Genomic DNA, 263443 nt, shown 5'->3' on the forward strand with positions numbered 1-263443 from the left:
TCTTACGAGGGATCTGATGGGAAAAAATGCAAAGTTTTAGGTTTGGTGGAATGAATGGATTCATACTTTGGGAGGCGTCATGGAGATTATTAAATTGTATTTAGTATTGCTTAAATCAGTGCAGATCAGACTTTGCTTCAAAACATTTCAAGTTACAGTACGAAGATGTTTTGAGTAGCTTCACCGCCGAGGCCAAGCTGCCACCGGGGAGGCTGATGCGTTGGCCCTTTACGACATTCCCGGCCTTTTGAGGAAAGATTTTTACCTGAAACGAGGCCTCCATGACTTTAGGTGTATCCGTAGGGAGTCATTTTGTCACGTGTCACAGGTTTTGATTTAGCGCTACATTTTCTTCCTGGTGTGTGGCTTTATTGCAGCTTTATTGGGGTTTTCCAAGCAATGAAGTGTAGGATTGAAGCATGAGAAGATAATCAGGAACGGAAGGTACGTCAAGTACAGTGCGAGTTCCGGCGTCTTGCTATCCGACAAAACGAATGTCTTGCTTTCTATCTGCACTTGGAAGTTCTCGTGGTCAGTATGGCGCCCCAGCTTACTTTCCGAGGTGACCTCACCTATCAGTCCTCACTCATGCAAACAATGGAAGCATCATTGGTGGTTCTCACAGCCCCCCCTTGTTGTATTACCCGCATAGACAACAGATAGAGTTGCAAATGTGCACTTGTACGAGTCCTAGTAGGAGAGGGTGGGACGTCGGTGTTGTTCCCCCATTAATTGATCGCCACTTGATCTCGTATGGTGAATCGGGCCCGGTCTCCAGGGCTGAGCGCAGGTCTTGGTGATACGTGTGGGAACCAGAGCGGAGGGCGCCGAGGCGCACCTGCCAAATGGCCGTTTTGGACTATTCCCCCAGCAGCCTTGCTATTGTTTGACATTTATATTCAGTTTCCTTCTCAGATAGCCACACCGTCCAGAACCAGGACTGCTCTGCTTTCAAAAGATGGACCCTCAACGACGGGGTCACTCGTATCTCAAGGCACCAATGTATTTGTTTTAGGAAATGCAGACACGTCATGGATTAGTTGCATTAAAAAGAAAGAAGGGGATGTAACCAGCAATTAGCCTTAATGACAGCCCAATGCCCCGTGACCCTCATTTGGGGTCCGGCACTATAATCAAGGACCTGTCAGTGTGGGGTCTCGTTTCCACCAAAGGTGGACGGTGAGATGAAAGCAGCAGGTGGGACAGTTTCAAAGTCAAATGACAGGCAGGTGCAGTAAGGTGGAATGCACAGAGTAGCCCAAAAACGCTCGTGTCAACACTTTGGTCAGTCTCGCGTGGGGAGTAGACGAGAAAGCGGGAGGAGCCGCTCGGAGATGGGATGTGTGGAGTCGTCGGCGGGGGGTCAGAACGGGGAGGGAAAGAGCCGGAATTACCAAATTTAAATAAAGTAAACTTTCCGGCCATCTGGGCAGTGTTTGGGATAGGGAGAGGGAGGGGTCGAGAGCCTTGAAGACCGACCGAGTGACAATGAGGCACTTAAGTTAGCAAAGAAGAGAAGAAATTGGGAGTGGAATGTATTTGTGTCATCTTAAAGAAATACAAACAGTGATGAGCACTCCAGATTGATGAGCCACTCACAACGCCGCCCGCAGACAAAGGAAGCAGATCTACAGACATGCATCGCCACCCTGGAAAAGTGACGCATGGGCCGGCGAGCGGAAATGGAATCAGTTCAACCCCGAGTGAGCTTGGTGGCGGTTTTGCAGGGTTGACGTATCCCTTAAGCAAACCCTCTGAAATGAAGCACAAAACAAGGTGTCAGGCGATGATTGATCAGCGTGGCGGTTTTGTCAAAATTCGGCCGTCCTGGCAGCCCCGCCTCCAGGCACTTCCTATAATCAAAGGCCATGCCCACCCAGGGCTAATGAGACATTAAGCAAACGTCAGGTTGGGGGGGGGGGGGCTGATTTAAAGCAGACCTGCGCAAAACAAAAGACGCAAATGGAGAGATTCAAATCAGTATGGAGAGTAACGCAACAGTGGCTGGGATGAATCAGATGGGGAGGGCCGAGGCGCCGTCGCTTTCCCATGGCTCGGACGTGAGAGCACACCTGGCCTGACAAAGCCCAGGAAGAGAGCGGGGATGCTCCTCCCCCCATTCCCCTGTTTGGGGGAGGTCATCATGAGGCGTTCTGTCTCATCAAGTCCGAAAATCGCAATTGCTCTGCATTGCCACGGAGTTTTCCTGCCTCTCCTGCTGCATCTGCATGAACATAACCCCCCCCCCCCCCCCTCCATCCCATACTGTCACTTCTCACACTTGCCACCTCTGGAGCGCCCGAGCTGGTTTCAATTTGAGCCCTGAGCAAAGTTAATAAGTTTGAGATCAATTCTGCTCGGCCTGACTGGAGCTGATTTGGGGGCGGGGCGGTGTACACTTTCGCCCCCCTCCCCTGATTAGCCCTGCTCCTTAACTTCACTGGCAAAACACAAAGAGCCGGTCTGTTCCCCCCACCACCACCGCCCCCACCTCAGCCCTAATGCAGCGTGACCCCATGCAGAGGATCATTATTAGCCCGAGAGTTCACGTTACTGGTGAGCCAGGTAGTCGAGAGAGATAAAAGTGACGCACGGTAGAATTATTGAACATTTCCATATCGCCGATACATTGCAAATGACATCATAGCCTTCTAAAAAAGCAATCTATTTTTGATAAGAAAAATAGCACACTGTATTATTGTACTTTTAAAAATATGGCCTATTTAATGTAGCGATTTATTACCATTTTATCACACGCTAGTCGTTCTTTGCAGAGGATAAAAAATATATGCCAGTAAAGCTTGTCAGATTATGCTGCTTGGGAGTTGAAGTCGCCACCATCATACAGCACTTATAGTGTATCTCGAGTTTTTGCTCGTAAGTCAAAGCAAAAAAGAAAATCATTGTATCGTGAATAACTCCAAAGTCGGTTCATGGACAAGACAGCATTGTGCTCCAGGTCTCATTATTCATAGTCAAGTGCCGGAGCCGTTTAGTTAAACAAACTTCAGCCCGAGCTAATATTCGTCCATCCGTAACGTTTGCCAACGGCCGTGATGTTGGTAAGCACCCGTCGGGTCGTCATTAACCAGCTGGAAGTGACTATGCAAGCCCTTCTGCTTCCCGCCGCATGATTGGGGGCTACCCCCAGTAACCTAACGCACAGGCCAATTACAGCTAATTTAAGACTAAAGCAATTTGGACAGATTTTGGGGGAAATTACTGTAGAGGTCTTGTTGCCGTCGCCCGACACAAACGAGAGTGGGATATTTTGACAGGTTTTTACCACAAACCGCTTCACTGATACTCCGAGGCAGAGGTTGCACGGTGCCTAATATCCATGTGTTGATTGGGTCTAAAGTCAGGGGGTTAAGGAAGGTCTAGTTAGCCTCGGCTCGGAATTACCGCAGAGAGAGGTTAAGCAAAACAGCAGGCCTTCGTCCCACCTGTCGGCCAATTACGGCTACATAAACACGACGGCATGCGCACGCATAAAATAAATGGACCTAGGTGGTCGGACTTCCCCAATTAAGGATTTTGACAACTGGGGACTAGCGTGAGGAATAGCGCGCTACAGTAGCAACTGCGTTACGGCTTTTTGTTCTGTGATACAGACACGTAAGTTTGTGGTCCTCAAACTCTTCTGTGAGGAGCAAATAATATTTGCAAGCATGATTCAAACCTTTTCAATAAAATAGCAGTGCTAGCAATACTAAACTTAAATTTAAATTGACATATGGTCAGTGTTGTTTTGCCTCTGGCGTGGTGGTTTTTCCCAAAGCAAATTAGAAGGACAAGATGATGCCAGAGAGAGCAGATGATTTTCACAGATCACGTTATCTGAGTGTCAGGTCAGTTGAGTCATGTAGCCAAAACTCAAAATAGATTTAAATCTTGGTCTCTTGGCTATAAAATGAACTTTAACTGTTAGAGTCACAGATCTCTGGCTATAACTGACTGTATTCTCATAGAATGTCAGAACAGGAAGCAGGTCAGACTGTGGGTTGGCTCACGCCGCAACTAAATCTTTTCAGCTAGGTGCGAGGAAGACATGGTCACGTCACTGTCGTGGTGACGGTCTATTGACGACACACCGTCTATTTCTGGGACAGCTTATAAACGTCTCAGTCGGGTCCATACGAGTCAAAATATCTTTGTTGTTATTGCTGGGTAGACCCAGCTTTACTTGACTACATACAAGCTAATAACACAAGCTAATGCTAATGCGTGTTGTCTCGAGATAGTAACACGGAAGATTTTTAAATTTGAAATGAGCAGTGCCTTCATTTATTTAGGTTTGAGGTTAAGTTTTCGTGACACCCCCTCGTACGCCACAATTAAGAGCAGCGCGTGAAGACCAAAAACGTCTCCTGGTAAGATGCAGGCAGGCTGACATGTCAGCAGCGATTAAAAACACAATCCGTCTCAACACGGTAGTCCCAACGCGCCGCATCACTCTGCTTGCTTTGCACTGAGCCGTGCACGTTCACACAGCAGGGAAACAGGAAAGCCTCATCAAGGCGGCGTTTTCACAGCGGCATCGGTGGCCCGCTGTCTGACGTGATTTTTTTTTTTTTCCTTGAGAACTCGCTCAATAAAAGAGCCGGTTACTCCCAAATGGCACTTTGTGAAAGAGATTGCTCCAGACTGTTGTGAAACAACTCAGAAGTTGTCATTCTATAAATGTAAAAAATAAGTGACTATAGAAAATGAGATGTCACTTGATTCTCGCATTTTTAAAACAAATCTATTTTAGCATTATTTACTTCTGCATGGCAAACGGAAATAAATCAGCTCTTCGTGCCTTTTGTGGAGTTCCCTGGGGGTCAACTGACAGTGCGGACTTCCTACTAAGGGCTAAATTTAGGACTGTGGCTCGTATGGCCTCCGGCAGCACATTAACCTCTGATCCGTAACAGCCTCACGCAGAAGGCGCCCATTGCGTAGCCCTTTGACTCGATCTGTCGCGTAGTTGTATTGCAATGCCAAAATGAAAAGTATTTGGCGACTTTCTCCCGCGAGCTCGGATGTATGCTCGGCGCAAACAAACAGATTAAACACTTAACGTGGGTTAGGCGCTGAGTGAGAGCGTTCCTTCTTGTTGGATTTTCAAGTGAAATCCAAACAGGCCGCCGATGCTTGCTGATAAGATGTGTCAAAGTTTGTTTAGCATCTACTCTTAACTTTTAGACCAATTGTAGGTCGATATCAAAACCTGTGTTTTACACCAGATTGTATTTGTTATTGATTTGAATTGTGGTCTTTTTTCTGAATCTGTAATGCAGATGACAATTCCATTTGCATCTCTTGACATTCTAATTGTTGCCAGTGTTTGACATGCGGGTGACACTTGTTTGTGTTTCCTTTCGCCAAAACCCCGCTTTCGATTTATTTGGGGTTCCACATAGTAGAGGCCACATTGGCGGCGCAGGAGGAAACCATCACGAGTCATCTAACAGTGACATTCAAACTGAAAAACACAAACAAAACTAGTTAGCGCTGTTAGCTAACGCTAATCGGTGAAGCCAATAAAACTCAAAGTAACTCTGGTTACCTTTTAGCTTTGATTTGATAGTTTAGTGTCAGATTATTATTATTTGCATTATTTCCACTGCTGGAAAAAAATGTCCATGTTATATTTTATTAGTCTTGATTTCATTACAAAATCTAAAGCTGTGAGTCTTATTTGCTTCCTTGCGGCGACAGCAAGACTTAACATGGGAGTTGTTTATATTTGGGCAACAATTTCTTTTTTTGCTCTGCTCAATGCTTTCCTTCTAAGTTTAAATGACTGAGCTGCATTTTGCAACATCAGCGCAGACAAAGTGACGCTGGATGCACAGCTCAGCTCATTTCCAGCCCGGCGGGCAGCGCTGGTGCGGCGAGGCCCCGCGCTCTCTTGGCAGCCGCTTCTCGCTTGGCGTCCAGATGTTGCTTTGACTCTGGCGCGCCAAACGTGTCAAACCAAAGCGCCGGTGACGTTTGGGCCGCAGTTATTCTGGAGTGGAAGCTGCGCAAACACGAGCAGCGTGCGCCGGCTGAAATGTGCCAAGAAGTAATTGTTTCCATGTAGCGCGGTGCAAGTCGTTATTCAACTTTTCTTTTTATTAGCACAAATGTTCGTGGATATGCTCGGATAGGCCGCTTTGCCTAATGTCAACTAAATGCTTGTTCGTGTCATCACGGCCCATTGTTGGAAAGTCTCTGATGGTGCCGACGGGTGGGTGTAAGTTTTTTTGGTATTCTCGGTATATCACGGTAAAACAAGTTACTGTTACTGTTCTCAGGAAAGGTGCCGTTTTTGCCTTTTTTTTTTAGGCTGGCCGGATCCCCAGATATTTTCTAGGGAGCTTCTTGGCACTCCTGGAGTTTTTTTAAGCAACTTAATTTACCGTTTTTTTCCATGTATAATGCGCAAAATTTAACTAATTTATTGTCCTAAAATCTGGGGTGCGCATTTTCCATGGGTACAAAAAAAAGATTTTTTTAATTTTTTTTTTTATCCGGATATGGTACGGAGGCCGCCATTACAGATGCGCTTTCTTCTCTGCTGTTCACTTCAAACACGCTCCATACGAACACAATGCTCTCGTATCAGACGCTTGCTCGATCACCTGCTCGTTTGCTGTCACAATGTACCCTACACAAATTTGAAACATTTCTTCGCTATTGGGTTTGCTAGCGCATACGCAGTGATACTGACCGGCAGAATAACATCCGATTGTTCCCAAAGATGATCTTTTTTCTGAAATAATTTTACATTTACGGACTTAAGTAGGAGTCAAAATTTGGGTGCGTATTATACATGGGTACAGGCTTTTTTCCAGCATCAACATGCCATTTTTAGGGTGCGTATTATACATGGGGGCACATTATACATGGAAAAAAAAACGGTAATTTAATTATTCCTATTTGACGACAGTCGGGAATGCGTCGAATTTGCACATAATCTCACCCCCCCGAACCGCCCACCCAACTCCTGAGCCCCCGAGGCAATTTATTTGGCCTAAGAATACAACAACATAGGAACGAAAGCCGTTTCAAGAGATCTTTTAAATAAAAACAATTGCTGTAATGAGGATACTTCTGTTTAAATGTCAAACGTAACAGTTGCAGATGTGATCCAGCCGTGCACTTGGATCCAATTATCTTACTGCCTGGAAGTACATGAAATTTCTTTTTGCCTCAGGTTTCAATTCTTGGAAGAACGGGCCTTGCTTCTTATTGCTTGACTGATCTCGCGGCTTAAAATGTCTACACCATGTACCCGTGTACGGTTTTGTATTCTTCTCCCGCCGTCTCAAACATAATTTGTGTAAAATTCGGTTCAAAACAAGTCAAATACAAAATACATTTGATAACAATCAACAGGGTGTTTTTCGGACAAGCAGAGGCACTGTCTGCCGTTTGAGTCTGCGACGGGTTAAGCTGTTATCGTTGCCGTCAATAAGATATTTACGCAGGACCGCAGAGCGCTTTTGGGAGCGGGAGTCAGTTTACCGCCGCGATAAAAATGAGCCGGCGCCTGCTGAGGAGGTGCCCGCCCGTGTTTGCGCTGTCACGGCCAAGGACAACCGCTCGCACCATAAGCAGAGATTTCCACCTTCACGCTCACTTAACTTTGGGCTCCAGCAGGAAAGCTGCTCCCCGCTAGATGAAATGCATACGCGTCGCCCTTTGACATCGTGCGCCTCCTCAAGGACACATGACAACGCTCATAAATGGACATTTAAAATGATAATTATCTGCAGCTAAAAGTTCTGCCCTCCTCCTCAATATTGTCTTACATGTTGTTGTTGTTTCTTGTCACCGCTTTAAATTTGAGCTGGGCTTGTTAGCTTTACCATGGCGAGAAACATGCTAATGTGTTCTTTTTTCACTTCCTGATCTGGGCGCTAACAGGGTTAAGGACTCATTGTAAGGTTTCCAAACAACGTTAGAGTTTCATAGTTTGTGTTCAATACAGGGGTAGGGCTTCCAGGTAGGGTTTCCATCAAGGGTCAGGGTTGTATTCCGCCATTTTCCTTTTCAGTGTCCGCCATCTGTGCGACCCGTCATTAGAAAGACTTGCCTCAGTGGGTGACTTCAACCCCGCTAGGATGTGTTGAAGCTACAGTTCCAGGTCATAGGAGTGCGTCGAGGTGTAGATGCGATAGGGTAACTCTAGATTTGTAATTACAGAGCATGTGCAATTACAGAGGGTCACTGCTCCATGATAACCTGCCGGCTTGGTCAATGGCTGATTGTAGAACCAGTGCAAGAACCCAACCGGACACCATCTTTGGGTCCATACTTGTATATTAATCTGCATAGGGCTAGCTTATTTTGCTAGTTAGCTTCCTCGAGTTAAAAAAGTTACCTCCACAACTTGGTAGAGGTTTATTTAAGAATATCTGTCTGCATCTACACAACGAAATGTACTCATGCTAAACTAGCTAAGTTAGTTAGCTCATAAATGTTGGTAAATACTATCATAGTTTGGATTTGTATGTAGTAGCCAATGATCCAGTGGCATACCATCTTGCCGGCCGTCAGCAGACAGCAAATCTAATAAAAAAACTCTCCCAGTCTTCATAGTCGTACAAGAATGGAAAGCAAACAGCTCAAATATTGGATCTCAGGAAATAGCACCGGACAATTTCCTTCACGCGTAACATTAGAATGCCAAAAGCCAGGCTCCCGGAGGTTCGGGGCCACCGCCACTGGGCCGGCCCAATTAGACGGCGCTTCCCCGTCGAGTGGCGGCCGCTCTGAACACGGGAGCGCCCGGCGGGAGCGTGAGGAGCAAGCGGAGGAAGCGGCGAGGGGATACACGCACAACCCCGAGAGTTCTTGTTATGCTTGGCACGTAGTCGACCCGACGTCTCTTGGCTGTCTGCAGTCTGGTGCCTGCGATTGTGCTGCAAAGTGACTCTGAGACCGCAAAATGACAAAATAGATTTATATGGAGCGCCGAGGAGCGGCCAGCCGTGACTGCGAGTTTGCAGCGTGTTTACGAAACAAGAAATAGCAACGCTTATTTGCAGTTTATTTTCCTTTTCATATTTCAAATGCATTCAATATGGAGACAATGCTACTTTAAAGAAAGCGCCAATGACGTCTAAAATGACTTTATTTTTATTATTGTTACTTTAATTAAGTGAGCACAAAGTACACCAAAAATATGCTGAACTTGAAATCATCATTATGTTTTTAAACAGCACAAGGTCAGACTACTTTCATTTTTTTCTAAATACAAGAAAGTTAAATTACTGAAAGTTAAATTGATGTGCTTTCCACATAATTTAGTTTTCTATTGTATTCAAACTGCCTGAAGTGCATGGGTAGCCTCTGAGTGAGCCTCTGTGAATTCTGCCTAGCAACAAGTGTGACATGGTCCAAGAATAAGAATCAAACTTTGATTCTTCTCATTTTTGGGGGGAAAGAAAGCACATTTAGTTCTATTTCTGTTTGCTAAATGCCATTTTTGCTCAGCACTTGGTAATAAGAGACTTTTTTAAAGCCCTTCAAGTATGCCATTGTTCTGCACTCTCCCAGCCTTTCTCGAGCGTATTAATCTCATTGGTGCGCGCTAATGCTGAAATCCCCAGCGGAAACACCCAAGAGGACTGGATCTGCTTGGGCCCACACAGACTCCAAGCGTATTTCCCCTACGACGGGCGGGCTCTATCTTAGCGACGCGCGGCGTCACAGCTGGAACAGGAAGTGCATTTTTAGGCTACGCGAGTCTGTTTGGCAAAGGTCACAAAGCGGCGCGGCGAGGCAACGCTGCGGAAAGCGATTACATATCATCACTCTCTCATTTCGGCCGTGTTTGGAGCATCGTGACTGGCCGCGTGGGAAGAATGGCTCTTTTCATTGCCCATTCAAACAAAACGAAAAAAAAAACCGAGCCGGCTAAGGTGGCAGGATAGTGAAGGGGGGAGAGATTGCAAAAAAAAAACATTTATCACAATGCAATGTTTCGAATTACCTCCACCGAGAGGCTTACGCTTTCAACGGCATGGCCTTGTCGCCTTTTAATTAGAGCAAACCGGATTTTGTATTTTTAAGGCGGATTGTTATTATTATTGCTTGTTCAGGAACTTTACAAAAAACGATTTAAATAAGTCCAAAATTTAGTAGTAATTTGGAGCAACGTCATTTCAGATCATACAATAAATAAACGCTGGCATGAATTCGGATGCAGACAAGCAGTTGGCAGAAACCAGGAAGTGGATGGGTCGACATGTCGCTAATGGGCTAACGTAGCGTTTTGTCAGCGCCCTTAAAAACGAGCCATTCTTTTTGGGACATAATTACGGGTCAGGCTTGACGACGAAGAATGCAGGCGACTGACTTTCATTGTCATTCAAAAGCATCTCCTGGGGAGTTGGAATTGGGGGGGGGGGGGGGGGGGGCACATCACCTGAAGGCATGGAGGTTCGCGCCAAGTCACTCAGCACCGTTCAATTCGGATGGCCGAAGGTGCTTATTTGGTTCCTTGCGAACGAGGCCTTATGTTGCCATTTCCAAATGTTTTATTGTGCTTGGCTTGATATGGTCCCGCTGTTGGCTTGTGCATTTCCTTCCTGGCAGATAAACTATCAATGAGTGGCGAGGGAGTTTCAGTCGAGCAGATAAGTGGCGGATTGCCGCGGCAGCGCTATCTGCCGAGCAGACCTTTGGAGAAAGGAGGAGGTTGATGAGAAAGCGTGCGGCAGGCGGCGGGAGGAGCACACGCTGCTGGCTGAAGGACGCCCGTCCGTGCTTCGGTCTTGCAGCTGGCTTTCCTTTTGCTCATTATCCGATGACGCAGTTTTTCTTTTCTCCCCAAAGTATCTTCCACATGCAATGATTCTCACACATTGTGTCACTTTTCAAAATGTGAGAAAAAAGGCTAATGTTTGCCAAAGCACTGTTAATTTGGGAGATTATTTTATTTTTAAAATATCATTTTAGTCAAACTCACATCCCGAGTTGGATTTTGGATTTCTTGGTATTCACAAGAATGTTAGAAAGAGTTAGCTTTGAAGCCCTCTAGAACTTAACTAAGCTAGCTAGTGTTAAGGAGCTTACTTTAGCCTGGGTCGTTCCTGAGAGCCTCCATTATATTTTTGGTAAGGCATTTATTTTTAGGTATATGTAATATTGTAAGAGGCATTTTAAATTATATGAAAACATTCAGAGATCATAGTTATGGAAACAGTGTGTTCTGAAACGTTTTTCTCTAGGAGCATACATTCTCCTCAGTGCTACTTGCAAAGCCGCTCAGGGCTGTTTTGCGGCTCACTGGGGGATATCAAGGAAGTGTGAGAGAATCTTCCGAGACTGCGAGCACCCCCCCTCCTTTAGTGTCAAGCCCTTGATAAGTCTCGTTTAAACTTTACCCTTCGTAAACCGCTGTGTGTCAACAACTGCCCGTGGCCCAGCCGCTCTGATCTGATTCGGCAAACACCGGCAACGGCCCATCCGTTGCCGGCTGGGTTCCCTGGAGACAAAATGTGTTTCCATCTCACCGGATGGTGGGGAAACGATGATATTAGGCGGGAGATGAGATGTCGTCAGCGTTTCCTCATATGTGTACTCGCCATGTCTGCAGCGCTGGGCGCAGTTAGGGGAAAGTCTCGGACAGGTGTGATGTCGGTTCAGGTGGTATCGCACTCAACTCTTCTCTGCTGGCAGACTGTTTGCGGTTTGGATTGTAGAAAGCAAGCCTGAGTGGCATTTTCCTATTAGATGTGCCAAAAAATAAAATAAATCACAGAGGCATATAGATTGATCGTGAAATCAATCTGGATTCATTCTTATGGTCAGCATGTATTACTCTGCTCACTGTGACTTGTGTTTCCATTGAAAATAATTTCAAACTTGAATGAAATTAGCATGAAATAAAATCACTGATTTGTGATTCTGTCATTGCTTGAAATGGAGCAGACTAAAAATTTGAGCAGTGCCCACATTTGAGGGTCTGGCGGTGGACTTGAAGGTCTTCAATGGAATCTCAGCGAGCTGGGAGAGGTGGAAGACATGATTTGCCAGTTTACCCTCAATGTTTGCCTCAACATTTTAACGCCAGGGCTCGAAGTGGAGCTGAGAAGTTTCCCAAGACCCGCTCGGTCCCGCGGCGCGCCCCGTGCTCCCGGCCTGTTTTGGACTACCCCTCCCCTCCCCTAGCGGTGGGCTGTGAAGCTTCAGGGGAGGCTCAAAGCACCCGAGGGTCGAGAACGGGCTGCCGTCGCCCTTCTGATGTGCTCATGTTTGCCATCGGTGGCTTCGCCTCGTCAATGTGTTGACGCTGCCGCCTCGGCATGGGACGGCTCAAGTGTTGGCACAGCAAAGTTGCTTTTTCTCTCCCCGAAATGATTTTATTCTCACAATATTTCACCCCCCTCAAAACTATTTCATTTTCATTATATTATATATCACTTTTTCTCATATGACTTCTGACTCACGAATGCACAATTTGACTTTTTAATTTATAATACATACGTATTGTAACCAATGTACTATTTCCTTAATGGCAAACCTTGCACGCTTGACCAATTATTCTGAAGTTGGCATGCAGTAAGAGGAAAGAGGGGGAAAAAAAGCTTTATGTTCATCTCTGTTCGGTTGCTTTCATTGCTTCAGTTTATTTGCGTGTTTCTGAACTGTTGTCGCCCCCTATTGGTCACTGTGAGATTGCACCCAGTGACAGCTCCACTCCAACTGCTTGGTCTGCATGCATGCGTGTATGTGTGCGAGCACTCGACTTGTATTCATAATAATTGTTGTTGTTGTTGCACCGGCAATTAAATATGTAGATAAAACATATAGACAGAATCTGCACAGGATTCCAAAATGTGGGAGTAAATTGGACTTTAAAGGGGTATCCTGCAACAAAAAAAAAGTTGTTCGACCTCCACAATTCATTAATGACGTTTGTCAGATAAAAGTTGCATTTTCTCATTTAATTTGATAGTTGAATGTAAAAGACAACCTTGGGTGTATATGAGTTTTGCCTGCAGAATGCTGTCGGGAGTCGGAGTTTCGTCCCCGCCCACCAGCCCCCCCCCCCCTTCTGCAATCACTTCCTGGCCCTTCGAATAAATTCTGCGCTCCTCACAACTTGCAAGAGTCGCTCCGTGAGTCACGTTTCCTAAAGTTGAGGAGTAGAAATCACACTTCGCCCTCCTTGCAAACCCCAAAAGGACCGATTTGCTTATCTGGGAACTTTTAATTTTGCCGTCAGTGCAAGCAGGAGGAGAGCGCGTGCCTTCGCCGGCAGGCTGTCATTGCGCTCTTTTGGAGCTCCGTGCGTGTGGATTCGCACATTTTCTTACTTTTTTTTTTTGTGCCGCTCGCCACTTGTTTCGCATGAATCTCCTCGACCCTTACCTGAAAATGAGCGAAGAACAGGACAAGTGTCTCTCCGACGCGCCCAGTCCCAGCATGTCCGAGGATTCGGCCGGCTCGCCATGCCCGTCTGGCTCCGGCTCGGACACGGAGAACACTCGGCCGTCCGACATGCACCTCTTGCACGGCGCCGATTACAAGAAGGAGGGCGAAGAGGAGAAATTTCCCGTGTGCATTCGAGACGCCGTGTCCCAGGTGCTTAAAGGCTACGACTGGACACTGGTGCCTATGCCGGTGCGCGTCAACGGCTCGAGTAAGAACAAGCCGCACGTCAAGAGACCCATGAACGCGTTCATGGTTTGGGCTCAGGCTGCACGTCGGAAGCTGGCCGATCAATACCCGCACCTGCACAATGCGGAGCTCAGCAAAACTCTGGGAAAACTTTGGAGGTACGTCCGCGCTCTCTTTTGTTTGTTTTACGCATAGTTTTGCGCAACAAAGTAGACAACATGCATGCATAAAAAAAATACTTTTTGCGACGTTTTATCATACATCTCAGTATGCATAGACGATTTTTATTCCATTATTATTATTATTCGCGCGTTTCTGTTGCATAATTCCAGTGCGTAAAAATACACGCGTTCTCCCCCGCAGGCTGCTCAACGAGGCCGAAAAGAGGCCGTTTGTGGAGGAGGCTGAGCGCCTCAGGGTGCAGCACAAAAAAGACCACCCGGACTACAAGTATCAGCCCAGGCGGAGAAAGTCGGTGAAGAACGGCCAGAGCGAGCCCGAGGACGGCGAGCAGACGCACATCTCGCCCAACGCCATCTTCAAGGCTCTGCAGCAGGCAGACTCGCCCGCCTCCAGCATGGGCGACATGCATTCCCCCGGAGAGCACTCGGGTAAATGAGAAACACATTCACATCGTAACCTGGAGTCTTTTATTCTTGCGTCGGGACACAAAGGGAATGTTTTTTTTTTCTCTCTCCAGACTTTTACATGCTAAAATTTAAATGCTGATGTGCAATTTTCTGATCAACATGGGGCTGTTGGCAGGACACACAAGTTTATGTATAGATATTGTTTAGTTAGGACAAAAAGTATCTAGCTCTATGAGGCAAAATCTGCGCTGAGTGTGAAGTGATACAGTGTAAAGTTTTGGATTGGATAAAGCATTGCAGCTAATCGGAATTGCGTGGCTAATTTTTTTAAAAAGTGAAAAGATATGCCTCAATGCTGTAAAGAAGGGGGCAGGGAGAGGAAAGTACGAAAATTGGTGTATTAATATTGGAGCTAGATTAGGACGTTACACTTTTAGAAATGTCTTACAGATGATTTGATTTCATTTTTATATGCAAAAACAGTAACATGCTGAAAAGTTACATAAACAACAGTAAGTCCATGGCATCACTCTAAGAAGCTTACCATCCTTTCCCTTGATCCTTAACCAGGTCAGTCCCAGGGCCCACCCACTCCCCCAACCACCCCAAAAACAGACCTCCCCAAGTCAGACCTGAAGCGTGAGGGACGCCCGATTCCGGAGGGTCCCGGCCGCCAGCTCAATATCGACTTTGGCGCCGTCGACATCGGCGAGCTGAGCAGCGACGTCATCTCCAACATGGGCAGCTTCGACGTGGACGAGTTCGACCAGTACCTGCCGCCCCACAGCCAGGCAGCGGTGGTGGCGGCGGCGGCCGCCCAAGGGGGCTACAGCGGGGGCTACGGCGTGGGCGGCTCCTCAGTGGCCTCCCCGGCGAGCGCCGTTGGGGCCTGGATGTCCAAACAGCAGCAGCACTCTCTTAGCACCCTGGGGGGCTCGGCGGCAGGGGAACAGGCTCAACAGCGAGCCACTCAGATCAAGACGGAGCAACTGAGCCCGAGTCACTATGGCGAGCAACAGCAGCAGGGCGGGTGCTCCCCCCAACACGTAGCCTACGGCTCCTTCAGCCTCCAGCACTACAGCGCTTCCTCGTACCCACCCATCACCAGGGCCCATTATGACTACTCGGAGCACCAGGCGGGTGCCTACTACACTCACTCGTCCGCTTCAGGCCAAGGCTCCGGCCTCTACTCCAACTTCAGCTACATGAGCCCCAGCCAGAGGCCCATGTACACCCCCATCGCCGACACCGCCGGGGTGCCCTCGGTGCCGCCCACCCACAGTCCCCAGCACTGGGAGCAGCAGCCCATTTACACCCAGCTGTCCCGGCCGTGAGGACTCAACTCCGCCCTTGAAAACACCACATTGACTCTTTTTTTGATTTCCTAGTTGTATCTCTCTGGGGTCACTGATTGTGTAGTGCTACATTCACCTGACTGTGGTGCAGCCGGTGTCTATCCTGTTCCCCGTGCTGTGACTAGTCCGGGGTGTAGTCCGCCTGGGAGGGTTTGACCCTGAAGAGGACAAGCAGTATAGAACATGGATGTGTGAATGGATGGATGAGTGTCTCTCTCTGGATTGGCTCCCGACAGTGCCTTTTTGTAACGCTTGGAATGGTGATTATATTTTTCTAGATATAATACACGAATAAATCCTCCGTGAGGACATAGTGCTTTGGAATATTTTAGTATGTACTGTGTATGTGTTCTGCTCTTCAGCTAATCCGTGCCATCCATCCATTGGAAATGTCTTAAAAGAGTAAAATGGGGGGGAAAAAAGCACACTCTGTGGCCTTGCTTCCGTTTTTGTTTTTTGAGGGGGAGGGGCTGTGATGACTGAGTTTTTTTCTACTGTACATATTTTTATTCCAATGGAGGACTGAGTGGCGCAGGCCAAGTCAGACGTGTGGGGAGGGGGGAAATATGATGTTTATTTATATTCTGAGCATTTGGCCTTTTTTATAGCAGCTCTCTGAGGTTTTTTTTTCTCGACTTTTATGACGGGTTGCAGTATGACAGGTCGTAGTTTGACGGGTGTTAGGTTGCGCTCGAAACCCGTGCTCTTTTCGGCTTCCGTCTGCCTTGATGCCACTGGTGCCTGCGGAGCCGCGGGCGGGAGGCTCCGTCCACTGGTATTCCCACTTCCTGCTCTCAGCAGCCAGCAGGTCTGAGCCTCGGCACGCGCTTCTCTCCTCCCGGCAACGCCTTCTCTAACCTCTCTTAATTTATTCTTTAGCATTAATTTTATTGGAAAATTAACTTTTTTTGTTTGTCGCAATTATCTTCGGAGTTCAGAGGCTCGTCGAGCTGAGTAGATTGTTGTCGTTTTGTTTTGTGGTACGGATGTGTTTATTTATCATTTGTAAATGTTATCATTTGATTCCGTGTGTGTACAGATTATTCGAGTCAAACTGGAACTTGTTTTGTTTTCTCACTGTCGTTTGAGGCTATTTTGTGGAAAAAAATGTTGCTGGAATGCACATATGTTCTTTTTTTTGTCTTTTGAGATTTGTGTTCCGTTTATATTCTGTATCATTAGTCCTGATTTATGTCATCTCTTACCGCAGTCTCCTTTTAGGGAAACATGGCGTCTTAAAAAAAAAAGCATATCTTTTTTTTGTATCATATTGTTTGCAATAAAAACAAAACACTGTAAACTGTTATTGCCGGCTTTTCATTTCAGTTATTGCTACTGAATTCTCCTGAGAGTTTTCTTAACACTTGATTTATGCATTCGTAACAAAAAGTTATAAAAGTCATAAAAACATAAAATACACATTTAATATTTATTACCAATATGTTTGAAAAAAATACATTAGCAAAATGTGACTGTTTATTAAAATAGACTATTCAATGATTTGTCATAATGCGTCATTTAAATTATGCAATAATTTCAGGAGATACGTACAGTAGCTACTGCAGACATTAGCGTTAGCTTAGCATCAGCAAGGCATAGATAGACAGATAGATATTAATTTCCTAGCTTTAGCTGTTAGCAATTGAGCTAGCAAGCTATCGATGGGTAATCTACTATGATACTTTGTACATAGGTAGGTTCAATTAAACTTTTTCTCATTTTGCTATTTTAATTATAGGTTGTTTTTTTTTTGCATACATGTCCTTCTGTTTTCATGAATTGGTCAACAAGTTGAGTGGATTGAAGGCCCGTTGTGGGGACCACATGCTTCCCGACCAAACAGCGGGAGTACACTTGATGAATGTTTTCAAGAGGGGATCGGAAACGAGACCAAATTTTTCTTTTCTTTTTTTCTCCAGACAGGCCTTTCCATGGGCAATTTTCCCAGGACGACCCCATTATTATTCCGCGGAGACGTCTGCCCCCTCCGAGCCCGATGGGTGGTCTTTCTGAAGGCGAAAGGAAGAGGAAAAGAAAGGGTAAAAGGGTAAGAAAAAAGTCGTCGGATACACCCACAGAGAAACTGGAAAACAATCAAGTAGAGCTTAACGCGAAATAAGATCGAGTCAATTTTGATAGGGAAGGCGGAGCCTTTTTCTATATGGGGCCTTTTCGGTTCCCAAATCCACTGAGGGACATCAATTTCTTGTTTATGAATGTTTATATTTAGTATGTTATGAAAATGTGATGCTACATTTTTTGTTTATCAGAACAATTCCTCTGTAGTTTATATTTGATATAGGAAGTGATCATAGTTTTGATTCATGTTTCCCAAAAAGATTCTTTAAATTGTTGTTCAAAAAGTGTTTCGACAAGTTTAGTCTTTTTCTTTTCAAGACATCGCAACCTTGCAATTCCCACCCTTGGTGTCCATTTCCAGAAACATGCAGGTTTGTTTGGGTTTCATTCACACGTGTATTTGTGTGACACAATTCCTCTGTTTAAGACACTTTAAATGGACCTTCGCGCTGAGTTACTTTTCCAAACGATCCATAAAATTCCTCCCGAAACCAAAGGCGGAGGAAGCCGTGCTAAATCACGGGCGTGTTTCCATGGAAGTTTCACCCTCAGCTCAAGAAGTGTGGCACTTTTCCTTCAAGCTGCACCTTATTGATTGAAGACTATTTAAAGACTATGAAACCATTTACAAGTAGATCCAGAGTGGAGATGGTCCAGTGCTAAAAACCACAATCATCAATCGCCAAATCCAATTTCTGACATCAATTTACAGTAAAAACAAAATGTGATAAATGATCTTCATGGAACAGCATTTTATTTTTCCTCCTTGAATTCTCACTGCGGTCGCAAAACTTTGCCCCCGCCGCCATCCATCTCCAGCTCGGCCCCACGGGGACGCCGCCCGGTGCCAAGTCGCCGTGCCGAGGCCAAGCCCGGGTGCCCTCGCCTCCTCCTTCCCACCTTCACCCGTCTTTGTGCGGCCATGTGTAAGAAACCTGGCACCGGCCCGAGGTCAGCGTCCCAAAATGATATTAGCATAATCCCATTAAGTGTGTCAGAGGGCTCATGAGCTCCAGAGAAGACTGTGAGAGGAAGATCGGCGGAACCAAAGCAATGAACCAAATGACGGATCAAAGGAGCAAAAAGGTCTGACCTGTACTGTAATGTGACATTTTTACCTCAAACAAGCACCAAAGTGCAAACAGAGGTCTTGTTTTGATTGTTGATGATTTCCATTGTCGTCGCTCGACCAGCAAATCATTTGAGTTCACAAGGTTGCCTTGTTTGGTTTGGAATTGTTTGCCTCGTCTTTGTTCTACTTTTCTCGAACCTGAAATTTCAACCCTGACTAAAAACCTTTTACCTTTAGCGGGAAAAGGTTAGCACATTCAGCTGAGCACATTCTCACGAAGTTGTTTTGTCTCTTTGTGTCTTTCCCACACAACAATCTTGTGTTATTATTGTTGCTATTATTATTATTATTATTATTATTCTGAAGATTAGCCAAGCTAATGTGTGTAAGTTTCTGTCTGCTTGCATTCTTGGCTCATTATTAGCTTGCGTGTTTGGCCTTTGCTACCGGATAACAGCGCGTAAAACAAAGAAAAGCGAGCTATGCTAACATTTCTCACATGAGATAGGCGTGGCGCCCACTGTGAGCGTGTTTGTCTTTTACCAGGCGCATTAGTTAGCGCGAGTTCTCACAGTGACAACGAGAAGGCCAAACTCGCAGGCAAGTGACAGGGCGGCGCTATGTCAAACATACCGGCGGGGCCCTCTGTTTGGTCATTCCATGCGCGGGACAACCGGTAGCGCTTAATCCTTTGCTCAAATAAGTTAATACTTCAACTAACACGTACAAGTTCAGGGCCAAATGCAAATTCCACTCTGACAGACCAGGCAGTAAAAGCAATTAATTACGCGCACACACAGTGACTCACATTCAATCACCATAGAAGAAAAAAAAATGCACTTTTAACTCCATTCCGTCACCTTTGCTACTGTTCTCTTTTGTTGTTTAAATGTTTTGTCTCAGTCAGACACAAATGGCGTGAGGTCAAAGGTCACGTTTTGAAAGTTTACAAGAACTGTTGAGCGCAGACACGAGTTAATTAAATAATTAAAAAAAGAATGCATGAATTGCGCACAGGCTGCCATTCTGAATAAAGTGGTAATTGTCTCATATGTTTATCATTACAGCAGCACCACTCATGTCGCAAGTCTGTTGAAAAAAAAGGAACGTACCTCATCACCGTTGACAATAAGAAGTAGCAATTATCCAACCGTTCATTTTCTATTTATATTTACGGCTTTGACTAAGAGGTAGCGCACATACTGTATGGATAAACACGCATTCACACATAATTTAGAGTCTTACATGCGTGTTTTGAGAATGTGGGAGGAAAGTGTGCTAACCGCTGTTTTTATGGAGAAATGTTGTATAAGAGCGAGCATTAATACGCCAGGAAGTTTATAACTTTATTTTGATGAGTGAACTTTGTTCATTGAACTTTCATTGAACTTTCAAGAGTGTTATGATTATGCAAAACAAAACACTTTATTACATAAAAGTGAAGTTGCGACAGTTCCCAGTTTTTGTTGTTTTGATCATGCTGAAAGGCAGTGCGCTGTAGTTACCATTGAAGCTAGCAGTTAGCCTAGCTTCCTAACGCTTCTTCTATTACGACTCTTTCTTCTTCTTTGTACTTTGTGTCAGTCTGGAGGCTCTGTGGCATTTCTCACAGGTCAGTGCTGCAAGATTGGCGTGTTTGGTGTGCCGTGTTGCTCGTCTGAAGTGTAGCGCACGATACTCTTCTCTTGTCAAGTGTGTGTCATTTAAAAATAACACGTTAAGCTGGGACAGAGACTTGGTGGATGGGCGTTGCTGACTCCGCCCACCTGCCCGCATGTGTAACATGTGTCAAGAACCTTGTTCGGTTCTTCTGTCATTTCCTCGGGGAGTTGGTGAAATATGGGCCCAGTCTTCCTTGTTTACGCCACAAAGGATCCACAAAAAAGGATTTTCTAAGTATCTGTCTCAAATGTGACCTTTTTGGTTGCCCTGGAAACATCTTCCAAACAAAGCCTCCCATCGGAAGCATACAAATGGATTCATCCGAGACAAAATGGTCATATTCTCATGTGTGCCGCCTCTTTTGGACATTAATTTGTTGCAGTTTATGCATGGAGGAGAGGGGGGGGGGGGGGGGCATCCAGAGGGGGCGGGTGTTCTGGTTTGTTCTGCTATGTGCCCCCATTATTGTCCCAGCAGGCAGTCGGATTCTGTTCCAACAACCTCTTGAAGCATCAGCACTTTTTTTTTATCTCCTCCCAATCATTTGTGCCAAGCATTTGTCCAAGTTTACTTTTGATCATTTGCATGAGCTTTAGCTCGTATCGCAAAATACTTTGACATGCTAGCTAGGGCCCAGTCAGGCTTCAGGACAGAGACAGGTTTCATTTCTATTCCTTTCTATGGATTTCAACAAACGAGTGCAAATGCAAAGCTGACAGATGGTACATCCCGTCTTTTTTCTCGCTCGCCCCGCAAGACACTTTCACTAACTTGCTGTGAAATTCCGGAGAGACGTCAGGAATCAAGTCAAGTCAAGTCAAGTCAAGTTTATTTGTATAGCCCTAAATCACAAGCAGTCTCAAAGGGCTTCACATAGACAGAAATTGACAATTATTCTCAAAGCATCCCCTGATCTTAAGCTCCCAAAAGGGCAAGGAAAAACTTAAAAACCCCTAGCAGGGGGAAAATGAGAAACCTTGAGAAGGGACCACAGATGGAAGGATCCCCCTTTCAGGATCACCAGGTTGAAATGGATGCAGAGAGGGCACAAATGATACAACATGAAAATCAATTAAATAAAAAGTGGATCTCCATGTCACAGCAGAGGGCTGCCGAAAGGAGCCCTCAATTGTCCTGGCAGTGCTCTTCGAGGAGGTTGAGCTGCAGTTCCCCTATCCTGAATTGGCCACGAGAATCCAGATAGCCGCTGTCAGCATGGGTACCACCTAACCACCTCCCCGGCCGGGGAGGGGGGAGGGAGGGGGTGGAGAGGGAGAGAAAACAAACTCCAGCCGAATCGGCCACTACAGGTTAGTTAAAGGCCATGTCATAGAAATGTGTCTTTAAACGTGTCTTAAATGTTTCTACTGAGGTAGCAGTCCTAATATCCATTGGTAGGGCATTCCAAAGCTCTGGAGCCCGAATAGAAAATGCTCTAGAGCCTGCAGACATTTTCTTAGCCCTCGGTGTCGCTAAAAGGGTAGCGTTTTGCGAACGAAGGTTACGAGACGGAACATAAGGAACAACTAGGTCGACGAGATATGAAGGCGCTAAGCCATGCAGCGATTTATAGGTTAATAGAAGAACCTTGAAGTCACATCTTAAATGGACCGGAAGCCAATGTAAGTTGGCTAGTATTGGGGTAATGTGATCAAATTTTCTTGTCCGAGAGAGCAGCCTTGCAGCGGCATTTTGTACTAACTGTAGACTTTTGATGCGGGACTTAGGAAGACCCGAAAATAGTACATTACAGTAGTCCAGGCGCGACGTGACGAACGCATGTATAATAGTTTCCGCATCACCGGTCGAGAGGATCGGACGAATCTTTGCAATATTACGAAGGTGAAAAAACGCAATTCTGGTTATATTCTTAATGTGCTTTTGAAAGGAGAGAGTTTGGTCAAATATTACCCCGAGATTAGTTACAGTATCGCTTTGAGTGATAGTACGGTTATCTATAGTTATAGCGGTTTCCTTGAATAAGTGTTGATAACGAGCTGGACCAATTATCAACATCTCAGTTTTATCTGGGTTAAGACGAAGGAAGTTGAGAGACATCCATTGCTTGATCTCCGCAAGGCACTTCTCAAGATTACAACAATCCCGCGGATCTGTCATCGATAACGGCATATATAATTGGGTGTCATCCGCATAGCATTGAAAACTAATATTATATTTACGTATTATGTCCCCAAGCGGAATCATATAAATATTAAAAAGAATTGGTCCGAGAACCGATCCCTGTGGGACACCACATGTAACATTATAGAGCTCCGAGGACGCATTGCCATGGACCACTCGGTGCGTCCTGTTTGATAGATAGGAATGGAACCAGCCTAGTGCTGACCCTGAAATACCAACACAACTTTTAAGACGCCCTAATAAAATATCGAAGTCTACAGTGTCGAAGGCAGCACTAAGATCGAGTAGTAACAGTACAGACGAAATGTTTGAATCCATAGCTACGAGGAGATCATTAGTCACTTTAGCAAGTGCTGTCTCAGTGGAATGATTAGCTCTAAAACCAGACTGAAAAGTGTCGTATCGATTATTGGCGACCATGTAATCAATAAGCTGCTGCGCTACTACTTTTTCAAGAAGTTTTGCTATGAATGGGAGGTTTGAAACTGGCCTATAATTACTGAGACAGTCCGGGTCAAGATTTGGTCGCTTAAGTAACGGTTTAATGATAGCGGTTTTAAAGGCTGTTGGCACTATCCCAGAGGAGACAGACAGATTGATTATATTTAAGACGGACAGTCCTAAAATTTGAAATAATTCTTTAAGTAGTTTGGCTGGAAGAGGGTCGAGTAAACATGTTGTTTGTTTAGCCGCACTAACAATTTGTGTAAGCCTTTCAAGAGACACGCTTTTAAAAGTTGAGAGGGTTGTTGCATGATCATCAGCGTTGGTAAACGGCGTGCTCGACCGAGCGATTGGAATGCTATTCTTGATCTCATCCCTAATGGATTCAATCTTTTGAGCAAAAAATTTCATGAACTCATCAGCTGAGTGGAAGGAACTATCGGAGGTCGGCTGGCGCAGAGTCAGCTTTGCCACTGTATCAAATAGGTGTTTCGGATTGTTTTTATTGAGATTAATAATCAAGCATCGGGATGTATACACTCCCAACTTCCCTAGTGCGAGCCGCATCGTAAAATGGTTCTTTCTGACTGGCTTTGTTTTTTTTGCGTTGCAGTTTCGCTCCAAAGATTACGGTAATAATTTTGCCCCCACTTCTGTCGCCACGGTGATAACATCAACCGGCGAGATGAGTCTGAAACCATGGGAAAAATCATGACCTCCCCTGATTTATGGAGCCTGCGAAACGTTCCAAATTCTCTCCCGAATGTGTCAACAAACATCACAGCGCAGGTTTAGCTCAAGGTCCCGTTTGACACCTTGTTCAGGGTTGCCTGTCCTTCCTCATGCCCCTGCCGCCCTTCGCTCTTATGGCCCTTTGGAGCATTTTGGGTTTTGACCCCGGAGCCCTCCCACCGCAACAATCTGGCGCCATTTGACCTCCCCGTTTTTCCTCACTGAACCCATTTCAAGTTCTCATTTTGTTGCAGGTTGCGCCAAAGTATTTGCCAATAAGCATGACCAAAGAGTGCTAGATTGAGAAATGAGACCAATAAGAAAGACAAGAGAGGGATGAGAAGGAGACGAAGCAAAACATATCCAGACAATCCCATGAAATACGACAGCTTAAGGGGAGCCATATTGTAGCAATCTCATCCTGTGGTCATTAATCGCATCCTGCTGTTTTGCAGCCCGCCTCAGCGTCATGTCAGACGCATTCCCGCCGAGCTCGGTGGGCGTGCCGCACACGAAACGTGGACCATCTCCATTTCCGACAAGAGGCCACGTTATTCTCAGAACGCTCCATCTCAAACGAGACAGACTCAGGTCTGGTTAGTCCTAGATGGGATTTGAACCACTGCTACTTTATTAAGGTTATTTTGATTGGGTTCTGAGGTTTGGGTTTGAAACCTTGACCCCAGCCCTCGAAGTCCGAAAGTTTTGTCGCCGTTAAATGCATCCTCTCGTTGTGACGGCCCAGCTATGTATTATCTTGTCAGGATCTTTGTGCAGCAGGTTCCAAGCGGTCGTGATTGATGGGGCTCCCCCGACACGTTTTCCACGCCGCTTGTCAAGAGCCCTCTCAGGTTTCTGCCGTTCGCACGTCAATTTGTGCTTTCGCAATATTCTTCGGCGATATTAGTGCGGTGGGGTTTCTAGGCCAGAGATTCTAACTCTTCTCCGGATGGGCCGACTTGGCAGTCATATGTCAGTCATAATGACAAATGGCAGTGCTTGATGAAACGCGGGGGTTACATCATCACTTCCCTAATGAGGCCGCTCACAGCGGGAGATGGGTAGCATGAACAGAAGGAAAGATAACAAGTGGGGCAAAAAAGAGGGGCCCAATCGGAACCCCTCTGGCCAAATACTGTAGAGATGGACGTTGGAGAGACAAGTTGGGCCTGGCTAGTGTAGTTAATTCTACTCTAACTAAACCCAACCCAAAATCAACCCAAAATCCCAAACCCTATCAATAATAAGCCTGACCCTCTAACCCTGTCCCCAACCGTTCAACTCTAATTTGAACGTAAACCCTTGTGCACCTGCACAATCGACCATTGAGTGCGTGCCCGCCTTGAATTTAAGAGTGTGACCCCGGCAAGTAGCTCCGCAATTGACCTTCCATTGAATAACGACACGCTCATTGTGTTCCGATGAGTTTGCTCGTTAACAAACGTAACAGTGTGGAGATGCCCTGACGGAACCTTTGCCCTTGCTGCGGGAACGCCGTGGCGGTGAAGTAGTGTGGGGGTCGGATTGATGGATTGGACAGACTCAGCTGGATATCCAGCTGTGTAGCCCCCCCGCCCCAAGTCCCCATCCATCACAGTCCATATACTGAAGGAGAACGTACCTCCAGATGGACAGCGCTGTGTTGCCGGGCCACCCGAGCAGACATCTGGAGCACCTCGGAAGGACCCGAAAATGGAACAGACGGAAGCGTCAGGTACCACCTGCGCTCTCCGAGTGGTCTAGTTTTTTTTTTCCATGCCTGGCACTTGTGGCCTGGTCGTGTCAAACGAGCGAGCGTAACTGTGGGATTTAATTGCGGTGCAAGGACTAATTGTACGGCCAGGGAAGCTGCCAATGAGTTAATTCCTGCCCGCTCATCCATGTGGAGAAGAAACAAGTCCTCGGCGGCGGTAATTACGCCACCGCTCATTAACCTCAGAGCTTCGGCACACGGGAGAGCTGAATGTACTGGATTCTGATGATGGTGCTTTTTAACCGGGCAGGGGCAAATCGAGTGCATTTCTTTAGGACAAAGATACTTTGACTTTTTAAAAATGTTTTTTACTCATTCAGTCGTTTATTTCTTTACTGGAGTATACTATGTACAGTCACTGGAGATACTTTAATACCTCAATATTTTTTTAATTGGATTTCAGTGTATTTCAATTACTGCTACACGTTGTCATTATCATCATGATTTTATTTTTCAATGTCAAATGAAAGAATTCAGAGCCAAAACAACATAATTGTAACGACATTTTTTAATTGTGATTTGATGTCATACAAAATTGTCACACATTCATATTTTTATTCATAAGTGCATATTGAAAACATTCCTAAAATTAGCCCAGAACGGATCATTTACTCAAATATACTTGACACTTATTCTATATGGAAATCATTCGGGGGAGTTAAGTTTAGGGTGAAAATGCAAGGATGCAACACGTGTTTGGGGGGGACATTCCTCCCCCCACCCCACCTTCCCCTCCGCCGGTGCTCGCAACCCACAGTACACCTCTGTGCGTGTCCAGGGGGTGCTGACAGTGCAAACATTTATTAGTCTTAAATTGAAGCTAAGCAACCGTTTTCAAAGCCAAGTCGGGGAGGCCCGCATGGCTCCGCTTTCCAGGTTGCGAGCCATGTTGACAGATCTGAATGTATTTTCTGGGAGGGGCCATGCGGTCGGCGGGGGTAGGAAGGAGACAGGGGAAATATTTAAGGGAGCGGGTGGGGTGGGGGTGGATATATGTAATCCCGTGACCCCTCTATGACAGGCATCACGCTGCTCTCTAGGCACTGATGCCTTCCATATGGAGCCGGGAATGGTCAGCGCGTGTTTACACGAAGCGATCCCCGCTATGCGGTCCCGGGACTCGCTGTGCTTCTCTGCAGCCGCCCGGATAAAAGATGCTTGAGCAATCAAGGCGCTCACCCCTCCTCTCTTCCCTCTGCTGAAGAGCCATTAACGCGGCATGCACAGTGGCACCAAGCAGTGCCTCAACCGTCCATAAAAGCTCCACGGGCCATCCGTTCGCAAACACTTGAGGAACCGCCAGTGATTTTTGACGGATTACGCAGATTACATAATTATTGGAGGCAATGGAAGTCCAAGGCCGAGTCAACACATTTTACCGGCCGCCTATGAAAAGTGCTACTGAGGTAGCCTCGCTCAAGCATACCGCGGCATACCTCTGCCGTCGGTACCCCAACGCAAGATCATTTCAAGCATACCGAAGTGAACTGAACCAACAAATACTACAGTCATCCGTCGAATTTGCGCTACTAGACTTTGTTTGTCCGCGCTTGGAGTTTGCAAAGAACCGGAAAGAATGCTTCTCCCCGATGTCTTGCTCATAGCCCCTCTTGGATGAAGGCATCGAGTAACCCTGAGAGTATAAACCCCTCAATGGATGTTTGGACAAAGGGGGCTCTCCCTGTAGTCTACTTAAATAACCACTTCCCCTGGAATGAAAACAGATCCCGAACGGGACACCGCTATCTCCCTGGATGGAGTCTCCACTTAGTGACGGGCGAAGGTTTGCCCCGTCCGTCGCTGTTGACTCAATTCTGGCAGTGAGTAAGCTGAACTTGGGCTCGCTCTCGGGAGGGATCAGCCGCACCCCAGCTAATTGCAGCCAGCCCTTGGCATTCTTCACAAGTCTCTGGTTATTAAGGAAAACAAACAAGGACGTGACATGCCGTCCCAGGGCCATCTCCAGGGGGGTACTCGCTGCAACTCAATCGTCTGCCTTTTAGACAACCAATTGATTATGGACGTACCGCATTTCCAAACATGCGGCAGGCAGCGAGTTGACCTACCTGACTAAAGAGAATCATCTCCCACTTGATCTGGGGCCGGATGTCGGATCTGGACCGCCGTGCCTCCAATAGCCCCTCTTCTTCAGCGGGCCTCCCTCACCTCGTCTCACTTCATTGCCCCGCTAAGCACTGACAATTGGTGACAAATGACCTGCGCACTGTGCGCCCGTTGCCCCAAGAGACACTGGCAGGGAGGTAGGAAAGGGGGTAAGGGGATGGTGGCGGGGGTTCTGGAATGGCTCCGAGGCACAGGTGCCTGCAACCCGGCACGGATGCGACCTTTGATTAGGCCGGACAGGAGCTGAGCGCTGGAGTGTGGGAGTTCTCTGAGCGCCACACAGTTCATTGAAATGATGGAGGGTCAGAAAAGACAGGACGAGGACAAAGGGGGGCAAACAATGCAATCATCGTGCCCATTGTGGTGAAACGACAGCGGCACACTTTTATACGGTAGAATGCGGGAGGAAAAAAAATCTATTGCAGCCAGATATGGCCGCTTCCTGACAGGGTGGACAATGACAGAGTGGACATTTTTGATTTAATGTGAACTTCTTGTTTTGAATCAAGCACTGATTTATGTGTGAGGTTGCCACTAATTATAGCACATTTTTACAGCTTGATCTGAATTATTTGCATGCGGCAACAGGGCGCTGGTCACCAAGTTGCACCCCATTGGGCGATTTGATGGGATAATGTTGGGTGCATTCCCACCCTATAGTGAGAGACCTTCCCACATATGACAGTACAAATTAATCAAGATTCCAGACGATTGCACTCCCCGCATGCAACAAAAGGATTCTTCCCCTGGCCTCACCAGGCAATTCAACTCGATGTGTGATGCGTGTTTGTGCGTGTGTGTGTGCACGCTTAGGTGCATCGCTATCAGCCGCTTGCATCACACGGGTCCAACTGTAAGTTCCATATATAAAACATAGACAAATATGTGGGGCGGAATATGTGTTTTTATGTGAAAGTGGGGAGGTGGGGGGGGGCAATCAGCTGTGTGCAAGTTTGCTGTCTTTGAAGGGGGAGGGCGATGGGTACACGTCGGCCCCGCGTGTGGGAACCCCGCGCTCCTAACTTCTCATACATTGTTCTAGTGCTCTCCAAACCGTTAATGCCACAAAAGATGCTCGGCCTATTGTGGCCCGGGACAGCTCGGTGGGGGTTAAAGGGGGCGGGGGCAACCGGTGGGGAGTGGAGGGCAGGGAGACCAGTAGATCTGATGTGTGTGAATGGACAGACACATGCATGAAGTGACAAACCAATGCAACGTGATTCGAGTTGGGCATTGTTTGTTTAAATTTGGACGATTCCAGTTCCGATTCCAATTAACTTCTCTCACGCACAGGCACTTCATCATATTTCCGTTGATATTATTGCACTAAGAAACTGGCTTTTTCTTCTCCCGTTTATTCGTGCCCGAGCAGCTGCGAGTTTTGATTTGTATTGATTGTGGTGTACGAATTCTGCTTAGCAACAGGTTGTATTGATTTTCCTGCACAAATTCTGCCAAGCAGCAAGTGAATGAAAACCAGGAAAAACAATCTGAGCCGTTCTGTTTTCATTTTTCCATAGCTCCAGCTAAATCATCATTTTGTGTGTTGCCCTGGTATGTAGCCTACAAAGTGGGATGACACATCATTTATTAAAAAAATAAAATAAAATACCTTTCTCAACCCACGCTTGAAACACAGAAAAATTCAGACAACTCAAGTTCTCTCCCGCCGTCCGACGGCTAATCTGAGAACCTGTGCAGTGATGTTGCATTTTCATTAGACTCGAGATGACAAACGAGCCACTAATGGTAAGGGCCCCTGAGGACCATTGTGATGTAAATGCTGATTATTTCATTAATTAAAACATTGCAGAGGGCCAAAAAAGGATCGAAATGGGCGGAGCTGTAACTAACCCCCCTCCCTCCCTCAATGAGATTCTCACGTCTGTCCCAGACTGGAGATTTGGGACTCGGGGGGATTTGGCCTGGTGGGGTCGGAGGGATTGAGGCTGATCCTGTGAATGTGTTACACAGGTAGTTTGGACTCCATTCCATCTGTCGTAATAAGACACAACATGAACTAAATGTTTGATTGCCCACACATAGCTAATAAAGTTCATCTTCAGAATTTGTGATTAAGCCATTCCAAGAAGTGTGACTGAAACTGAATTGTACATAAACCAAAGCAATATTCCCCATATGAAATCATGTAAACCCAATTAATCTGTTCCAGACACACAGAACTCTGAATAAAAATACATTTTTATAACTGTACATAAATATAATGACTCAACTCAAAGCAATAACAAGTCTCCCCGTCAGCGTAACATCCTGTCAAAGGTCTGGCCTTCAAAATAAAAGCATGTCAGTATAATAACAATTCCACCAAACCTTCTTTGGCTCCACGGTCACTTTTCTTTAGCTGTTGCACTTAAACTATTTTGTATTTGTTTGTTGAGTGCAACTGCGAGAGAAGCCACCAAGTGTGCTGAATCTGGTTTATTGTACAGAATGCTTTTATTTTGAAGGTATGTCTTTGGAAAGGATGTTATACGAATGTTTAATGGGATGTTTTGGCGAAAACCATATCCTACGTGAACCAGGGCACTCACAAGCCAAGGTTCCAGTCTACCTGGGAAAAAAAACAAATAACACAGAGAAACTAAAAAGGTCATCCGTGACTGCAGGCTGAGAATTAACGCTGCTTCCGATTTTTCCTGTCTCGTTCCCTCAAGATGATACGCACACACATGAAAAAAAAAAAAGTCGGCACGAAAAACATTGACAAGACCCTCAGGATCTGCTTTGTTTGTCCTCGCCATGCTTGTGGGATTCATGGGACCGCTGTGTGCGATCCCTGTGCGGCTGGAGACCAGATGTGCTCAGGACATCACAAGTCCTCCAAGTGTGCACAGTAGCACAGTCGTGTCTCCCCGAGGGCCTTCGACGGAGGCCCCCAGGTCCAGCAGCATACACACACTCTTTATGGCTACTTGTGAAATTAGCTAAACTAGGCAAAGCAGAATTGCTTGGCAAAATTGACAAATTCTTTTTCCAAATGGAATTGCTGATCTGTATTGAATAGAAATCAAAACCTCATAGCTTCTCATTTAAAAAAAAAAGGGTCAAAAGAGCATTGTTGCTAGGCAAAATTCATGCAGGACAATTTTTTTTTGGCCCAATTAGAAATTGATACATACGAATGATTATTCTCTGTGTGCTAGATATAAGATACATCAATTATCCTCGCAATAAATTTCATTTCTGTAAAGCAAAATAAGAGAATTATGACACTACATGTGAATGTTTTGGCCCTCCTGGGTCTAAAATGAGCAAGGTGGTGTTGCTGTGGAGCAAAATCATGCGTTTCTGTCACTAGGCAGAAGTATCCTACAAAAATCTGTGCACGTTATGCAACGCTACAGGTGATACATGATGTATGGCGGCGTGATGAGCGGGAGGAGGAGGAGCACGAGGCAACCCTGAGAACTTTTTTGATTTCTTCCGTCCCTCCCTCTCTTTCCTCTCCATCTTTTCTTGGCGTAGCCGCGCCGCTCTCCAGGACGGCCGAGTGTTGCCCCCCTGCAGCTTAAGCCTCTGTCTCTTTTTGTTCGCCGGCACAACAGCCTGTGGCATTCCATGGCAGCAAATCTGCCTGTGCTGTCACATGGGAGAGATTAGCCAAACTAAGACCTCAATAGAATGCTCACTTTACTCGCCGCCGCGCCCCAAAACACCCTCGCGCACCCAATTTAACCGTTCCCTGTCTAGACAGGAGTGCAAAGCGATTATTATTGGCGTTATTAAGACTTATATGCCATGCTCTCTTTGAGGGGGGGGGCAGTGTCACATTCCCGATGGTGCACATGCGCTGCCACAGCAATGAGCCTCATTTCCCACTGACACTTCCTGGTTGGGGCGTGGCCGGCCATCCCCTTCAAAGTGTCAGGAGTGGATTGCAAGTAATCCCGGTTAATTGCGGGGGATACCTTCCAGACCCACCTGCAACAATGTGATGTAGAGAGACCATATAGAAAGAACAAAAAGTGATTTTTTTTTGGTGGGGTGGCTACTTTTTACCCCATCCCACACAATTTAAACACATTTTGTGATAGGCTTTAAAAACTGGCTTTAATATCTGACCCTGAGAAAACCACACTAAAAAATCTGCTAAGTAACAGGGCCGCGCTAGCTTAACAGCGCTACACTAAAACATTTTTTTTTTCATTATCTTAAGTAGCATGTGGTTCCTTGCACCCCGGAGCTTCTCCGGTCCACCCCACGCAAACTATTCTGATGTGAAGATGTTCCAACGGGGACCTCGGATGAACCGGCAATACGGTTGCGATGAGCGAGACATCTGAGTGCATTTACACACAAAGACGCATATGGTTTATGTTTGGAGCACGTCTTACTTACAGATATCCTCCCCCTCCCCGCCGCCTCCAAACTCATCTGCATATGTATTCATTGCCAAATGACAATTATTAGATTTACAGGATTTATGACCTGGAGACAGGGGCTGACCATTTTAGGGCGCGACGCAGTTCCTGTAAAACTGGCTTTGAGGGTTGAGGCAGATTCTGTACGTGTAAAAGGTTAGCTAGATTATGCTAACAAGGCTAGCGTTATGTGATTAATTTCCTTTCCTTGTCAGTTCACCTGTTTTGTATGAGAATTATGCAAGTAAAGAGAGGATGGGATTGGTCGAAAAGAATCAATAAATATGTGCGAGTTGATTGTTCAAACGTTACCCCGCCCCACACGGTACAGCGATGTCCGCATTTGGCCCAGAGAAAACACACATGGATGCTTCCTGGCACCGTAATTCCCGACTACCCTTCCCACTTTTCCAAGCAATTGCGCCTCTTCCGAGCCTCTCCTTGTCCTTCCCGTCGTCGCGCGCCAATATTAGCCTGTAAAAAGCGATTGATTGTTAAAGGCGGAAAAGCACAAAGAACAATCCGGTTGGCATTTTCCAGCTGTCCCATGTGGTAGCCCTTTTGGCTAATAGCTCCCAGAATTAGTATTCATGAAGCGGGCTCCTTTTTTTTTTTTTTCCCTCCGCTTGTTTGCTCGCCGCTGTGTTCTCACCATAAATTTGGCGTCTCCCGGACTGGCAAAAGGTTAAAGAACCTCTTGTTTTTTGAGGCCTGGTTATGTGCACATTCACCAAAAATTCGGAAGAAATGAAAAATTCTGATGATGATGACGATGGTAGTGAACATGTGACTAAAAACTGGGAGAAGTCAAAGAATGTCACATCTGTTGCCTTTGGCGATGATGCAATAATAGTAATGAAATAAAAGTGCGTGACTTGGAAATTCCAAGAAGCAAGAGATTAAATGAATGTGGCCGGTGTCACTTTTTTGTTATATTATTCAACCATATTTGGTTCGAGGCGTCTAAAAACAAGGACGACAATGGAGAAACTAGGAAGACTGCTGAAACGTCGCATAGCTGTTTACATGCTTTGCTTGCTGCTGTTTTGGTTAGCAAAACTCCTCAAACGACTTCGCCGGTAACTCTTTGACACGGGTCCATGAATTGAGGTTGCATGGTTACGTAACAATCATGCAGGCCAATGCAATAAGATCTCACGTTTTAAAAGACTCGATTCGGTGCTGCTGTTTTGTTTAGCAACAGTGCTCAACACCGAATCGATCCAAACAATAGCGCGGATGAACCGAGCTACTTCGAGTTCAAATGGGTTTAGCTCCAAATGGAAAAAAAAAGGGAGGAAGGTATTGATTTCTGTTTTTGTCCTAAGAGGATGACGTAGCCACTCGCTAATGGCGGCAATTTCATACAATTTTATTTAATTGACTAGAAGTCAACGGTCATTTGTTTACTAGCTGAGGTCACATCGCCGTTACGCCAGAATGGGACCGGATTGGTCGGGTGGAGGTCTGGCTCGAACAATACGGCTCTTGTAGTGGTGAAGGTGTACCCACCTATTGTATCTGTGCATGTTTTTCCGCAATTGTGCCTTAAAAGTCTTCAAACGACTTCAAGCTGTCGCCATAGCGGGGCCAAGGAACTTTCCGGCATCATTTTCTTTAATGCAGCACATCTGAGCTCTCATGCCAGGTATCGGCTTCCACTTTCCGCCTCCCCTCCAATGTGACACAATGCTTGGACCGTGCGACGACAGTACGTACGCACGGCTTGTTCTTTTCCTTTATGGCTTCGGAGCCGAGTGTGATGACAAACCTCATCATGTGTTCTCTCTTGGGCATTAGAATGGGATTAGTGCGTGTATGAGATTACAGGAGTGCGCTCGCGGGGGAGTTCTGAAGGAGGATTACAGCTCGGAAGGTGCGGGACTCACTTTTTAATAGTGTCAAAAATATCTTCAGTGATTTTCACAAAAATAGACACAAAAAATCCCCATTTAGAAAAGTGGACAATAATAAAAAAAAAAAAAAAAATCTGCAGAGGACTTTTAGCGTTTGAATGGCATGAGAGTCAAACGCCCAAATTTGGATAAAGTTTAGCACTCCCCAGAGCCCCGTCATGAGATACAAATCATCAAACTGGCAAATAAAGTGTAATTAAGTGTGCAATTTGATGACAACTCACTTCTTCCAAAATGAGATTTTTTTTTTGTCACACTCATAATGCAAGTATGTGCGCATAAACAACCACAACTAATGATGACGTCTTGAGATGAGCACATGGTTACATTTTAGAGCGTGAAAAGGCTGCAAGAGTGACAAGTGTGACAGATTCAATTGTCACAGGCGACAGTTGCCTCTTTTCAGTGGGTCAAGAAAGAAAAGTGACATCTTCATTTCTTTCTCCGTCCCTTTTCTCTTATTCATTGCTTTGTTTTCTTTCACAGTCTGGCTTAGGATCCCATTTTGCCTTTTTTACACTTATTACTTATTTCTTCAATTGAGAAGATGCTGACCTAGCAACACAAAGCAGAGTAAAACAAAATAAAATAAAACCCAAATCCAAAAACTGAGAAAAAAACTGAATTGTGTGATGAAGTTTTAATCAAATTCTGTGTTGTATGATTGGTATTTATTTGTGGGGGCTTTGCGCCCCTAAAATCCACACCCCACATCCGGCCCTGGTTAAGTTCTCGGTGGCTCTTTGGCTCACCGCGTGTACCAACCAGCCGCATAGTATTGCAATTACGGCAACAAGACGTGACCGAGCCTCCCTCCCCTGGCGCGCGTCTCCCAGAATCTTCCCTGAGGCGAACGGAGATAGCATCGGATGCAGGCTCCAAAACATCCCCCCGCAAACAATGTCGCTAAATTGCTCCTGTTGCTCGCTTCCTGTGGAGTTCCACCGAGCCAACGTCACCTTTTTGCTCACAACGACGTTGTGACTTTAAGACAGGATTCTTTTCATTCAGGCGTACTTTAGGACGACTTCCTATCTGTTGACTGCACTTTGCTTTGACTCATCCGCAAGGACGTCATTTTGTGTGTGTGGTAGTCGTTGAACTCATCAGATTTTTTTTTTTTTGCGAGAGGTCCTCTCTGACAGGTGTCATCAAAGTATATGAGTAAGTCTATCTGCAAAGCGCTTATTAAAGAAAACATTCATTCGTCGCCATGGCGACGGCAGCGCTTCGCTGACAGACCCGTGTCAGACTTGTGTTTCCGCCACCCCTGTGTGAAGGGAGCGCTGCATGGCTACAAATACGCCGACGTTTGCTTTCGTCAAAACCGCCCAAGCTTCCCTTGACAAGGTCCAAAACTTGTCCCACCACTTTCATAAAAGACTGCGGAGATTTCGGCCCCGAGAGCATTTAATTCGGCCCGGCATGCAACAATGATTGTACTGTTAACATTTCTGCCTGTAGGGAACATCCATGATTTTTTTTCGGGGCGAGGCCTTTGTCACTTGAGACCTTTGATCCAACTCTGATTTTGCCCCCTCAGCCTTTTCCACTTTTCCATGATCTGATCCGTCAACTTCAGTGACTCACAACTCAAAGGGACTGATTAGTGTCGTCCAGGCCTCGTAAAAAAAAAAACATCTCGACGTGAAGTAGAGGCGAGCAAACCCAAATGAAAGGAGCAACTTGGTCAAACTGACGGGTCACCTTTGACACGCACTCGGGCTTTAATGTGGATGTGTCTTGGGCTCTTCAAGGGGACGGATGTCATAAATCGTCGGCGGATACGTTCCCACATGAAATGAGGGATTAGAGGGCTCGTACAACAGCGGGGGCTGGGACGTGGCCGTGCCCTCCTACCGTTTTTGTACTCGCCTGCGTCCCGAGAGGCTCTCTTCTTGAGGTGATAGGCTTCTAAAAATGTTTTGCGCTTCAGTCATTTCCCGGAACTCACAACTGGTTGGACCAGAAACGAAATATGTCCATGGTATGGATCGACAGGTTCCCTTCCTACGTGATGTCATTCAAATGTGTCAGAACGTGCCTTTGAAGCATCTACATTATGCTACAAGTAACTTTTGAAGCTTCAAAAGTTTTTTTTTTTTTTTTAATGACCTCAACATTAGCAATTTGTATTTTTGTGAGTGAAAACAATTCAACACGATATGATGAGTTAATTGATGCTATCAGTTGACAGACGTCTTCTTTAACACGTCTCAGCGAGCAAACATTACTAGAAACTGACGCGGCCGCAAATGTTAAACGCTTTGAGTGCCGTTCAATTTTGGATCCCGATGACAGATTCACAATGAGATAATTACATGTGGACACAAAAGGAAAGAAAGTAAACACAACAATTGGCTTCCCGCAAATGCACAAAAAACGAGTATCGACTCTTGCGTCAAATTGATTGCTGCCAGTTACGAAAATAAGATTCCAGATTGCAAACCTCTTCCGTATATACATATGTGCAAAAGGTGAAAAATGGGCATAGCTTGTGTTTACTCAACAAGACCGATATTAGTATCGGAGTATTAGTATCAGCATATTTTTTTGTTTTGAAATTATGGGAAATATGCACCTTGCAAATTAGCGTGTGCATCCCATAATAAGTTTCGCCTTCCTGTGAACTGCGGCGCGACCCCGACGAGAGGGAGGACCCCGGTGGCGACGGGATCGGTAACGCTGCAGCCGGATGGACGAACGGACAAGGGCCTCGTTGTCTAAGTGGGAAACATGAGCCCGTTTGAAGCAGGAAGTCCCGCGCTGTAGAATACACGAGCAAAGCCTGGGAAGCTTGAGTGGCATCTCAAAACAATGCTGGCACCTTTTTGTCTGCACAAAGTTCGATGAGTGCCTTCATGGTAGCGTAATTATCAGCAAGAAGAAAAGGCAGAGGAACGCTCTGTGACCGAATGAGTCTGGCAAAATGTCAACTAAAAAAATCTTCCAGCCGATGTAGAAGTAAATGCGATTCATTTGATATCAACATTGTATTTTGATCCTATTTCTAGTTTTTCCATTGGGAAACATTGCTCAAATCGACGTGAACGCAAATAGTAAATCCACAAAATGTGCATGAAACGCCGCCTCTCGGATCTCTCCTGACACGCAAACCCCGCGCCGCCTCTCGATATAGCTCCGCTCCAAGTAGCTAACGCCACGCCAACATCGTTAAGATTTACGCGGCGTAGCAAAAAAAAAAAAGACAATCTGACGTGCAGCGATGAGGATCTGGATAGATTGGACGATGAGTAATATACGGCAGTGATATGGATACCACATGTTCTCGTTTCCCCGCATCGATGATGAGGTGCTAGGGGGGAAAAAAAAGTCTGATGGAGGAGGAGAGACGCGAGAAAGGCGATGCGAGCGATCGGAAGGCAGTTCCCATGGCGGCTGCCAAGCGCCGGGCCGGTCGGGGGCACGCAGGGGATGACCTCACCCGCTCTGCGGCCGGGGCGACGAAGCTGCTCGGCAACCTCATTGCATCAGCCCCTCCACTTTTGTGGTTTTGTTTGGGACGCCTCAAGAAAGCCCAAATGGAGCACAGAACAGGGAGGCAAGCAGGCAGCTCGCCTAGCAAAAAAAAAACAGCTGGAGACGACAGCCAAATGCTTGCGGTCGTCTAGTCAGGTCAACCCTGGTCAGGGAGGGAACACCCCCTTCCCCCGCCCCCCATCTCACCATCCATCCAGCCGGCCTCTGTAATGACGCTGTCACACCCTGGGAATCCCGCTAGTCTCATGCTAGTCTGTTCAGAGGCTGAGACCACAACAGGGATTACAGACTGCGGTTAGCCAATCTGCGGACAGCGCTAAAGCGACAGCAATCCACATCGTCGCCATTGGGAAAGGGCAACTTCGGAGGGGACCACATTTTTTGTTTGTTTGCACTTTTCAGATCAGTCTTGGACTGACAACTTAGTAAAGATCCAACATGGTAATTTTACATAAATGGAACAAAGACTTTTTAGGCTTAGTATTAGTGATAGCTCGCCCTTCCCTTCGGTCGTCATTGTTCATCAAAAATGTTGTAAAGTAAGTAGACTAAGTAAGTAAGTAGAACATCTGCGAAAAAACGCCCATCTTCTGGTTTCGGGCCATCCATCTTCTGAAGCTGATCATTTGTAACTTGCACACGGGCTGATGTATGTAAGCGCATTCCTACTATACGTGTGGTATTGATGTCTTGGAAGAGAAATGCACACGGGAACACGGAGTTGTCGTGTTTGGAGAATGTTGATGAATGTCTTGCAATCTGTCACGCTCATGTTCTTACACTCTTGGCAAGTTTCTATTGCGGCGCTCCAGAGCCATCCCGCAGAGTTTTGGCCACAAATAGGGGTACGGGGAGAATCCATTTCGGTCCCTCAAGAACTCATATACGGTTCTGTACATGATTATGTTTTTCCAGGGCCAAAAGCCGCTGCAGAGACGGTTTCGAGATACCACAAGATTCCAAAATAAGACTCCATTTATTTCTTACTATTATAATCAGCCTAAACACTAACCCAACCTGAGCCCAAACCTAAAACCCGCTTCAAACACATCCTCCTATGTGTAATCGAAATGTGCTATCTCCACTTCTATCAAACTCTGTTGTTCTCGGTCTTACGGGGCGAGATTGTTTGCTTATGCTAAGTCTTCTGTTTGAGCTGGGAACAAAAGGTATTGCACAACGCTCACAGCCAGCCAGCCAGGCAGAAAATAAAAGATTAACATGACGAAGGGATGCGGGAGCTAAAAGGAAATGTGCTCTTACCGATGGAGATTTATTTAACGTTTCTTGTAAAGCCGGTTTCTGCTCAAACGGCGTCGAGGTTAAACATTTGCTCGTGCTTCGTGAATCACCCCCAACATACGTTTCGGTATCATCCTGTTTAATAACCCCAAATAAAGTTGATGTGGTGGTCCTGGGCTGCTCCGAAGTGACATTTAAGGAGCTGCAGGTTTCCAAGCATACGCCTACTCACTTCCTTGCTCTTATTTCCCCAACTGCTGGGAAATGTCATCTGAACTTAGCCCGCATGGCCCTTTTTCTAGAGTGGCTCATTCAGAATTTCCCATATCGTTCGGCACCGCTACGTTCCTCATATGGATACGCCATCCCCATTCCATATCCGTCCCACTCCCACGTTCCATCTTATTCTCAACTTGCCACCTTATAGGGCGGCGCTGGCATGCTGGTGACATCATTGTTTCCACGGCGACTACCCTAAAATCCCAGCCAGTAGTGTCGTTATCTCTCTCGGACGGCTGATTTCCAGCCACTCCTGTCTCAAACATTCCCCAGAAGCGTATGCATATACGACACTCCTTCTCTCTACATATTGTTGGATAAATCCTTGTTCTATATCTTGCCGGGTCAATCGCGGGCCACCTGATGTCATCCGATTCCCAAGGCTGATTTTTGTTGTTGTTGTTGACGCTTTTTGTTGTTGTGTCTCTATCAGCAGCTACCCTCGGCGGCTCCTTCAACCCGCACGCCGGCGAGATTCTTGTCAGCACTCACCATGCATTACATCATGAATGGGAAGGCAGCTCTCTCGTTGGGTATTTGGGAAGACGCACGTCGACAAACGGAAGCTGCCACTCACCGTCACGAGGTAGTTGTCTCACGTTTCACTCTTTCTAATCTGTTGTCATGATGTCAACTAGTGAGTGATGAGTGAGTGAACATTTTTATAACTAGCCAGGAATCTCAACTATAACCTGAATTTGAAAAACAGGTCTTGTCACTTGTCTGTCACTGGGACCAAAAACCAATGAATCAAAACAGTTTGGAAAGGACAGACCGAGGTGTGTCTCCCTCGCAGGTGCAGGCCGCATCAGAAAGCCTCGCCACAGTTTCCTGGTGTGCGAGTGGGTGGTAGGGGTGGAAGTGCAACGGAGATAATCCTCGGCTTAAGTCCTGTGCACGTTGGCCAGATCAGTGAGCGAAGGGCGCTGGGTGGGTTGAATGGGCTGAGCTACCCTGTGGCAGTCACCCGGCCGGGAGCCGTCCACCTGACCACCAGCCCGCAGAAGTTCCGTTTGCTAAATCCATCCGAACAGATCTGCCGTGTCCTGAAGTCAACTTCCCGTTCTTTAGCGATAGCATTAGCTCCAATGAATCGAATTTTGCTTCTTCATAACAAATGAACAGCACGCCGATGGCATAATCGTACTGTACCGTCATCGGTCCTGTGCCCCTCCCTCTTGGGTCATCGGGTTAACGTCTTCAAGATGGCTTCGGCAGTGGGGAGAGATAAAGATGATCGGTTGACCCGCAGGTCAGAAGGTCCAGCGACCCGGGCCCGGCCCTGTTTGAGTCGGAGACCCCGAGGAGAGAACCTTACAACCTACACGTTGGCCTGCGTGCGGGTGGGAGCGCCAGCTGTGAGGACGAGGAGGAGGAAGAAGGGTCTCGCTCAGCTGACAGGATGTGCATCATTCCCCGGATACTTTTCACTCCTCTTCATTTGGCGCTGCGTGTTCCCAACCTCCTCGTGTTAATGCCGCCCTTTAACCACGACAAACTCTGGATGAGCCGTTGCGGTATCGCAGTTAATGATCCAATCGCTCAGCCGCAAAACGGTCATAAAGCAGGTCGCTCGCCAAACTCCACCCGCCATTCGTCGTGACAGTGGGAAGCCGCAGCGTTTCCGCCGCTGAGTTTTCGATCTCAGTGCGAAGGTTGAATTCCTTCGGGAGTTGCTATGACAGTTTCAAAACGTGGACCACCGTGACGGTTGCACCTCTCTCGCTGCCCGCGGCCTTTAAATGAAGCCAAATGTGAGGCGATCGTATCGAAAATAGCAGGAGACAGCTCAGCGCTGCAAAGGGAAAACAAAACTCTTTTTCCCACAGATCCGCGACCGCAATTTCTAATTGTTTGGGAAGACGAGCGAAAGCTTCTTTCTCACGGCGGCAAATAACACGAAAATCAGCTGTATTACTTCTAATTAGCGCTTTTACCGACGTGAGAGATCGGTGTTCAATTACAGCAAAAAGCAGTCGGTGGGATATTTTACCAATCTGCCTTCTCAGGAGAATTCCATCACGTGTGAAATCGAAGCGTACCACCCGAGCGCACGCAAACGAGCTCCCGAGCGGTTCCCAGGGTGAGAACAATAAGCAGTTGAGTCCTTGAATGCAGCGTTGAGAGCACTTGAAGGTCAACTGCTCTTGCTTACTCAGCAAAATAACGGCCTAACTTTGACCCCGATGGGTCCCGGAAATATCGAGCTGACGGCGCTCCTCATAACCCAAAAAGACCAGACGGGGCTTTTCCCCGCTTCCTTCCAAATCAAATGATTTGTGTTTGTTTCAGGAAGTCTCGGGAAATAAACTTGAGTGTGTTGTTTCAGCAAATGGATTTGCTGAGTCGCGTCCAGATGCGGTTCAAAAGTCTTTTTATTGTTTGAGTGTCATATCATACTCTTCTGAAGCCACTCGAAGACATTCGGAATTTCTGGCGAGGATCCACGCATATTCTGGCCTTCTCCGATAAGATCGGACTTTGCAGGCAAAATTTCAAGTCGGACAAAGCGTCCTTTGAAAAACAAAAATACGAAAGATTGGGAGGGGCAAAAATAATCCCCAATTTTGGATTTAGTTTGATCATCTGCAATTTCCTGATAAGGATCGAGAGTCTCATTTGGATTCCACCGGTTTCTGGGAATCTCAATTACAAGTCATTGGATACAAAATCCCAAACGATTATAATTAGCATCTTATGCTAATGTTTAGTGATAATGTTTAGTCTTGCTGAAATGACCACAATTACATAGCTGGAAATGAGATGCGGCCTTTCTATCTCAATGGCGGTCAGTTTTTTTGTTCTTCCCACGTCACGTCTGAGGCTGCGTATTTCTGTGTTATTTTTAGCGTGTGTTTTGCACAGCCGACGGCTCGACACCCTCGGTCTAAATTCATCAGAGCCGTAATGAGACGTCTCTGAAGGTAAACTCCCCAGACAGCGGAAGAAGAAGCGCCTGCTGTCCCGACCTCGCTTTCACCCCCAGACAAAAAAAAAAACACAGTGAAGGGAGGGAAAAAATATATACCTTTAAAAGTTTTACAAGCCATCGTTTGAATGTAAGCCTTCCTCGTCGCCAGCTGCTAAAGGTCACGCCGTTAAAAAGGAGTTTGGAATATCTTTTGATTTTTCAAGTGCTGAAAATAATAATAGTAAAAAACGAGCCCGTAATTCCTGGCTAGCGTTTGGACAGATTTGCTTTGTCGGCAGCAATACAAAGCTGGCCGGGTGACGTCGGCAGTGTTTGAGGTGGCGTCTCAGCTGGAATTCGGAATCCAGGAGTGAAATGGCCTGTCAGGCTGATGATGTACGGCGGGAGGGGGCGGAGTTTCAGCCACCCACTGTGGGCCTTTTTGCCTCACACATGCACTGTTTACTGTAAAGAAGCTATTGGGCAGCCTTATATTCCAAATAGTTGCACGGTTCATAAATTTTGTACTCCACAGTCTCCACTTTGCTGTCTCTTCCCTCAGTCTCCTCTTGGATAAATGCTGCCACAATAGAAATATGAATATAAATTCAAATGAGTGTGTCAAGGTCAAGCTCATGTGCACTTCAATGCAATTGCCCCTTCCCCACCTTTCCGTTTTGTCATGATGTCTATCTTTAGACGGCAAATCCCGCCCCTCCTCCCCCCCACTTGTTATCTTGCCCTCCCCCAAACTCTCCCACACCCCCTTGCCCCATCCCCACGCCTTGACACTGCCTCTCTGCATTGATGCCCATAATTACCACTGAATGGATCCGCACATTTCCCATGGATGTCACTGGAGCCTTTGGCCTGCTCTGTCGACCCCCCCACCCCACACTCACCCCCAACACCATCATCGACGTCCCCCCCCCACCCTTCTCAATGGGGATTAAGAGCGGGATGGAGAGGGTGAGAGGGGCCGCTTGCCCAGATGGAAGGATGCTTTGCTATGCAGGTCGTATACAGTATGACGAGCAAAGGGGGTGCCCTTAGTCTCCTCTTGAGTAGAACATTTTTCCACGAGATTTTTCCATTTTTCTTGTTCAGTACTTAGTCTTGTTCCATAGCACTGCACTTCACTAAAGTCACCATTAAAATTTGTCACCTTGATCTTTTGTGTCCAACTGTTTGTTCTGTTTGACAGGATGGAGCACCCTAGTAAAGACGTCTACGTTTGCTTCCCATGCGAGTTAGAAGCCCCAGTCCCCACCTACTGCAACAAAAGAAGGCCTTTTTTTTTTAATTAAAACTATAAGGTAAGTCCATCACACACACGAGTAAAATTCCATCACCTCTGCTGACTGTGGAAACTATAGCGGAAAAATGGTTGTTGATTCCCACCAGAAGCGAGTGGACGGACGTCACGGTCAGCAGGAGCCTCGCCCGCCAGAGGTAACCGATACCCATTACCCGAAAAAGTCTTCTCCCACAGGGCCCAAAGGAGCGGCTAACACCGTTAATCACATCACGCCGAAGCCACAAAAAAGTGGCGCTTTGATTCAAATACGTGGATAAAGAGAAAAAGCGTGTGGGAAAAAAAAAAACAGGTTTTGTCCGCTCGGGAGGATGAGCGCGCATGTCGTGCTCAGCTGGGTAATATATGCATAAGCTCAACATGACAGCTGGATCTCCTCCAGGAGAACGTGCGGTTAACTGTGTCATTTTCCTCCTCAGATGCGGCTCGGCTTTTTGGGAAGTTGCTTGGAGGAGGACCGTGGTTGCAAGCGATGAGGTTTGGCTCGCAGCACACTTCCAATTATCCCCATTAACGGCATTTCCAAGTCCATGTTGACGTTTGTGTGAAAGTACTGCTGCCCAACATGACTTTTAAATGCTTATTAGTCCAGGTCGTGGCTTTACATCAAACTAAACAGTTATAATTTTGAATGCTGGTAGAATAACTGAGTTGTTTTGGGTGGGCGATCAGGACGAGCCAACACAGTGTTATCGTTTGATCAAGCTAATGTTACTCATGGGACTAGGTATTTATCGGAAGTCCCATTATGACATTATAAAGCAATAGTATTCAATTGCCGGCTGTAAATCATTAACATTTCTTGAGCTAACGTAGCTCCGTTCATCTCATTAGCTAGCATCGGCCCTAATTATGTCAGCGTGCACGTGGTTGGATTGCTTATTTTTTGTTTTAATTTCAGGGTGAAAATTTGTTTTACTTTAGAGTCAATAATATTTGTTTACTGATCATTTATTTACTTATTCATTTTGTCACTAACAAGAAAAAAAAAAAATCTTTTTTGCTGTCGTTTTCAAAGTGTAAACTGAGAACTTTTTATGCAACTTTTTGTTGGGCAGAAAGTTCCGGCATGGGTGACATTGCGCTTTGCCCACCCCTCCATTTGGTCTCACTCTATCATGTCCCATGATTGTTTACTCGGCGCACAAAAGGCATGGCCGCCTGAGCTCATTATGAGATCGGCAGCTCTAATATACTGCCAAGTGCTGCCCCATTTCCTGGGCCTGTTGTCTTGGCAACGCAGCTTCCAAGAGAGGTGGTGGGAGGGGGAAGGGGGGAGGGGGAGTTCTGCTCGGAACCCGATGGTTGAGACTTTTTGAAGAGTTTGGGGAGGGCGGGTCGCATGATGTCATCCCATGGCACGGAGGGGGGCCAATCAAAGCCTGAGAAAATGATGTCACCTTTTGTTGAGCCGCTCCATTGAGGACTAAAGAAGTGCAGTGAATTGAGAGGTCATCTTTCCCCTCCCGTGTGTGAGGGGGGTACGTGGGGGGAAGTGCATTGTGGTCATGCTAATGTTTTAGGGGGCCATAAAGATGTCATGTGGCTCAACTTCCAAAACATCAAGCCTTCACCCCCGGCCCTTTTTTTTTTTTTTTTTTTTATTCTCACATGCCGATGACCTCGTCCCTGGCAAATGTGATTGCTAGTATGAGCCATGTGACATTTTGGATGACTTGTCACATGACTGATGAGTTCTGAAGTAAACCAAACAATAAGAAACTTGTTTTTGAGGGATAATCAGTGCCTTAGCAACTGCGCCGTTCAAATGTCACTCAGCGACTTCAATGTCAATCCGATTCGAAACCGATTTACTCCAATTGAGAGATCACAAATATAAATAACAAAATTCAACAAAATTTATTATAAAATGATACTTTCCAATTTTGTTAAGATCATAATACGATACACTCCAATTATTTCATGGTTGATTCCAATTACAATCTAATTGACTCCACTTACAAACTGTTTGACAATGACACACCGCTGCAGTGACAAAACATATTGATTACATTATCCCCAAAAATATTTCAAAAAGCTAAGCAAAGGCTCGTGATGTTTTTTGTTTCTTTCTTTTTTGCAGGGTTCTCCATCAGCCGGCCTTGACCAGTCACCGCGGTCTAAATACTGGCTCGGATCTCCGTAGGAGAATGAAAATAACGTCTGATTATTTTCCTTTGGCCGTTCCAGCGCTTGTTGATGTATACCGGATAACGCCCGCCGTGGATGTGACATCGGCAGCGTTGCAGCGAGAGCGCGAGTATGAAAAGCAGATGTCCGTACGGGAAAATATTAATCCGGGCTCAGTGTAGAATAAGTCAAACAATATGTCCGTCCATCGCGGTCAGCGCTGGTAAACGCGCGGCGCATTCACCGTCTTGGCTTCCCTTTTTTTTTCGTTTTGACTGATCTCTTTCATAAATTCTCCAAAACTGAAACCTCCCGGCTGTCCCGCTGCGTCTACGTCAAAGCTTCTCCCGGTCCAAGAAGCCGAAGCTGGATCTTGAGGGCGACGTTGTCAGTGATGGAGCGCATGCTTGTGGGACGGCTCGCCCGCCAGGAGAAAACATCTGGCCGCACGAGTCCTGGCAGCGTCCAAACTGGGACTTACTCTTGATCCTAAAAACATAACGCAGAAACTAATGATTGAGCAAGTCCAAAAAATGAGCACACAAATCAAAAGTGGATTGCAAGAAAAGATGAACAAATATCCCAAAACGAGCAAAGGCAGAACAGATCTTGTGTGAGTCTTCCAACAAACTAAAAACCGCAAAAGTCCAGACTCATGATTAAGATATGATTGCTGATGCTTTTGAATCTTGGTCTTGTAATTGAATATTGTGTCCTTCAGAAAAAATCCAATTGTATCTCTGTAACGACTGGCGGAACCACGTCCCAACCTGTCTTGGACCCTTGGTGGCCGGCCCCTATCGCCCTTCCTTCTTCAAGTGTGTTTGTTTGCGGGCGTCCTGCCACGCTCACACAGCTTTTATTTACAGACAGGAACAGGAACGAGGAAGAAAAAAAAGGCGAGCTTGTTTGGGGCGCGTCCACGCGTACGCTACGTGTCGCACGTATCCAGCGCACCCGTCATAAGGGTCCTTTGAAGGTCAGCGACGCTGCGGTGGGCAATGGAGTCATATCTCCATCGGGTTCCACCAAGCGTTTGAAAGCGATACGGCCGGCGGCGCTGTCATGACTTGAACTTTCATAGCATCCCACTGTGGCCAAGTTGCGGCACTATCGCTTGGATCGGTCTGTGAGGGTCCGTTTATATAAGGAGCCTGCATGCCCTGAGAATGCTGGCTAAAGATTACATGTTGAAATTACCTGGGGAAGTCCTTGAGATCACGTCTCCAGCTCGCTCTCGCTCACCCGATAACATCTGAAAATAGAGAAAGCTAGAGATGAAATAGGTCATCTGCTCCAGCAAATCAACTTTGCTGCTTTTCATCTAACTTGAGATGCAAATCGTGTTTTGAAAGCTCTTGTCCATAAACATAAATTCAAATTTGAAAACCTATTTTGCGAAGTTTGAAACAGTCATTTTCAACCCTACCCTTAGTTTGAAAGTTTTCTTGGCCGCTAGCTCCAGCATGCCACGCTGTCCAACCTGTTGCTGTCTTTTGCGCCACCAAATCAGGCTTTACACTAAGCACATGGCTCCTAGTTTCCCCGGCATCTTCACGGACCATTGCAAAAGTCAAGCCTCCAGGAGTGACATACTGTAGATCTCATCCAGACTTGAATGTGAAGCTAAAGTTTCACTGGAATCGGGTCAAACAGGGATGGAAGCAGTCAAAGGAGCTTTGCAGAGTTTGTAATGATGTGCTGGCTTGGCTCGTATGTGTGTGTGTGCGTGCTGTGTTGTGTTTGAAATCCTAGATGGAAACCCTACCCTAGTTGGAAACCCTACCCTAGTTGGAAACCCTACCCTAGTTTGAAACCCTGGTCGGAAACCCTAGTTTTCGCTCGTTCTCAGTTTTTGTTGATCAATCACTCCTTCCCAGATGAATGTGGTCCGGCATTTGATTTTCATAGAAGGGGGGGAAGTCAAGAGAATGTCTACAGGAGGCAACACTTGTCTGTTTGGTTACTCCCGAATGTGTCGCATTCAAAACCGTCTGCAACCGTACCGACCGAGACGATGCGTCAGGCAGGAGGCTCCGATCCCATCGGGCGTGTCAGCGGGGGTGTTTTTTCATAAGGCGCTAATCTGGCCTCACAAAGGGGTATGCGATATTAGAAAAAGAGCCCCTACCCGCAAGCTAATCAAGACCCAAGCAACCCTCGGAGCATTATCTCATCTTGGGGGACTAAGCCGAACCGCATGCAGCAGACCTCCTGCCAATCCACATGATAACTCATTTAGGTCACGATCAGCAATGTGACAGAGGATAGACAAGACTCTAGAACGTTTCATACAGTTTTGTGGGGTTAGTATTACAGTTCCAGACAGTGTTGGGGTTTTTGTATAGTGGGGCTTTTTTTTTTTTTTTGTAAAAAAAAAAAAAAAAAGATTATAGTAAAAAGAGGTACAGTTCCTTGACTTGCATGCAGATTGTGTGGAATCAATTCCCACACAGGATCTTATATAATAATGCTTTAAAAATGTTTTTTTAAATATCAACCATGTATATAGTAAGGCTGTTTTGTTTTGGTAAATATGTTTCCTGTATAATAAATACATTTAAAAAATAAAATATTAATATAAGGCTTTCTTTTTCTTTTAATGACTATGTATAGTACGATTTGGGGGTTTCAAACAAAGGTTATACTTTGCCATTAGCATTCCCCCTCAAACAGGAAGTTCTTCGATTCACTCTTTGTGTCACTGGGAAACTGCACACTTGTTCCCACGGAAACGGGTCTAGGACAGTGCGACTCAAAAGCAGTTTGTGAACGGTTGACCGAGCTGACGTCTGTCCAAAACTCATCGTTTGGATCCTAAACGTGTCTGTTTGGATCAACCTGAAAATCCTCAATCTAATATTGACTTGAACCTTTTGACCTTCTAAATCAGGGATGTCAAACACCGAAAGAAATTATGACTACGATGCGGGCCGTGACAAAAAATGAGTTTGACACCACTGTTCTGGGTCATGGATAGGCAACAAACAAACACACGCACTCACAACACACTAGGGCTAGGGTTTCCAAAACACACACGACAGATAGCTAGATATACAGATAGATAAATAAATAAAGACACAGGCACAAAGACACGTAGTGGCACGACCATGCGGCAGTGGCGGCTTAAAAGCAGTCATGCGAAACAAGCCGTTTCTGCAAATCAGATTACATCTACGAGCCGAGGTGTGCTGGGCCGCACGCACTTTACAAACCCGAGGCCGACTCGCCTTTTCGGTCTTTGCCATCGATTACAAAAACACGAGATCTAGAAATGAAATGTAAAGAAATGATTTCTTTGTCAAACGTAAGCAGAAAAAACGCGTTTAGCCTCGTTTCCGGAAGAGCTCGGCAGCTATTCGACGAGCTCTGCACTGGAATGAGGCACTTGCAGCGACTTGTTGAGTGTGTCGTTAGCAGGAATGCAAAAGATAGACCACGCGCAAATGATTCACCTTCGATTCAGGTTCCCAAGTGAAGGGGGAAGCACAGATTTCTTCTGTTGTGATGGATGCTCATCTGGCACTCCTCTTGTTTTTGCCGTCAGGTCGAACTGCAATGAACAACAAGGTTAGCTTTAGTGTTATGCGCTTAAAATTATTACACAGTATGCAAATTGGAGCTTCAATAATACAAACATTTTAAATGAATCATTGTGTGAATGCTTGAAATCATCATTTGAAACTAACTTGGATTGAAAGTCTACTTGGAAACCATAATGTGGCTTGAAACCCGAACATGAGTAACTTTAAAACCCAACTTTGGATTGAAAGTCTACTTGGAAACCATAATATGGCTTGAAACCCTAACATGAGCTCAAAACTTGAATGAATCTTGCTGCCGTAGAACGTAATCAAATCCAGACCACGGCAAGAAGCACGAGTTGTCCCCTGACGAGACTTAAACGAGGCTCAGCGCCGCTAATCAGAAAGCCATTCGACAACATCAGCACTAATCAACAAGCAAACTTTGAAGTCGTTATCTATCAATTTAGAAAGAAATATCACTGCCATCTGCTGTCTTCATGAGTCAGAATATTGTAAACACAGAGCTTGCTACCCCTTGGAGGTCCGAGTGGTTCGGAACTGTCACCATCCTGTCAGCAAGTTCAACTCAAAATTCACCCTCCTCCCCTCGGTTGGTTAACGTCCACAACACTGGTCAAAGGAACCAGAGTGTAGTATCTTCATCTGGAGTGCATTTCCTGCCCTCGGGCGAGGCATTTGTCCACATGGCTCTGCGTTATGTCGTCCCCTAACAACACCCAAACAGTACAATTTAAGGACAAGGAACCTCCGCGTCAAACATCTGGACAAATTCCTCACAGGGGGATTATGTCGGTTTAGGAAGCAGCGCTGAACGTTAAGAAGCAGATAGGCGCAATCATCGCTGTCGACTCGGCTCCAAATTTCACTTTGGGATGGAAATTTAAGAGGATAATAAAATTACAGCGAGTACAAATTACAATGCCCTCCGCGGCCTTTGGTGGAAGGGAAAAAATAAGAAACCCGAGTGGCAAATTTTACAGGCTGACAAGTGAAGAGACAGTTATATTGCGCAACAACAGCGGAGGGTTATTATCTTGTCGGCAACAAAATGACGCCGATGGATTGTCTGTCATTCTTTTTTTTTTTCCCTTCGTCGAGAGGTAGCGAGCGGCGGTGCCCACGGGAGCTGTGAAATGTTAGTTTTGGAGTCAAGGTAAACACGCTCGCTTGCTCCCATGGTGGGCCGGTACCCTACACAGAGTAAGCACATGTTTCCCATTGTGGTTAAAAGGAAAGGGGGGGGCAGAGGGGATTAAAGTGTAGCGCGAGCCAGAGCCACAGTCAGATACACCCCATGGAGGGATCACAGCACTGCTGAGACAGCCCAGAGTGAAGTGGATGCTGCCGACCCACCGGGCCAGATTTAAGAGAGGGACTTCCTGTTAGCTCACTGACAGAAATGGTGTTGAAAACATGCATGATTTTTCTTTTCCACAAACTTTTTTAGGAAGAGAGATCATCTTCTGGCATGGAAATTTACCGCCTACATGTGATCGGTTTTGTGACTAGGTGAAGCAGCATGGGGTTAAGGCGGCGCCTTTCAAGTCTGCGCTCTCAAGTCAAGTCCCTCTTATTCAAGGCGCCACTATATGACAACTCTTATTATTATTCCGTAGCATCAAACATAACAGAGTCAGCTGTAGACCAAAAACCAACCATCTGGTTTTTAGGCTAGCAAAATGTGAGCTTTTCTTCCCTCCCACTGGGACCGGCGAGTCCAACAGGCCGCATGCAGGTAAGCACAGAGGAGGCTTTTTAAGGCAAGAGACTGTGACTGTGCAGCCAATTAAAGGACAATTTCAAGAAGGCAAATCGTGCGCCGGGCCATTGAGGAAGCTACGCATAGTGAAGCGTATCTGCATTTAGCACAAGCTGCCAATTAAGCAACACCCCGTGACACTCGGCTGCGACCACTTCACATGGAAAGACCGCAGAGAAAATTCTTTCTGGGCTGCGTTTAAAAAAAAAAAAAAAAAAAAAAAAAAAAAGAGAAGGGGGAAACATTTAGTGTTACTGGAGCTAGCTTATGAGGTGAGTCCATCTAAATTTGTCACGCTAAATGTTAGCTTGCATTCATTAATTAGCGACACGCTAATTGCTCCTTCCGATTTTTGATTTGCAGTTTCTTCAATGTCGGTACGCTTGTCAAATGGATAAGAACAAAGGCAAAAAGTCTGTCGGGGTGGAGAAAAATGGAATGAGGAACACGTGAAGACTAATCCAGTCCAGGATTAAGTATAGGCAAAATATCAGCCACGGTAAACAAATGACTAAGATTCTCGGTATGTGTGCTTTGGCGCCCCGGGGCTCCAAGAGACCCCAATGGGGTCTGGATCCAATCCCGCACTGTTTATCAGTGCGAGTAGACGCCGCCACTCGCGAAACACTCTGGGGACGTGGTCCAAAAGCCGGAAAATCCATCAGTGCTGTAGCTCTCGAGGGCCGAACGGGACATAAGCGACTTTACCTGGGGTTTCAAAAAAATGTTTGACGACTCGCCGAAAGTCAACCAACGGCGTCAGATCCATTCTCTGAACTGTTTATCCTCACTAGTGGAAGTTAATCATCATGTCTAGAAAAGGCGCTATCAATCACACACATGATTTTGGAATTGCACTTTTAAGGCCAAGCCGCAAAGTCTTGCAACTCTGCAACTCGAGAGTCAAGATGAAAACCACCAGAACGGAACCACGTGGGACCACGCACCATCGTTATTTACACAACAAATCAACAAGAGCCAATTATCGATTGTTTGTGTGTTACAAATCGCCGAGGGGGTGATTGTAGAATGCTGATGATTGACGATGTAGAACTTTTAGCATTGATAATGTCCACATCTGGCTTGTTTGGGAACCATGACGGCACAGATTTATAATACGCTGCTAAAGAAGACGTTAGTCAGTTTGGAAAATGTCATTGTTGTGGTTAGCCGCTGTTGATTTTAGAACAGCGAGAGAACATGCAAACGTCAAACACGGGGAAACCATAGCCAAGCCTACGACCCCGTTTAAAAGTCCAATTTCCAATACTTGAACTTCTAAAGGCCTCCACGTGTGCGATGTTCCGCTCCAGCGTTCAGATTCAGCGTGCTAAAAAATCCAAAACGGCAACGTGTTACATTTTACGGCCTTCTGGCCCGCAATGCTTTGCCCGCTGAGCTCAGAGCTCCAGCGGGCTCGAAAGGACTTTGGGTGCACAAAAGCCATCTGGAGTGCCACAAAATAACTCTTTGAATGTGCACTCTGCGTGGTGGAGACTCACCGGGGTCGATACATGCTGAACCTTTCTCCTCCATCCGCCCCCTCCCACCCCCACAACTAATCCCGGCCTACATGAGTGACTCCGCCTGAAAGCCCCACACGCCAAGAAGCTCTCGCAAGACCACCTGCTCATCAAACTAAATTGCACTCAGCGAGGGCGATGGAGAGAATGAAAACGGAGGTGTTGAGGTAAGAAAAAAAAAAAAAGAAAATACACGTCTGTGATCTTAGCAAACAAAAGAACAAATTGCGTTTCAACGCAGCCGCACCCGAGGGTCAAAATGTCCGTCGGCACCCACTCGGCTGTGTTTGGATGCGAGCATGTCAATAAAGCTTGGCAGCCTTTCATCTTAGCTTCTTTTGTGTTCCGCCACACTTGTCGGGCTACAATTGACGGTTATTATTCCAAGCAGCGTTATCTTGGTGAACGCGAGAGGTCCGAGCACTCTTCGGGAGTCGGAGGCCGGGCGCAACCGCGAGCAATCTCTCGGCAGAGATAAAAGCTTGGCGGAGAGGCCACATAGCGGCCAGACGGCATCGTACTAGCGCGAACGCGGCTTTCATCTCGGGCCACTTTGGCTTTAGTCAGAACAAACACGTCATTTGGACCTCGAGAACCGGGCGTCGCCAAGCCCCTCTTAAAAGCGATGTTTATTATTATTCTTACAAAATAAGATTTACCTTTATCAGGGGTCTCAACATACCAACTAATGTTTGCGTGTGTGCTTTTGACCACCAAGCGGCACGCCGAATGGCGGCGGCCATTTCCCAAAGGTCAACCATGCATGACGAGTTGTTTTAAAGACGGTGTGCAGACGTGCGGCCGAGGCCATCGAGCGACCGGAGCCTCGGCTTAGCGCCTCGACCCCCCCAGCCACCTCGCTCCGCTGGTCACACAGCATCAGCTCCCGTCCCGAGCCCGGACACTGATTTATGGGACAGGAGGATTACGGACAAGCCAGCCGTGAGGACCACCCAGATGGTGGTGCAGGGCAAAGGCAGACACAAATCATAGCGAGCTTGGAGATGAAGACATTCACACATCATTACAAATAATGTTATGAAAAACATGTTGGGGCATGTTTTTTTTTTTTTCATAGGGCGATTCGAAAAAACGCCAATCGCACGTTCCGCCTTTTGTGGTGCCTCTGACAAGGATTCTCCTCAATCACGAAATATCGTTTTTTTTTTGTCTATTTCAAGAGCCGCCCATGTGGTCACACATGGTCTGCAGAAGTTCGGAACCAACTGTGGATTTCGTCACACAATGGCAATGTTTAGTGATTCACTTACAGGCTCCGACTGGCCCGACTTGCATTTCACACACTTAATCGGTTTCGCATTTTCATCCAGCAAGAGTCAAACGAAAAAACAATGAAGCAAAGGGCACATTTGTCACTCGTAGCGGAACCCAATGTACCGGTCGGCTGAGCTGGACAATAGGAGCGGGTGACAAATCGGACGCGGCGCATTCCTCGCTGACCTCATGGAGGGAGACGAGAAAGCAAACACTCACCTGCCCTGAGCTAACAACACGTGTGGAGGCCAAAAGAGCAAAGAACACACTTGCCTGCCCATACCTGCACATTTTGTTGCCGAGAAAAACGGGTTCAGAGAGCTTGGGCTTTTCGAAATGTACCAAACGCATTCAATTCAAGCCCGGTGATTTGTGCGCGACAATCATTGATGAGCACATCTCACACAAAAAGTACCCCCGAGGCCTTGTTTCCCGACAGTCGAGGACCCCGGACGCTTCCTGGTCACGTGACTCCCTTTGATTGGCCGCTGGGAGAAAACAAATTCCTGCCTCGTCGCCATGGAGATGAGTCAACAGCACGCGGGTTGGGCGCGAGGGAGACGAAGGGGCGCGCAGGCTGACCCGCCGTAGTTAACAATTCATCCCTGTATCCGGCTTCCGAATGATTGGGCAAACAGCGAGTTCTGGCGAGTCAATACGGCCGAGGAGGGGAGGGGGCGAGAGGGGCACCGCGGCGTGACACGCTGATGGGAACACACTGACAGGAACACACTGGACTGTGGCGGGCGATGCGGGATGGCGGCCAAGCTCACCGATTCTAAACGTCGTTTTACTGAAGAATTTGGAATTTGCTGAAATCAAAGCTGTCGCTCGATTGCGTCAGTTGAAAGCCTCGAGGATCTTTGGCAAAGGTCCAAATGTGTTTTTTGAAAGCTCCCGGTTAAAAAAAAAAAAAAACGCCCCGTTAGGAAGTAATAAAGCCGCGAGGCCTCGTGATGACAGCTAACATATTCAAGGAAGGTTTTACGAGAGGACGACGTTGTAAATGCAAAGAGCTTCTTAGACAAACTCACCGCCGTATCTGCGAGAGCCATCGAGGCTTAACGTCTCTTCGGAATTTGGATTCCATTTCTGTGGAAGAAAGAGAGAAAGTTGCATTACATACTGACTCCATGGGGGGAAAAAATAAGGAAATGACCCCAGGCCTGGCTCCCCCTACAGGTGTGAAGTGTAATTTATTTAAAAAAAAAAGATCAAGAAGGAACGTATCGCTTACGATAAATGAGGGTCCACTATATGCAGTTGCCATAGCAACTACATATACGCTAATTATAAGACGGTGCACACGATTTTGAAGTCTTCCACATTGCTACTTTGAGGCTTCATTTTCGGTCAGAGGGTGTTAAAGCGTGTCAAAGGAGGCCCGAACGGAAAATTGGTACAACCCCGGGAGCTGCTTCCAAAGCGCTGACCGCTTTACAGCCGAGCGCGGCAGCGCCTGGCAAGAACGGGTCAGAGACAGAAATAACAGACAAGCCAAGGGTGGATTTCACTGATGTCACGTCATATACAGCAGCAGCACCAGGCTTCAATAAAACACGGGTTGGACCCGGACAAAAGTGGGCAAGGCCGAGAAGCGAATCTCATTATCCATTTGGCCATCGGACTTCTTCGGGCCCGGTTTTTGAGGGGAGGGTACGCATGCGAGCCGGTGCTACTGGCGTCATGGCGCAGTGTGGTCGTAAACACTCGCTTTAGGAATCTCCCAGAACTGCAGCCGGCACCATTTAAAGTGCTGGAACAGAGAACGAGATTAAAAATAGCAGATGCTCAGAGTCACTTCCCCAAAAGGTGTGTCGGGGAGGGAGTGGTGCGAGCACGTTTACTCTGGAAAAATTCTTACTGTAAGAAAAGGACTAAATGGAAAAAAGGAAGCAGTAAATTAAAGTTAAAAGTCTCCTTTGGTTTGCAGACGAAGGAAACATTTTTCTGCTTGATATCTCGAATGATGAACGTAACTTTAAGGGGATTTACAAGTAGTTTAAAAAAACTGTTAGTAAAAACAGTTAAATGTTAAATCTACACAGTTTCGTTTCAAAATCTGAATTCACTTCACGTTAAAAATGAAAAGCTAAAATAAAAACCGCGCCACCTGTTGGATCGGGTGGGGCACTGCGGTTAGGAGCTGTTCGCACTAAAAGTGTTTCGGTACAACTAAGTAAGATCTCACGAACTCTTGAGCTGGGGCGCTCTGTATTAAATAAGAACCTGAGTCCCAAGTGAATGAAGTTGTGGGTGGCGGACTGCCTGGGGAGGATGCCCTCGAGCCAGGCTGAACCGCAAGTGATGCACAAGTCAGCCGGAAAGCACGCGCGCGTATCTAAAAATACAAGCGCAAACACGGGCGATGTCAGGAATTACACCTCCGATACCGCCGCAGGTAACTCCAGATAGGTGTAGCCATCGCACCCGACGCATTCCCCATCAGCTTTTAGAATTTTATTTTTTGACTGACTGACTGACAGCTCATCACCCCTCCCGGGTTGGTTGAAGCTATTGTAAACATCTGCGGGCCTTACTCACTTGTGTGTGTGTCATTCTCAGATCCCGCACAGGGATTATAAAGCCGCAATGTCACCGTGGCCAAAAGGCAGCCTCGCAGCGCATTCAGTCCCGGTGCATTATGACTCAAATTGGGTGGCAGAAAACAAGAAGGTGGCAGTAGAGGGGCCCCGGGAGAATTCATTCAGTATCGGAGACTGAATTCAGGACTGTGTTCAAGAGGAGAGGTTCCACCTCACGCGTGCTTGTGCGCGCCAAGAAAACTTCCTTGGGGGAGGTTGTGCTGTTCATCTTTATAATAACCAAACTTTTGAATAATAAGCTTGCGCTTAGACTTTCTTTAGATGTTGCGTCAAGTCATTATTAACGGAAGTCTCTCTATTTCGTTCGCATAAGATTGCTGAAAACAGTAGACACCTCTGCTGGTCACATTGGGTATGACAGTTTACCGCATATCACAGCAGAGTAATAAAAACTGCAGCACCGGGCGCGTCGATACATTTTATTTTGTTGCTATTTAAAATTGCAAACATTTCAGGCATTTTGTCTTGTTCGGTATGAGCTGAGCAGGTATGTGCGTGTCACATTAGGCGGAAGGTCGCGCATTAAAACTCGTGTTTGCTCTGTCACGCGCGCGCTCGGGGAGCGCGAGTTTGAACAGTGACGTGCCAAAGCCGTAAAAACAGGACATGCAGTGCTCGTGTTTGCTTAAGACGACCCAAAGAATGGGCCGCCGTTCCAAAACAAACCCCTCGGCCTGCATTCCTACCCGTCCGTCAAACGCTTACCTGTCGAACGGGATGTGACAGCCAGCGGAAAAGGCGAGTTAACGACCGACGCGGTCGCCAACGCAGGCGGGATGACTTGCAAGTTTGCTTACGAGCGCTGACTTTTTTACTCTTGATTTTTAAAGATATATATATTTAGAAATACAACAATATTGTGGTCGTTTTCTAGAACCAAGCCGTGTTTGTTTATTTTGTGTTGCAAGCTCTCTGAGCGCACGTATACTCGTTGTAAATGAAATAAACACTCACATCGTTCGCATTACAGTTATACCGTGCAAACTGCATCGTCACAATGCATCAGAATTTAAAAGGCGAATTTCCTCTAATCAATGGCTTTGTTTATTTTGAATTGGACATCTTTATTTGTGTGTGCCGTCCGTCTGTCATGCATCTCCCGCATAAACTTTTGTAATGATGTTTTCCGCAAGCGCTTGGCCAGCTCGTTCTTACATAACTCCGACAAACAAACCGACGGCTCGGACAGGAAAATACGTGGGGTGGAAATCCATTAAGTGGGGAGGGGAGGCGAGAATCCCGCCCCCTGCCCCGTATCAGAGCAGCCCTTGGGAGAAGGGGATGTGATTTGTATGTGTGTTTTTCAAGAGGGGTGCTCATAAACAGCCATGAAAGGGGCCCCTCTATTCAGCCCACCAGCCGAGATGCGCTTCACTGGGCCCGCCTTTTGTTTTGGCCTTAAACATTAAAAAAAAAAAAGGGGGTGGGTAGATTATCTTGATGTGTCCAAGGCCCTGTGATGCTATTCGATTGGGTGCCCGCTTTGGGAAACAGGGAGAAAAAAAGGCTTCAGTGGCGCTTGAAGTGATTTAAAAGATGGCAGAGGGGATTGGGAGGGGGGGGGGGTGCCCGCAAATCCTGTTTGGGAGCAACCCTGGGCAGCAGAATAAGGAGGCAAAGTGCCAAGGGAGCCATCATTCTATAGTATGCAAAGTTGCTCTCAACTTCATGAGTGGCGTGGATGTTAAAACAAAAGGCGGCCGGCATTCCTGTGTCACGTGACCAGGGTCAATGCGCCGGCGCAGCGCGTGGGGTCAGGAAGTGCAGGCAACTTCCCACGCTGCCTCGCACCCAACCAACGCCAGCGGGGGACGAATGCGCTTGCCCATTGGCAGGTGTTCCACGTTCTCAAAAAAGAAGATGAGCGCTTGGGAAAATAGTCGCAACTTCCTCGTCAGCATGACAAGTGTTTTTATCAATCAGCAGTCACAGTGGGTAAGAAAAGAATTTCAAAATCATTCATGTGACCTTTGAACCTGTATTTGGTCAATGGCGCTTTAAATGATGACTTTTAACATGAGTTTGAATGTGTTTATTTCTGAGCACATTATTGAGGGTGTGCACACTTATGCAACCAGACAGTCTTAATTCACTTTTTTACTTCGGTATTTGAATTGAAATACCTCCCAACAGCTGACATGAGTCAAAATGTCTCGAGAGAGAGAGCAAGCAAAAGAAACGCCTCAAGTTGCAAGCTTGTGGACGTCGGTGTCATATTCCCGACATCGCCTTGATCGCGTTCAAATTGGGATAAAGAGATCTACGTCAACCAAGACATTGGCACAAAAGCGCGGCGGCCCGTCCATGCGTGGAAATCTAATAGGCATGAGAGAACGGGAGCGTCAACAAAAGCGAGCGGGCCAAACAAAACCACTCGGGGATGGATGAGTGGGCGCCTCGCAAACAGTCCGAGTCTTGTTCCGCTTCTTTTCCAGTTATATCATGTCGGGAGCCATCAGGTGGAACGTTCAAAGGACGGCGACGTGGCCATGTGGTTTGTCATTTTTTAAATCACTCAAATATGGCAGAGCTGCTAACGTTTGCTAAGTAGAGCTGCTAATTATTGCGCCACCATCGAGCGTAACAGCCGTCCCGGGTCATCGCTCGGGTGACCCTCCTCGCACTCTCTGTCAAACCGGTCGGTGGCGAAATCACGCTTCATTGTCATCCACGTTGCCGCGGAGACGCCGAGGCGTCGCTCACGAGCGGGCCCGTCTATCCGAACGCCGGCGCGCTAGCTAATCCTTCTCCATACCGCGGTGCGTCAGCGATCTGGAATGCGCGAGTCCTAAAACCGAGCCGTTGTTCCCGTGCCAACGCCGACGCTGGAGAAGAACAGACTTGCAAGATAACAACAAGGCTGGAGTCCAGCGCTTTGATATGTCAGACAGCTTGAAATGGGACTAAATCATAAAGCTCGCCGCAACAGGTGGGGACGTGTCGAGCGGCGTTGTCGAGAAGGAACAAAAAGCAGTTTAGCGGCTTCGTCTTACCGTCGGACGCGCTATGAAATTGAATGAGCGCTAAGCAGCAAAGATCCCCCGCAGATTGCTAATCGTAGCTTAGCATGATGACCTGTCTGTAAACTGCCTTAGCAACAGCCACATGAATTCATACCTAATTAAATGTGCTCATACGATGAAGCTTTGAAGAGTAGACGATTAAATCGAGCAAAATCTCCAAGCGTGGAAGATCAAGCGGGCCGACATGACTAGCGGGGAGCCCATCCTATGCGGGGAAAGACAATAGCTTGCCTGTTTTACGTCTCGAAGGAGACATCAGCGCACGGATGCAGCTGACGTCGTGTGAGGCCGACGCGGAAGTGTGCCGTCGCCGCACAAAAGCGCCTTCATCTGCCTTGTTTGATTTCCTGGCCGCTCTCATCCAGGCGCGCCGTGGTCTGTACAAATGACGCGAGATGTTTTGGATGATGGTCCTTTTGAATGACTTGCAAGTATGTGCTTGTCTTCAACACTTGTGTATTTTTATTCCTTCCGATGTCACAACATGACCGCAAACTCGACCTCGCCACATCACCAATCGACCTCAAGTCGACCTCCGTCGGGCCGCTTGCGTAAGCCCGATCACTTGAGCGACCTGCCACTTGCGGAACTTGCCTGTCGCTTGGCAAGCACTCACTCGTTCTGCGACCATTTTGATTGACATTGATGCACATAAACATCCTCGTGTCTTCACCTGCCGTAACCTATCATTAGCGCTGCCATGAAGCCGCCCCTGCGAGAGGCTAGGTGTAAACACCTGGAGGCCTAATCGTAGCTTTTTAAAATAGGCTCCGCCCCTTCTCCCTTACTTTGTTTTCTCCCCGACCGCAAATCTGACTTTGTTATCAATGAGGACACCGTTTGAATGAGATTGCAGCCTAATTACAAAACCGTGGCTGCCTTTGCTGCGGTGAGTGAACGACGAAGGAATTTGATTCCGAAGCGTTGGGCAATCCAAACAATGATATTAGTTTGCAGTGGCTGGCCGAGGTCATGAGCAAACATCTGAGTCGTGCATAAATTAGACAAACAAGAGAAGATTTCAGAGACGGCTTCGTTTTTTTTCTCCCTTTGCTGTGCGTGAAACCGAAATGGCGGTGGAGCTTTACTCTGTTTTGAGAAGTGGTATATTGTAGCATGTTTGTGACATGAAAAAAAGAGAAAAAGCAAACCGCCATTAAAGCACATAATAACGACGCTACAAACGAGCATCAAACCCCAAGCGTACTCTGGCTCAGGATCAGCAAACAAATCATATGATTTAATAACAGAGAAGCACGCCAGTGTCATGGTTGAGGCCTCGAACGTTGAAGAAGAGACACTTACAACAGTAAGCCCCACCCCAAGATGTTTAAGGAAGTCAGACGAGGAAGTGTAAAAAATGACAACCTTCCAGACAACAAAAAGTAAAGTCCATCCACCGGCAGAGCTAGATTTTTTTTCTCTTGGGGTGGCCATGGATGTCTCAGCGGGTATCAATCGTGTAAATTTAAATTCCTGGAAAAATTGGAAAATTACCAAAAGTCAATCTTTCAGGGGGGCAGTGCCCCTGTGGCCCCTTCTAGCGCCGCCAGCGATCATCCAACCATCTATTTAAAATAAATTTCAGGGTCACATCAAAGCTGTTAATATCTACGGTGACTAACGCTTTTGTTAGCATACAGTTGTTGTTTATGTTTTAGTGACCAAGTTCTGCTTGTATGGATATTTGAAGGCTAACATGATTGTAATAGCAGAAGCTCGGGAGACTAATTCCAAATGAGCTCATCAAACTGCAGCACATACTGGTCGAGGACGTCTGTGCAACATCACCTCCGAGCCGCGCTACGGAACATTTATATACAACAATCATGCGGGCCCACAGCCCACTCCTAAACACGCGCGCGCGCACACACACACACACACACACACACACACAAATGCTGATGGCAAGCTAAAGCCAAGCTCAGCCCATTTCTGTGCCCGGGTGCTGTCGGAGGCGTGATTGCTGTGAGAAAAATTCACAGTTGTCTCCGCTAAGTGGAAGTGGTGAAAGATCCAGCCTCGGGGTACGCACGTTGCCGAGTGCAGATGTTTGGAATGACGCAACAAAGCAACGACCAGGTACAGTATGCCACCTGAACTTCCTCCCTTGCCCCCACAAAATGAATCGTCGCCGTCTCAGCACATAGAATTTGCGGTGAGCGGCGTGTCGGAATGAAAGAGGCCTTGTCTAAGGGCTTAATCCTTCGGACGATTAGTCAACACGTCTACCTTTAAAAGATGGCAGGAGAGCCGCTCATCCCTCCCTACGACCGCAGCCCACAGGTGAATCGTCAGTTCCGTGGTCGGGCCATTTTGCTTAATCGGCGCTTTGTCGACCGGCGGCAATTTGAGCGTCAGGAAATGTCCTTCGACCCCAAGGACGCACGACTGTATTTTCCCCGTCACATCCATCGAGCCCCGAGCCTCAAATGAGTGAACCGGACATGGGTGGGAATCGCTTAGCACGCTCCCCAAGCGAGGTTTGGCACTGAGGGGGTATTCGAGTAACAATGGCAAGATGGAGGCTTCCTGCGACTGCGATCGGGGGGCCCGCGGGGTTGGAGCACACATGGTTTGAGTTGGGTTCCATGTCGGAAGGGCGGCGGGAAGGCGAGCAGGAAGCCTCCAATTCTCACTTCCTGCTTCTGCTGGAAACGCGATCCGCACGGCCCTCGACGGGGACGATGCGTCGGATGCCGAAACACCCCCCCCCCCCCCCCCCTCGCCCGGTCGGCGTCGCCCTGGACCCGCCCAGCTATCAGCACCCTGAGAGCCGCGTTGGCCTTTCTTAATGAGCCAAATACAATCGCGCTCAATCATGCTGTCAGGCAGGGAAGGTCGCATTTGCCTGTTTTTCAAACACGGAAATTGGACCTCATGCAGATATTGCAAGCAAACGCTGAGAGATGAAGATGCAATGTCAAAGTGATTAATTCAGTAAGGACCTCAATGTTCACAGCACGTCATAACGGTTCCCGGAGAACATGCAAATACGTCCAATTTATGGAGTAATTGACTAAGTTTTTTTGAACAGATTGAATTTTGATATTTGAAAGAAAAATACGTTTTGAAACAAGCAATTGAAAAAGTGGTCGTCCTTTCGAGAGCAAACCAGAGTGCCTTTGCGCCAAAAAGTAGCGCACTCCATTTAGCCTCAATTGCTTCAAGACACAATTAATCAAGGCGGCATTATCAAACGATTCCTCATTTCCAATTTCAACTCATTAAAAAACAACAAACGTGGAAACCATTGGAGGAAGCAGACGGCAAAATTGTTGACTCAAGAGCGTCTCTGCTCCAAAAACCTTAGCACTCCATTTAGCCTCAACTGCACCGAGACGTCAACTTCCGCATAATCAAGCATAAAACAATTCATCAATGAATCCAATCCAAGCCATCAAGCAATGCGTGGAAAAAAGTGGAAAGTGAACGAACATGATTCCCTTCATCAGAGAGTCGACTCATTGAATCAAGAGCGCCTGTGTTCTGTTGCGACAAGTAAGCGCACTTCATTTGGCCTCAACCGCTTCAAGACACGATTAATCGAAAAAACGAGTTGAATCAAGGCCATTTTGCCGCCATTACGATTCGTCAACGATCAGTTATTTTTCTCCGGCAATCAAATGATACCCTTGCCAGCCTTCGTCTCTCAGCGTTCAAACAATGACAACGGCAGCGACTGTAATATTTATTTTATTTTTTTATTTCAGGTGTGCAATACTGACCCGACGTTCAACTAGAGTGGAAAGATGCTCTCCGCAGACAGAGAGGGAATATAGGTGACGCACGGGTGAGGCGGTAATTACAGGCTGTCGCAACGCTCTTAATTGCTTTTGCTGCCTGCGAGCCAAGTCCGTGTCAGTTCAAGTGTTCCTGGTAGAAAGAACTTGGGCTGACCTCACCATCCCTGCCGAGCAGCGGAAAGATGACTCACCTCGCAGCGCCACGGGTTAAAAGCCACCGCTCCCATAAGGACGCGCGTGAATCTCGTGGCCAGCGTCGGAAGACATTTTGCAAAAGCAGCGAGCCTTTCTTTTTTTTGAGTTTCCCAAAAATGCGAGCGCTGTTGTTTGCTGTGTCTGGCTCACAGCGGAATTCCTGCCCCAGCAGGCAGTGTGTTTTTACCGTGTTGTTGCAAGCGGACGATTGAATAAAAATAAAACCCCGCATATGTCGGAGTAAGTCGTCAAACCGCATTAAGACATGTGACTCAGCGAAGACATTCCCACAAAATTTTAAGATTCCACTGAACACGACCCAACAAAAAATGAAGCAAAGAGATCCAAAACAAGAGCTCAATTAAAACATTTGACACGGACAAATATGATTTCAAATGACACTGAAATAATTTGCATCATGATGACAATTTTTTAGAGTACGTCACCACTCCCGTGCAACCAAAATAATAAATTAGAACGAAAAACAACCAAAACAACACGACGTGAGCGCTGTGACATAATTCTTCAGGGTCAGCATTATTTAGCTCAATCCAATCTTTTCCATTTCAACATCGCTGGTTCTCATTAGTAACGTCTGGCGTGAGGTCGGGTACACCCTGGCCGGACTTGTCGCCAGCGAATTGCGAGGCCAATTCTGAATCAATGACTCAGAATTGTAAACAACCACGTTCTCCGACTTTCGGTGGTGACAAGTCCAGTTGCCTTTAATTCGACTACCGCCGCTAACTCTGGGAAATGTGCTGGTCGAGAGGCGACTAATGTGGTGCTAGCCAAAAAAAAAATGGCATCCAACACGAGCGACCGCTTGAGCATACAGAGCGGCTCCCACTGTGCGAAGCTTCCCACACAGCTTCACTGCCGACTGCTTTTGAGTAGGCCGGTTTTGTCAAGCAGAACCTCGCCCTCGTTCTTCTCCGCTCCGTGTCTGGCAACGAGACGGGGCATGTTCACTCTAAACCTCTTTTGGGGGGGTGGGGGGGGCAGTGAAAGGTCTTGGAAGATTAAATTTATTTTGAATCCCTTTTAACTTTATGTCGTAATTACCTCCTGCGGCACGGCACTAAATCTCAACTCGGAAAACATTTGGCCACAAAACGACCTGGATGTGTGAAAGGCAGAGAGTTTATCTGTTTTATTTTTTTATATAAGGAACTCTGTGAGTCGGTTAAAGCCTGTTCGACGTCATAAGCCGAGTCACTCGTGTTTAATCGCAGTAAAGCAGATCAACGGCCGCACATGTTTGCGTGCGACATTTTGCCGTTTCGGCCTCGGCAAAGGCCAAGAATGCCAAGGTCGCCGTTGATACTCTTACAAAACTCTGACCACAAAATTATCCATTGGAAGTTATGTGTGTGACGAAAAAATTCAGGGAAAAATGCATTTGAGCAGCGCAACAGAGCACCTGCAGTAAATCAGAGTTTCAGTATCAACTGGAAAAGAACCAGGAAACTGCAGTATCTGGGCTACTACAACACAGCGGCAGGGAAAGTACAAGAGTACGAGAAAGGAGCAAAACAGAGATACAAACTTGAATTGTTAACAGTAGGGGTGTAACGATACATCGATACACATCGATTAATCGATATAATGCTCTACGATTTATTGGCATCGATGCTAAAGGTAAACATCGATTTATATCGCCGTGTTTGACCTCGGACATTAGACGCGACTTTATTTTGAAATCCAGTTCATTGTTGCTTGCTTCCTCTTTCCGGGAGCAGGGAGCAGTGCGCGGCGTTGCTGCACATGAAAGGGGAGTCGACAACTAGTACGCGGCTCCTGGGCTGGTGCTATGGGTCGTGTCCAAAAAGACGAGGAAATTGGCTCCCCTTTAGGCTTCAAGTCATTCTTTGGAAGCACTTTGGATTCCAAAGAAAAGATGGCTCAACGGACAAGACACGTGCAGTTTGTAAATCCTGCCATGCGGTGATCAAATATTCAGGGAGCACAAATCTCGCCGCACATTTAAAGAAAAAACACGACATCAAAGTTCAGTGTTAAAGTAAGCAATTTGTATACTACAATACTCTTGTAATTTCCTAAATAAAGAGTTTGCAGTACCTTGTTGATTTTGCGTATGAATTGTTATAAATCAGGATATTGTTCTATATTTTTTATTAAAAAAAAAAAAAAATCGATCGTAGAGCACTATATCCCAATATATCGTGAATGAATCGCAGCAGGCTTTAAGATATCGGCAAATATCGTATCGTAGTTCTTTATATCGATATTATATCGTATCGTGACAAAACCCGCGATTTACACCCCTAGTTAACAGTCAAGAAAGACGCGCAAATCGCTCACGATTGGGAACAGTGCTTCCCCAAGTCATCGTAATTACGGTGTAGCCGCCGCGTGGCGCTTGTATGCAAATCGAACCTGTTCTTTGTTTCTTTCAGCAGATCAAAGTCTGCAATTAAAGCTATCAAAGTCTGCAATTAAAGCTACCATTCGTGTTTTGGAGACCAGAGAACTTGGAGGGAACCCAAGAAATCAAAGAACATCCCGGTAGACTGCTTCTCCGAGCTGTCTGGTGATATTGACATTTGAGCACGCTCAAATTCCCACGTAGTCCCAAAATGGCAGCTTTGCCAAACGCTTATATAAGTTGTTTTCCTCTTCCAGGTGTGGCGCTTTGCGATTGGTCTTTAAGTACATAAAAGGTCCCGTCCTCGAAGGCAGCTGGAAATGTAAGACGTGACTAGAGAGACTTTTTGCTGGTCCCTGTACAACTGCTACACTCAAATGTTTGTTTTGGGGTGAAGGGGGGTGTCCAAGATTCTTCTAATTAACATTTTCTGCCTGCCACTGTAACAATGACGAGTGGCTCTGCCTATGATGGGGAATTCCAAAAGTGAATTCAGAGCCAGATGTGTTTTGTTTTTTTTGGAACATGACATGCAAAGTTAACGCAGGCCACTGGCTGCCCTGAAAGTCAACACGAGATGCAACACACACTCCAACACGCATACGCTTCCTATACATGCACCGGGCTCATTTGTCAGTTGTCGCTATCATCTTCGGTGTGACACCTGGCGCTCGGCAAACAATTATAAACTCATCAGGTAAGCGGATCTTGGAAGTGTTGGAACGCTAACATGACAGACAGATGGTCACGACGTCGGCGGGTTGCTGATAAGAACTCGAGTTAAAACAAATGGAATTAAAGACACCTAGCATTTAGCATCGTACGGCATCTGTGAATTTCTGACACAGCTTTTTGTCTTCAAACTCATCACGAGCCCTTTTTTTTTTTCAATGAATCTTGGAAGCGAGTTCCCAAAACATACAGAAATCAGCCTGCATCAACATTTGCAAAACAGATGTCGTCTTCAGGGGAACGCTGCCCGAATCTTCCCCGCCTACACGATGACACATCAAAACTGAGGGGCGGCAGAACACGGCGGGAAAACATGACACGGCACATCCCGAGGCGGACGAGAAGTGGAAAACGGTGGCGTTCGATCGGGTACCGCGGATCCGAGTGTTTACGAGACCGGAGGCCCCGACTCGCCTTTTTACTGCTCTGTTTGAATAATCGGCAAAAAGTCAAACAAACGGCACAAGGGGTGGATGTTTTTGCAAAGAGATCGGAATGAGAGGTGATGAGGTGTTTTCCGTCGTTATTGTTGAAATACGATGGAAGATTCCGTTGAAAGAAAGCTTCTTGATAACCCGCGCTTGTCTCTAGTTGACGATCAGATAAGGACAGCAGGGGAATCGGTTCGCCATCGTCTTAGAAAAGCAGCAAGACCTGTCTTCTCCTAGAGTCAAGACTAACTTTTAGCCGCGTGGGACATTGTTTGATTTCAACTCCTTTAAAATAACACCAAGTCCACTGAACCAGACCCAGTGTCTTGTTTAGAAGCTCGCTTGAGTTCATTAGGCACATGTCGCTGGCATAAGCCGCCACACATCTTGATTCCACCTGAGCCCGGATACACTTGGACGGGATTTGTGGTCCAGAAACCGAAAAAATAAAAAAATAACAGCACCACCTCAACATAAACACGGCTCGGGTCTGCTTGAGACCCCGTTTATTTATGGACGTGTCTGGGTCTAGGACACAATTAGAGCAAGACAGATAGGCAAAAGACCAAAGGCGGTGTGGACTTCTGGTAGAGTGCAACGGTGGACAATGTCCAACGACTGGGCCGGTCTTATCTGTGCTGCAGTCCAATGTACAAACGTTTTCAAACAAAAACAAGGCGGCCATTTGCCGAGCTCGTCGTCATGACGTCAAACGTCCGGGGAAGGGCAAAAGTCAAGTGGTGGGTGTGAGAAGAATTCTCATGATTTGTTAACCGCGAAGAGAAAAAAAAAAGTCCGATTGCAGGTTTTATTAACGCATGAGCTTTCATCTTTGGGGCGCTTTCCTTGACTGTATCAGTTCAATCTGAATTTTTTTACAGCTTAATGACCACAGACGTCGGAAGGTGTTTTTTATGGCGCTTTGTGATTGGGCCAAATGGCGTACAGTGCAGAGAAGAAGGCAGGAAATCGGTTTGCTTTCGTAACAATTTTGAATACACGCTAATTTGTAGCGTATTAAATACAGTTTAGTTCAGATAATGGATTAAAATGGAGCATATTTGTGGCAAGAGGTGACGTTTTAGCCCATTGTGGCTTCCAACATGTTTCTTGAGTGCAAAATAATGCTTGTGTATTTCTTGACAATACTTTGGCGGTATCACTTGAGAAACCTTATAAGGGCAATAAAACTGAAGGGAGGTGATTAGCAAGGTGGCCTGATGCAGCACGCACACACACACACATATACACAAATAGTATAAACATGACACAATTGCAATCGGCATGAGAGCGGCTCCAGCTAATTAAGACCACGCTGCCTTTCAATGCCTGTTTACATGTGGCTTCAAAATGGACGTTGTCCCCGGGGCGTCTTCCAACACGACTCCAAGGACGGAAAGGACCCAGGGAAAGGAAAAAGGAAGCCGGGACTAAAAATACAGTCAGACAGATGCAAGAATGAAAATCAACAGAATTAAATAAGTAAGGTAAAACAAAAACAAAAAAGGGACTGGAAATGAAGTTTAGCCGAAGGATAATGTTTATGCGATTTAATGAAACCCGTCCTCGAGATGATTAAAGAGTTGGGAGACACGTTCCAGCATGAATCACATGGAACGCTGACTAAAAGCGGGCGCTGTTAATATCGCCACCGTGTCGGGCGGTAAGGACACGGAGACCCCGAGGAGGGGGGATAAAGGAACCGGCCCTTGCCCGCCCGTGTCGTTAAAGTCGATAAGCTGGCAGCTAGCGGCGGGGAAGTTTGCTATCGGCATGCAAACGGGTCCCAAAGCACCTCACTCACATTTTCCTTTTTCGCCTGCCTAAAAAAAAGAACATACTAGGTGGTCTCGACGACCGCGCAGGATTTTACCAATGAGTGGCCATGCCTTCAATAGCCTCCATTTGAAATCAGTGGCTAACCAAAACAGCAGCACTGCAAATGTATTAACGGTCTCTTGACTTGTATGACCTGCGTCCAACATGTGTAATTAAAACAAAACCAGATTTGGAGCAACTTTTTTTTTCTTCTTCTTCTTTGGGACCTATTAAGGAAGTCCCAGTCTTGGGCACATCTGGTCCAGTTTTCAGCAAGGCCAGGACCTCTGTTAGCCTGCCACTGAAGCATTCCCATCAGGGGTCCTCAATAGGCCAAGCCCCGTTTCAGAGCAACAATTATTATAATCTTTTTTTTTTTGAGTGGCTGTGTCGAAACTGTATGCCGTGTTGCGGCTTGTCGAAATTTGACACACTACGGGGAGAATGCTGACTTGCATGTGCAATGAATGCATTTGCACAGACAGTAAACAGGAAGTACATGAGAAAGAAAACACACAAGAAAAGACGGGTACGGTTCTTTAAAGACAAACTGAAGTTGAGTTTAGATGAGAAAAGGAGCATCAGATAAGAGGGGACTGTACGTGCAAGTGCGTGCGTGTTTGGGTTCGCCGAGATTGCGACAGAGCAATACTGCATTCATAGCTCGAACATTCAATTATTATATTTGAGTGTATTTTACCTTTTCTTTTTATTTGAATCTAATTCAGTTATTCTTACTTGGTCCTCACTCCTAAACTGATTTGACTAATTTAGATAAAGAAAACCTTTTGTACCAGCGTTGCAGCCGTGTATTTTAATGTACAGGCGCTGTAAATAAAAAAAAGAAAAACAAGTAGTGTAGATAAACGGCCAGGATACTAAATACTTTATACCTGTGGGAACTGGTACATTAAACTTAAAACCATCGTTGTCACCCAGTCAAAATGTGCCCCACCTAGGCACGTGACTTTGACGTTTGCCAAGTTTCGGCAACTTGCTGCATGTAGAACGCCGCCTTTCACCGTTGAAGTTTTTGGTACAAACTTTGCCGCCAGCCGATGAGCGACCGGTGGCTTTTATGGCGTCGGCTCGTCAAGTTTATGACTTTATCGGCGTCGGAGAGGACATTTATCTTCAAAGGTCGATTACTCGGAATGGCCGGGGGGGGGGGGGGGGGGCAACAAGAGAGATCATAATGCATTAATAATCCACAACATTCATTGCACCGCACTCGGGCTTGCACAGGCTGCATTTTGGTGGGACCACAGTGTCACCTGGCGGCCAACGTTGAACCTACAGGTGTACAGTAATAGTACTGTCTTCCTCCATGAACCGCACCTGGGAACGGCATGAGCTGCGACGCTATGTGATTTGAATGGCAGACTAGTAGGTTCATTATTAGACCGCGTTATTAATTAGTGGAAAATACAATCAGCAAGATTGTTTGATTGGATTACCTCTTGTTGATTCAAGCTTTTCCAACAACTGTGGTGAATGATAATATACTTGAGCAGACAAGTCTAATAATATCGTAGATGCTATGGGGTTAGGCATGAACCAGAATCATATTTAAATGAATCCTTCATAGCCCTGTGATGGAATCTTTTAAAAATATATGAACCCGAAACCTGAAAAATAGTTCTACAATGACTGCATAATGAGCATTGTTAATTGGTTCTACCACACATTAGATTTTAATAACTTATGACACAGTGTCATATAAACAAAATAATATCCCATTTATGTCACAATATTGCCTCCTGAGGTCGGATTTGATTTAAGACTCAACAGTGCCCTCCAGTGGCGAGATTACGAAAGTGTATTCATTTGAGGAGGTGCTCCAGATGAAGCATACAGAGCTGGCGCCTGTCCCAGCTGACGTACACTTGACTCATCAATAAAAAAATTATTTGTATGTTATAACACTTCATTTATATTTTTTAAATGACATTGCATTTAGTTTTAAATGAAAAGTTTTAATTAAAAATAAATTACAGCCAAGCGCAATAATTTTAACATTTTCATTTTTACTTAAATTGTTTTCTAAATGTTTCTTGCTAATGTATATTTCATTGTAAATTTAATTAATTCCAAAGCATATTGACAACGTACTAACGTTTGACATTAGCGCCTCAGTCCTATAGTGGCCACTAGAGGAGATGCAGGTAAAGAAAATGTGCGCTGGGACATCGCACGAAATGTCCACGAGATGGCAGCACAGTGTAACCATGAAAACAGCGAAGACGTTGATAAGCAACACCTTTCCAAATGGCGATTAACTACAATATATCCTTCGGATTGTGAGTCACACAATCACACAAGAGAGAGAGAGAGGGGAGAGAGAGAGATTTTTTAAAGATAAGAGGAGCTGTTTATTGCTTAAACTGCTCATTCAGACTGTCGAAAGAAACTGTAATATGCATGACCCGCCAGCAGATGGCATAGTACACTAGGAAATCAAGAAGTAGTGCAATAAATACGTTTAATACTTGTTTAAATTGTACGTTTTCTTCAAAATTCATAGACTTGTACTAAGAAATGTTTTCTACTGCAAACACCAGTTTAAGACGTCACTTAGTTTCATGTCAAGGTTTAGATTTGCCCTCACATCAACCCAAGTCATAAACCTAACCTAAAGCCTAACAACTGTTTTTACACTTGCTTCTCACACATTTCCTTCCCACACAAGTGCAATGAGAACCTCAGAAAAAAAAAAAAAAAACACTGTTTCTCCCACACACTGCCATAAACACATAGACCTCCAACACAAAGGTACCATTTTACTCAGGGAGGGTCAGCAGTTCTCTCCATCAGACGGGGGCTTGTTCTTGGTCAGAGGCTGCTGCCCAATCTCAGACCAGCCCCCATCCCCACCAACGGGCTCCGTCGCCCCCCCGCCACCCCCGGAGACAAGCTCCCCATTGTTCCTGTCGTAATAATAAATGACAGTTCTCCTGCTCCAACATGAACTACACATGAAAAGTGATGACGCAATTTACGCTGAGGATAATTTGACTCCCACACTCAAAGGTCACCTGACAGGAAGGATGAGGGGCAACTGTACCTCAAGGTAAAGCGGTGGAGCATGTCATAGACTAAATTGGTGTCATTAATGCGCAGCGCAGGCTCCTCCTGCTCTCCCGTGGGTCGGTCGTGACACCCAGACACGGGAGTTCACCATCAGGTCACGTTGAGCTCGTCCACCTGCTACCGAGGTCTTGGCTCTTGAGTTTGTGAGAAGTCACCACTCGACCCCGAGCTCATAAACACGTCATTAACATGCACCGGCGGTATCGCCATCTGTTTACTTTTAGCGCCATGCTAAAGAACACCACGAATACGACGACTCACGCTCTGGTACAAGAAAAACGCTCAAGTGTTTAACAAGAGAAGCGACAGTACTTAATATCAACCAGCAGAGACGCTGTTGATTCAGCATCAACAAGATTGCAATTTGTTACAAGACCCCAGTCGTTGATCTTGTTAAATGAAATTTAGATGCTCGAGCCAGTTCCAAATCTGGAGAAGCAGTTTGAGCACTGTTTCAAATCATCTCCATGAGGGTGTGAACACTTGACAGGACACACGGGAAAAACACGGTGAATGGTTTTGCCCGTGCTGAGAAGAAAAGAAAATTCCTGCGGAGAGGGAAATTAGCGTGGAGGAAAAAAAGAAAAGAGGGCTTGTTAAACGAGTCGAACCCCGGTGTGTCTATGGTTCACTGCTGCGGTTCGCCACAAGACTATCATATGACGACGCGCTTGACGCTGCGTGAGAAAGCAAATTCCTCGGCAACAACTGCCCTGAGATACAAAATAAACGGGCGAACCCCACCTAAAAAAACAAAGAAACCAAAAAAAGTGCTGAGTGTGAATCTTGCCTGCACTAATGACTCCAATTGGACTAATTATTTGACTTTTTTCGTCCGGGTTTTTTTTAGTACCGATAAAGATACAGGTGTTTTTCCATCTGTAAAAAGTAACGGAAAACTCAGAGGAATGTCAGACTCAATATCATCCATGAAACAATAATAGTTATGTTGAAAGAACGCCATCTATGTAAGGGATTACAAATTCTAAAACTACAAAATAAAATAGTTGATGTATTGATAATATATCATAACGGGCTTACCCTGGTGAGTGACGTGTGTGCCGGCAAAAACAAGTGTACGGTTGGGAGTTAATCTGCTTGTTGAGTGACTCTGTGTGAGCCGACCAATATTGGGCACATTGGAGGGAGGGGGAGGGGGGTCGATTTTGGGTCACGTCTACAAACATGCATCTTCTCCGGCACTCGCATATGACAAAAAGCAGGAAGAAGAAGAGCCAGTGTTTAGTCAAGACCTCGCTCACTGACACAAAGTCTGTCTTTGTCCGCCTCCTGGGGTGCCAGATAAAGGAATTCTTGTGCGTCTTGGCGGTGGGGTGGGGTGGGGTGGGGGGCACCACTGCTCTGACCGAGTTTATTTGACACTTCAGCTCCTTTTGTGAGGGCAAGTGTCCCACCGTCAATGCCGGCCATGAGAGTCACTTGGCTCAAGACAGAGGGTCCCTCTTCAGTGGAGAAAGGAGGTCTTGTGTGTTGTGCTGCCGACATATAGAGGTGGCTCTGTCCCTGCGCCCCTGACAATAGATATCAGTCTTGCTTGCTAGCAAGCTTGTTTGAGGGCTTGCCTTTGGGTTTTCCAGACAAGGTATGGTGACCGGCAAGGCACCTGAAGGGCAGCAGATCACTTTTGAAGGCAGAGCTTGCAGGTGCACTGGAGCCCGCGCAATTACTGCAGCCCATTTTAGAGTGTGAGCGAATCACGTGACTTGAGAATGGATGCAACTTTGCTCAAAACAGGTAAACGTGCTAAGTCCAGATGTACAATTTACAGGTGCAAGCCAAAAAGGTTCTTTGTGGGCTACAGTGGCTTGTCAATAAAGCAGAAGACCAAAATTGGTCTCCAAATGTAACATTGACAAATTGGAACGACACCTGTGCCCTTCTGACTCAGGATGGGAGGGATTCCCATTATTGCAAAGTTGTGCATCACGATACAGCAATTTGACAATATTTAGTGGTTTATGATAAGGCAATTGAAAAGGGGGAGAAACTTCTAGAAGCACTTTTTAAAAATAATCAACAACAATTAACAGCAATCTGCTCTCTGTCAGTTTTGCAGCCAGCCTCTTCCTTTGCAGCTTCTATTTACTGTCACTGAGAATATTCATGATCGACATTTTAGCACAAATCCTACATACCTGCTTGACCAGGTGATGCTCCATGAGCTCGCCCGGCAGATAGGTAGTATCAATAAGAATATTCCAAGATATGAGAAAATATTCCATTCTCCGTGTCTTCAAATCAATCGCATCCAGAAGAGTACAAGCATGAGGATGTTGCTATCCCATGAGGAGGGGTCTGTCCCACATGTCCCGCAGTTGGACTGGGACATCACTCATTACAAGAGGTGAGTATTCCACAAAATGATCCACAGGGAGGTTCTCTAATCCACACCATGGAGACATCTTTTCATTTATATTATTATAGATTTAGTGCAAAATAAAATACGCGCGTTGGGGTTTGAAACTTCTTGACGCATTCCAAGAATCCTCGCGACGGACCTGGGAAAACACTGCTGGGAAAATGTAAAATATCAGCGAATAAATTAGGTCTAAATAGAAATCAGAAGCAAAATATATTTTGCAGTATGCATCCATGCGGCGCAGTACGTTTCAAGTCCAGCTTACTTCTTCGGACGAACCTCTCTCGTTCTTCTGTAGAGTGAGACTGAGCCATAGTTGGAGCGCTGCAGTTGAGCACATGCTGCCAGCGCCTGACGTCAGCCGCGCAAAGAACACTGGGAAATGTATTTCAATCACCAAATTCAGACCACAGAAATCGTTGTGTCTGGAAGTAAATATAGAAACGTTTTTTGCTAATCTGTGATGATAAAAAAATATTAATAAATAACAATAAATAATATATTGATAAAAAATATTTTGTAGGTATTTTCTGGACCAGGACTAAAAAAAAATCCAAAACCAATTTAAAAAAATTATTTGTTAGTCCATTGGACAAGTGGGATTGATATTATTATTATTGTATACAATAATAATATTATTTATTTATTTATTTATTTATTTATTTATTTATTTATTTATTTATTTATTTATTTATTTATTTATTTATTTATTTATTTATTTATTTATTTATTTTTTAATCTATATTTATTTTTTTTATTTTTTTTGTAGTAGCCCCAAGTGTGACATTGTTTTATTAACGGTGTCAGTAGATTTGTTGTCAATCGTCAAGTGTCAGCACGAAGGCGGCTTGCGTGTGAGCGCTGCGAGTGAGTAATGATGATCATCCGTGGCGGCGCGCAAACACATGAGGATGTTGGCGCATGAAATCACCTTCCCAAGAATGAATGACTCTCTTGTCTTTGCTTACTTCCCTTTCATGTTCCTACACCTCCAGGCTGCCTACAGTATTGCGAGGATCAGAGCTTCCTTCAAAGCCTCAAAGCAAGGACTGGAGACTTTGGAGAGTGGGCTGAAGATGGGGGGGGGCAATGTGATGGTCATACCATAAAATGTCTTGCATGTGGGGTACAAGTGAAAAGGTGTGTGGCAGGCCTCACCAAGCTCCACTCCAGTTTTTCCAGGCCTCTGCATCTGGCACCACTCCAGTACGCTCCCAGAGTACCTGAACCGCACGCGATTCTGTCAATGTTGGTACTTGATGTCTTGTGTGCCGGGGGTTGAAAAGTTGCCGATGTTTTTTTGTTTTTTTTGCACGCGGCATTGCGTGACTACAGCCGGTGATGAAAACACAAAGACATTGTTTTCAGTGATCAGTAACCCCTTTATAGTAACTGAACAGCATTCCTGTCTCACATTCCTGAGCCACCACTGCTGCGTGAAGGCTTCCCCCCCTCTTAAGATGAGGGGAAAGAAGGAAAGGAGGACTTCACATTTTAATGAAGCTCACAATGTGGATATCCCTAAACTCAATTTACATCAGTGATTAATTACGTCTGTTCATAAAAAAGCAAGTGGAGGAAGATAGATTGTATCTGAAACTATGCAACGAATGTAAATAACAGTCATCAAATCTGTTTGTGATCAGTGAACAAAATATGAACATGGCTTTGTCTTCATGCCAGCATGTGCTTGCCTTGACGCGACGCAACATATTCTAGAGGAGTCGATGAATCGACAATAATCAAATATCAAAGTCAACGTTAATTATTTTTTATTAATCGTTTCGGTATTTTTTTCGTTTTGTCATGTGTTTGAATAAATGGGTGGAAATGTAAACTTTCATCCATCAATGGACAAAATAATGGACAGATCAATTGATTATTAAAATAATCATTAGTCACAGCCATATTACTGGGCTTTACTAATCGAAGCCACCCACTCACTATTTCCTCTCGGTCTTATAAACACACTCTTCTATATGCATGTCCAGTCCAAGCCAAATCTAATATTAACTGACCTCCGCCGGCGTCCGGCGATGCGGCGGCGAGGACAATGGCGTCAGTCATTTCATCGGGCCGCTCGCGATCGTGAGATCACAAGACTGGAGGACATTCAGAACTCGGACAGAGAGGGGGGGTTCACAGCAGAGCGCTTGTGTTCAAACTGTTTGGATGTGCGCTCCTCTTGTATCTCTTTGACTGCCTCCGGCACAAGCACTCCATTCAAGGACAGCAGGAACAAATGTTTCCTTATGTGGCTCACGCTTCCCCAAGCGATGGAGACCGGGTTAAGAAATCACTTAGCATCAAATATTGGCATTTAAGGAAAATCATCCCAATAATTTACAACCGGCTTTCCAATGGCAAAAAGAAAACATTTGTATTTTCCCATAAATGCAGCTTTACTCTAACGATCCTGTTTGGTGGAGGAAATAATAATCCTCAGTAATTAGGCAACAATTCAATCAACTTGTGACTCATCTTGAAATGAGTCACGCATTCTCGGCTCATGCATGCCAGAGGACATTTGTTTGGATAAACACACCCTTCCGGGAGTTGTGTTTGCATGGGAATACAAATTGTTATTTTGGTGGGCTAAAAGTCATTTAAGTTGAAAAATATAAATGATCGACATTAATGTTTAATTGTTTTTCAATAACCGCAGGTTAGTCGGGCAAAGTTTTCCCCACCCCATAGCATCCACTGCTAGCGTATCGCGCAAGCTAGCAGTGGTGTATGTGTCAGTATCAGGTTGTGTGGGAGTGTGGCAGGGCTGTGCGTGACTGGGACAGATACACCTGTCTCTGTGCTTAGGTAGGAGTGTTGCGTTGCGCGGGGGTGCAGGCAGTCAGGCAGGCCAGGGCCTGCCAAGTGAACAATACTCCCTATTGTGCGCGTAAAGCTAGCTGCAGACGCTCACACGGGAGGAAGTCCCGCGCAGCCGCCCCAAAGCGGATCCCTGCGCAGCCGTCGCTCGCACACTACGTGACATTCTCAAATTATTTATAGCACGTATGCTACGCTGACCGCAGGCGCCCCCAGGCTAAATTTCGACAATTCTGCCTTTGACACGCAAGCTGCCAATCACACCTTTTGAACGAAACAAAAACGAAAGAGAGAAAAAACAGGCAGCATTGTTCAACGAGAGCTTGGCGAAAAGCACTGCCAAGGCTTCATCTAATTAATCTGTTTGTCTTGAAGATACCGACCATCGTTTGTAAGATTCGGGCAGAAGGAGAGCAATTCTTCCCAAAAGAAACTCCAAGCTGTTCATTATATTGACTGTCAAAGTAAACCCGAATAAAAAAGGATCACGTTTGGTGTATTTAAAATAACCACAAAGCTTTGCCGCCGCTTAGCTTTATGCTAACAAACAATGTAAAAGGCCATAGACGGGCTAAAGAATGAAATTTATGCGGCAATGTTAAAACGCTTGAATGTAGACAGATAATAATCTAGTAGTTGTGAAACTCTTCTTAGTTTCAGAGAAGGTCAAAGTAGGTCAACCTGTAAAGGTTAGAGTCCATTTTTGCTCATCTTGAAGTTCAAACCGAAATCTGAAAATGTTTTTTGTCTTCTAATTGTAGCCTTGGTAGAGTAGAATGGCGTGGCAAGATGCTGATAGCAAAACAAAAAAAAGAGGTTTGTCAAAAACGTGTGGCTTGGCTTTTGTTACGCGTTATCGGTCCACTTTATCTCAGGTGTTTTGTTCTGGAGACAGATAAGCGATGAGCAGCAAAGATAAGTGCCGAAGAAGACAAAGCAAGCAACACAAAAGTCAGACAAGGATGAAGACCGGCGGTTGCTTGGCGATGGGGTGGAGCTTTCTGAACAGAATTGATTTTGAGAATTGATTTATTACTTTTCCACAGCTGTTAGGCACATGTTGGAAAAGTCCTTTTTTCCTGATGGGAAGTAAAAAAAAAAAAAAAAGTTTGGTCTCGCATGGCTTCGCTTGCACGGACGACTCCAGTGTCATCATCGGGTTGCTACGAAAATCACTCGCATCATCCCTCGCAAGTGCGTGGGTGCGCTCGCTCACTCACGCGTGTACGCGCGTGCGTGTGTGTCAGTGCGCAAGTCAGTCTCCATAAAGGTAGTATTGTTAAGTTGCGTGCGAAGCTCACGCTCTGGGCTTTGGGTCCCCGCCCACCCCTGTAAACCAGGGCCCTTTTTTTTCCCTCCTGCACCTTCCCCTTTCTTTTTGCTACAGGTAAACATTTGATGTCCGCACGCAATCCCTGAAGAGACTCCGCCCCTTCTTCTCTGCGCTGGCTTCTTTTCAGTCTTACATACACGCTTTGCTTCCCTCCCCATTCTTTTTGGCATTCCTGTCCTCACTGACTCAGCACCTGTTTCCCTGAAGAGGTTTGCGAGAAACTTGGTGGAAAATTATCGACGACTGTTCAATATTTCACTGAAAGTGAATTTAAAGCAAACTTGAATGCTCACTTTTATTTTGTAAGACGACGGTGCACAGTGAGACCTTTCCGAGCGATTGTCCGACTGTATTCTAGGATGAAACAATGGGGCAAAAGAGATTATTTCAATCCCTACATTGTTGTGTCTCCTGCGACAAGCGGCGGCCGCCGCTCGATTTCATCGAGGGATTTTGGCGGCGTCCGAGCAGCCCAATTAGCAAGCCAAGCTGAGGTGGTGCATTGTGTGCAAACACAAACAGTTACTGTACCGGCAAGAGCAGCCTCCCCCCAAATGCCCACCACCCCACATGGACCACGATAAACTAATATTAGATTTGTTGTGCCTATAACAAGTTACCTATTGTTGTGCTGGCCTTTCAAACAAGATAATCTGTCTGCGTGCCGTCAATGCGGCGCTCTGTTACGCCGTGCTCCGATGAAACCCCTCGAGACAAAGAGCCCGTTTGATATTGATGATTATATTATACATGCGTTCGTCACGTCGCGCCTGGACTACTGTAATGTACTATTTTCGGGTCTTCCTAAGTCCCGCATCAAAAGTCTACAGTTAGTACAAAATGCTGCTGCAAGGCTGCTCTCTCGGACAAGAACATTTCCTCACATTACCCCAATACTAGCCAACTTACATTGGCTCCCGGTCCATTTAAGATGTGACTTCAAGGTTCTTCTATTAACCTATAAATCACTGCATGGCTTAGCGCCTTCATATCTCGTCGACCTAGTTGTTCCTTATGTTCCGTCTCGTAACCTTCGTTCGCAAAACGCTACCCTTTTAGCGACACAGAGGGCCAAGAAAAAATGTCTGCAGGCTCTAGAGCATTTTCTATTCGGGCTCCAGAGCTTTGGAATGCCCTACCAATGGATATTAGGACTGCTACCTCAGTAGAAACATTTAAGACACGTTTAAAGACACATTTCTATGACATGGCCTTTAACTAACCTGTAGTGGACGATTCGGCTGGGGCTATACAAATAAACTTGACTTGACTTGATCGGCAATACGAAGCCATTGGTTCTGGAACATAAGGAACTGACAGTAGATCTGGATTTGCTCAGAGAAAGAAAGAAAACCCCACTGTATATTATCACTTGGTGGTATCCGATAGTTTTGAAACTTTGCCATTTGATTGCCGCGTCTGAAAATCGCTACGAATGTGTCTTTGACACAAGTGCGGCGTGCTTGGCGCCGTTCTCAGAATTCATGTCAGGCACTTGTTTGTAAACACTCCAAGCGGCTAATAACAGGGCTGAGAGGAAAAACAATTGGCGAGAACAAAGCAGCACTGACACAACGGGAGCAGCTCTGTAAACTATTTGGGGTTTTATGAAGGGCCGTATTGTTGACATGTATTTCCTTCATTTTTGGAAAGGAGGAAAGAGGCTCCCGAGTATGCGTCCAATGAAAGTGTCTCCAATTAGCCTCCTTGACGTATGGATGGATTAGCCCACGCATGTAAAAGTGCAACCACTGGGCGTATGAAGTCGCTTTTGATGTGTGAGAATGGTATGTGGAGGTCGAAGTACATTATTTTTTTTCCACAGTCGCTGACTCACTCGACCGCAAGCTAGCGTGACAGCAGAGGCAGGTTAACGCAACCCCCCCCCCCCCCCCCCCCTCGGAGAAGCAGTGAAACCGAGCTAAGCAACTAGCATGCCCCAAGGCGCCGAACTTCAAAGCAGTCAGAGAAACTTCTCAGTTTGAACGTCATCATGTTTTCATTAAGAAGCCATTTTTCTCAAAAGTAATCAAACACGGCTTATTTTGTTTTTGGTGGGAGAAGGTCAACCCTATTGTACTCTACGTATTCCAAAACATCCAAAACGGGAGTTTTTATTTCACTTAAGGACTAAAATAAAATGTCTTTTTTCATTGATATACTTTGAAGATTAAGTTAATCATGTCCAGTCTGTCGTTCTACATCTTATTTTCTCCCGCTTGACATTTTATGGTGCTCACAATGAGTTCTGTTATCCTCCCAGCGGCTCTTTATTTTTTTATTGGGGTCAGCTGTTGAATTTCCCCATTGTTGTTTTTTGTGTTTGTTTTTCGACATGCCACGCAAAGTCCAGAGTCTGCCGCCAACACACCAAAGATGACGCTGAGGGTTTGTTCACCTACTAAAAAGCGGGTCGGGTCGAGTCGGATTGCGAAAGCAGTGAAACCAACTTGACATTGTCAAGGCAGAGAAGCTGACCATTAATTGTACTCATGTGTAGATCACAAGAGCGCATTTGTTTGATAATATCACACAAAGGCTGAGTGACTCACACTCTCATTGTTGGCACATAATATTTGTTTTGAAAGCTTCAACGGTTGATGAGAAGCCAAATGAAGTTGACTGAAATGTGTCTTAAATCGGATTTCGTGACCCGACGCAAAACTAAGCTGCGCATCCAAGTGTGTAAGTATCAGCCGAGGTGTCAGACTACTCCGAGGCCGACGGCGACGTGACACACACACACTCACACAGGCGGCGTTCTGCAAACAAGAAAAGCCGCTCGCACTGTTGTCTTGGCTTTGTGCGAGTACTCGCTGGCACGCTGTCAACATCCACAAGATTAATGACATCTAGTCACGACACGGCGAAAAGCAGGGATAGACCGAAGGGGGAGGAGAGAACGAGAGGGGGAATGAAAGGTAAGGAAGAGTGGAAATGCTAGCAGAGTAGCTAATGATAGCTAGCTTGATTGGAGCTATGAGTATCTCAAAATGCGTTCGGGGCCAAATCGTACTCGATCCCGGCGACACGATTTCACCTGCTGCTCGTTGTGGCGGAGAGGGTCATAGGGGAAGATTTGGGAGGAAAAGGGAGGGGTGCTTGTATTGGCATACCGCTGCACTTGTGTAGCCTGGGGAACATGTCGAGGTGGAGAGGGGGGATTTAGGTGAATAAATATTATTCTTTCGTGCGACTGCTTTGAATCAGTGTCTTAGAGCAAGTTTGAGGTTGCTAGGAAAGCAGTAAAATCACTCAGGGAGTTGAAGCAAAGGTTTCCTAGCCACTCAAACACATGCCGCTCATAAAAAAAAAGAGAGGACTGACAACCAGACCAGGAGGTACACCATCTGTTATCTGAAGTATTTTGTTTTGTTGATTTTGTCACTTCTAGTACCTTCAAAACCGAGACGATGACAAATGTTCTCGACCGGTTTACCTTGGTACTCGGGATAGTACCAGTGGAAAAAGGACCACTTTTCCCAGGAAAGGGCAGAGGGGTTAATCAACTCCATATTTTTGGTGCAGTCCCAAAGGCGACAGCGCAGCTGACAGAAAGGCCAGTGTTTGTGGCAGAGGAACTCGGATGGACGAGGTACAAAGAGACCTTTGCTTTGGCCACGACACAGCGGGAATGCAATAGTCGTTCCGTGGGAAGTGGCGAGTAACCACCAGACACATCTCTCTTCCTCTCTCCCAAAGAAAAAGAGATGGTGGAACCAACAAAGCCCCGACATGCAACGGCTCATGAATCACTGGACCCATTATCTCCATCCAACACATGCACCATTGAGGAATAAAAACAAGTGCTGATGTTCAGCCCAATCCATCGTCAATAATTATCAGCTGTCACTTTGTTTGTCAACATAGCAGAAGACGGGACTCGGAAGAATCTTTGGTCTTCCCAAAAAGATACGATTCAAGCCCAAAACTGAACAATATCTTCAAAAAAATAGAATTCGGCCCTGGTCCTGGTCTTTGCTGGAGGTCTGTGGTCCGGGTCACCTCAAGTGTTTCTGCAACCTTCAGATCAGGAATACAAATACCATGACCTTTTCGCCTCCAAATTTACACTTGTGACCTTCATCCTTCAGGCCGCTAGCAGAAGGTTAACTCGGCATTGTCTTCAGCTCCGTTCAGACACCTTCACCTAAAACCTCTGCGACCCCGCAGCGTCCCGTGACCTTCCCCTCCTCTGAACTTTCCCGCCCTCCCCGCGGCCTCACTGGCACCTCTGCCCCGCGGGCCGGCCTCATTCATCTCGCCACCCCTCTTCGGCCAGGCAAGCTGAAGGCCCTCTTTGTACGCAGTCCCTGGGAGATATTAACCCCCTGTCTCTGCGCTCCTGCCACACAAAGAAAGCACTTACTAACCGCTAAAGCCTTAACAAACAGCGCCTTTCAAATGAACCCTGCTCCGTGCATTGCCGAGGAAAAGGGGGGAGATGCGGTGCGGGTGGTGGGCTCCACGAAAGGAAGCCCGTATCGTGTAGCTTGTTTTTGTGGATTACGGAGAACCTTGTAGTACTCGTTGTACTTGAATCTGATGGCTTCCTATTAGCTTCCTGTTTGGTAATGCTACAGTGGAGTCAGATGGTTCAGTGAACACCTGCGAAGACGGCAATATTTTTTTTTGACACTTGGAAAACGGAGAGAGTCAAACGGGAGGTAATAAACTGGCGAGGCCAGCAGTTAAGACTTTACAGCCATTGTTGAAGTGAGGCATTGACCTCTTGGCCCGCACTATATGACGCCGAAGGGGCTTTGGATCTCCTTATGGAAGTTAGATTCGACAGAGCACTTTCCGAGTGGCCATGTTTGTGTAATCAGGACCAAAAAAAGGGCCAAGCTTTTTGTCAATAAAGTGACTTCAACGGATGTTCTTGCTCAACAATGACTTTGTTCATTCTCAGCGACCACTAATGGAAAACAAACGGCTGTCTACTTAAGTCAGACAAGATTGCAGAGTAAACAATCCCACTGTCCCATCTCAAGCACATCCTTCAATTCGTCCAGGCACGAGCTTCAGAATGAGACCCAGAAAGGGGAGGGGGGGGGGGGGTCGTAGATGCTGGAAACGTCTTCCCACATCTGACTTTTCCGCCGATGAATAAGGCTTTGTCTGCTGAGGAATGAGATCCATATCTTCCATTTGGCATGTCTGTGTCGTACCTAATCACAAGCAGATGAGCAGAGAAGTTGTGCTATGCGCTGCCTGTATGTGCGTGTGTGTGTGTGTGTGTGCGTGCGTGCGTGTGGAGAAGAGAGATTTTTTTATTGCACATCAGGAAACCCGAGTGGGATCAAATTGCCAACATTTGAATGGCCTCCGTCATTTTGTCTTGTCTTGTCAAATTTGGGAGCAATTGGAGGAAATTTCCCAAACGGTCAAAATGACCAAAAAAAACGATCACTCAAACCAAACGGGCTGACTTGCTCTACTTATGTGGGCATGAGATTTTTTTGCGGGTCAACCAAGTTTCACAGACATTTTTGTATTCTTGGCATGATCACCTCCTGGACTGAGCTGTCATAAGAGCTAGCGGGATTTTTCATTTTTGTGTCAATCATTCAATTCCTGCTCATTGTTATCGGTTGGTGGCGGTATTGTGGGTCGACCCCACCGCAGCGGAGAAGGCGAGGCTCACAACAGTTCAACAAAACACGTCTAGTCGAGGTCACCTGAGATGTCAAAAGAACTGGGGGGGTTTGCTGACTCGGCGCCAAACAGCTCTGCTCGGAGCAACTACAGTGAAGACATCACCGCGGGCGTTTAGCAACACGGTTCCCACGCTATTCCAAGCAAAAAAACACGCTGAAGGACGCGTGGCCAACCTCGAGCGGCGCTGTTGAAAACGGTTTTCCGACCGGTGGGGCCTCCATAAAACTTTGCGATGTTTCTCAAACCGCGACGTTCCTAAACTTCTCACGGGCCACATTCACTCGGTACAAAGGATCTCTGTTCTGCTCCGGCCTCCCTCAGTAGATCCCTTTGTGAACATAGGGCAGCAAGTCCTCCGCACTGGAATGCCCCGTTCTCAGGGTGAGGAGGTAAAACCCACACAGGGGAGGGAGGGAGGGGCGGGAGGCACAAACACGTCCATGCTCCTGCTTATTTTTTCAAAGACGCTTATAATTAGATGTAAGCAGAAGTCAAAGCAAGGTCACAGCGGTTCCATCCCGGAGAAGGTCTGCCTCAATTAAGAGCGGGCGGCCTTCGGCTGTCGTCGGGGTTAACCGCCGACCGTGATGTTCAATTACTTTGCGATTTCCACGGACGTGAATAGAATTGGAGAAGGGAGGGAGCGACCAGAGAAGGTTGGTGGAAGGAGCTTCGGGCGACCTCTTCACCGGCCGACTTCATAAGGGGGGATGAATATCGGCCTTTGTGCTAAGCAGACTTTAGGCTTCTAAAAAAAAAGTTCCTGGCGGCCGAGGCTCACGGCCTACAGATGTCTGGACTTCGCCGCTCAGGCTTGGCCTCCGAAGGCAGCAAGCAGCTGTTGTCGGAGAGAGACAGCCTGCCCCGGAGAGCGACTGGGAGGGGGCCAATGGACCCCCCCCCCCTAAAAAAAAAAAAAGAAAACCAAGAAACAAGAAAGAGCCTCTTTCACTGCCTGGTATGTCCTTCCCGACACAATGTATCCTTTGAGGACACGGAAGAATAACATTTTGATTGAAACTTTGCTCATCCTGGGAAGTTGGGGTTGTCTGCCCTGTGAGCGCTTGAGGTTGCAGCCGCATAAGCGGATCCGCTGAAGAACCCGTGGAACCAGAAGCAGCCATTTTTTCTCGACTTGAGCCTGCTGGAGCCCGTCCCGGCCGATAACAACCTGAACTCTTGGCTACTCAATCACAGGGCACATATGGTAGATGCCAAGCGCTTCAAAGTTAAATACAACTGAACTGTAATGGCTTTGCCACTGTCACATTTAAACATTTAATTCACAGATTTTTTTTTTTTGCACTAGAGCTAGCCGCACCACACTTTGAAGAAAACCACAGAACTACAAGATCAGCATATTGATTGACATTTCAACTCAACTGGTTCATTAGTCTTCTAAAACCTGGCTGAATGTTTTATCAAAGCCTGGGCCTTGAGCTAAACGGCTCAATGATGCCAACCCCGACAATTTATAAGCCAGACAGAATCCTCAGGGGGGAGGGGGGGGGGCGATTTATTAATTATAAACTCATGGCTGCGTTTTGACTCAAAGGGACTGAACCACTCTGTTGAGGAGTACCGGCGATGTTTGTCCAGAGATTACCGTTTTTTTCCATGTATAATGCGCGAAATTTAACTAATTTATTGTTCTAAAATCTTGGGTGCGTATTATACATGGGTACAACAATTTTTGAAGAAAATCTCCCTCGAAATAAAACTTGAAATCACCTTTCTTCTTGTTTGTTGTCAATCGCGCAGCGCATTCAGCCATATTGCCCAAGACACTTACTCAGTAAAATTCATAATTGACGACACATCGTTTGATGCGATGATGCAATCCTTGATGGTGTGTTATTGTCAAATATTGTTTGTTTTTTAATCTCCATCGCAGACCCCATATATCATACGGAGGCCGCCATGACAGTATGCGCAGAACGGATGCGCAAGACACGTCAGCTATATAAAGAGCGAGAGTTCAGTTTTCTTCCTATTAGTTTCAATTCACAGTTTAATTAGCAGTTTCAATCAGCAAATAACAAAATGCGTATTGTTCCTTTCTTCTCTGCTCTTCACTTCAAACACGCTCCATACAAACACAATGCTCTCGTATCAGACGCTTGCTCGATCACCTGCTCGTTTGCTGTCACAATGTACCCTACACAAATCCGAAACATTTGTTGCGGCTCCGAGTCATGACGAGAGGCAAGTTTTGGTTTCCAAAGGTGTTTTTATTCCTCTTCAACTTCTCTCCCATATAGAGCCGCCTTTTTCACATGTCCGCACGTCACTTTTCTCTCTTTTCATTTTCACCTAACTGATCGCGGTGGTGCCTTTACGGGCAGTCGGAGAAATCAACGCCAACAAAAAAAATACATCCATCCTAGTTAAGAAATCACCAGAAAGATCACCATGACAATTGTGAATAATAAATAAATAATTATTATATAGATTATTATTATAATAATAAATAACTGTGATAAATAACTGGAACATCACTCAAATATTGGTGATCCCGTTGAGAGTCTCACATATTTCTTCGCTATCGAGTTTGCTACTGCATGCGCAGTGATACTGACCGGCAGAATAACATCCGGTTGTTCCCAAAGATGATCTTTTTTTCTGAAATAATTTTACGTTTACGGACTTAAGTAACCTGGCCGTCATACCAAAGACTATAAAAATGTGACCCATTGCCTCCCTGCTTGGCACTCAGCATTAAGGGTTGGAATTGGGGGGTTCGATCACCAAATGATTCGCGAGCGCGGCGCCGCTGCTGCTCACTGCTCCCCTCTCCCCCAGGGGATGGATCAAAATCACACGGGGATGGGTCAAATGCAGAGGACAAATTTCACCACACCCAGATGTGTGTGTGACGATCATTGGGACTTTAAAAATTAATTTTAAAAAGTCAAAATTTGGGTGCGTATTATACATGGGTACAGGCTTTTTTCCAGCATTGACATGCCATTTTTAGGGTGCGTATTATACATGGGGGCGCATTATACATGGAAAAAAAACGGTAATTAAGGTCAAAGCAATGAAAGGCTCTGAAAATTGTTGCAATAAGCAAAACAGACGGTGGCAATGGGAGGAGGCTTGGAAAATATCTGAGTGGTAAGAGGAGAGTTCAAACCATGGAAAAGCAGCAAAAAGCCTGGACCGCAAACAACCCAGTCTGCCCGGAGAATTCATAAACACACGATGGGGTTTCTTGGGATGTCTGCTTATCCCATGAATGGATTGTTTGTCAGCCGCCGAGACAATGTGGGAAGCAACGGACGAGGCAGAGACAGTAAAAACTATTCACATGGAGGAAAAAGTAGGAGGGAGGGGTGAGGTGGGGGGTTGTGTCTAGTGGTGAGTTACAGTTAGCCCTCTGTCTAAGTGCTCCCTTCTGCCTTACAGCACATTAGATCAATTCAGTCACATTGAGCGTGCCGCTTGATGGATGTGAAGAGGAGGGATGGATGAGGTGAGCCGAGCCAACCCGGTAGTGGCGATGCGTCACATGCTCTTTGTACAACGGATGCTGGCTCGGGTTGCTTTGAAACAAGGAATATACACTATGACTTCAATTAACAAATAAACACCTTCCTGTTGCTAACCAAAACAGCAGCACACAAACAGTAACTCAGATTAAACCTGTGATGTCAAATCTGTGTCTCCATGAATTGAATGAGGACAGCAGACAAGGAGAGGAAAACACGAGCCACCCCCGCAACCTTATGCGGTGTGACCACACTAACCAGGAATGCACGCGTATAAACGAGCCGGTCTCGTTGGCACAAGACGGGCCGCGGGACTGGCTTGAGAACGACGGCCGTGACAAAGGCTCCTTTCTTGAGTAACTACGACGACGCCGTGTGCGACCGCGCACGAGCAACACAAACACAAGCCGTAATTGTTACGATGTCATAACGGACGGCCGAGCGCGAGGTCAAAAATTGACCTGACCCACAACTGGATAATGATTTGGAAAATAATACAACGCGGGATCAGTGTTGCGGTATTATTGTTGATCTCCTTTAGGTCGGTTTGACATTTTAACAGTTACAATTTGAAGTGTTTCCCTTGACAAAAGCCGTCTTATGCCAACTGTCAGCCGTCACATTCCTAAAGCCGTGTAATGCGGGTTCCGCCACATCACAGTGTTAGCGCAGGTGACGAGCATCTCCGGGAGCCGCACAGTGCGCCCTTTGTTTCGGCCACTGTTTGGTTTTCCCTCCTTGAAAAATTGGAGAGCGCCAAGACGGGACACAAAAGGCAGACGGAGGGTTGGGATGTGGCGTGCGGAGGGAGTTGGTCAAAAGAGCCCAAGGTGCAGTTTGTTGTGGCAATATTTGGGTCAACCTTAAAAAAAAACAGTCCACTTGCATCGGGGTCACAATGCTAACATCTTAACACAGGAATAATCTGTTATTCCTAACAGAATTATCTGTTATAATCTGTCCAATCTTTTTGCCATTCCCATATTTTCTAGTCAAGTGTGGAAGCATGTATGCACAAAAAATATTCCATAAAAGAAAAAAAAAATCCCAAAAGAGCAATGAAACATGCGACAAATTGCTTTGACAGTAAAACTGGGCCTCCTTCATGTCATTGAGCGTCTTTATCAGTTGAGTCCAAAGGAAGACGGCTTCGCTAGGAAATATGTCATAAATTACTTCAACAAAGGAACGCTTTGTCCAGTACGGAAGGCGAGAGCAAGCGAGAGAGAGAGAGCGCAACATCTTGAGCAAACATGCTCACTCATCACTGGTGAACTTCGAGAAGTCAAGACGCGCTCGGCTTCACATGCGCTACCACATTGTTGCCACTAGGTGGGAGTACCTCACTGGAATTAATGCACAATGAAAAAGTCCTGAAAGCCTGCTTGAATGTAGTCTTAAGGGGGACACTTTGAGCTGTCATAAAGAAGGTATGGACCGAGATCTTCCGCAAAGACAAAACAAATGTGATTTTTACTCCCAAATTTGATTTAAAAATTCTACCAAAGTACCACAGATCTCTTCTGATGCTTTGAAAGAAGGTGGTGGCAAGGGGGAGGCACTTCCAGCTCTTGACTAATCTCCAATGAAGCAAGAAAAGATAACAGCGGAACTGTCTGAAAGGTGTTAGAATAATACATATTTTCTTCTGTGAATCAATCGTGCTAGAGCTGAACAGGACTTGAGAGGATATTGGCACGCTTATCGTGAGCTACCGATAAGAGGTGCTACCGAGGTGGAACTCGGATGTGCCCCGCTTGGCGTTTATTTTTCGATTTGTCAAAGGGGCTCAGACTAAGCACTGACGCTCAAGTAATAAAAACAGATAGCGTCGATCACACACACGCGACAACGAATGAACTGCCGACCCGCACCAGCGCTCCGTCGTCTGTGACAAGCGATGACCGATAAGGTCGACAAAAGCTCCTTTCACGGACCGACGCGGCAGAATTACAGTGTTGCACGTTGATATTTCCTCAAAGAATTGCGATTTTAGCTGAGATAAATAAACACTGTGATATATTTTTTTAGGAAATACAATACAAATTTCCTTCGAATGTTAATTAGTTAAAATGCAATCAAGTGTGAAGAAATAAATAAGCAAAGCCTTGAGATCAGAGAAATATTGGCTGGGAGCCTCAAGAGAGTAAGCGTAACTCATTTCATTCGCTTTATTATAACGTTCCATTTTAAAGCAAATGAAACCAATCAAACATTGTATAGTCATTTATAATCCAGGAAATATTATTCAAAGAGTAAAGCAAACAAATCCAACACTGCCCTTTTTCAAGGAGCGGTAATCGACTCGGCTTTGAGCTATGAAGGCGTTTGAAACCTTTGAGGGAATTGATCTGAGAATTAATCCCCTGAGGTGTTTCTCCTTCCAACTGATGTTCAATTTGAGTCATTGATTTGCGGCGTTAAGCCGTGGACGGCTCGTGGGCGAGCACTCCTGTTCAATTCTCGACGGAACGCGTCAGCCGAAGACAGCTTTGCGCGGTCGTCAAGTTTTATAAGAGTTGTGAGATGGAACGCGAGCGACCGTGACAATCTTTTGACGGCCAATCAAATGCATGCTTGCGCTTTTTTCGCTCCATTACAGTCGCAGTGGGAAAGTTGTAGCCTACAACTTTTCTTTTTTTTTAATTATTAATAATTATTCTAAAAAATATATATTTTTTAAATTACTGATTAATAATTATTCTAAAATAATATAAAAAAATTAAGACGTGACTGTTTTCTTAAACTTTGAGCTGGGATCCGTTTTGAGCAATCTCATGAGGACAAAACAACAGACAAAACCTTCCATGTGGAGTTTCGGGATGAACTCATGAGCCATTTCCAAAAGTAATTTTATAAAAAAGGAGAAGCCGTTTGGCATATATGTAAATATGATGTAAATATGTTTGCCGCTGCTTCTAAAGTGGGCTCACCTCGCCTCTCCCCAGAACTTTACCCTTTTTGGAGTGATGACAAATTACTTGGCCGTTCAGGCTCTGCTTAGGCAATTAGTCAGGGAGAGCATCTCGGCGTGAAAGTGCCCCCAAATGAGCTCGCTGGAAGTAGTATCGGCATGCTGCACTGCCAGCTGCTTAATTTCATGTCAAAATATTCACATGCACCGGTGGACTCGGCTTGGGAGGGGGAGGTGGAGAGGCAGATCAATGCAACAAGTCAGCAGGTCACCAGACAGAATTGATTGATTGATTGAATATTTATTGATCCCCAGGGGTGGGGAAATTCAGGCCCCAGCAGTATTCATACCACAGAGTGGGTATACAAAAGACGCACAAATGGCATGAGCGCAACTCAACAGGCTCTCATAAGGCTGCCACACAACGGCGCCACAAAGAAAGCCAGAAAGTGCTCAAGATAAAAGTCATCAAAGCAAAACAAAGATAAAAGACAAAGGAAAAAAAGTATCAAAGATCCAAAAACATTGAGCCTCAAACCGTTTACGAGGCAAAATAACCTCAGATGAGGTTACGCTAAATGCGTCACTTTGTCAAACAACAAACACACTCTGGTACATTTCCACGAGAAGCTTCTCAGGAAGATCGGCAGAATCACAGCAGGGAGCCCCGAAAGCGTGCGCACATTCATGAATCTTTCATATTGTGCTGCAAAACATCTCCACTCCTGCTGTGATGGAGTAAGACGGCTCCAATTGTTTGCAATTGAGGCAGAAACAAAATGTTTTTGAGCTTCAATTGGTTAACTTGCAGAAAGCAGTTCTGGTTCCGACAAGCAGGATGTCTCTCCTGATCTTGAGAGGCAGCTGGCGAGCGCTAAAGTGAGAAGATTGCGTCCTCGCCAACTGCTCTTCAACCTCGTATGAAAGTCTCCCAGCGAGTTCCATCACGTCGGGGTGGAGCAGAATATCCATGCCAAGGGGACACTCGCCATCTATTCCTACTCAGTGCCTGAAGATACTTGCTCAAAAATATTGTTCAAATACAAATGCTAACAATAATTTATCAAATTAACAATTTGTGGAGTGGAATTTACCAGACCAGGTGGGAATTTGTGATCAGATGATCACAGAGAGGTCCATAAAGCACCATGACCATACAGCTAGCATGTACACAACCACGACGCCATGCAACTAGCTTCAATAGTTCAATTACACAAGATAGGCTAAGGGGTTTGCACAAACTGACCTGGTAAACAAATGAAACTACAAGACAAATATCGGCTTCAAATTCTTCCCTTGAACTCAGACGTAACAACAGAGGCTTCCAAACAAAACAGAGAGCGAGCCAGGAGTTTCCGCCAACAATCCAATTGCCTACTTGAAAACAACCACAGGTGTGCTGGTAAGATTTCTTCTTTTTCTTTTGACGCAAGCGAGAGTCAGACTGGCCAGCTAATTTCCCTTCTGAGTGGAGAAATCTGCGTCTCATTTGGTAGCCGAACAAACGGCAGCCTGAGAGGATTGAATTATTTGCCGTTTCCACGACGACCCCCCCCCCCCAAGCTTATATGGTTACGTCGTATTTCTTGGCGTATTGCTTCTAACGACCCCGTCGCAGTCGGCCGCCTGCAAATGCATTTGCATTTAGAGAGACGCATAAGCCACGGCCCGCTAACCACAAGCGGTCCCGGGAGGCGCGTTTTGCCGTCCATATTTGAATGGAAGCGCGGAGAGTCTTTGAACATTTGAAGCGGTTCGTGAGACAAAAAGGATTACCGGACGTCAGACGAATAATAGCATTGTGGTTCACTTGGCTGATCTGTTATTGACTTTTTTCTAAATTGCGATGGGCCAGTCGTGATGTTAAGAAGTGGATAAAGTCACGCAAGTCTGCGGTGGAGGCCCAAACGTAGATTTTTATCATACGTCGATTTAAGCTTTGACTCAGAGATTAGTTGCTGTCGCTGTGACTACGAGCATATAAAAAGTCTTCCCGAGTCGTTTTGAGATGAAAATTCCCATCACGGCGTCATCGTCAGCGGCCTTCAAGTGGCGCCCGGCTCTCCGCCTGTCTGCTCTGATTAGCCGCGACGGGTCACGGCGGCCACTGCGTCACTTCTGTTCAACGCTTGTTACAAAACGACAACAAAAAAGCAAATGTAGGTGCTTCTTATTACATTGCCATGGCGACGCTTTTGAAGGAGAGATTGTTACGGGTGATTCCGTCCCTCCTCATTTATATTTAACCACCCGCCATGTTGACAAATGTGCCATCACGCACGTGGCCTCCACAGTAAATAAATACGCTCTCCGTTTGTTCAATATTCCGCATCCATTAAGAACGTTTGACCGCTTTATTGACACGGCAGCGGCCGTAGGCGTCCGTGGCGGATGTGGGGGAAAGTAACAGACCCGAGTCTTTAAATTCATATTATGAGACAATAGATCTTACAAAGTGACAGGCAGAATTATAAATGAAAACTTTTGTTTTGGCACCATCTTTTTCAAAGAAGGGGGAGGAGCTTCTTGTAGTCTTCTCTAATAGAAAAGTAGTGCTTTGGCGCCAATGAAAACATTGCATAGCAAGTGACTAGATTTACGGTGGAGAAAGCATATTCAAGATAAGACGAGTAGTGCTGGGCTGTGTTTTTTTTTTTTTGGTGGGGTAAAAGAAAATGTAAAGAAGTAAATCAACATTATGTCCACACAATGATGTCCCCCGTGGCGCTCTGGTCAGCTCGGGCCAGCGTTATCTCAACAGCCATTTTATGTGCACAGCATGTGAGGACCACATACGTTTGATTTTTTTTTTTTTTTATGTATAAATCTATTTTACGTAGAAAAGACTGGCGGCAAAATACGTTAGCCACAAACAAATCTTTTTTGTTGACTTCAATTTTGGTGAAGGAAAATTCTATTTGAGAACAACAGCTGACGCAGGAAGTGAGATAAGCCTCGTCGGAAAAAAAACAAAAACAGATGCTCGCACAAATAGTAGAATAAAGCAAAAGTGCATTTATAAGGCTGTGGCACAATAAATTGTGCAGAACCTGCGGCCATTTCTAATGAATTAAAAGTGCTGCGTAGTTTTTTTCTGGCCTATTCTCGAAGCAGCTTGTACAAACATTATCTGACCCTCCTGGCGACAAGCAGAGCGCAATTTTTTTTTCTCTTTCCTGGTTAGAAATAGCATCACGACTCAGCGTTCGAGTACTTCACCCAGCCCACGTCCACACTCTTGTGGTCTAGCATATATTATCTGTGTCCCATTAGGCGCAGGAGCTTAACATTGCACATGAATATCGATTATTGCAAATAATCCTCTTCTAACATCCCTTCAAAACTTTCAACAGAAAAAAAAATGTCAATGTTATCAGCGAAGTTGACAGTCCAACTAAGAGTATTGCAAAGAAGCGCCTGAGCTAGCTTAATGCTAACACATAATGGGAAACACCATAGAGGGGCTAACGGATGCCATCTATGGGCTTTAAGCAATGAATATTTGAACAAAAATTGCACATATTCTTTGTCCTGTGCAAAAAACACCTGTTGATCGACTACAAAACGCACAATTATTTGATTATTAATTAATGTGCTCACTGTCTTTTTTTTGGAATGTGTGTTTTGTGAAGATAACACACCAAACGAGGGCACCTCCCATGCTTTTTGCGCACGTGCGCTCGCTCATTCCCCAGCTCTCTCTCCCACGCACGCGTACCCATGAACGTCTCTGCACTCTCCAACAGGATTCACATGTGCGTCCGCATTCGAGATGTGCAAATCATTTTTGGGGGGGTTTCAGCCACACAAATGAGTGTTTTTTCCCAGGACGTCGCATACACTCGGAAAACGAGGACTACTTCTGTCTATAAGTGATGTTTTTGCACGCAGGTAAGAGTGATGCATCCTTAGGTCGAGTTCACTGTCATTATTTTAACTGTAATTTTGTTGGAATGTCACATTTTGATAGTTGTAATTTTTAAGTATTAGTGAAATATTCTTCAGTTTTACAATATTTTTTCTCATTTTGCAATATTATGTATTATTTAAAGTGTGTTATACTGTTGCATGAAATCTAAAAAAAAAAAGAAGAAAGTTTCTTGTTGTAGTGTCCTCTTTAATGCAAGCAGAATTATTATTCAAATTAAATTATGATTTAGAATTTTTTTTTTAACTATTATTACTTTGTGTATTATTGTGTAATTGTGTGTATTTTTTCCTCTTCATTTCTAGACTCTTACTAATCGGCCAGTACTGTTGCTCTGGCTAATCTAATAAAATGTCCTTCTGGAAGAAAATGGCAATCTTGCATAATGAATCCGAACCATTGGAAGACCCCCCCCCCTCCCCCCACTGTGCACTTCAGTGTGATTGCCCTTATTGGCAATACAATGATGCCAGACTCCCACTCCCTTATTCAATTAACTTCGACTCATTTACATCCGTACGCACTCCATAATACAACCCCCCCCCCCTCCCAAGTCCACAAGAATAATGTGTCAGTGCAGACTAGAGCTGTGAGGCAGGGATCACTTAGAAAGAGCATGTGCTCCCGACGGTGGTGGTGGTGGGGTGGGGGGGGGGGGGGGGGTTAACAAGTGATTTCCCCAGGCAGGGATGAAGCTCATGATAAATGAGCACACGCTTCATTTCAGGTAGGGAAATATCAATCAAGTAGTCATCGGGGGGGCTCGTGCAAGATCTAGCAGAATCCTCAGAGGAACCAACACAAAGGCTACATTTCGAGATCCCGCTGTTTCTATTTTGATTTCACATTTTGTAGTTAATACAGAGCAACGTTTCGATGATCTCGTAACGGTGCTCCTGCGCCATCAACCCCTATTTGCTGGCCAAAGGCACCGTCACGATTGAACTATTTGAACTCTACCTAGCAACAAGTGACTCAATAAAAGTGAGACATGAGCACTTGGAGTTGAAATATTTATGAACTGTGCATAGCAGCGAATGACTGCGCCAATCAAAAATTCTTTCACCTACTCACCAAACTTCAGCCGTCGTTAGTTGAGCAAACTGGCATTCCTTGGACAAAGGTAGAAAAAATATTAGTGAATCAATAAAAAGGTCAACTAACTTCTCATATTGACTTACAGATGTATTGTGATGTCACGTTTCAGATAGGATCTTCTAAATCCGAGCATCATGGACTCCTGGATCTTGCCGTCATCCCTCCCGAACACGTCGGGGCAGCTCATGTTCGACAGCTTCCTGCCAGCGAACGAGTCGGACGCGCTGAGCAACGACACGGACGGCGGGAGTTTCGACGGCACCAGCACGGCGGTCATCACCTGCATGTACTTCCTGGTGTGCGCCGCGGGCCTGTGCGGCAACACCTTGGTCATCTACGTCATCCTGCGCTACGCCAAGATGAAGACGGTCACCAACATCTACATCCTCAACCTGGCGGTGGCCGACGTGCTCTTCATGCTGGGCTTGCCCTTCATCGCCATCCAGCTGGCGCTGGTCCACTGGCCCTTCGGCCCAGCGCTGTGCCGGGTGGTTATGACGGTGGACTCGCTCAACCAGTTCACTTCCATCTTCTGCCTGACGGTGATGAGCGTGGACCGCTACCTGGCCGTGGTGCACCCCATCCGCTCCACCGAGTGGCGTAAGCCCCGCATGGCCAAGACGGTCAATCTGGCGGTGTGGGGGGTGTCGCTGGTGGTCAACCTGCCCATCGTCATCTACAGCGGCGTCATCACCAAGCACGATGGATGCTTCTGCACCATCGTGTGGCCCGAGCCGCAGGAGGCCTACTACACCGCCTTCATGTTCTACACTTTTGTCCTGGGCTTCTTTCTGCCGCTGCTGGTCATCTGCATGTGCTACCTGCTCATCATCATCAAGGTGAAGTCGTCGGGCATCCGCGTCAGCTCCTCGTCCAAGCGACGGCGCTCGGAGAGGAAGGTGACACGGATGGTGTCCATCGTGGTGGCCGTCTTTGTGCTGTGCTGGCTGCCCTTCTACGTCTTCAACGTGACCTCGGTGACAGGCACGCTCAGCACCACGCCGGTGCTGCGCAGCACCTTCGCCTTCGTGGTAGTGCTGGGCTACGCCAACAGCTGCGCCAACCCCATCCTTTACGCCTTCCTGTCGGAGAACTTCAAGAAGAGCTTTCAGAACGTTCTGTGTCTCAAGAAGGTCGGCGGGCTGGACGAGGCCGAGCGCACCGACAGCCGCCAAGACAAGTCCCGCATGATGACCGACCCGACGGAAACCCAAAGTACTCTGCTCAACGGGGACCTGCAGACCAGTATCTGATCCGCCTCGGCGTGCTTGACTCATCTTGGCTGTTCTCCGTTTTTTTCCAATGACATGTTAACTTTTGTCACTTTTGCCTGATACGTGCATGATTTTCAACGATTGTAAAAGATATTTAATTTTTGAGACGTGTTTTTTTTTAATTTGAGAAGGGCTACGAGACTTTAACATTCGACTCACGTGTTGGAGTGTTGCATCGTGTTTGATAAAAAGAAAAATACTTTTACGTGACTAATCGAATTGTAGTATAGCAGTGGAGCTTTGGGACACATTTAGAGTGTTCTATATTTCCATAGCAACCGTGAGCACAAGTGTTAGTCCCGCTGAATAATTCATTGGCGTCATAATACAAGTAGCAACTCTGTGGGGTGACTAATAGAATTTTGGTGTATTTTGTTTCTTGCTGTGATGCTGACACTGCTTTTATTTTAATAAGGCTATTTGTTGTCCCTCTGCATCGGGCAACTTTTCATGAAGTGGACTACTCACACAAAGTTTGGAAAATTGTGCTTTTGGCTTTTGACATTTAAGGATGAAGATAAATTTAACTGTAATCAACTTAGTGACTGATACAATTTTTTTTTTTGTTTGAAATATTTTATCACTATTTATTCAAGATTTATATGCTCTTTCAAGTGGTACATGAAAGAATAACTTTTCATTTCCACTTCAAAATTAGATTTTGAATTATGTTTAAATATTTGTTTTTTTAACTTTTATTTCAGTGCTGTGGTTAACGTATACTATTTATTATTATATATTTGAACTGAATCTTTAAGATATTTTTTTATATTTAAGCACGAGTGTTTGTGTTTAAAGTCTGCTTAATGTTACAGTGGCTTGTATACTTTTTAACTTCCAAAAATTGTCTTGTTTTGGATGAACGCTTAGCCCTACTTGACTACTGTTCAATGTTGGCCATGGTCATTTCTAGGTGGCAAAAGTTTTGGAAACTACCGTTGAACGTGGCAATATCAATTATTAAAAAAAAAAAGCACACGGCCAAAATTTGTTGATTATACATACGTATATGTTTTTGTTTATGTATAAACCGATGGAAATTGTATAGTATGTTAAAATTAAATAACCTGTACAACGTTTTGGGTGTAAATAAAGTAAATCACTGACTGCGAGCAGCAAAATGTCGCATTATATTGCCATAATCACAGATTAATATCTTCTCAGTGCAACAACTGGACGATTGTCTACATTGTAGTACTTAATATGACCAGTGGGTGTCACTATATGCCCACGTGATCCTGTTTCCATTTTCCGCTGCGCTCGCTGTAGTATCGCTTTGGGTCTTATCTGAAATGTTCCGATACGGACACGATCCATCAGAAGAGAGCTGCATTATGCCCTTGCGTGTGCTCTTGATGTGAAGTGCGCTTTTTATTGCACTGCAGTGCGACACGCGCAGGCGAACGCAACGTTTCCATGGAGAACTTATCCATGAGGATCGGAGCAACATTAACCGCGATGGGATCCGACTAATGGGTCGTTATTAGAGAAGACAGCAGCGTGGTCACATGGCTATGACAGTAAGAAAAAAAAAAGTGAGCGTCCTTTTAATCAGCACCATCATCATATTACCAACAATTCCACAAGAATGAAAGTAGCATATACGTCCAAAAACATTTCCAGTAACAGGAACAGCAAAGGACATATGACTCGTGTATTGAAAATTATTTTTGAAAAATGAACCCAAAAGTAGTAAACAAAGAAAAATGTGTCCATGAGTGCTAAGAAATAAAAAAATAAAATGTTCCCTGCCAATAAGCAGATTTAAAAAAATCGGAGATGAGGGAGCACACCGACGGTCCAAAGGGTTTCCACGGTAACGCTGGCCTTAGCAACAGGCCTGGCGGGTGAGTGTCTCTTGGCTCCTCCAAAAAATAAAATAAAATAAAAAATAGATCCATTCATACAATATCATAGCCATAGAAATGCTCTTGCAAAGATCTTGATACATTGATTTCTTTTTTTTCATCATTGTTATTATTTTTTTTATGCTTTTTTGTTTTGTTTTGTTTTTTTTGCTTTCCCATGATGCATAATGGAGGCCTTCAGAGTTAAATGCTTGGTCAGATGAGACAAGAGCACCGTGGGAGAATTTTTTTTGGGGGGGGGGGGGGGGGGGGGGTCAAAATACTGTACTAAGATGTGCCCAGAGATGTCGCCGCTTCCTCCTCTTCATTCAGTTTTGTCAAGTAGATGCCAAAAAGTAGCTCAGTGCTTGTTTTTGTTTTGTTGTTGAAATATGCTCTCTTTTGTTTTCTTTTGATTTTGTCCTCCACATTCAGAAGAACAGGTTTTTTTTTTTTTTTTTTTAAGTCAGTCAGGTAGGCTTGTAATGTGTGTGTGTGCGTGCGTGCGTGCATGTGTGTGTTGCCAACTGTCCGCCATTGGTTCTTCAAGGTCAGTGGTGACGGAGGTCACGAGAACTATTCATACTCCAAGAACTGTTTATGGTAGAATAAGAGATACCTAAAAGAGGGCGGGGTTTGGGGTTCAAGAAAGAAAATAAAAGAACATTTCATATATACATAAATAGTCTGCACAAATCTACTGCAGAACAATTTTGGCGTGAATGCTTTTGCCTGTTTTCATCCTTCATTTCTTCATCCTTCCTTTTCAGCATCACAGCTGAAATCTCCTTACAGGGCATCCTGGGTTCTTTCTTTTTTTTGTTTGGAACTTTTTTTTTTTGCTTTGCTTTTTACTTGACTATTGTTGGGCGATGGTTCCAAAATATATTTTATACGCGATTTTACAGAGCTTAACAAATGATGCTATTTTGGAGTGTGTATTTTTTGTTTACGTGCTGCTGCCTTCTCACCCTTCGCTGTCGAGTACATCCTTAATGCTGGCCTTGGTGATGATGGCGTCGTCACATTTGAACCACTGGTCCTTATGCTGGCGGATGAAGCTGGTGTAGTGGCCGCTCTCTAACGTGCCCTGGTGGTTGACCACCGCAAACAGGGAATACCTGGATGCACGACGGCGGCTTTTTTTTGTAAGTATGCGGCCACGTGTCTTTGAGCGCCTTAAGAGGACTAGATGATTATACTTACTTGTTATCGTTGTTTAACACCTCCACCGTCGGTTGATACTGTCCGTTCATTCTGCTCTCTTTGCTGTGGAGAGAGAAGACATGAAATAAATGAAAAGAATTCAAATGAAAAAAAAAACATGCAGCAGTGTTGCACAACGTCCACGGAGTGGCGCCATTGTCCAATTTGTGGTAGCTATTTATTTAATTTTTTGGGGAGATGTCACGTGTCTGAAAAGAAATGAATGGACTGTTCCATGCAGGGTGGGGCTGCACGTTGCTGACACTCACACACCAAACCATGATTTTTGATACACGTTGAAGAATATTTGTATTATGTCCAAATAAAACGGAAACAGAGGATACCAAAATAATCCTTATTTTCCCCAAAATGAAAAGTGGTTTCAATCTGCAAATACTGATGATCATTTTCTAAATCAAAAATGAAAAAAAAGGACATATTTTCTAAGAAATGTGTTCTTCCCACTTTGCACTCATTGCACAAATATTATTGTTGGACAATTCGTCATTATTAATTCATGTATCTCCAGTGAGCTAGCATGCTAACAGTTCCAAATATACTGAGCTTTTGTGTGTCCTCCCACCTGGATGCCATAAAGGGCGTCATGTCCAGTTCCAGAGGAAAGGAAACGTACGTTGTGATCTTCCGCCGCAGTTTGGCAGAGTGCTCAAACCGCTGGGGACAGCCAGAGAGGAGAGAGGGGAGGGGGGGGAGGGGAAATGGCAAGTGAATTTTGTTAATGGGGCCACAAAAAAACAGATAATACAGCACAGCTTGTTTTGAAGCTAAGCTTGCGAACAGAAATCATCTTTTAGTTGGCCCATTTCTCTGGATTGCATAAATATATGATGAGCGTCCGAGTCTATGATAAATAAAACATGGTGAGGGAACGCTGCGCCAAAACGTCAAAACTATTCCGGGACGATACAAACGGATCCAATTTTGGAACGAAGGGGGGAAAAAAAAAAAAACAAGGCAGTCGGCGTTTTGGCCAAGGACGCAACGTGACGGTCCGGACTCACTTTGAGATGGAAACACGCTACAATGGGCAACTTCTTCATCGTCAGCTGTTTGGTGGACTCCTGGTAACTATGGCAACCGCCACACTTGATTTTGGCACCGCTTCCTAGATGCTCTGGCCGCGTAAACCTGCGGAAAAGTCGCGGCTTAGAAATGCTGTCGCATCCCCCCACCCCCACCTCCTTCATCGAATTATTCTACATTGCATCGCATGTCGGTACACCCGAAAGCCACTCGGCCTCGCCGGTGTTGCCAACGCCTCTATCACCACGGCAACAGGCCCTGTAGCTTTAATAGACTTTGCTGCAGCGACTAAGGGTGTGTGTGAAGCGCTGCAGCAGAGGGGAGGGAGGGGAGAAAAAAGTCAGAGGGAAAGGAGAAGATGATGGTTGACGAGGGTACGAGGGGGAGAGAAAAGGAATTAGGCAAGCAAATAAGATAAGGAGATGAGGAGAGAAGGGAAAAATGGATGGGGAGTGACATCCGCTCTGGCAATAACATCGGCCTAAAATAGGGCGCTTAAAACAGAGGAAAAAATTTCATACAATTTCATCAGGTTTTACATTCAATGGCCATTGTGCTGCTCAATCTGTTGTGTCAGTTTGGGCCATTAGGGGGTAATATAGAGGAAGACATTGGACATGTTTGGAGTTTTGTGTACCTGCGTAGGCAGTCTGTGAGTGTCGTAGAGCCCGCCAGGTGGCTTTCTCCATTAACAGCGCTGCCGTCACCTCCGGGACTGAGGGGCCAGAACGGCGTGGATGAGCCGGGCAGGTCCAAACTGATGTCCCAGAAGGGGTCTATCGTCGTGGAAACCCCGCTGCGGCGGAAGAGAGAAGAAGGGGGGGCACATTATCATTCGAGAAGCAACGTGTGTTTTGTGTGTGGAGCTTTGTCTCCCGCTAAGAATCGTGACGAGAGGATGATGACATATGCGGTAATAACATGAGCTTCAACGATGCATATTATTGTTTGAGTGGGCACGCCGTGAATAAAATGACTTTTTTTTTTCTCCTCGTTTCATTTTGAAAAGTCAATGTTAAACCTGTTTGACATTTACACTCACAAAACCTTGAGTGATTGTGACAAAGTGTGGGTTGATGGAAGTCAGCTCGTGTGTGTGTGTGTGTTGTGCTGTTCTGTCATTTTACAAATTATTCGCTGCCAGCCATTTTCAGACCTCCCTTACTTGAATTAAACGACATTGGGAGTGAATGAGTTTAAGATGTTCAAAAATTAGTAGGCTATGTGCGCAACCCCCATCAGTGAATGCAAAAGGAATTGCATTGCATGGCATTGTAATACACGGAGGTACCAGCAGGTGGCCAGAGATATTAACACATTATTGATTTTTTTTTTTTTTTTTAATCATAGATGCAAATACATAAAGCCATCTCGAAATAAAAATTTCAGTTGACCAGCGTGAAGTGTCATGGCATGGCGGTGATTTAGTGCCAATCCCGAACAAAAACAAATCTTGTTCACTACTTTAACAAATAAGCATTTGTTACAGTCTTTAGAGCGCTAATGCCGCGCTAGCTACACACGAGCAGTTCTCATTGAGCAGGGTGCGGCTTTTCTGGCTTGTTGCGGCGCTTTTGCAGTTCGGTGCAGTGAGCTGGTGTTAATGTGACAGAACAGCTCGAGGGGGCGACGCGACCAAGCTTGAGTAGCACCGCTGTCTAGACAAGACCCCCCACCCCCAGCCCCCCTTCTTATCATCCTCCCGGCCACCACTACTGCCAACTCTATAGGCCTGGCCCCCATGCGAGGCGAGGAGAGGTGACATGGAAATTAATGACTTTTACTACGGCAGAGCGCTCTTATCTGCTTTGCACTTACTGGCAAACCTGACAGGTAACGTCCGACTGGAGCCCCCCGGTGAAAATTTGGTCGATGATGCAGTTACAGTGGTTCGGATTGCTGGCCTTCTTTCCGTTGTCGTTCTCTCCTGCGAGCACGGATTGCAGGTAATGGATAAAAAAAAAATAATAATGATGCAAGTATGACGTCCCGATATGACTCTAAGGTAGCAATTTCCTCTTTCCCTTTCAATTGACAAATGTGCGTCTTATGAATTACTCCCAGCAATTGCGACAAATGAGCTATTTTGCGGCGAGGCCGAGCTTACTGAGGCTGTCCCCTTTGCAGTGGCGATGGAGAACATCCAGCGCGGCAATGAGGAACTCGTGGGCATCCTGCTGCTCGTAGCCGGCAAGGTGGCGCGCGTGCGTCCAGACCAGGTGCAGCAGTCGGAAGGGAATGTGAGGTGAACGGTGGCCCGAGTAGAACTGCGAGGAAGAAGTCAACATATGTATGTTAGTTGGATGATATGATGTATGTTTTCACTATCCTCGCGAGGGTCATTGTGTGTAAGCTGTGAAATTCGACTCGACTCCTGGCACAGATTTGACTTTGGGGGTTTCTCTGTCCTGAATTTATTAAAAAAATGTGAATGAGTGTGTTTTTTTGATGTCACAGAGGCACGGTTCAATACTCCATCAGTGTCTGCTGCCTGCCCCGGGCGATGACGAGGGAGGTGAACGATTACGGCTCAGCCAAGTGAGACGAGGCAGAGGAGTGCTCGTGCGTGCGTGTCATTGCGAGCTGAGGAGGAGCGAGCGAGCGAGCGATGACTCAAATCATTCGAGCGCCACTTGCCATCTGTGAGGCTGTATATACGGTGCAGCGAGAGGGTGCGAGGGGAGGGAAAAAAAAAAGTGTGGGAGCGGAATAAGTAGCGATTACGTAACTGTCAGTGTACAGTACATGACTTAAAACGCAAAACTTTGGCGTAAATGAAGCGGGATTGGCAAGAGAATAAAGTTAAAATAAGACACAAATTCTAGTTGAAATTGGAAGTTAGACTTTCCATAACAAAGTCAAAAATACAAATATGTTGTAATTTCTTTTTGTTTTTACTTTATTATTGCTGCATATTTTTTATACAGGACAATACTGTAGACTGTTGTAGACTGTACTTTTTTATTTTTTTTTATTTTTGTTGTTGAGGGGGCGCTTTAACGGATTAATGATATTTGCATTAATTCCAATAGGGAAAGATGATTTGAGTTCAGAACGACTTCAACTGCCAAGTCCGCATCCACGATATTTAACGTTCGGTTCGGGATTTGTCCTACCTCCTGAAAGAGCTGCGACATCTCGCACACCAGACAGGAGTTGGATTGCATCTCGCATTTGTGCCTGTCTGAGAGGAAGAAGTCGCGCAGCAGCGGCGTGTGGGTGAGGGCCTGCACGATGCAGTTCATGAAACACGTGTTGCCCAGATTTATTAACCCTCGTAAACCTGCGGGGACACAACGGGGTGGGGGGACACACAAAACAAGCAACGCACACTATTTAGATGCCTTCAATTGAGCACCAAATCCATCACGTGCCGTTTACAATCTCGACGTCTGAGCTATGAGGAAAGACGGGATGTTTGGTTTTTTTCGGAGGCCGTACAGTACTGCTTGGGGCAGATCTGCCAGCTGAACTGTGGGAATCATGGAGGAGAAGCCAAAAGCTGTGAACGGATTCGTTTAGGCAGCCGCAGTCTTCCGGCCGAGGGAGCAGGTGAGACACAGTCGGCTTTTGGGTCGAATCCAACGGAGGCAGCGTTGGGGGTTATTTTTGGGAAGACTGCGCTCCGTGTGATTTTAAATGCTTTTGGGCCTGAGCTCAGGGTAGACCAGGGAACGACATTCAAACTCGGCCCACCTATGGTACAGTTCGTAGTGATTTTCCTCCTCTTTGGATTGTGTCGTAATAACTCCAGCTCCCGCTTGCTGGGCTCCCACGTTGTGTATTTCTCGCCGATGCCTGTCAAAGGAGAAAAGAGTCGGATGGAAGGCAGTGTTGTGATGCACTGACAAAAAGAAAAATGGCACTTTTAATGACAAAAACAGTTGCAACACAAACATCATTTGTGAACAAAAAATAGATAAATTTGCATTAAGATGCTTACTACAATTTGGGGGAAAAAACGATCTATTACAAAAGTATAAACTGAAAACAGCTTTTGTTGAATTTACTGAATTATATTGTCACCAAAAACAATCTTTTGTATCGTGATACCCTTTTTTTTAATCAAAATAAAAATCTACTCAAAAAATGTCCATTTTAAAATAAAAAAATTGCAATTTTTTATGTATGCGGGGTTTTTTATGTCTGCTTGTGCCCTATTTTATTTAAATAATATGATGCAAATTTTTTTCTGGGCCATTTTTTCCAGTCTGCCTTTTTTTTTTTTTTAAACAGGTCAGAACTTAAGAGCACAAAGCCCAGGGCTTTACCTTGCAATTTCCAGGCTTTCCTCTGTTCCTCTTTGGCAATCTGCTCCATATCTTTGTCGTATATGTAGTCTTGACACACAAAACAATAGATTCCACCGTATAATAAGTCTATAGCTGGAAGCAGGAGGGAGAGCGAGAGAAAGAGAGACAGAGTGAGATTGCGCCATAATTACAGCACAGTAACAGACAACGAGCATCGCTTGGCAGTTCGACCTCGACACGCTCGCCGTCTCCTGGCCTAAATTTCCCACACGGCCAAATCTTTTCCATCTCGATAATCGTCACCGACAGGATGGAATACGACCCCTGTCTCCCGTCGCTACCCGTGTTTGTCGCCACGGCCAGTCAGCCGCCTCCATTCTCAAACTGGGCGGCAAACAATACCGCTAGCTCTGTTGCCGTGACAACCTATTTTTAGTCGACGGAGAGATCTTTACATTTTTGACGCAGCCCACGCTGGGAAATGGAACAGTGTGATGTAGCGGTGGAGGATGAGCATGTCCTGCATGGTGATGGTGTGTACTTTTTGGTTATGAAAATCTCTGGAATTGGACCAAGACACTAACGCAATCGCATTTTGAATATTTAACGAAGCCCCGTCGTCAAAGTGAATGAGACATTCCTAATGTTAAGTGACAGTGCCGTTTAAAGCGTAAAACGCTTCGCTTGACTGGCTAACGGAGTGAGCTCCAATTTAAATGGTCGACACATAGCGGGCGGAGAGTGGCTCACGTTCCCATGACATGAAAGAAGAATGGGATTCAAGTGTGGGGAACCAGACTATTAGATTGTTCATGTTGAACCTTTTGAAGTATTTATGACTTTGCATGTGTGTGGCTTCAAAAGGGGCAAGTCACGCAGGTGTCAGCCAATGAGTGTTCAGTTGGCTGACGTGAGCCTGAGTTAGCAGTTGGCTGCCAACTGGCTAACCGTTAGCAGCTAGCTGTTAACTGCTTTATCGATTCATCGTTTTAGCCCCACTCCTCCTTTTTCTTTTGAACTTCTAGTTCTTGTATATAAGATTAATCATGATGAGGAAATATGCATATCATTGTGTTTGTGAGTCGAGTTCTTACCTAGATTGTGCCTCTTGTTTTTGGCGTGCTCGTGGATGTGTTTCTTGGTGAAGCAACCGAAAAAAACGCAGTACAGACAAGAATGAAGTCTATTCAGGTGGGCGCCACACATGTGACAGATACACGACTTGGCCTGGGGAAAAGGAGACAGAGGGAGGGAGCGGGAGAAAGAGAGAAGGGTTTGTTCGGTTAGGTGAAAACTGAGAGGACCTCAAAAAAATGGAGTTATAATAATGTAAGCAAGCCTGTCATGTGAATTTGAAGCTAAGTTCTTTGAGACGCCGCTTGGCCGGGGACAGACGAAAATTACGCCGATGCAACATATTTGCCCCCTCAACTCTGAAACGCAACCAAGGCATGATGGGATTTAATGCTTGCCAGGCACCGGTTGAGTCAGGTCTGGAACGACTGCAGTACGCGGGATCGAAGACCGGACCGAACACGAAACGTGAGCTCGGGACCACAGAGCACAATTTGTCTTGTGTGCGGCGATACCTGATAGCCAACGGGAGCCTTCGAGCAAGGAGCGTGAGGACAGACAACAGAAATGCGGAGTCGTAAATGGCCGCAATGTATTCTAGCAGGCGGCCTTCAACTGTTTACGATACTTTAGCGATACGGAGCAAAAAGTTATTGAACAAAACAGCACGCCGGCAATAATTTGGTTCAATTTCATTCAAAATCAGTAAAAAAATGAAGGAATAAATAGAAAAATAGTCTTAATATAGTTCATTTTTTCTGAGAAATGTTATTTGTACATTTGCAAGACAAGTCAAAACTTGAAATAATGTCGAATCACATGCTTGGAGAATAACGTAAATAGTAATTTTATCCAAATTTTTCAAATATTTAAAATTACTCTTCACTTTACCCCAATGTTAATTATTCTCTGAACATCACAATTATTGGTACGGTAGATTTTGTTTCTTAAATGCATCAAACTTGAAGAAAGCGATAGAAATATTGAGATCTCAAGCAGACAGACTAAATTGGATTAAACCACTTTTTTTTTTTTTTAAATGGTGCTCTGTGCTGACGTCAAGGCATGTAAATCAGAAGCCATAAATATGTTCCAGCAGATGCGACGCAAACAAAAGGCAGCTATACTAAATCTGGGGCATCTACTTGATGGCGCTCCAGGTGAATTCCCGCTCGAGGAAGACAAGTCGGAATAATAACGGCAGTGATAGAGGAAGAATCGGGTATGCCGGGAGGGGGTGGGGTAATCTGAGCGTGGCAGCAGACTTTTACAAGGTTTCAGTTTCTGGTGTGCCGTGTGAAAGAAACGAGATCATAACACAGACGCACACTCCCACGCATCACAGAAAAAGCTAATGAACACCAACTCGACAACCCCGCGCTGTATTGTCTGCGTTTTTGCTATCGGTTGACAGCAGAATACAACACAGTTAATGCTTGGCTTTCGTCAAAGAAGTTGCTTTCACTTCTTTCAGAAAGTCAAAGAAACTGAGCGCAAACATCAACGTCTTTGAAAGATTGGCTCTAACGCGCACCGTCATTGCCTAGAATTGCATGGACCAAACCCGACATGTTTGAAGCAAAAAAGAATCTTGAGTTGGAAAGGCTCATCTGTGCCAGTGGGCGGATTGGAAATTCTGCACAAGTGGGTGGGTGCGGGAAAACACAGTCCCTTGCATTGCATATCTTTAGCGCAAACGGACCGCCGAACGACACCAGATGACCGTCTCGAATGCCGCAACTGTCAGCGGTGCCGATCTCTCCAGAAACCAAAACTTTGTTGAACCTGACAAATCCAACCGGGAATGACCAAACAAAACAATTTTGTGAATACAGAACACACCAGTTGGTGTGTTGACTGAGCCTTGGTGGGCTGAATCGTGATGACACAGCAGTGCAGGGGATATTACGGGTCGCAGATCACTTTTTGTTTTGTTTTTAATGAAACGGTACTGTTAGCCAACTGGCTGCAACTGGATTGGGAATAAAGAAGGCCTTTTGATGTAAGGAAAAGAGCTGCAGTGGCGTGACTGTGGCTCTTCGTGTCCACCGAGTAGTCCAGTTCCACTGGGGAAATGTTTATGGCGGATGGCGCTTCACCCACATTAAGAGCGTGACATGCTCTCTTCCGAAGCACTTTGGATGCTCAATGGCGGGCAATCATTTCACGCTGGCGCTCGGCTCGATTTACTCTCCCGCCTCACAAGCGATGTGACTCCTCAATATCATCAGTCACGAGTCGCACACCGCCCTGGGCTTTTAATGTTCTATTAGAGAAGCTATTGATCAGCCGGTGGCTCAAATGACTGGAACAACTGGCGTACAGGTAGCAGAGGGTCATGTTTGCAACCCCCTGGACTGCATCTTCCATCTGGAGCCGCTCGTTGGCGGGTGTCCAAAGCAATGGCCATGAAAGAAAGAAAAAAGCTGCTCTTTGATTGAAGAGCAGATGTAGGATGGTAATTACCTGGATGAATAGTCGGGTCCAGAGATCAAGCAAGCCACATAAAGCACATCTAACACTCAAGATCAGTTTCCCCAAATGCGTTTATACTGCGTCGGCTGGGAGAGCTAGGATGACAAGGACTATAAAGAGGTGGACAAAGGTCTGGCTCAACAGCACACGCTTCTTCTGCCGCAAAGAACAGACCGGGGAGGGGAGGATAAAGTCAATAGAGCGCAGACCGCCGATATATGAGAGCAGTGACTCACGGGGTACGAACTTATCTGGCACGAGTCTCGGCGTACAACGAAATTAACGACGGAGATGCATGCAAAATAAATGTGTATTATATAAAAATCTTTCACCCAACACTACCTGGGTCAGAACATGCTTATTACAACTACAAAGAAAAAGAAACTGGTCCAACCACCTTGTAAAAAAAAAAAAAAACTCACTGTACAAGAACACTAACCCATTTTAATGCATTTCACTTTGACTAATGCAGCAGAAAAACAACAGCCCACTCCCTAAAGCAGTTGAATGTGACCTTAACAAAAGGTTGCACCATTCATTAGCATGACAGCGAGCAGATAACGAGCCTCGGTCTTCGCAAGAACTGTCAGAAGTAAACTCGCGACGGCTCTGCCAGGGGCAACTTCGAGGCATTTGAGGTTATTTGGACTTTACCAACCGTCAAACTTCATCATCTAAGGACCTGATCCTAACATTCTTCAGTCTCTTCAATTCCAGTCCCAATGCTATTGCGCAATCACCGCCCTCTTGGCACGAGGTCAGTTTGAGAGCAGACGCAATCCCTCCCATTTCGACCAAATTTGGTGGTTTTCACAAGGACAAAGACCCATTTACAGAGCAAAGACAGCACCTGGGGTCCCAGGTTTGAACAAAAGACTATAATTGAGTGTCCGTGCGAGAGGAGATTGATCGCCTCTCGGGTTTTTGGTTTTGGCCGGACCCTGGAGAGTGATTGACAGATCATTAGCCAGATGGCGCTACAAAAGAAAAGCGCGGCGGCCGACTCGGGCCGCAAGCAGCGCGCTTGCTCGGAGAGCGGCCTCCGCCGTGTCTGCCGGTCCGTCAAATGAGGAGTAGCAGCTGGAGGAGAGGCGAGGAAGAAATGTGGACCGGTGGGAGGGAGAGGTGAAGGAGAGAATCAATCAAAGGGTTGGTCTCTGAGAGTGGTTGCGGCGTGGGCCTCTTAAAAATCTTCATGCGTTCGAGGGTTCTTGAATATGATTGACAGCAGGCGCAACCAAAATGAAATATTTCTGGAGAACGATTGACAAGAACCCACAAAGCGTTAGGTGCGCGAAGATGAGGGGAAACTGAGGAGCGTGAGGCTCGACTTATCGGGCTCACGCCAAATCGTTAAAAGATGAGCGTCGCTGTGAGCAAGATTTTTAGTTTCAGTTCAGGTTTGACTGGATAATCAAGCGGTGAAAGAGGAAGCGTAGGGGACAACAATCAACGCTGTGATGGGAACCTGACACCACCAACGTACAGAAGGATGAAGGGCATTATCAAAACTGCGTCAATTCCCCCGCAAGATTGTCAAAATGAGCAGACAGACGAGGTTCTTTTTTGGCTCCTGTGATCATAAATTCATTAAAAACAGGGAGCATTCATATAGCTTCACATCCTTTCATCTAATTGACAGTAAATTCTCCACAGGAGGCCACGCCCATGTCATGTTCGACCGATAACATTCTATTTTTCAAAAGCACAGCACATTTCTTCCCGATGGAATTTTTTTTCATTTATACGTACGTCGTATACGGGAGCACACGCGCAATAAATAATCAAGACCTTGTGAATATTCATGCAAAAGCTCGACCGGCATCCCCATTCACAATATACGTTTAAATTATTCATACGAACGACGTAATGAAGCTCGGCGAGGGAAGAACTCGGCAAGTTGGAAAACAGAAAGAGCGGATTTGCCGACTATCAACCGCAAACACCAAAAGAGCAAAACAAGGCAGAGTTGAGTTCTGCTATTTTTCTCGGTAAGTCGTCCGCATCACCGGCACGGAACAGCGCGGCCCCGAGACGATGGCTAAGGGTGTGCGGAAAAAGCCACAGTGGGCCGCGGTCCAATCTGGCATTCGTTCCGCTATTCGTTATCAGCCCACGGGAGTTGAGGATTGTTCGAGCAGAACGGGTGACACCTTCACTGCCCATTTTTCAACGCAGCCTGGGAAATGATTTGAGCTTGTGGTGGAGGGCTTTGTCAGTGGGGGCAGACAATGGAAAAGCGGTGAAAAAAAGAAATAACACAAACCGTCAAGAAAAAAAAATGGAGGTCGACCGCGTTGAGCTCACCAGACATTTCATTAGGTACACCTGCACAATCTTAAAAACATTTCAGAGTGCCTGTCGAAACCGATGTTGCCACCAAATGTTGCTGGCAGGTAGGCTGATGCGTTATCGATCTTGTAGAAAATGCTGCTGACCTGTGAACTTTCAGCGTTCTAACATGAAAACATGAAAATCTGATTGCAGATTCGGACGACTGTTAACTGAGCGTAAACCTGAGCGCAGAAAGAAAACACACGGGAGCACGGCGGAGCATGCAAACCCCAGTCAGGAAGGCCGGCGGGGAAATTTAAACCCAGAACATTAGAACTGCGAGACAGGCGTGCTAACCACTAGTGCACAGTGCTACCTGCTGCAATGCAATTACATGTACGCTACTAAATGTGTCAAATGAGTAACTGAGCGTTTTATTACCTTGGCAAAGGCAGAAAGTTGAATTCAGCTCTTGTAGAGCTAACAAGCTACGCAGCAAAGTTCTATGAAGATTTACTACATGTCATGTATTGGCTTCATGACGATTACAGTATATGGAAATGAGCCACAGGCCACGAAGGTTCAGAATAAGAAAGCAAGCAGGCCAACTCCTAATTATTTAGACTACCAAAAGCAAGGGGGGGAGGAGAGTCAGAGGAAGAAGATGAGTTGGAGCGGGAAGCGGAGGAGGAGGAGGAGAATCATCAACTCACCATCTCTGTCCATCCCGCATCCCCCTGAAGCACCTATTTTATCACAACAAAATACAAATGCATGAAACTTACTAGACTGCACAGCACAATTTGAGGCAGATGAACGCGACACACTGCCAACGAGTAAACCGAGTTGGCTAAATGGAGGGAAAGTCAGTGGCCAGCTGGGGCACATGTGGACCTTGCAGCATTGTCTCATTTGCATGCGCGAGCAACACAATGGGGTCTATTTGATATGGTAATGACCCCCCCCCCCCCCAACTCATTCTTGTTATCGGTCAGTTTTCAGCCTTGCGGCTAACTGACCGCAACAACAATAGTGGCACGAATGAAAAGTGTTGCGCTAAGCCACCAAGGAGCAGCACCGTTGCCGATCGGTTTGCTGGCTAACCTGACCACTACTCGCAGCGTTGTTGTTTCAACACATCCACTGATTTGTGTGGCGGTGCATCATTTTGCACTCGTGCACCGTGCCCCCCCCCCCCCCCTTCTTTGTGTCATGGTTAACTTCACAGTGAATTGCAGACAGGGACAGCGCAGGCAAACGTCATTTCAGTTGTTGTTGTTGTTGTTGTTTACCTTACGTCTCCTGGTTTCAGCAGTGCTACTCCAAACAAAGCATTGGTATATGACACGGAGGTTTTGCTTCCAGTTGTCCACCTTATAACCGTTCACATGGGAGCACCCGGCCGGACTCATGACAGACAAAACATTCGGGTTGGGGTTGGCCGGGTGACAGCGTCAAAAAGTCTCCGGGATGGTTGGCTTTGGCTAGCCAGCTAGCTTTAGCGCCCCCCACCCCCTCCTCTCCTCTCCTCCAACTATCTGTCCAGAAATGGTTTCCGCTTGGAAACGGGACAAGCGATGGAGTATCCAAAAACGCTCTCCTCTGGCATCTGACAAGCGCAGTCTTGTATGTTAGCACCCTGGAAACATTGTTGCGGAATCCTCCCGGAGTCGAGTAGTCGTTTCCCGCTGCTGTGTTAACAACTTCCTTATTTCTCCATGCGCGTTTTGAGCCAGCGCCACTTGCACTCGAACGATTAGTTAGCTTTCTTTCTCCACTTTAGCCTGGCTGCTAACGCTTCAACTCCTGCTTCACAATGCCCCGGCCAACGTGCGCGGTGATTGGTCAGAACAAAGGTTGACGTCACTACGCCGAGCCCGACGAATGTTTTGGAAACGCTCGTTTCGCTTCCGCGTCGCGCCGGACGAGCGGCGTTTGGAGTCGGCCCGGTGAATTCGAACATAAAATTCACACTCCGAAAAATAAAATTGAATTCAAACGCATTAATGCCACTCCTTAAATACAACCAACAAGGATATTCACACTATTTACTTTAACGAATGATTATTATTTTCAATGTATAGATTTAGAACGTGTTATAGTATGTTCTAGATGTATGTGTCATGTTATGTTATCTAAATATATGTGTAAAAACAAGAAAATGGTACTTTTGTGGAATAAACAAGATTCTATCATGAACTTACACGGAGGCTCGTTAAAAACCCAATTCAAGCCTGCCATCTAGTGGACAATTGCAACAGATAGACTTGTTGGGTTGAAATGAGGCGTGCAAATCTCAATTACTAAGCTATGATGTAGTGATTGCATAAATTGAGACAAATTGGACCGATAGGCGCGGAGGCGGTGTAGCCTCACCGTTAACTTGAATGACCCGTGTTTAATGAACAAACTAGTTACATGGGCGACTACGGCTATAAGTTTAAGTGGGACTCAATGTGAGGCTCTCCTTTCTTATCACAGTATACAATAAATACCCACAAAAAACATCCAAATAAATGTGAGATCACTGCAATAAACGGTAGATTTCCATACAGAATGGTTTTGTAGACAAAAACAAGCAGTAATGTGCAGGCAATTAATCTAACATCAACTAGAAACAACCGTTGATCACGTGTACCTTTGCTCACTTCAACACATCGAGATGTAAAAAGCATGAATGAAAAGGTGGATTTCTCAACTTTTTTCTCATCCTCATCTTTTGATCTGAAAGCCAAATATCTTCACCATACACGAAAAACAAATGGACCTGGCCGTTCCAATACTTTTGAAGGGGCCTGAGAACAGAATGACGCATATGAATTGTATTCTCACCCAGCAAATGGAGCTCTACCATAAGACTATCCATCATTATGTTTGCTTAATAAAATGCATTATCAGTCAAGGTAAACATGGACATATGGCGACATAGATACAAAGAGATGAATCTCGTCAGCTTCCACTTGGAGGCAGCACAGTTCTAAGTATCTACAGTGCAGTGTAGCTGCAAATTCCTTCCAACCACTCACTACTAAATGACAGATATGACGGTCCATACATATATTGTTTATCAAAACACACTCAAGTTTGATTTTTCCTATGATAATATTATACACATATCTTCAAGCCACTGATTTCTTGTTATAGTTTATGCAATTACAACATTGTGATAATTGTTGTGTTCATCAGGTTCGAAGAGGAAAAACTCCAAAAGAGATTATATGATTTGCCACCAATTAGTCCTGAAACTATCAGAGGACAGAATGAAGATGGTCAGTGATTTATGGTTTACCAACCTCTTACGGTCGTCATGACGTTAACGAATGCACGGCGGCCCAACCGGATATTCCGCAGCCTTTACTGTCGACACGTGTCAATTTCCTCAAGATATATTGTTGCATATTGGAGCAGAGCGTGGGTAGGTACTGTTGGGTCGTGACCTACTTTTCCCAACTTATAAATGTGAGGTGACCACGATATGACAATTAGGGCCTACAGATCTGGGTCACCGGCGACCGACGTGTTCTGTATGTAATATGCATTCTGGATGTGTTCCTTGGAACGGGCTTAGCAGCGTTCTGTTATGCTTTTGCATTGAATTGCCATCACGACTTTTTGGAGGTGTGTACCAACTATCTGGCAGGTGTGAGAGTTGGGAATAAAAAATGCTCATTGTGACAATATATAGGTCAGTTTGCTTTTGAAGGTCAGTGAGTCATACGACAACACATCTATTGTGCTTCCAGCTGTATTCAAGAAAAAGAACCAGAATTCTTGATTATATTGTGTGCATCGTTCTTTAGCAAACAAGCAACACAATGATGGAACACGATCCCTTCCGTGACGCTCTCTTCAAATTTAAAAACATTTTTTACTAGTTCCAATCACAAAATGAATTCCAGGCCTCCCCACTCCGATTAAAGAACTCTACAAGTGTACACGATACCAGTTATATTTTTAAAATAAAATGTCAAACAACAAATGTACAGAGTCATCTAATGCATGTGTGAGGGGTTCATTGCTTTTTCTAAAGGTAGTAAGACCACCCAAGCAGACCTTGGATGATTTACAATTTGTAGTCCCAGTGCACAGACTGAACCGCTAAATTTGCAAAGGGGGTTCAATTTAGATGCAGGTCCTCAAGGTTGCTAGGTAGTACTAATGTAGAGCAAGAATCCATTTACGGGTCAGGCTTCTTGTAATGATAATCGACACAAGCAGATAATATTTGGGGGTATGTCTGTGGCAGGAAAAAGAAACCAGGCCAGTATTACTCAAGTGACCCATTAAATTATACTGACGCCTGTGAGAGGTTGAATCGGGTAAGCTGACAAAGAAGGCAACATTTGTAGAAATATTTCACAAAATATAGTAAAGTTCAGTGTTTGGCTTGCATTTTTACCAAACAGGGCAGTTCCCAAGGCGAAATATCAAAATTAAATCAGAATACAATAATTACATGCAGCGTGTAGCAAGTCTTTTTGCAAATTAAAAAAATGTATTATAAAAGAAAAGCAAATGCTTTTCTGAAGGAATGTTTTTTATTTTTAGTTAGTTTTTTGTTGGGGGGTTTTACCTGCTTTGTTGGCACCAACATACAGTAGCCATCGTACAGTATTTTTAGGAATTGTGGCTAAAAAGTTTTATCAGACAATTTACAACGTTAATGGTTTGTTGCAGTGACGTCATCAGAGAGCGTATTCGTACATGCCGCAGTAGAACTGCGACGAGAACGCTGGCAGCAAGGGGATCATGGCTGTGTCGCAGCCCAGGCAAGAAAAAGAGGACGACGACTGCTCTTTGCTGCCTTTGGTTCACGAAATAATTAAATGGTAAGCTGAAATAAAAGTCCGACTTTAAATGAGTTAAATTTGCATTTCAATGTTTTCCTAGCTGACATGCTAGCCACAGCTAACGCTGACTGGGCTAGGCTAACAAGAAGTGCGATAAATTGAAGAAATAAAATCTCCTGTTTGGTTGTCTTCAAGCATGGACAAGGAGAGCCCGGACGTGCACCAGGAGCTGAGCAAGCTCAAGACAAAGATCCAGGAGGCACGGGAGCAGATCTCTGCCATGCCCGGCATCGAGAGCAGCCCAGTGGAGCAGCAGCAGCAGCTGGCGACGCTGCGGGAGCAGGTCCGCACCAAGAACCAGCTGTTGCAGAAATACAAAAGCCTATGCATGTTCGACGTACCCAAAGCGTCTTGAATTCAGAGATGGACAATGAAAACACTGACTGGAGGAGCGCAGAAATTCAAATTAACAGGGACGCTTGGTTTACGACATCAAGCGAGCTACGGTGGCCCACGAGACACATTTGTTCGGATGGAGGACAACGATTGGAATTTACTTGGGGACGACGACTGGATTACGCCAATAATTTGTTAAGCAATATAAATCATATATTATTATTTGGGGGGGATGTGTGATGGTTGTTTCAGTATTATTTTGTAATAAACACTGTAGAATCACAAATGAATTACTTTTTCTTATTCACGTGACAGATGAATTGCATTTTTTCCCATCAAGCGTGAGAAGCATGATCCTAACATACTATAGCAAAGTCCTATCACTATTTATGATAAATATATTTTTTAAAGATGTTAATTTTATTCAGCAAAGAAAAGTAACAGATAGTGTTTGATGATCATTTAATAATTACACCTGTCAATTATAAAATGTATGTAGAAAGAGTGAGGCAAGATTATGAAAGTAACAAGATTTTATTTAATGCAAAAGTCGACAAACATAAATAGACATTCAGATTTGTTCGTAATGTAACAAACATTCAAGTTCAGTGGGGGATGTAAACAAGTCCAGGGCGATTTCAAGGCAACTGCATCGAGTGCGTGTCCACAGTCGCATGGCTTAATCTTTAGAGTCCAAAAGTCTTTTGTTTCCCCCCCCTTGGGGGGTCAGCAAATAACGCAGCCCTTCTCCTTAGCCTGCCCTCCTCCCACTGCCTTCTCCTTGATGTACATCAAGTCACTGTGGACGCTGGGCCGACGCGCGAACGGCGCCACGATGCCGTAGGCGTCCTTGCACTTCTTGGCGCGGAAGGACTTGCGATGCAGCAGCTCGCACGATTGCAGCGACACTTTGCAGTGGCGGTCGGGGCTCATCTCGTCCGGTAGCTTGGCCATGGCGAAGAGCGTCTGGAACATTTGGTCCACATTGGTGTTCTTCTTAGCCGAGATTTCAAAGTATGCGCAGCAGCGGTCCTGATCGCTGCCGACCAGCTGCTCAATTTCCTCGTCCTGCACCTCGCGATGGAACTCGCGGTCACACTTGTTGCCGCAGATGACCAGCGGCACGTCGGCGCTCTCCTTGGTCTTGTTTCTCAGGCACGATTTAGTCTCGTAGATTTGACGCTTGAGGCGCTGCACCTCCTGGAAGGAGTCTCGGTTGTCCAGGCTGAACACCAAAATGAACACGTCGCCTGCGGGGGACCAAAGGAGCAAACGTACACTTAATACCAATAAACAACAATTGGAGTAAAATTGAGTGAAATGCATTGCATTGAGTTTTGAATTGAATTGACTTCAGTTTGACGTTTTGACTGCACTGCACTGAATTGACTTTAGTTTTAAACGGCCTTGCATGGACAGTGCTTTCTTCGCAGACATTCACGCGCAAACTCCGCTTTGCAACGACTAAAGCTGCATTCAAAAGTAATTAAAATTGATTGTAGAAGTAAACGCTGCATTGCACGGGCTCCAAACGCACCTGTGAGTATGGAGAGCCTCCTTATTGCTGGGAAAGGATGATTCCCGGACGTGTCCAAAATGTCCAGCTGGTAAACGCTCCCGCGGATGCTGTAGAACTTCCTATGGAAGTCCTCGATGGTCGGCGTGTACTGCTCGTCCACACGCGAGTTCAGAAAGCGCGAGATGATGGCCGTCTTGCCCACCTTGGTGGAGCCCAAAATGACCATCCTGCGGCAGTTCTTGGCCGGGATGTTGAATTCGTTCTCGGAGAGTGACATCTTCTTGATCATGGTGGATGCAAGTTTAAAAATCCGCTTTGTGTGATGAGTGCGTAGTGATGGCAAGACGTGCTGTGCGGGTCTCACCGATGCCACAAGCTGTCCAGGGTGGCGCTTTTATCCGGCACATGGCCGCGCCTCCTGTGTGCGTCACGCGTTACGCTCTCGCCCAGGCATCTCGAGCGGAGCCCCAAATGATACTTGATGATACTAGTTACTATGCTGGGTGGTTGCGTGTGTGTGACATCAGTCCACGGGCCGTAAAGGCTGCAATTCTCTTCATTAAAATTATATCGAAATAATAAAAACAACCACGCGCAACAGAACTGTGAAAGTGACAGGCGTCGTGTACTTCGTGTCGAATTTAGCATTTTTTTCTGGTGCAAAAATCAATTTGCCATTTATTTTCTTTGAAACGCAGCTGGAATTACAATGTTCAACCAGAAGGGGGCACTCAACCTCAGAAATACAACTTTGGAAAAGGTTTCAATTGAACTGAACTGCTTATGTATTGTTGTAGTTCAATTTTGCAGTAAAGGAAAATACACTCATAATAGCTCAATCTAATTTTGGCCCATTTAAATATGAATTTAGGTATCGACGTATGGAAAACTAACATCGGTTCTGCGGCAGGTGTCTGCTCAATATGCAAGAATTAAACCACGTCAAACATCCCCCTAAGTGTGCAGCTGCCATCAACGTTAATCGCAGGACGCCCGTTGTGACTCAAATGCATCTCATCCACTTTGCCGACTTGGCTACTTGTTATGCTTAACTTCTCTTCTCAGCATGTGAGCCAGTGGTCGTAACAGAGAGAGAGAAAGGGAAGAAGATTTGGGCTGCAGGTGTCTATTGAGGCGCCCCGCGGGACGCTGCATTAGGTACTCTGACACAAGCCAGTAACCAAACAAATGTGGCTGGACTTTGACCATGTTGGCTATTGCATATAAAATAATGGGTTGGGTGAATTGCCATCTGCTTATTGCGTAAAATGTTTCTGAGCGAGCTGTTCTTCACCAAGAGTCATAGGAAATGCTTTCATCAGAACCCAGGGGCAGTAAATACAATGAAAACAGCAGGGGCCCCAAAATTGAACCCTGCGGAACACCATTGCTGGGACAGAGTGTGACTCTCAACCAAGGCTAACAAAAACTAGCCTCAATAAGGCTATCTGTTGCTGCAAATGAGCAAACAGAATATTCTGGTCCACCACACTTTAATTGTTAGGATGGAATAATAATAATAATGATGATAATAATAATAATAATAATAATAATAATAATAATAATAATAATAATAATAATAATAATAAACATGTATCTGTATCATTTTTACTTACACTTTTAATGTAGTTAAGTCAAACACTGTGGTTTTGTATTCACCTTGAGTTCAAGCGAAGTGTACAAACGGACCTGACCTTTTTTTTTTTTTGTGAGGGCTGAAATCAGATAGGTGTACTTAAGCCCAGCTGTCCTAGGCTCGGTGCGGCTGCTTTGTGTAACGCGGTGGAGGCAATCCACTGCTACTTCATTAGGTTATCGCTCAGTAATGAAGACGGTGGTCTTCTCGCCGCTGCAAACACATGCCGAGCGGTTGGCTCTGCTGTAACACTGCAGGACATAAACAGTAGTATTGTCTCTCACAAGCATTTGTGATCAAATGACACTAGATAATAAAACCAGCAATATTCCGGTCCATTTTGCAGTTAAAGATGTTTGGTACAATGTACAGTAGAAGGCAGCAAGAAAGGAAAAAAAAAACATTTCTGAAAATGTTTTTGGAACTTGAAGGGCAAACCTGCACAGAACTCTCACCTAAAAAAACTAGCAAAGGGTCATTGTCGTGCGCCTTATCATAGCACCATTTTTGTGTGTATTCTGCCAGAGGAGAAACACGCGAAGCCTTCAACACATGCTCTGATGTAGTAACGTAACGCGGCCTTCAAGCAGAGTAAACACGCTAGCTGCCGTGAGCCCAGCCGGGCCACGGTCGACAACATGGAGCCTCATTAATCCTCTCTTCAGCTATGTTTGCCTTTGTAGACACAAACTCTATAAGACTGAAAAAGGGGAAAATGTCCCATTGAGAATTTTGTTGAAATTTCTACACAGAAGGAATCTATTTTGGAAAAAATAGCATTTAAATCACAGTAAGATGTTGAGGTGGCGCTAGCTAGCTGGCTAACGTGTCGCGCCGAATTTAATCAATTGTGAAGGACGCCATTCAGTGGACAACATTGGCACCGAGCTGTGGACTGAACTTAATTTTGGTCTGGAAAAATACTTTCTAAAGGATGATGACGCAGCAGCAACTAATGTTTTGTAGCATCGACCTTAATTGCAGTTTTAGAGACAAAAGTGGCAGATGTAAAAACAGTGATGGTGACATACATGAGAATTAAAAAAAAAAGTAACAGTAGAAATATACGTAAGCAGTGTATGACACATCGGTGGTTGGTGTCAAGTCTAATTAAAGGTTGCGCCTAACATATTGGCAAAGTAGATGTGTGGGGATTTGCTTGCGTATTTACACGTGTGTATTGACACATACGAGAAGGTGCAAGTTTTCTCATTATGTAATCTAAAATATCGGCGGGGGCACGCTAGGTTTATGAACGGTATATACATTTCCAAATGTTACGACAGTTATATCGCGCAGTGTTAGCCACATGCTAAATAATGTTGAAGAAATGTTGAATTTTTCCTAAAGTGTCTCTATTGAGTTAAGAGGACCTACTCACTGACACAAAAATGAAAGCAACAAGGACAAGCCTGCTTTCCTGTCCGTCCGCTGAAAGGCATCTGTTAGCTCGCAAGCTAGCTGGTGAACATACCGAAGCCTCCAATAATTGACGCAAGTGCGCTGTGCTCACTTGTTTACGCGCGAGTTAATTCGCCCAAATGCAATAAAGGCAAGTGTGCTGGAATAGACCTGCAGGTCACTTCCAGGCAGCAGGAACAAGCAACAACAGTTACGACAACAATAGAGCGCTCGCCGCTTCCACTGTTACTCACTCGGTGAGATAACATCTGCGAGCTGATGAATGTGTTTGTGCGGGCTATCTGATGGTCATGATGGTGAGACGGGGAGGGGGCCGCTTGCGTGTCAAGCAAGGCCAAACTGTTGAATGAGGCACGGGTCCCTGCACTTTCCAATACAGAAATGTGGCCGGACGCCGGCTTTATTTTGGGCCCACCGCACGCATGTTTTGATGCTCTCGTTATCGTCCGTGACACGCAGACTGATGTTGATCTTGATTCCTGAGGCGGGGCTTGAGCTTGTAAATACGCGGCGTGTTATTAGATATCCCCTCGGCATTAGTATGATGACACCTGTGCTTTTAGTGTTTTAAGTCTATGACCTGTTCTAGAAAGGGTCAGGCCACAATTTCAAACAACTCAGCAAGAGACACGATTATGTTTTGATGGAGCGGTGCAATTTTGGAGCTGATGATAGTGGGCATCAGATGTAATATTCAGGCACCAAAAAATTGAGGCTCTCTTCTGATGCCACAAATTCCTGCTAAGGTGTTTAATGTCACCCGAGCCACCAAACTAAAAGTGTTAAAACGCTCATGCTGCCCTGTTACTCCCTAGATTATGTAAGTAAAACGGCGCCGTGCGGTGATCAAAAGACACGAAGAGGCTGATAAGTTTTAATTCCACGGACACGCATAGCCCTTGATGGCAAAATATTAAAGACTCTTGTTACATCACCAGCCGGCCTGGTACCGGATCTGTATCACAGTTAACCTGGCGAAATGATACGCGGCAAGAGAAATGCAGGAATATTCAAATTTGCAGTTACTGGACGTGCTTTGGTAGCCAACACATCTGTTTTTGGACTGCCTGTTCGGAACAAATCACTCCAATCAATCCGTAGACTTTTGGTACTTTGCATAAGGCTGTTTTGTTTTGATAGCACACGATTGGGCCGAGTCAATGATATGCACAACCACTGACTTGACTCCTCTTGTTTTTGTTTACATCCACGCCACGTAATCGGCGCCCAGGCCCGACTCAGCGTGACGCATCAGGTCGCTCAGCAGCCGTCACGGACATTCCTACTGTTCTCTTAATAAGGCATACATGAAAAAAAAAAATAATAATAATCATCCGGTGTCATGCACAGACATGCAGTGGGGGTCAAAGCGGAAGCCTGATGCTGCCTTCATGATGATGATCATCGTCTTATTTTTGTGGCCAACAAGCTGACCCAAACCTAAAGTTGAAAGCCACATCAAATATAAGCTGTCATATTAATATAAGATCTGTGTCAATATTGTATTAAAATAAATCTAGGTGTATTTACACTGGATAGTTTGTGACTGCTTGGAGCTCTCAGCGGTCGTCCGGGTAATTACTAGTCGAGAGACAGAAAAGCTGACGTCTTGCTGTTCACAGCCAGACTCTTCACCTTTATACCTTGAAGCGAAACTGCTGCCATCTTATCTAATACGGTCCTTTCAAAAACAGGAACTTGGTAAATGTCAGTCACTGAAATCTAACGTAAATCTACTTTCCATAACATTTTGAGAAATATTGCACTAAATGGCACTTTTGGGTAGTTGTGGGACAATTTTCCAAATACAGTATTTTGCCTTTTTCAGGAACGTGTGTCGTCAAAAAAAAAGAATAATTCTGAGGGGCAATAAAACTTTCCAAACCTGAAACAGGCGTATTTCGAGTACCGTCAAATTTGAGTGTGCGACGTCAACAAAAACTTGTTGTCTTTTCCTCTTTGCGCAATTATGTAATATTTTAGTTCGGGTCTTCAAGTTGACTGAGGTGAAGCTAATCCACGGGATGCATTTTATATTATATTCCAAAAAGAACATACCGTCGATGTGAATTTTGGTGAAACCATTTTTTTTATTCCAAGAAACATGTCGAATTTAAACTGTTGCGCAATTACACTAATAACACAAATGACTGCAATATGACTGCTGTGCCAATTTTCTTCAGTAGGATTGTATAATTGAACTAAGTGTGTTCAACAAAGTATACCGGTAAATATTGTGGAACTAATGGGGGGAAAACAAGGCCATCTGTACTTTCGTGCCTTTGGGGAGGCCAGTGAACATAAGGATAAACGTATCAGTGAGGACGCACACATAGCAAAAGGGTGACAAAATGATCCAATTTTCCTCATGTCCCTTCTTCTAAAAATAGCTCATTTTCCCGCTGTTCTTTGGCCATGTGATTCAACAAAAGGTCCTCCAATTTGCGCTAAGTGGACCATTAAAACACGCGTGACCCGAAGTGCGCTTGAGATACAGACTGGGTCAACAGGCTCCCACCTGTCCGTGGGGCCGCAGAATGACTAATTATGTATTATTATTTCAAGGTATAGTGCATTAGCAGCCGAGAGGCCGGCGTAACACCTGGCGGAGGTGAACAGGTGCGCACGGAAGCCAACTACAAAATGCACATGAATGTGGACGAGCTCATGGAAACGCAAAGCGGCGTGTACTCTCTTACCCGAGCTCTCACCTGAACCCGCGAGTCGTCCCGGTTCACACATGCGTCATGGCAGAAACCGGTCAGATTGGGCCTCCCGGCGTCCTGATTCGACCAATCGGGTTTATGGAGGACGGCGGCGGATCAACAACCTCCAGGGTATGAATAACTCAGTGAACTCGCTCATTTTCTGACCTCAGGGATCCGGGATAGGTAAAACCTGATGGGGGGAAAAAAACAACACTGACTATACAATGTGTGCTAGCAGGGAATGCCTCATACATGTTACTGCCAGGAAGAAAAAAAACCAACGGCAGCTCGACCCTCATGACCCTGAACATCAAGGATATCAAAACGATGAATGACCAAAAGGATGAGTGAAGAATCTTTATTCAGAGAACAGCAGAAAGATTTGCTCATTTTGACCTGGTTTTGAACAAGTTCCTCATGTAAAACAACTGGACCACACTTCCTGTGAACCAGCCATATTTATTTTTACATTTTTTTCAATGTAGTTAGTTTTTATTTTGTTTTGACATTTGGTTTTAAATTTTGGTTTGTTTTAATTACAGCAAATGTGGTAGTATTAGCATACTTTTTTAATATATATTTTTGGAAAATCTTTCATTTTAATTTAGTTTTTATTAGTTTTTTATATGATGTATTTGTCGAATTAAAGATAGAAAAGAAACTGTAGGTATCGTATAAGGGTAGTAAAAAAACGAACCTTTCTCCTGTATTGATCCACCGCAATATCAAATTAAAATACATTGAAATTGATGTTCCTTTTTTTTTTTTTTATGAAAGCACCAGCAGCCGGGTGATGGAAGGCAGATGGGGAATTTAAACGCCACATTTATAGTGAATCTTTCACACAAATTTTATGGCTAAGAACATTGTGTGTGCGTGTGTGTGTGTGTGTGTGTGTCTACAATACAGCATAATGTGGCCATCAAGTGGCCTCCAGCAGACACTCAACAGGGACAGGGCCGAGCTCATGAAAATGATGTGACGCCTCGTGCTGTGCATCGCATGTTGCGTAATCTAACAAGGGGCCGAACCGACGAGGATGACAAGCTGGGTTTTGCTCCACACCCGTCGGAATCAGTTGCTGTCGGTTGGAAACAAAAATACGGGAGCACTCGAATGATGATCTTCTGAAAAGCCCTCTGACATCTCAGTTCAATTTCATCATCTTCAAGGCGGTCGATAAAGATTCATTTATGTCTTCTGGGACTCATTTAAACACTAGAAAGAAAAATCTATACGATGCAACACATGTCAAGATGAACGAGAACGTGAAGAAACTGCTGACTGCACAACTCCACGGTGTACATTCCTGGTTTCGTAACACATTGCCCTTCAAAACACGGCGTACTTTCAATAAGTCGGCTTGTCCCGGGTCGCGTAGTCCTCAGACACGGAGCACTTTTACCTTGAGCGGAAACTAATGCCAGACACTGAGCAGGAACATACTGCCAACTGAATACAAGGCTGGACATCTTCACTTAAATTAAAACAATATTTGTCAACTGAGTTAGTAGCTCCAGATCACAAGTGTCAAACTCAAGGCCCGGGGGCCAGATACGGCCCGCCACATCATTTTATGTGGCCCGCGACTACAAATTGTGCATCAAATTTGTGTGTCATTACTAGAATTGCAAATTGTCTTTACTTTCATTAATATCTTTTTTTTTTTATATATTTGACCAGTTTTTACTTGTCTGATTTGAGAATGAGTTATTTGTCAGTTTGTTTTGTAGCTTTTACTGTATATAATATGAGGTGCTCATACATTTATTTGGGTTGACAGTCATAATGGCCCTCCGAAAGAAGCTATGACGACAGTGCGGCCCGTGAAAAAAAAAGAGTTTGACACTCCTGCTCTAGATAGTACAAAAGAGATAAAATTACTTGCTGTCTTTCTTATGTCATTTCAAAAGATTAAGGGCACTAGTTATTTCATCATTGCCAGGTAAACCTGGACTTTGCTTTATGTTGTGGTTCAAGATTTGAACACAAATGGTGGAGCAACACATGTATACAAACATGATAACAAACGTTATGAAACGCTACTGTGTGAGTGTGTGTGTACAATGCCCCCTGGTGGCAAAGGTGTGCACACCAGAAGCAGCAGTCCTCTGAATTAAGGAAAAAAAATATTTGAGTCGTTAATGTGTTGTTTTTATTTTTTATTGTTTGTGTATGTTTTTGGAGAGGAGGGTGAAACAGATAAATGGCATTTTCATCTTTTTCAAGAGGCAAAGGTGATTTGAGATGCAAACATTTTATATCTCAAGACACCACTGTATTTTTATTCCAACTCTGTTACGGCACAGGAGACAGCGGCCATTGTCTGGCAAGTACTTTATGAGTCAGAGCAGAGTCTGCCATCACTAGGCATCCAATTACTTGGTTTGCCCTTTCGCTTTGTGAAAAGCACCAATAGTCGCTGGGTTTGAAAGGGAAAATAAAATGAAAATAGCTTCTGTCTCGACCTGACGTGTGAAACGTTAGAAACATTGTGTGCCCGTATATTACATAGCATTTAAGAATTTTACTTTTGCTCATTGAAGGTTAATTTTTTAGTTGAGCCACAATCAATGTACTCGAGTAGTGTGACAGCTACATTGTGTCCTGGAGCAAATGTACTTGTCAAAAGGCCAGGACGCATTTAGGACAACATTGACAATATCAGCCTTGAGACGCACAAATGTAGAACAGAACACATACTCCTGTGAACACTTGTGTAACTCCGTGTGCGGCGGTCCGTCTACCAGGTGACCGGCTCGGGCGCGATCTTTTTTGCACGGACAAGATGTACCACAACAATTAGCAGCGGCGCTCGCTAATGAGCCATAATCAAGCGCTAAAAATGCAACAAGATGACGTTTTAATCAACACGGTGCCATGCGTTGTCACTCGCCTTCTGCAAAGTCTGGTTTTAGCCCTGCTTCCTCATGTGAGCAATTTTAATTAGCTCATGTTGAGAAAAGAGCTTAAAAACGAAAAATTAGGCATTATTATTACACAGCGAGAGAGAAAAGGAAGGCCGGGAAACAAAACTGAGCACAACGTTACGGCAGCAGGTGTTGACGATGAGGCCCGCTGGCGTATTTATTGTTCATGGACCAACTGACCCATAACTTACACTACATATACACAAAACCATGTGTAAGGTGATATTTGTTGCATAATGCATAAAACGACTCTGGTCCGAAAGCAGGATTGATGAGGTGCTGCTTTTGAGTGTAAACATCGCTTTTCCATGAGTCGATCGCAGATAGATTTTCAGTTCGTGATGTAATTGGCGTTCTCCGTGTTATGTCAAGTGAACTATCCATTTTAATAAATGGACAGCAGCGCCTCTACGATGCCACAGATAGGACCAAGGAAGGGTATGAATACAAGTCAAGTATCGGAAATCTTTTTCTCCGTATTTTGCATTGCAGGCAAATCTTAAAAGAACGCTCGCGCCTCGGTACAGCTTGGCTTAATCATGGAGAATGGAAAAGGTTAGGAAGGAGAGACACACACACACACCAACGAGCACAACCGCACACACATCGGACAAGCTGTCCTCTCTCTTCTCGCTACGCAGGGAAAACAAGCTGGCTTGTGAGCGTGTGTGTCTTCACTCTTGTGTGTTCTGGTTTCCAACAGTTCTTTTTCCACCAGTGCCCTCGGTCCACAGCGTACAACATATACTACACTTTGTTCTTGTTTGAATTCAGCACGCTTACTCGTATATTTTTTAAAGGATGTTAAATAAATGAGCAGCTAATGTGCAAGACTGCACCGTCAGCTCTCATCTTTTTTAATCCCCGAACACAAATATATAAAGATGGATAATATCGTGAACAATGATCTATCTGTTCTGCCTACGCCTTCATTTAGATGGATATCTTTGTCCATCTTTGACAGATGGCTGATTCCATTTATGTGCAAATGAACAAGTGGCAGGTGGTCCAGAATTGAAACATTTCTTTTAGAAAACAGGTAGTGTTCCTGATTTCAATCTGACAATAATAATAACAATACTAATCTCAAAAACAGGTTTTAGGATGCTTAGTACCACCCTCGGCTGAAGGTTACTGTCGAATTTAAAACAAAGAGAATCATGTTTATTACAACAGCCACAACCTCTGCTAGCTTAATGCTAACATACAAAAGTAAACTATAAACAACCCACATGCCTGCATTGGACACTCTTAACGGAAATTAATTTTTCCCACAATCTCAGAACAAATACGACTCAGTTTGAGGAGGTTTTCTTCACGCTATTGACAAGAAATGGAAGAGTCGTTCGTGGAATCCTTGGAACATTGACGCAAACGGAGCAAAATGCACAGCGCATCAACTGCTTGAAATTGAAATAGAATGTGGAAAATCAAAGCTTCAGTGCCAGCAAGAGAAAACCACGGCTGATTATCAGACACAAGAAGGCTGCTTAGTTTTAGAACTTATTTGTTATTACAACGTCGAGCAGCACTTGCTATTCAAAACCAAAATGGATTCCATATAATACGGGAAACAACTGCTAGTCCAATTTATTAAGCTAGCTCATGTCATTGCATTGAACGCACGACTCACATTTTAACAGGGCCCTCAAATTCTTCTTACTGGCTTTCCGAGAAACAGTTACAGTACATCTGCTACTCTCTAAATGTAAACTTAATGTCACAATTACAGTCACAAGACCCGACATTAGCCATCGTGCTTGTTTAGGCTTCTGATATCATCATCGGTACTTCTTGTACAGCAGTCGTGTCCCTTAGTATGGTCATTGGAGGGGGTGAGCAATTTCGCACGGGCCAACTGGAGCGAACTGCTTCGCTACTGTGGAGGATTCATGTCATCATAAGGAATGCGGCGGCCTGTGAGAAAATGGCCGTCAATGCTACGCTAATATTTGCTATATGTGGACCGGCGTGCTCGCTATCAAGGTTAATATTATATAAAGTAAACAAGCTAAATAAAGTTGATCTTGCTTTTCTTACGCTTAACTTGGCGAGTGAGAGCACATTAACCGCCAAGCTAGCGTGGGCTCCTTTCCTTCCATTGTGGTGAGGCACCGGGGTGCTTGAATACTTGAAAGCGACGTTGTAACCAACAGCTGACGTCGTGATCTCCAGCTCACACATGTGGACACGTGCCGAACGATCGAGCACACTCGCACTGACTCACAATTTCTGCCGCCCGGCAACTGTTTATCCTCGCAATTGCAATCTGCTTCGTGTCAAAATGCTTCGTGTCAAATTGGTTCATGTCAAATGGGCCAAATGAGATTTGAAATCATGAATAGCCCATGATGGAAAAAAAAAAACCTACATGACATTAACTCACTGACATATTGTAACGGAGACCAATGACCATCTTGGAGGTCGTGGTGATGCTAAAGAAAAAAAATGTTCATAGCTCACGTGTAGGGAAGATGTTGTTTTTACTCACTTCCTGGGAGGCAAAATGAATCAGTGAAGAAATGAAAAGGTTTTCTAGTTTCAACAAATTACCCTCTTAAGACCTTTCCACACCTCAGCGCCAAGTGAAATAGCAACGGGAATAAAAGCACCACTTGATAATTGGGTTTGTCACGTGCATGTCTGTCTGGTGGCCAGGGATTGTTCTCTCTGCCACTCGACTTTTTCTTTCTTTAGATCACACTCAGAATCAACTTTAATGGCCATGTATGCAAAAACACAAGGAATTTCTCTCATTTATCTTCATACGAGATGTTCCCATGGATCAGCTCTGGCGACATCAATAACTTTACTGTCTCCACGTAATCCGCCGTGTGCAAATCATCAGTTCCGGACATCATTCCTATTATTTCTGAAGTTAGCGTCATATATTGTGCCACATTCATCATATCTTCCCAAAGGTCAGTACTTTCTGTCGAACCTTCCCGTAGGTAGCTGCTCCAAGATTGCTGGCATTTACAAACTTAATTGGGGTCTTTCTTATGTAACGATGACGCTAACGCGTTAGCGCTAACGCTCGCGTGAAAGCGACAAAAAGAAAAGAGGATATTCATCTTAACCTTGAGGGCCACCATTTATGACCTGCGATGAGCAATTTTGCGTAGGCTACCGGGCAAAAGAACAGACGAGGAAAACCAGTACAAACATCACGTCATCTCCTCTCGTTAAGAAGCTTATCGGTTTATAATGATCATAATTCTCCCCATTACGTCAATATCTTCCAAAGACGGGGGCTGAACCTGGACACCGGCGGCAGCAAAATTCTCATTAGTGATTCTTTAACGTTCGATCTGAGGCTAAGATGACAAACACGGCGAAAGGACACGTGAGCCGGCTGCTCTCACTGACATACTAATACTACTGAACTCCTTAATCAGCCTCAATCAAGAGCGCGGGAACATTAGCACGTGAACGCCGAGGCTCAATATACACATTTGCTGCGCAGGTAGGTCATGTCACTAGCTCAGAGAGTCACCGAACAAAAAAGTACAGCCGTGTCACATGACATAGTCACTCGGGCACGTGTGTACGATCAATCACAGAAGCTGTAGGTGCTCCGACGCTTGATTCAATTTGAAATTCCTGCCTCTGGCCTCGTCATAAATGAACCATACGGCTCAAAATGGAAAATGAATTTTCACTCAGAGGGGAAAAAGGCAACATTTCATCCAGATGAAAAGAAAAGACTATACAAGTCCAATCAGGTAAGAAATCAGAGTGGAAATTTGTCATCCACGTGCGGGCGAGGTATTATTAACTATGGATAGACTTTTAAAAGCAAAAACGCAAAACACACGCAAAGTATTTCATCACATGCCAAGAGCAGAACATGTTCCCGAGGGAGCCTTCTTACGGACTTTTCGGCATCTCGACCCTCATCTTTCCTAATCGCCACTTTTGCCGTACTTTGGAACGACTTCAGTGATGAAACCCGATTGGCCCTCGTTCTTCTTCTCACACCGGCACACCTGGCCGGGCTCGGGCTGCCCTATTGAGCTGGTGTCAAACAACAGATGAATCCCTGCCATGACCTTCTTTTGCTAAAGGCTATTCATTTGCAAGCCCTTAACATCTTGCCGGTGTGAAAACAACTCACTTAGGGAAGCTGAAATCATTCAAAGACACAAATGCTAATGCTTCTGGAATTTGTCCATTCCAGATAACAACCAAACTCTGATTATAATAAAGTTACTTTGATTTCTTCAGCGAGCTTCCTCCAACTATTTTATTTGACTCCTTTTTCCAGTGAAGGCCTTCTGAGCAAAACTGCGGCTAATGCTAGCTTGACTACTTTTTCCATTGACGGCCTTCTGAGCAAAACTGCGGCTAACGCTAATGCTAGTTTGACTACGTAAGTAAACCAAAGCAGATGAGAGACACAAACCATGGCAAGTAAAATATAAGTAAGAACTGAAATTGCTAACCCTTTTTTTCCCTCCTCACACTGGGCTGCTTTAACATTCAGCCAACGTCCTGTGTGTGATTGCCATTCTTCCAATAATAAATGATAAACATTCAAAAGGCACTGATTGATACTCCTCAGACGCCTTCCATATATTTTTCTTTCAATCACCGAACAAGCCACTAGAAAACATTGCACATAAATGTCGCATCAAAGCTCCAAGTCTGCTTGGTCAAGTGTTGTCTGCCGTGTGTGTTTGCGTACACGTGCGACAGCGTGTGCCTGGCACATGCTTCAAAGTCATTTTGGAGATCCTTGCTCTTGACATCCGCATGTCAAGCCACTCTCCCTGAGTCGAGACTTCTCCAAAAAAGGGCCAAAAGTGGCAAAGGGAGCATCTTGAGCCGTCCTCAAAATGCGCCTTCGTTGCCAATATACATAAAATGTCTTCCTCAACCTACGTTGAGCATCTGGCATCCATCCGCTGATGTCAAGATGAAAATTTGGAAAGATACGAGCAAATAAATTCAGAGATTGTTTTTCATATACGCAAAACGTGTTAAGATCATTTCTGTGAAAATGCCCAACGACTGAGAAGTATGCTCAATACTTGATTATAGCGTTCAACGAAGCCGTGACTTTTCAGTTTCCTAAAAGAAGGTCATCTGTACGCCTGAGCAAAACAATCTCCTAATTGACACCAGGAAGACCAGTGGAAGGAAAAGAAATAAACAATCAAAGTCATAATTGGACGAGCACGTGTGGGAAAAGGGCCAAGCATTTGCATGCTACTTGAATCACGTGGCACGTGTCTAACAAGACAACTGTGGCAAGAGCCTGCATGCTAAACAAAACACTTATGTTCTATTCACTCACCCCAAAGAAAAACATCTGCTTTGTGACATTGACAACGAGTAATGAGAAAGCCACATCTAATTCAAACTTTTGATGTTGAGGATGCTTTGAAAGCAACGAATGACTAACCGTCCGCCTACCGTTTATTACATCGGCCCACCGACATTCAGAAGGAAAAAAAACATAAAACCTATCAAGAGTCTCTTCTTTCCATATTGGGTGGAAAAAAAAATGTTAATTACAGAAATGGGATTTTTGGGAAAGAAAATATGAGATTTTCTTTTAAGGCCAGCCCAAACCTAAACGTAATCCTTTTTTGGTGTGGATTTTTGTTGTAATTCTTGAATGTAATATTTTATTGTGATAAATCTTGCTGACTTAGAACTTTAGTGTAAGAGCCGTATGTCAATATACTTGTCAATTGCTCTCCTTTCACCCACCATTTTGTCTTAAATAAATAAACAAATTTATTTACATGTTATTCAAATAAACATTGAGGCCTTGACACATGCAATCACAAATTTGATTCTGGATCAAAAGCGACTGCTAGACTACAGATTAGAATGTGACGATGGGAACCCCAAGTGGACAAAATTAGTACCTGCATTTCACATGCAAAATGTCTCACACAAACTCCACCGGCTACAGTGAAAATGTGCCACAGCAATTATTTTATTTGTGGTGACCGAGTCAAACCAAACTTAGTCCCATGTGCACGTTTGACTTGAAGTGTTCAAAAAAGAAGCGGTCCCAGTGACTTTTGGATGAAACATTTATTGATTAATTTCCATAACTATGATAAAAAGAACATAAAAAAAAACACCTCTTGTATCAGAGATTGTGTTGAACGACAAAGGGAGGGGGGGGGAGCTCAACAGCAGCACAGTCTGCTTCAACCAATCGCAACATAAGAACGGATTCACGGGAGAGCGCGGCAGGGTTAAAGGACGTCACTTTCGGCCGTGTGAAGCAGCGAGTCGTCGGCGTCCGTCATGACGCTGCTGTCCTGACTGTCGTCTGCCTCCTCCGCGGCTGAAAGACAAGCGTGGTGATGATGATGATGAAGGCGATGTCATACATCCCACAGGCACGTACCTTCATCCTCGGGCAAGTATCTTTTATCAATGGCTTCTTTGATCTGGTTGTTTGCGCCTTTGGGGTCCAGATCCATGGCCCAGCTGAAGTTCATGAGTGCCAGGTGAGTCTGACCCAGTTTCTTGTACACCTGAAGGACGCAAACGCACAAATGAAAACACAAAACGCTCCTCACGCTGGACTGCAACGTGTGGAGCCTTACCTTGCCGATGAGAAAATAAACCAGCGACTCTTTGGGAACTATCTGCTTCAACTCCTCTAGCTCTTGAAGGGCTGCCTGCATGCACACAACCCAACAAAGTGCTCTTAGATCTTTGGGTGGCAATGATTTTAGTTGAAGTCGTCTGGCTGAAACGCCCTACCTTGTACTTGTCGTTGGCAAAGAGGATGGACGCTCGGTGGAACTTGCAGAGAGGATTCTTCGGGTCGATCCCGATCGCTTTGTTTAACGTCTCTAGAGCCGCGTCGGACTTCTTGAGGGCGTGCTGCACCTGCAATAGTTCCTTTATTATTTTGGACGCAGCGAGACGGGCGCCCGCTTGGGCACTCTTTGGCGGGGGCAGCCGACGTACCACTCCCACGTGGCAGAGCAGCACGGAGCTCTGAGGATTAATGCTGAGTGCTTTCCGAAAGTGGATTTCCGCCAAGTTGAACTTCTCCTGCTTGAAGTAAATCATCCCCAGACCGTACCTGTGGCGTCACGAGACGTTTAGGTTATCGGCAGCGCGACGTTCTCTGCGCCGTCCTTCACATTACCATGCGTTGTAGTGTCTGTTGCTGACTCGGATGGCGTTGCGGAAACAAGCCAGCGCTCGCTCCAGCTCCTCCGTCACGACAAACTCGTGGCCCAGCAGCGTGTAGGCGTACGCGAAGCTGGGATCCACCTGAACGGGAAACACCGCACGGTTCCTTTAACCACTTGAACGGTTTCTATCGACCAAACTCTGCTTTGTGAGTGACGTCAGGTCGGCCGTGGACTCCGACCGTAACCAAGCTCACCTGGATGGCTCTCTGAAAGAACTTAATGGCGATGTCGTGCTCCCTCTGCAGGCTGAAACAGTTTCCCGCCACACACCAGGCCTGCGAGGACACAAGAGACCCAGTGAGGACACTCCCGGCGCGGCCATCCGAGGGATGAGGAGACGAGCGGGACCTCGGGGCAGTTCTTGTCCATGTCCGTCAGGTCTTTGGACAAAGCCGACAGGGCGACGTCCTTCTGCAAGTGCCACAAGGTGGTGGAGTAGATCTCCATGCCCTCCACCCTGTACGACTCCATCCTGCGCACTTCGCTGAACAGACGCTCCGCCTAGGCACACAGCAAGGGGGCGCTCACGTCAACACGGCGGCAATTTCGTTTATCTGATTTAAGATTTTGCGGATGCGCCACGGGGCGCTTCTCACCTGCGTGTACTCGGCCAGCTCGAAGTAGGCCCGGCCGATGTGCGTGAGGACCCAGCCCGTGTTGTAGTGCTGCGGCGGGAGGGAGGTGAGGATGGCGATGGCTTCTCGACAGTTGTACGAGCACAGCGCCTGGTAGCCGCGCCCCAGCTCCCGGAGCAAGGCCAGCACGCCGTCTGGAGACGCGGTGGCAAACCGATTTGCTTGAGCGCGCCGCAACGTGACAACGCCAGCGTATTTCAGCGAATGTTACCTGCGGCGGCTCTCTGGTGCTGCGGCACCTTGGCCTCAGACAGACTCAGACCCGGATCCAGGCGGAGGATGTCCAGGCTCTCGTTCAAGTTGCCGCTGTTTGCCGTCTTGGTGGATTTACATTTGGTTTTCCTGTTAGGAATCTTGGTGGGGAACTTCATCTTTAACTTCTTGCTGTTCTCCTGCAGGAGCAGAGTCACCGTCTGTCTTCAGAAGCTCGTTCGTTATCCCGAATTTCGGAAAGGTGTCCAAGTGCGTGATACCTTGGCAGTGGAGCTGGCGCTGGTGAAGAGTCGGGAGCTTCTTCTGGGTTGAATGTTGGGAGGAGCCGACATGCTGGGACTGAGCACTTGAGGGGAACCGCTGCCACGCAAGGGGCAAGAGGACATTAGCCGGTGGGATACGACAAACAGGCGCAACAGCGGCTACCTGGTGTGGGGGGCCGACGTCTGCGACGGGTTGAAGGGGATGGGGAGAACATCTCGACTGTTCCCGCTCTGACTGAAGACCGACTTGGACTGGCTCATCCTGGACACAGTCTGACGGAGCACAAGAAATTTTCTCACATGTCTGACCTGGAGGCATCTGGAAGACGGCGTCAATCGAGAGGTTCGCTACCTTCTTGCTGGAGGCTGTGGATTGGGTTTCCATGCTGGTCGAATAGTTCTGCAAGTATGTTGGGTCGCCCGGGCTGGGCTCCAGTGGCAAGATGCCAAAGCTAGCCAAAGAAGCACAATTAGCATGAGGGAAGAATGGACATACAGTACGCAGGCACTCACCTGGGTGTGAGCGGGCTGAGCGCAGTGGGTCCTCCCAGCAAGCTCCGCCCACTCTTGGGCTTGTTCTGTTTGGCCAACAAGGAGCCGGCTGACCCGAGGGAGACGGGATTTCCCAACAGGGAGCCCGTCTCTGGCGAGATGAGGGACGAGTCGATGTAGGAGATCGACAAATCAGATGACTGCTTCCCGCTTGACGATTCTAAATTCAAACGATTTAGCTCCTGAAGAAGCAGAGGGAACAACAACGACGTTGACGCCTTTCCAAAGCAGCTTGCAAAGCAAAAAAAAAAAAAAGAGCGAGCGAGAGAGAGAAACATTTTGAAAGAAAAATAAAAGTACCAGTGTGTGCTGCGGCGTCTCCATGAAAGCAGTTTCCAGCCGATGCGAGGAGTTCTGTGCTGAGCTCACAGAAGTCGGGACTGGGGCTACTGGGCAATGCTGCAAAGAGGACAATCTGAAGACCTGATCCGCATCCGCTTTGTCTCCTGAGACATTCCAAACCCACAGCAAGATAAGTACAATGAGACAGGGGTGCAAAAGTTCAAGAAAATTCTGCGTTTGCGTCGGGTGGGAAGGCGTTACCTAGGAGACAAAGGTTCTGGAAAGGCGACCACAGGAACGGGTTGAGCGACAAGCTTCTCTGGAAGCACTCTGCACCTTTAGCGGCACGATCCGTCTTGCTGCTCAGACAGACAGACGGGCAGGTGAGACAGACAGGCACCCGAGGCCAACCGAGGTCATGGGGTCACCTCACCAGTAAATATGTCCCAGCAGCGAGAGTGTGAAGGACGCCGAGTCGCCGAACTCCGTCACCAGGTCATCTTGAGTCTTCTGTTTGTTGAGCACGCCGCCGATGAGAACCTGCTCGCCTTCCGCCAATCTGGCACGCCAGCAAAAATGTCATCACGTCCGCTCCCACTTTGACTTGACTCCTCGCTTTGCGTTACTTACTTGCTGAGCTCCACGCAGCACTTGGCCAACAGGAAGCGCACCTGCGGCGTGGACGAGCTGTGAGCCTTCAGCAGTCGGTACGCCTTGTAAGGCTTCCCCGATCGATAGTAGCATGTCGCCAAAAGGTATAGCGCCTCCTCCGACCTCACTGACAGGGCACACAGGACATAGGCTCAGTGTCGCTCACACACAATTGATTACCGAAGCGGGTGTCACGCACAAACGTTACCTTCAGCGTACAATCTCTCGGCAAGGAACACGGCATCCAGGTAGGCGTAGTGGTTGAGTGCTTGCCACACTGCAGCCTGGACACACACACACACACGTTCATTGGAGCAGAATCAAACAAGCATGCGACAGAGTGATGTCATCACCTGGACTGACAGCACTGTTGCTAACACATTCAGCAACCAATATACCATGATGGAACGCGGCTCAGATAATGGATGGAAAGATGCCACTTAGGTAACCCATCAACATCGTCCAACAAAGGCAACATACGGTGATCATGTTGAGCGTGAACATGATATTTGTTCACAATCCACGTCGTCATGTTTCAGTTCAAGCAGACTTAATAGAAATATAACAAATGTAACCAAGTTGTCCCTAATTCGGACACGGAAGGTAAGCAGCTGCTAGCTCTGATGCTAACAGGCATCAAGATGCTCGCCGGTAGTGAGGCCATTTTAAAATTCTTCCACTTGTTCGTCCGAAATATCCACTGAAAGACAAACTGTACAACTGTCATCAACACTTGCAAATCATTTGAGCAAGCGAGCCCGCAGAAATGCTTTTCGACGCGTTAGCTGCGACGACAACAGCTAGCACAGAAGCCGCGTTAGCGACTCGTCTCGGTGTCAAATGAAACATTTGCGAGCAGTAAATACACACTTATTATTCCTCATGCTCTGGCCTCATTTGTTCCCCGGCAACGTGAACGTCAATTCGACGGACTTGTCCTGTTCTCCCTTTCCTCGCAGTCTTTCGTCAACTCTGTTCCTCCAGCCGTAAAACATTTGCAAGTCTCGCAGTTAACATTGGCGCTTGACCTTCGTGACACTTGCTTTAGGTGCAAATGCGGGGGGTGAAACGGCTTGCAAGAGAAGCAAGCGGCTCCTCGCAGTCGTTGTGGAGACGGGAGGCCTGTCCCCGTGCGGCCCGAAAACGCACACCCTCGGGCGGACTGGAGGGGCAGCTGAGGCCGCCGGGACGCGGAAGACCAGCGGCAGGCCTCGAGCAAGCGAATGAGCGTCCTCCACCCGTCTGTTCGGCCGGACAGTGTAACCAAAGGAGGCTTTTGTTCTTACCTGGACGGGCTCCTGCAGCACCGTCATTCCGTCGCTGTCTTTCCAGCCGTTTCTTTCTTCTTCACCTCCGTCTGCGGCAGGATTTGAACATTCCGACCGTTAGCGGCCGAACTCAGCCGAAGAATGCCGAACACGAGCGGAGAGCAGACCGGAAGTGGTGCAAAGCAAAGGAAGTTGTTGGCGTCCTCTAGTGGCTGCAGGGAGAACGACCCTCACCGAGGTTGTAAATCGGAACGATGCGCGTAGTGTTTTTGTCCTCAGTGGTATTTGACCACACTAGTAGATTTTTGTTCAATAAAACAACAAATAAAAACAACCCAATCATTTAACATTATGAACAATCAATCTTTTTTTAATACTATGGCTAACAGTAAGCATCAGAGCTCTCATAGATGACCTTTTTAGAGTTTTCATAAATTCACAACAAACTGCAAGAGCACAAACACTTTTATTTCACTGCATGACTTGAGTTGCATGTCAAATTCACAATACAGGCCAACAAGATGCTAACTGAGAGAAGGCAGGTCTACAGAGTACAGTTGGCCTCTGGTGAGAGTCGACATTTGGCAACTGTCAGGTACGTCTCCACCTGCAGATATAAAAATATAAAATTGTTCATGTCATTCTTACAAAGACCCAAACACACTCATTTGTGGACAGACCTTGTGCATGTCCTTCTTGAAGCACGCCAGCAGTTCATACATTCGTCCCAAGGACTCGTCATCCGTGACACTTTCATAATAGTTCCCGTAGGGCGCCAGTTGGGGGGCGGAGCTATCAGAAAACATCTCAGCTCCTTCCTGATTGTCCTGAATGAAAGGAAGTTCCTTTCAACATTGTCCTCCCTGAAGACCACACGTGTGTGTGTGCGCGTGTACGTGTGTGTGTGTTTTCACCCGAATCAGCAAGAGGATTCCCATCTTCAGCTCAGACAGTTTTGAAGAAACCTGATTTCTTGGAGCAGAACCGCCAGAGAGGGATCGGCTGGGAAATTCCCATGATTCCACCAGACGATAGGAGATGGACAACAGCTTCAGAACCTAGACCCAATACAATCAGTTATTTTCATTTGTTCAACAACAAGATGTGTCCAGACAAATTTGGATGTCTGGTCCAAGTTGCAGAGTGAATTCATAAAATTGGTGAAAAGGATTGAAGAGCTTGTGAAAGAGGCTTGAGATAAGACTTTTGCTCAATGACCGAGCTTCGTTGCGTTTCGTGCTTGTCGAGGGGACTGATGATGTAATCGGAGTTGCAGAAATCCTGGAGGAAGATTTTGTTGAGCTGACGCTGATCTTCCATTTGCAGGGAACCCTCCTACGGAAAGAAAACCCCAAAACACATTCAAACAGGAACGGACAAAATGGCGGCTTAACACTAGCCGGCGTCAGCGACACTCACAAAGTCCGAAAAGAGTCTCTGGGCGAGCAGGTGGAGGTGTTGCACTCGACTCACGGCGATGGCGAACACTCGCTGGCTGTCCGTCATCGGCTGGGAGGAGACGGCGGCCAGCATCCCGAGCGACAGGAAGAGAACAACTGAAAAGTAAAAGAAATTGGAATTGCAAGACAATTACGAGGGGAAAGGTTGAACTTGAGAGGCCGTCATACCTTTGTCCATGGTTTCTCGTCCGTTTGCTTTTCGGCGATGTCGCGGCTTGGCCAATTTATAGCGGCTCAGTCATCATGATTACATGTATAAGCAAGGACATGGAATCGCCACGCTAACGACACATCACGCCTCATATTTACGATTACAACTGTTTTACAGGACGGAATTCATTCGATAAATGTCCACCTATGACTAATTGGGAAGGGGAAAATTAAGGAACATAACCTAAGATAAGAAATAAGTCTTTTTGGAGTGACATCACACATGAATGTGAATAAGCCAACGTTTTGGGACATTGACACATCGACACATATGAATGTTAACGAGCGGCGCCGGCGAAAAACAACCAACAGCACGTCAGCAATGTGCTCAGCGACATTTCCACGTGTTTGTCTCAGAAACGCAATGCCCCAGGTTGACGATTCGCTTCTCTTTGGCAATATCAGCCTCGGCCAACTCGCCATAGATCGTCGTCCGCCCGTCCACCATCATTGTCTTCTGTCCAACCGTTACCGCCATCATCACAATACTTTCATTCTTAATTTGAAAATAAAACTGGAAACAGCGATTCCAAAGCAGTTAGCCAAAGTTGGCTAGTATCGGGGCAATAGTATCGGGGCAATAGTATCGGCGTAACAATATTGTAACTTTCCCGAGTCAAATTGAACAGTGAGAAGTTTTTTGCTGAGTCACTCTGGGTAAGCTGAGCTGAGCTCCATTTCCTTCTGGGAAGTTTCCCATGACAGCTGATTATTTGGACTCATCACGGTGACCTTCACATTGCGTCAATATTCACAGCCGTCCGACAGCCGATACAATGCCTTGCATTTAAGCAGCAGCGCCCGCATTTTGTCTCCGTGGTGACGAGAGGCTGTGATGAAGGCGACATTTAAAGTGGCCATCAGGTGACCTTGATTTTCCAGGACAGGAGTTAAAAAAATAAACTGCCATTTCACATTAGCTCGAATGTGCAAAAAAAGTCTCCAAATGGCTTCGGCAAAACAAAGCATAACGTAAAATGTATTCATCGTTCATTAATTGATGAAAAAGCAAGGCTCCAAAAGTTGGTGGTAAAAAAAGTATTTTACTCATATTCATCCCTCCAATCATGTCAACAAGAAATTAAACATTGTAGTGCTCACATCCGTTTTGCCATAATATAAAATGTATCTGCTGTTTAGTAATTGTATATATTGTCTTGTGGTGAGGCTCCAAAGTACAAAGACTAAGCTTAAGTAGGATACACGATTAAAATGGTTAGTATGATACGGTTAGTAAAATACTTCAGGTTAACATTTTGTTGATCTGAAAGCTGGTGCCCTCTAGTGGTCGGAGAAAACCTCTACACAGACCACACGACAATCAGAATGCGTCAAGTTGTGCCCGCACATTGTGAGGAGTACACCTCACGCTTCTACGTCTCCATTTTGGGCTCCCGTTTGGACTGGCGACTGCGCCGCGTGTTTCCTGTACGCTCTCTGGATGACGATTGCGGCATCATCTTCCCGCTTGTTGATGGCTTGATGGTGGGCCTTGAACTTCTCCTCCATGCTAGCTTTTAGCTTATCCCTCTCTCCTGACATTCCCTGCACCTACACACACACGCAAATGGAATTCTCAGCAATGCAACTTGAAAAGCACGAACAAATTAGATCACATGACCTGAGCAGTGAGGGCCAGCAGGAGGTCCAAATAGTGGATCTTGTCTTCAGGAACCAGAGGCAAATCCATGTTGCTCACTTTGATTCCGTTGGGTTTGGCGATTCTCAGCGGCTCTTTCAGACTGTCGCAGAAATCTGACAGCTGGCTAAAAGGCAGTGCAAGATCATCAGCTAGCGTCAGCGCTCACAGAGAGCTTCATCTCAACAATGTGTTGCTATCTTCTTATTTGTTTCTTAAAGTGAAACTTTAGTTTACGTGGACCCAATTTGGGCAGCTGGAACTCACCTGGAGTGAATCAAGCCTGAGACCTGTGGGTCAAACCTCTCCCACGTGTCATAAAACATCTCGCAGAGCTCGTCAATGCTTTCCTCGGCGGCCATATTGAATTTCTCCAAAATGACGACGATGTACATGTTGACCACCACCAGGAAAGACATGATCACATAGGATGTGAGGAAGAGGATGCCCACCACCGGTCGACCGCAGTTTCCCACATCCGGATCGCAGTCCGGCGGCTCGCTTATGATGGGTAGGAGCAATCCGTCCCACCCGGCCAACGTCGTCATGGTAAACATACAGATGAACGCGTTCCCGAATGTCTCAAAGTTAAACACGTCGTCGATCAGAGCTCTTTTCTTCACATAAGCAAAGTGTTGCATGCCAAAGACGCAGAAGGTGAACATGATGAGGAAGAGGAAGAGCCCAATGTTGAAGAGGGCAGGAAGTGACCTCATCAAAACATAGAGCAGCCTTCGGACTCCCTTTGCAAAACGGAAGAGATGAAGAACCCGGAAGATGCGGGTCAATCGAATCACGCTGAAGAATGGAGGCGTCAGGATAAAGTATTTGGTCAGCACATCTTCCAAGACCAATCCTGGAGGATAAAGAAAGTAACAGTGACTCTAATGACTTCACTGCCCCCTCAAAAATTACGCTTGGATCCCCCAGGTGCAATGGCCAGATAATTAAGTTTTGGGTATTTTCAGATTTTTTCAGGGTTTTTTAAGACCCCTCCACCCGTGTTATTTTTGTGTCATTGACTTACCCAAAATGAAGAGAATAACCAGCACAAAATCAAAGATGTTCCATCCAAACGCAAAGTAGTGCCGTCGGAGCGCAATGAGCTTCAGCACGCACTCGGCTGTGAAGATGACGATGATAGCAAAGTCGATCCAGAAGATAATCTTGAGCTTTTCCATGCTTTCGTCCCGTGTTCCCACCATCAAGACCAGCACTTGGATACAAGCGACCACCGTGAACGCGATATCGAAGAAGTCTTTGGTCACGAGGTCAAAGAGCAACCCCTGAATCTTGTTCTGAAGATGGACACAGCAGAAAAATGCATCTGACTAAAACTATGTATCAGGCCGTGTTTGTTTAGGTAGAAGAGGAGTTGGACTCACTTGTGGCCGGGGAACAGACCTCTGGGTTTTCTTCTGTCTGAACGCCTTCAGGGAATCGTACAGTGTCATCTGGTCCTGTGTCATGAAAATTCCCGTTGCTCCCAAGTAAAAAAAAAAAATAAAATAAAAAATTAAAAATCAATTTAAATGAGAGCAAGAACACAAAAAGAACAAGGCAAGTGTGGCGGTGTGTGTGTGTGTGTGCGAGTGTAAACCTATCTTGGCCTTCTGCCACTTGAGGTGCTCAATGATAGTGCTGATGAGGAAGTTGAACGTGAAGAAGGAGCCCAAAATGATGAAAAAGACAAAGTAGAGGGATGTAAACACGTTGGCCTCATACTCTGGCTGAGACTCAACCTGCACACACACACACACACGCAAACACACACACACACAGTGAGCAATGTATTCAAGCTACGTGCTAGTTACTCGCGTTTTAAATTTTATCAGCAGACGTCGATTTACTTGTTTGGAGTCCATTGCTGATCCCATTATGTCCAACCAGCCTTTAAAAGTTGCCTGACAAAAGTGATCAATCAAACAATCAATCAATCAATCAATCAATCAATCAATCAATCAATCATTAGGATAGTCGTTGAGATGATGAGCAGATCTAGCAGACGTCAGACTGACCACTTGCAGAAGCGAGAGGAAGCCCATCCCCACGTTGTCAAAATTGACTTGGCGATTGTGCCAGCGGACTTCAGAGTAGTTAGATTCCATCAGCATGAAACACTCCGTCTTGTTGTTGACGTCTTGCATTATCCAAGTGCTGTTGACGCAGGAATAAAATCTCCCGGCAAACAAATTCACTCCCATTATGCTGAAGATCAACCAGAGGGTCAGACAAGCCAGCAACACGTCCAAGATGGCCGGGAAGACTCCGAAGAGTGTTGTCGCCACCACCTGAGGACCAGAGAAGAACTTGTAGACATTTTGACCAAGTTCTGTCCTGGCGTCCGCTCACCTTTGTGCCACCGAAGCGAGACAAGAGCCTGAGGGGTCTCAGAGTTCTCAGAGACGTGAAGGCTTTCAGCTGAGGAACGCCCAGAAGGGTAGCAAACGTAGAGAGTAGAGATATCTGGCGGACAACGAGAAAAATTCGTTTGACGATTTCTCCATCGCTCTGCTAGCTTGACGTAACGAACGCGCGCGCTTACGAGCACAACGAGGAAGTCGAGCCAGCACCAGGCGTCGGTGAAGTACTTTTTGAATCCACCTCCAAACCACTTGAGAAGCATCTCCAGCACAAAGATGCATGTGAACACGTAGTCGGCGTACTCCAAAACGCTCCTGAGCACCACTCGCTTCTCCAGATAGATGTCCTCGACGGCCTGCGCTCCAGACGCGTTTGTCATCGTCAATATTTCAATGACGCGAGGATGACTTTTTGGGGTGTAACGCGAAATCGACATTTACCAGAGCGCAGCTGCTCAGGAGGATTACAAAGGTCACAAAAGCCTCAAAATATTTGTGATCAACCACTGAGACGCACATTCTCCTCCAGTTGGACCAGATTTTGAGTCCTGCCGGACATGAGTCCATGTTGAGGACTGGACAGCAACGGTAACACTCTGAAAGACACACACAGACGGTGATCGGTTCCTGTTTTGACATGTAAACCTGCATGTGTGTGTGTGTGTGTGCGTGTGTTTGTTCATACGGTCACAGAAGCACTGGGCAGGTGTGTCTCGGTCGTCGGGTTTGCGCAATCCCGCTGCCGAGTCGCCGTGCTACCAAAGAAGAAATTTCTTCTGAGCACCTGTTGCGATCTCATGATGAAGACACATCAGTGAACTTACATTCTTTTCTTCATCAGCATCTCCGTTTGCAGATGCACTTTTGAAGGCTTCATCACAGGTCTTGACTTCAGATTCTGGCTCTTCGGTGTTTACGAAAGTAAGTGCCAAGAACTCCTTCTGGTCCGGCTCATCGCTCTTAAGATCTGACAGTGAGATTCTGCATGATGGCCCGCAACAGAGAAAGCAAACAAGAAATTGGTTCCTACCAGGAGGATTCAGATTGGCCTTCCATCCCGTCTTCTTGCTCGGATGCCCCAGGACCTGGGACTTTACGCCCATCACGGCCCGGCTGATCCGGTTGAGGGCCTCCTGCAGATTCTTTTGTGCTTCTACCTCTGAAGCTGTCTGATGATCTCCGTTGATTGATTTGATCAACAAGGCCAAGAACAGATTCAAAAGCTGCAAGATGGCCAAGACATTAAACAAATCCTTGGATTGGTCAAGATAGTCGAAGAAGATCTGGAAAGTTGTGTGTGCTCTTTGGTGACTCACCGCCAGCTTTGTGACCACCACCATAGTTGCGTAGAAGATGAGACATGCAGGCTCCCCTGCGACCTGCATGCAATCCCACATTGTCTCAATCCACTCTCCGCAAAGAACTCGGAAGGTGAGGAGGAAGGCGTGGATGAAATCCGCCATGTGGTAGCGAGGAAGCGAGCAGTCTTCTGAGATGCGACACACTTTGTCTTTGTAGTCCCTTCCAAAGATTCGAAATCCCATGGCCGCAAAGATGAAGATGATGATGAGCAGAAGAAGAGTGAAGCGCCTCAGAACACCCAAGGAGCTTCTGATGAGCTTGAGCAACGCGTTGAAGTTGGGCCACCACCTGGCCAACCTAAACACTCTCATCACGCAGAACTGGGAAGCCAATCAAGCGAGATGCTTTATTGATCCCGAGGGAAAGACGGGATGAGTCGAGTGACGGAACTCACCAATCTTATAAAGCTCAGTTCAGAAAAGGCCTCCAAGTGCAACCCCAGCAACGTGATGACAGCAATGACCAAGTCAAAGATGTTCCATCCAACCTAGAATCAGAACCCTTGTTAACCAAACGGGCTATTTGCCGTCACGGTAAAGTGAAGAGACAAATTGGAACCTGGAAGAAGAAGTAGGGACCCGTGGCCAGAAATCTTAGCCCCACCTCCACTGCAAAAATCACCGCGAAGACCTGAGAAGGTCCAAAAGTGAGTTCATTTGGAACTTTATGACGACAACTACAAAAAAAGACTCCGGACTGACCAGCTCCCCGATAATGAGCATCTCCGCAAACTGATACGTCATGGGGAAATGCTCTATGGCCATGAAGACGATGTTGAGCAGGAGGCACATGACGACGAAGAGATCGAAGAAGGGATCGGAGACGACGCGGTGGAGCAGCTGCTTAGGCCGGCAGCCGTCGCAACAGGTCCACTTGATGAAGATGGCGGTGAACGCCGAGCAGCACGGCGAACATGGCCGTTGCTCGTCCTCACGTTCTGAAAGCACAGCGAAATTGGAGAAAAAGCCTAAGATCGCCACAGGTGGTGTTTTGGGTGTGTCGACACCTGAACGCGGCTTCTCGTCGAGGCCACCGCTGCCGTCCACCTGCACACACACATGCACACACACGTCAGCTGAATTAGACCTGGAGCATGATTTAGTAAATTCCCCCTCATCTGACCTTCTCTTGCTTCTTCAAGGTCTCCACAATTTCAGCATAGTCTTTGTTCCTCTGCTCGGCCTCGGCCGTCTCCGCCTGCTTCTGCTCCACAAACGCCACGGCGATCACTGCCACAATCAGACTCCCGAGAGAAAAAGAGGCCAGCAAAATGTCCGCCAAGAAGTTGATGGTGAAGATTTGGCCACCTGAGCGCAATATCTGCAGAGATAAACCAAAGGTCACATGCTGACGTGATCCGGAAACGGACTTTCACTGACCAGTCGGAAAAGGTCCTCCCAGAAGTCCTGAGTCATCAATCTGAGTAGAGCCAGGAAAGCCCAGCCAAAGGAATCAAAGTTTGTGTAGCCGTAATTTGGGTTTGTTCCCACATTCAGACACATAAAACCCTCCGGGCAGGTCCTAAACAATCCAAAGAGGGGACTCGTCACCATGATTCAGTCAGAGTTGAACGGTGAGCGCATCGTGTTCGCCATTCACGTACCCGGCAGAGGATCGGTTTCCACACAGCTGAGCTTCAGTGTGTCCAGGCAGATAATAATAATTTGCTGTCAGACAATGCAGACAGGGGATATTTTCAATCAGACATGTGATGGAGGAAGGAAAAAAAAGAAAAAACAATGTTAAGTTTCTTACCAGGGTCGTTGATGTGGTCTACAAACGAGTCGTTGCTTGAGGGTATCAACACACACTTGTTCAATAAGTAGCTCATAAAGTTATGCAGCTCGAGCGCAGCGAGGACCATCAGGCACCCCAGGCTCAGGGCGATCACGTGATTCATCTTCCTCACCACTCGCGTGAGCGCTCCGAGTGTTTTCTTCACACCTGATGAGGTGAAATTAAAAAAAATAAAAAATGAGGCTGGCAAGGGATGAGGCTAACACGCATGCGCACGCACTGGGTATGGCTGGGATGAGCTTGAGTGCTGGGAGGACTTGTAGGAATCCAGAAAGGCTGCCCAAATTGACCATTTCCGCCAGATATCTGAAAAGAGAGCACCTTTTTCTTCATCTTCATCATCATCATCATCATCCTCCTGGCAAGTGTGATTGCGCATTACGCCGTGCTGATGATCACCAAGTCCAGCCAGTTCCACGGATCCCTGAGGAAGGTAAACCGACCGACGCAGAAACCTCGAGCTGCAACTTTGACGAGCACTTCAATTGCGTAGATGGTGATAATAGCGAACCTGCTCAACCACACAAAGGCCTTTAATGGCATAATTCCGCACACTCGCAAGAATTTGACAAGTCAGTAACTCACTTGACAATCCTGGTCCACTCTAGAGGCTCTTGTACGGTCATGAACACGCAATTGGTCAAAATGGTTAGCAGGATAAAAGCTCGGAAAAAGGTGAAAGTGATTAAGAAACAAACCCACACAATGATAAGTCAGACGGACAGCTCTGTGTATAGATATGTCCGCCAGGGGGCGGTATTGCGTCGCAAGGATGGACCATCCTTTGACTCTCCCTTATGTCATTTTAAATTTCAAATTTATAATCAGTAGCTAACCTAAATAAAAAGCAGTGTTTAGAATTGTAAAGAATAAGGAGTTGTTTGTGTCGTCGTGCTTTCTAAATACGATTTAACACCAGTGGCTTAAAGGATATGAGTGAAGGAGGATCTTAATGGCAGAGGTCCTCACATGGTTGTAAGCAGTCAGCATGTAACAAGCAGGATCTGCATTAAATCTGTGGATGACCTTTTGTCCATCCAGAACGATGAAGACCTGTATAGAGACAACACCAGAATAGATACTAAATAATATAAGAATATCTGCAGAGAGATGAAGTTCACCAAAGGGACAGCGTTCAGAGACCTTCTGTGATTGGTAGAAGGGATCCAGATCCTCCAGAGGGGTGTTGACAAATTCAGGGGATGGGTCCCCAAAGATGAAAGGAAGAGGCTTGCCACTCTTCAAGTCACCTGCTGGATTCTCCTGTGCTATTGTCACCTGCCAATAAGAGAATTAGATTTTTTTGGCGGCGGCTGAAACGGATTAGTGGCATTTCCATTCATTTCAATTGCAGAAGATGACTTGAGAGTGCTCAGTCAAGTTTCTTGAAGGAAAACTGCCAACTCTACCGAGATATTCTTGTCTTCTCTTTTCTGTCGTTCCTTTTCTTGGACTTCACGGCATCGTTGAATCTCTTTCAGTGAGCCAGGTGTAAAGTGCCTGAAGACATTTGTACCGACAGGGGGCAGCAGAGACACCATCTTGCTATTCTCCAACTGTGCCCGCAAAGCACCGTTACCCAGCAACATTTTCCTGTGTGTGGAAGTAAAAGGTGTGTGAACAAAAAGCGTAAAAAAAAACAATCGGGTTGTATTTTATTCCTAAACGGATATTTTACTTGTTTGTGATGGTTTTCAATTCCAAGGCCACTTCTATGAGAAAACACTGACTAAAATTGCAAAAACTTTTACACTGAGGAATAACTGAGTATTTAATGAAATTACCATGTTGCAGGGGAAACCCACTTAGCAAAGGACAAACATGCAATCTCCACCCATGGTGCCAAATCCAGGTCCAAAAGGGAGAAAATCCTTACCATGTTTACCTGTGTGTGATTAGTAGCTACTTTTTGGAACCGGATTTGACACCCCTGATCTCATAACCCGAAGGTTGAACTTGAGATTTGTAGCTCAAAACAATGAGTTGCCTGAACAAAAAGGTTAGATCAAAAAAAAAAAAAAGGGGGGGGGGGGGGGAATGCAGTTAGCTAACAATGTGCAACTGTTTCAAAATATTTTGTGTACAAGACCATCTCCGACTTAACTTTGCTAAAGCGGAAAGTAGTACCGTATTTTCCGGCCTATAAGGCGCACCGGACTATAAGGCGCACCTTCAATGAATGGCCCATTTTAAAACTTTATCCTTATATAAGGCGCACCGGACTATAAGGCGCACCATTAATGCATCATGTCAGATTTTTAATCCAAATCAAATCATTCTCCATTTTATCTTTTTTATTTCAACTTCAGATGGAACAAATTACTTTATAATCATAAAATAATGATCCATAGTCTTTTTGAGTCATGATTCATAGTCTTCAGCGGGCCACTTATGATTGATTTCGTGACACAATGCTTTGGGCCAGTTTAAATTTAGGAATTTAGTCCATATATAAGGCGCACCGGACTATAAGGCGCACTGTTGGTTTTTGAGAACATTTTAGGTTTTTATGTGCGCCTTATAGGGCGGAAAATACGGTACTTGAAAAAAATGCATACACTGTTAAAATCTGTGCACAGTTGTTTAATGCATCCAACTCACAGTTCCGAAGTGAATGGCTTCAGTTGAGCAGCTCGCCTCACAACTTCTTCTTCCTCTTTTGAATTCCCCCAAAAGTCCCAAAATGTTTTTCTTCTCATGGCTGGAGCTCACACTGTGCTCTGATATGTTCTGCTTCTCCACTCAGCTCTTCAGTCCCTTTCTGTACTTTCGAGTTGACCCCTCCCAAGTGTTCTGTTGCCACGGCAATGTCTCGAATCCTCTATGAGAATCTTTGATAGAACTTTTGTACAGTCCGTCCCTTCATGGACCTCCCGATAGAGGCCCCTTTTTTCACAAACAGAATTCCTGCTTTGGAGCCAATTTTCCCGGAAATATGTTGTGTATTGTTCCAAAACATCTGGCAGAAAGAAGAGCTTTGCTGTTTAACCAATGAATCCTTTTGTGGATATCATGGCGCATTGCAAAGCAGTCTTGCGCAACAGGCTGATCCCTCAAGGCCGGCAAAAATCCGAAAGGATACGCACATCTGTGTGGGAAGCAGTCTTAGAACAAATGTTGGGAGAAAATATTTTGCTTCTTCACAAATGTTTTGCAGTTGCACTTTAATGTTAACAATCACATGACAAAACTAACCCTAGAAAATGAAGTCCAACTTTTGGTTGGAGATTTTATTAAAGAAGAAAAAAACTATTTGGCTTCTTGGCCCCTGCGTCAAAAACTTTCCGCTGCGTCCCTATTGTGAAATCCTGAACCAAGTGTGGCTAGTTTCATTTTTTGAGTGGGGGGGGGGGGGGGGAGTTGTCACGTGGCTTCCAACGCCCTGCGATGACTTTTTGCAACGTGGTCACAGCGAGTAGAGTTTGAGCTGCTCCTCCATGTCGCCCTCCGTCACGTCACCCAGAGCTTCTGCGTTCTCCCTCAGGAGCATGAAGATAGCTGCTAGCTGCTCCTGTTGCACCCTGGGAGAACATGATGGATGGACGAATGGATGGATGGACAAACGGATGGATGGATGGACAAATGGATGGATGGATGGACAAACAGATGGATGGATACAAGGTTTCATTAACCAATGAGGGATTGCAAAGTGTGTCAAATGACCTTCAAAACATCAACAAGAGATATTTGCTTCCATTTGTCTTTCTTGATTCCGAAAGATCTTAAATGCTCAACCCAAACATTTTTTTTCCCAAAACCTGGATCGATAGACAGGGAGTAATTAAACTTTCTACTTGTTTGCATAAAGTAATTTTATTTTCTATTTCCCCCCCCCCCCCCTATTGAATCCACTTTCAGCATTTCAAAATCATCACATGCTTTAGTTGACTCGTCTTCCGTTCGGTTTTGTCGAAGTCACGGATTAGCTGAAAGAAAAAAAAAAAAGAATGCATTTTTTATTTCGAGGCACAGAACTAGAACTTGAAAGTTCATTATTTTTTTTTGCTCTCTTTGGAAGTGGTCGACTGGCCCGACTTGTGCACGCAACGTTTAAGTTCCTCACCAGTGAGGCAATGCACTGTGCAGAATGTGAATAATTGTGTCTTTGTATGCGCCACGAGATTGTAGTTTGGCTTTTCACGCAAGATGGATGAGATTCCAGCTCAACTTGAACTGACCCTAATCAGAACAAGCGCGAGATTGAAATTTTTTTTTTTCCACTTCACCACCTAATGGATCTTTGCCGGTTATAATCGTCAATGGCAGTGAACGAGATGATATGACAAAAAAAAGCCTTCAAAACAAATGACTTTTCAGGTTCCTACTCGCTGACCTTTGCTCCTCCTCAATCTCCTCTTTGGTCATCAGCGTCTCAAACTTGCTTGCTTTCTTCCCGGGCGTGAACGTCACTTTGTCGTCGTCATCCGCCGCCGCCGCCGCCGCAGCTGCAACACAAGCGGGATATTTTCTTGTAAGCCGTCCAGATGAGGCATGACACGGCAAGCTAGCAGATGAATCTCTTAATTGAATTACAGCCGACTAATTCTTTGGCCTGCCAGAATGAGAGCTTATGGTTTTCTGGGAAGCAACGACCGAGGACACGCACATGCTCATAAGCTGCATTCGACTGCTCCAATTGTTTGATTCCCTCACTGAGTAAAAGTCGGACGACAACAACTCACACGTGAGAAATGTTGCTCAGACTTCTACGATCGTGTGAGCCTTCTTACCATTGAGCTCCGGTGCTGCATTAGCTTCGGGGGCTGGAGGCTTCTCCTGGTCAGATCTTGAGAGTGTTGCCAACACAGACTCATCCAGGGGGACCAGAACCTTTTCCGTCACAACCTCCAAGACCTTTTTAGATTCTGATTCAGACTGTAGCTCTGACACTGGCTTTGGAGCTGGTTCTACTTCTGGAACGACCTGAGCTAGTGATACTGGTTCAGAAACTAGGAGTACTGCTTTTGGTTCTGGGTCAGAGGGCTCTGCATCTGAAAGTTGGTCCAGTAGAGGTTTTACTGAGGATTCGAGAACATTATGTGTTTCTATGACAGGTTCTGGCTGAGTAGCAGTTTCAGGAACTGGTTCTGGTGCTAAAAGTGTTTCACGTACAGGTTCTGGGTGAGTAGCAGTTTCAGGAACTGGTTCTGGTGCTAAAAGCGTTTCACGTACAGGTTCTGGGTGAGTAGCAGTTTCAGGAACTGGTTCTGGTGCTAAAGGTGTTTCACGTACAGGTTCTGGCTGAGTAGCAGTTTCAGGAACTGGTTCTGGTGCTAAAAGTGTTTCACGTACAGGTTCTGGGTGAGTAGCAGTTTCAGGAACTGGGTCTGGTGCTAAAAGTATTTTACGTACAGGTTCTGGCTGAGTAGCAGTTTCAGGAACTGGTTCTGGTGCTAAAAGTGTTTCACGTACAGGTTCTGGCTCTGCAGCAATTTCAGGAACTGGTTCTCGTCCCAAAAGTGTTTCACATGCAGGTTTTGGTTCTGGTTCAGGTCTTGCAATGGGTTCTGGTTGAGTGGCAGTTTCTGAACTTGAATGAGATGCTAAAACGGGCTTGGGTTCAGAAACTCTTTCTTCACCGGATTTGTTGTCAGGGTCGGGCAAAGGTTCTAAGACTTTAAGTCTCTGTGGTGGTTCTAAAAGTGTGTCTGGCATCGACGCTGCTTTGAGAACACATTCTGGTTCTGAAACAGGTTCTGATCCACAAACTGGTTCAGGGAGGCTGTCTTCTGTTGCAGAGGCAGTTTCTGTAGACTCTTGGACGGGTTCTGGTTCTTTTGCTGAATCTGCTTTAGGTTCTTGGACAGCCTAGAAAGACCAAAGACCAAAAAGTCAGTCTCAACACATGTATTTTGATTCAAAAGCAGATGAAAAAGCAAAACAAAACAAACACTGTTCAAACACGCAGTGCATTTAAAGGTCCTTAAATGAGCAGTGTTCAAACTGCCCATCTTGTCACTTGCAGGTCAGGTTGTGCTTGACAAGCTGCCACAGCCTGCTGCTGACATTGTGACACGTGACGTCTTCAACATATGGCAGCCACAACAGTGCAGGCTGACAGACACCCCCCCCCCCCCCATCCCATCCAAACGCCACAATGCAAAAGTAGTCATGAGCCAAGCCATTTTGCGAGACAATCAGATGCTAAAGGCGCTGTGGACTCTAGGGGGCGTCAAACAATAGGATGAAAACTCACGTTAAACTCAAAACAAGGTCGCTTTCTGTGTATTCAACAAACATGATCAAAAATCGCATGTTTTGTCCAATATCATTTCAAAGTTTAAAGATGAGTCCGACGTCACCTCGCCCAATGTACAATTACACTCCAAATTTAACTACGAACTAGTCAAAGTTCAATTAAGGCAACACAGCGCGTGCAGAGTTGTCGCATGTTTCCGCGGGGGAGTTTTATTTCAAGTCTTAGCTTCTTGCCAAGGCGATTAACGAATTAAAACAGGACGAGTAAAAATAAGGGGAAGATAAGGTCATTTGTTAATCGATTACTTGGTCACATCTTGCTGAGATTTTAAAGTGAAACTATCCGCGTGATTGATTCAATTGAAAAAGAGGGACAACCTGATGCTGATGATCACCAGACCGCCTGGACGGAGGTTCGTCGTCTGCGCAGGTGGCTGCGGAGGAGGTAGAGGCGGCAGTCGGGGAGGAGGCGACCGAGCCGGCTTTGCAACGGCGAAAAAGAACGGCGGCGGCCACCAGTAGGGCGAGAGCGGTGAACACGAAGACTTTAGGCTCCAATTCCAGCTCCACTTGACGGTCCATGACGGACTGACGGACGGGAGGGCGGGGGCGGGCACGCACCTGCGACGCGCTCTCTTTTGTAATCCCGCGTTAAGCGTCGGGAAACGCCTCCTGGCACACACACGTCCGGTCCCGTTTCAAAATAAAAATAAAGCTCTTTGCCCTTCCCTGAAATCCTCCACCCTTACCAGATGAACCAGCTAAGACTAGTCACACACTAGAAAATCCTGTTGCCATTGTGAGGAAACACACTTGGTTTAATCAAGCTTGAGTGAACCCCCCCCTGCCCCAATAAATAAATACCGTAATTTTCGGACTATAAATCGCGGGTTTTTTCATAGTTTGGGTGGGGGGGCGACTTATACTCAGTAGCGATTTATATACATATATATGTATTTTTTCACTTTTTTTGGGCATTTTATGGCTGGTGCGATTTATACTCCGGTGCGACTTATAGTCCGAAAATTACGGTAACACCCGAGTGTGTACAGCGCCGCAGCCTGGCAGTGACGTCACTCAGTGCCATTTCAATCTTACAAAACATTTTATTGATCAACACAAATGATGTTTGACAAGGCACATGTGCTTCCTGGACATCTTTACGGTCAAAATTAAAAACAAAAAAAAGAAGGTGCGTCGATTGTGTCATCATCGCGATGAGCTCCTCTCTTTACTGAGGCAGTCATCGTGACCACGGGCGTCCCCGTTAGTCGTTGTGCCGCACGTGCGTCTCTTTTTCCTGCGGTGGGACGCCGCATCACCTTCCGCACACGACTCGGCCTGCGGGCACACCATTGGAAAAGCATCAGTGCCTGAAGGAAGAAGCGAGCGAGCAACATCAGCGTAACGCACGTCGGAATCCGAGTCGGACGAGCTCGACGAGGATGAGGATGAATCGCTGGAGCTGTCGGACGCGATGCCCGTCGACTCCTGCAGGTCCACTCTGTCTGCCAGCGCAGCCAGGTCGGGTCGCTCCTGCTTCAGAATCCTTACCGGCACACACGCAAAACCAACATCTTTGTTAACATAACACCTCAACCAGGTCACATGACCCGACCAGTGGTCAGACATGAAAATAATCTTTCTCGTCTGAAGCCAATCAGTGATGATGTCGTTGTGGAAACGGCACGCTTCTTACCGGTACCACTTCCGGGACAGCTTGGGGCGCCCTCGTACAGTTTTATGCCACACGATGGGGAAGTTGGTGGTGCTGGCAAAGTTCTGCGTGATGGCGATGGTCGTGTCCAGGTTGAGCACCACGTGCCACCAGCCGCCTGTTACCATGACAACCACAACATCAATACATGACCAATCAACGAATATCAAAGGTTAGAATAACACAACCACAAAATGTGGCTTGGAACTTTTGCCCGCTTGACTTACAGCTCGTGTGTGCTCAACTACGTGGTGACTAAAATGATCATTTGAATTCCCACTGACCCGGCACAAAGACGGTCTCTCCGGGTCTCTGCAGGATCTCGAGCGGTCGGAACTCGGGAGGCCAGCCAGGCTGCTGCGTGCGAGGGTAGACCACGTTAAACCAGGTGATGGCCTCGTCCTGCTGGTTGCCTCCGTCCTCACGTGTGACCTTGATGAGGTCTCGGGGCGTGTTGGTAGGGAACAAGCACCACCTCTTATGGCCCTGGACCAGCGCATTCCAGGCGCTGGTGCCCAGAGGGTCGATGTGGATGCCGGTGCCGGAGCGAGCGGGGCCCATTACAAACCACCTGATGACAATACATTTATAAATTGATTAAATAACATCAACACAGCAGGCACTATGGTACAAAAGGTCCTGAAAGGGCCACTCGCCTGTAGGGCGGCCGCCGCTTCTCTCCAGCGAACTGAAAGAGGTCGTCTGTGAAGAAAACGGGCACCTGGTAGTCTTGCAGCAGTTTTCGTCGTTTGGCGTGCTCGCCGTAGCTACTGTCGAAGATGTACAGCGGGCTGTCGTCGCGCGTGCTCTCCAAGTAATCCACGTAGTACTTCATCTTCATCTTAACCGAATAGCCGTCGTTGTCTTCACCGCATTTGAACTTCTGGTTGCGGTACTTGCGTTTGAGCCGCTCCAAGGACCATTTTTGCCGCGCGGGCCACGACTCCTGACAGTGGAGCAGTACCACGGGCTTGTAGGGCCTCTCGAAGCGCTCGATGAACTGTTCGGGACTCAGACGTTGCGCGTCCACTCGTTCCACATTGTCCTGTGGCGACAAACGTGGACAAAAGCACACTTTCAACCTTCGCACATTTGGACGAGCCTACAGTGCTCTTGGCGCTGACTTCATCGTCTGTGTGCATGCTTGTGATTGCACAGATGATATTATAGCACTAGTACTGTTAGGGATGAACAAGTGTTCGTTGGGTTGTGTGATGACGTTGAGGAAGATTCTTGAGAAGATTCTCGAAAGAGCGTGAGCGTGACTGTTAGCCTTTAGCTGAGCCTCGCGTTCTAATTGCCAGTTACCTTGACAGAGCTGTGCGACACGTTGAAAGTGTCATGATAAGCGTGCTTGATCCAGTCTAAAGAATCCTTCAACTCCGGCCTGGCACTCCGTTTGGCCTCTTTAATCCTCTTCTTGCTCTTGTGGTTCATTCCTTCCTTGCTTCCTTTTAGCAAGCGTCGCTAATTTAGCAAGCTAACAAGGAGCTAACGCTTTGTGGGCTCTTTCGCTTCTCAGCGGAACTGAAATGTAGCGGACGAGCTAATTCCTTTATAAGACGTCGAAACATAGCAAGCGTAGCTACATGTCTACTCTAATGACACTTAAGATGCTCACGTTTAATGCACCAGCATGGCAAGTAGGTAGAAGCTAGTTGTGTTAGCAGCAGCAGAGGCAAACAAAGTGAAACAATGCTATCGCAAGCCGGTGTCATCGTGAGACACGCCCCTCAGCACTTATTCGACCGCTCATTGGACAATTCTCATATAAGGCAGGGTCTTCTTTCCGGTTCAAATATACATTCAAAAGTATAAATGTTGACAAGTACAAATATTTTTTGCGGCGCTGAGTCACCTTTTTACAATTTTTGTTTTATCGGAAAATGTCGAGGCAGCTGGAGTCATCTTTGCTGCTACCCAGTGGAAAAAGGAAAGAACTGCAACCACCTGCTTCCCTCGTCGACGCTTGTTATTTTCTATTTTTTTGGGTGTGGTGATGACCGTTTGACTTGTGCTTGATTAATACCAGCAAAACTCGTTTGTTTTGTTCGGTAAATGTCAGACAGGAATATTGTGAACGCGTTTGACAAAGACGATTTCCGGTGTGTCAAGTGGTCGTTTCCGCTCCGACGAACGCTTCTATTCAAGTCAAGAAAGATGAACAAAATCGGATACTCGAGCAAAGCTGACGTGCTGAGCGGCTACCTGACGGAGCGGCTCATGCAGGTGCTGCGGGACATCGTGGACGTAGTGGAGGACGCTGTGAGCGAGTACCGGGAAGAGACGCTACGAACGCGACTGGAGAACGAGAGCCTGCGGCGGCAGCTCGGCGATTTCCTGAGGCCGCCTGACGTGCTTCGGGCCCGGCCGCAGCCTCCTGGTAAAGAAAACGATCGGGCAATAAGCCCATGATGGGAGCAGCGCTTTAGTCTTTCCTAGAGATTTGCAGGAACGGTTCAAATGCATCTTGAAACGTTTTGCTAAAGTCTTGTTTACAAGCAGGCTGCACGTGACCTACTCATTCGGACATGACGTCATTTGCTAATGGATCTGTATTTTGGTGCCATCACTTTCCTTGCTTATCTTAGGCACCTTACTCATGTCAAGCTTTTCCATTCAAAAGAGCACTTTGAAACAGTGAACACACCATTGTTTTGGCATAATGTATTTTCAGTCCTCCCTCAAACGTTTCCGCTTGGCATGACTCCCATTTCTGATCTCCCTTCACTGGCTTGAGTTTGAACATCCCTTGGAAGAATGAATGAGTTTTGAAAGTCACAACTTTCTGCTGTTTTTTTCTTGTGCTTTCAGGCTCCACCACGCGTCTTGTTGCTTGTGACCAGGAGCGAGCGTGTGCCCCCAATCGCATCCAAACGCCCCCGGCGAGCACGTCCAAGCGTACAGGGGCCCCCTGCCCAGATGAGGCCTTACCCAAAGTGCTGGTCGTTCCAGCCCCGCCGATCAGAGAGGAGCCTCCGAACACTCTTGTCATCAAACAGGAACAGGACGAGTTGAAGGTCACGTCTCGCAAAAATTGTGCAGAGTTGGCCGTGGCCAGTGTGCACGTGAGCATTTCTGAGGGAAGGACTGACGTCAGCGTGGCGAAGGAGCAACAGCAAGCGGAAAGAAATGGTAAAATCCATCGAGCCGAGATGAGCGACCGCAAATGAAGGCAAAAAAAGCTTAAAAATTGTTTTTTTGTCTGCCAACATTTCCTGACTGCTGTTTTTTGAAGGCCAGTTTGGGGGGACGGCAGCACCAGGCGCCATCGTGTACGAGTGTCCCCGCTGCGGTGAGGTCTTCGCTCAGGCAGCCCGGCTGCGCCTCCACCTGGACCAAAAACGCAAGACATACGCCTGCAACTGGTGCTGCAAATCCTTCGCACAGTCGGCCGATCTGCGGCGGCACGTGCGCACGCACACGGGCGAGCGGCCGCACCGCTGCACCTTCTGCCCCAAGAGCTTCAGCCAGCGGGGAAACCTGCGGCGGCACGTGCGCATTCACACGGGCGAGCGGCCGTACAGGTGCGTTGTGTGTCGACGCACATTCAGTGACGGAGACACGCTCAAGAAACACGCTCGCACTCACACACACCACAAAGCGCACGACAAGCACGGCGGCGCTGTGAGCTTTGGCGCTGGCACGTGACTGACGTGCAGCTGTGTTAGGAATCGCGCCCTTGCTACCCTATAGTCATTAACAGTGGCAACACAAGATGGCTGCCCTTTGCCTACAGCCCAATTGTAAGTCCAGGTTCTTTAGCTGCATTAGCCAATAAAGTATTTGATAGTGACCAGTGTGCTGGGCATCAGGTCAAAAGTTCCTTTTTTGTATTTATTGATTTGCTCTTCAATGATCTGCGGTACAATAAAGGTTTCAAAATGTATTTGTCCAACCTGCTGAGAACGTTCAAGGTTCTGCCATGTTTGACAGCTCAGTTCATCAACTTCAAGCCGGTCAAGCGCAGCGCTTCAGGAGGCAATGGTGAAAAGTGGTTTTATTGGGGGTCACGTTTCACTGCTTAAAGACAAAATACAACAAACATAGAAAAATAGTTCAGAAAGGAAATGAAAAAATAAACGAAAAACTACAGTTGCAACAGTTCAAAATTAAAGTGTAGACTCTTTTGTGACCAACAAACAAAAACAACAAATGACTACATTGCCATCCTGACTTTTTTTTTTTTTTCCCCTCGCCATGTTTCCACAAACTCAAATGGACCGGAACCTTCCAAACTATTTTGCCCACAATTTTACTCTTGCCCGGAACATCACGGGCAGGCTTACGGCCATTTGGGGAACGCGATCGCATGACTTCCGAGGAAGGGATGGCCACCGCCGTCCGGAGACACACGCTGGAAGGGGCTGACGGTCACATGACTCGCCGATCCAGACGGACTGAAGCTCCAGTCGGACTTGACAAACAAAAGCAATTAGGACGACGACGACAAGGATAAGTTAATTTGTGTGGAAATATTGCTTCAACGGTCACCTGAGCTAAACTAAGCTCACCTGCTTTTGTGTGCACCCGGTCCGGAAGAGGGCAGCGCGGGTCACTCGGAGGCAAAGGGCACTTCAGGAGGGGGGGGCTTAACGGTCACGGGTTGGGATGTGCGGCGGGGCGGCGAAGGTTTGGGTTGCGCCTGCTGCTGCATCGTGTCGTAATAGGTCACGCCCCCGTACGTCACCTGCGTTTGACCCTGAGCGCGGGAGGCGCATTGTTAGTTTTATATCGGCGGCACATCTTGAGTTTCATGTCGGCGACGATGCGGCATTTAGAGACGGTGAGCCCTTTCTCGCCGTACCTGAGGGCTCGGGTACATGGTGGGGTAAGGGAAGGTCATGACCCCTGGCGGTGGGTAGAAAGGTGGCGGCGGTGGCAAAAGTTGCTGCGGTTGCCCTGGTGATAGAGGTACAGGGGGGCCTCCGTAGAGTGCGGGGTTTGTGATGGGGCCTCCTGATTGGTGGGGATGGAGACCTGAGCCGGTGACACACACAAAAAGCATTAAATAAATATTGAACATGGTTGAGCGCATTTGTATTGAAAATCTACCCGGATGGGGGATGTGCATCTCGGGCTGGACCAGCATGCCTTGAGGCGCCATGGGGGCCGGCCCGTCACTGTGCGTGTAAATTGGTCCCTGGTAGGTTACTGAAAAACAACACCAGCGATTCATTTTGTTAGCAACTTAAATTACAATGAAGAGGAACGAAGAGAAAAGATCAATCCTAACTGGGCTCGTAGTAGTGGTTCTCCATGACACCCATGTGTAGCGGTGGCGCCTCTGCAACGCCCCTCTGCCTCTGGGACGAATAACGCTTGGCTCGGTTGGAGCTGCCCGACAACTCGTCCAAAGCCGAGAACGCCGACGGCCCGCCGGGGACATGCAAGCCGCCGCTCAGGCCTGCGGACGACAACAAACAAAGCAGTAGCACACCTACTTGAGAAAAGAAAAAAAAAAGTGTTGCGTCCCGTCTCACCTCTTATCTCTGCGTGAACGTAGGAGGCAGGGCTCCGGTTCCACGTCTGTCCTGACACCAGACTCAGCCGAGCCACGTCCTGGTCTATCTCAGCCACGGCTCCCCCTGCCCCCGTCGGGCTCTTCGCCCCCGCTGCTGCTGGCGTCTCCACCGAACTCTGCTTGCTGCCCAGCTCGGTCGGCCGAGAGCGACTCCTGCGGGCCAGCGAGTACGACTTTCTCTCGACGGGTCGCTCAGCGGGAGGCGAAGCTTCCCGAGGGGTTGGCGACGCGTGGGACGGTTGGGCGGAGGGGGGGCCCGCTCGTTGTTCCAGCGGCAGTGTTTTCGACGACGTGCTCCGATACGGCGCGTGCTGAACGGATGGCGTCCCACTACTCGGGAGCCGGGAATCCTGGCTAACTGGGGGGTCATCGGTCACCTTCACCCGACCACTGCGTCCTCCCCTGTCGGCCAGCGACTCGGGCAGGGCTTTAGGACCCGCTTTTTCTCTGGCGTGAAGCTGAGGAGCGTGCGATTCGCTCACGCCGTACTGGGGCTGCTGTGAAGGGAAGTGGGAGGGGCGGCCGCGAGAGGCATTGCTGCGCTGGCCCGGTGCAAGCGAGACGGAGGTAGGAGATGCGTGATGCGGCGGAGCGCCCCGGGCAGGACCGCCGCCTCTTCCTCCCCGATTGCTCTGCCAGGAGCGCACTGGTCGCTCTCCGCCCTCACGCCATCGCTGCTCTCGGTTGGGGGACACCGATGACCTGTGCACATAAACTAGACTAAGACAGGGCCCCCAAAGAAAACATCCCCCCACTCCAAAAGTTGCATTGCCATACATTTTTCAGAAAAGGGGGTTGTGCTGATTTTACCGTTGTCGGCGATGCATGAAGCCCCGTTCGCCGTTGCGGATGTCATAGCCATAGCTGGCGATGAGCTCCTCACGACTCTTGGGCGCTTGTTCCTCCTCGCGGAACTTGTCGTGCTCCCAGCGCCCTTCGTCCTTCCACAGCTTCCGGTTGCGGCCTTTGGGCCTGGACGGGGCAAAAGAGCAAAATGTGAGCCGCTGTTGCCCAACGGAGCTGACCAAGCGAGACGCCAATACCTCTCCTCCTCCTGGGTGTGGCCTCTGACATCATGCTCGAAGAAGAGCCCCTTCCTGGGGATGTAAGCCGGGTTCTTGCGGTCCTCGTCGTCATCCAGCTGCTGGCCCGATTGCCCTCCCGCTTTGGTCTCCGGGTCCACGGTCGACTCCTGCGGGTCACTTGAAGTGAGCGAGTGTAACAGGAAGCATTTCTGCCGATTTCCCAAATGGCAGCACAGATGCCACATAACAATTGTAATGGCAAGACCGTGAAAGCAACACATTTTTGTTCCGGGTGATCATACTGTCACTTGACTATTCCCGCCCTGCTGAACACAGAAATGACGTGCGGTATAAAAACGAGTGAAGCGAGGGCGCCGCTAACCTGACCGTCGCCGCTCTGCCGCTCTCCTGCAGACTTTCCTTTTTCCTCCGACTCCTCCTCTTTACTCCTCTCTTCGCTGTCTCCTTCATCCTCTCCCAGCGCCGGTTCAGACGTAGTGACGAGTGTGGAGTGGCCGGCTGCCGCAGCCGCCACCTGAGCTTCTTCGTCACTGTATCCATCCGCGTCCTCTTCCTCCTCCGCTCCCTACGCCAAGACCAAGTTAACATTTCCCCAGAGTCGAGCTCGCGACGGGATCAGTGTGGCGCCTTTACCTCAGAGTGGGAGGCATTTTCTTCTGGATCTGCGCTGTCGTAGTCCGAGAGGACGGCTAGAGAGTGCAAGTTGTGTCAAACACCCAAGTGCAAAGTGAAGCACAAATTAATGACCAATGAGAGCTTACCTTCTCCCACTCCATCTTCACTTTCCTGCAAAAGAAGAAACAAACAAACGTTCACGCCAAAATAACAGACATGTTTAAAGGCCCTGTGCCACAATTTACTCCTTACTAATCCTTAGTGTCCTTTTATAAACTCTCCATGGGACCATTAACATCCTACCGACTTAAGCTTTTGGCCCAGGCAGACTGATTACGCTGAATCTTGGAAAGAAGTTCATAAAAGAACAACGGATTGAAAAGAAACACTAAACAAAGTGACGTCACTCGCAAGGAACTGAAGCAAAGTCCCAAAAGTAAGCTCAATGTTGCACTCCTAGCGCTGTGCTTCATGGACACGTTTGACATCTTCGTCAACTCCCTAACGACGACAGTTTCTCGGAAAACAAGAACTGAAGTTGAAAGAAGCCTTTTGTCTCGCCATGACGACATTTGTCGCAGGGAAGCCGCCTGGCGGGCGCGCTAATGTTAGCATAAAGCTAAAAGCACTCACACACTCGGACTGCGCTTCCTCCTTCGCCTCGACGCGAACGGAAACGGTTTCCACCGGTTCCGGCTCTCTGGCGCTTCGGCTCTTGCTCGTCTGGGAGCCCGACTCACGACTCTCCGAGCCTGAAGCGGACTCGTCGTCATCGTCATCGCTGTCCTGGGACGCGCGCCTCCTCCTTCGCCGCCGGTCCGCCATCTTAGTTTCCACAGGAATGATGCTGGAAACGCACAGATGCATTGTGGGGGTGGAACGACTTCTTCTTCGTCATCGGCGTGTTCTTACGCGTTGCTCATTAGCGCCCCTAGCTAAGAAAAATCGAATCTACTTGCAAATTTGTTCGAACAACTTTGCCACTCTATGAGAGTCGCTTGCCTGTCTTGTGTGCCTACACGTGAGTTTGATTCCCGCATGTGAAGGTGTGAATGTGCGTGTGTGAAAAAAGAAAAAAAAAATGCCACTCTGTTTACTCCACACATTGGTAGGTTCCATGCTTCCCTAATGTTGCATGTCACAAACGTGATTTTAATATCACTGTTTAATTCATGACATTTTGCATTTGACTGACATTTCTGCTTGCTCGTCGTCTCCATCATGTCCACTAAAGCCACATAGATGAAAAACAAACGTCACTGTATGTTCAGAGGAAAAACATGGAGATGGCCTTTCACGTGTCCTTGTCTGTCTTGAGCGTCATAATCATCATCTGAATGGTGTGGTTCCCTGGAAGATTAGATCCCGCCAGCTCAGATTTGTCGGCGTCAAACGTTTCCAGATCAACATCCACGCAGGCCAGGTTCCACTTGTGCAGCAGTGCCTCGATGCTCCAATCTGCACTGTAAGATGTGTAAACACATGATGTCAGGGACAGCAGGAAGAGGAAAAAGGAGGCAGACACACCTTCGTTCTTGGTATGTCACCCAAAACTGAGCCTTGGGGTTCTTTCGCAGAAGAAAAGCCACAGTGACCAGGATGTCTTCAAAATCTGAAACAAGTTGTTTGAGACACAAGTGGAAGGTGGGAAAGAGGAAGTACAAGTTAATCAAGTAGATGCGGGTTACCTCGTGGCTCATAGAAAACATCGGACGCGACGATTAAGTCGAGGTGTGGAAGCTTGATCAGTTGGGGTGAGACTTCCCCCCAAGTGAGAGGCAAGGTGACCACGCCATGCAGACCGTTAGCCTCACAGCTCCGTCTGCAGTTCTGCAGGCACTCCGGCGTGTTGGCGTCGTCGGACAAGAGGACTTTGGCGCCGCAGCGGGATGCCAACACGCCTGGAAGACTCACGCCTGCGCCCAGCTGTGGACGCAAAAATGTCATCATCATCGTCGTCGTCATCGTACAGGTCCACCAGCCTCACCTCCAGCACAGTCTTGTCCTTTACATCAACTCTTCTGCTCCAGATGTACTGAGCCAACACCACCGCACAAGGCCACACGTACATGCCATACTGCGCGTCTAGAACCTGTTAAAAATGATCCCAGAAGAATCGTGATGCTTAAAATGGGAACATATTTTCAGTTGTTATGTTGTATATAAAAAAAATAAAATAACATGTTCAAAGTATCACTTTGTGGTTTTCCCTCGATACGAGGTGCGTTAGAGAACCGTGAGCAAAATGGGACATTTCAGACGTTACCAGATATTAAAACATAATAAGTGACGACAAGCAAGCAAACAACGTGTGCTTTATAATATGGCTCTCTAAGTAAAAGCCGCACAACTGCTTCGCTTGCGAACCCTGTTGCAGTCATCTGGGAGTTTTACCTCAGGAATGGACACACTCAGCGACTCCTGTGCATCTTCAAAAGTGAACATTTTCAGAGTCACTGCAGGGGTGTCGGGTCCTGTGTGGCTCGTCGTTTCCATAATTTCTAAGCATAAGCATAAACGTAAGCATAATTTGGAGCGAATAACTTCAACTTGGCGCTGTCTTTTCCGGTGTGGGCGGAGTCCAACGTTACGGTCCACCCCACATCGAGCCACGCCTTGAGCTGCGCTCTGCAGCCGAGTCTACTCGGTTAGTCGTAGTTATCTGCCCAAATTGTACGTCATGCAAGCACAACGAAAACCAGCAGTCGGTACATCACACCAGAAAGAACATTTGTACCAAGAAAAATGTTACACGTCAGAGCAGAAGCACTATCATGAAATTCAGCAAACGAGGCTTGCGGTGCGAGTCGACTCTGAAGGTGGTTCCAGGCTGAGTGAACAACTAGGACCAAGAGAGCTTTTCTCCCCCTTTTGCAATAAATAATCGAAGCCGAGTGTGTTGGATAGAAACCAAGTGGGAGGCGTCGAACTGAAGCAGTGTTGGTGCATTGTTGTGACGCCGCTTTAAACACGACAGGAGTTGCGCACTAAGAGGCCGGAAGTCATCGGTTGGCCCTTCAAAATAAGAGCCCGGTCATATGTTCGCATGTTACCTTGTGCGAAGGGGGCGTGTCCTCACGCAAACGTAACATTCTGCCCTTGCCTAATATTTAGTAAACGGGATTAAGGATAATTACGGCAAACGTGGCTGACACTGTCAATCTCTTGACGTATACACAATTGGAGAGGACCCTCTTACACACGCGCACACACACATTCACACACATATATATACACACACACTCTCCCCTCCCTTGCAGTTGTTGCAGTCAAGCTGCAGCAGAGTGAGTCTTCATTGTCTTCATCATCCTCAACAGCCCTTCCAGCATTTGGACTCCATTTCACCATCTTTCCACATGAAAACAATGATAATTATCATGATTAATGGAAATAATTATTGATCATTGTTGTTATTGACAATCAGTGGATCACAGCTTTTTCTTCTGCTCACAAAAAGATGAACAGTCTGCAGCTCCCGGTTTGTTAGAGCAGGTAAGAAGTGTGTGTGTGTGGTCATTTGAGTGTGTTTCATGTTTTAAGTCCACACAAAAGCGTGTGCAATCACCTAAGTAGGGCATCACACCTTCAACTGCACCACACACACACACACACACATACACACACACACAAACACGGATACACACGCACCATCGGTCTGGCGCGCGTGTGTGGACAGGGTCTAAAGTAAATAACGTTCTTTTGGTGTCCAAATCTGAGGTGTGGTTGATTCATTCTGCGCCTTGATGGCTTTTCAGAATAAAATGTGGTGTGGTTAGTGGTGAGATCACAGATGAGGCAAGGAGCCGCCACCAGGTAGCGTCTGTTGCGTCTGCCTGGCATTGTCTTCATCGTGAAGAAAAAGATGAAGAAGCAGAAGTTATTTGTCGTCAATGACAAGGAATCGAACCTGCACATCCGTCAGTCTGTTCGCTCAGTCAGAATGAATTGTGTTCCAACTTCTTGCCAGCTGGCCGTCGTTACCGTCAAATCCGTATCGCAGCACTTAAGATTGGCTGCGGATAAATCTTCTGCATTGTTCGGAGTTTATTTAGGGCGAGGCATTGAGATGACACAATTCAAGATGACAGCAAAGCCTATCTTTCTTCTTCCCAGCTGACCATTTGCATCTGTTAGGCCCCGCCCCTTGAGTAGCATGGACGAGTCACAGCGTCCGGGAGATGGAGAGGACGAGCGCCCAGCGGTCACGTGCCAACCGGGCGACAGCGTCCAACAAGCCCCGCCCCCTGCAACAGGACCCACGGACCACCTGGCAGTGAACGGTGAGACTGGTAAGTCAACCCCCCCCCACTTGGTTTCTGATGAGAAACGCTGACACCTACCCCCCCCCCCCCCCCCCCCCCCCCAGGTAACGGGGTGGGTCCTGCCGCCCCCTGCGCCCTGACAGCCACATCCCCGTCCAGCCCGTCCAAAGGGGGTCACGCCAACGGGCGTCCTCGTTCAGGCAGCCGATCTGGTTCGGTGGCGCCCAATTCCCCGAGGCCGTCGCTCAACTCTCCACGCCCATCCATCGGCCGCCGGCCCAGCGCCGTGCCAGAGGGTCCGGCCCATGGGTCCAAACCGCCCGACTACCTGATGCTGGCCATCCTGTCCTGCTTCTGCCCTCTGTGGCCCATTAACATCGTGGCCCTTACCTTCTCCGTCATGGTGGGTGTTAGCATGTTACGAGACTTGTCTCAAGTCTCAAGCAAATCTCTTAAATATGATCAGCGGTGTCGTTTCAGTCTCGCAACAGCCTGCAGCAGGGAAACGTGGACGGCGCCCGTCGTTTGGGCCGCAATGCCATGATTCTGTCCGTGGTGGCCATCTTGGGGGGCATCGCCATCATCGCAGCGGCCATCGCGCTCAACCACGAATGTAAGATGATCTTGAGGCTCAGAATTTCACACACAGAACAAGACATTTTGTTTTGTTTGGTTCCCACAGTGCTTTTAAAATCGGGATAACGAGTCGGTGCCCCCTTCTACCCGGGAAACCTCCAGCGCCGACTTCCAGTTCCTGCACGACGAGCATGTGCCTGATGTTCTACCTCCGCCACGGTAACCCTTGTTGCCATGGAGACCCACAGCATCCCTCGATGTTAGCGGCGGAGAACGTCTTCTGCATGACCGACCAAAGCAACCCAAACAAGCATTTTTCGCATTTGAATGTTTACAAACCTTCCTTCCGCCTATTTGTGCCGTCCGTCACCATGGAGACCGCTCGTCGCATGTTGGCGGACACGCTTGGGTCACGGAGGACTCTATAACGCTGCATGCTTCCGACCTTTGCCACATGGCCTCTTTTCAGTAGCACTGTGTAAATAAGCGTAGCAATTAACAATAATTTTGATCATCGATTAATCCTTCGAGGCGGCTCGGTGGCGCACTTGGGTAGCACGTCCGCCTCACAGTTAGGAGGGTGCGGGTTCGATTCCACCTCCGGCCCTCCCTGTGTGGAGTTTGCATGTTCTCCCCGGACCCGCGTGGGTTTTCTCCGGGCACTCCGGTTTCCTCCCACATCCCAAAAACATGCTTGGTAGGCCGATTGAACACTCCAAATTGTCCCTAGGTGTGAGTGCGAGTGCGAATGGTTGTTTGTCTCTGTGTGCCCTGCGATTGGCTGGCAACCGGTTCAGGGTGTCCCCCGCCTACTGCCCGATGACAGCTGGGATAGGCTCCAGCACGCCCGCGACCCCAGTGGGGACTAAGCGGTACGGAAAATGGATGGATGGATGGATTAATCCTTCGATAATTTATTTTCGATTAATCGATAAATCCGATAAATGCGTTTGTTTACCATTCTTTTCTTCAAAAACATCATTTCAAAGGTGCAGAGAAAGCACAAACATAAATTGATTCTGATTCAGTTCCTGGTTTGTGCTGTAAGATCCGTTAGAATATTGCGGCAAAAATCGTCATCATTGTTTTCCAACGTAAAAGCAGATTATTTTGAAAGAACACAATCAGTCTGCTTTCACAGAGGACTCACAGAATAAGCGAACATTTTCAAGGAAACTGCCACTTTTCCATTTTGGAAAAAAACAAGGTCTAAATGGTTAATCGATTATCAAAATAGTTGTTGAATAATTTGTTAATTGATGAATCAATTAATTGTTATACTCCTAATTAGCATGCTGGTTTACTAATAAACACTATGCTAACTACTGACTCGCGCCACCGAGCTAACCCGGGCGCAGTTTGATCTTGCGTGCGCATGAAAATCGTATTCCGATCAATAAGTTCGCCTGCCGCACGATTGTTTACAGACTTGACGCTAATGTGACCATTTTCAGTATTAGTGACCAAAAATGTTTGGATTAAACAAACTTCTTGTGGCTTCTTGCGTTGATTTGTTTACATTCTGATCTTGGGATTTTATTTTTAATGAACTCCCTATTTTCAAAAATGAAATTTTGATTTTGTTTCCATCTGCCACAAGATTGTTGACGCAAGCTCCGACTTGAAACTAACACGGCCGTTTTCGATGACCAAAACTGTTTTTAGCAAGACCTGGTCTTGCTTTGATCAAAGAAAGAAAATGCTTCATTTTGATTTGCTCACATCTTTATCTGGAGAATCTTTTGAATGTTCAAACGCGTCCACGGCAACACCGTTTGCACTACTTTTATTTTCGAACATGTGACCTTTGTATTTTTCTATTTCTATTCTCTTTTGTACCGCCCACTCCGCTGCTTCACGACTATTATGGGATGTCTATCAATGCATGCACAGATTTATAAGATTTTAAAATAAAGCTCTCTTTACATGTGACTGCTGATCAAATCTCATTATTATTGATGATTATGAGATTAAACGTCAGGGAGTCGCAAGCGCCAAAGCGTGTTGCCACAGCAACCGTCATTCTGGGACAGAGAGGCGAGCGAGATGCAGACACGACATCCACTCGGTAGTTCCACATCACTCCAATAAATTATTCAAAGAGTGTGTGTGTGCGCCGTTGAGTCTGTGTGTGTGTGTGGCGGGGGCTGTCTAAGTGGGGGCAGTAGGGAGAAAGAGGCACTAACAAAATGGCTGAGATGAGTCGACAGGACGAAATGATACAATTTAGAAAAACCAAAAAAACAAGATGGAGGAGGAGGAACCTCCGGATGGAACACCAAGAGAAAAATACTTGATGTAATGGACCTCTTTGGCTCCTCCCCCTCCTGCTGATTTGAATAGAAAGCACAAACTCATGACCTCTGAACTGTGAGGCGAGTATGCGAACTCGGCAACCCTTCCAACACACCTGACTCAAATGATCAGCTCATCAGCAAGCATGATAATCCTGAGGAAGGGAGAAAAAAACTTTAGAAATATATTTTACAAAATCAAATGAAACGCAGGAGGATTTATTTTGCATAGGATTTATTTCCTTTAAAGATACAGATAGGTACAAGCAGTGCCTACATACGTGCAGATGGCCTTCTCCTTCATCTTGGGTATATTTGCGCAATTTTTGTTTAGCGATGATATGATTTTGCTCTGGTGCGTTTCCACTTCTCCGTTGGCGGTGGTGAAGAGGTTGATGTCTTGCGGCACACACACCAGTTGTAGGAGAGCTGCAGCCTGGCGTGGTCGGCGGTCTCGATGGTGATGATGTCGGTGAAGAAGTCGGGTCCGAGAGAACGGGGCAGGAGGGCGGAGACCAGGGTTAGCGAGCTCATGCGTGAGGAAGGGGGACGGGGCGAGGAGGAAAAGTGCGAGCCTCAGACAGGAAATCACCCATATTTTGCTCTTAGTTAATTATTTTGTTTTCCCACAAAATACCTCTGCAGAATGTTTACGCTTTTGCCTTTGAGGCAAAACAATCGAAATGGGGTCCTACAAACACAACATGGCCACTTTGAGCATCGGACAAGGTGGCAAGCGGCCCGGGAGCAACAGGGTGCGGGCTCACCTCCTGGGTGTCGGTGAAGGCCTCAATGGCGCGCAGGACGAGGCCCTCCTCTTCAGACAAGACGAACACGTCCTGAATTCCTTGCTCCAGATGCTCGCCTGGCTGCAAGAAGAAGGAGCGCTCCCCCTGGTGGACAACATGGAAAAGCAAGTGTTTTCAAAATTCTCAAATTGCACAAATGAAATTATAGAGTAGAGCAGAGACGTCATCTGGCTTCCGTGGTAAAGTTCCACGGCTGAGCATGCACTCAAGTCAGCTGTGAGATGCGACCAGAATGAGGAAAAACATAGATCAGTAGAAATAATTGTCAATATCTTTTCTTTTAATTCATTTGACGTATCAAAAGGACAAACGTGCGAGTATTACATATTGCACACGTGCATGAGCAGGACGCCCGAGGTCACATGATCAAAAGTGGCGCGCAGAAAGACATCAAGACATTTTAGAAACATGTTAATAATCTGTACAGACTTTGGTTGAATAGATTTCTGTAGGAAATAAAGCTTAAATACGACAATAAAATCTACATATGTGCTTCCCTTTTAAAACTGGCAGCATCTTAACTCTTTCCCTACAGGCCTCAAACAACAAGCATGTTTAGAAGAAACATTAGTTGAGGGTAAAAAGACATCATCCACACCAACGTGACCCCGCAAACATGCTAACGACCAGCTAACAGGCTTAGCCATGCTAATTGACATATCGTAGAGAGTGGGGACGAGCATGCGATAACGAACGAGGATTGCTGGTGGCGAGGAAGGAGTTAAGACGACGCCTGAGGAAAGACGCAAGCTTGCCGACGTCCGATGGCTGCGATTCTTAACCAAACCGTTTGCGTCGTTTGTCGGCTTCCTTCGGAAGTAAAAAAAAGTTTGAAATGTCTGGACGGGTGGAGGAAGTCTTTCCCTGTTTGTTGTCATTTCTTCCAGTGTTTTCGTCGACAAGTCTCTTGCATCGTTTTGCCACCGGGAAGGGACCAAATTTTGTGTCCTACGAACTGTCCTGGCTTTTACTCGAATAAATACTTTTCATTTTTATCATATTTGGACCTAGAAGTGAGGTCCCATTTTAGGTACGGAATGAAGAGTTGCTGTCTAGTTCCTGTCAGCACTTCACAATAAAAGCGTGTTGATTAAGTGCTGCTGTTTGTGGTCATGTCAGTCGCTGCGCTTTTTCTCTTGACGGGCGCCTTCAGTCCAACATGGCGTCCAGCTGGTCGGCCAGGTCGTCAAACATATTCCCGATGTCGTCCAGGATGTTTCCTGCTGACTTGACCGTGTTGGCTCTGCTGGGAGCAAAACCCGACACGCATGTAAAAAAAGACGGTTAAACAAAACACACGTTGGCTGGCTTGCAGTGTTGACGGGAGTGTGAAAGTTCCTAGACTTACCCGTCACCCTGGTCCCGGTCCAGGATCAACTTCCTCTCAACGGCCTTGAGGGCCGCTGCAAGAGATGTGCTGGTCTCATCCAGTCGCTGCTGGGCCACCTCCGTCACGGCCGGACCTGCCGAAGTCTGGACTCGGGCGGCCGCTGGGGAGGAAGGGGCTGGGCAGAGAGGGGCCACCGACACTGGGGGGGGGCCGCGGGACGGAGACCATGGAGGTGACGCAGCACCGAAGGCCAGACTTTGGACCACACTTACACTCACCGCCGGAGACCCGAGTCCAGCTGTCCCAGAGAGAAAAGTGAAAAATCAGCTTGTTGTGTTTGCGCCACCAAATATTCAAAAAGGGTGACGTTATTTTCTATTTCCGGCAGGATGAAATAAACTTAAAATTAGCAAGGAACAAAACTGTGAAAAATACTTTGTGGAACGGATCAACGGCCAGAGTGATTTGGGAAGCGTGCCACCAATCACGTTACCTTGTGCTGCCAGCAGGCTGTGCCGTACAGGTTTGGGGGCCACAAGCGGTTTGGGAGACGACAGAGGTTTGAGAGGGGTCCCCATGTCCATCCTTAAACAGACTTCCTCCGGGTTCCTCTCCTTGGCGTCAGCCTCGGCCTCAGGTTGGGTCCGCTCTTTGCAGGGGGATCCTTCGTCTTTGTCTTTGGGTTTGTGTCGCCGCTTGACCGTGTCCGATTCTTTCAGGTTGAACTCGGGGACTTCGAGGCTCTTGGCAGCGCCGACCTTGTCGGGAGGCTCCAGCACGGCCTCGGCCCGAGGGGGTCCCGGGGCCCCGGCTTTGGGCCTCTGCTTGATGGTCAGGTTTCCCTCCTCGGCGAAGGGAATGCACTCACTGGAGCTGTTGTGAGGTGACCGCGAACCCTTGACGTCAGCTTCCTCCGTGTCCGACTTGTCTGGCTCGTGCGCGCTCTGCGCCCTCCTCCTCGCCCCTGGGGTGTCTTTGGATTCGTCGGCAGACGATGCCTGTGGATCGGGGTCACGTTTGGGATCCGGAGGGTTTTGTGTTTCTGCACTTGCTTCCAGGGAGGCCGCTAAGGTCCTGACGCTTCCTGGGCTGTCAGTCACCACGCCGCCCGATGATGTCAACGTAGCGCCATCGCTCACAACGCTGGCCACTGACACGGTTTTGCTGTCGGTCACCAGGCCGCTGCCGACCGTCGTTGACGCGGTGCTGCTGTCGCTCAGCTCGCCGCTGGTGGTGCTGCTCACTGAGCTCAGTCTCTTTGGAGGGGGGGGCGGGGGTCCTTTTTTCCGCGCTCGCACGGCAAAAGACTGACTGCGGCCTACGTTGGTGCTCCTCTCCAGACCGGACGGCAGCCGAGCCGTCTGAGCGCGGCTGTGTTTGCGACTTAGGGTGGCGTATGAAGGCACGTTTCCAGAGGGGGGCGCCAGCTCGTCGTCATCCTCGTCAGGTTCGCCGTCCGATAGAGCGTAGCGGTTCAGACTGTGGGTCCGTTTCTTGGGAAGCGCCAGAGTCCGGCTGTGCTCCTGGGGTCCGGCAGACGCGTCTGGGCGGTGAGAGTGCAGGTAGTTGAAGCCCTTCAACGCCGGCGAGCCGTGAGGGGACGAGCCGTGAGAGCGGGACACTTTGGGTTTGGCGGGGACGGCGGGGTACTTGAATACGGTGGCCGTTCCCAGGGGAACCAGCTTGTGGACGGGTCTCTGGTCCCGGCCCTCTGGGACGTTCCTGTCTCTGGCGGGGCTGCCGTCGAAGCTCTCCTGGGAGCGGCCGTGGGCGGTGACAGAAGCGGGTTCTTGGAAATGTCCAGAGCCTCGGGAACGGGTCTCAACGCCGTCCCGGCATCGGGACGAGCCCACCGCGTTTCCGACGTCCTCGCAGTCGGCGTAGTAGCCAGACATGGCCGACTGCAGCTCGGCACTCAGCTCACTGTCCTGAAAGGTCATCATGGTCTTCGGGGTGCGGGGGGACGAGCACTCCCCCCCGGCGTCTGGCGGCTCGATGGCCACTACGTGCAGCGCTCCGGGAGCTTTACGCCGCATCGTTCCCTGGCCGGATTCGGCCTGAACGATGGCTCGGTGGATATCGCACAGCTTCTTCACTGCCAACATCAACTTCTTCTGGTGGCCTGAAGAAGACCAAAGGCAAGGAGTCAAGACAGGAAAATTGATTGTCACCCATATTGCAGGGGGTTTGTGGTCTCACCCAGTTTTGTGATGCCGATCTCTTGCAGGTCTTCCCACGTCAGGTCTTTGACGATGCCGATGCTGTCGTAGCCGTTTTCCGAGAGTCTTTTCAGGTACTGCGGGAGGCCGATGGCAGCGAGCCACTCGCTGAGCTCCGACTGCAATGCAAGCGCACTCGAGTCACGCTCGGCACTACGCAGGAGGCTCTCGGGGCCTTGCCACCGTGTCTGCTCACCGGGATGTACTCTGGAAGCCACTCGGGAATGTTCAGCTTGTTGATCTCCATGGAGATTTTCTTGCGGTGTCCCGGTTTGGTCACGCCAACGGCCGTCAGATCCTGAAGGCCAATCGATGACGGTCGTTAATTAGTTTGTAAGGAGTCAATGCAACAGGAAAGCAATTCTTCACCTCAGGCGTCATCCTGCTGATGGTGGGGACATCGTAACCGGCACTAATGAAGTTCCCCGCGTACTGCTCCAACTGGAAGTCGCTCAGCCACTCGAAGATGGCCTCGGCGTCCTCAACCGCGAGAAAGACATCATACAGCGCTTACGTCATCATCAACCTCATCGCCATATTCACGATCGAGTACAATTCCTTACCTTGCCGTCCAGCAGCTGCTGAGGACGAAAAAACTGCTGCTGGGTGAAGGTCTGCTCCGCCGCTTGCTGCACCGTCACCGTCGGCCTTCGGGGGGAGTCGGCACCTGCGTGCAAGACAACAAAAGTTGACAAGAGGGCAAAAGAAGAACGCAGAGAATAAAGAGGAAGAGACGATGAAGAGAGCGTAGGGGAAAGAGGATGACGATGGGGAACCTGCGCGGTGCTGAGGCTGCTTGCTCGAGTGCGAGGCTCCACAATCAGCAACGGACGACGCCACCTGCCAAGGCAAAGCGCAATCGGAAAGCTGTCCCGCCGTGACGTTGACGTGCGGGGTGTACCTTGTCATGGTGAGCGGCGGTCCCATTGTGGGCGTTGCTTAGCGTGTTGTTATTGTTGAGCGTGTTGTTGTTGTTGCTTTCGGTGCTCTGGCCGCTGCCAGCGCTGCGTGTGCTGCCCACGCTCTCGCTGCTCCCCACGCTGCTGCGGTCTCCTGATGAGCGCACGACAAACACAGTTCCTCAAAACGCGTCATGAGACGGTGCGCTGTGGGAGGGGGGCACCGTCACGAGACTCCGGTCGTTAAGCTTCTCACGTATACGGACAAACATCAGGCAAAGTGTTTGCCGGGGAGTTGCTGTTTGCCGCGCACGTGTGAAGTCAGTCGGCGTGGTGAGACGTTACGTATGTGTACCTGCGGGTGGGGCGGGGGGGATGCACAAGGAGTAGGAGTCGTCAACGGGAGGGGTTGAGCTGAGGCCGGCGGCCAGGGCGGGTCTGGACCGGCGACGAACGGGTAGGGAGGCGTGTCGGGAGAGGGTGCCCCCTACAGGGTGGGGGAGGCCAATCAAACGGCCGGTTAGAGCAGTGCTTCACAACCGCAACTCAGCCAAGGCACATTTTTGACACGAGAAAAACATTTGAAGCAATGTTTTCACTTCTTGGTGGTGGAGTTGACTGTATTGACCTTTTGATCCATATTGTTTGGCTGTGTGCTGTGGGATTTTTCCGATGTCAAATATGTGCCTTGGCTCAGTTGTATTTTGGGTTAACACTGCGTGAGCGGTCAAAGGTGAGGGGAAGCCCATGCAGGAAGCACGCGGAACGACTGGAATGATGTGCTTAGTTTGAAGCTAAATCACGTGATTGGCATCGGGCCTCACCGACTCGCCGGCTGATGACCTCGACGATGGAGGGCGGGAAGAAGCCCACGCGGTCCGTCCCCCGCTGGTTGTCGTGGATGTGACCTTTCCATCGCCCGTCGGCGTGCTGCTCCAGAACCTGCCGCCGGTGCCATGTTAGCTTAGCACACCAGCTTCTACTTCCACTTACAAGTCTGCGTCATTGTTCGAATTAGATGAACTTCGCTTTGCGTCAAATCGACTTGGCCGGACAACAAATTGAGTCCGAGGACTGGGCTGAGCTTGTTGAAGGCCGCAAGAGCGGAACGGTCATCTCACCGTGATCACGTCTCCGGCACGGACGTTGAGGGCGGTGGGATCGTGAAGGTTCCACAAGTCCTTCAGCGCCCGCACCTGCAGGACCCCCGTTGCATCTGCAGGGCCAACGGGTAGACAGTGACCTCACAGTGACCTCAGGGTCCCCTCACTTTGACCCCCAGTGCTCGCCAAGTCAGTTAACATTCAAACAAGGCTTACACAACACACTTGTCATGACATGCAAGAACTACACAAACAACTAAACACACCTCTGAGTAGTTGCTTGATTTCTCGACTGGCGTGTGAGGTTGTGAACTGGTTGACGATGTCGAGTGCTGTCTGGTTGTAAGTGTTTCTGATGTTCACGTCGACGCCGGCCTAGAAGCGCACGCACACACAGGCGTGCACACATAGGCGTCACAAACTCACACATGCTCAAAGAGTTGTGAGCAGCGTTTGAAGCATCAGCAAAGTGGGTCAGGCCGCCTGCAGCCCGACAACGCCTCTTGAAAATGACGAAGCGGCATGAGCGGCATGAGCGGCATGAGCGGCACGAGCGGCACGAGCGGCACAAGCGGCACGAGCGGCCGTCACAGCGGCAGCAGGCAGGCAGGCCGGGGAACTCACATCTAGCAGCAGCCGCACCACCTCGGTCTTGCCGTAGAGGGCGGCCTCGTGCAGGGCGGTGCCTGACTTGGTGGTGGCGTTGATGTCGATGCCCGCCTTCAGCAGTAGCCTATGCATGCACGTACGCACACACACACACACACACACACGCGCACACACACGCACGCACACACACACAGAGTACACGCTAAGCTTGTAGGCTTCAGACAGTCTGCATGTGCAAGGCAAATGGATAAATTAATTTCCTAGCTTATCAGGCGTGAGGCAGGATACACCCCGGGCAGCTCGCCAGTCACTGTCATGATGCTCAAGATGGACCCGGTGGTGAGTGGCGCGCTCACCCAATGACGTCCTTGTGGCCGTTGCGAGCGGCGAGGTGCAGTGGCGTGGTGAAGGCCGAGTCGCTGGGCTCCTTGCGTTCGCCCTCCAAAAGCGCCGCCACCATGTTGCTACTCAAAAGCAGCTGGGCCACCTGACACCCACAGCACTTATTATCGCACAACTATGCGGGTCCACAACTTAAAAATCTTCATTGAGCGGCCGTACACACACGCTGACCTTGACGCGGCCGAACTCGCAGGCGAGGTCGAGCGGTGTCTTCTTGGCCTTGTTGACCAGGCACGGGTTGGACTGGTGCTGCAGGAGCATCTCAGACTGAAAGCAAAAGACGGCTTTCTTTCACTCGGGGCACTTAGCGGAGGCGGCGGGCGGTAGCGGCACGCCGGCTGGCTCACCACGTGGTAATGTCCGTACTGCGCGGCCAGGTGCAGAGGGATATGGCCATCCAGCGAGACGCCGTTGACGGACGCTCCCGAACGCAGCAGCAGCAGTACCGACTCCGACTTGCCCTGCCACGCCGCATAATGCAGCGGGCGCATTCCTGCAAACATGGAAGCAACGTTGTTACGGGTGGGAATCATAGAAAGGAACTGATGATGAAGCAGAGCCGTGCAGTCCTACCGTTGCTGTCCTTGACATCGACGACGGCCTGGGCCTCCAGCAGCGCCGCCAGCAGCTCGCCGCTGCCCGTCAGGGCGGCGTGATGCAATGCCGAGAAGCTGCTCGCCAAAAACAAAGCAAGCAGCATATGAGTTTTTCAAAACAAAAGCAGCCGCCACACCTGACCCCAATTGCCTTATTTAATGGAATGCATTGAGAATTATTCATTCTTCCCCAAAATATGATGTTGATAAACACAATAAAAATGTCTCCTTTGTTTCTATTGTGAAATTCAAGCCCAGAAGCAGACACAAGATTCCAGGTGATTGTCATGTTCATGCATGCACACACACGTTACAATATTTTACTCATGGTGCGTTTGTAATGAATAGAGGTAATTATATAAGTTTATAAGTCCTATAGTATGTGTGCGTCTGTGTGTGCAAGAATGCAGCGGAAACAGGGACATGTGACCTGACAGGACCAAAGGCGCTCTTGCGTAACACCACCATTCAAGCGGCCACGACAACAAAGATGGCCACTGGCGAAAGGGCCACTAATGGGAAAACACACACACAGAGGCGCGCCCACACAAACAATCAATCATCTGTGAAAATCCCTCTTTGCGTATCATTGGGGGGATGGGGAGGGGGGGGGAATCTTCATCCCTGCCAGCAAACAATGCCTGACACACTTTCTTGAAAAGCCCCCCCATCCCCTTCCAGGTGAATCATCATGTGTAAGTCATCTGTTTGCATGGAAGAGTGGAAGGGAAAGGGGAAACTGTCTAAGGGAGGTGTTGGTCTGTTGTCGTGGAGACCCTTGAGGAATGGGTCTCGGTCAACATGGCGACACAAGCAGCTGGCAAACACTTGTTGCCTTTTTTGTTGCAGCTAGAAAATCCCAATCGTACTTCTCGCCAATCATGAGCTACTGCTTGTTGCTAGGTGGGCGAAAACCGGTTTGAAAGCTCAATCAGGTCTTGAGTGAAGAAATGGACAGACAAGTGTGCAAGCATGTGTGTGTGTGTGGGGGGGGGGGGGTGGGGGGGGAGTGCACGCGTGCGTGTGTGTGTGGGTGTGTGTGCGTGCGTGTTTGTGATTACCCATCTGCATCTTGGTAGTTGATGTTGAGTCGCTTTGTGGATCCTAAAAGTTCTGCAAGAACAAAAGGCAGAGAAACACCATCAGGAACTCAAACTGATCACAGGGGCGACCAGTCAGGAGGAATGTGGATCAATAGGAAAAATAAGAAAAGGAAAAATATAGCTTGCTGGCAGAATGCAGACACACACGACTGCGATTGCAGAGATGGTGCAGGGCTCCCTGCGGTAATGCGCTTGGTGTAGCTTTGATAACCATGACCTGCTTTTCCTAATGAACCCCAAAAACAGCAGCACACTCTTCCTCCTCATCATCATGATGATCAAAGATGGTTTGTGTGCCTCCATGTTTTTCTTTTCCCTCCTCTTCTAATCGCTCCCATCCATCTTTTGGTTGAGTCTCTAATCTCTGCCCCACCGAGAGCCTCGCAAAACTCGGATTGGTCAAAACGCTCTAAGTGTGCTTGCAATCAATGATCACCCCCCCCCCTCCAAGTTAGTCTTGACAAGTATTTTGAAATATTTTGTGTACGGGGCAGGAGGCGAGCAGCTGTAGTCGCAGCTTTCAGCGTGTCACTTGCTCCTTCCTCCGCCTTCCTTCCTTCCTTCCTGCTGCTCACAAGAAAAAGTTGTGCCACAAGAATGCGGAGGACTAAAATTAGAGACGCGCTTGGACCATCACGCTATCATTACGCGTCTACACTGGCAAAACGCTTCCAATCCAAGTCTTTGACACCTTGGCGCTCTCATGTGTGTTGGACTTGTGGAGATAGGAAAACAAGTAACAGGACACGGCTGACGTGTGGCCAAAGCAAAGCGTTGTCCATGCTTTGGACCTCTCATGACAAACTTCGACTGGACGTGTCCCGCTCCTGACCCCGCCGGCGTGTCAGCCGCCGCCTCTCGCAACCTTCACACTTGCCACCCCAACGCTATTGTTCCCACCAACAGGAAGTCGCCAATCATGGAGCGCTTCCTGCTTTGGAGAACCTTCCTTTCTTCTGATGTTCCACAACAGTCGTGTGGAAACACGACTACTGCGGGAAAGGAAGGAGAACCGCCCGCCACTCGGGCCGTCCCGCCACGCCACTCGAGAAGCTCGCAAACACACGCCAGTTATGTGGAATGTCGCACTTGCACGCTGATGTTTGACCACACACACACACACACACACACGTGAGCATGTGACTTCCATGCCGTGTCCCAATTCCTGTCAAGTTGTCATCTTTCCTCATCCAACTCTTATCCCGCTACAGCAAAATTAAAAACCCCGCACAGACGATGAAAGGTGTCGCTCACATACCAGAACCATGACGTCATCACCTATTCGCACATGCAAACAAACACACACAAGCGTGCACACACACACACACTTGCTGAGATGGACGAGGTCGTGCGAGCAGCGATGCGTACATGAAGAGCCTTGAAAGCAGCCCAGGACAAGACAAAGCGCGCGGGCGAAGGGTGGAGGGCGACGTCACGGGCGAGCGCCCCAAGGCGAGGAGGAGACGAGCGACTCCTTCACATTCGCTCAACGTCATCATTAGGCCAACGCTTCTTCAACAAGTCCAGCACCAACCCCAACTCAAGTGCCTTTTGACACGAGGACGTGCAGGTGAGCAAATGGAGCGCACCTTGGCTGGAAAGCGCAACATGAGACGTCTTCAATGTTTCTCTAGAAGGTGCGCTTCATTTGCTCACCACACCGTCCGGGAATGACTATCATCTTGTTCATTTTGGTTTTGGGCGCAGGTTTTACACTCATACAGTGGCCCCAATCACGTCTCGAGCGGTCAACAGTAGGGAACGGACCCGGCCAGCCCCCAAAGTCCCACCTGCCAGCAACAGAGTGGGATCTTTTGTTTGCTCTCTCAGCCAGGAAGGAAAGAATGTCAGCGAGAAACGAGTGGTGACATGTCGCCTCAGCGTGGCTCACACGCTAACCAGCTAACGTGCTGACTTGAGCGTAGTAAACACTTGGAGGCGGGGCCAAACGTCCGACTAGTGGGCCAGCATGCGTGGACCCGTTTGGAAGCTCGCTCACATGACGATGACGACGTTCGCGAAATGAAATTGAAACGCTCTTCCGAGATGTCGTACCACTCTGCTTGAACTTGGCGACTGGCATGTTATCCAGAGAAACGATTGGACGGCAGATGATGCCAAAACAGTGACATCATCGCGCCAGTGGTCCCAACATGAAAACAAATGAGGACAATTGGGCTACTGGTTCATTTTGGGCTTATCTTGGGAGACTGGGTGCCAGAGTTATTTGATTACTTCATTTGCCAGCGTGTTGCAGCATATTTGTTTTCCAATTCCTTTTTTCTAGCTCGAGGGCTTACTTTGTGAGACAATAAAAACTTGATCGGCACATACCCCACCATTTATGTCAATTGCGGACCTGTCAAGCATTTGAGACTCTTTAGATAAGTGAATAGACGAGATCTCCTGAAAACGCCAGGCAATAAATTAAGCATGAAAAGTTTCCCCGGCCCTGGCTTAGCGTGTGCAAATATTGTGAAGTTCAGGTGAAGGCGCGTCTGATAAAGTCAGCGCAGCACCCCCCAACCTCGTTCCCGACGCTAATTCCTTAATCCTGGCGAGGCACCATCTGCGAGCTGTGAGGGGGATTCCAACAACACACGCTGGCAACAAACTTTGACTTTGGAATCCTTCAAGTATTCCCGAGTACTCCCAAAATGCTTCCACGCTTTCATGCTAACGAGGTGAAGGTTTCAACTTACTGCTCCTGCTGCTCTTCAGTTTGGCCAGAAGCTTGTGCGTGGACGGCAGGTCGCCGCTCTTCACCGCCTGCAGGAGGTCTTGCTCCTTCCCCATCCTGCTCACGTTACAGCGCTGCCGCCACCTCAGCGCCGCCGCCTCAGCGCCGCATCACGACAAGACCCCACAGCTTCAGCGCTATAAGTGAATAATAACAATTGTAAAAATAAAAAAGCCTGAACGAAACTATTCAAACACTGAAATGGAAATGCTTAAATCGATAAAACGGATGACATCATTTGAGACCATGACGTCATGTCATGAACGCACGATGTCAATGCATTGACTGGCCGGATCACAAGGACGCATGTTGTTTTGTCGTTGGCAAGGTTTTCACAAATTCCGAATCTTGTGGCAGGTGTCAAACTCAAACTCCGCCCACTGGCAGCCAAAAAGCTGACATCTGTGTACTCCTGGTTCTGATGCTTCCAAAACTGCCTTCGTTGCCGATAATGAACTTTCCTTTGGCGGCGACAAAGTTTTGGTATCAACACACGCTTGTTTTGGGAAGCTTTGACGCCGCGTTTCCCAGATGCGTGCGTTACGTAAGCGCCGAGATGAGCCGAGGCAAGCCAGGCCGTCGTCCCCGTTGGCAGACGTCAACGTTGTCCCAGTTTTTGTCCCGCTTTCCGGCGCAGAACCTCCAGACAGTCAGCAAACAAAACACATCAAGTGCTTTGCGCTGCAAGAAGGCGCTCGAGTCCTACAAGAAATGTTCCACTTGAAGCTTCTGCTGCTTCCACTACAACTCCATCTTACAAGCTTGACACAAGGCGCATTCTTCACCAGTGTCAACGCTTCCAAGAGGAATTCGGCACCCTCCAAGCACTTTTGCTTTCCTCGTTCTCACACGCACACGCACACACACACATGTATATAGATCGTTTTATTTGCATAATGATTCTGTCAGGCCCAAAGACTTGCATTTATGTTTGACGTGATTGTGCCAAGCAGCGTAAGCAGACTTCAATTGACGGAGGAAAGGGAGTGATATGAGGGTAGGGGGGGGGGGTGTTGAGGGGTCGTCCGAAGCGGACATGTCAGGGTGGGCACGTTAACATTTCGGAGATAGCTGGTGGCCCAATTGTTTTGAAATGTTACCGTCGCTTATTTTCAAGGGAGTGCAAGGAAAAGTTGTCCGTACCTTTTCCGCCGCCGTGGGTTGGTTCAAGCCTCCCACGAGCGAGGCAACATTCCCGACGGGGATTCTCGTCAAAGTGTCGATTGTTCGCCGTCCCTTTTGCGCCAAACGCCGCTTAATGTTCACCTTTCACTCCGATACCGAACTCACGACGAATTCTAGCTTCTTTGGGAACTTTTCCTCCGCCTCTGCGCCACTTGTTCGGTTTCTCCTTCTTGCTGGCAGAGCGTTCTCTCTTTCCCTCTCTCTCGCTCGACCGCCGCCGCAACTCGAGACAGGCGTCAAGCTGTAGAGATGTCACACACCACATCCGGTCAGGACTTTGACACCGGAAATTGACACTTCAGCGTAAACGTTGCCGCTTGTTTCGTGTCAAGAAAGAAAAACTAGTATATATACATATACAATGTTCATGATTATAATGGGAGACCAATTCTTGCTTGCCTAGTTCACCAAGTTGTCATGATAATTACGTCACATTAATATTTTTGTATTTTTTGTCACACGCACACGCGGGTATCGAACTCATGAGGCCTGCACCCAAGAGAGGCGAGTGTCATCAGCGACCTCAATACCTTTTTTTTTTCTCTCTTTTTTTTTTCCCCCCCCTCGCACCGTCAATGCGGGATTCGAACGCACGATGACGGCACACAAGACAGGCGAGTGTACCCCTACAGCGATCCATCTCGTAAAGCTGTCAATTGCGTTGCAGTGACGTCATGTCAAACAGGTTAGTAAAGGGGCGCCCTCTACTGTTTATCCACATTATTATTTTGGCGTTCCGAAAGTCCAATCAGACGCCGACTCAATAGGTGCGTGCGTGTGGAGATACAACACAAATTATGAAACAAATCAAAAGACAAAGTTGAGCATGATAGGATTTTAATGCAAACGTGCAGGATGGATGAATAAAATAAATATATAAATAGGTGGTGTGATTTTATTGCAGTCCCTGTCACCAGTTGAAGCAGCTGTGGTGTCGTCGCAGGGCAGTCTTTAGAGCCCAGAGCACGTCCCGCCGCAGCATTGACCAACCACAGGTGGCGCTGTCCTAGGTGGACAGAGAGAGCCAGTGAGACACGCCCCCACTGCTGTGATTTTGCAATTAAAGCAAGCCACAGAACAAATTCATCTCGGATGTCAAGTCACCACTGAACATGCGAGAGGTTAGGTGCCTTGGCTCAGAAAAGGCCATGGAAACATGGATGAAAGTTAGGCCTTTCCGAAAGTTACCTGCTGCTGAAGAAGAGTGCTCACGTTGCCAAAGTAGGCCGTGAAGCCGAGGTCAGGAGTCGCGGCGGTGGCGGGCAGCTGCAATCAACAAGAAGCCCGTTAATAAATAGGCGGAGTCAGCGGCTGTGAGGTGACGGCAGGGCGGAGTTACTCACACAGCCATCCCTATGCAGTAGGCGGTGTTGAAGGTTCTGAAAGTCGTCCAGTTTGCGATGGTCCCACGCCAGTCCGCCTTCTCCGAGAGGTATGTCATAATCCTCAAAAACCTGCTCCGCCGCCTGCAGCGAGTGGTGAAGTGCCCGTAACGCCTGGTGACACTGCAAACCCAAAATCGCACAGCAGCACCTTTATCACAACACTACTTCTTTTGGGTCATTTGGATGTGTTGTAGGTTTGCGCTTGAGCTCACCTGAGTGCTGTTGGCGATGGCAGCGCGAGGAAAGGTGGCATTGATGTTGTACGGCAGGCAGTGGACAGGAAACAGCGTCCCCTATAGGACAGAAACAGCATGCTGGTCCCAATAGCTCAAAAGGACGCTCAAGGTTGCAAGGTGGGCACCTACCAGGTCTCGGAGCAGGTTATGGGCTTCCATGACTACGTGTCCTGGGATTTTGCAAGCTGGCACAGCCGCCGTCATCACGTTGACGCTGCACAGCTGTAGGCACAGGACCACCACAGCGACAATCGAGGTCCATATGGATCTGGTGCTCCAGACAGTCATGATGGTTCAGATGGTTCCGGCAGGTGGAGGTGCGCTGTGGAAATCAGCAGACTGAGCATATATCTACATGGGTCACCAGTTACAGCAGTCGGTCCTGGTCCGGATCCAAACCTCAAGACGGTCTGGGTCAGGACCAGGATCGAGATGTGTATGTTGCGCCAGGTGACTAACTGTTGGATGGTCGGCTTCATTTAACTCCCTTCCTTTCTTATCTCACTAGCTATGAGCAGAGCTCTTGAAAAAGTTCTCTGTTTGGTTCAAAGGAACTTCTTGCTCTTCTAATCAACTCTGTAACTTTTATCTATGGATTGTTGTTGATCGAGACTGTTTGTCTTTGAGTGTTAAAGAAAAGACATATCTTCAAGTTATCCCATATTTACTCAATATTAGTATTGTGTGAAAAGTCTAGTTGCGTTGTTCCACAGGAAAATGGCACTCAACAAATTCCGAGATACCTAATCAAGGACGAGTCAGCCAACCGGCTGAGGAGTAACAGGACAGACTCTGCACTGCTGGAGTCACGAATCGTCAAAGGCCTCGCACCACATAACATTCGTTAGCTAATCAGCTAGCCTTTAATGTAGCAACGCTTTTGTAACCAGGGCAACCTAAACATTAAAAAGAGGAGAATTAGTGGAGACTGTAACTGAGCCTTCTCAGTAATTCTCCTCGCGAGTAAAACGAATACTGCTTTTAGCCCGCACTAACGATGACGCATTCCGCTTTGACCGTAAGAGCGACCAATGTGGGAGGGGACCTGGCAGTGAACCCTGAGGAACACCCGACATCGTCCTTTCACAGCAGCCTCCCCTCACTAATTTTCCGCTTCGACGTCATCGGAAGCGACGCTGCATTTCGGGAGGAAAACTCGCGAGCGATTACGCTTTTCGACAATTGTGGTTCTTAACGGAAAATATTTGCTCTCCTCACACGGCCGCTCTCCGTCTTCATCTTTTGTAAGCCTGCTAAAAGTTTCACAATTAATGCAACACGACTCACTACGAAAACGCGCACACTCATAAGGAAACATGGATTCGATTCGTCAAATGATATTTTAATAACGCACACGTTTAAGCAGAATATTGGCATGATAAAAATAATAATTCTGATTATGGCTTGATTAGTTATACAATATTTGTTGTAATTGTAATTATGTAAATTATTATTATTATTTATACTTTTACTATTATTCGTGTTATCATAGGTTCTTTTTCTCCTTTCTGAACCTGAAATGTCTCTTATTTTGAAATTCTTTGGTAGAATTTTAACGATGTAACGCAAAGTGACTTATCTTGGGGATGAAATTCGCTCCGGACATCAATCGAGCTTCCTCGCCCAAAGGTTAGCAAGGTCAGTCGTCCTTTCACAACCATCCCATGACAAACGACTTACCGGTGATCTTGCAGGTTCTGGAGATCTCGAAGGTCTCAAAAGTCCTGGAGTTGTCGGTTGTGTCACAAGCGTGTGTGCACATGCGTCTTTTAAGGGGGACGGCGACGGTGCTGTTGCGGGCCTCCATCTCTTCTGAGCACAATTCTTAGAAAGTGGAAAATTCCCACCTTGATTTTCATTTCCATTTCATTTCCATCTTGTTGAGGAAACACTGAAGCACATGCAACACCCAAGCCATCATCAGCATCATCAGCATCATCATCATCAAGGGAGAAACCAATAACAAAAGTTGTGGTGTGATTTGATGAGTAGTGGTCACAGAAGACGCTGGACGTGAAATGAGTTTTTAAGGAAACCGGATGCTGCTTTGCTGAGTTTGACTATGCGAGAAAACATTAAAAAACTCGATAAAAGCCTTTGCGTGCTTTCCAACGGACGCCTGATGTCACCACGCACATGTGCTCACACGCACCCCTTTTCACTTTTGACATGTTTACTGCGAAGACCTCAAGAGGAAGTCGACCTTTAGACGAAAAAGAAACAGGGGGAGGACGCACAGATGATCTAGACATTTCAACGACTGCTAGCTGTTAGCGCTAAATGGCTGAGGAGTCTTCCTCTGTTCTGATGGCCAAGCTTTGACCTGCACTTCACTTCCTGTCCAGCCCATCTACCATCTCAGCCACTTCCTGTCTGATGACAGACCGCCATCAACTAATACAGCACGTGTGCGTGCTTTAGCGCACAATCAATTGTTATAACGTCACAGCTGCCCCCTCCATGCCTGCGGGGGCTGTTAGCTTTTAGGGTTACTGTGGAAAATAGGTTGGTGTTAGCGAGAAAATCAATATGCTCATATTTCATTAATTAAAGTGCACGAGCATACATTTACATACACACAATCATTGATTAAAATGCACAAGTATATATATTCTAATTTAGAAGTCACTTTACTTGTACAACGTCTCTTATTGGAATTTTTTTGGGAATGTGTTTGAATAACATTCGTAGGCGATACATATGGCTCAATGGCTCTAAATGATGTTTTATAATTGTAACTACCGCCTGATGTTTTCTTGAACTGCTTTCATGTTTGTTTGTACTGCCGAAGGTTTTTGTACGATTAAGAATGAATGATGTGCGGCATTTTGGAAGTTGGAGAGAGAAAATAAAGTTTGTGTAGAATATGAAAAAGTGAACTTGGGCGTGGAAGATGATAAGGATAGCAAGAACATTAGTAAAAACAAAACAAGAAAACAACCATGATAGTCTGCAAGAACTGGTACAAAATGATCCAATTTTCCAACATTAAAATGACCTCCGGATGACCCACCCAAAGACCCCGCCTTCTTTTTCTCATCATGTGGACAAGAAGTCATTATGTTTACACACTCGTCATATGTTCCCCGCATATTTGATACAGGGGTAGTACATAGAGGCTGAGACAAAAGCAGGCACAATTTTGGAGAATTTGGTATATTATTTAAAAAAAAAAAGATGAAAAGGTTTTTTTACATTTGACATGTTACACAGGTGTTGTTGGCCTCAGCTGCGACCTTGTGTTTTGTGGCGGATTCAAGCTATGCCTGTAATAAAATAATGTGCGCGCGCACGATGCCGAAGGCCTTTTGGTTTGTTTGTTGCGGAGTCATGATTTGATCTTGATGATGAAAACGAAAAAACAAGTGAAAGGGAAGTCCCACAAAGACAGGAAGCAAAGAACAGACCACGGAGTGCGCGTGAGTACGCAGACATACACGGATACCCGCGGGCGCGCGCGCGCGCACGGGCCTCATAAAACACCACAATGAAGGTGCCCTCGCACGAATCCATTTGTGACTGTGCGTGGGCGGGCGTGCAGACATGATTTAATTTGCGAGTGGCTGGAGAATGAGAATGAGGGGGACCAGGACGAGAAGGAGGAGGAGGAGGAGAAAGAGGAAGAGGGCAGCTGGTCAGCGGCGGAGCGGACGACGGCGAGCGGAGGACGGCAAGCGCACTCAAGAAGGTGATTGTGTCGCGACTTGATCTCAACAGGTTGTTGTTTTCCTTCATTCCTGAAAAGCTTTTTTGACCTTGAGGAGTGAAACGTAAATTTTCCATGAGATGACGTTAATGCTGATTTCTTCTTCGTTCAAATGGAGTTTACGCAAAAAATGCGCGTTTCCGTTCCGTTTTATTATGTTTTCACTTCTTACACGTTTGAATTAAATTTCATTCGTATGTTACATGTTGACATTGACATGTTCAATTTGTATTTTGCAGTATTGCGTCTGCCATGTTTTATTACGTCTTTGTTACATGTTTGTTCACATGACATTTACTTAACATGTTTTGTCTCGTACGTAGCTTTTTCGATTACATGTGTAATATGTAATCATATTAATACTAATTATATTATATATTATTATTAAATATTAAACATATTCAATCTAATTCAAGTTACATGCGTCATTACGTACGTGTTGAGGTGATGTGTTATTTATATGATTTAATTCATACGGTCACGACATTTAATTATGTTTATTATATATTTTGTCACCGTCATATTCCTTTAGCACTTTCTTATTACATGTTAAGGCCAACATGTTAATTTTGTTTTCTTTTATTGATGTAACGCGTGTGTGTATGTGTTTTTTTCAAGGCGTGTGCATGTGAGTGTCTCTATGGCGACATGCATGTGCCTGGTGGTGAGCGTGTATGTGTTGGCATGTGCGGCATCCAACGTGGACACGCGCTTCCCGCTACTCAAGACAGGGGCGGACGGAACTTTTTTTGGACTTTCAGTCGCTCTGCATCTTGACCTCAAGTCACGCACGCACCTGTGAGTAACCTCTGACCTTTTCTTTGAACATACCTCCCTCCCTAAACACTAACACCAAAAAGCACTGACATGTCTCTTGCATCATCTCCACTCATCAAAGTCTATTGGTCGGCGCTCCCAGAGAGATGGCGGAGGCGGAAGTGCCGGCCAATCGAACAGGGGGTGTGTACATCTGCCCGCTCACTGGTAACCAATCGGATTGCAAGAGGCTATCGCTCATCAAGACAAGTGAGGCAAACTTTCTTTCGCTCAACACTGCTTCCTGTTTGGCGGGACTGTGGCGATAGTAGCAGAGGCCCCGCCCCTTCCCCACCCATGTCCTTGCTTCTTTTCAGACTTGGAGCCGTCCGAGGACGTGGTTGAAGACATGTGGCTGGGCGTGTCACTTGCCAGTCAGGGGCCACCCGGGGGGCGGGTCCTGGTGAGTCCAAGCCTGACTGACAACTTGACAGCAAATACAAATTACCAAGAAGTCCTTGCAGACAAAGTTCTGGTGCTAACGTGCTAACGGGGGCCTCCGTAGGCATGCGGCCATCGATTTGTGAAGATTTACGGCGCGTCCAAACTCCGGCACATGATCGGTCGCTGTTATCTCCGTGCCAACGACCTTCACCATGCAGATGCTGACGACCAATGGCGGACACCTGAGCAGGTGTGCAGGTACAGGATAGGGATGGGGGGGGGTTACTGTCAGCAGGCCCCGCCCACTCACTGCAGTGTGTGTGTGTGCGTGTGTGTGTGTGTGCGTGTGCGCACGAGTGTGCAGTCACCTGGGCGACGTGAGCGGGGAGGTCATGTGTAACTCGGGAATGTCTGCCGCCATCTTTCGCCATGACATCATCATCGGATCGCCTGGAAGTTACCAATGGCAAGGTCTGACTCCTTGTTCTTCTTCTCTGTTTCCCGATTTTTTTGCTTCCTTTGACTTGTCCTCCTTCTCGTCCTGCAGGAAACGTCCATGTGAGCTGGAACAATCCTCATGTTGCCTTTGACACCAGGAGGAGCGCTTTCCCAAACCTGCAGCGAAGGAACATCTACTTAGGTCAGCGGTCCTTACAACAGTTTCTCTTCTCCTAAATGCTAGTAGCATTAGAGGCGAGCTGACAGCCAGGGTGTATGCTAAAAGTCAAGCTACAAGGTATTAGCGAGGCTAAGTATTAACAATGATGCAAAGGCTTCATTTCAACTTCAAGGCTAAATGCTAATAGTGGTTGTGTGATAATCGCTAAGCTATTTGTAACCACCAAGGTAATATACGCTAACAGGTGGGCTACGTCATATAATTAATGTGTGTGTGTGCGTGTGTGTGCGTGTGTGTGTGTGTGTAGGCTATTCAGTCACTCAGGCAGCGGGTCTTCTCTCACAGGATGATGTCACCATAGTAACAGGTGATGACATTCTTTGTGTCTGTCCAATCAGGTGATGGCTGCATTGACACATTAATTGATTTGCCGAGAAGCAAAGCGTGCACTAGTGCATAGAGCTACAGTTGGATATGAAAGACATGTCATAGAAGTTGTGTTTCCTCAAAGCAGGTGCTCCAAAAGACACTAAAGAGGACGCTCGCGGTTCTGTGCTCCTGGCAGTCAAAAATGGCACCGGTAGTGCGCTAGCTATCCGGCAGACGCTGAGAGGAGAACAGACGGGCTCGTACTTCGGGAACGCCGTGGCTGCCGCAGACTTGGACAACGACGGGTAAGCGAGGCTCTTCCCTCAATGGTTGCGATGTCTTACCAACTGTGCTCCTTAGGTGGTGCGACCTGCTGGTGGGCGCGCCTTTCTACTTCCGGCGGCAGCAGGAAGTGGGCGGGGCGGTTTACGTGTATATGAACGCAGGGGGGCGCTTTCACTCAATGCCCACTTTAGTGCTGAAGGGGCCGCCCGCTTCGGCGTTCGGGATGGCTGTCGCCCACGCCGGGGATCTCGACCGAGACGGCTTTCAGGGTGAGGAACGGTCATCTTGTTGTGTCATGTGACAGTGAAGTCACGTGTGCGTTGCAGACATTGCGGTGGGCGCTCCGTTCCAAGGAACAGGAAGCGTTCTGATTTGGCGCGGGAGCAGCACTGGCCTCTCCACGCAACCCAGCCAGGTGCCTCACACGTGGACACCGCCACAAACGCACGCATGTCTGACTGCGATTTGGCGCCCTCCGCAGGTTATCACCGGCAGCAGTTTGTCGACTCGTTTCTCCACTTTCGGGTTCTCGTTGTCCGCCGGACTGGACGTGGATGGCAACAAACATCCAGACCTTCTGGTTGGCTCTCTGGATGACACCGCCGTCCTTCTCAGGCACGGGCTCACTGTTACTGTCTCGCCATAGGACGCTTTGTAGAACCCGACTGATTCTTTAGTGCTTGGGTCATGTTGCCCAAGCAGTGTTGTAACATGTTCTTAGAGCCACCAGGAGAACGTTGTGGCTCAGCATCAGCATTTGAACATACATTTACGTTGATGACTTGCAGAACCCGTCCAGTGATTCACCTCAACCAAACCATAAGAGTGTCCCCAAACATAGTGGACCCCAACACTTGTGACTTTTGGTGAGAACTGTAAACGCCCGCTAACATACTAACAACATTCTAATTCTGTATGCGTGTGTGTCAGTGTTGAGGTGGAGCTTTGTTTCTCGTACACGCGGAGTACTGGCAAAATGCACCAGCGAGACAACATCAGTGAGTGGACCTTCAACGCCCCCCCCCCCCCCACACACACACACATACACACACACAATTCGTATCAATGACTCTGCTGAATTCAAGTAATATAATTCAGTATTTAACTGGGACACACATCGATGACATCAAAGTGTCCTTGAGTGTCCTCTTGTTTGTCTTGTGTGTATGTAGTAAATCTCACAAACACACAAAGAGCCTCTGTGACCTTGTTTTGCAAATTAGACCATTTATCAAGGTCACATTATTGCAGTCATACAGACACAAACAAAAATGTGACTGTGATGCTGATGACATCTCGTCCCTATCTGCACGTCCACTAGCCGTCCATTTCTCCGTGGCCGCCGACGTCAGCAGCCTGAAGCCCCGCCTGCGTTTCCGTGGCAATGGTCAGAGCGTGTACTCCGGCTTGTTGCTAGTTCCTGAGCGTCGCTGCAAAACTCTGAGTGTCGGATTGCTGGTGAGACCCTGATGAGAAGTAAACGTGACCTACGGAACGCGTTGACTGATTGTGACTTTGCGTCAGACTCCGGTCCGAGACCAAGTGGAAGCGTTGGTGTTCTCGCTCAATGCGTCTCTACACCAGAAGATGCCCAAGAACAAAGACCCCCTCCAGGACCTGGCATCTTTTCCCGTGCTTAGCCGCAGACCCCAACCCGTCCGAACCCAGGTCAGAATCTTTTATGGGTCAGTATTAAGTCGTATTTGTGTCCATGTTGAAGTTTCAATAGGTAACAAGTAGTTTGTATAAAGTTCCTTCCCAATATAATCTGGGACCAAGTGAAGCAGTAGGAGAAACCTTTTGAAATTGTTCTGCAGGTTCACATCCAGAAGTCGTGTGGTTCTGATAACCTTTGCCACAGCAACCTGCAGATGACAGCCCATTTCACAGACTTCAGGCAGCAGCCACTGAGCACGTAAGTCTGGAGAGCTCGGTTCACAGCGGACCACAGTTCACAGCTTTGTGGTTCTGAGTGGACCTCCACTGAAAACTGTGGTTCTTTCAGGTGCTCTGGCCGTCAGGTGTGGTTCTACGAGGGTGGTGTAGACCGTCTTCTGTTGGCGGTCAACATCAGCAACACAGAGGAGGACGCTCACTTAGCCGTTCTCAACGTTAGCGTCCCGCCTGCGCTGGTCTACTCCGGAGTCCGAACAAAGGTGCCTTGAACTCAACCAGGAAGTCCTAGTCTTGGATCCAAACGCGAGACTGTACGTGCCTTCAAGACAGCTCTGGATTGCCCCTTGGACCTGACCTGGCACTGACATAGACCTGACTTGAACATAACCCGGACTTGTCTGGAACGAGACGTGGACCTAGTATGAACTTGTAGTGTCTGTGCTGCTTTCAGGGTGGCGTCCAGGAGGTCCAATGTTCCGTGGAAGGTTCTGTGGTTCTCTGCGAGTTTGGGAACCCATTCAAAAGCAACCAAACGGTATGGAACCTTTCAGACACTTGTTCTTATTACTTTGTTCTGTTTTTTGTTCCTTGAATGATTCTTTGTTCATTTTGTCATTCATGTTTTTTGTTTTCTTTTCCTTGTTCTTTGTCCTTAATCTTTGCGGCTTGATTTTTGTTCTCCCTCATCCTTTGATGCACATTATTTATATGACGGAGCTGAAGCTTGGCTGCCTTTCCAGGTCGAAGTGTGGATCATTTTGGAGCCGTCAGAGATCAGTTGGGATACTCGGGATGTGGAGCTCCTGCTGCAGATGTCCACGTAGGATGCACACTCACTCACTTGTCACAAGTTGGTCGATTTAATTGCGGTTAAAGTTGGTCCTTGAAAAGGTCTCTTTGGACCCTGAAATTTGAATAGGCCGGCCTTAACTTTTGTGCTCAGACTCAGCGAGCAGACGGACTTGACTCCAGTTTGGGTCTCCTTGATGGTCAACTTTTCGGTGGACATTTCCCTCATGTTGTGAGTACTGCACTCAGGGGAAACTCTGGGACCCCATCTCAGCTTCACCCTCTTCCTGCTTTGACAGGACCCAACAGCCAGGCCCCGCCCCCTTCAGCGGTCACGTGTTGGGCGAGTCTGCCATGAAGACCACGCAGGACGTGGGTCCTCTGCTTCTCTTCACCTTCCAGGCTAGTCCTCGGCTCGGTTCCTAATCCTTCACTCATTCCCAACAATTGAAATAGAGATTTGGATATAGTGGACCTCCACAGTCCCTAAAATATTCACTGAAAATGCTTTTTTATATCCTCCAAGAATGCTACAAAATGGCCGTCTCGCAACAGTATATGCTATGGCAGCTAGGGAGGGTCTTGGAACCCAAGTCAATGTTGACTTGAGGTTCCGTGGTGTGAGCAGCACTTCCATCCGGCAGGTGCATGTGGGCGGTTGGCCACCGGGTCGCCGGGGCAACCTGGAGCTGGCGTTCGATTGGCCGAGTGAGCTGTCCAACGGGAAGCGGCTGCTCTACCTGACTGAGATCACGCTGAACGGAAGCGCCGAGTCGCGATGCGTTCCCTCTGGCGACGTTATCAACCCGCTCCGCCTCAAGGTCGGTAACCATGGCGACGCCTCAACTCAAAAAGGGAGGGGAAAACATTGGAGTTTTAAAGGACAAGTTAAACGAAAATATTTCCCTCCAATATGTTCCAGGAGCCACCACCACTTGTCGAAAAATGTCAACCTGTTAAACACACGTGTTGTGTTGCAGCTTTCCAGAGAGGAACTGGAGAGGTGGGCAAGGTGGAATCCAGACCAGGAAAAGGAAGCAAGGAATGACGAGGGAGCGTTACGCGGCCCACCTCGCAGCAACAAATCTTATATCCTGGTAGGATCTCCAGCAGGGGGAGCTCCCGTCCCCACCCAGCACAAAATCTGCCAAAGCGCTACCTTGACTTACGAGTACCCCACTTATGAGACCTTATGAGTTGGAACTCACTGATCCACTTGAAGCCATCGTAAACTCCTAAGTCAAGGTGTAACAAAGCACACCGACTCTAGTGACTATCTGCGTTTCTATTTTTTTGAGTCTAGGACTGCGTGAATGGCGGTGCCAAGTGCGTGCAATTTTCATGTCAATTGTCGCACGTGAAGAAGAGCGCCAGCGTGACGCTGCGAGCACGCCTGTGGAAGGCCACCATGTTGGAGGTTCTTCTGCAGCAATCACTCACTCTATCTCCACGATATAAAATTCCCTCTCTTGTATTCAAAAGAAGGAAATGATAAAGATATGAATGAAATGCTCAAATGGTTTTCATAGCACTCCCGAGTGGAGCGTTTGAAGCTCCTCCTCTGTACATTTGTGTGTTAGCACTACATGGACGCCAGGGTCGTGCTGATCCGGGGAAAGGCTACTCTCAGGCTGGGGGTCATCAACATGGAGCCCCCCGGTGCACAGGTGCTATAAGAGCGTGCTATCGCTGTTGATTGCAGCCAACAACAACATTGATGCAATACTGTCGTTGTTGGCAGATGGAGGTCTACGCTTACCCTGACCTGGAAAGACAGATGGGCAGTGGCGCCCCCCTGTGGATGATTCTGGCATCCATCCTGGTTGGACTGGGGCTGCTAGCGCTTATCTGCACGCTGCTGTGGAACGTAACCTCACTCTTTTGTTCTTCAAGAGAGCTCATTCCCTCTCACTTGCTTCCTATCAACTTCCTGTTCACTTTCTTGTCTTTTTGCTGACTTCCTCACCGTCCACAGTGCGGCTTCTTTGTGCGCAGTCGCACATGGCGAGCAGCGGCGCAGCACCAAGGTCGGATCCTGCCGGCGGAGGAGCGGCACGCTTGCCGGGACGCCGTCTTGGCCACAAGCAGAACCAAACCCAAACGCTGGCGAACCTGGACCGCCGTGGACTAAGACGCCAAGCTGAACTGTCGAGTCAGCGGGGGTCACCAACATGGTGGTCATGGAGGACCACGAGGAGCCTGCTCAGTGCTGAAATGTGTCTTGATTTTTATACTTTTTTTTTTTTTTTAAATCACATTTGCTTTGGTGTAGATTTGGATATGCCAATGTTGAAAATTTGTATCGTCAGTATTGTAGCACCTGAAGTAATTCGAGCAAATGTGTGTTGCATTAAATCGTCGTTAAAAAGGTCGTGACACCATGTTGCTGGACAGCTCCGACATTAAGTGTCTATCGTTGAGTATATGTATTGTTGGTTTTATAAAACTTAATTCTCCGGGCTCTGGTAGCTAATGCTAGGCTAAGCTATTGAGTCCGACCACCTTTCCTCGTTGATGTTTTGTAAACTTTGTGATGTCAAACTTGTTTGTGGATTAAAAGGAGCTTTTCAACTGGATGTCACCCTTTGACTGAAAACATAATGCTCTCCATATGTCACCAGAGACAAACTGGCTAGTAATGCACTAGTTTTGCTAGCTTAGGCAAGTTTTACCATTTTTGACAGTTCATACATTCTAAGCAGCGTATCACAAACCCACAGCGGACACGGACGATGAGTGTGTTTTATGTTTCATTCAGTATTGCAATGTGATAAAGTGCGCCCTTTCTCTGAAACAAAAAATACATGTCTGGTCATCTTTTGGATCAAAGGCATTCGCATCCATTTCAATGAATAGATATCACTTGCGTGTTTTTAGATTCAAGTGTGGACAAGGAACAAATTAAACTCGTATCTTAAGGCAGCACTGTATCGTCATTCGTCAGATGGAACAATGTCTAACTGCATCAAAAAAACAAAACCTTGAATTGGGGAAGTTGCTCAAAGTATGTGGCGAGTCTACCACACAGACAGGTCCAGGTCTTCATTTTCCCACAGGTCTTCATCAGCAGGTAGGTTCTCCACCTGACGTGATGACATCATCACTCAGGATTGACCAACATCGCCCAGACATCAAACAATCGCAAATATCACCTGCTCCTGATCCCGGTCGTGAACCTGGATGAGTCCTTCAGGTTCCTCAAGGAACAGATGTTCTGCTGAGCATCGCAGCTCCACCATGACTTTACCCTCACCTAATGGACACAAGAAAACACGTGAGTAGCAGCCGAGATGGCGCTGACACAGTGACGAGCGGTTCCAGACCTAGCAGAACCAGCACCACAGTGGAGAAGGCCTGCGACGCCGCTTTGTCTCGCACCATCTTGTGCAGGCTGCGACGCTTTTGCAGCATCATCTCAGGACCTACACGCACGCACACAAGCCAACTGATTAGGTACGATTGGTTGTCTTTTGTCTATTTTTCTTTGTTAAGTGTTATAGAAAAGACATACATGTTGAAGTAGTTGCATATAAGTTATCCCATATTTACTCAATGTCTTCTCCTCTTTGTTTCACTGTGTGAATTAATGTCTGATGGTACTGAGAGCCAACAGTTGTTGTGGAATGACAGGTAAAAAAAAGTCCATAGTGTCCATGTTACACTATCACTGACCCTCACGCTCAAACACATCCTCCACCACGGCGGCTCCTCGCGTGGTCACGCCGTGATGCGGGAAGGAGATCTGGACCACGCAGCCCAGCTTCACACGCACCCGGCCACCCACTTCATCTTCATCGACATCCTCAGCGGGAAGCTCCTTCAGCTGTAGCACAGGAAGCGCTCCGGTCACGTTGACGCTTGCCCTCACCGCACTTCAACCATAAGACAATGAAATTACTGTGATGATGTCACACGTCCATCCGTTGAATCCGAGGCAATGATTGGCCAACTCCACGCAGCGTGCGTGGGTCAGAGGTCTGCTTCCCAACAGGAAGTGAGGAGTCTGTTTGGAGCTCAGCCTCACCTGATCAGATATACACACAGAACAATATGAGAAGAAGTAGAAAAAGACTAGGCGATGTGCAAACTGTGCACCGTGAGTGGCGTGGTTTGAAAGAGGGCGCGTCTATCCGTGTTCTGCTGGGCTTTGCGAGCCTGAGCCGCCGAGTAGAACTTGATTATGGCGTTGAAACCAGGCGTGCTCAGCGGGGCGTTAGGACGCACTTTCAATAGGTACAGGGGACCGTAGGACGAGAAGACCGCGTGCAAGCGCTCCTACAACACACAAAAATACTTTTTTTAAATGCTTCACGTACTTCGCATACCAACATATACACGTGTATGACGACACAGAATAATGTCCGAAAATGGCGGCAGGTTAGTTTGACGTATGTCATACTGACGTATATGTGCGCCTCGGTGAATTCCGGCGTGATGTTCCACACAAACAAAGTTTTGTTCGACTCCACAGGAACCCAGAATTCCAGTAGGTCCACCTCCATGGCGAAAAGTCCTCTTAAATATCGCCATGAACGTCGCAAGTGAATGAGCACCAAGGGAAATGGTTGTAGTTCATCTTGAGTCGTCGCCCGTCAACAGTACGGAGCTTTGCTGACACGTTTGGCGCGCTTCCGGAAAAAGGCGGGGCGACGTGTGTTAGCCAATGAGATGCCGGATGACGACATGACATGAAAGGGGTTTCCCTTTCGAAACCAACATTTTTAAAATGATTAAAATGAAATGTCCTACTTATTCCAAGTTGACTATGATTGTTTTGTCGCCAACAGTAAAATAGTGACAACAAAATGATGGCAGTGTTAGTCCGACTCGGTAAAGCAAGAGTGAATGTGACGTCATCAGTAGTGCTTGCGAGTGCGCGAAAAAGGAAAGTGAAAGGGCTTCCCCTCTCAAGAAGAAACTATAGAAGTGACGAAACCACCTCGAGCAATTTGCTTTCCCTCATCATGACGTGATTTCATTCACAATACTCTAGTAAAAGTTTTATTTTTGCTATGTCAGCACAAATGCATTAATTAATTTACTTAAGTATTTGTCTGAACAGAAAAAGTTTGCTGCTTCTAATATGAAATATTAAATATGTTATCATTATTAATCGCTCAAATAGGCCCATGCAACCACGTTCAGTCAGGTGTGTGTGGGTGTGTGCTTGCATGTGTTTGGAAAGTGAGAGTAGAAAGAGAATTGTGGCATTGGATTCTCCTGTTTTCCTTTTCCATGTCTTGAATACTATAAGTGTAGAGTTGTGTGGCATTTGGGACATATCAGGTTCATCATGTTGTGGTTCAGACGCGCACAAGTGGTCTTCGTCCTCGTTGGGGTACTCGTCCCCACGCTCTGCTGCGATTGGCTAAAACGATACACGGACTTGAGTGACAGGTGTCTGTCTCTACTACGGGACTTGGTAAGCATGGCATCCTCGCGGTTTCGGGGCTGGGTCCGATGGGGTCCGCATTCAGTCTGCAACTAACGAAATATCTTTCCAGGGTGGTCCCATCACGAACAAGGAGTTTCCGCTTCCGTTCCCAAGAAAACTTTACCAGCAGGTGAAGAAATCTAAGGTAAGACACGTTTCCTGTTTTGTGACAGTCAATCAGAGCGCAGACGTTGACCAACGTATCTCTACTTACAGGCGGCGTGCAAAGTGACGTTTGTACGGAACAATTTGGGACATATTTTGGATCTATACGAGCAAGTCAACGTCTCCAAAGTCGGCTGGGATGCTGATAACTTGGAAGAGCTGCTCATCGTCGTTCACAGGCAGAAGGCAGAGCTCAGCGCGTGTGTACGTACTCCCGCCTTTCGGTGGCGCTCTTCTCATGTCTCTCGTGAAACTTTTTCTCCTTATACATATGTCACTTGTCAACCTCCGTTTTCTCTTTTTCTTTAGATTTCACCAGCAAAAATGGAAGGCTGTTTTTCCAAAGAGCTGCGCCACTACTACGGCAGTCTGACCAACGCTACCCTCAATGGCACAGTGAGTAGCCTACTCTAGCGTACGAGTACTCCAAGTATTGCGTAACGGGTGCGTAACGTGCGATTGTGTGTCTGTGCGCTCACAGGAGGGCAGCAGCGCGTCGTGGGAGTTGATCCGGAGCGAAACCAAAATGCACCTCCAGAAATTGCACCTGCTCGTGGCCGCGATGTGACCCGCAGCCCGCGGGGGACGCCGTCTGAACACCTATTTATTGCTCTATTTGTCTTATTTATCTTTATTTATTTTATATTTATTCATTTTTTAACTCAATGAATGTTTATTACAACAACGTCTCTGGTTCATTATTGAGTCTCTGTGACAGCATGAGCTGGCAAGCTTACACATCCCATGGATAAAAATCCATGACAAACTTACAAATGAACTATCTTTCGTGTTTTTTTTCCCCTTAGCATCACAAAAGCTAATATTTCAATAGGGGTGTGTGGATTGTATGTTGAAGGGAGTTAAGCAGATTCATGAAGTGCTTTGACACTATCTTAAAGCCTTTCTAGACAAATTCGGAGGCTTTTTGGTGTGATGTAAGTATCTATCAGTTACCTTAACTCTTTGGTATCAACATTGATCAAAATTTCGACATGCATATTTCAATTACAAACAAATTATGTTTTGATAAACCAAATGGCTTTCAACAATCTTTTCTGTTAAGCTTATTGTTTGGTGAATCATGTTGACCTTTCTTTTTTTCTTTCCCTTCGAACCTATAACATTTTATAACATTTCATGATAAACACAAAACATCCACCCTTTATTTTCTCCATCTTTTGTTCCTTTTTTTTCTTAACACTGAGTAACATCACTTTATGTCAATCATTGTACCTGGCAGGGCGCCTAACCGCTCTGCCACTCCTGATATAGCATGTGGGCGTGCTGTCCACAGACACAGGACAAGGGTTGCGTGGTACCAGTTCCAGTGGTGGTGAGTCCATTGTTGCAGTAGTCTGAGTATGTTGAAACTCAAGAGTGGAAATGTTCATCAGAGTGAGAGTCGCTGAACAGGCTTGGGTGTATCTTTCTCAGATGTCGCCCGTTCCTCCTGTGTGTCCTCCCCGCCGGTGTCTGTACAGTGTAGGAGCGTGGTTCATCTCGCTGTCTGATGACAACCGCTGGCTCCCAGCCGCGTTGCGTCTGCATGTGTACCGTGTCTCCTGGGGTCAACACTGGCAGTAGCTTTGCACGCTGGTCGTAGTGTTGCTTTCGTCTGGGGGGGACTGCAAGTCCTGTATTCTTTTGAGAATATGCTGTGGGGCCGACTGTTTTAGCACAGCACTGGAACATGGAAGTGTGCTGCGCAGGACTCTACCCATCAACATCTGTGCAGGTGTCAGGTGTACTAGTCCTGTCACCGGTCTGTTTCTCAGTGACAGCAACACTAGATGTGGGTCAGTGCCCAGTGTCTGCACTGCTTTCTTCAGCGCGTGTTTTACTGTCTTTATGGCCCGCTCCGCCATTCCATTTGAAGAGGGAAAACCTGGGCTGGAGTGTGTGAGCTTGAACTCCCATGAAGCTGCAAATGACTGCATCTCATAGCTGGCGAATGGGACATGATCACTCACTACCTCCTTAGGAATCCCATGTCTGGCAAAGACAGACTTCATCTTGTGAATCACCGTGCGAGCTGTCTTATCAGTCAGGTTGAGCACTTCTGGATATTTTGTCAGGTAATCCACCAACAGCAGGTACGACTGACCATGCAGCTCGAAGACGTCAGCTCCAACTTTCATCCATGGCAGTTCAGGAACCTGGTGTGGAATGATCGGCTCAGCCTGGTGTTTGGGCTGTAGCTGCTGGGACTGCACACATTTTTCCACCATTGTCTCTATGTCTCGTGCCATGCCAGGCCAGTAAAGGACTTTTCTTGCTTTAGCTTTAGTACGTTGCACGCCTTGGTGTTTCTCCAAAATGACTCTCCTGAAGCTCTCGGGTAGTATGATTTTGTCTCCGACCATTACAATGTCATTCACTATGCTGATATTGTCCCTCATTGGCCAGAAACTGTGTAGTTTACTGTCCAGACTTCTTTTTCATGGGCCAGCCCTTCGCTTCTCACATACTTGTAACACGCCATCTGCTGCCGTTGCTGATTTCAGTTGGCTAAGAGTTTCCTTTCTCAGCGCATCTGTGGCTTCCAAGGCATACACAACTCTCTCGTCACAAGGGTTCTCATTTGAAATTGTCACTGTCATTGCTCGCTGTGGTGCGTGAGAGCGTGTCCGCGATGTACATGTGTTTGCCTGGTGTATATGTCACATTTAAATCCTACCTCTGCAGTTGTAGAAGCATCCCTTGCAGCCGTGCTGCTGGCGCTTTGCTCAGCGGTTTGCGCATGATGACCTCCAAAGGTTTGTAATCAGACTGCACGGTTACTGTTCTGCCGTAGACATACTGGTGAAATCTTTTAGCAGCAAACACTATGGCAAGTAATTCCTTCTCGATTTGCGCATATCTTTTTTCAGTGTCCGTGAGCGCTCTTGATGCATAGCACGCCGGGTGGCCATCCTGCAGCAGACAGGCTCCCAGTCCATCCTTTGAGGAATCTGCTTGCAGAGTCAGCGGCTGCTTGTGATCGTAGTACCTCAGCACAGGCGCTTGTGTGAGGGTAGACTTCAGCGTCTGTAGTGCTGCGTTGAATACTGTCCTTGACTTACTCCGTAACTCCGTCTTCTGACACCATGTTGTGGCTTTATGCTCTGATAAACTTCTGTGGTGTTGTCACTCATAGTGGGTTGCTTATTGATTGCTCTAACAATAACACACGGAGGCAAGGATGCAGTACGAGCCGATCTTTACTGGGTGCTCCGTCACGACTACACACAGCCCTCGCCACACGATCCCTGCATCTCCAATACAGACAGACCAACACAGTCGAGCACTGAGTGCTCGATCCAATGTACCACATAGCCGAACCACCGAACCAAAACAGAAGTTCCGTTTCCAGACTGCAGTTAGTACAGAAGTCCTGAAGACGTCTCAGGTGCTGTGCCTCTGGCTCATGCAACATTTTCTAAAGCATACTTAACAGAGAGAACTAGTACCTGAAGGCACCAGCATAGCTTGCTCTGATGATGAACCCTTTGAGCACGTTTCCGTCAACTTGACTGAAGGTTGGCGTCTGAGTCACCTGAGTGAGATGCCTGATACAAAATCGGAAGCAAAATTCCTCCAGGTCCTGCAAAAGAAAAAGTTGAGTTGTGAACAAAGAAATTCCCTCTCTTGGCCACTAGGTGTCGCCTTCTGTGTTGGACAGCGTATTTGCAAAAGTCGACTTTGGTAGCGTCATTATGAATGAGGATCAAATCTATGTTGTACCTCGGCATCAAATTGTTTGGCAGTTAAAAAGAGGGCAAAGGCGTTTTGGATGGTGATTCCTCCCTTGATGATCTGCTGACACAGATGCTTCAGGCGACTCTCACAGTAGGAGGTGGCCAGGTCCAGCAGGCCTGCAGAAGAAACACAACAACAATGCATACGCAGATCTACCGGCAGGCGGAGCTGACATTGCCAGTATAGAATAGACGACCGATAGCGTCCTCAGGTGGAAGGTCAACAGTGTCTGTGTAGAGGAACTGCAGGAAGGAGCGGTAGATGGTATACGAGAATTGGCTGATCTCAATCACTTCCTGATGACTTTCCACCCACGGGGACCGGAACATTGAGCGGAAATGCTCACACCTTGAAAACATTTGCACAGTGAGGAGTACCTTCATTTTTTATTTTTTTTGTCTTTGCTCACGCACGTCCACACACCTGATCTTAAGCACAGCTTTGTGAACGTGGATGCATTTGCCTTCGACGATAAACTTGAGGTCTGCCGTTTCTGGACTGTCAAATTCGTTCTTCAGAGCCTCTGTGACTGTCAGGGGGAGGTCGTCGTGCTCTAGAGCAGCTCAAAACGTGCGTCGATTGATTCGTGCGTCGATCGGAAAGAGAAGATTCAAATGTTTTGCTCACCCACTGACATCAGCCTCCACATGACCGGGGGGGACGCGACACAGGCAAACACGTCATCCGTGTTGGTGAAGTGGGTGAGGCGCGGCATGACGACGGCTCGACCCCGACACTGACCCCACATATACACCTGGCCGCTCTGCGTCTTGGCCGCCGACGTGTGGGTAAAATGGCACGCGGCCACCTCGACAAACCTGGAGGATTAATAAATAAATGTGTGAACTAAATTCCCCCACTAATACCGGAATGCATTTTTTTGAACAGAGTTTCAAGATTACAATAATTTTGTTCTATAATGGGCATTTTAGATGACATAAAACACAGGTGTCAAAGTCAAGGCCCGGGGGGGGGGGGGGGGGGGGTTTGGGGGGCAGATACGGCCCGCCACATCATTTTATGTGGCGCGCGAAGACAAATAGCGCATCAAACTCGTGTGTCATTACTAGAATTACAAAGGTAGTTTTAATCTCTTTTTTTTTTTTTTTTTTTAATATTTGTCCAGTTTTTACTTGTCTGTTTGTTTTGTAGCCTTTATATAGTGAGGTGCTCATACATTTATTTGGGTTGACAGTCATAATGGCCCTCCGAAAGAAGCTATGACTACAATGCGGCCCGTGAAAAAAATGAGTTTGACGTAAAAAATACGAAACAATATTTGCCCTGTGTTGGATGTTTCTAGGCCACAGAAATTCTTCGATGAACAATGTATTTTATGGAAAGACCCCTTCCCCCAATCAATCTGTTTGGTTCCACTGTATCCAGACAGACGTGCATTACAAGTGTCACCGTACCTCTCTTCATCAGCCATAACTTGCACTGGGCTAAAACAATTGTTCATGTCACCAATTCCCAGCTGTCCAAAAGTGTTTGTGCCCCATGAATAAAGCAGTCCTTTATCTGTTACAGCGAGGGAGTGGCCATAGCCTGACACGACCTACACAGGAGAAAAAGTGATGAAACACTGCTGCTACTGCAGCTGCCGTCTGTCCTCATCACAAAAAGTCTTACCTGCTTTATACAAGACTCCTGCAGAGCAGACAGGCGGCAAGGCATCATCGACACATAGTTGTCGTGACCAACACCCAGCTGCCCGTTGTGATTGTCGCCCCATCCGTGAATCTAGATGCAAAGAAAATAGCTGCAGAGCAATGTTGACTTTGTCCGATTTTACAATGACACGAAAGGCCTCACCTCTCCGTTATCCAGCAGAGCCATGGAAAAGGAGTGTCCGCACGTGATGCCGATCACCGTTTCACCCTGCAACGAACCGCCCACCTTTACGGGGAATGGCTGGATAACCACGATATGTGAAGACGCCTGGCCGTGGTTATTATAACCCCATGCAAAGACCTGTCGTTTTGTAAAACCATAAGAATCAAATCAAAAGACTCTCGCCGTGTCATCGGGAACGCTAGCTACCTCTCCATCTTCCGTGAGGACCATGGAGTGATAAGCACCACACGCCACTTCTTTGACTTTCATGTTCGGAATGTTGACAGTGACCAGCGACTGGGACAGCTCACAGATGCCCCTCGTGACGACCCCCAGTAGGCGGCAAGCATTGTACCCACAAGCAAATACCTTCCCATCTTAAGACAATACCAGATTCTGAGTGCACTGCTGAGCTCAAGTCATCACCTCCCTCAGGAATAGGAATGTCATGATTTTTTTTCTTAGTGACTTACCCTCTGTTGCCAGTAGGAAGTCCGGGCCTCTGGCATAACTCAAGCTAACCACCTTTTTCCCCTCCAGGCAGCTGAGTTGTTTCGGCACAATGGTGCTTAAACCGTCTTCTGTTCCAAGGCAGCCAGTGCAGTTCTCGCCAAACACAAATACCTGCGATGGATGTTACAATTCATAGAAAAAATTATATACGAATATAATAAGGAATTATTTTTAATGAGTTTTTCCACAATAGAATTGTTCAGAGGATTTGACAGTCTTTGACTAAGAATGATTTCATTAATCAATCTGTCAAATATCTTGTCTAATCATCAATACATCCCTTTGTTTTAAAGACATGACATGAATTCAAACTGACAAGGCAGAAAATGTGCCGAAATGTCCCTAAAATGTTGAAGTGTGTTTTCCAAAGTCAAAGCAAATATATTTTAAGTCAACACAAAAATGACCAATCCAATTTCATGGAGAAAAAAACAACTACAGAAATGAATAATACGTACTAGTGAGACGAAATTTGAAACGTTTGGACAAAGAAAACAATTGTGAGGTTAATAATCCTTAAACATCAGGTACGTGACCATAAACGATGGACCGACACAAATAAGAACTAAAATCGAACGAAAGGGAACAGCGTGGGAGCACCTTGTTGTCGTTTGTGATGTAGATAGCTTCATTAGCAGATTCTCCAAAGACACAGACCTGTTGGATGGTGGCAAGTTCCTCTGTGCTCAACAACAGGAGCAGAGGCCATTTGCTAAAGTTCAACATGACTTGCCAGCAAACTCTTGCTGAGGCAGACTTGAAGCTTCAGAGAGATGGGACAAATAAATGGCAACACATTTGAGCTAAAGCATCAAACGTTGGATTCTTTTGAAGAGTCCTTTTTTTCAAAGAATTGTGCGAGACTAATTGCCTTAGTTTCTTTTTTCTTTCTTTATTTAAATTATGATTTTTTTTTCTATTGAACAAACGAATCCCACCAGTTTTGTCCACATGTTGGACCCCGACAATTTCTTACCTTCAACGTCGGAGCTGGGAAGGCGGTATGAAGTTGCTGTTTGTTCGGCAATGAAGCGAGCCACAACATAACCAATTGTACACGTTCTCGTGCATCAAAGAGACCTCGACCATTTCGTCATGTTTTTCTTGCATCATTATGCATATAAGCGGTTTGAGCTGCATTTTTTGTATGAAAGGTGCTATACAAATAAAGTTTATTATTATTATAATTATACAACGGTCGTCATACGAATGCCAGACTGGCAAAATCCAAGTCAGGTGCTCGCTCAGACGGGTCTTTTCCGCGATCTCGGTTGGTTTCCAAGCTTATAGTCCTGACTTTGGACCCCGACAATTTCTAACCTACAACATCGGCTGGGAAGGCGTCATGAAGTTGCTGTTTGTTCGGCGATGAAGCGGGCCACAACATAACAAATTGTACACTTCCTTGTGTATCAAAGAGAATCTTTAAAGCATTCAAATAAAGACCTCGACCCTTTCGTCATGTTTTTCTTTCATTGTTGTAAAGCGCTTTGAGCTGCATTTTTTGTATGAAAGGTGCTATACAAATAAAGTTTATTATTATTATTATTATACAACGGTCGTCATACGAACGCCAGACTGGCAAAATCCAAGTCAGGTGCTCGCTCAGACGGGTCTTTTCCGCGATCTAGGTTGGTTTCCAAGCTTATAGTCAGTGGCGTAGCCAGGAATTTTTCTAGTAGGGGCGCGCGCCCACAGGCCCCACAACCAGATGTTTCAATGTAAAAAAAACGTATATTTTTAACATATAGTTCCAGGGTAATAAATCAACTCAGTAGTCAGTAATAACTTGGAATTTCTTAGAAGTACAACCTTGTTTATTGAACATAGATCAGCAGTTACAACATCCATTCATATTGGAGTGGTATAGCATAATGAAATCCAGGCAACATAAGAGCGATTCATAACTAAGATTCAGTATTTTACTTCAATAACTACAATGAATAACAAATACACTGCTGTAATGAATATGAAAAATACATGAGCCAAAAATATAGTCCACCTTGGGTTGATTTAGTAATATACATTCTAAGAAAACAGTCACTACCAAGAGGGAAGGAGTGCTAATTAGAATGATCAGTTTCTGAATTCAGTATTTTAGTTCAATAACACCCACGCCGTTCGCTGATCGCTAAGACAACATCCGGGTCCGAGAGGCAAACGGTGAATGGATAACATCGCGCACATAGAATAGCGCAAGCACATTCGCGCAAGACCGAAAGAAAAAAACAGCATGAAAACGAAGAATCGAAAAAGCTCGATTTTCTTCAACCGGGGTGCAGGGAGTCCTAACCGGGGCGCCGCCCCGTGTCGCCCCGGCTTGGCTACGCCTGTGCTTATAGTCCTGACTTTGGACCCTGACAATTTCTTACCTACAACATCGGCTGGGAAGGCGTCATGAAGTTGCTGTTTGTTCGGCGATGAAGCGGGCCACAACATAACAAATTGTACACTACCTCGTGTATCGTCAAAAGGAATCTTTAAATGTGACCATTCAAATAAAGACCTCGAGCCTTTCGTCAACAAACGCCCGTCATACAACGGTCGTCATTGTTGTGGCTTTATGCTCTGACAAACTATTGTAGTGTTGTCACTTATAGTGGGTTGCTTATTGATTGCTCTAACAATAACACACGGAGGCAAGGATGCAGTACGAGCCGATCTTTACTGGGTGCTCCGTCACGACTACACACAGCCCTCGCCACACGATCCCTGCATCTCCAATACAGACAGACCAACACAGTCGAGCACTGAGTGCTCGATCCAATCTACCACATAGCCGAACCACCGAACCAAAACAGAAGTTCCGTTTCCAGACTGCAATTAGTACAGAAGTCCTGAAGACGTCTCAGGTGCTGGCTCATCCAACATTTTCTAAAGCATACTAAACAGAGAGAACTAGTACTTGAAGGCACCAGCATAGCTTGCTCTGATGATGAACCCTTTGAACACGTTTCCGTCAACTTGACTGAGGGTTGCCGTCTGAATCACCTGAGTGAGATGCCTGATACAAAATCGGAAGCAAAATTCCTCCAGGTCCTGCAAAAGAAAAAGTTGAGTTGTGAAGAAATTCCCTCTCTTGGCCACTAGGTGTTGCCTTCTGTGTTGGACAGCGTATTTGCAAAAGTCGACTTTGGTAGCGTCATTATGAATGAGGATCAAATGTATGTTGTACCTCGGCATCAAATTGTTTGGCAGATAAAAAGAGGGCAAAGGCGTTTTGGATGGTGATTCCTCCCTTGACGATCTGCTGACTCAGATGCTTCAGGCGACTCTCACAGTAGGAGGTGGCCAGGTCCAGCAGGCCTGCAGAAGAAACACAACAACAATGCATACGCAGATCTACCGGCAGGCGGAGCTGACATTGCCAGTATAGAATAGACGACCGATAGCGTCCTCAGGTGGAAGGTCAACAGTGTCTGTGTAGAGGAACTGCAGGAAGGAGCGGTAGATGGTATACGAGAATTGGCTGATCTCAATCACTTCCTGATGACTTTCCACCCACGGGGACCGGAACATTGAGCGGAAATGCTCACACCTTGAAAACATTTGCACAGTGAGGAGTACCTTCATTTTTTATTTTTTTTGTCTTTGCTCACGCACGTGCACACACCTGATCTTAAGCACAGCTTTGTGAACGTGGATGCATTTGCCTTCGACGATAAACTTGAGGTCTGCCGTTTCTGGACTGTCAAATTCGTTCTTCAGCGCCTCTGCGACTGCCAGGGAGTCGTCATGCTCTAGAGCAGCGTAAAACGTGCGTCGATTGATTAGTGCGTTGATTGGAAAGAGAAGATTCAAATGTTTTGCTCACCCACTGACATCAGCCTCCACATGACCGGGGGGGACGCGACACAGGCAAACACGTCATCCGTGTTGGTGAAGTGGGTGAGGCGCGGCATGACGACGGCTCGACCCCGACACTCACCCCACATATACACCTGGCCGCTCTGCGTCTTGGCCGCCGACGTGTTGGTCAAATGGCACGCGGCCACCTCGACAAACCTGGAGGATTAATGAATACGGAATGGCTTACGGAAGTAAGATGGCGGCGCGTGCACACGCAGCGGCCTCTCTCTGTCCCGAACGGTGTTTTGTTTTGTGGTTTAATGTGGGTTTGTCCGACAGTTTTGTGTGCTCGTCTCGTCGCACCGGGTTGTGCTACAAGTACAGCGGGCTGGTACAGCTCGACATCGGCGAAAGCGAGTTTTGTGGCGATCTGGACTTTGAAGCAGGGACATTAAAGGCGCTCGGTCTGCTCCGTCCTGAAGCGTCGGAAGCGGTGTGCGAGGAGGCTGAAGAGGGGCGAGAGCGGGGCGTCCGGGCCAGGCTGGCGGCCAACCCAGCTCGACCGGCCGTGCCTTCCTTTCTTCGGGCGAACGTTCGATCGCTGGGCATCAACATGCCTGCTGAGATCTATGAAACGGACAGTGCGTAACTGCTGTGCATCTGGAGCGGCTAGCGTGCTATCGGGCGGACCGGGCCATTGTACGAGGGGGAACATCGCGAGGAGGTGGAATGCGTGTCTACATCCGTGACGAATGGTGCCGGGACTCTGTGGTGGGATGCAAGCACTGCTCGCCTCTGGTGAAGTTTGTGATCTTCAGGCTTTTGGCGTCCTGAACTCTCTCCCCGTTGTTTACTTGTATGTTACTCGTGTACTGTGTCTCGTCACCGTGGGATGGAGGAAACGTAATTTCGATTTCTTTGTGTGTCTTGGCATGAAGGAATTGACAATAAAGCTGACTCTGACTCTGACTCTGACTCTGAATAAATGCGTGAACTAAATTCCCCCACTAATACCGGAATGCATTTTTTTGAACAGAGTTTCAAGATTACAATAATTTTGTTCTATAATGGGCATTTTAGATGACGTAAAACACAGGTGTCAAAGTCAAGGCCCGGGGGGGGGGGGGGGGGGGGATGGAGATACGGCCCGCCACATCATTTTATGTGGCGCGCGAAGACAAATAGCGCATCAAACTCGTGTGTCATTACTAGAATTACAAAGGTAGTTTTAATCTCTTTTTTTTTTTTTTTTTAATATTTGTCCAGTTTTTACTTGTCTGTTTGTTTTGTAGCCTTTATATAGTGAGGTGCTCATACATTTATTTGGGTTGACAGTCATAATGGCCCTCCGAAAGAAGCTATGACTACAATGCGGCCCGTGAAAAAAATGAGTTTGACGTAAAAAATACGAAACAATATTTGCCCTGTGTTGGATGTTTCTAGGCCACAGAAATTCTTCGATGAACAATGTATTTTATGGAAAGACCCCTTCCCCCAATCAATCCGTTTGGTTCCACTGTATCCAGACAGACGTGCATTACAAGTGTCACCGTACCTCTCTTCATCAGCCATAACTTGCACTGGGCTACAACATTTTTTCTTGTCACCAATTCCCAGCTGTCCAAAAGTGTTTGCGCCCCATGAATAAAGCAGTCCTTTATCTGTTACAGCAAGGGAGTGGCCATAGCCTGACACGACCTACACAGGAGAAAAAGTGATGAAACACTGCTGCTACTGCAGCTGCCGTCTGTCCTCATCACAAAAAGTCTTACCTGCTTTATACAAGACTCCTGCAGAGCAGACAGGTGGCAAGGGATCCTCGACACATAGTTGTTGTGACCAACACCCAGCTGCCCGTCGTGATTGTCGCCCCATCCGTGAATCTAGATGCAAAGAAAATAGCTGCAGAGCAATGTTGACTTTGTCCGATTTTACAATGACACGAAAGGCCTCACCTCTCCGTTATCCAGCAGAGCCATGGAAAAGGAGTGTCCGCACGTGATGCCGATCACCGTTTTACCCTGCAACGAACCGCCCACCTTTGCGGGGAATGGCTGGGCATGCAGGAAGTGGTTATTATAACTCCATGCAAAGACCTGTCGTTTTGTAAAACCATAAGAATCAAATCAAAAGACTCTCGCCGTGTCATCGGGAACGCTAGCTACCTCTCCATCTTCCGTGAGGACCATGGAGTGATGAGCACCACACGCCACTTCTTTGACTTTCATGTTCGGAATGTTGACAGTGACCAGCGACTGGGACAGCTCGCAGATGCCCATCTTGACGACCCCCAGTAGGCGGCAACCATCGTACCCACAAGCAAATACCTTCCCATCTTAAGACAATACCAGATTCTGAGTGCACTGCTGAGCTCAAGTCATCACCTCCCTCAGGAATAGGAATGTCATGATTTTTTTTCTTAGTGACTTACCCTCTGTTGCCAGTAGGACGTCCGGGCCTCTGCCATAACTCAAGCTAACCACCTTTTTCCCCTCCAGGCAGCTGAGTTGTTTCGGCACAATGGTGCTTAAACCGTCTCTTGATCCAAGCCAGCCAGTGCAGTTACGGCCGAACACAAATACCTGCGATGGATGTTACAATTCATAGAAAAAATTATATACGAATTAGGGGTGTAAATCGCGGGTTTTGTCACGATACGATATAATATCGATATAAAGAACTACGATACGATATTTGCCGATATCTTAAAGCCTGCTGCGATTCATTCACGATATATCGCGATATAGTGCTCTACGATCGATTTTTTTTTTTTTAATAAAAAATATAGAACAATATCCTGATTTATAACAATTCATACGCAAAATCAACAAGGTACTGCAAACTCTTTATTTAGGAAATTACAAGAGTATTGTAGTATACAAATTGCTTACTTTAACACTGAACTTTGATGTCGTGTTTTCTTTAAATGTGTGGCGAGATTTGTGCTCCCTGAATATTTGATCACCGCGTGGCAGGATTTACAAACTACACGTGTCTTGTCCGTTGAGCCATCTTTTCTTTGGAATCCATAGTGCTTCCAAACGAATGACTTGAAGCCTAAAGGGGAGCAAATTTCCTCGTCTCTTTGGACACTAGCCATAGCACCAGCCCAGGAGCCGCGTACTAGTTGTCGCCTCCCCTTTTACGTGCGTGCTCTGCTCACAACACAACAACGCCGGGCGCACTGCTCCCGGAGAGAGGAAGCAAGCAACAATGAACTGGATTTCAAAATAAAGTCGCGTCTAATGTCCGAGGTCAAACACGGCGATATAAATCGATGTTTACCTTTAGCATCGATGCCAATAAATCGTAGAGCATTATATCGATTAATCGATGTATATCGATGTATCGTTACACCCCTAATACGAATATAATAAGGAATTATTTTTAATGAGTTTTTCCACAATAGAATTGTTCAGAGGATTTGACAGTCTTTGACTAAGAATGATTTCATTCATCAATCTGTCAAATATCTTGTCTAATCATCAATACATCCCTTTGTTTTAAAGACATGACATGAATTCAAACTGACAAGGCAGAAAATGTGCCGAAATGTCCCTAAAATGTTGAAGTGTGTTTTCCAAAGTCAAAGCAAATATATTTTAAGTCAACACAAAAATGACCAATCCAATTTCATGGAGAAAAAAACAACTACAGAAATGAATAATACGCACTAGTGAGATGAAATTTGAAACGTTTGGACAAAGAAAACAATTGTGAGGTTAATAATCCTTAAACATCAGGTACGTGACCACAAACGATGGACCGACACAAATAAGAACTAAAATCGAACGAAAGGGAACAGCGTGGGAGCACCTTGTTGTCGTTTGTGATGTAGATAGCTTCATTAGCAGATGCTCCAAAGACACAGACCTGTTGGATGGTGGCAAGTTCCTCTGTGCTCAACAACAGGAGCAGAGGCCATTTGCTAAAGTTCAACATGACTTGCCAGCAAACTCTTGCTGAGGCAGACTTGAAGCTTCAGAGAGATGGGACAAATAAATGGCAACACATTTGAGCTAAAGCATCAAACGTTGGATTCTTTTGAAGAGTCCTTTTTTTTCAAAGAATTGTGCGAGACTAATTGCCTTAGTTTCTTTTTTCTTTCTTTCTTTCTTTAAATTAGGATTTTTTTTCTATTGAACAAACGAATCCCACCAGTTTTGTCCACATGTTGGACCCCGACAATTTCTTACCTTCAACGTCGGAGCTGGGAAGGCGGTATGAAGTTGCTGTTTGTTCGGCAATGAAGCGAGCCACAACATAACCAATTGTACACGTTCTCGTGTATCAAAGAGACCTCGACCATTTCGTCATGTTTTTCTTGCATTATTATGCATATAAGCGCTTTGAGCCGCATTTTTTGTATGAAAGGTGCTATACAAATAAAGTTTATTATAATTATACAACGGTCGTCATACGAATGCCAGACTGGCAAAATCCAAGTCAGGTGCTCGCTCAGACGGGTCTTTTCCGCGATCTCGGTTGGTTTCCAAGCTTATAGTCCTGACTTTGGACCCCGACAATTTCTAACCTACAACATCGGCTGGGAAGGCGTCATGAAGTTGCTGTTTGTTCGGCGATGAAGCGGGCCACAACATAACAAATTGTACACTTCCTTGTGTATCAAAGAGAATCTTTAAAGCATTCAAATAAAGACCTCGACCCTTTCGTCATGTTTTTCTTTCATTGTTGTAAAGCGCTTTGAGCTGCATTTTTTGTATGAAAGGTGCTATACAAATAAAGTTTATTATTATTATTATTATACAACGGTCGTCATACGAATGCCAGACTGGCAAAATCCAAGTCAGGTGCTCGCTCAGACGGGTCTTTTCCGCGATCTAGGTTGGTTTCCAAGCTTATAGTCAGTGGCGTAGCCAGGAATTTTTCTAGTAGGGGCGCGCGCCCACAGGCCCCACAACCAGATGTTTCAATGTAAAAAAAACGTATATTTTTAACATATAGTTCCAGGGTAATAAATCAACTCAGTAATCAGTAATAACTTGGAATTTCTTAGAAGTACAACCTTGTTTATTGAACATAGATCAGCAGTTACAACATCCATTCATATTGGAGTGGTATAGCATAATGAAATCCTGGCAACATAAGAGAGATTCATAACTAAGATTCAGTATTTTACTTCAATAACTACAATGAATAACAAATACACTGCTGTAATGAATATGAAAAATACATGAGCCAAAAATATAGTCCACCTTGGGTTGATTTAGTAATATACATTCTAAGAAAACAGTCACTACCAAGAGGGAAGGAGTGCTAATTAGAATGATCAGTTTCTGAATTCAGTATTTTAGTTCAATAACACCCACGCCGTTCGCTGATCGCTAAGACAACATCCGGGTCCGAGAGGCAAACGGTGAATGGATAACATCGCGCACATAGAATAGCGCAAGCACATTCGCGCAAGACCGAAAGAAAAAAACAGCATGAAAATGAAGAATCGAAAAAGCTAGATTTTTTTCAACCGGGGTGCAGGGAGTCCTAACCGGGGCGCCGCCCGGGTCGCCCGGGCTTGGCTACGCCAGTGCTTATAGTCCTGACTTTGGACCCCGACAATTTCTTACCTACAACATCGGCTGGGAAGGCGTCATGAAGTTGCTGTTTGTTCGGCGATGAAGCGGGCCACAACATAACAAATTGTACACTACCTCGTGTATCAAAAGGAATCTTTAAATGTGAGCATTCAAATAAAGACCTCGAGCCTTTCGTCACCAAACGCCCGTCATACAACGGTCGTCATTATTGTGGCTTTATGCTCTGACAAACTATTGTAGTGTTGTCACTTATAGTGGGTTGCTTATTGATTGCTCTAACAATAACACACGGAGGCAAGGATGCAGTACGAGCCGATCTTTACTTGTGCCCATCCAGAAGATCGGATATGATTGAAGAATCCCTGCCAGTGGCCCAAGACTCCCTCGTACCAATTGTCGTTGTGGCGGCCATATTGCAACAGAGGCATACAGTTGCCATCTAGTGGGGTTCTGCCTGTCACTATACAGATAGGCCAACAATAACATTATCAGTAGGAGGGAAATGGTTCTGTTTCTTTTCCAAGCAATCAAATGAAATTGGAGCATGTGCTGCAGTACCTTTTTATAGTGAATGCAGGGGAGCACCACTGAGTTCCTCAGATGGCGTCTCGTAAACCATCGGGGGCGGCGGCGGCGGTGGCGGGAGGGCCGGCAGCTCCAGATCTGACAGAACAGACGAGGGACCCGTGAGTGACATCTGGCAGCGGCCGATGGGGACGGAGGGGGCGGGGCTTCAGGACAATTCAACGCTTAAGTTCACGTGCGACGGTAGCGGTAAATGAAGATAGGAGCTCAAGAGAAGGTGTGATTGAAGCGTAGTTTGCAACTGGAGCACTTCTTACCAAGATGCTCCAGACGAGCAGGCAGGCCCAGCTCAGGCCAGGAAGAGGCGGAAGGCTGAGGAGGTGCCGGATAGGCGGGAGGCGGGGGAATGAGCGCCGGCGGGCGGACAGAAAGGCGGGCGGGCGGAAAGAGGTTCCGTCCGTGTCGGCGGGAGGCGGGGCCCGAGCGGACCCTCAGCGACACGGAACGGGCGGGGGGCGGCCGTGTGGCCCCCCCGCCTGCGACCGCAAGCGAGCAATTGCAGAAGACAAGAAGAGGGAAAATCCGTTTTGCATGATAGGAAATATCTGGTCGCCTTTCCATGGTCACTAAAAATCCCTGTGTACATGTGCGTGATACCGTCTACTTCCTGGGTTGTTGGGAGAGGGACCGGAACTTCAGGCTCTTCATTAGATGGCGGAGGAAAAGCGTGGTCGAGGTCTGGGGGTGGAGGAGACGGCGGGGGGAGGCTGCTCTCCTCCAGCACTGCAAAAAAGCAATGATGTCATCTTAATCTTCATCGTCATTATTATGTTGTCATGGTGGCACTCCTCACCTGTCTCCAAACAGGGGGGTGGAGTCAGTGGGAGAACAATAGTGGTGGGTAGAGTCTCTGAAGGAGGAGGAGGAGGGGGAGGGGGAGGAGCCAGAAGTCCTGTAGACTCCAGCGGAAGGGGCGGAGCCGGGGGAAATTCGAAGGAATCTGGCGTAGGGGGCGGAGACATGAGCACCTCCGATGAATCTGGTGGAGGCGGTGGGGCAGCCTTAAGAGGCGTGGTGATGACATCACTTTCAGGTGGGCAAGGGATGGTGGGCGGAGCCACAGCTTTCCCAAAAGTGGAGCTTCAAAAAAGATCAATCACATCACCATTAAGCAATACCGTTTTTTGCCATGCGCCCCCATGTATAATACGCACCCTAAAAATGGCATGTTGATGCTGGAAAAAAGCCTGTACCCATGTGTAATACGCACCCAAATTTTGACTCCTACTTAAGTCCGTAAACGTAAAATTATTTCAGAAAAAATATCATCTTTGGGAACAACCGGATGTTATTCTGCCGGTCAGTATCAGTGCGCATCCGCTAGCATGTAACAGGTGATCGGGCAAGCGTCTGATACGAGAGCATTGTGTTCGTATGGAGCGTGTTTGAAGTGAACAGCAGAGAAGAAAGCGCATCTGTAATGGCGGCCTCCGTATCATATCCGGATGAAAAAAATATATATATATATATATATATTTTTTGTACCCATGTATAATGCGCACCCCAGATTTTAGGACAATAAATTTGTTAAATTATGCGCATTATACATGAAAAAAACGGTAATTCAAAGCACATTTTTATGACTTCTAACCCTTTTTTAAATGAGATGAATAAATTAATCATGGATATAAAAAGAAGTGTGGAATACCTGCCACCAGAGGGCGCCACTGCAGACTTAAGGCCTTGTCCTGTTGCTTTGCTTGACCTGAAAACCAAACAAAAACAAAAATAATGTGATGCTTAAATTGGCAACAGCGAGACAAACACAAAACAAAACCTGATGAATGAGCCCTGCTTCCGGATGCTTCCGTCTTCCACACCCGCTTTCCCAGTCATCTGTTAGGGAGAGATGAGGGGAATGGGGGACACAAAGGGGAGACAGAGGGGACAGAGGGGGAGAAGGGCCTTGCAGCATCAATGGAGGCTCAGTCTCAGACAACAATCAACTGAAACGAATTCTAAAGAAAAAAAATTCTTCCCACGCTCAACAAACTCAAAGTGTGTGTGTGCACGTGTGCACAAGAATGTGTGTGTGAGTTGCAATACAATGTAAAAGAACTTTTAAGGAAGTGTAATTAAACATTTGTGTGCGTGCGTATGATAGAAAACAGGAAGTGGAGAAGCAGCCACTTCCTGTTAGCAAAGACGCTGACTCGCATTTGCTGTCGCGTGAGACAAAAAATGAGGGACAGCGTGAGGATGATTGGCAGCCGGCCAAAGACGACGGCGACGTACCTTGACGCCATGACCCAAGCCGTCCAGCTCCTGATAGCTGATTGGCCGACGGCTGTAAGGAGGGCGAGGCTGCGGTGGCACAAGTGGTGTGGAGATTTTGGGCCCCCGGGGGACCCGCCGTACCGCCGTAAAGCTTCCAATGTCTCTGCGGGATACTTTCTCGCGGTGCATCTCCACTGTCTAGTGTGCAAAAACATCACAGTTACATGAAAGGTCCGCATGTCCTCGTAGACAGATGAGGTTTACGTACTTGCCCAATGAGGTTGATGGCTGACTCCATGTGGCCAAGCTGCTGGCTCTGCGCATCTAGTAGATTTAGCACGCTTGTAGCTAACGTGTTAATCTGGTAGGCGATGCTGGCCAGTGATTGGGCTGTCAGCGACTTGGTCTCCTCCAACGCTTTGGACCCGTCGTCCCCCAACTGCATGAAGGACACGTCACATAAGCGCAAAATTTAGTGGTGCCTTGAGAGACGAGTTCAATTAGTTCCTCAACCACGTTTATATGTCAAGCCAATGCGATTCATCCATTCAATTCACTTTACTACTTTCATTGAACTTGACTTTTTGTCTTCTTTGATTCATTTGCATTCAATCAGTCTGTCTAAATATTTCAATGAAAGAAATACCGCACCTCTGTATTTCTTCGGATCGGATATTTTAATTTATTTTTTTCTTCCTGGGACCGGGATCATCGGTCGAGACTGGCGTAACTCTACGACGGCTTCCTGCTTATCTGGCCAGTGATGACCGGGTCCCTCGCCTTGGCCTTGCAACCGCAACCCCTGTAGGGACTCCGCTTCCTCGTGCTCGTCGGAACCAACGACTTTCGCCATGCTAGCCCCGTGGTGACCATCTGCACGTGCCCCGACTGGGTGCCCGGGACGCTGCTCACACGTTTGCCTGCTTTGTGATGTTTTCACTGATTCACGACCACGGTCCATTGGGCGCCGTTGAACTGGACTGCCCTTACACCTGTCGATGGACCCCGTGGAGGCTATTTTGTGTGTTTTGGGGTGTTCTCTTGTATTGAGGGGTGCTGGTTGGCCGCTGTTACTTTTTTTCCTTTGTCTTTTAGCTTTGATGGCTTTTATCTTGAGCACTTTCTGACTTTCTTTGTGGCGCCGTTGTGTGGCAGCCTTATGAGAGCCTATTGAGTTGCACTCATGCCATCTGTGTGTCTTTTGTATGCCCACTCTGTGGTATGGATACTGCTGGGGCTTGAATTTCCCCACCCCTGGGGATCAATAAATATTCAATCAATCAATAAATCAATCAATTACCGTTTTTTTCCATGTATAATGCGCAAAATTTAACTAATTTATTTTACGGGGATGGCTCAAATGCAGAGGACAAATTTCACCACACCCAGATGCGTGTGTGACGATCATTGGGACTTAAAAAAATAAATTGGGGTGCGTATTATACATGGGTACAGGCTTTTTTCCAGCATTGACATGCCATTTCTAGGGTGCGTATTATACATGGGGGCACATTATACATGGAAAAAAACGGTATTCATCATGACATCAATGGTTATCAAGCTCCAGCGTGTTGTATCCATGACCCACTCACATGTCCTTGTGGAAGGAAGCAGTGGTGTGTGTAAGATGTTAGTGGTGTGACTGACCTGGACATAGTTGTGGCAGCAGTAGTCCGCCACCTCGCTTAAGTTGTTGAAGTTTTCCACAAGTCGCCTCCTGGACTCAGGAGCCTCGTTGAGGATCTTAGCCACTTCTTCTTTCAAATCAGCAGCCTTCATTTCTAATTTTGCTTCTTGTGTCGTGTCCATCAACAGAACATACAAGCATAGCAACAATTGCTCCGATGAAGTTGATGGTGCTGAAGTCCGATGGATTCTGAAGCACCTTCTGCTGCAACAGCTCGCTCCTCCAGCCGCACGAATGATTGACAGCAACTGCACTTGCAACTTTGTGTGTGCGCGAGCGTGTGTGAGAACCAGCTCACACGCGCCCGCACGCTCACTTCCTCTGCCAACGTGAGTTGTGAGGCGCTCGACGTCAAAATGACTCAGCGGCCTCACCTGGTGGTCATACCCTCGCATGGACACACTTTTCCCCCAAAATTCCTAATTTTACTTTGTAGACTACAAAAGTGCTACTTTTATTCACAACTGGTGATCACAATCAACTTGCTACTCGTGGGATGGTCTGGTGCGCATTGATTGTGCCATCGTGGATCAAGCGTGCACTTTTTATTGAGAGTCAAGTGTCTTCTCGTGTGTATGTGTTGATGTCAAGGGTGTGTATTAGGCGCAAATGTGTTATTGTTATTGAGGATCAGGAGAGTTGTTGTCATTCTTGAGGGTTGGTGTGATTTATGTTATTATTGATGGTCAGGAGTGTACGTGTGTGTTTCTTGACGATCAGGTGGATTGCTGGGAGGAACAACTGGGTTCCAGGGGGCGTGCTTGCGAGTGTTTTTATCATTCTTGCTGAAAGGCGTCAGGTGACTGGTCAGGACTAGACCCCTACACAAAAACAAAAATGACAAATGTCTTCCCTGATGGAAAGGTATCCCGTGTTCCTCGTTCGCCATATCCGACCTGAACTGCTCGTACGAGGCCACGCCTTGCTGGACGGCCCTCAGCTTCGCGTCGTTCTCTCGTTGGTATTTGCGTTCCGCCTCCACGCTGGCGCGTAAATGTTTCTCCAACGCCGAGAAGTCGATGATGTCCCGCTGAGAAGATGCCATGGCCCAATGGTGTCGGGTGCGTGGAAGATGGTCACCTGTTGTCAATAACATGCACAGGGTCTCCATACCTTTCCAAGATGGCGGCCGCAGTATCCTACATTACAGTATGTTTTTGTTGTATGGATAAAATACATTAAAAACGCCAAATCAGTTAATTTAGTGTGCTCTTGTTGTCACACTCCAATGTTGCAATTGTGTCATTCAGACACACAAAACAGACCAAACATAAAATATATAAAACGACCTTATTCCTTGCTTGAGTCAACTTCTTGTGGCAACGTCTTGCTAGGCGCATTTGACTGTTCTAACATTCGTTCTACTTACAAAACTAACTTTTAAACGTTCAGACCATCAAATAAAGAAGTTTCATGATTTAGGTGAATGTTTTTACCTGCTTGCTTTCTTTCTTGACACCAGTCGGTCCGACGAATGTTTGGTTACCATAACGACGGACGGAACGCCAAAGAGCCCAAAAATTTGACGTTGCCCAAAGAACACGTAGGCCAATTTTTCTTTGTATGCCTGAATTCATTTATGATCCTACAATACATTTGTGTGCCTGTCTAAAACAACACGTACGCCAATTTTTTTTTGTATGCCTGAATTCATTTAATTTATGATCCTACAATACATTTGTGTGCCTGTCTAAAACAATGTTTTCTTAATCGTATTACATTTCACAAAGGTTCACAAAATATTTTTCATTGTTTCAGAAAATCCATACAATGCTCCATTAACAGTGAAATAATCCCTAACATGATCATCATTCATTTTCTGTTTGACATATATGGACGTATGTGCAAGTAGAAATGTTTAAGTGTTGATGATTTTTGGTCTTTTTCTTCTTTTTGGTCAAGCAAAGCTTTATAATGTTAACTGTTCAACTGGAGCACTTCACAATAAAATAAAATCTGTTCATAAAATTATTGCTTGATCTTTCTGGCGGACATCACGTGAACAGTTCACGTGACTGACGATGTCATCGTTTGTTTTCAGCAGAAGTATTTCTTCCAGTTCCTCTTGCAGGGAATGTCAGTGTGGAAGGCGGTAGCAATTTCTCCAAGGTGCTCTCCTCCTGGTTGGAGGGCAAAAGCTATGCAAGCAAATTGCTGCCACACCAGGAAACAAATAAAATGATGCCCCCACCCATGAAAAAAAAGCAATTCCTGGATCAGGTAATTCTCAAGTTGTTCAAACTTGAAATGATCATGTTATATTATGTGATGCCGAGCTCTTTGTTGTTGTTTTTTTTTAATCCGTTGGTGGCATTTCACTGTCTTGTGGAAGGACCCGCTTCTCATTTGGAATGCGTGGAATCTTGGTCGTGAAAGGTTACACGTGTGCGCTACGTCTGCACAAAGATATTGTCGAACTCATTGAGCATGAGCTCCACAATCTGGCTCTGGAAGATCATGTGGACGGTCATGTTGGACTCAGTCTGCGGGCGCAGCAGCGTGGGCCCGAAGACGATGGCCATGCTCTGGACCGACATCCGGTTGGCGTCTTTGTGATCCACCACCCTGCATGGAGACAAGGAGGAGGCAAGGCAAAGGTTAGGGAAGCCTTTAAGGTGGCGGGAACGTTAGGAAAGGTGGGGTGTGGGAGCACGCGCCTACGCAGATGCCTGAAGAGCAGCTCCATGGTGTCGTGGTTGGGAAGCGGCAGCGAGCGGACCAAGTCCTTAATGTAAGACACGCGCTGGCTATAATCCTTATCCTCTGCATGACAAAAGGTAGACGCCTTAGGGAAGAGGGGCGCGAGAAAAGGCTCGTTTGAACACGCGCGCGCGGACACGGGACTGACGGATGGCGGCGATGAATTTGTCGAAGAAGCTGAAGGGGAAGAGCGGCTCGGGGAGCTCGCGCAGGAACAGCTTGAGGGCTCCCGTCAACACGTGGATGTCCTCCCAGTGGCCGTCCTCCACGTCCAGATGCTCCTCTGAGAAAAAAAAAAAAAACGCAATCGCGTCAGCCGCTCTGCTTCGTCGTCATCATCATCGTACCGTGATCGACTTTGTGTCGCAGCTTCTGGATGACGGCCAAGTTTCCGCTCACACGATAGATGCCGTCCACGTCGAGACCTGCGCACACCCGAGCCCCATCGACATGTCTGGAACATGACTCAGCACAAATAAAATAACCTGTGTGCGTGCGTTACCTCTCCTCTCCACAGCTCTGATGCACTTCTCCACAAATTTTGGAATGGTTGTGTTTTCCCTGTGACAGAGCGTGTCCAGGTGGCAGCCGAACACGTTGTCTGAACACAAAAAAACAGGGGTTAGGTCTCGCACGATCCCGCCACGTGCGGTTGGGGCGCTTACCTCGTATGTAACCCTTCTCCTTGACACTCTGCAACGTGGGCCTCCTCTGCAGGAAGCGGCGCAGTTTGGTGCGAACCCGCGTCTGCTCCGTGTCGGCGCCTGGAAGACTTCTGTTGCCTGCCGACGCGCAACAGCAAGTTGAACCAAAAGCACACGGGAAGGCGTCGCCCGCACTGACGTGGCGCCGAGCGGGGCGCGTCTACGGACGAAAGCACTCACTCCCGCGCTTCCTGTCTTTGTCCTCTTTGTCCGAGGCCGGGTCGTCATCGTCGTCCGAAACGTGCTCCTGTTCCTGAAAGACACACCTCCACGCTTACGTATGTGTGTGTGTGCGCATATGCGTGTGTGAGCGTCTTTTTCTTACCAGCTGTCGGATGGTGTCCTGCATGACTTTTAGCCAATCGGCAATGATGCTCTCCGTGTCGTACTGCATCAGGTACTCGCAACCCTGACGGGTCCTCAGCTACACAAACACACACACACAGGCATAAAAACAAACGAGGAACACACACGGTACGCAACTCCGGGAAGCGGGCTGACCTCCAGTACGTTCTTCTTGGATGATTTGTCCTTGGGGGCCCAGCACACTGAAGCTCCTCTCAACTCCACCGTGTATTCCGGGACAATCTGCGAGGCCTTGGACTGAGGAGACGAGAGCCACGTGAGCGTGCCGCGAGCACTTTTGGGCGTTAAGATGAAAGGTGAGTCACCATGTTGCCGCTGGGCACAGACTTGGGGTCCCGGTGGAAGGTGAGGATGCCGCCATGTAGGACAGTCCACGATTGACTCCAGTTCTTCCTGTTGGCACGATGTGATGATGTCATGACGACAATGATAAAAACAAGAGGAGACGACAGGAAAACGTCCTCACCGAATTTTCTTGCCGTTATCGACGACTTTGGTCTTGTTGACGATTCCCGCCTTCTCCAGCAGGTGTCCCTGCAGGCACAAACAGCAAGTCACATGATCACCATCATCAAAGTCTCGACGTGGCCGACCACCACCACCAGGGGGCACCCACAACCTCGGGTTGTTTTTTTGTTTTTGTTTATTTTTTGGTCACACACACACTTACACACACCGCCATATGGAATCAAACTTATGGTGCCTGCACACAAGACAGGCGAGTACCCCTACACCATCAGCGATTCCCCCTTGGGTTAGTTGAGCTCCAGTTTAATTTCCCATAGCAACCGCAAACAAATAGACCCCCAAAACACAGCAGAGGTTAATGGCCAATCAGAGCGCAGGACCTGCAAGTACCTGCTGGGAGTCTGAGCTGCGATTGGACAGATTCCTTCTCAATCCGAACCTATCATAGTGCTTGAAACAAAATGACATCATCAGCACGTTGTGCATGTTTGCGTGTAAACGTGTCCATGTGTGCGTCAGCTGTGTTGTGGTTGTCTGCATGAGATTGCGTTTGCGTGCATTTTCTGTTTGCGTGTGCGTGTACCTGCGTACTGTCAGGTGAGTCCCGCCTGAAGTCGGCAAAGTGTCGAGAAGCAAACGTCTGGGGAGCACAATCAACTTTGTCAGCCTGCCGCCAGTCATGCCAACATGCGATCATCGACTCACATCCTCGGCCACGCTGTGTCGCCATGCCACGCGTTGATCAGGTGCACCATTTGACATTCGGAAGCCATCTTTGCGCTCCAGGTGCATTCTGGGATTATCCTGCTGGCGAACCTGCTGGGAAAAACCACGAGACATAAAAATCATTGCGCGGTTGTCATAGAGACGGGACATTTCAAAGTGATTTTTTAATGGGCAGATTTTTCATTCTTTGTTTGTATGTCTACATATGTTGCCGCACCGTTATTAATAATACCAATAGTCAGTCAATTCTGATTTTACCTCTGCAAAGAACGGCTAATATTGAAATTACAGATCAAATAGTTCCTAATCACAACATAGGGATTTTGAAATATTTGCTTGAAACCGTGAAACTGCATGTCTTTCTGTGTCCGTGCGTTGTGGGAGGTACCGTAGTAAAGACGGCGTCATTGTCTCTGTTTGCATCAACAGGATAATCTTCTTTCGGCAGCGGAGGCTTCACGTTCAACCCATACACACAAACAATCAAATATTTGTTGCATAACACCTGACCGTTAAACCACGCCACTGAACTCGTACCGGGCCGTCGGCGAGTCCGGCGGCGTCATCGATGTGGGGCGCCAGCGTGGGGGCATTCCAGGAGGTGGCGCCAGAGACAGGGTTGTAGTAGTAGAGCCTCCCCGAGTTTTGGTCTGTCAGTTGCTCCCACATCTCGCAGCCAGACTGGAGGGAAAGCACTTTAGCATTTTATTTTTGAGTAAAATATATTGCATTTGACTTTAATCCTTTTTAATTTGGGCACAATTTGTATTTGGCTTTCATTTGAACTGTACGGTTGTCTTAATATTCCTGTTTGTATTGTTTAACAACTCGACCTGGTTATTGATGAAGTCGTGCACAAGGTCTGGTGTGGGGGTTTTTTTGTTTTGTTTTTTTTACCTGCGAGGGTGTCGGCGACAAAGAGGAAGGGACGGGGGACAAGGACATGGGGGATGACGGGTTCGGCGAGGGCGAACGCGGCTGCGTCCAGGTGCTCTGTCGCGTCAGCGGGTGGAAGTAAAACACTCTGCCGCTCTCCTGGTCCCTGTGCATCTGCAACAGAAGCCTTTCACAATAAAACAACACAGCATACTGATTCGGATTCTTTTCAGCATCCAAAATGTGCGCGCACTGACCTGCCATCCCTCTTCCGGGCTGGCGGGGGAGAGGCTTATTATTTCAGAGGAGGTGCTTGAAGAGGAGAGGGTGTGGTCTATAGTGGAGGGGGCGGGGTCAGGCACCTGCAACTGCTCGGGGGCGGGGTCACAGGCCTGCCGGTGTCAAGACAAATGGTACAAACACACGCAGGGATGAATAAATATTTCACGCTTCCTCCTCGAGTTTCTTTTGTCAACTGGCGTCCGTCGTCAAGGCGACGAGAAGCCATCAAATTCTTCATCATGCTTCGCTAGCCCCAGTCATGACACCCCGAACAACATAATTGCCTCTACAATTAATTGTTGCACTTCTACATTTGGAATGGCACCCATTGTGAAAAGTCGCAGATGGTCGCACATTGCTCATGGCTTTTACCTGTTTGGGGGGCGGAGTTGAGTTGGATTGTCCAATCAGGTCATCCAAGTGCAAATCCTGGATGGACTCGTAGATATGGTTGGACTTTTCTTCCTCTTTTTGCTCCTCTTTCTCCTCCTGGCCGTCGCTGTCCTGTTCACTGTCCTCCGTGGCCTCAATGGCTTCCTCTTCCTCTTCTATCTCTTCCCGCGTGACCGCCGTCTCTTCTTGGTCTTCCCGCGAAGGTCCGTTCTCAAGGTCCTTGAGGGCCTGCACCTCGGGTACAGTGGGCGTGTCCACGGGGATGGGCAGTACATGGGGTCGGGTGGCGGCGGGCTTGGCCGGGCCAAAACCGGCGTCTTTGTGTTCCTCGAGCAGATTTTTCTCTGTTACGCCGTCTGTCTTTTTGGCGAGGTCGGCACCCGATGTAGCACCGGAGTGACGCGGGGGCGTGACAGGGAGGGGCGGTGGCAGATCCATAAAGTCCAGCGGGACACCGAATGTGGACATCCGGTTGTCTGTCTTGCGATAGCCGCCGGACGTGTCCGGTTTGAGCCGGATGGTGAGTTCGTCAGCGGGTTTGCTTCTGATTCCGCCCGGCTCCTCCACACCCTTAGGAACGGGAATCGTTACGGGGACCGGCACGGGGACCGGCACGGCGACCGGCACCGGAGCAGGGACCGGAGTGGCTTCGGGAGCGGGTGGGTGGGCAAAGTCCAGAGGGGACGGCACATCGGGCGGGAGCTCCTTGACGTACTTGGCCGGGATGTAGAAGGGTATGGAGGCGTAGTCTCTCCGCACCTGCCACCAGTGGGCGTTGGTCTTGGCCAGCAAGACGTAGCGCTCGTTGGGCTTGATGGAGATGATGGAGCCATCTCGACCCTCATATTCGTACTGGAACTCCACCAGCACCAGACCCACACCTCCAACAAACAGACAACACGTTTGAGCTTGCAAAATGACATACTGTACTCATTCCAGACCTGAATTTCTAGAGTTGGCAGTAAAATAAAAAATTCTGATCATTTGCGACATTTTTGGAGAGGGGAAAACGTCAAGCAAGACTAACCTTTGCCCAGCAAGGTGGATGTGGTTGCCATGGCGATAGCAGACTCACCCCCTCAGCTTGACGGACAGGCGGCTGCGTCACAGGTGAGAGGTGAAAGGTCAAGGGCAACCATCCGCACCCTAGAACAGAAAGTATAAAGATCACCTGAAGTGTGGCAGTGTGCACACAAAATGGCTGTCAGTGGAATGTTCCACGTGTTCGCATCCGCCCTGCCGTGACATGTCCCACGCTACATACAAGAGTCAACACACGTAAGTGCACGCCATGCAACACATTCGCACACACACACACACACACACACACGTATACACAAAGCATTCAACAAAAACACAAAAGAGTGAACACTGACGCCAGTCACCACACAAGTCAACACATAAGCTTTTCCATGTATGACGTCATTTCTGTCTCCAAATAAAGGTCATGTTGTTTTATGCGCACACACAACACGCACACTCACACACCTACGTAGAACAATAGTAGGAGGCGCATCTCGGCCTTGTTTTGTTTACAGAGGGAAATGTCTGCTTCCTGTCAGTCCAAGGCTACGCCCACCAGTCGCCACCTCTCAGTGACATCACAGACACATCCGCGTACACGTACGAACACACAGTGTGAGTGTTTTATATGTAACTTAGTGAGTTATTGTAGAGAGCTCTGGGTTCAAAGTCTGTCACTTGACTGACACACTTTTAGATACTCGCACACACACACATACAGAGAAGAGAGTGTATGTCTGAGTGTGTTTCCTGTCTTTGTCGCACAACAATAGTGCCACTGCTTCAGCATTCAGCAAAGTCACAAAGTCGAAAGAAGGTTGGCTATATTAGTATGTTGTGCATGGGACCGGTCGTTCATGCTTACATGAAAGACTGGTCACCAATCAGTGGCAGAGCACATATCAAGACAGATTGACAAGCATTCACATTGACAAATAAATATTCTATTGAAAAATATCCCAAATAAAGAATATTTGAGTTAAATCCAACTTTTCATATCTGAAGACATTCTATGCTTTTTCCATTACAACAAAAGCAGGTTAATAATGACAATTACATTCATTTGTTGAGTCAGCATATTGATGCCCGACACACCTGAACACACCTCAAACAGTGTGTGTGTGTGTTTCAGGTGTGTCATGACTCATGGGGCCTTCTTGAATTCCTGCCCCTGTCTGTGTGTTTGCGAGTCTCATGAGCACACCCTCCCCACAGGCTGGAAACACACATGCGTGCACACATTAAATTCCCTATCAAGCGTCAAAGCAAACATGAGATTCGTCGATCAATGGGACAAGACCTCAAAGTCATGTGACACTAAACTACCTTTGGCCTGTGCGCCGGTGAGCAGGGTCACAAATGTGTCAGGTGACATTTTGAAAGTGTCACATGACCCGTCATGGCACACTCAGAAAAACTCCGCTCCAATTGGCCATCACCAAACTGCTGGGCGACAGTGAGCATGGACGCGACTCCCAAACCACTACGTGAGCTCCAGAAAACACTTCAGGGGCGTCCCTAAAGGGCATTTTGGGATAAACCACACAAACCAAATACCTTCTACTATACTCCCGGTACTACTGCTGTACTACAACAATACTACTGAATAATACTGCCCCAATGATACAGTACCAACTGATACAACAGCTACTTCTGCTATGTGACAAATCATCCTACTGCTTTTATATTACTACTTCTGATATTCTCAAATATTACTAGTGCAACCACAGTAATATTACTACAAATGCTACTTACACTATGACACACCTATAATACTACAGTGCTATTACTATGGATACTAAAATTATTATACTACTAATATTGTGACGCTGCAAGCACTAAAATGAGTTCATTATCATAGCATAAAACAACAATATAATAATTATTTAATATTATTACGATTAAGGGTAATGCAAGCACGACTGCTACTAACGCCTGCCTAATTACCTGCCACGAGAATTTATGATCAGAGGAACTACTTTTTGGATTTGACGGCAAGATCAAATCATGGAAGTTGAAGAAAGTTGAGAACTTGTACTTGTTTCTTTTGTCGGTTGATGTGCCCACAAGCAAACACACCCAACCGCGCCGCACATTCCAACCGCACGCTCGCTCGCGCGCGCACGCAGGAGCTCAACGCTAACAAGCTAACAAAAAACACTCACGCAACTTGCGTTCTTCCAGTCTTTCCTTGCTATATAACAGAAACGAAACTGCGCACACAACTCTACTATTGCGTCTACTATTACTCCGACGATCGAGATCGACATAATACACGAATGCACAACTCCATAGAAGTGTGTGTTAAAGTGTGTGTGCGTTCGTGTGGGTGTGTTAGTGCAGATGAAAGCAAGTGTAGTAAAAAGTAGTTGGAGTTACCTCGAGTCCAGGCAGAAGCACAACAGCCATGACGGGGTGTCCTCGTGGACTTGTCAGGTAATTGTTGTGTACTTGTGTTGAATGTGTCCGTCAGTGAGTGTGTATGTGTGTGTATGTGTGTGTGAAAATCGGGGAACAGGTTCCTGTGTATGGCCCCGCCTACCTCCGAGACCTGCTTGTCTCAGCTTGCCCCCTGCCGCCCCGCCTTCGTCCCTTCCTCCCTCACGCAAATCCCGCCCACCACTTCCCGCTTCCTGCTCCGCCGGTGACGTTTCTATGGCGCCATCTGGCGACTAGCAGTTGTTCAGGCAAGGCGGCAATGTTCGCCCTCATGACGTCATCGCTAATCATCAAAACAAAGGAGACAATGCAACAAGATATATATAAAAAAAACGACTTGACAAGATTTTAAGTCAAAGTCAAAGTCAAAGTCAGCTTTATTGTCAATCCCTCCACATGTCACAACACACAAAGAGACCGAAATTACGTTTTTCTCTACCCCACGGTGACGAGACACATAACACGATAGACATACATGTACGCGACACAATACAAAAACAAATACAAAATTTCGCATCCTCACGGTATCTCGCATGTTATTATGGATTCAAGACACCTGTGAGGCCCCCCCCCCCCGCCTCGTCCTTGGCGATGGTTGGTTCCAGACGGTGCGCGTGCCCGCGCTCGTGGCCGCGCTGGTGCTGATGCTGCGTGCATGAGGCAGCACTTTTCCCGCCTCCAGCCGGCAAGTGACATGACGTGAGGATCCGCCGCTCGCTTTCTTTCTTCATCGCCATCATCTCTATCGCCAACACCTTCTTCCTCATCCTCATCCTCATTTCTCTTCACTGCATGACAACATTAAAGTGCCAGGGAATGAGGTGTGTGCGTGCTTGAGCTGTTGAACATGTGATGACGTCAGCGCTTCCTGTCCTGTTGCCCTCGCTGTCTTTGGCTTTCTCTAACTCATTTTCTGTTACTCTCTCGTTCACCTTTCCGTGTCACTGCCTGTCTCGACCACTCCCTCCTCCAGCCTGCATCCTAAACAGCTGAGTCATCTTGTCCTGACTCTTCCTCTCGTGTGTGTGCGTTTGTGTGGTCTTTCAGAAAGCGCTAAGTCATGTCCGCCGGCTTGGACGACAGTGACAGCGTGTTTGGTAAGTAGCAAGGCCGATAGGCTCTGATGCCAAAGTTAACTTCTAACGCCATATGTCATGTAACGTGATCAAATCATCAGGTAACCCACCTGTGTATGCATGTTTGCGTGTGTCAGAGTTGAATTCAGTGATTCCAGAGACGGAGCTGCTGGACAACAGCATCCAGAAGGGGCGGGCACAGCTGAGCCGCAGGCACCGCCCCTCTCGCTCCCGTTGCCATGACAGCGTCAGCTCCAATGATGACAACGGTGACGACAGTCTGGAGAGGAAACAGGTACGCGCATGCATGTGTGTAAAGGTGACAGCATCTAACCAGCACGTGTGTGTGTGTGCGTATGCATGTGTGTGTGAACTGCAGGACAATGCAACCTTCTCCGTCCATGCACCTCTCCAAGTCACAATGCGAGGCTCCTCCCCTTCACCTGATTTGCTGCTGTCGGCACGCAGTGCCGCCTTCTCCTTTGACACATCACTGGTTTGTCAAACTCAGCATTCAAAACGTGGAAAAGAAACCCAAACACTGTCGACTCGCTGTTGATGTTTCTCAGGTGCGTCGCTTGCCGGATGATGCCAGCCTGTCATTGGCCGTGGCCCCACGAGCACGCTACCACCAACTAACCAATGACACGTCTCAAGAAGCTTTGGCCACCAGTTCGCTTTCCAAGTCATGCCCCGCCTCCTCTGATGCCTCGCCTGTTTACACGCGAAGGAGCAGGAGGCCGGACAGCGAAGGTACACACACGCACACGCACACACACACACGTAATATGACTTTGTGCGTTTGTACGTCTGTGTGTGTGTGTGTGTGTGTGTGCGTGCATCAGTTCTGGTGTCTGAGTCCAGTCGAGATTCGAGTCCTGCCGACCCTGCTCCGGTGCTGCTTGACCAGAAAACCAAAAGACGCTTCCAGGATTTGGGGTGAGTGCAGCTTGCCATGTTTGTGCTGAGTAAGCTCCGCCCCTCATGTTTGTGATGTCACTGACACTTTTGTCATGTGATCAGCGTGACGCTCAGGCGCTCATACCTTCGAGTGAAGAAAGACAAACTGGACAAACGAGACAAGCGGTCCAGCGAGGGAGGCGCCAGGTGAGTTTGACCACGCCCCCCGCAGACACACTGACCTCTGACCTTCACGTATCTGCTCCCAGAGACACGTCTGAGAGTCTCAGAGAACGAGACTGTTCGTCATCTTCGCGAGCGTCCACATCCTTTGTCTCCTTTTCCTGGTTTTCCTCGTCGGGAACAACTCCCGGGTCCCCGCAAACGCAGCCTGTGGCTGGCCCTGAGCCCCCAAAGTCTTGCTCACAGGTACACGTGCTAACAAATATGATGCTAACAGCTTGTAGCAGTTAGCACACAGTCGCTAAAATGTGTGTGTGACGTCACAGCAAGACAACTGATTGGACAGAAGCAAAGAAAATGTGACAATGCGTCTTCTCAAAGTGGAAGTAAGAACTTTTTTTTGCAGGAGTCTTCTTTGAGCGAGGACTTTTCTTCTCCTCAGACGTCCCTGTCTATGTGCCCTCATGTGGAGTTGTCGTCTTCCATGTCCTCCTCCCACCCCTACCAGACTTTGTCGCAGTCTTCTGACGAGGTAGCGCATTTATGTACACACACACACACACGCTCATGATTTCATGAGCTTGAGTGGTGCCTGCAAAGCTTAGGCTGATGACGCTGACAAATTTTTTTTGGTGTGTGTGTGTGTGCGTGTGTCAGTTGGGTGACGAGGCACCTTGCGCAGTGTCGTCGTGGACAAGCCAGCAGGTGTGTGAGTGGCTACGTGAGCTGAGCATGGACCAGTACGTCCCCGAATTCCAAGCTGGACACGTGGACGGTCGCTCGCTGCTCCAGTTGGACGGTGGGAAGCTCAAGGTAAGCGTGAGTGCGTGTTGGCTTAAAGTAGCCTCAGTTAGCCGCCGGACAACAGGTTCAAAAGTGGGGCGCGACTTTAGCGGTTTTGGTTCTCGCAGGGACTGGGTGTGCTGAGCTCGTGCGACCGCGGCGCTCTCAAGCGGCGCATCAAAGTCTTGCAGACGTCGGCCGACAAGGACAAGAAGAGCGCCAAGCACAAGGACAAAGAGCGCCGCAAGCAGCGCGAGCAGCGCAGGAACTGAACGCTGGCTGACCTCTGGGGGCCAGAGGCGACCTGAGTTCGGAGCCAAATATGGTCAAACTGCATTTCTCTCCCTCGTATGCAAACCAGACGCAAATGCTGTTAACTCGATCTGTGGGAGACATTTGTTGTCATGAGCGTGCTTTCCAATAAAAAGGCTCTTATTGTGAAAGGACAGGAAGTGTCACTCATCAAGAGACCCAAAGCATGTGTGGGGAGTCGATCACTTTTGATTATTTCCAAATCAAAAAGAATGACTACAAGGACATCGTTCCTCCGTGTGACGTGTGTGAACGATCATTTGATGACTTTTTTGCTGAATCATTAAAGTCCAACAAATTTAATTCTCATCACTTTATTGGGAAACAGGACATTGTCTGAAATTGACAGTGAAATTGTTGATGATTCATTCTCTGGTTTGGGCCGTAACATCCGTTAGAAAAATCGGCAAAAATGTCGATTGTCTTGCAAAGTCAAAGCTGACGTAGATAAGTCTGCTTTCATGACGGACAATGGAAATTGGAGGATGCTTACTGTTGAGGTACTGAAATTACGCTCAGTTAAGTTCAACAAAGTCTCTAAAAGTGGTTATCAAAATAGTTATCAGTTCATTTGATCATCGAGTTCTCATCAGTTAATTGATGAATTGTTGCACCCCTACTATGTAGAGGACGTGGCGTGATTCCAATCACAGCCCAGGACAAGAAGCTGTTGCACTCCATTCATAAAAATAAATAAGATTATGATAAATAAATATGAATGATTCATTAATAAATATAAAATGTGAAACATTAGATCAATAAATAAGGTTCCCTTAAGTAAGGCAAGTGTGCAGAAAAGTGCGAGAAGCTTCTCGTGAGAAGCATTTAGCGAGCGTGTCTCGGCGTGCTCGCAAAGTCTCAGCTCATCGCATTCCTCACCGTAGCTGACTGCGAGCCCCGCCCACCGCCGCCACGGACGTCAAAGTCAGTTCCTCGTCATTCCTGTCGCAGGGTCTGTCCAGCAGGAGGCGGCGCAAGAAGAGGAGGATGGTCCCAGTATTTCCGGACGGCGTATCACATCCATCGTCTTAGCGCTGGGCGGCGATGGCTCGCAGGCTTCGGATGATGTCATGAGCGAAGGATCGAAGCTGCGTGAGCGTCAAGTGAACGGCCGCCTGAACCTCGTAGTCGCCATGGAGCTGTGCTGTAAGCCCCGCCCATTGGTCAAGATGCTCATCCTGGTTGGTCTCGTCGCCACCGGGCCAGGCCGCCTCCCGGACCTGTAAGCACGACAACGGTCGTCACCAAGTCGCAAATGGTTAGCGTTAGCATGGACGTTACCTTTGCAATGTGAGCAAGTAGGTCTCGCAGGTCGGCTTGAAGGCTCTCCAGACCACCAAGGCGCTCCGACAGAGCTCCCAAAAGACCCTGGAACATCCGCACGCCGGCTGCCATGCGATTCAGGCACGTGTCCTGCAGGGGGCGACAAAACACATACTCAAGCTAGAACAAGAAGGTCAAGTTCGTTCGCCACCAAAAAAAGGTTTCGGTTGTATAGGGTAAGCTGACCACGTTGAAGTTTGGGGACAGGGGCTTGAGGACAGGCACTGGAGGGATGTTGAGGGTGGCGGCGAGCATCTGAAGGTCACCGATGGGGGTCGTGAGGTCAAGGGTCGAAGCCTGCAAAGGGAGAAAGCGGGCATGGTCAGCAAGCGGCGAGCGAAAGCATGAGCGAGCAAACGTTGATAGCGAGACAGCCGACCTGGGCGAGCGCGGTGGGGACGTCCCTGGAGACTTTGTCGGCCAGCATCCCAGCTCGTTCCAGCGCATCTTGCAAGCCTGGCGAAGGGGCAATGGCTGGCGCTGTGTGGATTGTCCGCGGGAACAGGAAGCAGCACAGAAGCTGGAAAACTGAGGCAGGAAACAGAATAATTATTGCAGAAATTATCAACTAGTTTGATCCACCGTTATAATCAAGAAGCAACTCAGGGAACCACTGCTTTGGTGGAATATTATTTTATTATTATTATTTTGCACTGAAAAAGGATAGACCTATACAGGCCATTTATTTGCATCTATATGTCTATTTTCGAAATCTAAACTACATTTGACCTTATTTGGATGGGTAAATGATTTACAAAATTGGCTTAAATAATGAATCCATTTTATTTTTAAAAACGTTACAATTATTTTCCTTTTTCAATTTTGCGGACCACCTTCAATACCGGTCCGGACCAGTAGAGGGCCGCTGACCACTGGTTGACAAAGGTTGAATTATTGGACAAGGTGGAGTATTGATTGTCTCATAAAGTTTTTTTTTTTTTTTGGTCCAAAACGTAAGATGATCCATTTACGTGAGGTGATGTATTTTGCTCACGTGGAAAGACACATGTGCTAACCAATTTGAAGCTCGTACTTCCTGTTCCTTGTTGGAGACGCAACTTTAGTTCGAATCCAAAAACTGGAGCCTGCCCCCTCTCTCCCCTCTTTTCGCCAGTTGTGCAGAAAATGGACACGACGAGAAGCAAATTTGCAGTGGACAAAATAACATGAGCGGCGAGGGGGCGTGGCAGACGAAAGGCATGCTTGCTCCGCTCTCACCTGCGTATGCGTGCATGTCGGTCACGGCGGTTTAGTGTCTTGCGCGCTCCACACGACCAGGACGACGACGACGAAGATCGAATGGACTTCAGCTTCCATTGGGGCTTTTATTCAAGCAGTTCCGCGGGGACTTTCCACCAGTACGACGCGTACGCGACGCCAACTTTGCCGAAGTGACGACAGCGCTCCGTGGCGTCACCGTGGCCCGCACCCGAGCGCCTTACCGACGTCATTTCCGGGTACAGCCTGAACGCCTTTACCCGTTTTCCGCTAAATGGTCATTTGATGATGTGCTTTTTAACGCAAAATACAAACGCAAAAATTACAAGTATAAACTGCAACGCTTCCTGACTATTGGAATGTGCACAGCTTGTGCGTTTGTGACGTGTCTTCGCGCGCCTCGCACGCATGGATTTCTGGTTTGAGAAATCCTGGAAGATCTGGAAGGGAAGAATGGGAATTTCGCGTTTCGTAACACCGTGATTCACACTTCATCATCATCATCAGTATATTTATCGGTTGCGTGAGCACACTTCCTGTCCAAGATGGTGGAAAAGTCCAGCCAGTGGCTTTCAAGTGAAACTCAGTTGAAAGAGTGTGTTTTCATCTATTAATAATAAATAAACAAGAAAATAATTTGCTCCAGCTCTCTTAGACATTTTATTATCAATTTATTTTGAAATTAGGCTGCCCAGCCACACCTACATTATGCAGATGCAAGAAGCTGCTAATTGCCTTGCTTCTATTAATTTCAGAAAATCCAAAAATATCATCTTCAAACAAAAAAATGTGATTTGAATGTGTTTATTAATTGAAGTGTTATGAAAGCTCCAGCAACATTGATCCAGTTCATTGTAATTATGGAAGAGCGATGACATCATTACGTGTGCCCGAGAAACTATTTGACTGACGTCTCAACCGTCTCGTCCAATACATCAAAATGTCCGTAGCGAGTCAGACAAAAGTCAAGTATCTCCAACGCGGTGGCAATCGTTCACGTGTTGTCGGTTCACTGCAAACGGACAGTTTACCGACCCAGACGGGTGAACGCGTCAGGGCATGATGACCAGGGGCACCTCTTTGTCTCCGGTGCCGAGCAGCGGGAACATCTGCTCGGTGAACTCGCCACAGTTGAAACTGAAGATCTCGGAACTTGACTTGGAGTTGTAGAAGGACACTTGACCCGCCTCTACGTCCAGGAACACGCCCACTTGACGCAACTTGGGCGGAGCCTTCACCTGATGGGCGAAAAAGCACAAACATACGGTCAAGCCCGCTTCGTCTTCCCTGGCCCGCCGGCCGATAATAAACACAGCACATCCAAATATTCAGTCAATAACCAGAAATGCATCCAAATTAGAGCAGGCTCTGGCTGCCATGGCAACAATGACTGACATTGGTTGCCAACACTTTCAATTTTCATCGATTTATTGTCGCAACCCTCCAAATATTTGCTAAGTCAAGGATGCGGGACCTTGGTGAGCGGTGGCGCGGTGAGCGCTCGCAGTTGGCTGCCGCTCCACCAAAGGGCATAATATCCGTTAGCGGGGCTCATGTCAAACAGGCCCTTCCTCTGCGCCGACTCGCTCGCCACACCCAGTTTCCAATCCTTGTTCTCGCCCACCAGCACCTGCACACGTGCAGACACAGGTACATGCAGTCACAGGCACATACAGCAACAATATGACACAAATTACAGAAAGCGAGACAGACCTCCCAGTAGTGTCGTCCGGTAGCATATCCTTCCTTGGTGATGATGCACGACCACACATCAAATCGATGTTGGCTGTTACGATAAAACTGCAGCTTCTCGCCACGCTTGACCTGCTTCCTGTCCTCTGACAAGATCAAGAACGGGTACGCAGTCATCGGGTTCAAGGTCACGTCCTCTGAACGTAAGCGAGAAGGCAGCGTGCCACCGTTAGGCTAGCTAACATAGCACCAGTGATGACATAATGAAAGGTAGAAGGTTCTCACCCATGTACACACGAGCCTTCTTGTGACCTGTGTAACACAAAGGCACTTTTAGTCATTGAAGTGAATGAATTTGATATAGAGCGTGAATGTTTGAGGTACGCACCCGACACCGGCTTCATCTTCTTCATGTCTGAAAGTAAAGCAGATGCAAACGTCAGTCTCGTTTTCACAATAAAAGCCTCACTGATGAGCCTAAATCACTGGCGGACAAGTAGAAGTTAACATGTTAAAAACTAAGGTTGAAAAAATACTTAGTTGCAAAAGCTAATAAAAACAAAAAAACTTTATGAAGAATTCAAAACTATTTGAACCTCCATCTTATTTGGATATCTTATCGGAAATTAGCCGGCGTTGCCAGGGAATTGCGCTCAATTCAAATTTTCAGTGTTATGTTGTTTTTTTTCACATATTTTTCGGTTTGTAAGAGAGCACACAATCAATAGTTTGTTCTGCTGAGTCGGCCGATTCTTCTCGACCAGTGAGGTAGGCCTTGTAGTAGATGAAAACACTGCTATCAAATTCATCCATTGGAGAATGTTGTGCCAAGACGCTGAAGCTGATGACCTCTGAGTCCCCATTGGCTCCTCCTCAGGCTGCTGCTGCTTCCCCTGAGACTGAGCATGCTGTCCGCCGCCATCATCGGGTCACCCGGCGGCACTGCAACACACGGCGGCACGTGAGCTGTCGGTGATGAGACGGCCGGTGGAGAAGAGACGGCGGAGGCGCTCACGGGAAGCCACGGATCCTCTGGTGCCGCCCCCGGCCCCACCCAATCTGGCATCCTCCATCTTGTCGCGAACTTCGGCCAACGCCGACTTAACCCAGCCCAGGTTGAAGTGGAGGTTGAGGTCCAGGTCGTCCACATTAACGGGCACATCCGAGCCCAACGGCGACGTAGCTTCCGAGAAGCTCTGAGCGCACAGGTCATAGGTCAGCCCACGTCACCTCTGTCGCTCGAGTTGTGTTCTGACCTGCAGGAATCCGATGTGGTCCTGACTGACCGCCTGCGCCTCCAGCCGGACACGCCTGTCCATCAGCTGTCTGAGTTGCGACTCCAGTAGGACGACTTGGCCCTCGCCCCTGGACAGCACCGCCCCCATCTGCTGCTGGACTCCGCCCACCACCTGGGTTCGGAGGCGGTCCAGGGAGGCGGCAGCCTCGTCCAGCAGCGTTTCCACATCGCCGCGCTCTCGCTCGCCGTAGGTCTGCCGTTAGCACGTTTACGCTTTAGCAACGCTCCTAGCACGGCTTGGCGAACAAAGACGCTGACCTTGACGCCGTCCATCTTGGTGTTCAGCTCAGCTAAGATCATCTCCTTGTCTTTTATCCTGTTCAAGATCTCTTGCTCTGTCCTCGCAACGTACTTCTACAAATGCAGACGAACGAGGAGTTGTGACAGGAAATAGGAAGTGAGCGTGCATGAGTAAAAAGACCTGTTTGCTGAGTCGTTCCGTTTGGACCGACACGGTCTGGTGAGTTCGGTGGTCCTCCAGCACGCAGATGGCACAAATGCAACGGTGACAAGTCCGACAGTACACCTGAACACATGATCACATCTATGATCGCGAACATGTAATTATGTATGACCTTGCACGCCGGCACATTGCGGCCTCCATTTTCTCACCTCCATTAGCCGGCGGTGTAGTTTGCAAGTACGTCCCCTGAGTGCTTCCTGCGGGTCCATAAGAGGATGCTTGGCGTAGAACGGCGTCTTGTGATGCGGCTGGATGTGTTCGCTGCAGTAGGACGCCGTACATGTCAAGCAGGAGCTGACGGCCGGCTGCTTGATCCCCGTGCACACGTCGCACCAAACCATGTCCTCGTCGGACTTTGTAACAAACGGGTTGGTGCTGCTGCTGGACGGCACGCTGGATGAGGCGGCGGCGGCGCCATAACGAGAAATTTTGTAATTCTCTGTGATCACAGCGAAAACTTTGTTGATACTCAGTTGTGGACGCTCTTCAAAGGCATGTTTGCACAGTGGACACGTGCACGTGCTGGTCGATGCCCAGTACCCGCCAATACATGCCTAAAAAAAGGCAGCATACAAGCAAGGGCTAAGCAGTTAGCATGCTAATCAGTCATGGAACAAAATAAAGCTAGCATGCTAACCAACACACAGGTGCTAAACAGCTGTGATGCTGACGAGTTCGTACCTGGCAGAAGTTGTGTCCGCACGGCGTGGAGACGGGGTCAGTGAAGAGGTCGAGACAAATAGAGCAGGTAAGTTCCTGCTCGTTGAACAGATCCGGCGCCGCCGCCTCTGCCATCTTGTTTCCTGGTGTACGGAACACACATCGACATCGATGGTAGCATTTGCCCGGTGAGAACTGGAGTAACAGGAAATGGCTCAAAAACAACACCGCATTCCTTTGCGCCCATGTGTACAAACCTACAACTCTGATGACTCTCTCTGATTGGCGGCAGGTGTGCTTGGGGGCGGAACCACAAAGCACCACCGACTCACATACACCCACCCGACCACCGTTTGACTGTCATTCTACAACAGGACTGATGATGTCATGCAAGCGGGGCTAGGCCTCGATGAGAACTGTCAATTACAAAAGGGTGGGGCAAGGCTGAGTAATAACCTTTTACCTGTGTGTTTATCCTCTGCCGCCCCCTGCTGTTGCGGTGGATCACGTGCGACACCTCCTTACGTCGTTAGCGGGCTATCGTTGCATCTTCATCGCGTCTTTGCTAGCACCCTTTCAAAATAAAGCCAACTATTCACCCATGGCTTTCATTTCCACAATAAAAGTTTGTTCTGATTAAATGTTCGTTTTGAGCTGTTCCTTATTAATGCACATGCTGGTTTTCACTCATTTGTTTACACGTGTTCAATTCAATAAAAATTACTTAAGTTCCACTTACCCCACTCTAAATAAAAAGAAAAATCCCTCATAATCGTCTTTCTAAAGCGCTCTCTCAATTTAGCACAGCGCAATACTTTCAAACTAAAGTGACGATGCAAAGTCACCCCCTCGAGGCGTTTCACATGGGAAGCAAAACGATGTCCGAGGTTGTCAAGTGCATCAAAATCTTCGAAAGTTTTCTTACCTGCCTCAAGTCTGTTGCTCTTCTGCTCAGCCTGAAACGCAAGTTTCACAGTGACGTATTCGGGGGCGTGTCCTGACAAAAGTGGTCGGGCCACATGTTTGCGTCAAAGTCGGACGTGATACGCATACTCACCGTTGCATTGATCGCACCGACGATCAAACAAAAATATTGCAAACCGCAAGAAAATCAAATGCTCAAATTTGTATATAAATTTAAGTTTACTGTGCATATATCTTATTGAACAGATTTTAATAGTTTATATTCTTGTCTTCGTATTTTTACATGTTTTGCTTGATCGAGAGGTGAAGAAATTCAATCAATGAACTCTTGAACATACTGAACTCACAGTCACAATCAAACAATTCAACAAGGCCAAGAAAAGACAATTGAATTTATTTCATGAAAAAAAAAAAAACGTGCATGTGACTCCTCCCCTTCTTCAGAAGTTGTTGTAGTGTGTCAGCCTGTGCACACAGAAACACGCACACACAACAGATGAATGAGTGCGATGGCTCATGGTTCAAACGTGACAGCACACTCCTCATTATCGAGTTGGATCTTTGACTGGAATTGTCTAGTTCGATCACTCACTCGCTCACTCGCTCACTCACTCACTCACTCAATAAATAAATTACTTTTCAGACACATGTTACTAATTGGCCCTCTGACCTGAAGAGTGGAGCGCGTCCTTTGTTGTTAGCAAATGAGAAGAAGCCACTGTGAGGCGAAAAGTCCATACAGGAAACTCGATAGACAAACTTCTTCTTCGCCAGAGGAAAGTTGGAGAAGACGCTCAGACTTGGAACGTGGACCTGATGATGACACAGTCGCTGTTTATTATCACGGCGTGCCGTTGTCACGACGACGGTATTTCCACTTCACCAGTTTGGCGGCCTCTTCTTGGTATTGCGAGGCGATGGCCAGGATCTCGGCGCTGGGGTTAAAGGTGAGCGCGGTAACAGGGGTCAGCAAGTTCATGATGGCCTTCAGGGGCGTGGGATTGGCTGAATTAAGACACGTCTGCTGCGAGTACACGTTGACCACACCCGCCTGTGAACTGAAGCGGGATGATGTGACGGGACATGAAAATACAGACTTGACACTTTGACGGAAGCCATCTTACCCGCACGCTAGGTAGCGTCCGTCAGCGGATGCGGCGATGGCCTTTGCGGCGACACAGCCGTGGTCCGTGAACCTGTTGACGCAGCGACTGCTGCGCACGTCCCACACGAACACTTCGCCGTCCTCTAAGGTCACCACCGCAGTGTCATTATTCAGTTGTCGTGATGATGTCATGGCTAATGTTACACGATCAACTCACCTGAGTTAGCAAACACTTTGCTGCCGTCGCTGCTCATGGCCACGCCCACCACCTCGCCGTTCAGCTTTATGCTGTTCACCACCTCCTTGGTCTGACACACGTGCGCAGGCACGCAATGGCCTCATCAACTTTCCGCAGCAACATTGCTTTGATTGTGAAAGTGATGAGTGTGCACCTTGAGTGTCAGCATGTGCAAGTATCCTTGAGTTCCTGTCAGCAGTAGCGCGCCCCCCTCAGGACATACGCAGAACTCTTTAATCCGTGGTTCCCGCAGCCCTGAACACACACGCACACACTTGAGTGCGGGCGAGTTCTGACAAGGCGGGTGCGTGCGCGTGTACCTTTGACTTGATGCACTGGCATGATGCGTCCTTCCATCATATCGTACATGTAGAACATTTTGTTCTTCACGCTGGTGGCGATGACGGCGTCGCCCTGGCAGGTGAAACGAGCTTTGTAGATGGGGAAGCGGTCCAGATGGACGCTCTGGATCTTAGCGTTGGTCTTGCCGTCCACCTGCGGTGCCCAGAAAGGCGCATGCGCCACATTTGACGTTAGCTAGCGAACAACGACAATGAGGTGACATTTGTGTGACAACTGGTGGTAGTTCTTGGGGAGTCCCCCCGACTGACCTGGAAAAAGGAAAGCGAGCAGTCGAGACCGGCTGTCAAGACCACCTGAGCTGACGGGTGGAACTGGACCGACGTCAGGCGATCGGAAGATAGCCGCGCTGCGTTGGCGTGGCAACATTTCTTTAGCTGGAGTGCAGCAATGACATGGCGTCAACAATCATGACAAACACATGATCAACAAAACACATGCGGGGTCGTCATATTGATGAGAAAAAGAACAAACGTCATGGCAACCAGAGCGCACACGTGTCACGATGAGCACAACTCAACACGCTAGTCACCGCAACATCAGCCCATTTGTCATGACAGGCCTCGTAGTCATGACTATCAAAATGCATGCAAGGTTGTCATGACGACGCGTGTGCACGTGAGCACCGACCCCGATGATGCCGCTGGGCAGACTGTCTGAAGACGCCACGAAGTTTCCCGTTTTTCTCAGCAGGTCATCGTCTTCGTCATCCTCCCCATCGTCATCGTCCTCGTCATCTACAAACACGCAGCTGATTAGACGTTGTTCTACCTTTCAATTCATTAATTTGTGTGTCAACGGAGCACTGTACTAAAGGTCACGGTGTGACTACTTTTGCAACCGAGGAGCTGCATTTGCATTGTTTATATTCTTACCTTTCACTGATTTCTTGCTGCCGTCTGTGGCCCAGGATGGAGCTCCGCCCATCGACTTCTGGAACCTGACAAGGTTACACACACACGTGCTTGAGTGCGAGTGTGACTGGAGTGCGCATGTGTGTGTGTACGTGTACTGACTGATCTCTCATCCTCTGTTGCAGTTTTGTCTTGCTGATGCGGGCCTCGGACTGTCCTCGCATCAGGTTACTACGGAAGCGATGCTGCATGTCCACCCTGCCAAGCACACGTCCATTCGCTTAGCCAGCTCCAATTGTTGTCGTGACAACACAAGAAAATGATTACAAGTCGCACCAAGCAATACTTACTCTTCCTCCAGCTCATCATCATCATCAACCCAGGCAGCTTTTTTGATTGGTGGGGGGGCTAAGCGCGCTTCCGTCTCCTCGTCAGATTGGTCTCCTTCTTCTTCTACCTCCTTCTCATCCTCCTCCTCCTCCTCCTTACGTCATCCGTACGCACAAAATGTTGACTGCTTTTCACATTTGCAGCATGACGCCGATGTTATCATATGCGTGTGGTTACCTGCACGTCGCCAAAGATGATGTCCTCCAACTTTTGTACAGTAGGCTCCTCTGCGCGTAACAGTGCCAAACGCTTGATGTTCTTTCGGCGTGCGCGCGCCTCCTCCTCGGGTACGTCTGCGTCCTCAACAGACGCGCGCGCACTCCTCTTTTTACTAGACATGTTTGAATTCCGAAACGAGTGGAGTCTTCCGAAAGCTTTAAAACTTGTTTTCCTTCTAGCAACCGGTCGACTACGAGATTGAGGCACGTGGGAAAGTGTTTTCCGGTGGGGTCACCAGGAAAAGGAAGTGAGCGATAGAGCTTCAAAAGTGCCTCACAGGATGGAGCCTGCCCCCTTATGTTTGAAGGCGGGATTGCATTGCTTACGTACTGGCTTTGCTGGAAGCAGCTACATAAACAAATATAAATAACAAATATAAATAACCATATTGGAAGTATTTGAAACGGCCATCTTGTGTGAGTGTGAGATTTAAATAAGTTTATTGATTTCGGTACATTTGAAAGATGAAGCAGGAAGTTAATTTATAATTGTTAGGAAGGTAAACTACAGCAAACATTTTCATTATTTACTTGCGCATGAAGAAGTTTTTGAGCTACGAATGACTGGTATTGTTATCAAGATTACAGCAAGCATATCAGTACAATTTGACAGAGCACATGATCACTGCCACAGAAAATGACCATATAGTATACTTTTCAAAATAAAAGCACACTTAGGAAGATGACCTTTCACAGTTGAGCAAACAACACATGCCACAAACAAACAAATGCAGCAAGGATGAGAAATCAAAGAGAACAATTCTCTACTTCCAGTCCAAACGTTTTTTGTTTTTTTTCTGTCCAAACGTGCGGGACTTCTTCCAGACATTTACACCAATACGTTGGATACCTGGATAGCTTCGTGCATCGATGATAGCCTCGCGATGAGACGAGCCGAGTGATGTGACAACCTCTGCCTAGCCACTCAATTATGTTAGCCTAGCGGTCGAGGAGAAGGACAAAAACGAAACTGTCATATCCCATCATCCTATTAGCAACTTCTCATCTTCCCTCCAATGATTGCTCACAAGCGGGGGGGGGTCAGATGCAATGATGTCATCCAAGCGCAGTGCAGTTGTTCACCTGCCCACTGGCGGTAGTGGCGGAGCTCCTCGCATGGCTGCATCATAAGACAAAAGCATTTGTTGTGTTAGCACCCCCTGTCTACATCATTCAGCAGGCACATGGGTCCTTTGCGTGGTTTGCATTGTGACCTGAGTAGGCCTTGCTAGGGTAGATCTTAGTGAAGTGTCGGTACTCGTCCGGAGGAGGGAAATCGTCCAGCGAATGAAACAAATATTTGGACTCGAAGTCGTCTGCAGCAACAAAAGCAACGTTTAAAGTTAAAAGATATTGGTCAGCAAGACAATCTTAGCGGCAATGAACGAAGCAATGCACATCGTTGAGGACACGCAACAAACTACGGAAGCCGCTAAAAGAACAGCAAATCAAATCAATGGGGGGCAGAATCATGGGTCGGGGTTGTAAGCACTCACCACACAAACAGGGAATGATGGAGGAGGCGTGTCCATGGCGGAGAGGAGGGGGTGGCGGGGGAGGCGGTTTACCCCTGGTGGGGGGGTCAGGGGAGAGGGAGGGGCTACCTGCCATCCTGTACGGAGGAGGGGGCGGAGCCTCTCTGGTAGCTGCAGGGACAGGAGAAGCTCACGTAAAGGTCATGTAATGACGATGAAAGTTTTCTTACCTGAAGTTGGCCTATGGGCAGGGGAGGCGGGTGGTGGGGGTGGGGCAGGCCCTCTAGTGGGGGTGTGGCTTGCAGGCATGGGGGCGGTTCTCTTGCTACTGTGGGAGGCTTGTCGCTGTAGATGCTCTACCTCCCCACCATAGGTGGGAGGGGCCAGAGAAGCAGGTGTGGATTTGGCGGGCGGAGCGGCTGGGAGGGGCTTGTCTCTATTATAGGTAGAGGGTGGCGAGGGGGCCTGGCCACGACGACTCTGATGGAGATGAGGGGGTGGGGTGGGTGACGATCCGGCAGAGGGGAGCGGGGCAGGGCTTTGTGCATCCTCACGGCGATGGCCAAGTGGTGGGCGGGGCGACGAGGCACCAGCCGCACATTCATCTTTAAGCGAAGCAGGAAATCATTAACCAGACAAGCAGCTTCGGGATTATTGTTTTTGCTTTGGAAATGTAACTTGATTTCCTAATGCACGACAAGACCAACATGATAATGTGACTTTTTGTTTCCTACTTTTGTGTGGCGCCCCCTGGTGGAGGTACTGGTACAGGCGGAAGTAAGGATGGTCTTTGCCTTGGCTGAGGTCCGATAGGAGGGCAGGACCACCTTTCACCTCCTCCGAGCTCTGCTGGTTTGTGCTCATGTCATCGGCAATGTCATCAAAATGTTTCTGTATTTGCGTGTACTTTGTATGTACCTGATTGAAGGTGGGGGGCGGCGGGGGCGGAAGGGGCATCCTGATGCTGTCACTCACCTGAGGACACACTGCATGGGCCGTCACTTGCTTTTCAAAATAAAATACCAAAGAAAAACACGTGTCTCAGGCATGTTCAAATTCATCATTGGAATTTCAGGAGCAATCCTGATTTTTATCCACATGCATGCACTCGCTCACACGCGTAAATACACGCAGGGCTTCCTGTCCATGCTTAAAAATGCAACAAATTGAATTTTCTGTGCTCTTCTTTTGCCCATTGGGCGCAGCTAGCAAGTCAAAATAAACGCCCTTACAATACTCATTGAAACGTGTTGAAGTCGTTAGCAGACGCAGCTAAACAGTTAGCAGGTGAGGTCGCTCGCTCCTTCGGAGCGTGTGCACGGCCGCCCAACTTCACCCGCGTGCACGCACCCAGGTGCGCTCTGTCATGCCGACCCACCTGTGCGCGAGTCCGCGGATCGTGTGCGCATGCTCGCGTCAATGCCGCAGAACCAGCGGCTAACAGTTCGCTCGCCTCCTTTGTCGCCTCCCAGCATGCACCGCGCTTCCTTACGTCACCGCACAGTGCCGCTCTTTTCACGCAAAACACATGAATACACACGCGCACACACAAAATCAGACGCGCGCACACACGCACAAATGAATAAATCAGAAAGAAATAACATATTTAAGCAGATTTTGGGAAGACGAAATTCAAATGGCAGTATGTTGTGTTACCTGATTTACACTACCGTTCAAAAGTTTGGGTCACAAAATTGTTTGGGTGACCAAACAATAATATATATACTATATATTTATTTAGATAATTATTTATATATTATATATATAATCTTCTGTGTAAAAAATCTTATAATATATATGTATACTTATATTCATAGATTATATATAATCTTATACAAGTACAAGATATAATTTATAATATTTAATTCATAATATTTTATTATAATAATATTTACACTACCGTTCAAAAGTTTGGGGTCACCCAAACAATTTTGTGACCCCAAACTTTTGAACGGTAGTGTAGGTGCGTTGTGTTATGTGTTTTATGTCGGTGACGTCAAGCACAAGTCAGGAGCATTCAGGTGAGCTCAAAGTTCAGAGAAAATGAAACAGCAAGGACCTCAACGTCTCGCTGAAACGCCACAGGTGACTTCACAATTCTTATTATTATTTTATTAGTTTTTTTAAGTCAAAGAAAAACTTGCATTTTAATATTACCCTCCAGTCGGCCCGCCACATTATATATATATATGTATATATATATATATGTATATATATACGCCTAGGCCTATGTCGTCCTCTATTTCTGCTTCAGCCCGTAGACGCAAGGCATTGATGGCGTTCGTCTGTTTTACTGACGGCTTCTTCAATGAACTGTTCCAACCACTTCATGACAACGGACCGTTCTTCGTCAGCCCACCACAGGTAGGCACAACCGTCAGGCTTTTACAGTGAAAGGGCTTCCCCTTGGAGATAACCTTTTGTCTGTTTTTCAGTTGAGCCTCCTGGAGTATGTTGCCCTCTCTGCTTTCAATCTCCAACCGGTAAGAAGACTAGTCTGCTAACTTGTGAGGAAGAATTAACACTGCCATGAGATTCTTAGTTTAGGGACAATCGAAGTCCAGTATGGGAAACTCCCTGTCAGGTGCTTAAGATAATGAGTGAAGGCCCCCAAACGGCATCCCTGGCCATGAGGTCAGATGGTGTGTATTGTGATTGGCTGCAGGGCCCGCTGGAGGTGGAGCTACGGAAGCCCATAGCGGTTAGCATTCACGAGACTGGACTCACCATCAGAATTGAGGCAAGAGCCAGACCGCCCAGAAAACAACCTGGGCTCATTGTGGTAAGCACCTGCACAGTAAGTGTGGTTCTCCTTGAGGTTCTACGTCTGGGACTTTGTGCAATACTTCTTATGCATGTTGTTATTGTGGTTCTCGATTGTACTAGTTCTAGATGTTCATCTGGGTATTATTGATGTTTTTCTAGTTAGTTTCCTGGTTCTCCCTGAGGTTCTTCTTTTGGTTCAGCTTGTTCTTATTATATTATATATATATATTGTATTTTTATAAGTGATTTTTCCTGTATTTCTTGGTTGTTTTCTTGAGGCTCTTCTGGCTTTTATGCTTCCTCTTGTGGTTTTCCTGCAGAAGTGTGAAGTGTCTATGAAGGTGGCTATCGAGGGAAACCACCTGGTTCTACTTTATGGGAAGGCCACGTGAGAAGACGCACACAAACGCACACATGTCTTTGTTGTATGACCTAAGAAGCTGATCTTTTTTGCTCAGGTGTGAAATTAGACCTACCAAGTTATTGGGAAAACTACTAGTAAGTTGAAAGTCATCATGAGATGTGACGAAATTAATATTCTTCTCACACAATGTATGTTACTTGACTTTCACTTTGTGTATGTGTTTTGTAGAAGGGCTGTGCCAGGATGAAGTTGGAAGAAATCATTGAATCCAAACTGAAAGGTCAGAAAAATTAATTCCTTCATCAGGTATGTGTTTGTCTGTTCATGTGTTTGTGTGTATGTTGACGCATGTGTGTGTGTGTGGTTGTGTGTGTAGAGTTGATCACGAAAATGGTGATTCCTGGAGTCGTCACCGTTGAAGCAACCATTGTCTATCATGAGGTGGGTCATGCATCTTACATACGCAAATCAGGACTAGTGAGGTCAGTGTGTGTGTGTGTGTGTGTGTGTGCTTGCAGGGCAGCCTGGTAGTCGGGGGAAACCTAAGGCTGCTTCCTGAGGTGGTCCAGCTGATTCTGAATTGCTTCCAGAAAAAAGGACAGCGCTTCCAGAAAAAAGGACAAATCAATTTGTAGTTCCCCTTTGTCTTGTTAACTTTGTTGTACAATACAAGTGTTTGGATGCATCAGCTCACATGAAAACGTACTGATCATTTACATTCAACTTTATATTCAGCTCAGCGAATCTTTGCTCTCTGGCTAGCTTGGCACAAAAAGTCTAATGAGTTGAATCAACTTTATTAGCTGAAGATTAAATGACAAAAAGCGTGATTCAAAACACTGTTGAGAGTGGTTGCTAGTGTCCTGCAGCTAGCTTCATACAATGGGTTAGCATCAATAGCGGGGCTAGCCTTGTTAGCGTGCTTAGCTAATTTTGAACAGCCGCGAGTGCTCATAGAAGAAGCAGTGATGATTATCGTCACGTTTCTTCTTCAACACTCAGGTTGCTGTCAGGCTGCAAGGTCAAAGGTCACGTCAACAAATCAAAGTGGAGAAAAAGATGAAGAACGCCGTTGGTGACTCACCACGTATGTGTGTCCGGGCACAAATGACACTCTGGGAGGCCTTTCCAGAGAACGCTTTCTCATGATACCTGACACACACACACACACACACACACACACACACACACACTCTCATAAGTAAAGTAATAGAACCACTTTTGCCTTTATTGTGAGAAAGTGCATATGGAATGACCTTTGATGCCCAAAACAGCTAACATCCCATGACCACGACTGACCTTTCAAAACGTTTGCTGAATGACTGTTTAACTAGTTAAAACTGGAAAAAAAGTCTGCCATGTGGTCATGTGACTTGTGTGCACCTTTTTGTGCACCATGCATTCTGACCTGTGGGGGGCAGCACATCAGGCCTATGCAGGCGTCGTTGGTTCAACATGGCGGCCGGCGCCACGGCGCCGGGAGGCGGGGCTTTTCCAATCATTTGACACAGCTCATCCATCTCTCGCCTCTGATTGGCCTGCAGACGACGTACCTCAAGCAGGTGTCTGGAACGGGATGGGGGTAAGGCCAAATAAGGTCCGTTTCCATGGCGACCATTGGCCAGGCTCACCTTTCCCGAATCTCCTTAAGCTCCTCCCACGTGTCGTCGTCATTGTCGGATTCGTCAGATGTGTTGTAAGAGCGGCGCCGCGATTGCCCGGAGGACGGTCCCTCCCACGATCCGCCGGTCGTCTTGCGCACGCCCCTAACCCTCCTTCTCTCCTCCGACCCACCTCCCACATCATCATAGCAATTGCTTTCTGATTGGCTGTCATCTTCGGAGACGCTCTCGGAGCTCTCTGACGGGCTTATCTGAGAAGGGGGCGGCGAGCGTGCTTTTACTGTCTGGGGTTCCGAGTTCGTCACTTGGAAACGACCCACGTTTCGAGTGGGTGGAGTCAATGCTGAAACGTAATGGATTGCCGGTAACCCATCTACTTGTGAACTTATTAGCATAAACAAATGCATCACAGAGTGTTAAGGGCGTGTGTGTTACCGTCACATGTGGCTGGCGGTCTGCGTGACGGCATGACAGCGGAAGGTGCCTGCCATAGAAATGTCATGCGTGACTCACGAGCCTCACGAGCCTCACGAGCCTCACGTTGGTATTAGCATCAGTATGAGCGCATTACTTGCGTGTGATGAGGAGGCAGGGCCTGTTTGGAAGGGGGCGGGGCTGGGGCTGAACCTGGTCATGTGACAAAAACATCCAGGCTTTTTGACCAGGATGTGATACCACGAGACGTGATGTCATAGGATGTGGTGCCAAACTCACCGTGAGGGGGCGGGGTTAAGGGGTACCTGAGCTTCAAGGAAGAAGGACAAGAACAAAGAAGAATAACTTCAGGAATTATCAGACGACCAGTGGGAAGAGACATCGACTCACCTCTGTGGGGCTCCAGCTGACCGACGCCACCGGCTGCCCCGGATGAGCGGCGGCCGTCCCGGCAGGCGGAGGTCCTCGGAAGGCGGCCTGGCTTAAAGACGGCGACGTAGGAGGCGAGAAGGCGCCAAGGATCGGCATGAAGGACGGTGGGGCTGGGGGCTGGTAGCTCTGAGAGGGGGGCAGGAGGGACCGGGCCATGCTCATGGCCAATGACATCATGTGGGCCAGAGAGAAGAGGGGCTGGTCAGGGGGCGGCCACTGAGGGGGGGCGCCAGTGAGGGTGTTGTAGGTAGGGTATGCCTGAGGTAAGGGGGGATACTGAGGAGAGGACGGGGCATCCGTGTGGGGGGACAAGGGGGCTGAGGAGCGACAGACAGACAGACTGATGTATTTGGAGCAGACGTGGACAAACTTGTTTGGAAAAGGAATTACCTGAAGAATTGTGGGACAGTGTGGTGAGGGGCGGGGCCTCAGGCGCCACATTCTCGAAGGCTGACAGCTCAGCCAAGTCTGCCAGGAAGACTTGTCAATCAATGTCTGACATGTCAGTCGTGCGCGAGCCGTCAATCAAAGTCTTACTGTTGCGCGAGGCGCTGGACGATGTCCTAGATGAGCGCTCTGCTGCCATCTTTGTCTACCGGGTAACAAAGTGATGTCATCGGGTGTGACTTTGTTTTGTGTGCGTGTATGCGCGCGTGTGCGTTGAAATGCACCTGCTTTTGTTGCATCACAATAGACTCCGCCCTGCTGATGATGTCATACATGCGCAGGATGAATCCTGTTCGCTCACTCGCCAGGATGAAATCTCTGTGCAACTGTCACACGCACACCAACACACACATATGCACACACAGACACTAATACTTACTCAGTGTTCTTAGACATAATCAAATTGTCAGGTACTTTATGTACTGGATTATTTAATTTTCACCAAGTGCGTTGTGATTGTCCGATGGCGCTCACCATCACGGCTGCAATGTCTTCTGGGTTGTCACCATCAAGGTCAAACTTGAAGGTCACCATTTTGCTGTCGTGAGTCCTCAGCTGACACTCCACCACGCGGTCGGCCATGTTGGACACCTGTGTGCCCACGTGCATGCATGTCAATGCAAACACACAGACACTCAACCAAGTGCGGTTCCCATCCTCACCCCCGTGAGCCTGAGCTGAGCCCTCATCTTCCTCCTCAACTTCCTGTCGGGGTGTCGCTCGGTCCCTTCCTCGTAGCTCTTGTCTGATTGGCCGTCGTTGCCATCACTCAAACCCGATGTTACGTCAGACGCACAGCTAGAACAGTCACCACTTGTCAATTGTGTGTGTGTGTGTCTGTGAGTGTGTTAGTGTGTAGATGCATGTGTGCATGTTACCTGTCGGCAGGTGAGGAGAACCCGTGTTGCGATTTCGTGGGCTCATGTTGTGACACAGCGATGCTCTGTGCGTGTGGAGAACCAAACAAGATAATACTAACTGTAGCCCCGCCCCCTAATCGCTCCACCCTCATCTCACCCTGGGGTAACGCAGAACAGGAAAGGGCGGAGGCTTTGACATCCGGGTCCTAGGGGGCGGGGTATAAGCACTTTGCTGAGAATGAGAAGCAACAGGAGGGGGTGGAGCTTGCGGAGCGCTGTCCGTTACGCGGTTCCCTGCCATGATGACAACAAGGACAATTTGACATCCAACAAATGTCAATTACATCCCAGTTCTAATCAGGAAGTCAACTCTAACCTGCGGCAGCCATCTTGTTGCTCGCAGAATGCACGTGGCTGCTGGCAGATGATGTCCCGGCATTAGGTGGGGCTTGTTGCCTGGTTGTGGCAGGAACTTCAGAGTTCTGATGGAGGATTACCGTTAACACACATTTGCATTAATACACACAAACATTCATACACGCAAAGACATGCACACATGCACACGCACTTCTCTTTGCTGATTGGCCGCCTGGAGCGGCGTGGGCAGGGGGCGTTCACTCTCCTGGGCGGCGGCTTCTTTGGCCAATTGGCGGCGTTTAGCGCGCTGCCGCTTGATGGCTGTCACGCCGTCTCGGATGGCCATCGCCACCAGCTTATAGTCGACCTCGGACACGAAGCCCAGCACCACCTGCAGGAAGGTGAGTGAGTGAGTGAGTGAGTGAGTGAGTGAGTGAGTGAGTGAGTGAGTGAGTGAGTGAGTGAGTGAGTGAGTGAGTGAGTGAGTGAGTGAGTGAGTGAGTGAGTGAGTGAGTGAGTGAGTGAGTGAGTGAGTGAGTGAGTGAGTGATCGATGGATCGAACTAGGCAATTCCAGTCAGAAATCCAACATGGTGAGTGCCTACCATCTCCTGTGCCACCACCTCAGGGACGTCGTTGTTGATCTCAAAGAGGAACTCGATGGCGTTGTTGTCCTTGTACTTGCCGTGAAGCTTCTTGGTCCCGTCCATCCTCAGCCACAGCATGAGCGCCGACTTGGTGCCGTCATCCTCCTCGGCCAAATCCACGTGAAAGCCCAGTTCAGCCTGGAAAAAGCGCTGGTCCAGAAGGTCCTGAACTGTGAACCTGGAGGGGATGTGGGGTTGAGGGGGCGTAGCCAAGAAGGTCAACACTGCTACTACCACAGCAGGTAGTACCTCTCGCTGCTGTTGGTGTGGATGCATCCCTCGATGATGTCCTTCAGCTCAGGAACTGTGACCTTGGAGAAACTGTCAGGTTTGATTCCCTGTGATAGCAGCGGACCCAGAGAGACAAAAGTGAGCTGAGAGCGCCACACTATTTTAGAGGAGAACGCAAGCGAGGTGGAAACTTGGTGGAGAACCGAGCAGGCGCTGGAGCAGGGGCCACTTACGTTGGTAACCTTGCGGTAAATCTGAGCTGCGTTTTGGCACTCGGAGTACGGGTACTCAGACGTGGCCATCTCCAGGATGCACATCCCGAAGGCGTATACGTCCACCGCCTCGTCGTACTTCTCTTCATACATCTCAGGAGCCATGAACTCCGGGGTTCCTAAATGCACGGCCAGACCACATTGTGAGGTTGCAATGATGTCAAAGCGACGTCCGGGCGCTGCCTTACCGATGACGCTCTTGGCGAAAGAGGCCTTCTTGAGGGTGGCGAGGCCGAGGTCCCCGATCTTGACGGAGGCTGATGGCCCCGTGATGAAGACGTTGTCACACTTGAGGTCGCGATGGAGGATGGGTGGATTGCGTGAGTGCAGGAAGTGAAGACCTTTCAGGATCTGGAAGCTCCAACGTTGAAGTAGTTTCAGCTTCATCGGACGGAATCGGCGGATGTACCTGGGGGGGGGAGGGTTCAGCCGGGGGGGCCGTAAGTGGGAAAGCGGCCGGCGGACTCACGTCTTGAGGGTCCCAGAGGTCATGAGCTCGGTCACCAGCACGGTGCACTTGCGACCATTCAGCACCGATTTCCACGAGTCGAAGAAACGAACGATGTTGGGGTGCTGGAGTGTCTTCAGCATCTCCACCTCCTCCTCGAAACGTTGGCGCTCACTACGTGTCAGCCGCTGAGTCTAATGAGGCAGAAAATGTCACGGGTTGCCAGGCTGGTCAGTCGTCCAGCATTTATAAACTAATGACTCATCATCTGAGGTCATTAGGTTTCAATCACCTTTGAAGTATTTGTCAGTCTTGACTAGAGCTAACATGCTAACAAGATGTGAACTGCTGACAAAAAATAACAGGAACAAACATAACAAACACAACACAAACAATTTGGCCAACATTATGGTATCATTCATTGTGTGTGCGTGTGTGTGCGTGCGTGTGTGTGTGCATGCACGTGTGTGTCATTATCAACACAAGACAGCTGTAGTGAGTCTGATCAGATGCGTAATAGTGCTGCGTCATCACAAGTAATTTATCTCATGCACACACACACATAGTACATGCTAACATTCACATGCACACGCACACACTGGCCTGATGAGGCCTCTGATGACATCACTGGCAACAGGCACTTGCAGCATAGAAGGTCAAGGTGAACAAAGGTCAAAGGTGTGCTCATGTACAGTTTGTACTGTATGCATGAGTGTGCCCATGCATGTGTGGGTCAGCGTGTGCGTACGCGTGCTTACCTGAAGCTCGCACCAGGCCACCTCGACGGTGGTCTCTGTGTCAAGGCCCTTGTAGACGTTCTTGAAGGATCCTTGTCCAATAACCACGTCAAATTTGAGGAAGCGTCCGTCGGGTGAGGACGCCACGGCCTTGGTGGCCGCCTCATCCCCGTCCGACGTCAACACCGGCCCCACTGCCGCCACCTCACCCGAATCTGAGGTGCTGTCCTGACTGGACAATGTCTCCGATTGGGTGCCAGTGGACCGGCTCTCGGCGAGGGTCTCGGGAAGAGCAGACTCCGCGTCTCGGTCCTCAGATGTTTTGCTGATGTCCTCCATGATGTCCTGAACTTTCAAAAGTTCATTTTGTGGGATGGCTGCAGTCTTTTTAGAGGATGAAGCTCAACACAAGAAGAAGAAACGAAGAGCAGTGAAGCTGACGAAAGAAAAAGCAAATGAAGATGATGGGATGTGTCGGAAGTGACGAGAAAGAGATGAAGATCAAGAAGACGTGAGTGAGGCCCTGAGCGTGAGAGCCTCTCTATCAGCTGTGAGCAGATGACACAAGCTCCTCCCACATGACACCTGAAATACAACAGCACATTTTTTATTTAGAGCATGTTTACTTCTATTTGTTCCACTTTTCTTTACTTTATAAATGTTTTTTGTCTTTATATTTTGACAAGATCATCTCAAGAAAGACTTTGACATTCGGAATGTGAACTAAAATAAAAAAGGTCTTATTTATTAGATCATATTTGTTACAGCAAGTGTCCCAAACCTCCGCTGGCTTCTCATCACGCCGAGAAGCCATTTTCGAGAGAAAAAAATTGTACACATAGTACAAAAACAATCAAGTAGAGGAATCCCTCATTTATCGCGGATAATTGGTTCCAAAAACCACACGCGATAAGTGAAATCCGCGAAGTACGTTCAAGAAATACTGGGCAGGCTAACGAGTTAGCGGAAAGATGCTAATTCGTGTTAACACGCGAAAACGGACTTCTAAAGGAATGTAAACGAAAATTTGGAGCAATACTACATTGTCCTAAAGGTTAGATACATGGTTCCTCAATTTAGAAGTTTCATTTTGACTTTTAGATGTTTTTTTAATTTGAAAAAAAAAAAATCCGCGGTTATTGTGAAGCCACGATAAACGAAACGCGAAATAGCGATGGATCACTGTATTGTGACGTCGACCCACTCTGCGATCTATTGGCGCTGCCTGTTCTGCCCCCTCCCACAATCCTTTGCGCCGCTACAGCAGACTTGCCAGTCATTCCGGCGTCCAACCAGCGAGCCAAGACAAAAGCATAAACTTGTCCTTGTCTCTTTTGGTTTATTTGTTTTAGTTTGTTTCGTTCTGCTTGTGACATTTTCGAGTAGCAAAGGCGATGAAGGAGACGGCGGGGGCCAAGCGGCGTGACCGAGCGGGAGGCCGAGAGCGAGACTCAAAGACCGACAAGCCCAAGGAGGCCGCCGCTACTTCTTCCGAGCCGCAGGACGTCGAGATGCCCGAGGTGGAGGCAGCAGGCTCGGCCAAGCCGCCCAAGGAGCTGGACAGCCTAACGCTGGAAGGTAGGCCACCCGCACCTCCGAAACCGGGATGCCGTCACCGACTATTCGTGAGTCGGCTGCAAGCCTCGCTAGCGTCGGTGGTATAGCGCGTGACGTCACTCTGCTAAATGTTTTTGACGCCTGCCTGAGGGACAGCGACACACTTGCCAACTAACGTCAAGCGAGACACTGTTTGTTACATGATGTTTACGAAATTTGATCCAAAGTGTCAATTATGTTACATATTCCACCGCTGTTTTGTAAACTTAAATTAGCAAAATTGGAGGAGGCAAGAACCACTGTTCAGTCATTTATCAAACACAATAAAACCAGTCCATCGAGAAATCAGGAGAAGAGATGTGCGTGGTTGTGTGTGGGCATCATGTGTTGATTGGTGTGTTTACACTTTGCTTGGAAAGGGCTCACTTTTGCTCTGTTTGTCATCCTTAACGCCTCAGACATCAAGGAGCACGTAAAACAGATCGAGAAAGCCGTGTCGGGCAAGGAGCCTCGCTTTGTGTTGAGAGCGTTGCGAGCCTTGCCGTCCACCAGCCGCCGCCTCAACACTCTGGTGCTGCACAAAACGGTCTGCGGCTTCTTCACCAACAATGCCGCCACCAGAGACTTCTTGCTCGCTTTCCTGGACGAGGTGTGTCACATGACCTCACATCGCATTAAGGCGTGTCTGAGTTTGCGGAGGTCTGCGAAATTTCTACCCAATTTATGTTTCCCGTACTTTTCCAGCCCATGGATCTGGTGGATGGGGACGTGCCGTTCCGGCCCAGGACGGGTAAGGCCGCCAGCAGTCCTCTGCTTCCTGAGGTAGAGGCCTACCTGCAGCTGCTTCTTGTAGTCCACCTGACCAACAACAAGAGGTTCATCGAGGTAACCTTTCACTCATTTATGCAGATGAGCGTCAAACATATACGACATGGACAGGAATGATGACGATCGTTCAGTTACTCCTGACTCACAAAACGCTGCTGAGATTTTTTTAGTGGACATGTTTGGTAACTGCTTGAAGTGGTTAATCCAGGCTGACTCTGCGTTTTATCATATTATGGTTTTTGGTTAGGCTTCTTCACATTGCTAGAAGGTGTCAAATCATGCCCTCCGTCATCATGCCACTAATCCTAAGTATGGTCTGGTGTCACATGATTTTAAAGAGCAAAACTCCTGTGACTTTGTGTCAGGCTCAGAAGGTTTCTGACGACCTGCTGCAGAAGATGGCCTCCAAGAACCGCCGGGCTCTGGACCTGGTGGCCGCCAAGTGTTACTACTACCACGCCCGCGTCTACGAGTTTCTCGACCAGCTGGATGACATCCGCAGGTACTCCCTCGCCCCATCGCCTCAGTCCGCCAGTGTCGTGATTTTGCCTCTGTCCTTCTTCAGCTTCCTGCACACGCGCCTACGGACAGCGACGCTGCGTCATGACGCAGATGGCCAAGCGGTTCTGCTCAATCTCCTGCTGAGGAATTACCTCAACTTCAACCTCTACGATCAGGCCGAGAAGCTCGTGTCCAAGTCCGTATTTCCAGAACTTGCCAACAACAACGAGTGGGCCCGATACCTCTACTACACTGGTATTATGCACGCCCAAACTTGTCTACTCCCAAACACACACACACACTGAGGATTTTGCAACGCTTTCAGCAACATTCTTTTATCTAACGGTGGAGCAACAAATGTAGACGCCGCAGTTGTTAGCGGTGGGCGGGGTGACTTAGCGCCATCGTGTGTTTTTGTGTTGCAGGTCGCATTAAAGCCATCCAGCTGGAGTATACGGAGGCTCGCCGGACGTTAACCAACGCGCTCAGGAAAGCCCCGCAACACACCGCCGTCGGATTCAAGCAGACGGTGAGCACGCATCCACACGGCAAGCGGGTCGAGCAGAAAGTTGAGCCAACTGTGTGTTTGGGTTCAGGTGCACAAGCTGCTGATTGTGGTGGAGTTGCTGTTGGGAGAAATTCCAGACAGGCTTCAATTCAGGCAGCCGTCGCTCAAGAGGTCACTCATGCCTTACTTCTTGCTCACTCAAGGTCAGTGATGACATCGCCTTCCTAGTGTCAGCTCTGCAAGATGATTCTTTGTGTGTTTGTCACCAACGAGCACGTGTATGAGCGTTTTGCACTACTAACCACTTTCAACACATTGTGTGTGTGTGTGTGTGTTCAGCGGTGAGAATGGGCAACCTGTCCAAGTTCAACCAAGTCTTGGAGCAGTTTGGAGAGAAGTTCCAAGCTGACGGCACGTACACGCTCATCATCCGCCTCAGACACAACGTCATCAAAACAGGTGAGCCCAGCCTGCCCAGCAACACCCCACCCTGCACACGCACGCATCGCCGAAACTAACCACGTCGGCGCTTGTGTGTTCAGGCGTGCGTATGATCAGCCTGTCGTACTCTCGCATCTCACTGGCCGACATCGCCCTCAAGCTGCAACTAGACAGTCCCGAGGATGCAGAGTTTATTGTGGCCAAGGTAGCGTAGCACACGCGCACACACACACGCACGTACAGACGTGACGGCCGCGTGTCCGTGCAGGCCATCCGGGACGGCGTGATCGAGGCCAGCATCAACCACGAGAAAGGCTTCGTCCAATCCAAAGAGACCATAGACATCTACGGCACCCGTGAACCGCAGCTGGCCTTCCACCAGAGGATCTCCTTCTGCCTTGACATACACAACATGTCGGTCAAGGTGAGCACGCCCGTGCACACACTGCGTTTGCAACCGCGTCGTGGTGTTAACTGTGCCGCTGTTGTGTTCAGGCCATGAGGTTTCCGCCAAAAGCTTACAACAAAGATTTGGAGTCAGCCGAGGTAATAATCACACACACGCTCCAGACGAACACATTTCAGTACATGTGACATTCTCCGCTTCATCACTGACTTTGAAATAAGACGCCAAGTGTGTGCATGTTCAGAGGAGGATGACATCACATGCATTTTCAGGAGCGTCGCGAGCGTGAGCAACAAGATCTGGAGTTCGCCAAAGAAATGGCGGAAGATGACGACGACAGCTTCCCCTGAGCACGCCGACTTCCTGCACACACACAGGAAGTTGTCCGATGCTTATGACCCACAATGCCCCTTTCTTCTGCTTCTCTTCTCTCAAATAAAGATGGCCATCTTGTAGAGGTGGTTGTTTTTGCCTCACTCTTTTCATATCCAGTGCAGTGGTAAAGATGTAAAACGGGATCGTTCAAGTTGGTATTTTATTCACGTCAATCATTGCAGTCTTCATGTACATGTCAACTCATAAGCCTCATCTTTTTCAGCACGTTTTCCGCCCGCCACCACAGTAGCCCCGCCCTCACGGCAAACTCAAAACTCATCCTTCCGCCCCGCGCCCGACAACCACCCCTTGCGGGGGCACATTGTTTGGAGTTTGCGGCGGCGTGGCGTCATGTCAAATGAAAAGTCAAAGCGTGTGTGACGCCGTCAACATTCACGGCCCGCCACACTTCCATCCCCCCCTCCCCTCCCCTCCCAAGATCCCCGAGTCCTGCTGGGCGTGAACGCTGAACGCTGAGTCATGGAAATGAAAAATGTGACAAGGAGGCGGGGCAGGGGACCTCCCAAAATGTCCTCAGTTGGTTCCTACGGGCGGGGGCGGAGCTATTTCAGACACCTCTCAAAGTAGATGGAGCCTATGTAGCCGCCGCGCAGCGTGCGATGGACGTTTTGCTCAAACAAGCGGCGGTTTGTCTGCAGGACCTCGGCCGCCTCTTTGTTCAGGGGGTCCTCTGGGTTGGGCTCCTGAAATGCAAGCAAAGCGCCTTGAGTCACTCTGTCATGATGAAGTAAACCATCGTGACGTTCACAAGCAGGACGTTACTCACTAGAAAAAGATACTGCAGGCCGTAGATGATGGAGTTTATTGTCAGCACGGGCTTCCAGTCCTCCCTGCAGGACACGCACACGAAAACCATCACACAAACGTTATGCAACTCGGCAAACAGTAAGTGAAGTCACCTTAAGATATTGAGGCAGACGTTTCCTTCCAGGTCGATGTTGGGGTGGTACACCATCGTTTCGCATTTCACCTTGGGGGGGTCATGAGGATAACCCTGTCCTACCTGCAGGACACACACACACAAAACTCTTGCATGCAAAGAACAGCGTTTCCACATAGATTACAAGAAAAAATGAGTCTGACCTTAAAGCTGAAGACAAACTTTCCTCCTTTATAAAAACCCTAACAGAACAAGGAAGAAAAAAAAAAAACACAGGTCACCATTCATCACATGCGCGCACACATGCACACACACGCACACACACGCACACACCTCGTCAGGTGAGATTATGAGTCTGAAGTTGAGGAGGTCGTCGTCATCAGGGAAGTTGATCTCACATGTCTTTGGCAGATTCAACTCATTGATGTCTGAAACACGCAATTCCAAAATAAAACACTACTGCAACAGACCCTTTCAAAAAAAAACAACAGACATTTTCAATAGAAAATAAATCCTGTCTTTAGTAGATTCAATTGATTGGAATGAACTGTCTAAAAGACACCTTTTCGGAATCAAACACTAGCCAACGGCATAAATGTATAACAACGATAACTGTGTAGCACGTTGTGTAATCACAGGAAGTGATGTCACTGGAACCTGAGCAAGGAATAGTGTCCAAAAAACCTTGCAGGTGTGGCTTGCTGACGTCACCCTTGCAGGTGTCATGACGTCAAGATGCTAGTACAGCAAGAAGCACACATGTGTGCTAACAGTTAAACACAAAGATCGCACTACTAAGAGCTAGCAGTGTTAGCTGCTAGGCAGCTAGCCAGCCATAAAATATGTTGTGTGTTGTTCTGTGTGTGGTGTCGTCAGTTTATTGAAGACACAAGTGTAAATTGGACTAGCGCGAGTCAGCTCGGTAGCACTTAGCCTCTGTGGCTAACTGCTAGCTGAGTGTATTCTTGGCTTGGGAACAGTGAGGAGCTCGCAGTTGTGTTTTAACGATTTCGAACATATGCACGTACACACACGCACGTTTACACACACATTGGATGTACATCGAGGAGTGTGAAGGTGTGTGTTTGTGGTCGGAGGGATCGCACCTTTCTGTATTCGAAGCTGGGCCGCGCTGGCTTTTTTACCGCCGGCTCCGGTTCGGTTTCCTCCAGCAGATTCCTCGTCTTTCTTCTGCTGCTTCAGGGAAAAGAGCTTAATCATCTTCACTCGCAGGATGAGACGCGCACAACGACGCCTCCGATCCGTGTTCGCCAAGTCCGCGTCGCTGGCTCGCTCGCTGGGGAGTGTGTTCCGTCCCAACAGCACCCGAATGTTGATGGACGAGCCGACACTACCGGCGCACGTCAACCAATTACACGCCGCTAGCACTAGAGCCTAGCTTGCTAGCCCAGTGGCTACATGCTAACGGCTAGCGATTGGTTCGGGCTTGTCTCGCTACAAACGCTTCTACTTGTGACTCTAGTACAACTTTCACTTGAATTTACGCCACCGCTTATTTCAACATATACATTTGTCTGGATCCAGGTGTGTCTATTGTGTGTCCACTCTGACTCTAGTGAATCTAATCTTTTTATAGCGGCTACAACTTCAAGTCCCATAATGCATTTTGGTATGTGACGTCACCCGTATTTACGACATTTATTTACTTATTTTTCAGTCTTGACTGGTCTCCCCGGAGCCCGCGCGCGCAGTCACCTGTGTGACGTCATCCCAGGCGTGTCATGGCTCGCCACCTTGACACTATAACAAGCACGTCACACTCAATAGACAAATGGGGAAAGAAGAGTCCATGCTTAAAAATACCAACAAATTCAAAAATACATGGTCTTGATGTGAAACTTATTTTCACAGCCTATGAAAAATGTTTAAACATGAAAGCTATCAAAACCTTGAAATTGTGCTCCCATTACTGTGTTTTTTTTATTCTGGTATTTTCTATTTTATTTATTTTTGTGTGAGATTATTAGTTTTCGCTTATTTACATTGTGCTGAAAAATAAACAAGAAGTCAATGGGAGGGACGGTCTACTTAATGCGGAGGGATATGTCAACATGCGGTGAACAAGCCTGGGAAATAGAACGAGCACGCACGCTGCGACGTGCGCAGCCCAGAGAGCGCAAGAGATAGATGAATGGGCTCGTCTCGCAGCAGCACCAACAGCAGCACTGCGCCCCTCTTCTCCTCATCAAGATCGAATTGTTGTACTATCGATAACGCATTGGCTCCTCGGGGCTAGCTGATTAGAAGCTAGAAGGAGACTAAAGTCGGTGAACGGCGGCATGGGGCGCGCGTGAGGTGGTGGTGGAGGCGGGCGGATCAGCGGCACTAAACAAGGAAGCTGACGGACGGACTGACGACGAGCTAACGCAGCTAGCTGGCTGGACGGCTAAATATTGTTGCTAATGTACGAGGCACGAGCATGCGAGCTGATAGCCAGAGGTGGGTGTCAACAACTGCCGTTCATGCGTGCGCGCCAGCCAGTATTTTGACTCAAGAGAGCAGCCAGAGCGATGCTAAGGGCTTAGCATGTTAGCCCATGTTCCTCATTCACGGAGGGGGCGTGCGTCCGTCCGTATGTATGAATGTGTATGTCGGTATGTAGGCGCGTGCGTGGGTTCGAGCATATGTATGTATGTATGCGTGTTAGCAGTTGGCAGCCTTTAGGTGCTGCTTGGCTTCCTAATGCTTGCTAACTCCTGCCAAGGATGCTTTGTGATGTCCATTGATCACGTGACACATTGATGAGTAGTAGCTCTTAGCATTTTTACATGAAAGCATAGGAACAAGCCTTGAACTAACATATTGTGGCATGTTGACATTGTTTTTTTTCTTTGGGAGTGTATTTCGCTTAATTCGCAGCTATTCTCAGCGCAGAGCTTCTTGCATTTTGGAGCATTTTTGTTATGTTTCAAATGCTGCATCAGGTTGGAATTGCCACTTCAACTTCAGGACAACGCAGGAAAAAAATTGAAAATCAGTCCCGGAGAACTGTAGTTTTCATGTGTTGGGGAAAAATTTGCTTTTCCAGGATCATTTGAATTTGCGGCGCATGGGCTAGCACATTCGTCTCACAGTTCAGAGGGTGTGTGGAGTTTGCATGTTTTCCCCGTGCCTGTGTGGGATTTCTCTGGTTTCCTCCCACATCCCATAAACATGCATGGTAGGATGATTGAGCACTCCAAATTGCCTGTGAGTGTGGATGGTGTTTTGTCTCCGTGTGTCCTGGCAACCGGTTCAGGATGTCGCCCGATGACTGCTGGGATAGCCCTCAGCATGCCCGCGACCCTCGTGGGCACAAGCAGGACAGAAAATGGATGGATGGATGAAAGGATGGAGGAACATTTGTGTGACATTGCCGACAGAAAAAAAAAAAATTGGTTAAAGTGGAAATAATTGGCAGATGAATTTATTAACATTCATTATTTGCCAGTACATCGAATGGTGTCACCTGCCCTAAAAAGTTGTCCTGTCCGTCAATCATCAGCGGCCAATTGAGCACACTAACGTATTGTTTGTTTGCAGCTGACTCGTTGTGGGATGTCGGGCAGTAAGGCGCTGGGCGGGGGGGCGAGGCGCAGGAGGACGCGGTGCCGCCGCTGCCAGGCGTGCACCCGCAGCGAGTGCGGCGAGTGTCACTTCTGCAAGGACATGAAGAAGTTCGGCGGGCCCGGAAGGATGAAGCAGTCCTGTCTGCTCCGGCAGTGCACGGCGGTGAGGCCAACATTCAACTTGACACCCAACTTACTGTGATTGTTGCCGTAGCATCGAGGGCAACCCTAACAACTAGGGGTGTAAATCGCGGGTTTTGTCACGATACGATATCATATCGATACAAAGAAGCACGATACGATATTTGCCGATATCTTAAACCCTGCTGTGATTCATTCACGATACATCACGATATAGTGCTCTACGATCGATACATATATATTTTTTTAAATAAAAAATATAGAACAATATCCTGATTTATAACAATTCATACGCAAAATCAACAAGGTACTGCAAACTCTTTATTTAGGAAATTACAAGAGTATTGTAGTATACAAAGTGCTTATTTTAACACTGAACTTTGATGTCGTGTTTTTTCTTTAAATGTGCATCGAGATTTGTGGTCCCTGAATATTTGATCACCGCATGGCAGGATTTACAAACTGCACGTGTTTTGTCCGTTGACTCGTGAGTCATCTTTTCTTTGGAATCCAAAGTGCTTCCAAAGAATGACTTGAAACCTAAAGGGGAGCCAATTTCCTCGTCTTTTTGGACACTAGCCATAGCACCAGCCCAGGAGCCGCGTACTAGTTGTCGACTCCCCTTTCACGTGCCTGCTCTGCTCACAACACAACACGCCGCTCACTGCTCCCGGAAAGAGGAAGGAAGCAACAATGAACTGGATTTCAAAATAAAGTCGCGTCTAATGTCCGAGGTCAAACACTGCGATATAAATCGATGTTTACGTTTAGCATTGATGCCAATAAATCGTGATGAATCGTTACACCCCTACTAACAACTGATTGGAAAACAATTGATTGAACTGATTGGACCCTGATTTTACACCAAGACAATCTGGGGTTCACATGGTGACATCATCGCATGCACGCACACACGTATGTGCTCTGAACATTCAAGTGTCATGCAAGGCAAGCTGTAGGCCAGCAGGCAACGATGCGGTGTTTCCATGGCAACTGGCACTGCCAGTGAACCAGACCTTGCACGCATACGCGCTGATGATGGATCTAATGTTGTTGATTGGCAGATGAAATGTTTGATTTTGGAGGCAATGATGAGAGGCCATGGCCTGTCATATTGCATCATATATTTATTGGTAGCGCCATTGTATCGACGAGCTCCGGGCAGAGTCACTGACGCTAAGCGTACCTGACGATGACCTCTGATCCCTGCGTGCAGCCGGTGCTGCCGCACACGGCGGTGTGCCTGGCCTGTGGCGAGGCGGGGAAGGAAGACACGGTGGAGGGTGACGAGGAGAAGTTCAGCCTGAGCCTGATGGAATGTACCATCTGCAATGAAATCATACACCCGCGCTGCCTCAAGGTGAGTCGGACCCTCACTTCCTGTTGCCCGTCGACACCCAAGAGAAGCCTGCCTGACGTGTGTGTGCTTTGCGTTTCGGCAGATGGGCAAAGCGGAGGGCATCATCAATGACGAGATTCCCAACTGCTGGGAGTGTCCCAAGTGCCACAAGGAGGGAAAGACCAGCAAGGTGAGTGACTGGCGCCGGCTTTGTCTGGCGACCAGAACCCCCTCACCCTGGTCTTGTGTGTGGCCACAGGAGCAGGCGGACATGTTGGCCAAGCGGCGTCTGGACAACGGCGAACTGGGCCGCTGGAAACTGACGGACGAGCCGCCGCCCAAGAAGGAGGCACCCAGGCCGGACGGCAGCCACAAGAGGAGGAAGGAGACTCTGCCCTCAGACGGCGGGCCCAAGAAGAAGGTCAGGCGGCTCCTGCATTCAAGCCTTAAAAATCAAAGTTCATAACCGTGTTCTATAAAATGAATCATGCAGGAGTAGGCTGAGGAAGAAATCTCATTTCAAAATTGTTTGCGGGTCACTTGCTCTGCTCCCTCCTTACAAAAGTGTCTTTTCTTTCAGATGAAGGGTGCGCACGAGAAACGTCTCAAAAAGGTACACAAAACGTTTTCTTCCGTTGTGGTTGTGCTGCATTACTTCTGACTATGCGCTTACTTCCTGCTTTTAGAAGCCCAAACAGGAAGGAGCAGAGTCGATAGGCCCAGCCTCCGCAGCGGGAGTGGCTCCTCTGGGCTCGGCCTCCTTGTCAGCTTCGGGTGATGGTGTTGGAGGGGGGTCGTCCAGTGCAGAGCAGCGCTCGCATCACCGGGAAAAATTGGAACGCTTCAAGAGGATGTGC

General features: G+C 47.3%; 33 protein-coding genes and 2 long non-coding RNA genes across 60 annotated transcripts in view; 11 read left to right on the plus strand and 24 right to left on the minus strand.

The window, feature by feature from the left end:
- Window positions 1-13064: 13064 nt before the first annotated feature.
- Window positions 13065-16859, plus strand: LOC133170517 (transcription factor Sox-9-B-like). Its single transcript, XM_061303500.1, has 3 exons — window positions 13065-13766; window positions 13972-14219; window positions 14769-16859. The coding sequence occupies exons 1-3, from the start codon at window positions 13339-13341 to the stop codon at window positions 15530-15532; spliced, it is 1440 nt and encodes a 479-aa protein (XP_061159484.1). The 5' UTR covers window positions 13065-13338; the 3' UTR covers window positions 15533-16859.
- A 28085-nt stretch (window positions 16860-44944) lies between these two features.
- On the minus strand, window positions 44945-74067 carry LOC133170310 (uncharacterized). Its single transcript, XR_009718549.1, has 5 exons — window positions 73529-74067; window positions 54377-54434; window positions 48693-48790; window positions 46438-46492; window positions 44945-45726 (listed from the first exon to the last, which is right to left on the minus strand). It is a non-coding gene; the product is annotated as an uncharacterized LOC133170310 (long non-coding RNA).
- Window positions 74068-74515: 448 nt separating this feature from the next.
- On the minus strand, window positions 74516-76186 carry LOC133170311 (uncharacterized). Its single transcript, XR_009718550.1, has 3 exons — window positions 75771-76186; window positions 74911-75081; window positions 74516-74822 (listed from the first exon to the last, which is right to left on the minus strand). It is a non-coding gene; the product is annotated as an uncharacterized LOC133170311 (long non-coding RNA).
- Window positions 76187-93661: 17475 nt separating this feature from the next.
- LOC133170668 (somatostatin receptor type 2-like) lies at window positions 93662-97384 on the plus strand. 2 transcript variants are annotated; one of them, XM_061303769.1, is made up of 2 exons: window positions 93662-93868; window positions 95113-97384. In XM_061303769.1, exon 2 carries the CDS (start codon window positions 95138-95140, stop codon window positions 96254-96256), a length of 1119 nt encoding a protein of 372 aa, XP_061159753.1. In that variant the 5' UTR covers window positions 93662-93868; window positions 95113-95137; the 3' UTR covers window positions 96257-97384. The 2 variants fall into 2 exon arrangements, with proteins under 2 accessions (XP_061159753.1, XP_061159754.1); XM_061303770.1 differs by lacking the exon at window positions 93662-93868 and adding an exon at window positions 94581-95028.
- A 424-nt stretch (window positions 97385-97808) lies between these two features.
- On the minus strand, window positions 97809-112304 carry LOC133170667 (ubiquitin carboxyl-terminal hydrolase 22). Of its 2 annotated transcripts, XM_061303767.1 has the most exons (14): window positions 111743-112304; window positions 111164-111196; window positions 105722-105854; window positions 104646-104759; window positions 104071-104172; window positions 103491-103657; window positions 102482-102641; window positions 102193-102301; window positions 101012-101170; window positions 100353-100479; window positions 99914-100005; window positions 99331-99393; window positions 99096-99245; window positions 97809-98743 (listed from the first exon to the last, which is right to left on the minus strand). In XM_061303767.1, exons 1-14 carry the CDS (start codon window positions 111860-111862, stop codon window positions 98701-98703), a joined length of 1572 nt encoding a protein of 523 aa, XP_061159751.1. In that variant the 5' UTR covers window positions 111863-112304; the 3' UTR covers window positions 97809-98700. The 2 variants fall into 2 exon arrangements, with proteins under 2 accessions (XP_061159751.1, XP_061159752.1); XM_061303768.1 differs by lacking the exon at window positions 111164-111196.
- A 2832-nt stretch (window positions 112305-115136) lies between these two features.
- On the plus strand, window positions 115137-115922 carry med9 (mediator complex subunit 9). Its single transcript, XM_061303502.1, has 2 exons — window positions 115137-115279; window positions 115436-115922. Exons 1-2 carry the CDS (start codon window positions 115200-115202, stop codon window positions 115653-115655), a joined length of 300 nt encoding a protein of 99 aa, XP_061159486.1. The 5' UTR covers window positions 115137-115199; the 3' UTR covers window positions 115656-115922.
- Window positions 115923-116194: 272 nt separating this feature from the next.
- LOC133170680 (dexamethasone-induced Ras-related protein 1-like) lies at window positions 116195-117509 on the minus strand. Its single transcript, XM_061303793.1, has 2 exons — window positions 117174-117509; window positions 116195-116886 (listed from the first exon to the last, which is right to left on the minus strand). The coding sequence occupies exons 1-2, from the start codon at window positions 117442-117444 to the stop codon at window positions 116363-116365; spliced, it is 795 nt and encodes a 264-aa protein (XP_061159777.1). The 5' UTR covers window positions 117445-117509; the 3' UTR covers window positions 116195-116362.
- Window positions 117510-131883: 14374 nt separating this feature from the next.
- Window positions 131884-137072, minus strand: cdc27 (cell division cycle 27). The gene is made up of 20 exons (XM_061303948.1): window positions 136912-137072; window positions 135834-135909; window positions 135605-135752; window positions 135408-135533; window positions 135236-135333; window positions 134993-135138; window positions 134654-134874; window positions 134493-134592; window positions 134304-134413; window positions 134138-134237; window positions 133876-134056; window positions 133626-133798; window positions 133378-133530; window positions 133224-133304; window positions 132981-133108; window positions 132797-132914; window positions 132587-132715; window positions 132427-132501; window positions 132225-132354; window positions 131884-132161 (listed from the first exon to the last, which is right to left on the minus strand). The coding sequence occupies exons 1-20, from the start codon at window positions 136936-136938 to the stop codon at window positions 132070-132072; spliced, it is 2412 nt and encodes an 803-aa protein (XP_061159932.1). The 5' UTR covers window positions 136939-137072; the 3' UTR covers window positions 131884-132069.
- A 268-nt stretch (window positions 137073-137340) lies between these two features.
- On the minus strand, window positions 137341-138537 carry gh1 (growth hormone 1). The gene is made up of 6 exons (XM_061304195.1): window positions 138522-138537; window positions 138313-138449; window positions 138112-138228; window positions 137808-137951; window positions 137574-137720; window positions 137341-137500 (listed from the first exon to the last, which is right to left on the minus strand). The coding sequence occupies exons 1-6, from the start codon at window positions 138529-138531 to the stop codon at window positions 137438-137440; spliced, it is 618 nt and encodes a 205-aa protein (XP_061160179.1). The 5' UTR covers window positions 138532-138537; the 3' UTR covers window positions 137341-137437.
- A 1049-nt stretch (window positions 138538-139586) lies between these two features.
- Window positions 139587-148609, minus strand: scn4ab (sodium channel, voltage-gated, type IV, alpha, b). Its single transcript, XM_061303095.1, has 30 exons — window positions 148326-148609; window positions 147134-147317; window positions 146868-147002; window positions 146659-146777; window positions 146310-146399; window positions 146107-146235; window positions 145945-146030; window positions 145683-145871; window positions 145531-145594; window positions 145307-145448; window positions 145050-145247; window positions 144934-144973; window positions 144629-144864; window positions 144486-144557; window positions 144322-144414; window positions 143882-144247; window positions 143596-143788; window positions 143390-143532; window positions 143251-143320; window positions 143007-143161; window positions 142748-142921; window positions 142555-142668; window positions 142221-142493; window positions 142053-142106; window positions 141807-141944; window positions 141588-141692; window positions 141230-141500; window positions 140470-141058; window positions 140185-140329; window positions 139587-140114 (listed from the first exon to the last, which is right to left on the minus strand). The coding sequence occupies exons 1-30, from the start codon at window positions 148421-148423 to the stop codon at window positions 139929-139931; spliced, it is 4851 nt and encodes a 1616-aa protein (XP_061159079.1). The 5' UTR covers window positions 148424-148609; the 3' UTR covers window positions 139587-139928.
- Window positions 148610-149082: 473 nt separating this feature from the next.
- Window positions 149083-152546, minus strand: LOC133170298 (E3 ubiquitin-protein ligase RNF12-B-like). Its single transcript, XM_061303096.1, has 4 exons — window positions 152301-152546; window positions 150455-151532; window positions 150058-150169; window positions 149083-149650 (listed from the first exon to the last, which is right to left on the minus strand). The coding sequence occupies exons 1-4, from the start codon at window positions 152502-152504 to the stop codon at window positions 149647-149649; spliced, it is 1398 nt and encodes a 465-aa protein (XP_061159080.1). The 5' UTR covers window positions 152505-152546; the 3' UTR covers window positions 149083-149646.
- Window positions 152547-153008: 462 nt separating this feature from the next.
- jmjd6 (jumonji domain containing 6, arginine demethylase and lysine hydroxylase) lies at window positions 153009-155367 on the minus strand. Its single transcript, XM_061302399.1, has 6 exons — window positions 154948-155367; window positions 154296-154684; window positions 153924-154210; window positions 153622-153757; window positions 153336-153471; window positions 153009-153263 (listed from the first exon to the last, which is right to left on the minus strand). Exons 1-6 carry the CDS (start codon window positions 155074-155076, stop codon window positions 153132-153134), a joined length of 1209 nt encoding a protein of 402 aa, XP_061158383.1. The 5' UTR covers window positions 155077-155367; the 3' UTR covers window positions 153009-153131.
- Window positions 155368-155446: 79 nt separating this feature from the next.
- Window positions 155447-157528, plus strand: LOC133169895 (zinc finger protein 628-like). Its single transcript, XM_061302400.1, has 3 exons — window positions 155447-156022; window positions 156454-156774; window positions 156878-157528. The coding sequence occupies exons 1-3, from the start codon at window positions 155698-155700 to the stop codon at window positions 157288-157290; spliced, it is 1059 nt and encodes a 352-aa protein (XP_061158384.1). The 5' UTR covers window positions 155447-155697; the 3' UTR covers window positions 157291-157528.
- Window positions 157529-157621: 93 nt separating this feature from the next.
- On the minus strand, window positions 157622-161683 carry casc3 (casc3 exon junction complex subunit). Its single transcript, XM_061302398.1, has 12 exons — window positions 161458-161683; window positions 160971-160995; window positions 160843-160898; window positions 160571-160774; window positions 160207-160355; window positions 159974-160135; window positions 159123-159865; window positions 158876-159046; window positions 158695-158793; window positions 158447-158619; window positions 158154-158341; window positions 157622-158056 (listed from the first exon to the last, which is right to left on the minus strand). The coding sequence occupies exons 1-11, from the start codon at window positions 161647-161649 to the stop codon at window positions 158195-158197; spliced, it is 2121 nt and encodes a 706-aa protein (XP_061158382.1). The 5' UTR covers window positions 161650-161683; the 3' UTR covers window positions 157622-158056; window positions 158154-158194.
- Window positions 161684-161916: 233 nt separating this feature from the next.
- On the minus strand, window positions 161917-163826 carry mettl23 (methyltransferase 23, arginine). Of its 2 annotated transcripts, XM_061302401.1 has the most exons (6): window positions 163562-163822; window positions 163219-163325; window positions 162812-162916; window positions 162513-162750; window positions 162352-162436; window positions 161917-162287 (listed from the first exon to the last, which is right to left on the minus strand). In XM_061302401.1, the coding sequence occupies exons 2-6, from the start codon at window positions 163318-163320 to the stop codon at window positions 162119-162121; spliced, it is 699 nt and encodes a 232-aa protein (XP_061158385.1). In that variant the 5' UTR covers window positions 163321-163325; window positions 163562-163822; the 3' UTR covers window positions 161917-162118. The 2 variants fall into 2 exon arrangements, with proteins under 2 accessions (XP_061158385.1, XP_061158387.1); XM_061302403.1 differs by having other exon boundaries at window positions 162143-162282; window positions 163219-163826.
- A 266-nt stretch (window positions 163827-164092) lies between these two features.
- On the plus strand, window positions 164093-166128 carry LOC133169897 (proline-rich transmembrane protein 2). 2 transcript variants are annotated; one of them, XM_061302404.1, is made up of 5 exons: window positions 164093-164316; window positions 164938-165113; window positions 165191-165489; window positions 165567-165699; window positions 165769-166128. In XM_061302404.1, the coding sequence occupies exons 2-5, from the start codon at window positions 164978-164980 to the stop codon at window positions 165786-165788; spliced, it is 588 nt and encodes a 195-aa protein (XP_061158388.1). In that variant the 5' UTR covers window positions 164093-164316; window positions 164938-164977; the 3' UTR covers window positions 165789-166128. The 2 variants fall into 2 exon arrangements, with proteins under 2 accessions (XP_061158388.1, XP_061158389.1); XM_061302405.1 differs by having other exon boundaries at window positions 164959-165113.
- A 2896-nt stretch (window positions 166129-169024) lies between these two features.
- LOC133169891 (caskin-2-like) lies at window positions 169025-181200 on the minus strand. Of its 4 annotated transcripts, none has more exons than XM_061302395.1 (21): window positions 180910-181200; window positions 179729-179903; window positions 176985-177036; window positions 175901-175998; window positions 175675-175820; window positions 175499-175594; window positions 175282-175412; window positions 174941-175049; window positions 174583-174691; window positions 174335-174429; window positions 174038-174155; window positions 173569-173700; window positions 173216-173367; window positions 173091-173154; window positions 172878-172981; window positions 172684-172794; window positions 172511-172612; window positions 172295-172433; window positions 170589-172217; window positions 170114-170393; window positions 169025-170008 (listed from the first exon to the last, which is right to left on the minus strand). In XM_061302395.1, the coding sequence occupies exons 2-21, from the start codon at window positions 179820-179822 to the stop codon at window positions 169915-169917; spliced, it is 3855 nt and encodes a 1284-aa protein (XP_061158379.1). In that variant the 5' UTR covers window positions 179823-179903; window positions 180910-181200; the 3' UTR covers window positions 169025-169914. The 4 variants fall into 4 exon arrangements, with proteins under 4 accessions (XP_061158379.1, XP_061158378.1, XP_061158380.1 ...); XM_061302394.1 differs by having other exon boundaries at window positions 169025-170011; XM_061302396.1 differs by lacking the exon at window positions 173569-173700 and having other exon boundaries at window positions 169025-170011.
- A 4787-nt stretch (window positions 181201-185987) lies between these two features.
- Window positions 185988-194012, plus strand: LOC133170400 (integrin alpha-3-like). 5 transcript variants are annotated; one of them, XM_061303303.1, is made up of 28 exons: window positions 185989-186289; window positions 186897-187076; window positions 187177-187304; window positions 187412-187497; window positions 187600-187736; window positions 187843-187949; window positions 188026-188118; window positions 188405-188464; window positions 188609-188771; window positions 188827-189020; window positions 189078-189166; window positions 189233-189366; window positions 189540-189617; window positions 189682-189749; window positions 190073-190209; window positions 190276-190419; window positions 190569-190666; window positions 190757-190907; window positions 191099-191182; window positions 191388-191467; window positions 191591-191668; window positions 191736-191838; window positions 192081-192257; window positions 192417-192533; window positions 192740-192853; window positions 193017-193103; window positions 193178-193303; window positions 193432-194012. In XM_061303303.1, exons 2-28 carry the CDS (start codon window positions 186919-186921, stop codon window positions 193810-193812), a joined length of 3372 nt encoding a protein of 1123 aa, XP_061159287.1. In that variant the 5' UTR covers window positions 185989-186289; window positions 186897-186918; the 3' UTR covers window positions 193813-194012. The 5 variants fall into 5 exon arrangements, with proteins under 5 accessions (XP_061159291.1, XP_061159287.1, XP_061159288.1 ...); XM_061303304.1 differs by having other exon boundaries at window positions 188612-188771; XM_061303305.1 differs by having other exon boundaries at window positions 193412-193719.
- A 152-nt stretch (window positions 194013-194164) lies between these two features.
- Window positions 194165-196076, minus strand: rdm1 (RAD52 motif containing 1). The gene is made up of 7 exons (XM_061303313.1): window positions 195840-196076; window positions 195532-195711; window positions 195335-195460; window positions 195109-195259; window positions 194760-194858; window positions 194589-194689; window positions 194165-194519 (listed from the first exon to the last, which is right to left on the minus strand). Exons 1-7 carry the CDS (start codon window positions 195936-195938, stop codon window positions 194454-194456), a joined length of 822 nt encoding a protein of 273 aa, XP_061159297.1. The 5' UTR covers window positions 195939-196076; the 3' UTR covers window positions 194165-194453.
- A 653-nt stretch (window positions 196077-196729) lies between these two features.
- Window positions 196730-197637, plus strand: ifnphi1 (interferon phi 1). The gene is made up of 5 exons (XM_061303314.1): window positions 196730-196858; window positions 196941-197015; window positions 197087-197239; window positions 197345-197431; window positions 197517-197637. The coding sequence occupies exons 1-5, from the start codon at window positions 196730-196732 to the stop codon at window positions 197601-197603; spliced, it is 531 nt and encodes a 176-aa protein (XP_061159298.1). The 3' UTR covers window positions 197604-197637.
- Window positions 197638-200100: 2463 nt separating this feature from the next.
- On the minus strand, window positions 200101-201348 carry LOC133170407 (RCC1 and BTB domain-containing protein 1-like). Its single transcript, XM_061303315.1, has 4 exons — window positions 201197-201348; window positions 200970-201121; window positions 200759-200889; window positions 200101-200618 (listed from the first exon to the last, which is right to left on the minus strand). Exons 2-4 carry the CDS (start codon window positions 201100-201102, stop codon window positions 200478-200480), a joined length of 405 nt encoding a protein of 134 aa, XP_061159299.1. The 5' UTR covers window positions 201103-201121; window positions 201197-201348; the 3' UTR covers window positions 200101-200477.
- Window positions 201349-201365: 17 nt separating this feature from the next.
- On the minus strand, window positions 201366-204050 carry LOC133170404 (RCC1 and BTB domain-containing protein 1-like). Its single transcript, XM_061303312.1, has 7 exons — window positions 203723-204050; window positions 203083-203233; window positions 202817-202986; window positions 202589-202747; window positions 202406-202516; window positions 202189-202331; window positions 201366-201591 (listed from the first exon to the last, which is right to left on the minus strand). Exons 1-7 carry the CDS (start codon window positions 203846-203848, stop codon window positions 201384-201386), a joined length of 1068 nt encoding a protein of 355 aa, XP_061159296.1. The 5' UTR covers window positions 203849-204050; the 3' UTR covers window positions 201366-201383.
- An 857-nt stretch (window positions 204051-204907) lies between these two features.
- On the minus strand, window positions 204908-210965 carry LOC133170402 (RCC1 and BTB domain-containing protein 1-like). The gene is made up of 11 exons (XM_061303308.1): window positions 210728-210965; window positions 209343-209493; window positions 209077-209246; window positions 208867-209007; window positions 208684-208794; window positions 208467-208609; window positions 206937-207127; window positions 206736-206862; window positions 206509-206660; window positions 206298-206428; window positions 204908-206161 (listed from the first exon to the last, which is right to left on the minus strand). Exons 1-11 carry the CDS (start codon window positions 210851-210853, stop codon window positions 206021-206023), a joined length of 1584 nt encoding a protein of 527 aa, XP_061159292.1. The 5' UTR covers window positions 210854-210965; the 3' UTR covers window positions 204908-206020.
- Window positions 210966-211920: 955 nt separating this feature from the next.
- LOC133170403 (ABI gene family member 3-like) lies at window positions 211921-217254 on the minus strand. 3 transcript variants are annotated; one of them, XM_061303310.1, is made up of 9 exons: window positions 216916-217250; window positions 215537-215707; window positions 215287-215466; window positions 214829-214887; window positions 214700-214756; window positions 213845-214131; window positions 213649-213774; window positions 213025-213129; window positions 211921-212926 (listed from the first exon to the last, which is right to left on the minus strand). In XM_061303310.1, exons 1-8 carry the CDS (start codon window positions 217075-217077, stop codon window positions 213029-213031), a joined length of 1143 nt encoding a protein of 380 aa, XP_061159294.1. In that variant the 5' UTR covers window positions 217078-217250; the 3' UTR covers window positions 211921-212926; window positions 213025-213028. The 3 variants fall into 3 exon arrangements, 2 of the variants coding, with proteins under 2 accessions (XP_061159294.1, XP_061159293.1); XR_009718571.1 differs by having other exon boundaries at window positions 213025-213774; window positions 216916-217254; XM_061303309.1 differs by lacking the exon at window positions 211921-212926 and having other exon boundaries at window positions 213309-213774; window positions 216916-217254.
- Window positions 217255-218584: 1330 nt separating this feature from the next.
- On the minus strand, window positions 218585-227033 carry arhgap27l (Rho GTPase activating protein 27, like). Its single transcript, XM_061302465.1, has 21 exons — window positions 226873-227033; window positions 224498-224616; window positions 223450-224351; window positions 223053-223187; window positions 222817-222969; window positions 222457-222600; window positions 222308-222373; window positions 221899-222012; window positions 221777-221833; window positions 221584-221643; window positions 221192-221259; window positions 221031-221118; window positions 220861-220962; window positions 220685-220783; window positions 220540-220612; window positions 220321-220437; window positions 220158-220256; window positions 220003-220080; window positions 219804-219938; window positions 219613-219718; window positions 218585-219520 (listed from the first exon to the last, which is right to left on the minus strand). The coding sequence occupies exons 2-21, from the start codon at window positions 224526-224528 to the stop codon at window positions 219346-219348; spliced, it is 2802 nt and encodes a 933-aa protein (XP_061158449.1). The 5' UTR covers window positions 224529-224616; window positions 226873-227033; the 3' UTR covers window positions 218585-219345.
- A 663-nt stretch (window positions 227034-227696) lies between these two features.
- samd14 (sterile alpha motif domain containing 14) lies at window positions 227697-230489 on the plus strand. 2 transcript variants are annotated; one of them, XM_061302477.1, is made up of 10 exons: window positions 227697-228029; window positions 228146-228303; window positions 228388-228504; window positions 228578-228761; window positions 228854-228947; window positions 229032-229115; window positions 229178-229337; window positions 229498-229623; window positions 229749-229904; window positions 230003-230489. In XM_061302477.1, the coding sequence occupies exons 1-10, from the start codon at window positions 227993-227995 to the stop codon at window positions 230144-230146; spliced, it is 1260 nt and encodes a 419-aa protein (XP_061158461.1). In that variant the 5' UTR covers window positions 227697-227992; the 3' UTR covers window positions 230147-230489. The 2 variants fall into 2 exon arrangements, with proteins under 2 accessions (XP_061158461.1, XP_061158462.1); XM_061302478.1 differs by having other exon boundaries at window positions 229534-229623.
- csf3b (colony stimulating factor 3 (granulocyte) b) lies at window positions 230485-232965 on the minus strand. Its single transcript, XM_061302479.1, has 5 exons — window positions 232728-232965; window positions 231889-232037; window positions 231696-231806; window positions 231468-231599; window positions 230485-231406 (listed from the first exon to the last, which is right to left on the minus strand). Exons 1-5 carry the CDS (start codon window positions 232741-232743, stop codon window positions 231215-231217), a joined length of 600 nt encoding a protein of 199 aa, XP_061158463.1. The 5' UTR covers window positions 232744-232965; the 3' UTR covers window positions 230485-231214.
- A 550-nt stretch (window positions 232966-233515) lies between these two features.
- Window positions 233516-237833, minus strand: LOC133169929 (E3 ubiquitin-protein ligase TRIM39). Of its 9 annotated transcripts, none has more exons than XM_061302472.1 (15): window positions 237765-237833; window positions 237303-237412; window positions 237097-237204; window positions 236861-236985; window positions 236329-236733; window positions 236138-236242; window positions 235975-236070; window positions 235676-235909; window positions 235435-235615; window positions 235269-235361; window positions 234808-234834; window positions 234705-234731; window positions 234441-234616; window positions 234202-234357; window positions 233516-233965 (listed from the first exon to the last, which is right to left on the minus strand). In XM_061302472.1, exons 4-15 carry the CDS (start codon window positions 236972-236974, stop codon window positions 233780-233782), a joined length of 1800 nt encoding a protein of 599 aa, XP_061158456.1. In that variant the 5' UTR covers window positions 236975-236985; window positions 237097-237204; window positions 237303-237412; window positions 237765-237833; the 3' UTR covers window positions 233516-233779. The 9 variants fall into 9 exon arrangements, with proteins under 9 accessions (XP_061158456.1, XP_061158458.1, XP_061158457.1 ...); XM_061302474.1 differs by lacking the exon at window positions 237765-237833 and adding an exon at window positions 237579-237758 and having other exon boundaries at window positions 236861-236982; window positions 237097-237255; window positions 237365-237412; XM_061302473.1 differs by lacking the exon at window positions 237765-237833 and adding an exon at window positions 237579-237758 and having other exon boundaries at window positions 236861-236982.
- A 308-nt stretch (window positions 237834-238141) lies between these two features.
- utp18 (UTP18 small subunit processome component) lies at window positions 238142-241181 on the minus strand. Its single transcript, XM_061302476.1, has 13 exons — window positions 240888-241181; window positions 240671-240804; window positions 240483-240578; window positions 240342-240406; window positions 240097-240203; window positions 239718-239843; window positions 239427-239601; window positions 239261-239361; window positions 239086-239176; window positions 238888-239011; window positions 238647-238821; window positions 238434-238576; window positions 238142-238228 (listed from the first exon to the last, which is right to left on the minus strand). Exons 1-13 carry the CDS (start codon window positions 241047-241049, stop codon window positions 238204-238206), a joined length of 1524 nt encoding a protein of 507 aa, XP_061158460.1. The 5' UTR covers window positions 241050-241181; the 3' UTR covers window positions 238142-238203.
- A 160-nt stretch (window positions 241182-241341) lies between these two features.
- Window positions 241342-243890, minus strand: LOC133169934 (WAS/WASL-interacting protein family member 2-like). The gene is made up of 7 exons (XM_061302480.1): window positions 243782-243890; window positions 243322-243389; window positions 243138-243249; window positions 242634-243008; window positions 242425-242574; window positions 242143-242244; window positions 241342-242048 (listed from the first exon to the last, which is right to left on the minus strand). Exons 1-7 carry the CDS (start codon window positions 243876-243878, stop codon window positions 242008-242010), a joined length of 945 nt encoding a protein of 314 aa, XP_061158464.1. The 5' UTR covers window positions 243879-243890; the 3' UTR covers window positions 241342-242007.
- Window positions 243891-244403: 513 nt separating this feature from the next.
- On the plus strand, window positions 244404-246221 carry LOC133170370 (uncharacterized). Of its 2 annotated transcripts, XM_061303239.1 has the most exons (9): window positions 244404-244488; window positions 244658-244767; window positions 244839-244886; window positions 245069-245185; window positions 245490-245557; window positions 245628-245667; window positions 245762-245813; window positions 245910-245974; window positions 246052-246221. In XM_061303239.1, exons 2-9 carry the CDS (start codon window positions 244678-244680, stop codon window positions 246166-246168), a joined length of 597 nt encoding a protein of 198 aa, XP_061159223.1. In that variant the 5' UTR covers window positions 244404-244488; window positions 244658-244677; the 3' UTR covers window positions 246169-246221. The 2 variants fall into 2 exon arrangements, with proteins under 2 accessions (XP_061159223.1, XP_061159222.1); XM_061303238.1 differs by lacking the exon at window positions 244404-244488 and having other exon boundaries at window positions 244631-244767.
- Window positions 246222-246314: 93 nt separating this feature from the next.
- Window positions 246315-252525, minus strand: LOC133170368 (serine/threonine-protein kinase WNK4-like). 2 transcript variants are annotated; one of them, XM_061303235.1, is made up of 23 exons: window positions 252042-252525; window positions 251305-251477; window positions 251024-251244; window positions 250797-250954; window positions 250582-250670; window positions 250291-250510; window positions 249898-250077; window positions 249706-249811; window positions 249487-249623; window positions 249348-249412; window positions 249132-249267; window positions 248944-249060; window positions 248694-248795; window positions 248560-248614; window positions 248413-248490; window positions 247981-248339; window positions 247870-247900; window positions 247727-247782; window positions 247591-247639; window positions 247165-247498; window positions 246942-247099; window positions 246618-246685; window positions 246315-246547 (listed from the first exon to the last, which is right to left on the minus strand). In XM_061303235.1, exons 1-23 carry the CDS (start codon window positions 252357-252359, stop codon window positions 246512-246514), a joined length of 3246 nt encoding a protein of 1081 aa, XP_061159219.1. In that variant the 5' UTR covers window positions 252360-252525; the 3' UTR covers window positions 246315-246511. The 2 variants fall into 2 exon arrangements, with proteins under 2 accessions (XP_061159219.1, XP_061159220.1); XM_061303236.1 differs by lacking the exons at window positions 246315-246547; window positions 246618-246685; window positions 246942-247099 and having other exon boundaries at window positions 247358-247498; window positions 247870-247895.
- Window positions 252526-253254: 729 nt separating this feature from the next.
- Window positions 253255-256718, plus strand: psmd3 (proteasome 26S subunit, non-ATPase 3). Its single transcript, XM_061303237.1, has 12 exons — window positions 253255-253598; window positions 254036-254226; window positions 254322-254462; window positions 254771-254907; window positions 254971-255161; window positions 255332-255435; window positions 255503-255617; window positions 255754-255873; window positions 255957-256060; window positions 256124-256279; window positions 256351-256401; window positions 256534-256718. The coding sequence occupies exons 1-12, from the start codon at window positions 253415-253417 to the stop codon at window positions 256609-256611; spliced, it is 1572 nt and encodes a 523-aa protein (XP_061159221.1). The 5' UTR covers window positions 253255-253414; the 3' UTR covers window positions 256612-256718.
- Window positions 256719-256779: 61 nt separating this feature from the next.
- Window positions 256780-259133, minus strand: ube2m (ubiquitin conjugating enzyme E2 M). Its single transcript, XM_061303241.1, has 6 exons — window positions 258644-259133; window positions 257871-257965; window positions 257741-257779; window positions 257557-257660; window positions 257424-257487; window positions 256780-257340 (listed from the first exon to the last, which is right to left on the minus strand). Exons 1-6 carry the CDS (start codon window positions 258756-258758, stop codon window positions 257200-257202), a joined length of 558 nt encoding a protein of 185 aa, XP_061159225.1. The 5' UTR covers window positions 258759-259133; the 3' UTR covers window positions 256780-257199.
- Window positions 259134-259634: 501 nt separating this feature from the next.
- Window positions 259635-263443, plus strand: part of zgc:158376 (uncharacterized protein LOC100101643 homolog) — an 8468-nt gene continuing 4659 nt past the window's right edge. Inside the window, exons 1-7 of one of the 2 annotated variants that reach the window (XM_061303373.1) lie at window positions 259635-259997; window positions 261081-261269; window positions 262464-262607; window positions 262690-262776; window positions 262846-263007; window positions 263167-263199; window positions 263273-263443. The exon at window positions 263273-263443 is cut by the window's right edge and continues 893 nt beyond it. In XM_061303373.1, coding sequence (XP_061159357.1) covers window positions 261096-261269; window positions 262464-262607; window positions 262690-262776; window positions 262846-263007; window positions 263167-263199; window positions 263273-263443 — 771 coding nt within the window. In that variant the 5' untranslated portion in view covers window positions 259635-259997; window positions 261081-261095. The remainder of the gene's footprint in view (window positions 259998-261080; window positions 261270-262463; window positions 262608-262689; window positions 262777-262845; window positions 263008-263166; window positions 263200-263272) is intronic. The other variant, XM_061303374.1, reaches the window with a different exon arrangement.

Source organism: Syngnathus typhle, linkage group LG17, assembly GCF_033458585.1.
Source record: "Syngnathus typhle isolate RoL2023-S1 ecotype Sweden linkage group LG17, RoL_Styp_1.0, whole genome shotgun sequence".
NCBI classification, from domain to species: Eukaryota; Metazoa; Chordata; class Actinopteri; order Syngnathiformes; family Syngnathidae; genus Syngnathus; species Syngnathus typhle.

What these genes read in the sequence shown, in the direction of transcription:
- LOC133170517 (XM_061303500.1), top strand. Translation starts at nt 13,339, where the DNA reads ATGAATCTCCTCGACCCTTACCTGAAAATGAGCGAAGAACAGGACAAG. An exon ending in ACTCTGGGAAAACTTTGGAG is followed by an intron (nt 13,767 to 13,971) that starts GTACGTCCGCGC and finishes TCTCCCCCGCAG; the next exon opens with GCTGCTCAACGAGGCCGAAA. An exon ending in TTCCCCCGGAGAGCACTCGG is followed by an intron (nt 14,220 to 14,768) that starts GTAAATGAGAAA and finishes ATCCTTAACCAG; the next exon opens with GTCAGTCCCAGGGCCCACCC.
- LOC133170668 (XM_061303769.1), top strand. Translation starts at nt 95,138, where the DNA reads ATGGACTCCTGGATCTTGCCGTCATCCCTCCCGAACACGTCGGGGCAG.
- LOC133170667 (XM_061303767.1), bottom strand. Translation starts at nt 111,862, where the DNA reads ATGAGTCCGGCCGGGTGCTCCCATGTGAACGGTTATAAGGTGGACAAC. An exon ending in TGTCGCAGCTCTTTCAGGAG is followed by an intron (nt 102,642 to 103,490) that starts GTAGGACAAATC and finishes TCTTCCTCGCAG; the next exon opens with TTCTACTCGGGCCACCGTTC. An exon ending in TAGCGTGTTTCCATCTCAAA is followed by an intron (nt 100,006 to 100,352) that starts GTGAGTCCGGAC and finishes GGCTGTCCCCAG; the next exon opens with CGGTTTGAGCACTCTGCCAA.
- med9 (XM_061303502.1), top strand. Translation starts at nt 115,200, where the DNA reads ATGGCTGTGTCGCAGCCCAGGCAAGAAAAAGAGGACGACGACTGCTCT. An exon ending in GTTCACGAAATAATTAAATG is followed by an intron (nt 115,280 to 115,435) that starts GTAAGCTGAAAT and finishes GTTGTCTTCAAG; the next exon opens with CATGGACAAGGAGAGCCCGG.
- LOC133170680 (XM_061303793.1), bottom strand. Translation starts at nt 117,444, where the DNA reads ATGATCAAGAAGATGTCACTCTCCGAGAACGAATTCAACATCCCGGCC. An exon ending in GAGGCTCTCCATACTCACAG is followed by an intron (nt 116,887 to 117,173) that starts GTGCGTTTGGAG and finishes GGTCCCCCGCAG; the next exon opens with GCGACGTGTTCATTTTGGTG.
- cdc27 (XM_061303948.1), bottom strand. Translation starts at nt 136,938, where the DNA reads ATGACGGTGCTGCAGGAGCCCGTCCAG. An exon ending in CCAGAACCTTTGTCTCCTAG is followed by an intron (nt 135,139 to 135,235) that starts GTAACGCCTTCC and finishes GGAATGTCTCAG; the next exon opens with GAGACAAAGCGGATGCGGAT. An exon ending in ATACTTGCCCGAGGATGAAG is followed by an intron (nt 132,162 to 132,224) that starts GTACGTGCCTGT and finishes CTTGTCTTTCAG; the next exon opens with CCGCGGAGGAGGCAGACGAC.
- gh1 (XM_061304195.1), bottom strand. An exon ending in GAATCCTCTTGCTGATTCGG is followed by an intron (nt 137,721 to 137,807) that starts GTGAAAACACAC and finishes CCTTTCATTCAG; the next exon opens with GACAATCAGGAAGGAGCTGA. An exon ending in TCAAGAAGGACATGCACAAG is followed by an intron (nt 137,501 to 137,573) that starts GTCTGTCCACAA and finishes TTATATCTGCAG; the next exon opens with GTGGAGACGTACCTGACAGT.
- scn4ab (XM_061303095.1), bottom strand. Translation starts at nt 148,423, where the DNA reads ATGAGAAGAAAAACATTTTGGGACTTTTGGGGGAATTCAAAAGAGGAA. An exon ending in GAGTGGACCAGGATTGTCAA is followed by an intron (nt 146,236 to 146,309) that starts GTGAGTTACTGA and finishes GTGGTTGAGCAG; the next exon opens with GTTCGCTATTATCACCATCT. An exon ending in TGCTGGCCCTCACTGCTCAG is followed by an intron (nt 140,115 to 140,184) that starts GTCATGTGATCT and finishes GTGTGTGTGTAG; the next exon opens with GTGCAGGGAATGTCAGGAGA.
- LOC133170298 (XM_061303096.1), bottom strand. Translation starts at nt 152,504, where the DNA reads ATGGACCGTCAAGTGGAGCTGGAATTGGAGCCTAAAGTCTTCGTGTTC. An exon ending in CTGGTGATCATCAGCATCAG is followed by an intron (nt 151,533 to 152,300) that starts GTTGTCCCTCTT and finishes TGGTCTTTCTAG; the next exon opens with GCTGTCCAAGAACCTAAAGC. An exon ending in TGCAGCACCGGAGCTCAATG is followed by an intron (nt 150,170 to 150,454) that starts GTAAGAAGGCTC and finishes CTTGTGTTGCAG; the next exon opens with CTGCGGCGGCGGCGGCGGCG.
- jmjd6 (XM_061302399.1), bottom strand. Translation starts at nt 155,076, where the DNA reads ATGAACCACAAGAGCAAGAAGAGGATTAAAGAGGCCAAACGGAGTGCC. An exon ending in TGTCGCACAGCTCTGTCAAG is followed by an intron (nt 154,685 to 154,947) that starts GTAACTGGCAAT and finishes TTGTCGCCACAG; the next exon opens with GACAATGTGGAACGAGTGGA. An exon ending in CTGTCCCGGAAGTGGTACCG is followed by an intron (nt 153,472 to 153,621) that starts GTAAGAAGCGTG and finishes TGTGCCGGTAAG; the next exon opens with GATTCTGAAGCAGGAGCGAC.
- LOC133169895 (XM_061302400.1), top strand. Translation starts at nt 155,698, where the DNA reads ATGTCAGACAGGAATATTGTGAACGCGTTTGACAAAGACGATTTCCGG. An exon ending in GGCCCGGCCGCAGCCTCCTG is followed by an intron (nt 156,023 to 156,453) that starts GTAAAGAAAACG and finishes TTGTGCTTTCAG; the next exon opens with GCTCCACCACGCGTCTTGTT. An exon ending in ACAGCAAGCGGAAAGAAATG is followed by an intron (nt 156,775 to 156,877) that starts GTAAAATCCATC and finishes TGTTTTTTGAAG; the next exon opens with GCCAGTTTGGGGGGACGGCA.
- casc3 (XM_061302398.1), bottom strand. Translation starts at nt 161,649, where the DNA reads ATGGCGGACCGGCGGCGAAGGAGGAGGCGCGCGTCCCAGGACAGCGAT. An exon ending in AGGAAGCGCAGTCCGAGTGT is followed by an intron (nt 160,996 to 161,457) that starts GTGAGTGCTTTT and finishes CTTCTTTTGCAG; the next exon opens with GAAAGTGAAGATGGAGTGGG. An exon ending in CGTTCACGCAGAGATAAGAG is followed by an intron (nt 159,047 to 159,122) that starts GTGAGACGGGAC and finishes TGTCGTCCGCAG; the next exon opens with GCCTGAGCGGCGGCTTGCAT.
- mettl23 (XM_061302401.1), bottom strand. Translation starts at nt 163,320, where the DNA reads ATGGAAACGACGAGCCACACAGGACCCGACACCCCTGCAGTGACTCTG. An exon ending in TGAGTGTGTCCATTCCTGAG is followed by an intron (nt 162,917 to 163,218) that starts GTAAAACTCCCA and finishes CATTTTTAACAG; the next exon opens with GTTCTAGACGCGCAGTATGG. An exon ending in AGGACAAGACTGTGCTGGAG is followed by an intron (nt 162,751 to 162,811) that starts GTGAGGCTGGTG and finishes TTGCGTCCACAG; the next exon opens with CTGGGCGCAGGCGTGAGTCT.
- LOC133169897 (XM_061302404.1), top strand. Translation starts at nt 164,978, where the DNA reads ATGGACGAGTCACAGCGTCCGGGAGATGGAGAGGACGAGCGCCCAGCG. An exon ending in CCCTTACCTTCTCCGTCATG is followed by an intron (nt 165,490 to 165,566) that starts GTGGGTGTTAGC and finishes GTGTCGTTTCAG; the next exon opens with TCTCGCAACAGCCTGCAGCA. An exon ending in CATCGCGCTCAACCACGAAT is followed by an intron (nt 165,700 to 165,768) that starts GTAAGATGATCT and finishes TGGTTCCCACAG; the next exon opens with TGCTTTTAAAATCGGGATAA.
- LOC133169891 (XM_061302394.1), bottom strand. Translation starts at nt 179,822, where the DNA reads ATGGGGAAGGAGCAAGACCTCCTGCAGGCGGTGAAGAGCGGCGACCTG. An exon ending in GTGCCGGAGACGTGATCACG is followed by an intron (nt 174,156 to 174,334) that starts GTGAGATGACCG and finishes CACCGGCGGCAG; the next exon opens with GTTCTGGAGCAGCACGCCGA. An exon ending in CCGCCGCTCACCATGACAAG is followed by an intron (nt 173,155 to 173,215) that starts GTACACCCCGCA and finishes TTGCCTTGGCAG; the next exon opens with GTGGCGTCGTCCGTTGCTGA.
- LOC133170400 (XM_061303303.1), top strand. Translation starts at nt 186,919, where the DNA reads ATGGCGACATGCATGTGCCTGGTGGTGAGCGTGTATGTGTTGGCATGT. An exon ending in GCTATCGCTCATCAAGACAA is followed by an intron (nt 187,305 to 187,411) that starts GTGAGGCAAACT and finishes GCTTCTTTTCAG; the next exon opens with ACTTGGAGCCGTCCGAGGAC. An exon ending in CATTCAAAAGCAACCAAACG is followed by an intron (nt 191,183 to 191,387) that starts GTATGGAACCTT and finishes CTGCCTTTCCAG; the next exon opens with GTCGAAGTGTGGATCATTTT.
- rdm1 (XM_061303313.1), bottom strand. Translation starts at nt 195,938, where the DNA reads ATGGAGGTGGACCTACTGGAATTCTGGGTTCCTGTGGAGTCGAACAAA. An exon ending in GGATGTGTTTGAGCGTGAGG is followed by an intron (nt 194,859 to 195,108) that starts GTCAGTGATAGT and finishes GCGTGCGTGTAG; the next exon opens with GTCCTGAGATGATGCTGCAA. An exon ending in ACGACCGGGATCAGGAGCAG is followed by an intron (nt 194,520 to 194,588) that starts GTGATATTTGCG and finishes TCATCACGTCAG; the next exon opens with GTGGAGAACCTACCTGCTGA.
- ifnphi1 (XM_061303314.1), top strand. Translation starts at nt 196,730, where the DNA reads ATGTTGTGGTTCAGACGCGCACAAGTGGTCTTCGTCCTCGTTGGGGTA. An exon ending in AGGCAGAGCTCAGCGCGTGT is followed by an intron (nt 197,240 to 197,344) that starts GTACGTACTCCC and finishes CTTTTTCTTTAG; the next exon opens with ATTTCACCAGCAAAAATGGA. An exon ending in ACGCTACCCTCAATGGCACA is followed by an intron (nt 197,432 to 197,516) that starts GTGAGTAGCCTA and finishes GTGCGCTCACAG; the next exon opens with GAGGGCAGCAGCGCGTCGTG.
- LOC133170407 (XM_061303315.1), bottom strand. Translation starts at nt 201,102, where the DNA reads ATGTTCCGGTCCCCGTGGGTGGAAAGTCATCAGGAAGTGATTGAGATC. An exon ending in TCCACCTGAGGACGCTATCG is followed by an intron (nt 200,890 to 200,969) that starts GTCGTCTATTCT and finishes TTTCTTCTGCAG; the next exon opens with GCCTGCTGGACCTGGCCACC. An exon ending in CCAAACAATTTGATGCCGAG is followed by an intron (nt 200,619 to 200,758) that starts GTACAACATAGA and finishes TTTCTTTTGCAG; the next exon opens with GACCTGGAGGAATTTTGCTT.
- LOC133170404 (XM_061303312.1), bottom strand. Translation starts at nt 203,848, where the DNA reads ATGTTGAACTTTAGCAAATGGCCTCTGCTCCTGTTGTTGAGCACAGAG. An exon ending in CTTCCTACTGGCAACAGAGG is followed by an intron (nt 202,987 to 203,082) that starts GTAAGTCACTAA and finishes TATTGTCTTAAG; the next exon opens with ATGGGAAGGTATTTGCTTGT. An exon ending in GTTATGGCTGATGAAGAGAG is followed by an intron (nt 201,592 to 202,188) that starts GTACGGTGACAC and finishes TTAATCCTCCAG; the next exon opens with GTTTGTCGAGGTGGCCGCGT.
- LOC133170402 (XM_061303308.1), bottom strand. Translation starts at nt 210,853, where the DNA reads ATGTTGAACTTTAGCAAATGGCCTCTGCTCCTGTTGTTGAGCACAGAG. An exon ending in AAAGCTGTGCTTAAGATCAG is followed by an intron (nt 206,661 to 206,735) that starts GTGTGTGCACGT and finishes AATGTTTTCAAG; the next exon opens with GTGTGAGCATTTCCGCTCAA. An exon ending in TCCACCTGAGGACGCTATCG is followed by an intron (nt 206,429 to 206,508) that starts GTCGTCTATTCT and finishes TTTCTTCTGCAG; the next exon opens with GCCTGCTGGACCTGGCCACC.
- LOC133170403 (XM_061303309.1), bottom strand. Translation starts at nt 217,077, where the DNA reads ATGGACACGACACAAGAAGCAAAATTAGAAATGAAGGCTGCTGATTTG. An exon ending in GCTTGGGTCATGGCGTCAAG is followed by an intron (nt 214,888 to 215,286) that starts GTACGTCGCCGT and finishes TCTCCCTAACAG; the next exon opens with ATGACTGGGAAAGCGGGTGT. An exon ending in ACCCCCCTGTTTGGAGACAG is followed by an intron (nt 213,775 to 213,844) that starts GTGAGGAGTGCC and finishes GCTTTTTTGCAG; the next exon opens with TGCTGGAGGAGAGCAGCCTC.
- arhgap27l (XM_061302465.1), bottom strand. Translation starts at nt 224,528, where the DNA reads ATGGCAACCACATCCACCTTGCTGGGCAAAG. An exon ending in GCCCGGAAGAGGGATGGCAG is followed by an intron (nt 222,970 to 223,052) that starts GTCAGTGCGCGC and finishes CTTCTGTTGCAG; the next exon opens with ATGCACAGGGACCAGGAGAG. An exon ending in CTCTTCAGGCATCTGCGTAG is followed by an intron (nt 219,521 to 219,612) that starts GCGCGTGCTCCC and finishes GTCTCCATGCAG; the next exon opens with GGTGGTGGATCACAAAGACG.
- samd14 (XM_061302477.1), top strand. Translation starts at nt 227,993, where the DNA reads ATGTCCGCCGGCTTGGACGACAGTGACAGCGTGTTTG. An exon ending in CGACAGTGACAGCGTGTTTG is followed by an intron (nt 228,030 to 228,145) that starts GTAAGTAGCAAG and finishes TGCGTGTGTCAG; the next exon opens with AGTTGAATTCAGTGATTCCA. An exon ending in CCCCAAAGTCTTGCTCACAG is followed by an intron (nt 229,338 to 229,497) that starts GTACACGTGCTA and finishes TTTTTTTTGCAG; the next exon opens with GAGTCTTCTTTGAGCGAGGA.
- csf3b (XM_061302479.1), bottom strand. An exon ending in TCCCCACCGCGCTCGCCCAG is followed by an intron (nt 231,807 to 231,888) that starts GTCGGCTGTCTC and finishes CTCCCTTTGCAG; the next exon opens with GCTTCGACCCTTGACCTCAC. An exon ending in TGTCCCCAAACTTCAACGTG is followed by an intron (nt 231,600 to 231,695) that starts GTCAGCTTACCC and finishes CGCCCCCTGCAG; the next exon opens with GACACGTGCCTGAATCGCAT.
- LOC133169929 (XM_061302466.1), bottom strand. Translation starts at nt 236,974, where the DNA reads ATGGCAGAGGCGGCGGCGCCGGATCTGTTCAACGAGCAGGAACTTACC. An exon ending in CAGAGGATCCGTGGCTTCCC is followed by an intron (nt 235,362 to 235,434) that starts GTGAGCGCCTCC and finishes CGTGTGTTGCAG; the next exon opens with TGCCGCCGGGTGACCCGATG. An exon ending in GAGCCAATGGGGACTCAGAG is followed by an intron (nt 234,835 to 235,268) that starts GTCATCAGCTTC and finishes CTTTACTTTCAG; the next exon opens with ACATGAAGAAGATGAAGCCG.
- utp18 (XM_061302476.1), bottom strand. Translation starts at nt 241,049, where the DNA reads ATGTCTAGTAAAAAGAGGAGTGCGCGCGCGTCTGTTGAGGACGCAGAC. An exon ending in CAGCAAGAAATCAGTGAAAG is followed by an intron (nt 240,204 to 240,341) that starts GTAAGAATATAA and finishes GCGTGTTTGTAG; the next exon opens with ATGACGAGGACGATGACGAT. An exon ending in GCTCGCTTTCCTTTTTCCAG is followed by an intron (nt 239,602 to 239,717) that starts GTCAGTCGGGGG and finishes TGGGCACCGCAG; the next exon opens with GTGGACGGCAAGACCAACGC.
- LOC133169934 (XM_061302480.1), bottom strand. Translation starts at nt 243,878, where the DNA reads ATGCTGGGAGGCGACAAAGGAGGCGAGCGAACTGTTAGCCGCTGGTTC. An exon ending in TGCCCATAGGCCAACTTCAG is followed by an intron (nt 242,575 to 242,633) that starts GTAAGAAAACTT and finishes CTGTCCCTGCAG; the next exon opens with CTACCAGAGAGGCTCCGCCC. An exon ending in CCCTAGCAAGGCCTACTCAG is followed by an intron (nt 242,049 to 242,142) that starts GTCACAATGCAA and finishes CTTATGATGCAG; the next exon opens with CCATGCGAGGAGCTCCGCCA.
- LOC133170370 (XM_061303238.1), top strand. Translation starts at nt 244,633, where the DNA reads ATGTCGTCCTCTATTTCTGCTTCAGCCCGTAGACGCAAGGCATTGATG. An exon ending in CTACTTTATGGGAAGGCCAC is followed by an intron (nt 245,558 to 245,627) that starts GTGAGAAGACGC and finishes TTTTTTGCTCAG; the next exon opens with GTGTGAAATTAGACCTACCA. An exon ending in CATTGAATCCAAACTGAAAG is followed by an intron (nt 245,814 to 245,909) that starts GTCAGAAAAATT and finishes TTGTGTGTGTAG; the next exon opens with AGTTGATCACGAAAATGGTG.
- LOC133170368 (XM_061303235.1), bottom strand. Translation starts at nt 252,359, where the DNA reads ATGGAGGACATCAGCAAAACATCTGAGGACCGAGACGCGGAGTCTGCT. An exon ending in TGGCCTGGTGCGAGCTTCAG is followed by an intron (nt 251,478 to 252,041) that starts GTAAGCACGCGT and finishes CTGCCTCATTAG; the next exon opens with ACTCAGCGGCTGACACGTAG. An exon ending in CTTAAGGAGATTCGGGAAAG is followed by an intron (nt 247,100 to 247,164) that starts GTGAGCCTGGCC and finishes ATCCCGTTCCAG; the next exon opens with ACACCTGCTTGAGGTACGTC.
- psmd3 (XM_061303237.1), top strand. Translation starts at nt 253,415, where the DNA reads ATGAAGGAGACGGCGGGGGCCAAGCGGCGTGACCGAGCGGGAGGCCGA. An exon ending in GGACAGCCTAACGCTGGAAG is followed by an intron (nt 253,599 to 254,035) that starts GTAGGCCACCCG and finishes TTAACGCCTCAG; the next exon opens with ACATCAAGGAGCACGTAAAA. An exon ending in CAGCTGGATGACATCCGCAG is followed by an intron (nt 254,908 to 254,970) that starts GTACTCCCTCGC and finishes GTCCTTCTTCAG; the next exon opens with CTTCCTGCACACGCGCCTAC.
- ube2m (XM_061303241.1), bottom strand. Translation starts at nt 258,758, where the DNA reads ATGATTAAGCTCTTTTCCCTGAAGCAGCAGAAGAAAGACGAGGAATCT. An exon ending in AGTTTGTCTTCAGCTTTAAG is followed by an intron (nt 257,661 to 257,740) that starts GTCAGACTCATT and finishes TGTGTCCTGCAG; the next exon opens with GTAGGACAGGGTTATCCTCA. An exon ending in GTCTGCCTCAATATCTTAAG is followed by an intron (nt 257,488 to 257,556) that starts GTGACTTCACTT and finishes CGTGTCCTGCAG; the next exon opens with GGAGGACTGGAAGCCCGTGC.